The 219,027-nt window shown below is 51.2% G+C and overlaps 2 protein-coding genes across 8 annotated transcripts; both read left to right on the top strand.

Moving 5' to 3' along the window:
• Positions 1 to 6,970: 6,970 nt before the first annotated feature.
• Deptor (DEP domain containing MTOR interacting protein) lies at positions 6,971 to 29,006 on the top strand. 4 transcript variants are annotated; one of them, XM_063257675.1, is made up of 9 exons: positions 6,971 to 7,170; positions 11,267 to 11,445; positions 11,813 to 11,936; positions 14,022 to 14,200; positions 16,743 to 16,928; positions 17,502 to 17,636; positions 18,617 to 18,687; positions 19,130 to 19,234; positions 19,358 to 19,941. In XM_063257675.1, the coding sequence occupies exons 1-9, from the start codon at positions 7,067 to 7,069 to the stop codon at positions 19,451 to 19,453; spliced, it is 1,179 nt and encodes a 392-aa protein (XP_063113745.1). In that variant the 5' UTR covers positions 6,971 to 7,066; the 3' UTR covers positions 19,454 to 19,941. The 4 variants fall into 4 exon arrangements, with proteins under 4 accessions (XP_063113745.1, XP_063113748.1, XP_063113746.1 ...); XM_063257678.1 differs by lacking the exon at positions 19,358 to 19,941 and adding an exon at positions 24,171 to 25,383 and having other exon boundaries at positions 6,972 to 7,170; XM_063257676.1 differs by having other exon boundaries at positions 6,972 to 7,170; positions 19,354 to 19,941.
• Positions 29,007 to 44,499: 15,493 nt separating this feature from the next.
• Col14a1 (collagen type XIV alpha 1 chain) lies at positions 44,500 to 218,771 on the top strand. 4 transcript variants are annotated; one of them, XM_063257679.1, is made up of 48 exons: positions 44,500 to 44,521; positions 60,445 to 60,569; positions 69,143 to 69,259; positions 73,024 to 73,167; positions 77,400 to 77,489; positions 98,013 to 98,168; positions 98,945 to 99,064; positions 99,567 to 99,731; positions 103,682 to 103,843; positions 107,627 to 107,778; positions 108,752 to 108,881; positions 109,378 to 109,523; positions 112,133 to 112,262; positions 115,681 to 115,820; positions 119,721 to 119,847; positions 121,256 to 121,395; positions 121,825 to 121,957; positions 123,212 to 123,271; positions 124,642 to 124,793; positions 129,459 to 129,588; positions 132,204 to 132,326; positions 134,444 to 134,593; positions 137,697 to 137,813; positions 144,998 to 145,144; positions 148,620 to 148,676; positions 152,478 to 152,617; positions 153,666 to 153,789; positions 153,967 to 154,110; positions 154,600 to 154,764; positions 155,772 to 155,810; positions 156,019 to 156,157; positions 157,516 to 157,658; positions 158,625 to 158,734; positions 161,284 to 161,442; positions 167,917 to 167,994; positions 170,351 to 170,437; positions 178,103 to 178,156; positions 181,364 to 181,459; positions 182,531 to 182,584; positions 182,827 to 182,880; positions 191,590 to 191,643; positions 192,218 to 192,289; positions 199,581 to 199,616; positions 200,460 to 200,526; positions 201,952 to 202,140; positions 213,798 to 213,875; positions 216,338 to 216,493; positions 218,066 to 218,771. In XM_063257679.1, the coding sequence occupies exons 2-48, from the start codon at positions 60,482 to 60,484 to the stop codon at positions 218,143 to 218,145; spliced, it is 5,394 nt and encodes a 1,797-aa protein (XP_063113749.1). In that variant the 5' UTR covers positions 44,500 to 44,521; positions 60,445 to 60,481; the 3' UTR covers positions 218,146 to 218,771. The 4 variants fall into 4 exon arrangements, with proteins under 4 accessions (XP_063113749.1, XP_063113751.1, XP_005008280.2 ...); XM_063257681.1 differs by lacking the exon at positions 218,066 to 218,771 and adding an exon at positions 217,269 to 217,820; XM_005008223.3 differs by lacking the exon at positions 44,500 to 44,521 and adding an exon at positions 44,752 to 44,848.
• Positions 218,772 to 219,027: the final 256 nt, after the last annotated feature.

Here is a 219,027-nt window from a genome sequence, read left to right on the forward strand (position 1 = left end):
GGTAGCTGGGTCTAAGGGAAACTCTAGTTTTAGGGGTGTTTTGGTTTGAGACAGTCTCACTATATAGCCCCAGCTGACATCAAATTCAGTGATCCTTTTGCCTCCGCCTCTTGAGTGCTGGGATTAGGGGTATGCACCACCATGCCCGGCTTGTTTTAGTTTTTTGAGGAATCTTCACACTGATTTCCACAGTGGTCGCAACAGTCTGCATTCCCACCAACAGAAGAGAAGGGTTCCTTTTTCTCCACAGCCCCTCCAGCATTTGTCATTGGTTAATTTCTTAGTGATAGACATTCTTTCTGAAGTAAAATGGAATCTCAGTGTTTTAATTTGCATTTCTGTACTGATAGTGATGTTGAACATTTTTTCACATATTTATTTGCCATTTCTATTTCTTCATCCAAGAAGAATCGATTCATCTGAGGTGCCTATTTTTTGGATTGAAAATCCATTTTTAAAATTTCATTTTAGTCAGGCATAGTGGCGCATGCCTGTAGCCCCAGCATTTGGGAGGTTGAGGCAGGAAGATTGCTGTGAGTTCGAGTTTAGCCTGTGCTACATAGGGAGATCTTGTTTCAAGAAAAGGTTTCATTTTGCCTTTTAAAACATGCCCAAAAAGATTGAGTGGAAGAAAACTTGGCTGCTGAAAAGATGAGCATGGTGCAGTGATTCACGTTCCACCGTCAGCAGAGGGATTGGAAATACAGGTGTCAATACAGAGAGAGTGGAGCACTGCACTGGCTGTGAAACCCCTGCAATAAGGCGGGCCTGTGACCCAGCACTGAGGAAGGCTGAGGCGAAAGGATCATGGGTTTGAGCCCAAGCTGCATAATAACTTAGAGCGTAGCTAAAAAACAAGCAAGTTAACGTGGAAATCGAGCCTCAACCTTGCTCTGTGCAGCCCCCTCTGGATGGCTTCCGGTCTCCTGTGCAGTGGAGCCCAGCAGAGCCCAGGGTAGGGCAGAGGGCCTGGTCCACATCCCACATCTGGCTGTGTGGAGTTCAGGGGAGGCCCTGGCTTCAGGAGTTGGGGTTAGAGCTGTTTAAAACAATGTTTATTAGTGCACGTTTGTGCTATGCTGTAGCCACCTTCAGTGTGCCATTGTCACCTCCCTTTTTTTTTTTTTTTTGTTAGGGTTTTTTGTTTGCTTGTTTTTGAAACAGGTCTCACTCTGTGGCCCAGGCTGGCCTTGAATTCACCACGCTCCTCCTGCCTCTGCGGCCTCAGTGCTGGGAGTACAGATGTGTGCCACCACAACTGGCTTTTTTGTTTTTGAGAGAAAGAGAGAGGGAGGGAGAAGGTCTCACTGTGTAGCTCAGATCGGGTTGGCTTTGAACTTGCCCCAATCCTGCCTCGGCCACCCAAGTGCTAGGCTAGGATCACATGTGTGTGCCACACGTGTATGTCATTTGTGATATTGAGGCTTGAACTCCACTATGTACTCATCTACATTACCAATTTTCAATATTTTTTTGAGCTAGGGTCTGGCTAAGTTGTTAAAGTGCCCGGCCTGGGCTCAGACTTGTGACCCTCCTGCCTCAGCCTCCCAGAACTGCCAGCATTGCAAGCCTCCCTGACCAGGCCTGGCTGGGTTAATAGTAGTCTGACAAATGCACTCCCTGAAGAAGTCGCCACTATCAAGGTATGGACTCATTACCACAAAACTCTCCTCACACCCCTCAGTAAAATGCAGGAGGAATATTTAAGACTATTATCCATTTCTGCTTACTTTTCTTTTATCTAGCTTCCTAGAGATTTTTGACCGTTTTGGGAGTTTTCTGGGTTTTTTGAGACAGGGTCTTACTATATATACAGGCTGGTTTTGAATCAAGCAGTCCTCCTGCCTCAGCCTCCCAGGGGCTGGGAACACAGGTGCCTTTCTTTTCTTCTAATATGTTTACTTCAAACTGCCCATTGTCCTCCAGGCTGTCTCAGCCGCAGCCCTCACACTCAGCGAGTTTGTCCTGCCCTCTTACTCCGCTGGAAATACCTGGAACCTTGCCGGGATGAGGGCTCTAACCCACAGGCCTGGTGGACCTGTTGTATTGGGGGGCGGGGGCTCTGATTATCAGCTCAGGCTGTGGTTTGCAGCTGGCGGGTGCAGCTAGGCCCAAGCAGCACCTCCAGGTGCTCGCTGTAAACTCACCAGGACCCGAGGCCGCCTTCCCCAGAAACGCCTGTGCCTCTCTCCCCACCTCACCGGTGCCTTCTTTCCCCTGGCGCTGAGGATCACTCACTCCTCAAGTTGCTGGATCACAATGCTTGCTTGGTTGGTTCCTTATCTCCAGGCTGAGCCCCACTAAGCTGCCTAGGCCGGGGATCCAGGTTGCGGTTCTCCTGCCTCAGCGTCCCAGCACAGAGCCAGAGCTGGGATGACAGTCATGCACTCCCAAGCCCAGATCCTTCCTGGTGGTTTGGAGGTCCAGGCTGGCTTTGAACCCTCACCCTCCTGCATCAGCCTCCCCCACTGCTGGATGGCAGGCAGGTGCCACCCATGCACGGTGACTCCTTTGCCTTTCCTGCATTTTGAGCTACTGGTGGGGTCCACACCGGTATCGGGGGGAACTGTTGCGATCCACGGGCCTCCTTGGCACCTGAAGGAGACCCAGCCAAGCCAGGAGTGAGCGCAGTGCTCTGGGCAGGTGACAGCTGGACGTAAGGCCAGGGTGTGGCGCAAGCCTCCAATCCCAGCGCTCGGGAAGCTGAGGCAGGAGGAACGCTGCAAGTTCAAGGCCAGCTTGCCTGAGACCTTGTTTCAGGAAACAATAACAAAAACAACAAAAATCCCAAAACTAAGAAAAAAGCTCACAAGAAGAACCTCGTGAAGCACCCTAAAGAGTGTGGCTGGGCCCCAGCGATCTGCACCCAGAGAGAGGAGCAGAGCAAATCCCCCAGGCCTCAGTTTCCTCATCAAAGATGCACAGAGGAATCCTGGCTGATTCACAGCCTCTTCCAGGAGCACACGGTCAGCACAGGGGACACTTCGGTTCCCGGTACTGTGGATGGGACAGGAGGGCTTTGCACCAAGCTGGTCCCCAACCCTTTTTAAAGTTTTCAGTTTTGAAGCCAGGTGTGGTGTGCGCCTGTAAATCCCAGCACGTCTGAGGCTGAGGCAGAAGGATCACCACCTCTTGGAAGCCAACTGGAACTACATAGTGAGTTCAAGGCCAGCCCAAACTGTAGCAACACCCTGTCTTGTTTTTGTTCTTTAATTTTGAGACAAGCTCTTAGTAAACTGCTAAGTTGCCCAGGCTGGGTTAGAACTTGTGATCTTCCTGCCTCAGCCTCCCAGGATGCTGGAATGACAGACCTGCACTGCTACACATGGGTATAGAACATTTCTGAACGTGACCAGGCCCGTGAAAAGAGCTCAGTACATCTAGTGTGTATTACCCCATTAGAAACTTCTCAGATGGGCCAGGGCCTTAGCTCAGTGGCACAAGATCTGCCTGGCAAGCGTGAGGTTGTGACTTCCATCCCCAGTACCCCAAATATTTTTAAAAATTTAAAAAAGAAAAACTTCTCAAGCACATCTAAATGTCTTTTTAAAAAATAACAGCTACTGTGTAATTTTCATCACATTTTTGTATGTTAAATTCACAGGTAACACAACCTTGCTGTTGTACTGCATTTTAAAACATTCAAGCGATACCCTTAAGGGAGCACAGAGATGAACTGCAGAAAGGGGACTGTAGGTAATAACATAAGGTAGGTGTAGAGGCCGGCACGGGGCGCAGGCCTGTAACCCCACTCTGCAGAGTGCAGAGGACCGCAGGATTGTCTCAAAACATAAAAAGCAGCCAGGCCTGGTGGCTCACACCTGCAATCTCAGCAATTAGAAGGCTGAGACAGGAGGATTGTTTCGACTTTGAGACCAGCCTGGGCTACAAAGTGAGCTCATGGCCAGGCTGAACTGCATAGTGAGACCCTGTCTCAAAAAGCAAACAAAACAAAACAAAACCATAAAGGGCCAGGCCTGGTATCACACACGCTTGTAACACCAGTTGTCAGGAAGGCTGAAGTAGGAAGATTGCAGATTCGAGCCCTGAGTGGGAAACATAGCAACTCAGTGAGATCTGTTTCCAAAAAAGAAAAAGAAAAAAAAATTAAAACTGAAAAATAGCAGAAACATAGCTCAGCGTGAAGGCCCTAGCTTCAGCCTCTAGGACAAAAATTAATAAAGACTAGAAAGAGCCTCAAGGGATGTAGTTCAGCGGTGGGGTTTCCTGGGTTGCCCCCCAGAAACAACAACATAACGGTCCTGTGTATTTCAATATTCACATGAGCACCTGGCCTCACATTTCAGGGGCAGCTGTGCTCAGATGTTTAGCGTTACTTAAAAACAAGAAAATAAAGCTAAGAGAAACACCTGTAATGAGTAATCTGCTACTATGAGAGTGAAGACAGGCTTAGCTGAACACAGCCATCACTCCATGTTTGTATCCCGGATTTAAAAATTTAGCTAAGCCAGGAATATATAGCTCAGGGGCACAGCTGCCTGCCTGGCAAGTGTGAGGTCCTGAGTTCGATTCCTGGTACCTGCGTCCCAAAAATAAATAAAAACTACAAATTTAGCTAAATAGAATTGGTTGTGCTGGTGCACACCTATCAACCCAGCACTCTGGAGGCTGAGGCAGGAGGATCATGATGAGTTCAGGGCCAGCCTGGGCTAAATTGTGAGACTCTGTCTCAAAAAACAAAACAAAACGAAACAAAATTAGCTAAATGAGGTATTTGTATTGCAAACACACGCTGGCAGCCTGCACTCTGACCCCGCCTACCGCGACCTGGAGGTCCACTGTTGGCAGTGAGGGCTCAGGCCTTCGGTCAGCAGGGGCCTCCCTCGGTGTCACTGCACAGGCAGTCGCTAGAGGGCAGCACAGGCCAAGGTACCGGATGAGAAGCATCCAGTCGGGATTTCCAGGGACCCAGCGGGCTTGGGGCTGCGGGCGGGGCTCAGCTTTGCTAGCTTTGCTCCTAGAGTTTTATTTCCCCACGCTGTGGAAAGGTGAGACAAGGTGGGCGCTGTGGCCCACACCGGCAGTCTCAGCACTGGGGAGGCTGAGGCAGGGAAATCGCCGTCCGTTTGAGTCCAGTCTGGACCATGCAATCATTTCGAAGCAGTCCCGGGCTGCGTAGCGAGACCCTGTCTCAAATGAACAAAAAATAAAATAAAATAAAATAAAACACAAACAAAAGAATAAAGAAGAGGCAGATGTGACACAAATATTAAAAATAGCCGTGAATGGTGAAAACCTGGAAATCTATTTTAGTTTTCACTATTTTTTTAGATAGGTTCTCGTTATGCAGCCCAGGCTGACCTTGAACTTGCAGTGATCCTCCTGCTGCAGCCTCCAGAGTGCTGGGATCACAGGCGTGTGCCACCATGGTTGTGACTGTGGTATATTTTAAAGACCTGCCCCCTCCTTACGGCGTCTAGGGACAGGAGTATCCGGGCAGGATATTGCTAAACCAGAAGTTTTCATGCATTCACAAGGAAAGGACAAAAATCGTCGCGCTAAAGAATCAAGATTTCCATGAATTGTTCGGGCCGCGGTCACCTTAGCGAGGTGCGGAGGCACAGGAAACGACCGTGCCGGGCTTGGGTATCCACATGGGCCTCTGGGATTGGGGACAGCGTGGGACACAGGGAAGGCGACCAAAGCCTGCACCGCCCCCCTGGCCTGGGCCTGCAGCTCGGCTCTCTGCTTCCAAGGTGCGGTCCAGCTGGCCCTGGAGCCTGAGTCCGGCCCTGCCGTGTGGCATGGGAGACCCTGAGCAGGGTTGCGTTAACAAGATGTCAATGGGACACAGAACCTGGGACAAGCGGGGCGGGGCGCTGTGACCCACACACGCACTACTTTGTAGCTGGGTAGGGGGCCAAGGCAGGAGAATTCCTGTGAGTTCAAGGCCAGCCTGTACCACTTAGTGAGACCCTGGCTCAAAAAAGATGAGGAAGGCAGGGACCAAAGACCATGCAGGAGGCTGGGGCAGGAGGACAGGCGGGGCTTTTCCGGATTTGAATTTTTCCCATATGGTAAGGTACTTTTTTGAGGGAAAAATCATGAATTTAAAAAGTTCTCTTTCTGGAACGGATCCAAAAGCCATGAAGGATGCAGGAGAGGAACCCATTTCTGATCATCCTCTGGACCTCCTGAGTGCTGGGATTATAGGCCTGCACTGCCACATCTGACTTGTGAAAAGATTTTTTTTTTCTTTTTGTCTTTTTTGGAGATTGGGTTTCACTCATGTTGATCCTCCTGTCTCAGCCTCATAAGTACTGGTATTACAGCAGTGCCCCACCAAGCCTGGCTTGTTTTTAATTTTTCTTTTTTTGTTTTCTTTCTTTCTTTTTTCCTTCTTTCTTTTCTTCCTTCCTTTCTTCCTTCCTTCCTTTCTTTCTTTCTTTCTTTTTTTTTTTTTGTCTTTTTGAGTCATGCTATGCAGTTCAGGCTGGCCTTGAGCTCACTTTGTAGCCCAGGCTGGTGTTGAACTCACAACAAGCCTCCTGCCTCAGCCTTCCCAGTGCTGGGATTAAAGGCATGCGCCACCATGCCCACTTGATAATACTGCTTTTGAAGAAATTAATCTTTCAAGATTAAATTTTAAACCAGGTGTGTGGCACATGCCTGTGAACCTAGAGCCTGCCTCCTAGCTGAGGCAGGAGGATCGCCTACAGTTTTAAGCCAGACTAGGCTACATAGTAAATTCAAGGCTACTTCGGATTACAAACGGAAGACCCTGTCTCAAAAAAAAAAAAAAATGGCAGAAAAATAAAAAGCAAAACACGGTGAAAGGCCAGGTCTCCAGGCAGGAGCTGGGGAGAGAGCTCTCAGAGCCTGGCCCCGCCCACATGTTTATATTTTCCTCCCCAGACCCCGCCCCAGAGCACGCGAGCGCCAGGGCCCCGCCCCCAAGGCGGGGTTGCTAGGACAGGAATTCCCTCTCTAGCCAATGGCAAGCGAGCTCCAGAATTGCCCGGAACAAAGATGGCAGGCGTGGCCTCAGTGCGGGCAGCCTGATCGCAGCGCCAGGCTCGGGCGCGGGGACACAAGCGCGGCGACCATGGAGCAGGGCAGCAGCGGCAGCGACGGCCACCCCGGCGGGGGCGCGCGGCAGCGGGAGTTGGAGCGTACGGCCGAGGTCCTCGTCACCGGGGAACAGCTGCGGTAGGCGACGTCCGGGCGCGGGTAGCACTGCCGCGCGGCGCTGCGCGCTGTCCCTGTCCGAGTGCCAGCGACCCGGCTTGGGTGACCGCAACCCGGCCTGGGTGACCGCGACCCGCCGGGTGACAGCCCTGGGCGCGTGGCTTGGCGCGGTCGCGTGCCGCAGAAGCGGGGCTCGCGCTGTCATCTCGCACTGGGAGGCCGAGGCAGGAAGATCTCCGCGAGTGCGTGGCCAGCCTGCGTTGCCCCCTCCGAGAGATCCTGCCTCAAAACAGCAGAACCGGAGAGGTAGCGGGACACAGGGCGCCCCCTCTGCAGGACGTCGGTGCGGGCTGAACGCGCAGCGCTCTCCAGGCTTCCCTAGTCCGCAAGGAGGCAACCGAGGCGCAGTGTCCCAGGCTGCAGCCAACTTCCCAGCACGGCTTTAAACGCTGGCTGCTACAGAATAGGACTTAGTGTGTGTCACGACGTAGGGACAAACCAGGTTCCCAGGGCCTCCACCTTCCCGTCCCAATCCTTCCCTACCCATTCCTTTTCCTGAGAATCTGTTTATCTACTGTACGTCCGGCCTAATCCCAGAATTTAGGAGGCTGAGGCTAGAGAGTCACAGCAAGTTTGAGGCCAGCCTGGGCTGCACAGCGAGTCCAAGGCCAGCCTGAGCTGCACAGGGAGGCTGGGTCTCAAAGCCACAAGGAGAGAGACATGGAAGCAACGTGCGCGGCTGGGCTGGCTGGTTCCTCGTGGCCGTAAATCAGTTTGCCAGGAGAGAGTAGCCCGGCCTGCAGCCTGTAGCGGGGTTTTGAGGAAGGAAACGGAGCCGAGCCGAGCGCACTGAGCTGAACATTCGGCCGAAACTGGGCGTCTGGCCTGGCTGAGTTTTAAAGTGCATCGGCAAACGTCTGGCATCTGGGTGCGGGAAGGCGGAGGCAGCAGCATCGCAGCGGGGTCGAGGCCCGCCTGAACCACCCAACGAGGTCCTGTCTCAAAAAATCCAAGAGAATAAGTAAATAAAAAGAAAGTATGTGGTGCAGCTTAAAAGGGAGAAAACTCCAGAGGTTTCTAAGAAACAGCAGTACTGTGTAACTTTCCTGATTTCAAGGCCTCTGGATAAAGTTACTGTTTGCCCAGGCTGCCCTTGAACTCAGGGTCCTCCTGCCTCACCCTCCTGAGTGCTGGGATGTCAGGCGTGCACCTGATCTGAGTGTTCCTCTGGGCCGGAGATGGGCTCCCAACCCATCCTTGGCACTCGTGTGACATGGGACATTGATATTCCTATGCGCCCAGTCTGTAGCTCCCCAGCATGGGTTAAGTTGCCTGGGGACTTGAAGGGGGGCTCAGCCACTTAAATTAACCAGAGGAAGCCAGCTATGGGGACCACCCTGGAATCCTAGCCCTTGGGAGGCCGAGGCAGGAGGATCTCAGCTCAAGCCCAGCCTGGGCTCAGGGCAGACCCTGGCTGCAAAGAGCCACACAGGGACCATGCATCTGTGGCCTGGGCTGCTGTTGGCACTCTTGGCTGGCTGATCCCGCACCCCAAGCCTGTGCCTGCCTCCTGCCCTGCAGCTGGCACATGGTAGTCACTCAATCAGCACCTGAATGTGCACTTCCTGTGCTGTGCTGGTGCAGCACCCTGGCCGGCCGGCAGCAGGTCACCCTCGGGGTTAGGGTTGGGATATGCCCTTCTGTCCCCAGCTGCCCCCCAGCTGTTGACTGCAGCCATAGTTTGGCCTTTTGAGACAGAGTCCCTCTGTGTAGCTCAGGCTGGCCTCAAACTCCTAATGATCCTCCTGCCTCAGTCTCCTGCTGTTACTTGCACGTGTGCGCTGCCACACCCAGCTCATTTGCGGTAGTTTAGACTCTGGAAGCCTTGTGTGTTTTTGAGGTGCAGACCCTAAGCCACAGTGCCCTGGCAGCTGCTGCCTGGCCCTCAAGCTGGAAATAGCTGTCACCCGAGCTGGGTCTCGCCTCTGTGGCCCCTCAAGCTGGGAGGGAGCTCGGGTCAGGCCTCTGGGCTCAGCGGCCACTCCGATCTATTTTGGTCCTGTGAGTGTGGCTTCCCCTGCCGGCCCCTCAGGTCCTTGGGGCACAGGGAAGAGGCGCCCAGAAAGACCTGGAGACCCTGTGTCACTTCCTCTGTCCCTGGTGATCTAGGGAACGAAATTCCTGACCTAGCATGTGTCCTGTATGAGTTCGTGTTCTCTAAGTGGAAGAATGAATCTTAGGAACAACAGAGGTTAAGAGCAGAATATATTTCTTTAAAGGAAGAAAGCTTCTGTCTGAGGGAGAGACAGAAGGGGTCCCGAGCGGGTTGCCTAAGACTCTGTTTTTTCTAGGGACTTTTATAGAATAAAAGCACGAGGTGAGGCTGCTCTAAGGTGGGGAAAACTGGGAACTTCCAAGGCAGATGGGCTTGAGGTGGGACAGAGCTACGGCCAACCAATAAGTTTAACTGTTCAGGTAAAACTGATCAAATCAGGGACAAATGGGGAAGCCAGTCATGAAGCAAGGAGCATTCTTTATGGATCAGTGACTCTTCCCGTAGGGGGTTGGGACAGTGATTCTTGGCTTCTTAAAATGATCATACCTAATCCCTAAGGTTTATACTTAGGATGTGGTTGCATTTGTTTGCCTTCTGTCCGAGATCTGGCCCACAGCAGGAGATACGTGTCTCCTCCAAGGTCACAAGACACTTGGTCCTCTGTGCCGGCTTCCTTGAGGGCCCAGCCCTGTCTGACTGCCTGTAACATTTCTAACTAGCTCAGCTGCCTGTAAGGCTAGGTCTCCTGCTCCCCAACTTCTCATCTGAGCCTCCAGGCCAGCAAGACTTGGAGGGAAGCATTTTGGGCCCCAAAAGAGATGGGTGCAGTGGCTCTCGGTAGGCTGAGGCAGGAAGATTGCTAAGATTTGAGGTCAGCTTGGTCAGCATGGTGCCTGGTCAGTAACAAGGTTGCTGTGCAAGACTCGGGAGGGTGGAGACCCTGACCCAGGCGAGGCGAGCAGAGCCCTGTGGGACAGGGTGGGCCGGGTCCTCCGCCGGGTTCTGGGTTCCCTGTGGTGGCTTTGCAAGCCTGGTTTCCACCACAGCCATCTGTCCCCTCCGGTGTGGGACATCTTCCTCTTTCTTCTACATTGTGAGACTTCCCATTTTATTTTGGCAGGTTTTCCTGTAATTTTAATTTTTAGTTTTTAAGATAAGATCTCACTAGGCAAACCAGATGGGCCTGGAACTCCTGGTGATCCTCCTGCCTCAGCCTCCTGAGTGCTGGCCTGGCAGGTTTAGGCCACCACACCGGGCTCCTTCTTTCCTGAAAGTCGCCCAGGGCAGTCTGGGCCTGGTGGCGAGGGCCTCCCAGCTGGTTGTTTTGCCTGCTGGCCAGCACAGTCTGCAAACATTGAACATTCCTTTCCTGGTTTGAAATCAGGCGGCCTGACACCTGCTTTTTATCTCCTCACCCCTTATGGCTTGCATTCAGCTATGTAATTCATCCTTGGAGTTTATCTTATTTCTTGGTGGTGCTGGCTTCCTTCTCCTGGATTCCTCTCTCCTCAGGACCAAGAACCCCACTCCTTAGTTTCCTGCCCCTGGTATCTCTGTGTTTGGTTTTGAGGTTGGATCTGGCCTGGAACTCCTGGCAATCCTCCTGCCTCAGCCTCACCCCCACCACTGGGATGGGCTGCGGATACCACCCAGCCTGTAAGCATTGCACTAAATTGCCCAGGCTGGGGTCAAATTTTTTGATCCTCCTGCCTCAGCCTTCCCCATTTGCTTGGATTATGACAGGCTGCCTACTGTGCCTGGCTTGTGACTTTGTGTTCTCTTTAAAGTTGCTTCTCTACTGGGTGTAACCGGTGCATACATGGGTAACTGAGGCAGGAGGACCCCGTGGATCCAAGGACTGTGCTGTGAGACCTTGTGTCATTGTCCCCCTGTGCTGTCTCCAGGCCTCAGCTGATCGCTTCCTCCATGGAGCAGGGCCCCCCCCCGAGCCCGAGCCTGAGCCCGAGATCCTTTCCAGTGCCGGGCTCCTGCCTGCCCTGCCCTCCTTTCTGGCGGATTCTCATCTCTGCCTGGTGCTCTGAGCTGTGTGTCCCCCTCCAGGCTCCGGCTACACGAGGAGAAGGTCATCAAGGACCGGCGACACCACCTCAAGACCTACCCCAACTGCTTTGTGGCCAAGGAGCTTGTTGACTGGCTGCTGGCGCACAAGGAGGCCTCAGACCGCGAGACGGCGGTCAGGCTGATGCAGAAGCTGGCGGACCGGGGCATCATCCACCACGGTGAGGGGCAGGGCTTCCTGGGGGCCGTCCTTGAGCCTCCTCCAGTGGTGTCACCACCACTCCTGCTGGGCGTCTGGGTTTCCACTTGGGTGATGTCTGAGACAGGCTCTTGCTGTGTAGCCCAGGTCAACCTTGAACTCACGACCCTCCTGCCTCAGCCTCCCAGGGCCTAGGTGTGTGTGGCCGCGCCATCTCAGTCCGCATCCTTGGGCAACTCCTGCCCATGCGGGGCTGGCGGGCAGAGCAGCAGGCCTGTACCTGGGGATTTGCTCCGGGGTGCTGCCAGCTTGCCCTTGGTTGGGGTACTGTGCTAAGCGCCTCCCGCGGGCTCCCACGTCTGATGCCCCGTCCCCGCCATGTTTTTCAGTGTGTGACGAGCACAAGGAGTTCAAGGATGCCAAGCTGCTCTACCGCTTCCGGAAGGACGACGGCACCTTCCCGCTGGACGGCGAGGTCAAGGCCTGCGTGCGGGGGCAGCGGCTGTACGAGAAGTAGGTGTCCGGAGGCAGGGCCCCGGGAAGCCCTCGCCAGCCGCTCTTCCCTCTCCAGAAATGCAGTCACCAGCACAGGGTCCTTTCCGGTAGGGTCGGGTCTGGCGTGGGGCGAGAGGGATCTTACTTCTCAGCCCAGGCCGGCCTCAAACTCTCAGGGATCGTCCTGCCTCAGCTTCCTGAGTACTGGGTGACGGCTGTGTGCTACCACACCCGGGTTGCTTTCTTGCCTCCTAAGCTGTCTTCTATATTTCAGTAAGTTTTGGATACTTTATTTTATAAAGTAGGGTTGTCAGTGTGGTGGGGTCTCTGTGTAGCCCAGGCTGGCTTTGAACTTGTGGAGATCCTCCTGTCTCAGCCTCCTCCCATCTCATGTTTCGTGTGTTCTACCACAACGCAAAATGAAACAAAAATTAAGAAAGCAGAGCACTGTGAGGAAAAGCCAGGCACAGGATTGCAGGAAGCGGGGTGCTTATCTCATCCACGCAGGAGCGACCAGAGAGAGACTCGGGAGGTGCTGTCTGAGCTGGTAGGGGGCTTTCATGGTTTTTTTCTCTTTTTTTTTCCATTTTTGTTTTTGAGCGGAGGTCTCACTGTGTGGCCCAGGCTGGCCTCAAACACACCGGGACCTTCCTGCCTCAGCCTCCCGAGTGCTGGGATGACAGGTGTGCCTCGTCACACCTGCTTCTTCTGGTTACAGGTTGTAAGGCTGTCGGGAGCCGGGCAAGCTGTGTGTGGGCCGCGTGCAGTGGGAGCCAGGGAGGTGCAGGGAGCCCAGGGCCAGCGCCCGACTTTTCGGTTTGAGTCTGTGGTGTGCGTGTTCAGTGCATAGTGATCGTGGCATTGCGGAGAGTCGGGCACCCTCGGTCCTTCTATGCCGCTGTCCATCACGTCCAGAAAGATCTGCCTCCTGGTTTCCATCTTCTATCCCTGAAGGTCTCTTTACTTTATTCAGACTCCGAGTTCCCGAGTAAGAGAAACCCTGAGAGAGTTAAGCTCATGTGTCTGATTTATGTCACTTGCAAGTGCAGCCTCCGGGTGCACCGGTTCCCCTCAGTGACCCCGTTTGGCCTTTTTAATGGCAGAATAGTACTCCAGCGTGAGTACACCGCCTTTTCTCCATCTTCTGTGCGTGTCAGCCGCTCGCAAGTTTCAGCAGTGACTAGTTGTGCCGCCATGTGCCCGGCTGTGCCTGGGTGTGCCCTGCCGTGCTCGGATCACCACCCATGATTTTGCCACCTTTGGGGCCGGCCTGGAGAGGCCAGCCGTGTCCAGGGAGGCGCTGCTCCTGCATTTCCCCACCTTGGCGCCTCCTGCTCCGAGCCGGCTGCGGGACCCAGTGCCACGAGGGGGCGCTTGTCCTCCCTTTGCTCCTCGGCTGTCGCTTTGCTGTGAGCAGCCTTCTAACTTGGGGAACCACGCGATGGCCCGGGGTCACCGCGGCTGCTGGCCTCTGGGCTCGGATCCCAGAGCCCCAGTGTCCCTGCCTGGAGGTCTCCGCAGCCTCCTCTCCGCCCTCTGTGGCCCTCGATGCCCCAGGCTGTCGCCTGCTGGGTGCTGCCTCCTGTCCTGTGGGCCCTTCGCGTCCTCTGGGTCCCCCAGACGGCTGCCCGCGGCACAAAGGGGTGCTTCATCTTTTCAGGACTTTGCATGTGGAGGTCTGTGTGTGCGTACTGTGCCCCCCTCCCTCGAGGTCGGGGTCAGGGCCAGAGTCCTGAGGTGCCAGTGTCATCCTGACTGGGCCACAATTTGCGTTTCCTTTGCCATCTGAACACTTGGTCAGCTCTAAGAATTCTTTGCCAAACTCAAGGTTATGAAAGAAGTTTTTGGTACCAGGAATCGAACTCAGGACCTCGCGCTTGCCAGGCAGGCGCTGCGCCCTGAGCTCCACCCCCAGCCTATTTTTACTTTTTTAAAGATGCGTTTTCCCGGGTATGATCGAGGCTCTGCTCCGCGGGGGACCTGCTGCTCCTTCCTCAGGGCGCGGGCCCAGCCCCTTCTCTGCACCCCGCCCTCCTCCCCGAGGGCTGTGGCCCGAGCCCCTCGGGTCCCCCCTCACCACCCCCTGCCCTTCTCCTGTGCCAGGCTGATGAGCCCCGACTGCGCCCTCCTGCAGCCCCGCGAGGAGGACGGCGTCCGCTACGAGCGCACCTTCGTGGCCTCCGAGCTGCTGGACTGGCTGGTGCAGGAGGGTGAGGCCACCACGCGGCCGGAGGCCGAGCAGCTCTGCCGGCGCCTCGTGGAGCAGGGCATCGTGCAGCACGGTGAGGAGCGGTGCCGCTCTCTCTTCTTCTTCCTAACATCATTTCTTTGGTTGTTTCAGGCAGGGTCTTGCCATGCAGTCCAGGCTGGCCTTGAACTCAGCGATTCTCCTGCCTCAGCCTCTCAGTGCAGGGATGGCAGGTGTGGGCCACTGCTCCTGCTGAAGGCAGTGGATAGTCTGGGAGCTGGGTTCCCCGGTGAAGGCACAGGCTGGTGCCAGCTCAGCCCTGCTGGCCTGGCTAATAATTAAAGACCGAGGTTGAACATTAAAGAAAATCTCTGTCCAGATGCTGGTGGAAGGGGTGTGGGTCCGGCAGCTGTGTAAACATCAGCTCCCGGGAAAGCTGGGAGTGGTCAGTGATCTGTCCAGGAGCAGCTGACCGCCTCACAGTTCTGTGTGTGACCCTGTGGGATCGAACACAAATATTTACACAAATGCATGTGTTTGCAAGCACTCAGCCTTTAGTGTACTGGTGTGCACCCCGTTCCAGGCCCGGGCCAAGCATTCACAGATTTTATTGTTTTGTTGTTTATTTGAGATGGGGTCTCGCTGTGCAGCCCAGGCTGGCCTGGAACTCGAGGGACCCTCCTGTCTTGACCTCCCCCAGCTGTGCTCTCACACCCAGCCTTGGCCTTGAGTTCCTTGGATTTTTCATTTTGTAAATAAGAATCCACTGTAACTTTTGAGGGGTTGCTCTCCCCCAACATGCGGTCCCTGAGTGGTCAAAGTGCGGTGCTGGGAGGAGCAGCCTGTCCTTGCCCTTGTCCTTGAGGCTGTGGGAGGACACGTGGCAGGGCCAGACACTGAAAAAGACACAGGCGGTGGGGTCACTCTGCACCTGAGCCTCGCACCAATGCCTAATCTAGCATTTTCCTTTTTGCCTTTTGGGGACACCGGGGACAGAAGCCAGGGCTTCACATGCAGGGCGATTGTTCTCTAACAGCACTGTGGCCCTGGCCGGGATCCTCCTGCCTCAGCCTCCCCTGTAACTGGCATTGCAGCATGTGTCGCCACACCTGGCATCGCTGCCAGCTTCTGTGGGCTCCTGCGTCTCCTGCCTCTGCCCCAGTGCGCTTCTCAGTTGCTTTGTTCTCTGCAGGGCTGAGTGGAGAGAGACGCGTCAGGTTCCCCCAGCTCTGCACAATTCGGGAAACCCAGGGCAGGGGAAGAAAGGCGGGGAGACCTCAGCCTGAAAGTGCCACATTGACAGTGTATGTGGGGTCATCCAGCGCTCTGAGAGGCTGAGGCAGGAGGATTGTGAGCTCGAGCCCCTCCTGGGGACTTAGCACTTAGCCAGACCCTGTCTCAAAATACACATGCAAAGCAGGCTGAGAATGCTGCTGGTGCTGGGCTGCAGGGGCCACCGCGGAGAGGGCCAGCGGGGGCTTCACACCGGGCACCCTGGTCAGCAGCACGGACCTGTTTTTATTCTGACATGGAACGGAAGAAGCAGAGTAGGAGAAGCCCAGGGCGAATAGAAATGGAGGTGCAAAGTGAAAGACCACAGCCGCAGAGCCCACGGGGCGGCAGCAGCCGGGGCGCAGGGAGCTCAGGGAGTGGCCGCGGGACGGGGTGCTGCTGGGCTGCCACCCCCACACCACACCCAGGCAGGTCGGTGCTGGGCTCGCACCAGCTCAGGCTGGCCTTGACCCCAGTGGTCCTGCCTCAGCCTCCTTTCGGCCCAAGTCCTTCCTCTGGTCTCAAGTCTCTTCAGGCCCCTCGTTTGTCAGCGGATGTGCAGGGGGTGGCAGCTGGCACTGCCACTGCACCTCACACGGCACAGTCTGAGCAGGGAAAGCTGAAGGGTTCCTCCTTCTGCTCTCGGTGTGTAATATTTTGGTGATATCAGCAGTCATAATCTCTCTCTCTGTCTTTCACGGCACTGCTGATTGAACCCACGGTGTCAGCCCTTTAACCCTTTTGCTGTGACACGGGGCTCCTTAGGTTGCTAAGTTGCTAGGCTGAGCTTGTTCTTCCAACCTCCTGCCTCAGCCTCCGGCGTGCTGGCTAACAGACACACACCACCCCACGCAGATTAGTTTTCCTTTCTTATGCAGAACTTCTGGAAACGCTTTCCCTGTGCTCTTACGTGTGCTGTGGCTCTGTTTTCCTTTTTATTATAGCTGGGTTCAAAGTAGAAGAAATGCAAACAGAGCCCGACACCGCTGTGTAGACAGAAAGGGCTTGGTCAGGGCAGGGTGCGAGGTCGGTGCCCGTCCTGGTGTAGCAGGGAAACGGGCCTGCAGGGACCTCTCTGCGGTTCTGGGGTCACCCGTGAACTGTCGCCCTGCCCCTCCTCCCTTCAGGCTGTGCCTTTTTCCTGTGATTATTTATTGGCTTCTGGAGACAGGGTCTCGCTGTGTAGCCGGGATGGCTGAGAACTGGAATCTGTGGAGAGCCTCCTGCCTCAGCGTCCTGAGTGCTGGCTGACAGGCGTGCCCGCCACATCCTGCTGGCTCACACCTGTGTGCACAGAGCCCCGGGTCACCGAGGGAGCCCAGGCCTCTGTGTCCCAGCCTCCCCGCCCTGCCGTCTCCCCACAGTGTCCGGCAAGCGCCCCTTCACGGACAGCAACCTGCTCTGCCAGTTCCGCACCAACTTCCGCAGGCGCCGACGGCTGATGGAGCTGCTCAGCGAGCCGACCCCGGGCGCCCCCGACACGCACGACAGCCCCTTCTGCCCTCGCAGGCAGAGCCATGACGCCCGCAAGGCCACCAGCTTCGTGTCGGGTACGTGGCGGGCCCTCGGGTCCCGTGGTGTGGGGTGCAGCATCAGCTGAGAAGTGGCAGAGCTGGGGCGCCAGCTGGGGTCCCGACTGCTGGAGAGGCCGAGGCGGGAGGGTCCAGTGGTGGGCGTCGGTCTCCCAGAGCCCCGGGCAAGGCGGGAGGCAGAAGGAGCTGAGGGGACAGGTGGTGAGGCCTGCACAGTAGACACTGGTGTGGAGGGCACCTGCCCATCACAAGGACTGCAGGAGCCAGGGGCAGTGCGAGTCCCCACGGCTGGGCGGGCCAGTGTGTGCGGGTAGCTCAGCAGCAACCAGGAACCAGCAGGCGATGTCTTTTTTCTTGAGACACGGTCTCGCTATGTAGCCCAGGCAGGACTCAAACTACAACCCTCCCGCCTCAGCCTCCCGACCGCTGAGGTGCTGCTGGAAAGGTTCAGGGGGCTGTGAATTGACCTCACACGTGCGCACATGACGGGGCCTTCTAGGGGCACTCAGGTCACGCAGGGCTGGCCCTCGCCATGCTTGTGATGCTCCTGCCTCAGCCTCCAGGGGCCCGCTGACCCTTGTCCCCCTACAGTGAGTCCCAGCAAGGAGATCAAGGTGGCGTCCGTGGGGCGCAGGAGCAGCCTGAGCAGTGGCGGCAGCAGCGGCTACTTCAGCAGCAGCCCGACCCTGGGCAGCAGCCCCCCGGTGCTGTGCAACCCCAAGTCCGGTGAGTGCAAGGGGGACGCTGAGGCAGGGCGGGGTCCTGCTGAAGGGTGGGGACCCTGGGATCCCTGGCTGGGCGCTGCGGAGCAGCTGAGTGGCCTCTCCCCATGAACCGAGCAGCCATTAGACAGCAGTCCCAGCACGTAGGAGGCTGAGGCAGGAGGATCACATGGCAAGTTCAAGATCAGCCTGGACCGCATGGCAAAACTCAAAGAAATAAAACATAATTACAGCAGAAAGAAATTACACAAGGTAATACTAGCAGAAATAAGGTGCACAATAGGGGTGACGTCATCACAAGCCACCCTCTGCCTGGTCTGTGGGAACACCGTTCCCCTCGATCCTCCTGCCTCAGCCTGCCAGCTGCTGGGGTGACCCTGGCGATGATCTAATGTTTCTGAACTTGCTTCCTCGTGTGTGAGGCGAGCGGCAGCAGGGACCGAGGTGTTCCCGTGGCGATTACACGCAAGCCACGTCAGTGCCAGTCCCAGGTGTGCAGGGCATGGCTCGGTGTGCAGGCCTTAGAGGGGCCCCCCAGAAAGGGGTGCCCTCACTGGGGACGGGGTGCTGCTGCATGTGGGGAGCACGCCAGCACCCTGAGGTGTGAGGACGCGTGTCAATGTCCAGGGGAGAGAAGTGCAGAACTGGAAACCCCCCGCTTCACCCTTGCTTCTCTTCCCGTCCCTTTCAGCAATTCTTCTGTGTTTTTCTTAAGCCACGTATGGTGGCTCACACCCGTTATCACGGCTCTAGGGAGGCTGATGCAGGAGGATCGATGCGTGTTCCAGGCCAGCCTGGAAAGCAGTGAGACCCTGTCTCAAAAAACAGCCGCAGAGCTATTGTGTTTTCTCTTTGTCCCTGTAGCTGTGAGCTGGGGTTGGGTGTCTGCTGCTGTGTTCTCTACTGTGTCCCTGGTGGCCGAAGGCGGGGGGTGGCGGTCATAGGTGGCCGTGGATGGTGGCCTCTGACTATGTCTGTCCCCAGTGCTGAAGAGGCCCGTCACCTCGGAGGAGCTGCTGAGCCCTGGGGCGCCCTACGCCAGGAAGACATTCACGGTAGGCCGGGCTCAGGGTCCCCGGGTCCGAGGGGTGCAGGCAGGGCAGGTGACGGGGCTCCGCCTGGTTGGTTTGAGACAGCTCCAGGCTGACCTTGACCTGAGCTTTGGAGTCGCTTACTTTGTTATTCCAGACCTCGAGTCATAGCCAGATCCAACGTGGATCATCTGAGCTGAGTGTGGTGGTGCACGCCTGTGGTGGTGTCCTCCCAGGCACTTGGGAGGACGCTGAGTTCAAGGCCAGCCTGGAATGCATAGTGGGACCCTGTCTCAAAGTAACCGTGTCATTTGGACGCAGAGGGAAGGAATGAACTGGGGGAGGAGTCAGGTCTGGAGAGCGCTTGCGGCGATGTGAATTCTGACTCCCGAGTCTGACAGAGTCCACGTGGGCCCCGTGGACTGAGCAGGTGTCCCGCCCACCGATGACTCTGCTGTCCTTCCAGATCGTGGGTGACGCGGTGGGCTGGGGCTTCGTGGTGCGAGGAAGTAAGCCATGCCACATTCAGGCCGTGGACCCCAGCGGGCCGGCAGCTGCTGCGGGCATGAAGGTATGCCCCCCCACTCCCCTCCACCTTCCCAGTCCTCTCTGGGGTCCTCAGGCTCTGATGGCCAGGATTCCCGGGATACGCACCTTCCCCTTCAGTTCCCTTTCTGTTTGCTTTTTGAGACAGGGACTTGTTGAAGCAATCCTCCTGCCTCAGCCTCCCGAGGGCTGGCATTACAGGCATGAGCCACCCGCCCAGCAGAAAGCCTTCAATCCTTGGTAACCTGCGTGACCTTTCGTGTCCTGCAGAGAGAACTGGATTCTGTCCCAGCACTTGGGTTACCTGGGTTGGCTCATGGAGGAGTGGATACAGGCTTGCTCTGGACACTGGGCAGACCCCTCCCTGCCCAGCCCCCCAAACCCCAGTCAGCATGTGGGCTCACAGACAGGGCCGTCCCGGCTCACAGCAGAGGCTGCTGTGCTTGTAGGAGAAACCAAATTCTGAGCAAAACCTGTCCCGGCCTCCGCTCCCCGTGTGAGTCCAGTGGGATTGGGAGTCCTGGCCTCTCTTTTCGTTTCCTGATGGACGGCTGGTTGTGGGCTTCTGTGCACCTTTCTGCGCAGAACCGGAACTATCCAGTACCCACCGTGCCCAGCACTGGGGCCCAGTTCCTGTCCTCTGCTGCAGGCCGGAGTCTGTCCCTGGAGGAGCAACTCTGCAGAAGCAGAACTATCCAAGTCAGTACAAAGAAATAGAGGCCTGGAAAGCTTTTCGCCGCCTCCCTACCTTTTTGGGGTGTTTTGTTTTGTTTGGTTTTGTTTTGTTGAGATAGAGTCTCATTCTAGCCCAGGGTAGCCTCAAATTCATGCTGACCCTTCTGCCTCAGCCTCCTGAGTGCTGAGATTACAGTGTTCACTGCCATTCCCGTTTCTTTTTTTTTAAATATGGGGTCTCTGGGGAGCCCAGGCTGGGCTCAAACACAAGGCGATTCTCCTGCCTCAGCTGCCAGAGAGCTGGATTGCAAGTGTGCCCCGCTGTGCCATCTAAACTGGTTAACTCTGCTTCCCTGCGGCAGACAAGAGGTGTGTGTGTGTGTGTGTGTGTGTGTGTGTGTGTGTGTGTGCGCACCTTGCTGTCGTCTTGAGGGTTGGTGGGAGGCAGCTCAGAGCCCTGGCTCTGACTTTGATCCACTGCTTCTTTCTTTGCTGTGATCCCAGCACCCAGGAAGCTGAGGCAGGAGGATCATCACAAGTAGAAACCCAACCTGGGCTACCTTGTGCCAGAAAAAACAAAACAAAGAAACGCGCTCCCGGCCATTCCCAGCCACGAGCCCCACCCTGGGTGCTGGGCCTGAACGCTGTGCTTTGTTTAAAGCTTGTGCAAACAACAACACTGAGCATTTGGAGTGCAGTGGGGGTTTCCCAGCCCTCTGGGCTCCCGGTCACCTGCAGTACCCACCGTGCCCAGCACCAGGGCCTAGTTCCTGTCTTCTGCTGCAGGCCAGGGCCTGCAGAGTAACTCAGGCTCTGCTGGGTGAGCGGCTCTGAGTGGGCGTGGGGTGCTTCCTCTGAGTTGGAAGCCACCTGGAGTGCAGCCACGTGTGTCCAGCTGCGCGGTGTGATGGGGACTGTGGGGCCTCGACTACCCTGCACAACAGCAACCAGCCTCTGTCCCTGTGACCTGTGTCTTTTTCTCTTTGGTTTTCTGGGACCTGGTCCCTCGATCTCACTGTGTAACCAGGTTGGCTTTGAACACTTAGATTCCCAGAGTTAGGGAGCAGCAGTCTCGGCCTCATGGAGAGAATCGCAGAGGAGTTTGCTCCTGGATAGGAATGCGCTGCTTTAGCCTCTGATGGCAACTCTGGTTGAACTCAAGGCCATCCTGCCTCAGCCTCCCCAGTGCTGGGTGCTGGAAGCAGTTAGTTTCTTTGTGTCTTTGTGGGGCTCAGTGCTGTTTGCTCAGTGCCTGTCATCACCTCTTACCTGAGGCTGGCCATGTCCTGGGGCTCTGGGGGGACGGTGGGTGACCAGCTCATTCAGGGGCCGCCAGCAAAGGAGGGGAAGGGTATTTGGTCAGAGCCACCCCACGCAAAGGAGGCGCTCTGCTTCTAAGCCTTTCATGCACCCCATTCCTACCCCCAGTGCACCACGCACCCGCACGCCCGCATACAGACACACACGCATGTTCTCGGCCCCTGTCTGAGCACCGCTGTTCTGCAGAAGGAATAGGATCATGGGAGCCAGTGACTCATCCTGGAGGTCAGATGATGTCACCGCCCCCAGCGCGGTCCCCACAGATGTGATCCTGCAGAGATGCCTGGTGTTTTTGAAGACAAATAGCATAAGCTTAGTTGTGTGATGACCAGCCTAATGTGCTGCATCTTGGTTACCAGCCAACCATGTAAAATCATTGATAGACTCGTTTTTTATTTTTAGAATCATCTAGGGTAAAAGTATCAGAGTCTCGGGAGTTAAATAGTTGATAATAAAACTTTAAGGTTTTAAAACTACAAGTTTCTTATGGAGAGAAGAACTAGGGATCTGGGGAGAAGGCAACCTTGTGGCACCTTCTGGGAGCTGTCATGCATGTTGAGAATGTGACCCCTGCTGTTGAGACCCCACCCCATCACAGGATGTTATGGTGGAACTTCCTGTGTCCACAGAGGAGACGTTATGGCAGAATTTCCTGGGTTCACAGAAGTGTTATGGCGGAACTTCCTGTGTCCACGGAGGAGATGTTATGGCAGAATTTGCTGGGTCCACAGAAAAGTGTTATGGCAGAACATCCTGTGTCCACAGCAGAAGTGTTATGGCGGAACTTCCTGTGTCCACGGAGGAAGCCATGTGGATGGGTGCAGGATGTGAGGGGGGTGGGCCTCAGGTGATCAGTTCCTTCTCCATGGTGGTGGGAAATGCCACAGAATCTGTGGTTACAACTGGCATATGCTGCTTCTCGGCAGCTGAACACGTCCTACAGCTTCAGGAAACTACCAAAGAGCCGAGCGTCCTTCATGCAAGCAGACCTCAGAAGTGTTCCCATAGCAACCAGGGGCCTCCTGCGGGAGGCGATGTGACCTTCAGGAGTGGCAGGGCCCCGCGGGCCTGCTCCACATTTCCAGAGCGAATGCCCAGGAAGACAAGGTTTCGCCCCAGCTCTGTGGCCTGAGCTGGGGCGCTGGCCCATCCCCTCCTTTTCGGCATAGCACAGTCCCTGTGACTGCTTCTGGTGGGTCACGCCTGTCACCGCAGCACTCGGGAGGCTGAGGCAGGAGGATTGCTGTGAGTTCAAAGCCAGCCTGAGCTGCACAGCAAGACCTGTCTGAGAAAACCAAAAACGGAAGGGAGAGAGGACGGAAGGGAGGAGGGGAAGCCGTGAGCTCCTTAGCTCCGTTTCTCTCCTGCTGAGAACAGCGCTGTGCCCTCTGCTCCACACTGAACCACAATGAGAACTCAGCTGCTGTAGCCGCTCCAAGCCCGAGCTGTCCCCTGGGGACTGTGGCCACTGTGTGTGCCCAGCGCCCCACCAGAAGGAGGACGACTCAGCGGGAGCCACCCCGCCTCCCTCCACGGGGCCCTGGAGTCCCCTCCAGGGCTCCTTGCATGGCAGCCAGGCCTCTCTGTGTGGGGAAAACACCCAGCTCCCGAATCCCGGAGGAGGAGAGGGTCATTCCCCTCGCAGCTCCTGAGGTTCAGTCCATGGTCGAGTGGGTGGCATCTGCCCTGCCGAGCCTCCTGCCCCTCCTAGTGCTGCTGTGCCCCTGTGGAATGTAGCCATGGCCTGGCTGTGGCTGGACACCAGTGTCCTCCCCTTCTCTACTCCGATGGCAGAGCTGTAACCATGGCGATGGTGCCAGGGATGAGATCATCTGGGAAGCAGTGCGGTCAGGGCAGATACCACAGGAGCGGGGTCAGTGCCTTTGTGGGAGGGGCCCGAGGGCCACCCCTGCACCCCTGCCTTGTGGGACACCATCCATGGAAGCAGGAAACGGCCCTCAGGAGATACTGCTTGGGTCTCCATGATCTCAGACTTCTCAGCCTCAAGAAATGGGAAAAACAACAACAAACCCGAAAGATGCAGGCAGGTGGCGTGCGCTGGCAATCCCGCACTCAGGAGGCTGAGGCAGGAGGATCACCGTGAGTTCCCGGCCAGCCTGGGCCCCACAGTGAGGCCCTGGCTGTTTGCCGAGGTGACCAGACAGACCAGGCGTGGGGTGTGTGTGTCTGTGTGTGTGTGTCAGGCACAAGTGCATGTAGAGAGGAGATGGCACTGTCCCTGGGGGTGCGCCAGGCCATCCTTCTCTCGTGGCATTGCTCTGTGACTTGGAGCGGTGACCGGAGACAGGCGCCCGGAGGATGTGAGGGTTTTCTTTCTGGTTCTGAATCTGGGCAGCTTTTGGTTCCTCCTCCATTGCAGTCTCGTGAGGCTCTGCCGGCCCGTGGTCAGCTCTGCTGCCCCCTGGTGTCCTGGCCAGCAGAGGGCCCGGGCGACCGCAGGGTCTGTTCTCAGTGTTACCGCTGGCCCTGGTGTGCCCTTAGCTCTCGTGTGTGGCTCTGTGGTAGATGATCTAAAACAGCAGCATTTGGCTGTAAAAACAAAAAGGGCTTCAGGCAAAGGAAACTCATGAAGCACCGAAGCGTGGCCCTTGGCCTTGTCCTGGAGCTGAGGGTCACTGAGGCCACACTGCCCTGTGAACGGCGCATCCTCACACCTGGCTGACCCCGGATGGGTGCCTTTCCAGCCACCACGGTGTTTAAGGGGAGGTGGGTGAGGCTGCTGGCAGGGACGTGGGGTGCAGGGTGCCCACAGTGTCTCCGGGACACTCCGGGCACTCAGTTGGGTTAGCGTTGTCTCCCTGGCTTCCTGCTTAGCAGCTGGCTTCGGCTTTCTGTATGGTTGGGCTGGGCAGGTTTCCTGTCCCCACCTGGCTGATCAGGACTCTCCCTGCCTGATCACTGGCTGCATCTGTTTTTGTCTCTCTTGTTTTGTTTTGTTGAGACAGGGTCTTGCCGTGTAGACCAGGCTGGCTTCAGACTCCTGGCAGTCCTCCTGCCTCAGCCTCCCAAGTGTGATATGACAGCTGTGGGCCAGCCGTTACTGATGTCTGTCTTCTTTCTTCTTTTGACTCTGTCTTTGATGTTTTCTTTCTCTCTAAGTAAACATTTCTGTAATCTTCTGGACAATTCCATGTGGTCCTTTCTCATCCAGGGCCAGGCAGGACAACAGAGAGACCCCAGCGTCCCTTCACACAGCCAGGCTGGTGCAGGGGAGGAGGCAGAGGCAGGAGACTCCTGTGCGGGAGGTGGCGCAGCCAGGAGGGTGCTGTCTGCTCCGAGGCTGAGTCCCTCGGTGCTAAGTGGGTAACCCACTGATTCTCGGCTGTTAGAGGCCCCCGGGGGAGGTCGTGGGTCCCGGGCTGCCCGTTGGCCCTCTCTTCTCAGCTCCTTCCTCTTCTCCGGCTCCTGCGTCCTGGCTGTCCTGAGGTGAGTGCTTTTCCTCCCACTGTCTGCCATGATGTTTGTGCCCTCTGTGGGGAGGCCGTGGACTGACCCTGGCACCGTGAGCCCCTGCAGGCTTCCCTCCGGGGTTGGGGTGCAGCAGCAGGGAGCCTCACCTTCAGCAGTGGATGCAATAAATATGATTAGGAGCAGAAGAACGGAGTTCAGCCGGCCTGAATTCTCACCCCACCCAGCCGGAGTGGGGGGAAGGGGAGGGGAGGGGGGAATAATAGGTTCCCTCATAGTCCCTGCTCTGGGAAGCGGATTCCTGGCTGGCTGGCGCTTCCTGTGGTCACCCTGATGGCGCAGAGCCGGACAGAGGTGCTAACTGAAAGGTGTCCTCACCAAATCCGCCACCTGGTGACACCTGCAGCAGGGCTGGCTCCGTTCGTACGGTTTTAGCAACAGGAGCCAGCACTGCTGAGGCCGGGATGACGTCTTCCCAGCAGCCCGACGCTAAAAATAAAACCGTGGCATCAGGCCCCTCACTGTTTTAAAGGGCTTTTTTTCACCTTGTCTGAGGACACAGTTTGAAGTCAGTGCCTAAATTCATGTATTCTGAGGATGTTCAGTGGCACAGGAAACAGCCCAGCTGGGCGTGGTGGCACACACCTGTAATACCAGCACTCTGAGGCTGAGGCAGGAGGATGTCTGAGTTTGACCGGCCTGGGCGACACAGTGAGAGCCTGTATTTAAATAAATAAAGAAATAACCACCTGCCCTTGTTTCGGTTAATGTGTTCTGAGCTGGGGTTTAAACCCAATTTGTGGGACACTAATGTAAGTGTTTTTGCCTGGAGTGCTGGCGCACGCCTGGCATCCAGGAGGCTGAGGCAGGAGGATTGCTGGAGGTCAAGGCAAACCATGGTGAGTTCAAAGCCAGCCTGGACTAAACAGGAAGACCCTGTCTCTAGAACAGGACAGGACAGCACAGGACAGGACAGCACAGGACAGGACATGACAGCACAGGACAGGACAGGACAGGACAGCACAGGACAGGACACCACTGGTACTTTTGCTGTTATACCATCTGCCAGAGGACATGTGGCTTTCTGGATGTACTAAGTTTGGGCTGTGTTTGGTTGGATGTTTTCCGAATGGACTCAGGCAAGGGTGGTGCGTACCCCTAATCCTGATCCCAGCAGTGGGGAGGCTGAGGCAGGAGGATCATGAGTTCAAGGCCTCACCTGGCACAAAATAAAATTAAAAGGGGGGAGGAAGGAGCTTGGGAAGGCACAGAAAAAGCAAAACAGCCGGGCGTGGACGTGCACACCTGCCGTCCTGGCACTGGGGAGGCTGAGGCAGAAGAATCCCCGCGGGTTCAAGGCCAGCGTAGGCTAGAAACAAAGTCAAACAACAGAACAGGCGTCCTGGCACGTGCATGGCGTGCGGGCACCACCCTGAGCGCGCCTCTGTCCGCAGGTGTGCCAGTTCGTGGTGTCAGTGAACGGGCTCAATGTGCTGCACGTGGACTACCGCACCGTGAGCCACCTCATCCTCACCGGGCCGCGCACCATCGTCATGGAGGTGATGGAGGAGCTGGAAAGCTGAGCCGCGCCTCGGGGGTCACAGCGCCGCCCTGCCTCGCGCACACTGTCTCAGCCCGCGTGGCCTGCACTGTGCGAGTGACGAAGTCGGGTAACACTCCTAAAAAAGCAAGTAAACAAGCCAGGTGCGGTGGTCCTCACAGCGCTCGGGAAGCTGAGGCAGGAGGGTCTCAGAGAGTGCAAGGTCAGGCTGAGCTACAGAGTGAGACTGTCTCAAAAATAAAGAAGGAAAGAAATGAAGTCAGGGCAGAAAACATCCGGGAAGCAGTTTTCTTACAGGTCAGCTTGCCTTAATACATTTCTGTTTCTCCCGCTGATACGTTGTTACTGTTTTTTAAATCATGGTTTGCAGAAAGTTGGTGAAGCAGCTAAAGGTCTCTCTTAGGAATCGCCAGAGTAAATATGTCCACCTTAAATTGTACATCAGGCTGGGTGCGCTTGCAGTCCAAGCTACTCAGGAGGCTGAGGCAGGAAGGTCTCTTGAGCGCAGAGGTTCAAAGCCAGGCTGGAGCACATACAGAGACCCAATCTCAGAAGAAGAGAGTGAGTGTATGTCCCCCAGGCTGGTGGGATCCTGTGACACAGTCTAGATTTCACCAAGCTTTAAAAGAAAGTGACTCGGACCCACCTCGGCCTGCTAACCAGCGTTTCCATACCAGATCTGCAGGAAAACAAACATGGCAGCCTCCCTGCTCTCCATGCAGGGGGCAGAGGACCTGGTTCTCGGGGGGGTTCTTCCCTGTGCCACATTCAGATGTCGGGGTGCTGGGTCCCTCATGTCACATAGGCATTCTGAACGGCAAGTTCACTCTTGTGCACTCACAAAATGAAGTATGCGAGCTCCTCCTCAGTCCCCTCCTTCTGAGAGGTCACCACCTGTAATCCCGTCTTGGGAGGCTGAGGCAGGAGGGTCGTTGTGAGATCGAGGCCAGCCTGGCCTCCTCGTGAGACCCTGTCTCAGAAGCAAGGTGGGGAGGGTGCTTGGGTGACACCTCTGCCTCTGGTCACCTCACGTGGGCCCTGTGCCTCGGGTACCCGACCTGCTCCAAGCCTGTCCAGACCCCCAGGCAGATTTCATCAACCACGATTCTCAGAGGATCAAAGCTCTCCTCCGTTCCAGGGCAGGTCCCTGGCCCCAGCGGACGGCTGGCTCTGTGTTACGCTTGGGCGTCACCTCATTTGTCCTGGACAACCTGGCCTGTCTTTGCTGCAGAGGAGATGGCCTGGGACAGAGGAGGCCACACCGCTGGTCCCCAGGAGAGGCTGCTGTGGCTGGAAGATATGTTTGTGACATCCTTCTTGTTTTTTTTTTGTTTTGTTTTGTTTTGATTTTGAGATCCTCCTGCCTCAGCCTCCTGATTACTGGTGTGACAAGTCTGCACCCAAATATGGCCCAGCTTGTCAGGGAACTTAGCCTAGAAAGTTCTGGAATGATGGCGCCCCACCAGCTGCATGGAGCACGGCTCACTCCTGTCCTCAGAGGAGTGAGGAAACTGAGGCAGATCCGGGTCTGTGTGTGTCCAGCTCGAGAGCTCGTGGGGTAAAAGTGTGGGCCGAGCGCCAGCTCCAGCCTCCCGAGCTGCTGGCCAGAGGTTGCACCCGGGCAGCCTGGGGAATCAGGAAGCCGCACGGTGCCACAGGACGTCAGCTCCGGGGCTCCAGGCTTGAGGAGTTGAATCGTGGAAATGTTCAGTGTGCTGACTTCATGGCTGTGCTCTTTAAAGCCTGCGAGCTTCATTTGGTTTTTTAAAGACAAGGTCTGGGTGTGTGGCCCTGGCTGGCCTCAGACTCACAGCCGCCTCCTCCTCCTCAGCCTCCCAAGTGCTGGGACCACAGGTGTACCTGTGCTTGGCTCGGTTTCTAAAGTGCAACGCCAAACGTTATCTTCACAGTGAGCAGTGTTGCCAGGGTTTTTGTTTCCTCTGTGTGTGCGCGCGTGTGTGAGATCTGTGAAAAGTGCATTTGTAGGAAGCTCTGGATTCCTGCTCTGTCTTTGCTGCTTACGCACACTGTTGACTGCAGGTGTTTGTGTGACCTGTGTGCTTATGGATTCAGGATCGAAATTAATTTTTGTTTCTGTGTTAGCAGAAATTTGAAAGCCATGTTTTACTATAAAGAGAAAAAATACAGTTTTCTTATTAATCTCTATTAAATCTTGGTGAGTGTTAATAAGGAGAGTAGGGAGACCCAGTGTCGGGGAGGCAAAGCAGGGTCTACTGTGAGAAGCTGACTTGCAGGGTGTGGGGTGCACCGGTCAGCTCAGCCCATGGGAGGCTGAGGCAGGAGCATCTCAAGAGTTCAGGGCCAGCCGGGACCACATGATGAGACCCTGTCTCAAAGAGAAAAAACCCAACACAGAAGAATCAGACACATTGTCAAAATAACCTGTTCTTAGGATCCTTTTGCGCTGCTGGCTTTGGGTCTGTCCTGCTGAGGGTTAATCCTGTTTCATTTTGATTATGAATCACCAGAGTCCCTGGTGCTGTTGCTAACTGGTTGAAATCCGTGGCTGCCCTGGCCGTGGTTTTCATCACAGGCTGAGTTTCAGACATAACGTGTTTTTCTTCATTTCAAGACCGGAAGGACTGCTGTGCCAAAATGAAGTTCACCATCAAAGATAAAGCACACAGAATGGCTGAATGAATTAATAATGTGCTTAATATATGTCTATTTTAAAATTAACTTGAAGTTTATTTGCTATGTTAATTAAACCTTACCGTACTGAAAGTTATTCCTTGAAAACATGAATATACAGCAAGAAATAAATGTTGCTTTTTGGTTGGTGCGGTTCTCATTTTTGGTTCTTTATTTTTTCTTGTTTTAGTTTTTATTTAGTTATTGGAACTGGGAATGGAACTCAGGACCTTGCGCTTACCAGGCAGGCGCTTATGCCCCTGAGCTGTACGCCGGCCCACTGGTCTTAGTTTTTGAGACAGGGTCTTGCTACTTGGTTCAGGCTGACCTTGAACAAACTCTGTAGCCCAGACCAGCCTCAAACTCTAGGAGATCCTCCTGTCTCAGCCTCCTGATTTTGGTGACAGGCATGCGCCCCACATCTGGCCTCTTGTACTTTCCTCCCGTGAGTCAGAAGTCATGAAGAACGGCTTCTCTCTCACTCAGGAGGGCGGCAGGCCAGGGGCTCCTGAGCTCAGCCAGCGCTCTGGCTGCGATACTGACTTTGGCAGAGAAAGTGACTGAGGATCGGGCATCACCGTGCAGAGTGAAGCGCCTGCTGGTTTAGGAAGTTCAGCGGTTTGCACACACGGATCCTGCGGCAGGCAGCACCCTGCCTCCTGGTGCAAACCGCCCTCCACGCCTGGACTCCAGCTCTGTGTGTGACCTCAGGCTGGAGCCCCGCCGTGTCCTGACCGCTCACCGTGCTGCCCGGGCAGCCTGAGTGTGGAGCTGAGGTGGACGGACCAGATGCTTCCTCACAAAGCCCCTTCCTTTCTCCGGGTGCACAGCAGGTCAGTGCGGCACACCCGTCACCCCAGCGCTCGGGAGGCTGAGGCAGGTGGATCGCAGACCAGCCTGGGCCACGTGGTGAGTTAAAGGCCAGCCTGACCCAGGAGCTGGAACCACAGGACTCGAGGAGGAGCTGCCTGGAGGAAGGACAGGGCACAGCGTCCAGGCAGGACCGTACGGGGCTCCGTCTGGGTCCAGAGAGTGGAGGGAGAAGGGAAAGCAGAATGGCTGCGACCCAGATGGAGCCTCAGGGTGCGGGTGGCCAGGATCGGGCACCGTCCCACCAGGACGACGAGTCCAGCCACAGTGACGGCAGAGGCAGCCGGGCTGTCACTCGGGAGAGGCCCACCCAGGCGGCTCACTGCATCTTCCAGGCTCCAGGCAGGCGACCAGGGAAGGGGAGCAGGGCCACCAACCTCGCCCACCAGGGCTGGGGGTGATGGGGTGCTGTGCCGCCTCCCCAGGCCTTGGACTTCATTTTGAGATCGTTCTGCTGACTTTAAACATGCAACCCTCCTGCCTCAGCCTCCTGAGTAGCTGACACCACAGGCGCCACCACACCTGGCTCACCCAGGGCTTCGGCAGAGGGGGGACAGCGCAGGGTGTACTGGGGGTTCGGGGTGACGAGGGACACCAGGAAGCGGACATGGCAGTCGAACACGGGGGCCCGAAGCCGTGTGAGCCCTGAAATCACACCAGGACATCTGGGAGGTCACAGGGGGCCAGCTCTTGAGGAGCCCTGGTGGACGGGCCCCAGCTTGGTGAACTTAAACCGAAGAGTGGGCACCCGGGAGCCTCAGAGATGGCTCCGGAAATACCAGCGCAGAGCTTTTGTTAAAATTGTATTAGTTTTCATTGATTTTAGGTTTTTCTCAGCACATGTCTGCCATACACAGACGCCCTTGCTGCGGGAGGGGGCGCACACTCACACTGTGTGGGCTTCTGTACTCCCCTCCCCCACGCCCCTGCCCGGCCCCTTTCCCATCCCCCATGTCTGTCACCTGTCATTTGTCTTTGATTCTGCTCTTACACCTTGGGTTTCTCTTCCGGGGAAGCCAAGCGCGGCTGAAGCTCTGTGTCTGATTCATTTCACCTAACACGAGGGTCTCAGGATGCAGCCCTTTTTCTCCACATGACTCCATCCATCCTTCTTTATGGCAGCGTAGTAGTCCACAGAGCATAAATACGTTTCTCTATCCATTCTTCTGCTGACCCGCAGCAGCTGCTTCCAGAGTGAGCAGTGTGAGCTGCACTGCCGCAGACATGGGTGTGCGTAGACATAATGGGTGGACAACGGGGCACCATCTGTTTAAACAGATGTAGTGAATGATACAGTGGTGGCAGGCAATGGCCATGGTCAGCCATCGGATGCGCTGAAACCCCAATCCATGTGGCATTTATGCTGTCAAAGCAGAGAGAGGCCATGGCCCAGGACTCCCATCCCGGGCTCAGTGGCTCCTGGACGCTGGTATGGCCACCGCCTGGGGGACCCAGGTTCGCTCTTGGGGTCCAGCTCAGCTGTCCCCAGGGTCAGGGCTCGGCGTCTCTGCCTCCCCAAGGACACGGGGCTCTCTGCAGCTGGGTAGAGGCTGCGCACAGCCTGGGCACGATTCCTGGGCCCTAACTAAGGTCATTCAGTCATCAGCATTGTGGATCTTTGTCCTTTTGGGAAACAGGGGCTTGCTATGCTTGCCTTGAACTCAACAGCAATCCTCCTGCTTCAGCCTCCTGAGGGTGGGGACCAAAGGCACGTGCCACACCACACCCGGCGTAATTTTGTCTTTTCCAGGGCATTTACAGGGTGAGGCGTGGAGCAGTCTAAGCAGCACCTCGGCCCCTCCTGTGCCAGGCGCCTCTCGCCCGCCCAAGTGCCCGGTCTGTGCCCTCTCATGTTCACACAGCCCCTAACACAGGTCGTGTCCTCCTCCCTGAAAGGGTTGCTGGCCCAGACCGGACGCTATAGCCAGAAAAAGCCTCAGCCGGAATTAGGGAGCTCCTGCCTCCCCCGCCCCTAGAGATTTGCCTGTAACCCTATACCCCCACACTTACAAACCTACCTCTGGCGCCAAACTAAGACCAATGGGCTACCTGTGCATCCCTAATACCCCTAGTTTCCACCCCAGGCCGAGGCTACTTATGTGCCTCACTCCACGTGTTCCAGAGAGACAGATCGCTGGCCCGGGGTTGGAGATGCTGCGCCCCGGGGGCCCGGGGGTGTCTCTCCCCGCATTCCCCAAATAAAGGTTACTTATATTTTATACTTCTTATCTTTTCAGCCACCGCCGGCCAGTCCTTCGTCTTTCTCCCCTTCTCAGACCTATCACTCCCCATGGTCCACAGGAGTCCTCAAGGTCCAGGAGGGGTGGGCAACGGCCCCAAATCAGACAGCAAGTGGCAGCTTTGGGCTCTAACTCGGAAGGTGTGGCCAGGTTTTCCATCCGGCTAACCAGCTAAGCAGTCGCTAAGCTTCTCCGGCCCAGGCCCAGGCGGGGGAATGGAAGAGCCCCGGTCTCACACCTGGCCCTGCCCACCTCAGGCCTCAGGGACGTAGCCAGAGGTGCTCAGGGTAGATGTCCACAGGTGGGCGAGCCCGGAGCAGTGGCCCTGGGACTTCAGACCAGCAGGTCAGTGACCGTACAAGGCCGTGGCCCAGGGGATGAGACCGTCTCGGGCAGAGTTCGGGAGACCTCTGAGGAATCAACAAAGAGGAGTTGAGCCGGGCGTGGGGGCTCATACCTGTCACCCCAGCACCGGGGAAGCTGAAGCAGGAGGATTGCTGTGATTGGGGCCAGCTTGGACTAAAGAGTGAGACCCTATCTCAAAGAACAGGAAACAAAACCAGACAGTAGCAACAGTGAATCAAGAATGGTGAAACTGTGGCTCAGAGTTCAGTCAGGGACAAAAGACAGGAAGAAGCAACACACAGATCAAAGCAATGGCGCTGCGGCCTGTGGGGGAGCGAACAAAGTGTCAGTCTATTGCAACAGTTTCCAAACAGCTGGCACCGGGCTGGGGGCCGGGAGCAGCTGGCCCCTCCTGCACCTCCGCTGGCGGGGTCCCAGCTGCGGGCTGGCTGTCCGGCTCTCCCGGAACCTCCCTGGACGCTGCCCCCTGGCGCTCGCTCCCTGCCTGTCTTCGTGGTCAGATTGCCCCGCGCAGCCCGCGCTGACCCTGCCCCTGCCCACCGCTCGGACCAGCAGGCGGCGCTGCGTCCACCCCGACTTGTCTCCCTGTTTATTTTCCGTGTGACTTTCGTATCAGCTTGATCGGTTATAATACACAAAAGAACTCACAAAGAGCTGACATCATGAGGATGTGGAGGTCTCCTGCACGAGATGGGCGACGGTCTAAGCCCACAGACTTGGGCTTTAGGGGCGTTTAAGGTCCTCGGGGGGATCTTGAAAATGTCATATGAAGTTTATTTGTAGCTTTTTTTTTTTTTTTTTTTTTTTTTTTTTGCCGCTGTTGCACATGGGATTTATTCTTTCATTATCTGTGTACCTTGGAAGGATTTTTAAAAATTTGTTTTAATTTTTTGAGACAAGGCCTCACTATGTAGCCCAGGCTGGGCTGGAAGCTTGCAGCCATCCTCCTGCCTCGGCCTCCTGAGGGCTAGAATTTCAGGTGTGCATCACCACGCTAGGCTTTAAGTGCTAATTTTAGACCAGGCCACGCCTGTTGGTCAGTCTCACGTCTCTGTAACAGAAATAGCTGAGACAGGGCGAGGAAGGAAAGGCTTCTGTAGCTGAGCAAGGGACAAGGCTGGGGTCCCATGGCCCCGCTGAACGTTAAGCCGTGTCTGATTCCAGCAGCTGGGAACCAGGGCTTCCCACGTGGCTTGCACCCCCTTCCATGGCGCTGATGTCTGCAAAAGTAGCTCCTCTGTGCAACCCTCGGCTCTCAAAGGTTGGAGGACAGCTCGCAGGCGCCCCCTGCCGCCCACCCGCTCCTGCTCTGGCTCTAGTGTGAGCCCGGCGATGATTCTGACCGCGTGCTGGGAATCGAACTCATGGCCTGGTTGGTGCTTGTCAGGCTTAAGCCACTGAGCTAAACCCCTAGCCCTAGCCCTGCACCTTTTAGACTCACACAGGTTCTGTGACTGCAGGGCTCTGAGCCACACATTCCTTGAAAGAAATCTGTTACTACTCATTCACCAGGTTTAGGGTTAAAAATTCAAGCCAGGTGTGGTGGCATGTGCCTGTACTCCTAGTACTCGGGAGGCCGAGGCAGGAGGATTTCTGTGAGTTTGAGGCCATCCTGGGCTACGTAGTGAGCTCAGGGGCAGCCTGAGCTGCATAGTGAGACCCTGTCTCAAAAAAACAAAAAACAAAAAAAACCCTTTTTAAATGTAAGAAGTGTTTTTTGTCTGCTCTGAGTGGGCTGCTCAGTCACATTTGTGGGCACCCTACGGGGGCTCTTTCTAGGTTCCCCACTCTGGGGTGTGAAGGTAGAGATGGGGTGCAGAGTGTTTGCATGGTTCCCCAGCTTCCTGCGTTTTATTAATTTTTGATTTCTAAGAATTCTTTTCTTGGGCTGGGGATGTAGCTCAGCCTGCCTTGCAAGCAGATGGTCATGAGTTCTATCCCTGGTACCAATAAAAAAATAAAGAATTTTTTTTTTTACCAGTGTAACAATGCATGGTGAAAGCTTCTATTTACAGATATTTATAGTTGTTTGATTGTTTTCAGTGAAAAAGTTAAGGGTACCAAGGCTGCCCTCCCACTAGATTCTAAAACACTAATCTTATCCACCTAGCTGCCCACCTGGCTATGGACTGGGCCTGAGCTTGACTTCAGGGGTGCTCTACCCCAGCACTTCTCTGGGCCTTTTTGTTTGTTTTGTTTGGAGACAGGGTCTCACTATATTGCCCAGTCTGTCCTTGAACGTGGAATCCTCCTGCCTCAGCCTCCGAGGAGCTGGGATGACCACAGCTCCTAGTTTGCCTTTTGAATTAGTAAAGAGCGTGATGCAGGCATCGCTTTGGAACTGAACAGTGGTGGTGAGGAGAAGGAGGACCCACGGGGTCGGGAAGGGGAGCCCTCGGTGCAGCCCCTCCAAGAGTCTCAAGTGCAGAGGAGTCACTTTCTGTGAGACTCTTGCAGGGGCTGGGAACATCGCTCAGTGGCAAGTGCAAGGTCCTGAGTTCAAATCCAAACAAAAACAAAACCAAACATCTGCCGACATTGGCTCTTTAGGGGGCTGATTTCTGAGCCATTCTTTTCTTCTTTTGTAGTTTTCCGTAATGAAAGTGGATTATTGGCTAAAATTAAAAAGGCTTTTTTCTGACATGCTCTCTCCATGCATTCAGGCTGGTCTTGAACTCACTATGCGGCCCACCCTGGCCTCAGACTTGCAAAGCTCTTCCTGCCTCGGCCTCCTGAGAGCTGGGCTCACAGCATGCACCACCACGCCTGGCTCCCTGACTCACGGCCCTTGCGTGGCTGAAGCGAGGCCTGGCTCCCTGACTCACGGCCCTTGCGTGGCTGAAGCGAGGCCTTTCCATCCTAAGCCAGGCAAATGTGTTTTACGGTGCACCCACTTTGAGTGAAAGCCCGGTGTTTGGGGTGCCTGTAAAAGCGTGAGGTGGGGGCCCCTGGGAGGAATCAGGCCCGGCTTCTGTCTTCCCCACAACACCGGCATGGAGACAGAGCCAGGCCGCCATGCAGTGTCCTGAGTCACCCTTGTCCCCGATCGTCCTGGGACCCATCAGGGAATCCATCCCCTGGGACTCTGCATTCACCTGGGCACCCCGGGGACCCCAAGCCCGCCTCCTCGTACTCCTCTGGGCCACAGTGAGGTCCCCGCATCTGGAAAAATAAGAAGCACAGCAGAGACTCCAGGCAGGGTCCCCGTCATGCAGAGAGGGGCACTGTGGGGTGAGCCCAGTCACCTCCTTCCGTCCTCCCCCTGGCCCAAGAGCCTGGTGGTGACCACCGGTCACATGCGTGTGTAAGCACGTGTGTGCATCTCATGGCCTGAAGGAGACCTTAGGTCGTGGCCTGGGTCCTCACTGACCGGCGCAGCTCCAATGAACAGGAGACAGGAGACGCTTTTGTGGACGACAGTTAACTGCTAGTTTATTTAGGCGGGCTCTGGTTTATATATTTGGCCGTGACCAATCACAGGCTGCCACGAGGAAGCAGGGCGGGAATGGGATGCAAGCTCTGGCTACTATATCCAGCTGTGGCCAATCAGGAGTTGCCACAGAGTATGGAGTGAGCACGAAGTGCACACGGGTTGGCTAATTTAAAGAGGGATGTAGCGCATTGCGGAAGCTGGCGTGGTCCTTAGTCCCGGGTGGGGTATGGTATGTTGAGCGCCTGCGCCCAACATCTCCCCCTTTCTTTATAACTGACGCAGGGTCTCCAGAGGTCGGTGCCCCTCGTGAGGTGTCACGCTGCAGTCATGACAGTGCCTCACTACTCGTTGGTGCTCTTTTGGAGGGGGCGGGAAATCTGTTTTATGAGCCCAACCCGCGTGCTCGCCAACATGGGGACCGGGGTGTCTCCTGGCCAAGGACGACACCCCCTGCGATGCTTTGCTCCACACCTGCGTCACAGCATGGTGAGCCATGCTGCCGGGCTTTGACCAGATTCCATGATCAGCAATGCTTGTTTGATACTTTGTCCCTATTCCTTTGTCTGCGAATCCGACAGAGCAAAGTAGACTGCCGAATGCGGCAAATGGTAGTTATGGTAGCCAGAGCCCCTGTTCCTGCCCATTCCTTTATGAAAGCCAATTGGAGAGTTGGCCCGAGCTGGATCACAGGAAACTCGTCTGAGTCCGCCATAACTGGAATCAGTGCGAACTGGAGTACCTGCATAACAACAGCTGAAAGTGTCTGTTATCCCAACATTATAACATATAACAGGTTGTGGTGGAGCAATTTAGAAAAGTCATTGGCTGCAAGGGCCATACGAGATGTAAGAAGGAAGGGAAAAGGAGGCTACTAACCAGGGGAGTTGGCCAAGGTGCCATGGTTGATGGGAGTTGTGGGTATACTTGCTTGGTCTGGCTTGTGAGGCTCCTGTTGGTTCCCCTGTTCTGTGGTTGACGTTTCCTCTGGGTCGGGGTCTGGTGGTTTGCAGGGACGTATCAGGCGTTCCGGGACCCAGACAGGTTCGCTGCCTTCTTCCTGCGGGAAGACACAGACCGCCCCTCTCGCCCAACTAAGTACTGGGCTGGGGCCTCTCTACACCCCATGCAGGAGGTCTTTCCAGCATACCCAACCATGTTTGGGTGCGACAGGGTTGGCATGTAGCTGTGCTGGCGTGGATCCTTGTGGGTTGATGTTTACAAAATTGTAAGTGAAGAGGGCAAGATTTAGTCTGGCCCTAGGTGTCATGCCCTGGGCAATACCCTCCTTTTGTTTAAACAGAATAGACTTGAGGGTTTGATGAGCACACTCAACTATGCCTTGGCCCTGAGGATTATAGGGGATTCCATGTCTGAGGGACACCTGCATTTTTTGGCAGAAGTCAGAAAATGACTTGCTGGTGTAAGCAGGGCCGTTGTCTGTTTTTAACTGCTTGGGTTGTCCCCAGGCGGCCCATGCCGCCAGGCAATGTTGAATGACATGTCGGGCCTGTTCACCTGTCTCAAGGGAGGCGAACATCACTTGTGAGCAGGTGTCGACGGAGACATGCACATACTTGAGATTTCCAAATTCTGGGATGTGAGTAACATCCATTTGCCAAATGTGTCCTGGGAGGAGACCACGCGGACAAACGCCACAAGAGGGCGCCACATGACTAGTGACACACGTGGGACATGCTCCCGAGTGAGCCGAAACCTATTCTGCAGAGTGCGAGCATTTACATGAAACCGTGTGTGGAACTCTGAGGCCTGCTCTATGGCTGACAGAAGGATGTTAAGAGGGCGAGTAGCCGCGTCGACCATGGCATTCCCGAGAGCTAATGGTCCGGGAAGGGAAGTGTGCGCGCGAATGTGGGCAGCGAAGAACGGCGCAGTCCTGTTTAGAATGAGTGTGCGGAGCTCTAGGAAAAGAGCGTGGGCTTTAGAGGATTCCCTAATTGGGCCCGAAACTTCCAACACTTGTAAAGCATTGACAACATAATGTGAGTCAGAGAGCAGATTGAAAGGCTGTGGGTACTGTTTAAACACTTCTATGATGATTTTTAGCTCTGTTAGTTGAGGTTGATCAGGCGCAAATTGGACAGCTACCGGTTGGTGACCTTGCACAAGGTAGGCACCAACGCCTGTTTTTGACCCATCAGTGAATATAGTAAGTGCGTGAGGAATGGGTTTTGATGATGTGAACTTCGGGAAGATTACTGGGTGTTCTTTCACAAAAGGCAAGATGGGGTTATTGGGGTATTGGTTATCTATAGATCCTTCATAGGTGCACCTGAGGATAGTCCAGGAGTTTACACAGGACACCAGTATTTCGATCTGTTGTCGGGTATAGGGAACCTTAATGGAGTGAGGTGGGTGACCGAAGTGTTGCATACATAGTTTAACACCTAGTAGCGCTAGATCCGCCACCATTTCTGGATAATAGCTGATGCTTTTGGCTGGTGACATTCTTTAGTACACTGCTCAAAAATGAGCTGCTTGATGAGCGGCATGGCTGTCTCAGCATCCCCAAAAATTCTCGCCGCCGCCTCCATCATGCGGGCCACAAAATCTGAAAAAGGCTCGCTCGGGCCCTGCAAAATTTTTGTCAAGTGGCCTGAGACTTCTCCCCTAGCTGAGACCCATTTCCATGCTTGTATGGCTATTCTATTTATCTGTGCATACACCTCTTGTGGAAATATCAGCTGGTTATTGAGATACTGCCCTTGTCCTAATAACATATCCGCGTTCCAGGTGGCCTGATTGTTCTGGGCATTAGCTTGGGCCTGTTCTGTAGCAAGTTCAACATTCCAACCTTTCCAATCAAGATATTGGCCTGGGCTGAGCACTGCCTTGCACAAACTGGCCCAATCAGCAGGTGTCATGGCATTTCCTGCCATGGCTTCTACTAGGGACAGGGTATACGCCCCATTAACACCGTACATGGTGCTGGCCTCCTTAAGATGCTTTATCGCCTTCATATCTATAGGCAGGTATCGCCTTCATATCTATAGGCAGGTGGGCTCTGTTTCCCTGAGCATCTACAGCAACCGGAAAAGCCTGGAGAAAACGGTCCAGGCCTCCTGGGTCCTCTCTTTGGACTTGATGCCAAAGGTCTTCTTGGAATGTCCCAGGGGACGTCTGGACCCGTTGCGGACAGCTACATAGCTGATGGCAGGGTCTCTGGTGGGCATGATAATCTGGCGGGTCGGGAGGTAGAGCCGTAGGTCTTATACGGGGCGGCCCTGGGATCCCGTACTCGCTTTCATTGACCCATTTACTCTCAGAAATCCTGCGTTGCAGCTCATTTATGGCCTCAGAGTAGGGCCCTCTCGACTGCGTGTGTGTGACTTCCCCTCTTTTGGTGGTGTCTGCATCCACCATTTTGTATACTTCTTCCTCCCCCTCATTATCTGACGAGTCCTTTGTTTCTGAGTTGGGTGGGGTCACCTTGCCTGCAGCACTGGACTCACGAGATTGCTCGCGGGAGGATTCTGCCTGATGGTAATCAAGCGCCATGGCGCCAGCCCTTATATGGTCACGACAAGAGGTGTCTGCGAGGCAGCTTCTCACCACTGCCCAAAGGGGTCTGACTCCTGGCTCCAAGAGGCCATTTTCTGCTGCAAAGTCAAGATCTCTCCCTAATTTATCCCAGCTGGGGATGGTAACGGACCCCGTGGGACCAAACCAAGGTGCTACCTTATCGACCTGATCGAGGAAGTTTTGAATTTGTTCTTGTTTCATTTGTAATCCCTTTTCTCTCAGTAAGTCGCTTAAGGCGACTGACAGTGGCTGAGTAGCCATGTTACCCATGTTAACCGGAATTTCAAGAGTTTCTTTTTCTTTTTATTTTATTTTATTTTTTTCTTTTTCCTTTTTTTTTTTTTTTTTATATACAGGGACAGCTTAGTCCCCGCGCCCCTTTACGGCGCCCCCAAAACCTGCCTCTTTACGGCCCCCGGAACTCTCTTTACGAGTTCCTGACCCTTGCGACGCGTCCGCCCAAGGTTGCCCGATAGCCCCCGCTATCCGGCCCGCAGCCCCCGCTGCCTGTTGCGTAGCCCCCGCTACCAACGTTGAGCAGTTTAACCTGTCAGCCCCCGCCTGCCGAGTAGCCCCCGATATCAGTGCTTGACGGTTTTACCTGTTAACGTCTCTGTTCCATCGGAGAGAGGGTCTCAGCTCTCCTCGTACTGTCAGAGAGAGGGTCTCAGCGCTCCGGGCTCCCCGTACAGGCCACCAGTTGACCGGCGCAGCTCCAATGAACAGGAGACAGGAGACGCTTTTGTGGACGACAGTTAACTGCTAGTTTATTTATGCGGGCTCTGGTTTATATATTTGGCCGTGACCAATCACAGGCTGCCACGAGGAAGCAGGGCGGGAATGGGATGCAAGCTCTGGCTACTATATCCAGCTGTGGCCAATCAGGAGTTGCCACAGAGTATGGAGTGAGCACGAAGTGCACACGGGTTGGCTAATTTAAAGAGGGATGTAGCGCATTGCGGAAGCTGGCGTGGTCCTTAGTCCCGGGTGGGGGTATGGTATGTTGAGCGCCTGCGCCCAACACCTCACAGTGCCTAATCACATGCCCTGGGTCACAGAATCATCTCTTCTCCAAGGTGTGACCGGCTTTGGGTCCTCTGTACCACAGTGAATGGCCCTGGATGGGGTCTGAGTCCTCCCCGCCCCGAGCCATATGGATCCCTGAGCATCAAAACCTCACCTTCAAAACACAGTTTGTTTTGTGCAGTAACAAAAAATCTTTTTTCTTCCTTCCTTCCTTCCTTCCTTCCTTCTTTTCTTCCTTTGAGACAGGGTATGACTGCATGGTATGGTATGACTCTATGGTAAGGGTGCTGGCCATGGTGGCACGTCCCTGGAATCCCAGCAGGGAGGCAAAGGCAGGAGGATCACTGTGAATCTGAGGCCAGTCTGGGCTACATAGCAAAGTCTTGTCTCAAAACAACTATCCGAGCGGGGTGTGGTGGTGGACGCCTATAATCCCAGCACTCAGGAGGCTGAGGCAGGAGGTTCCTTTCAAGTTCGAGAACAGCCTGGATGACAAAGTGAGCTCAAGGCCAGCCTGAATGGCATAGTGAGACCCTGTCTCACAAAGAAGTAACCAACCAACTGGTCAGCAAATGCCCCCCAAGTCCAGCCACGAACAAGGCCGAGCTTGGAACTGGCGCCCCCACCGGCTTCTTGGGAGAACAGTTCCAACCCTGAGCTTCCATGCCAGAGACCTGAGCAGAGCCTAGGGACCGGCACCGACCTGGTCAGCAGCAGCGGACCTTAGAGGCAGGAAGAGGGAGTCAGCACCGCAGTGCAGACAGCGCCCGCGTCCCCAGAGTCCCCAGGCCGCAGGGCTCCTGCTGACCTCTGGTCACCCACCCTCTCCGCCACCGATCAGGGTGACAGGAAAGCACGTCCTCTTTAGTGCCCGAGCAGGCTCATTTCTATGCACACGTTTTAGCGGTTTATTTCCGTTCCGCCCATCTACTGTCACTGCAGGAGCACATGTTAACGCACACTGAAATGAGGGGCACGGTAGTACTCCATTTCCCATGGATGCTCCCTCATTTTGTTATTTATCCTTCACCTACTTTTTTGAGACAGGGTCTCCCGTTGTATCCCGGTAGCCCTGAACTCCATCCTCCTGCCTCAGCTTACCAAGCGCTGGGATCACACGAGGGGCACCTCCAGGCCGCTGTCATCCATCCCAGAACAGGATGCAGGCTGCTCCTAAGGTTCAGCTGTTAGGGTTTGTGCTGCTGTAAATAAGCGTACACCCCGATTGCCCTGTCTTTAGCTCTTGGGAAGAAGAGGAGGGCAGGTCGCGTGGAATTTCTGTATGTGGCTTTTCGGGGCGTCTCCCATTGATCCGCAGTGGTCCTAGAGCTCGGTCACCACCGAAACTTGAAGGGCTCCCCACCCGCGGCCTCCCCAGCTCTGCTATGTTTAACTTTTGCGGGCACCTGCGGGCCCGAGTGTGGCTCTGGTGATAAACCAGGCGCAGGACGTGGGGAGCTGTGGCTCTGAGGGGACGAGCACAGGGGGCAGCGGGGCAGGGAGTGGGGTGCGGGATTGTGCGGGGACCCAGCACAGCAACCCCGCAATGGTGTCCGGCCGTGACTCTGTGCCAGGGTCTTCGTGTGGCCGCAGGGTGGACTCCTTCCCAGGGACGAGCTAGGAAGCGGCATCCACGTGCCAGGCGGTGTCACCTCAACTCTGCCCACGCAGCCGTGAGCTAAACCAATGCGTCCCTCCCCGCCTGGGAAGGAACCAGGCTCAGTCAATACCAGCCAGCGCTGGTGGCCAGAGAGGCGCCCCACAAATTAATGGCCGCCCAGGCTGGCCTGGACTGAGAGTGATCCTCCTGCCTCAGCCTCCCGAGTGCTGGGGTGGCGGGCGTGCGCTGCAGGCCCTGCTCAGAGCTGGGTGGTTCTGAAGGCCTCCTAGTGAGCCCGTGCAGAGGGGCTCTTGGGAAGTAAGCCAGCATTGTTCCATTTTACATATTTCAGTATTCCCCACCCCTGGCACACCCTCTCTTTCCAGTTCTGGAGGAGGCAGCCAGGGCCCTCACACGGAGCAACTTCGCTGACTTTTATATGTTTTCTGCGGACCCCGACTGGACCTCACCTTGCACCCTCCTGCCTCAGCCTCCCGAGTGCTGGGATCCCTAGAGTCCATCAGCACACCGCCTAATGTTCTGACGGTGAGAATGACAAGTCGGAATCCCTTTAATAAAGCGGCCCGTGTAGTATCTGGTAGCCACTACCAGAAGGGTCCTCGGCTGCCTGCTGGGCAACACCAGGCGCCACGGAGTCCCAACCTCTGCCACCCTCTGCTCCCCATGAGCAGAGAGCGGGTTCCCGGCCTCGGCTTCTCGGCTGGTGACAGCCGGGTGGTGGGGCGCACGGGCCAAGCCGCTCTGGGACTACTGTGGACTGCCCGCGCCCTGTGCCCCTGCCCGGGGCTTTGTGGCTGCCGAGCTGAGGCTCGGGTCTGGGCCACAGGGCCGGGAAGATGGGGCTCCTCCACCCTCAGTCTGGGGCCAGGCAAGGGAGGCAGTGGGCCAGCGCGGGCCAGCTGGGCACGGCCTCAGCCCGGGGCTGCGGAGACAGCGCACGGAGTTCATCCATTTTCATTCTTTGTTTCTTCCTTTTTTGGGGGGCACCGGAAATCAAAACCAGGACTGAGGCAGGTGCTTATACCACTGAGCTAGGTCCCCAGCCCAATACAATTCAAATGCAGAAGGGCAATTCTTTTATTTGTTATTTAATTAGTCTTTCCTGAGGGCTGCTGGTCGCCTTCTGGACACTTGGTAAAGCTGGGGCCTCCTCCCGCCTGTGGAAAGGGGTGGGGGCTCTGGGGAGGACTCAGGCCCAGAGCTTAGACCTCTAAGCCCTTGCTTGGCGTGGGCCTGGGAATTCCCGCACTCAGGAGGCTGAGGCAGGGAGATCACCACAAATTCAAGGCCATCCTGGACTACAAAGTGAGACACTGCCTCAAAACAAAAATGCCGCCTGGAGCTCCGAGTTCCTGGCTTCAGGGTGCAGGGTCAGGCCTCTCAGCCTCGGGCCTGGGCGGCTCACGGTGACTCTACTGCGGTTCTCCCCCAGCGGGTTGAGGCCCGTGGCTACGCCTGAGGTCTCCACACGCCAGGTGACCTCTCCCAGAGGAGGAGGCAGGGTGGCAGCGGGACCTGGAATCCAGGGTCAAGTTCACGGTCCTCTCGCCAGGTCCCGGGCCGAGGACAGGGCGGACTGCACGTGTGTGCCTGTGGCTTGCGTGTTTGCACACACACAGTGTGTGAACGCACGTGTGCACAGTGCAGAAGCAGGTTGGGCCCCGCCCGTGGATGCAGCAGGAGACCCCAGGAGCTCTGGGGCCGTGGGATGGCCGTGTCCTGCCTTCCCTGGACTGTGAGCATCGGAGTGACCAAGACAGAGGACGAGTCAGCACTTTTCCTGCAGCGTTTTACACGATGACTAGATCCATGCGAGTCCTCGAGGGCTCTGTCCAGCCAGTGTCACCTGCTAGTTGTACATGACAGAGTCGCGCTATGTGGTGCAGGCCAATCCTCTGTAGCCCAGGCGGGCCTCAACTCAGCGATCCGCCTGCCTCGGCATCCCGTGCTGGGATGACAGGCGTGCAGCACCTCACCCAGATGCGCGTGGGCTTCCGCAGGCGTGATTTATATTCCAGGATCACCACCGACTCAATGCCATCCCCGCCCTCACCCCTGGCCTGGGCCATCGCGCTGGCCTCCCCAGAGAAACGCGAGGGCAGCGCTGCGCCCAGAGTGGACGCCAGGTGGCGCTGTTCCCCGCGCAGCGCGGGAGCGCCCGAACCGAGGTCGCCGAGTCCCGGCCTGGGTCCCGCCCCGCGCTGCCCGCTCCCCGCTTCGAGGCGGGAGGACGAGGTCGGCCGAGGGCAGCGCCCTGGCCCCTGCGAGCCGGCGACAGGTTACAGCGCAGAGCCCTGAGCCGGCGCGCGCCCGTCACCTGGCGCTCTGGGAGGCCGAGGCAGGAGCATCTCGGGCAGCTCAGCGACACAGAGAACCCGTGTCCCAAAATTACAGTGATGCAAAGGGCTGGGCTGCAGCCCGCGCAAAGGCTCAGGGTCAGAGCACAGGAAGAACTGGACGCTGGGGTTGGGTCAAGACAGAGCCTCTGGCCTTGTCCTCCTGCCTCAGCTGCCCAGTGCCGGGCTGATGCAGGAGCGGAATCCCCGCGGTGAGGAGCTCTGACCCCGACCACCCAGGAGGTGAGCGCACAGTCAGTCTACACCGCCGGGTGCTTCCTACATTTCCAAGACTGGAGTACGGTGCTCAGGCCTTGCAGAGCCAGGGAGGCCGAGGCAGGAGGGCTCTGGGGCCGCGGGGCGTGGCCCGCACCGGTCACAGGTGGGCTTCCCTCCGCGCCCAGCGGCCGGGTGGGGGAGGGACCAGGACACTCCGCCCCGCCCCCGCGCGCCCATTGGCTGCGACCCGGCCGCGCCTCCCCCGGGTCGGGTCCAGTCCGGGCGTGGGGAGTCCAGCGCGGCGCCGAGCCTTTGAGCCAGCGTGTCCCGCCGGCCGCGCCGTCCGCACAGGTCGGTACCCCTCCCCGCGTCACCTGCAGGGCAGGGAAGGGCCGGGCCGGCCCAGTGACCGCCACCTTGGGATGGGGTGGAAGCGCCTCTCCCGGGGCTGGGGTGCTGTGAGCCGGGTCTGCCGCTGCTGTAGTTATTATCAGAGACCGGGTCCCACTCTGGCCCAGGCTGGCCTCGAGCTCGCAGCGATCCTGCTGCCTCGGCCTCCTGAGTGTCGGGATGGCAGGCGCGCGCCACCGGCCCAGCTCCCTGCACCCTTTCAGACGCTTCCCGCTTTTACTGCAGCAGGCGACCTCGGGGCGCACGGCAGCTGCCCGGCTCCTTCATTCCGAGGGGTCCGGGGTCCCGTCCTGCAGCTGTGTGCGGACGCCGCGCCCTTTTGTGCGTTCAGGGCGCTGGGGGCTGTCACGGGGCTACCAGCGGGGATCGGGTGCGGGACGGGAACAGCGGGCTCGGTGCGCTGGGCCCCGCGGAGCCGGGGTGGCTCTCAGGCCGGGCGCGGGCAGCGGCGCCACCGAGGGGCTGCGGCACAGACCCGGGCCCCCGAGGACCCTGCAGGGCGCCGTGCTGCGGAGCTGAGGCTCAGGGAAGCGCGCCCTGGGCCGCCGGCGTGGGCAGGGGCTTCGGGCCCTGGAGAAAGGGCGAAGGAGACCGGCGCGCAGGGCTGGACTTGCCCTCCCTCGGCGGCGCCCAGAACCTCGTTCCTCCTGGGGGTTTTATTATTCACTTTTTGATATTTTGGGGACAGTCTTGCGAAGTAGCTTGGGCTGGCCCCGAACTTAGGACGATGCTCATGCCTCAGCCTCCGGTGTGCAGGCGCACGCAACCGGGGAGTCCTCAGCGGGCGGCAGCTGCAGGCTTGGGGCAGGAACAGAGCTGGGAGTGCGCCGCCTCCTGTGGGAGGCCCGGGAACGGGTGCGGAGGGCCCGGGCAGTTGGCGCTGGAGCGCGGGGCCGGCCCACGGTTGTGCGCGGGCACAGCGCCCTGGCCCGGGATCAGCGTGGAGCAGTGAGTGAAAGGGGGGCGCGTGACTTGGGCGCCTCCTGCTCAGGCCTGAGGGCGTGGTGACCCGGAGACTTCAGGGTGACTTCTCTGTTCTTCTTCTTTTTTTTTTTTTTTTTGGAGACAGGGTCTCGCTGTGTAGTCCAGGCTGGCTTTGAACTCACTTTGCAGCCCAGCCTGACCTCGAATTCACGGGATCCTCCTGCCTCAGCCTCCCGAGTGCTGGGGTTGCAGGAGTGCACCGCCACTCCTGACTCACGTTCTAGGGTCCTAAACCGCTTTACTGAGGAACAATTCGAGCAGCTACAGGGTCCCGACGGGGTGTGCGCCCGGGGCAGCTCCGTGGTGGATTTTAAGCACGCTCAGAGCTGTGCAAACCACGGCTGGCTTGGAGTCCCTGGCTGGCGCCCCGCGAGCTGATGAAGCCGCGCCCCGCAGCAGCCCCGAGTCCTCCTGACACCCTGACCGCTCCATCCAGGCGAGGCTGCGCGGGCGCACCAGCGCAGAGGGTTTTGCTCAGAATCCGGGCCCGTGGGGCCGAGCCCGAGCCTCCGCCGAGCCCTGGGCTCCCGCGGGTCCCGGACGCATGGCGCTGGCCGCACCCTGGCGCGAGGGTGGGCTTGGATCCCGGCTCGGCCGCCGCTCACCGGCCAGCGGGGAACTTCGGGGCCCGGCAGGCTGCAGTGACCGCGGGCCCCGCCCAGCCCGATATCCCCGAGCATCGCATCCCGGCAGCGCCGGGGCGGAGCCCGAGTTCAGACGCAGACCGCAGGGATCCTGGCCTGGCCGCAGGGCCTGCCTGAGCACGAGCCCGGCCTGAGCGACCCCACAGGGCCGCGGCTGCGCAGGAGAACCCACCGAGTCGCCCTCCGCAGGGTCAAGTCCAATGGTGCGGGGCCCCTCGGAGTCCTCAGCTCCATCCTCCAGGGCATTGAAGCGCGGAGCCACCTGGGCTCTGTGCACGGTCAGCTCTCTGTGTGCGGCTGTGCCTGTCCTCAAGAGGTGGTGTGCACATGTAGGTGCATGTGTGTGTGCGCGTGCCTGTGTGTGCACGTGTACATGTGTGCACGTGTACATGTGTGTGCGTGTATGTGCACTGTTTGCATGCATGTGCATGTGCACGTGTGCGGACGTTTTGTGTGTAGAAAGTTGCCTTTGTCACCATAACGAAATACCGGCAACAACCCACTCATGAAGCAAAAAGGCCCACTCTGACTCCTGCTTTGGGGCTCTAATCTGGGATCAGCGGCTCGCCCCCTTATGCTGTGGGTGGTCAACCAGCCCATTCAGGTGGGAGCAAACTACTGATCCCAAGAGGCGGGGTGAAAAAGAGGGGGGAGGGCTGGGTCCCCCAAAACCCACTAAAAGGCCCCCCCACACCAAGCAGGAAGCCTAACCCTCAGGTAACCCTAACGGCGGCAGGCAGGTGGACAAAGATTGCACATCTGTCTTACTCAGAAGCACTGTGCTTCCCGTGGCTTGAGGCTGCAAATGTTACTTCCCTTCAGAGACAAAATCGCAGACCTTCAGGAAAATAAAGTACCTGGCACCACACAGCCACTACTGGCAGAGAGATGATTAGGAAAAGTCTACGTGGAAAAGTCTAAAGTGGATGTGGTGGTGCACACCTGTCATTCCAGCACTTGGGAGGCTGAGGCAGGAGGATCTCTGCAGCCTGAATTGACAGCGAGATCCTGTCTCAAAATATATATATATATATACTTTTAAAAATAAGTAAAGTCCATGTGGGGTTGGAGCTGGACTAACTTCTCCCACAGCAGGAGGGCAGGGCTGTGTGACAGGCCAGGCTGACCTAACCAGTGCCACCGCTGTCACAGGCACAAGGCAGCCAGATGCGGGGTCTGAGCTTCCCCCCTGGGCCCCGCTCTTTCCCCTCTGAGCTTTGGTTTCCTCTGTAAAAACTGGCACAAGAAGCACTTTCCAGTGTCAGTAGCCATGGTGATTTACTGCAGAGCCCGGGGGAAATGTGCTTCTCTTTTGTCCTTTCCCCCTCTTCCCACTAAGACTCCTCATTTTCTCTTTCTCTATGTGGTTACTGTCTGGAGTCTGGGGTGACGGTCTCCCTGGAGCAGGAGCTGAGCCCCTGTCCCCCGAGCCAGGCCCCTGAAAACAGCATTGATTTTTTGTCTGCCAGTCTGTGACATTCAGCATTCTTAAATTTATTTTTTGAGACAAAGACTTGCTCTGTATTTTACGTTGGACTTGAACTCACTATGTGGCCCAGGCTGGCCTTGAACTTGCAGCAATCCTCTTGCCTCAGCCTCCTGAGTGCTGGGATTACAGGTGTGCACCACCATGCCTAGTATAAGTGTACCTTTTAATCCAAGGATATTTTAATTTTTTTGGTAGATTTTCAGATCTCCAACATAAACAGCAGTGGCGGTTTTGTCTGTGCTCCCATTCTTTATCACTTATTTACTTTTTCTTGTCCTATTACTCTGGTTAGGATCTCAAGGACAATGGAAGAGGTGAAGTTGTTTCTTGAAATTTATTAAGCCTCATCTTGCCGCCTAGAATTTGACCTATTTGACTAAATTTTCTTACTAAACTTCAAAAAAAGTGTACCCTTTGCAGTTGTTGGAGCAGTCAGTGGAGTCGTCCCTGACTCCCGCACCCATTTTGTCTTGGTGTCCAGCCAGCTCTCTGACTTTGGTCCTTGTCTTTGGTCCTCTTAGTTTTTGTCGTGTGTACCTCTACATGATGTGCATGTGAATCCTCGGGGCAGGTATCCTGAAGGCCTGACCCTTGCTCACTCTGAAACGTCCAGACTTGAGGGCATTCATGCAGATTTTGCCTCTGCCCCAGCGAGGCCCGGTCTCTGCACGTTTCCTTCTCCATTCTCAGCCCTTCTGATCTTCTCTACTCTGTCCTTTGACACTTTGTGTCTTGGTTACTTTTTTCTCATTGCTGGGACAGAATACCCAACACCCAAAATCAGGGGAGGAAAGATTATTTGGCTCACCATTGTGGAGGTTTCAGTCCGTAATCAGCAGGCTCCGAGGCAGGGCTGCGTGGCACAGAGGCAGCGGTTTACGGCAGAAGACAGCAAAGGCAGCCGGAGCCGAAGGGAGGAGCAGCCTCCTTCCCTCCCTTATATTGTATGCTGGCTCCGCCCCTGGGCGGGTGCAGCACTCACACAGCCAATCCTAGCACTAGACAATGAACCAATCACAGACTCTAGACTCAGCCACCTCTGAAAAGCCTGCCCCTCTCCCTGACCACATGAGGCTTTGAGGGGACGTTCAGACACAAACCACGGCATTAGGTTAACAAGATGGCCATGGTGTCCCCTTGGCTTGGGGAAAGGACACAGGTCACCGTGACTTGCACAGTGGAGAATCCTTTAGGGAGAAAAGGCAAACAGCAAATTAATTGTGATAAAAAGAGGTTTTCTTTTTTTCCCAATTTAGAGTTTTTCTACATCATGCTACCATATAGTAATAATCACTAACTTCCTCGGTAGTTTAATTTTAAGCAGTTTGCTAGTAATCCTGAAAACCCTTTTTATGATTCTGGATGTGAAGATGATGACTGTTCTTTTTAATCAGAAAGAAGAAATAAAGAATAGTTAAAATGCCAATCCAGTGGGATGATACCCTGAGCTCATCTGCTGTTTTGTTTTAATTTTCAAAGCTGTATAACCCAGATCATCTATTGATTGCAAAATTCTCCTACAAAGTGGATATAAAATATTTTTAAAAACTTTTTAAATATTAAAATTTTGTCTTTGGGAGGCTGAAGCAAAAGGATCACAAGTTTAAGGGCGGCATGGGCTATGTAGTAAGATCCTGTCTAGGAAAAAAAAGCCTCCAGGATGTCATTCAGTGCCCGGGGTTCAATCCCCAGTCACACACACACACACACACACACACACACACACACACACTACAGATTGAAGAGCATCCTAGAGGTCACTATGTCGTTGGTGCCAGTGTGATAACATTGTCATTTAGGGTAAAATTACCTACCTTCTGCCCCAAATATCCAGCAAAAGAAAACAAACGATTCTCACCAGAGTTAGAATCTGGCTTTGGATTAAACCCTCGATCCAAGTCCGGTGTCCAGAAGCTTGACAGCAGACCCAGGATACCTGCAGGCACACAAAGACAGCATTGCGTCCTGAAGTGGCCCCCGGGTTTGATGCGGTACTGTGCCTTCAAACTGTGCACAAAGCTCAGCCACAGGCTCGTGCTAAGCTGAAGGACTGTCCTGGGGTCAGCTCCCCAGCGCTTCCTGTGTCCGATTGCTGACCTGCTGAGCGCTCACTGGAGGTGATTATGGAGAGACCTGAGCACACCATGAGGAGTCTGAGGCCCTTCCCCCTGCAGGGCAGGGCTGCCTGGGCCATCACCCAGGTCGGCTTGGCTTCCCCTTTCTGCCAAGTGGCATGATGGCGGAGACAGATGGCCTGCCCTCCGGCAGTGTCTACCCAGCAGCAGCTCATGGGCCCTCTGATTCCTTCAACCTATGGTTAGAACCCTTCGGATGCTGCCCAGGGTCTAAGTGTGTTATGTATACTACCGCAGAGACCTTAAAGATGGGCATTACGTTCACATTTCAGTGATCTTTACTCTTTAATCATGAAATGGACAAATTGGTTCATTGAGGACGAGTAAGGGGATTATCGTCCCGGGAGCCATGTCCCTCACCCCATCCCCTGACTCTGGCTCCCCTGAGCGTGGCTCTGGCTTTGCCCAGGGGTTTCTTGCAATCTTCCTTGTCCCTTAAACTGTGAGCTCCCTGGGAGCATTGCCTGGTGTGGAGCTTTGTATCCACTTTAAAAAGCCGCTGTGGTACAAAGCTTTGGTTCTGTGGTGGGGCTCTCAGGAGCAATCCCGGGAATGAAAATCACAATTGTACATATAAATACCAGTGCTGCTCAGGGCCTGGAACAGCTGGACATGTGGGTGTCAGGTGCGTGGAACAATTTTGTTTATTTATAGATTTAGAGTAGGAAGTGATTAGAATACTATCCAAGCTTTGGCTGCATACATGTGAGTCGGGGGACCCATAGAATAAATATTTTAAAGAATTTTGATAAAACTAGCCTGGATACTGTGGGTGTCTGGTTAGTGTCTCTTCAGGGTCTTTGTTCCTTATAACCTTAGCCATGCACACACGATTCAATAAAACAAGCACAGGAAGAAGAGGAGGAGCCAATTAGCAATAATGGGATTCATTGAAGTTAATGAGTATAGAATCGAGATAGTGTTTTTAGACTACTTCCACTGCACGCGATAATCTTCCCCCAAATTTGTCTTATACATTTTGAGCTCAAGCTAATCAGCCACTTTTCATGTGATTTTTTTAAATGAAAAAAGAAGTGCAGGCAGACTCATGTGTTTGAGGGGAGACCGGGGCGAAGTTTCAGGAAATCGGGTCGACAGTCAGGCAGATGCGGGACCATCCCAGCACTTTCTCAGGAACTGGGAGCCTCCTCCCCTGCTTTTCTGTCCAAACTGAGAACTTGGCCGAAAATCTTGGGAAAACAAAAATTTTACTTTTCCCATTGTGCTCTTGCTCATCTTAAAATAAACAACAAAAAAGAACTTAAAGAAAGGCCATACTTACAACCTTTCCCCCCATGTAAAGACTCTATTTCCAATAGTCACCAAACTTCCTGTCCCCCTGGCTCCCCCAGCAAGCCGGCTGGAGCACGTGCAGTGCACGCTGATTCCCAGTGTCAGGCGCTGACCGCTGACCGCAGCTGGGGGTGCCGGGCACAGGAGCCGGGGACCCCGACTGGTGCAGAGGAGGGGTGCTCTCCTGCATAGCACATTGCTGCTTGGGTTCCATTAGTACTGATTTGTGTCCTGACCTTAAAGTTTGTGCCTAAAACTACACATAACACCTTCCTTCCCCTCCGTCTCCTCACCTTGTGAGGGGCCAAAGCCTCAGGCCCGGGGAAGGAAGCTTCGTGTCCGTTGGGAAGGTGGTTCTGCGGCTGTGTTCTCCTTTGCTGTGGTTGACAGCTGCCTCTGAGAACAGGGGCTTTCCTCCTGTGCCACCGTGTTTATCAGCGTGACGCTGGCTGTCTTACCTTTGCAAATGCCCTGTGTCCACGTCCTCTACCCACATAAGGGCTGTCTGCACCCCTGGGGTGACCTCCGACCTTCATTCAAAGCATTGGCAGCCCTGACAGTGTCCAGGAGTTTGGGTGAAGCCAGGCTCAGGACAGGACTTGTGCTCCCAAGCGGAGGTGCACACAGGGGCCGCATTTTGGGCGTCTTTTGGTGCCGTGTGCAATAGTCCTTCCCACCCAAGCAGGAGCAGTCTGGCCACAGCAGAGGCCCAGCAGGACACAGCTAAAGTGGTCCTGGTCTACTTGGTCTTTCTTGATGCCCCTGCCGGGCCCCCAGGACTTCTTTTTGGATTAAGTGTGTTTCTTGTGTGCAGCATATGGTTGGATGCTGTTTCTTGATCCATGGTGTCAGTCTGTGTCTTTTGATTCATGAATTGAGACCATTTATATCGATGGTCATAACTGACATTACTGACTTATTCTTGTCGTGTTATTTCCTGTTGTTGATTTCCCTTTTGTGCCTTCTGTTTAATGGCTTGCCTTGCATGGTAGATTCATTCTCTGAGGGTTCCTGGAGTTGTAGTTCCTTGTTATCATTTTCTGAAATGTCCTTCAGAATATTTCAAAGTGCTGGGTTGGAGTTCATGAATTTCTTATGTATTTATTTATTTGGTACCAGGGATTGAACTCACGACCTCACGCTTATGTCGAGGCGTTTATGCTGCTGAGCTGAATCCCTGGCACGTTCATGAATTTCTTCAGGTGGGTTTTTCATAGAAGTGTTTTATTTCTCCATTAATTTTGAAAGATAGTTTCACAGGGTGCATCAATCTTGGCCAGAGGTTGTTTTGTTTTGGGGCTTGAAATACTGATTCCAAGCTCTCCTTTACTTGATGGTTTGTGTTGAGAAGTCTGTTGGGATTCCGGTGGGTTTTCCTTTATAGGTGATTTGTTTCTTTTCTCTAACAGCTTTTATCTATTTATTTAGTCTTTCTGAGACAGAGTTCAGGCTGGCCTCAAACTCACAGCAATCTTCCTGCCTTCACCTCCTGAGAGCTGGGGTCACAGGCCTGCGTCATCACATCGTAACATTTTTTTTTTTTTTTTTGGTACTGGGGATCGAACTAAGCTAAATTCCTGGCCCCATCATAACAGTTTTTAATATCCTGGTTTTGTGTTAAACTTCTAGAATCCTGAAGTTATATGTCTTGGTACAACTTTTTAAAAAAATATATGCCTTGTTTTTTTTTTTTTTTTTTTTTTTTGTCATTCGATCATGGCTAATTGGAGTTCCATATGCCATATGCTTCACTTAGCTATTTGTCAAATTCTTTTTCTCTGCTTGCAAAGTTTTCTGCTGTTACTTCTGTGAACAGGTTTTTGTTTTTTTTTTTTTAATGTCTCTTGCCTTTTCATTGACTCTGACCAGTCAGTGTTCTTCTTTGCATCATCTAGAACAGTCAGATTTCTTGGATTTAAAGAAATCTTCTATTTTGTGATCACTAGCTGCAATCCTGTCTTCTATAGCTGAAGTTTGGTCCTGGCTCATTCTGCTGTGTATACTTTCAACAGGACTTTTAATCCTCTAGATATCTGTCCGAATCTGTTCCATGGATTCCATTTCATTCCTTTTTTTTTTTTTAAATTGAACTCAGGACCTTGCACTTGCCAGGCAGGCACTGTGCCACTCCATCCCATTCCTCTTGGGCATTCATTTCCATCATCCCCTCAGCTCCTCTAGTTTTTAAAGTGTATGTCTGTTCTGGAGTCACTAACCACGTCTTCCCCTACACTTGCCATCTGTGTACTTCCTGAGAATTATTCCTGATTTGATTTTTCTAGACCCTCATTCATCTGCTTTGTGACTTCACTGTTACCACTTTAGAGGGTCTATGCAGGTGACTTCTGGACTGCTCACCTCATTTCCCCCAGGGTTTGCCTTTGGTGAGCTGGAAGCTGGGCCTCCATCTTGCTGAAGTGTCTGCTCATTTTCTATTTTGTTTTTCGCTTAATTCCTGAGTTGATCTTGTAAATCGTTTATGATGAACAGCTTTATTGTTAGCATCAAAACCCTTGGGAAGTGACTGCTTCGCAGAGGTGCCTTCCGTGTGTAGCTAGCTGCTGGGTCTCGAGTCTGTACAAGACCCTACCGCTTCAGTTCATGGGGATGAGAAGTCAGTGCCCATTCACCCTGCCCGTGTCTTTGGCCCTGGCCTCTGGCATTATTCCTGACTTGTAGGCCGTCTCAGTCTTGGTACACTAGGAAGAACTGCTGATTGACACAACGATGTCGCTTTTGGCCCACGTGGTTCCACTAGCAATAGCACCGAGCACAGACTAGAAAGTGACTGACTGCCGTGACTATGATTTGCTGCCTTCAGCTGTGTGAACTAGGTTTGTGGCTGTATAACAAAATCTGAGACAAACCAGAAATTGTATGCAATCGGTATTCTCTCAATGTGGCAATTTTACCCTCAGGGGAGGAAATTAAAAGGGAAAAATAGAAAACCAGAAGAAGAGGAGGAGATGGGAAGGCTGGAGGATGAAAGAAGTGGACATAAGTCTGTGAAATTGGTAAGGGAGATAGGAGACAGAGAGATAGGGAATAAAGAAATAAAAACAAGAACAAACAGAACACCAACAAAACTAAAACAACTTTCACACTCACATAAAAATAAGAAGAAACAATCAGGAGAAAACAAACAAAACCAAAAGCGAGAAAAAAGCAGAAGAGAAAAAGGATCTATTTCACGATGTGTCTCTGCTGCCACTGATAGACAGAGTGGACAGACAGAGTCCAGATCTGTGTTGATGGACTCACAGGCCGGATGCAGCTTTACAGCAGGGCACTGGACAATCCCAGCAAGTCTGCCCCTTCAGGTCCACTGAAGTTCAGGCTGCTTCCTGGATGTGAGGCTGGACTAGGAGTTTGTCAGTCTGCAGCACCCCACGTCTCTCCTGCTCCCTTCATCTCAGCTTCCTGATCTCTTCCAGACTTGAACTCAGTTCAGCCTCACCCTGACACTGGGAGCTGCTAGATGGGGCCAGCAGCTGCTCTGAGCTCAGCTCAGCCAGCCCCTCTCCCAGCCAGCTGCTCTCTCGGGGGACAGCTAAATCCGAATAATGCACCAGCCACTCAGTCTGCTGTGTGCATGGCTCCATTCCACTGTGCGTTTCTCCATGGAGGCCTCTGGGGTCACAGTGGTCACCGTGTGTCTGCAGGTTCACGCTACTCCTCCTGTGCAATTGATGCAGAATGCAGGACTGGGCCAAAAGGAGACATGGCACGAGAGAAACTTCAGAAGGCAACTTTATTGTGCTAGGGGGCTGATGGGAATCTCATTTCCACATCATGAACCCTGACTCGAGTTTTACGGATCATTTATATGGGTTTCCAAAAGGAAGTACCAAAGGCAGGTAGCACCATATGCCATGGTCGGTTGTGTGTGCCTTTATCACTAGTCGCTAGGCAGAATTCACTCTTATAGAAGCAGCGCTATGTGAGGTTACTATTGTATAACATCATTGTCTGAGACTGGCCAGAGATGTCCTTGCAGTAACAAGGGGGACAGCTGAACCCCAATACCTCTGGGACTTGGAAGCAAGAGAAGCCTTCCTTCCTGGCTGAGCCGCACTCACCTTGCAGCTGGCACTGGAGTGTGAAGGCTCGTTAGGTTTGTAGCTTTCTAACCACGGGAACCGCTGTGTCTCCTGGTCTCATCCGTGAACAGTGTTAGAAATAAGCTTGGCGTTGGAAACACGCGTCCTGAGATGTTCTCTGCATTAGAATAGCGTCTACCCGGGGAGAAGGCGCTGCTGCCTGCACCCCGTGTTCTACCCGAGGCCTCTCTCCACTCTCCCGTGGGCCTGGCTTCTCACTTTGGACCCTTGCTGGGCCCCGGGACCCCTTTCTTCTGTTCCTGACCCTGCTGTATCCCAGCGTCTGATGGAGAGGCTGTTTCTCCGCTGTTCACCACCTCTCCATCTTCCTGGAAGTCTCCTATCGAGGATTTTACCTGAACCTGAGCTGCGATGGGTCATGAAACGGTAGTACAGGAACACTAGACAAACTTACTGTGGTTTAAATACTGTCATGATGCGAGGGTGTTTTTATTTTATTTTGGTTCAGGTAATTGAACTCAGGACCTCATGCTTGCCTCTCGGGCACTGTGTGGTAGTAGTTCTTATTTTTATTTTTATATGTTTTATAATGGTTTTTAAAAGCCCATCTCTCCCGTGTAAAGGTGAATGACACTTAGAACAGTACTTTCCTGACTGCTTAGAAGGGGTATCCAACCCCCACACTGTACAGCCACATGGAGTCACTTAGGCTTCACATATTTATTTCTGATTTTTGCTATCACAGACGTGTCTGCAGTAGAGAAAATTACCAGCTTTAGAAGGCTTGAAATGTTTTGACAAGCCGTTAGTATACGCCTAAGAGTGCCTGCATTTCATGAGTTCGTGAGAGTTGGAGAGGAGGAATCTTGAGTTGCTTTCCTTATTCAAGAACATGAGCAACCAGAAACTCAAATGTCATGCAGTTCAGGTTACCAGAGTCTTCTTTATAGAAGTGAGAGGACATGGCCACCTCTTTGGGCCATGGATTGCTTGGCCTCCAAGCCAAAGCCATCCTAGTCACATAAGATTAAGGAAAATAATCTACAAAACAGGCAGGGTCTATTTCTGAACTGCATGGGGAGGTTAGACGCATGGAAGTAATCACACCGACGGTCAGGGTAGAGGAAAGCTCGAGCATCCCCATGGAATAAGGGACATAGAGCTACAGGGAAGGCCCACCAAGCATCCTTTCTCCTTTGATGCTGGACTGAAGCCAGGCCCTTCACTCTGAGCTACACCGCTGGCCCTTATTATTATTTATTTAATTTTGGTGCAGGTTGCTAAGTTTCCCAGGCTGGGTTAGAACCCCGCCCAGCTAGTGTCCATTCCTTATGGAAAAGATGCTCTAAATATAGTCAGTAAGTTGGTTTTCTTTTTTTTTGGTATTAAACTCAGAACCTCACAATTACCAGGAAGGCACTGTGCCAATGAGCTGTATCCCTGGCCCCAGTCAATAAGCTTTTTAATTTTGTTTTTTGAGACAAGGTCCCGCTGTGCAGTTCAGGCTGGCCTTGAGCTCACTTTGTAGCCCAGACTGTCCTTGAACTCAGTGATCTTCCTGCCTCAGCTTCCTGAGTGTCGGGATTACAGGCGTACACAACCACACCCAGCCTTAGTTTTTAATTTTTTTTTTGTCTTTTTCCTTTTTATTGGTACTGGGGATCAAACTCATGACTGCTTGCTTGCAAGGCAGGCGCTTATGCCGCTGAGCTAAACCTCCAGCCCCTAGTTTTTAATTTTTTAACATTAAAAGAAAATGTATTTGAACCCAACTACCAGCAACTTACCCAAAGGTGAAATATTTGATGCATCTGTCATAAAATAACTTAAAATTAATCTATGCAGTAAGGAAATCAAACTGGTTGAATATTTTTAAGTCCAACAAACTAAATTGAAATTCATGTACAGCTAGTAGGAATTCTGGATGATAGATCATTATAAAGTAAATATATAAAAACCAATATATTTTTTATATTAAAAATAGTCCCCGAAAAGCCCATTAGGCACCATAGTGTTGGAAAGAGTCTATTCACCATGGGAAGTAAAAAATTATGACACCTGGAAATACACTTTGGAATGAGAAAGGCTGTTTTACCTATGCCATCGCATTAGGAACCATCAAGGAGGAAGATTTAGTCAGATTTCTTAAGTAAAAAAATGAACAAACAAAAACACCTCAATCCCATAAAGAAATCTGAAACATAAAATACAAACTGGAAGATAATTTAATATACACAAGGACGGATGAAAAAATACAGCGTGTGTTTAAACAGAAGCATTGGAGTCGCCTTGCTATTGCCAGTCCCCAGACCTCCCTTCTCTGTGGCTCCCTCGGCCCCCTTTTCCTGCTGGTTTCTGCAGCAGCTCTGGAAGCCCCTTTCCTGAGTGTCCTTTTGGGGTGTGGTAGGCAAACACGGTGGACACTGCTGCAGGGCCACCCCGGGAAAGCTGGCTCCTAAAAACACCACAGCGTGTGCCACCCAGCCTATTCACCCGACCTGGCTGGGGACACCTTCTGGCTTTTCCTCAAAGTCAAAATGACCTTGAAAGGTCAGTGATTTATGCTTGCAGCCAGGCCAGTGTGACTGGAGACCCCCAGGAAAGCGCACTTCCAGAGCTGCTGGGGGAGCAGAGTGTCTGGAGAGAGCGGAGGGTTTCTGGGAGGGATGATGGTGCTGTGTGTGTCACTGCAAAACATCTTTACAGATTTAGGAAGATTCGCTGTCATTGTTATATGACTGTGCACAAGTCTAACAGCACTACGGCAAGATTTCTTGTAAGTCAGTAAGAAAATAGGAAAGGTTATGAACAGATAATTTTATTAAAAGTGTAAATGGCCAACAAACAGCAAATGTTACCTTTTACTGCGTAGCAAAATCAAATGCGTATGATACGGATGTAATCACATTTGTTCCGAATAAGTCAGAACGTGTCGGGAACATCTTGGCCCCTGCGGTGGGGTGAAGTTTATGACATCTACTTGTGGGGTGGACATGGACAGCGGTATAATTTTCCATAAAGCCTCTCCCACGTATCTTTACAAAACCTTGAAGACCTGTAACCAGTTTTTCCCGGCAGTTTGCACCGTGGGGAAGTTCACCCAAAGAAATCACCAGCCGGGTACCCCGGAGGTGAGAGATGCTCCCCGCAGGGGTGAACACGTTGGGGAGACCGCAAAACAACCCGCCTTCCCAACTGTACTGTAAAAGGTCGTTTACCATTATCAGGGAGTTTCACTCTTTCAGAAACAAAACAGCAAACTTTTTCCTCCTTGTGTTTTGTTCTTGCATGTTTAAACTTACAACTTTTGTAAGCAGAGCAAGCACATAAGTGTTGAAATGGACAGAGAGTCCAGCAGGTTGGCGCTGCAGAGGTGTTTTCCTGAGATGCCCAGGGTCCAGCCGAGGCTGCGTGAGCACTAACACCCGGCCCCAAGCTCACCAGCTGTGCTACTTGGACGGCAAAGTCCCCCATGGTGGTGCAGATGCCGGGGTTCACACAGGCAGGCGCCACAGATGGTGAGGAGCATCCGTGTCCTGTGAGTGAAACACAGTGCCCTTTTTGGATGAGCCATAGCCAGCTGTTGGTATCAGGAAAGCCCATGTGGCTGCATAAAAAGACATCTTAAATGGGATCGAGCCACACACTGGGCCTTAACCTTCACGTGTCCTTCTTCCCGTGGCCTCTTCCGACGGGCAGGGCCAAGTGTGCGGTCATTGCTACGAGTTACACACGACTAGAGGCAGTTTCTCCGCTCGCTCTGTTCTTTATTATTTTCCTATTTACCTCCTCCTTCGATGAGGCTGCCAGTAAAATGCAGGCGTCAATCACCTGTGCATTTCAGATGGAAGCGAGTGTTATGTTTGTATTAAATAAGTCTCAAGTACTGCATGGAACATACCAGTACTTGTCTGCCGTTTATCTTAAATTAAAATTTCAGTGGAGTCCTTGATGTTAACTGTAGCATTTCCGCCTTACACATCACATTTGCAGATCATTTGCCTGCCCCAGTCTGTCTGTTGGACAGTGTTGGAGAACAGATGAATGAGTGAGGGACTGTATATTTGAATGAAAATATACTCGTGGGGAGACAAAAACTTTTGTGGTGTCTTCGTAATCTCTAAGGAAAAACTCAGTATTTCTTTTCTGTAGTGACCTGAAAAGAATTGCAGTTTGCAGACTGACTTTCTAACTTAATACCAAATGGGTCAGGCATAGTGCACAGCCTATAATCCCAGCACTCAGGAGGCTGAGGCAGAAGGGTTCCTGCAAATTTAAAGACCAGCCTGAGCTACCAGGCGAGACCCTGTCTGGAAAAAAGAAAATCAAAAACTGGGATCTTTCTGCGTCCTTTCCTTTCCTTGTTTTGCTGTTTTTCATTCTTTGCTACTTTAATGAAAAGGAAAAAGCTGGGAACGTTTTAGGTAAAGAGCTTTGAGTAGAGACAAGGGTGAGCATGTGTCCCGCCCAGTGACAGAAAGCTGGTGTGGCGGGTTCACAGCCTCGCACCGTGGGTTTGCGGATTCTCTGATGGTGAGTGGGGCGGCCCTCTTTATCCGTGTGAGGTGACCGTAAGGGCGCTGACCTTGTGTCATGAGCATGGGGACAGGTGACCGCAGAGCACACTGTGACCCCTGGAATGCTCCTTCCCAAGGCCCTCGGGGGATTCATCCACCCGAGAACCTCACGAGGTGATTTGTGCTTTCACAGAAGAGCCACAAAGGCAGCCTGACCCTCCCTCCCAATGCCCCAGTGGCCTCTCTGTCTGCCACACCCTCCACAGCCCTTTGCATTTCAAGTTGGCGGTGCTCCAGGGCTCAGTCACTTCCTGCCAAGGCCAATCCGAGTTGGACGGGCTTTGCCTGTGTTGGACGGGCTGCGTCCACTTAGGTCCAGTCTTCTCCAGAATGTTCCTGTGCTCTCTTTCCAGACAGCTGCTCCCCCCAATGTGAACGTCGGAAAATCAAATGAGGATTCTTCAGGGCAAGATGCGGTGCTGGCTGATTCCAGCTTTTCTGGCTGTGGTTTGCTTCTGCACCATCGCCCAGGGTCAAGGTAACTGAAAACTTTAAAGAATGAGGAGTTCCAGCCCCTCTTGGTTCTGATGATCATTTAAAAAGAAATGGACCCTAAGGTGCACGGTTGGTCCGGCTGTGATTCCAGGCAGGGATTCACTGGTCCTGCAATCGTTTGTGCTGTGCGGATGCCCTCTGGCTGCACTCAGCAGTGGCCGGCACGGTGGGTGGTTCTGTGGTTCGGGTCCGGAGGCTCCTCCTGCAAAGGCGGTGTGAGAGTCCTGTCTGCGTGCTGTGAGGCCGGTTCTCTGGATAAAGAGCCGGAGCACGCGTGCGTGTGGGTTCCAACCCTGCCGCGTCCCCTGAAAATGCTTCCTCTGCTTCCCTCCCTTCGTCCCACATCCTTCATTCCCCCCTTTCCTTAAGCACTGAGCGCACACCTAAAGGTGCAGGGTCTGGAGAAGGCTCCTCCTGCTCTGCTGATTTAACATCGTTTGCATTGGGCTTAGTTTGTGAAGTCCGCAGTTTGCATTACTGGGATCTGTGTTTCAGTTTGTGATTTCACGTGTCTTTATAAATGAAACCTGGACTTGAAAACCTGCTATGCCCAGCCCACATTGGCCACTGCCTGCTTTTATACAAAACTTTTTTTTTTTTTTTTTTTTTTTTTTTGTCTTTTTGAGAAAGGGCTCACTTTCCAGTTCAGGCTGATCTTGAGCTCTCTTTGTAGCCCAGGCTTGTCTTGAACTTGCGATGATCCTCCTGCCTCAGCTCCCAAGTGCTGGGATTACAGGCATGTGCCACCACACCTGGTTTGTACATAAAGTTTTACTGGAACACAGCCACGGATCTATTTATTGATCATTTATGGTTGCTCTCATTCTACAGTGTCAGAGTCAAGCGGTGATGACAGGTGTGCGTGTCCCTCAGACACCAGTGGGTTTCCCCTTACAGAAAACCTCCCTCACTCCCGAAGTCCGTGCACAGCGGACTCCGGGGTGCAGCCTGACCCTGCCAGGCACGCTCGGGAATCCTGCAGGGCTGACGTAAAGCACCCAGCCACATCTGCTAGCTGGACACACCACGTAGCTGGTGGACAAATCCTGCTGCTTTTGTTTACATTGGAGGAAGACACTTTTCAGCGGTGATGGGCGGAAGAGCAGTGATGGGATGATTCTCTAAGCGCAGGGTGCCAGGTGCAGGTCCCGGGAGCCCAGGACAGCAGACCACGGACCTCAGTGCCACATGCCATGGGCTCTTCTGGGACACTCCCAGGTGCTGCCTGCCAGACACGTGTGGCCAGCGAGTTCTGAACACTTAGTGGGCTGCATTCTGTGTCCAGGCAAGACACACACCGAATAAGATGATTACTATTATTGTTATTATTATTATTATGCCTTCAAGCAGCTCACTCTCCACCAGAGAGGTAGAAGAATAGGAAAATAAATCAAAATATTAATTACGAGGGGTTGCAGCAAAACATAAGGATGGCCAGGCTGTGGAGGTCAGCCTACAGGAAACGTCGAGATAAAAATTCTGATGACGCTGCTTGTATTGGTGGTGGATGTGGGGAGACAGACAAGCGTGGGAGGTGAGGCCTTTAGGAGGCCCTCAGGTGTTCAGGAAAGAGGCACGGAACCTGCAGCACACAGTGTGAGCACAGAGAAGAGGGTTAACCCGAGAATCGCTGCAGTGTTGGGAGACACGGAGCTCATCACGGGCTCAGTGTGGAGCCGGGCGCCCTAGGAGAGGATGCCAAAGCTGCAGTCGGACCCTGCGTGTTAAACCTTGCACCGTGATGGCTCCTGTGCTCCTCTGTGCGCTTTGTTTGGGTTTGTGGAAAGCAGGGTTCTGTCTTTAGCGAGGCATCTGCAGTTCAGGTGAAGCTTGTGCGGTGGCAGGAGGTTAGTACAGGGAGCAAATGTGGAGGAGGTGACCGGCACGGCTTTGGACAGCGCGAGGCGTTTGGGGGTCTGCCGGGTGCTGGCTGGGAAGGCACCAGGTGGCGGCTGAGCAGAAGGGGGGACCCAGGCTGCATCACCAAGAGGCCCTGAAGGCGCAGTGAGGAAGGGGTTAGCCCCCGCGGGAAGTGGGGTGAGGCCTGGCGTGCCAGCAGTGAAGGGTGAGTAGGAGGAAAGTGCCAGGTTGAGAGAGGACGGGGTGCAGAGGATGCTGAGGGTCGAGGCGACCCCACAGGCTTTGGGGTGGGGGACATCTCAGGGACAGCACGGGGAGCTCCAGCTCTCGTTTAGGAGACTCAAAGGTCTTCAGGCGGCTGCCTCTTGATTTTGAGGAAGAAACAGCATGAATTGCTGGGCTGGTGTGCATGCCTGTAATCTCAGCTCACCAGCTTTTGTTAATACTTGATTTTTCTTGTATTCGTTCTTTTCTTGTCTTTTTTGGAGACGGGGGCCCCACTATGCAGTTCAGGCTGGCCTTGAGCTCTCTATGGAACCCCGCTTGGTTTAGAACTCACAGGGATCCTCCTGCCTCAGCCTCCAGAGAGCTGGGGTTACAGGCGTGCGTCATCACACCAGGGAATCCTTGTTTCCTTGATGACGGCCTTTCTTTCAGGAGTGAGATGGAGTCTCCACGTTGCTTTAATTTGCTTTTCTCTAGCAGCCAGAGAAGTGAAACATTTTTTCAGCATTTTTATATGACAAGTTGAGGAATGCGCCAGGATGCGGAAAAGGCAATGCTCTGGCTGAAAGGAACGCGCCCAGCCGTGACAGGAGGACCTCGGAGTCCCACGGCGAGCCCGCACTGGGTTCTGGTGAGGCTACAGGGAGGACTGGCTGGCGGGAAAGTGACTGTCCCTTAAAACTCCCTGGGCCTGCGACACGGGGCCTTGGCGTGGGCCGGATCCAACTTTCTACAGGCCTGGTGTTCGTGCATTACGCATATTTCTGCTGTTATCAGCAGTCACGTGTACTGGGCGTTGAGAGAATTTCCCTCTGTGCCGTTTTCAGCGTCTTTATAACAGATTACGACATTAGGACACAGCAGATCTAAGCAGGATTAACAGCCCCTTTGAGCGTGTCCCACGGTAAACCGCTGTCAAAATTCAATTGCTCACAAGACACTTGGATAGTAATGCACTTCAATGAAAAATAAGCTGTGTGAAAGCTAAGATTTTTGAGGGGCGCTTGCTTTTGTTTTTGTAGATCGCTTATAAAAGTAGTCAAATATTTTCCTGCTACTTAAAGGTCTTTAAAAGTGAGTGTGTGGGCTGGGCCTTCGAGGCAGCCCTCTACACTACACACAAGTGGGGAGGCGCCTGGCCCGACCTCTACCAAGATGCCTCCACTGCTAAGGGGTCTGGTAGGGGAAAGGCGTCTTCTCCGGTCAGCTTCAGAGGAACGAGCCTGCCAGTGGATGATACCGCAGCTCAGTCAAAACAAAATGGAATGGCCGAGCCGAAAGGGACAGCCCCTGGCAGCCTCTGGGATTTGCCGAGGATGGGGGCCCACTGTCCACAGAGCCCGGAACGGAGGCTGCGGGGGTCCGGGGCGGCACAGCCCTCGCCATGCTGCCCCCGGCTGCCACCGCTGCTGGGCTAGGAGGTGGGCACCAAGCAGGGCGCTGCAGGCCAGGGAAGCTGGCGGGTGAGGGGTGGTGAAGGGTGCATGCCCTCCTCCACGGTACCCCTGGACAGTGAGCGGCGTTTTCAAAAGTGAAGGTGAATACTTCATTAGAAATAAATCTTTCCTCCAGATGTGGTGGAGCCCGCTGTCATCCCAGTACCCAGGAGGCTGAGGCAGGAGGATCTCTGTGAATGTGAGGCCAGCTTGGGCTAGATAGCAAGGCCCTGTCTCAAAAATAAATAAATATATAAATAAATAAAATATAATACAAGGAAAGAAAGAAAAGAAATATTTCTAAAGATTGTCCTTTATAAACAGTATGATTTTAATTGAGAAAGACAGGAGAGAGGAGAGAAAAGAAGGGAGGAACAAACCGCTGTTTCACAGCTCGCAGGTTCTGATGATCCCTCAGAGCAGCGAGCTCCTGGAAGGAGTCGGTGTCTCTGCTGCCCCCAGCACCCCCGGGAGTGGTCCTGGGGAGGCCCTGGGGCTGTCCTGGCCACGTTCTGCTCAGACCTCAGGGCGCCACCCAGGGAAGCCCGCCGTCCTCTCTCCATCCTAAGGGCTGAGTACACAACCCCCACACCCGAGGGCCAGCACCCCCAGATCCTGGACTCCAGTGTGTGCCGGAAGCCAGCGTCCGCTGGACTGGCGCTTGGACAGCTGAGGGCTCCCGCGGACCCGAGTCCACTGCTGAGCGGAGCTCGTGTGAGCATGCAAGGGCCCTGAGCGCTGGGCAGCGCGAGCAGTGTGCGGGGACAGAGGCGCCCCCGGGGCTCCGGAGCTGTTTCTCCCTGGGCCTTCCGGTGCTCCTCTCTATTTTGCTCCCTTGCCCTGGCTTAACTCCAAACTGGATTTTTTACACACGTGGGTCTTACTTACCTCCTAATGAGCATGGTCTCAGGACACATCCATTTACCTATAAAAGTCTCCAGTTTATCCTTCTTTATGGCTGAGTAGTATTCCATTATGTAAAAATACCACATCTTTTTTTATCCGTTCCTCAGCATTTAGATTGTTTCACAGATCTGCCTGTTACCAACTGTGCTGCTATAAACATGGGTGCACGTATGTATCACCGTGGCATGATGTTTTTAATTCTCTTGGGAAGACACCCAGAAGGGGAATAGCTGGGTTGAATGGGACCTCCTTATTTTTATTTTATTTTTTGAGACAGGGTCTTGCCATGCGGTTCAGGCCAGCCTTGAACTCCCTGGGTGGCCCAGGCTGACGGCACACTCACAGCCACCCTCCTGCCTCAGTCTCCAAGTGCTGCGATCACAGGCTTTCACCGCCCCGCCTGCCGCGGGAAGAGGCTTTGCGACCCACAGCTGTGACTTCCTTGCTCTCTCCCTGCACTCCCTCCTCTCAGGTTCCTCCTCTGAAGCAGCCGCCTAGAGGACATGGGCACTTGGCGTCCCGTCGGGATTTTCCTTTAGGGACGGTGAGGGTGTTTGTGCTCACTGAGGCTGTCGGCAGGACCTGCTGATGAAGGGCTGGGGTCCTTGTGTCAGTCGGTGTCATGGAGACTCGGAGAGAGACCCACAGAGGTGTGAGGTCCTAGGCTGGCTCAGGAGCCGCAGAGGGGTGAGGGGTGCAGGGGCCCTGCCCCCCTGAAGCCTAGGCGCGGCTCTGGCCTCCTCCTTTCCCTGCCCGAGTCCAGGCAACAAGCCGGCCCGGGGAGTCCCCTGCAGCCTGGGGTGTGGAGCTGCTGAGCAGATTCAGTCCAGCTTCTTCTACTGAAGCTGACGCAGTCAGTCAACAATCGCGGCATGTCACCAGACCGCGGTCACCGGAGTCCTCCGTAAACCAGTGGAGCTCGGGAGTGCAGGACCTGGCTTCGTATTTGCCTCGCACTTTGTTTCCCTGAGCAAATCTCTTGGAAGTCGCCGCTGCCCTGGGCTCCAGGGTGCCATCACTGTCCCCTTGGCGGCTCCTTCCTGTCCTTGCCACTTCTTGAGGGCACTTTGCAACGTTAGCTGTGACCTCAGATGCCATTTAAAGAGTAGCATTTGCACACTGTGGAGTACTACTCTGCCGTAAAGAGGGGTGAACTGGGGTCATCTGTGGGGCAGCAGACGCACCTCGAGATGATCGTGCTCAGGCTGAGGTGCTGCGTGGTTGCTCTGCGGTGAAAGGCAGACGATCTGGGGCGAGGCTGTGCCACCCCGGCGGCCGCACTGTCAGTGTGCTGCTACCCCTGCAGGGCCCACGCCTGAAGCTGGGGCCACGCACGCAGGGCCCCTGGGCTGACCACGGCTTCCCCCAGGGGCTTGTGCTCATGGATTCCTCTCTTGCACTCCTGAAAGATGGGTGCAGGGACCCGGGTGCATTTCTCAAATTTTTTAGTTCTTCGGGTTTTTTTTCCTCCAATCAGTATTAAGCCCTATGCCAGCATAGATTTTCTTTCCCTTTTAAAAGTCTGCAAAGCGGTAGCAGTTTCTCAGTCCACTCAGAGACTGGCTTTCACCACCTTCTGCTTCTGTTGGAAAACTGTTGTCCTTAGAATTTTTTTCTTCTGAGACAAGGTCTCACTCTGCAGCCAGGCTGGCCCCCAATCACTGCGATCCTCCTGCCTCAGCCTCCCGAGTGCTGGGCTACAGGAGGGTGACCTCTTTTTTTTTAAAAGTCTGAAATCAGGCAGCTTATTTTTGGACAACATTGGCATAAAACTAGAAACAAATGACAAGTTACTTATAGAAAAACATTAAATATTTAGAAATTATCAAAGTTCCCTCTAGTCAGGGGATGTAAAAAATAAACCACAAGAGAAATTTAAAAATATCAGTCTTCACATAAATGAAGCTATGTCATCAAAATTTAATCAGTGCAGGTAAAGCGAACCTTACAGAAATAAACTGACACTGTTACCAGCTGCTGTGCAGTTAAGGCAACCGGTTTTAACCAGATTGTCAAAGGGGAGCTGTTTTCTAGTTTAAAGAGAAATACTGAAGGAAATACAAAGGAAATACCTGGACAGTGTGTGCGGTGTTTGTGCGGAGTGGCCTTCCTGTCAGTCCCGGAGGGTGACTCCCAGGAAGCGTCTCCTCCCTCTCATGTCCGTCTTCACAGTGCAGCGTTGCAGGGAGCTGGCCGTGTGCACAGCACGTCTTCCTCCTTCTCACGCCCCCCTGCCTCCATCGCCTCATCTGCTTGCCATTTGCAGAAGGTCTCTCTGTTTCCTGGTCTCTCTACTTTGTCCTGTATCTTGCTTATACTTTAGGTTTCTCATGTAAGAGGAATCGTGTGATATCTGAGCTGGTCTCATTTATTTCACTTTATACGCTGGTCTCAGTGCATGACTCAGGTTGTTATTCTTTAGGGCAGAGTCGTACTCCACCATGGGTAAACACCAGTTTCTTTACCCACTCATCTGCCCTTCCAAGGCCGCTTCCAAGATTTCGCTGTTATAAATTCTGTCACTGTGAACATGGAAGTGCGTGGATCCCTATCCAGAGACTTCTGTAACTCTTCCAGATTTCTAGAAAGCTGGGCCAGATGGCATTTCTGGTTTTAGTTTTTTTTAGGAACCTTCACCCAGAAGTACAAGTGAGCGACATGTACATCTCTGGCCATGAGAGAAGTACAGGTTGGCACATGGATTCAGGCGAGTCTTTCTGCCATGGCTTTGTTCTTTTACCCATAAAATCGGGGCAGCAGTGTATATTCACATGGGCTTAGAAACGCTCAAGGAGCCGGGTGTGGTGGTGCACGCCTGCAATCCCAGCGCTTGGGAGGCTGAAGCAGGAGGGTCACTGTGAGTTTGAGTCCGGCCTGCACTACAAAGTGAGCTCAAGTCCAGCTGCATAGCGAGAACCTGCCTCAAAAAAGGCCAAACAACAAAACCAAAGAAAAACATTCGCTGGAGATGAGATGAAACCCAGGGGAAGGATGATGCACATTCCCTGAGCAGCCGGGGCGGCTCTGTCGGTCTGTCCGTCTGAGCTCATAGTTCTTCGCAGAGAGGATTACGATCCTCTTTTGTAAAAATAAGGGAACTGAAGCTTTGGAAAAAACCCACTTGCTCAGGGTTATGTAGCTAAAACGTGACAAAACTGGAGACAGTGGGGGACAGCGTTTCCCTCCCGGCCAGGCCGCTCCGGCCCCCTGAGCTGGTCCCCAGTGGAGAGAGGCACAGTGGGCACGTGCGCGGACCTTTCCGGCCACTGCTGACCGCTCTTTGTGACCACAGGCTCGGGGACGATCTAATAAAAACCTGACTCACAGACTCCTTTGAAAGTTCTCGAGCAGCTACACAGGGTGTGCAAATGCGCCTTGAAGTGCGGGTGACTTGCACAGGGGAGAGAGATTTGCACGGTTGTGATCCGGGAGAAAAGATTCACGGCTCCGGGCCGAGTCCTGGCCGCAGGCGATGAACAGCGAGATGAGCTTGTGGCCGTCAGGATCCGGGCGCCATTCGGCTCCTTCCCCGTGTGTCTGCGCGGAGGCCTCGATCCTGACACCTGCCATGCTCTGTCCAAACAGCGCCTCACACCGCGGGGTCCCAGGTGCAAATCCCACGGGCAGCGGCTCCGGCCCCGGCGGGACTGCAAAGCCTGTGCGCTCCTGGTGGGCTCTTCACTCCTGTAACTGATAAAAGCATTTCACAAGGTGGCTTTGCTTGTTAAACTGCGTTAGAGCAGTGGCTCCTAACGCCCTGGCGTTTCTTTATCAGGGGTCAGGAGGATTTGGCACATGGGTGAAAAGCAAGTGCTCGGACTTTTGTCTTATTTTGCAAACTGATCAACTCAGTGATAACATTGTGGAAAGAATATAGTTTGAGACCGATAAAGTCATTTTATGTTTGAGACAGGGTCTTGCTGTGCAGTTCAGGCTGACCTTGGATTCACCATGTAGCCCAGGGTGGCCTCAAACTCACTGCAATCCTCCTGTCTCAGCCTCCCGAGGGCTGGAATGGCACCACACCCCCAGAAGTTTTGCGTATTCAGCTATGTCACTTTGACCTTTCATGTTAGCAAGTGCAGCTCAAACGTTTCCAGGCTTAAACCATTTCTGTGTTTCCCTTCAGTGTCTGCGCCCACGAGGCTGAGGTACCACGTGCTTTCTCAGGACAGCATCCAGATCTCATGGAAAGCTCCCAGAGGGAAGTTTGGGGGCTACAGACTCCTCGTGACCCCAGCCTCAGGTAAGGATTCTTTTCTAGAACATTGGGGTCCCACTGACTGCTCTCTTGTTGCCGAGACAAGAGGACGCCCAAAGTTAAGGGAGAAAAGGTTTATTCAGCTCACAGTTTGTGGAGGTTTCAGTTCACAGTCAGCTGGCTCCAAAGCAGGGTGGCACGGTGGTGGAGGAGAGCAAAAGCAATGAGACAGACAGACAGACAGACAGAGACTGGGATTAGGGCGGTGCCAGTGGACTGGCCCAGCGGTCATCCACCCTTGGCCCCAGCACCCTTAATCCCAGCCTTGCACTGTGAACCCATCATACACTGTAGATGGAGCCACCTCTGACTAGGACTGCATGTGGCTTCCAGGGGTCATCTAGACACAAACTGTAACAGAAACCAACGCTTCACACACCGGTAATTAAAAACACACAGTGCCAGGATTGCTTTAGGGTCATCTGTAAGCTTTTTGCTTCATTTAATCTTTTGGGCTTGACGTCTTAGCCTCTATTTGAGGGGATAATGTTCCACGACTTAGAGAGAGTGCCTTAGATTCAATGTAGTTATTCTTTTAGGGTGAAATTTCTGGACCATTAGAAAGTCTTACTGCCTCTCTTTCAGCATAGAATAAATACTTTTGGTTCATCGACACATAAGACACCTGGGTGTTGAAGGGGGTTGACGGTTGGAATAAATTATAATTAACTACTCCATAAATACTCAACAGTTTTACACTAACTTGAAAGATGAACTAGACCTTGTGAAATAGTGCTGTATTGAAGCACTGAAGATCATCAATACAAAGTGGTTATGTACAAGAGAGTCTAATTAGCTGGGTACAGGGGATGCCTGTCCTCCCAGCCACCGAAGAGGCTGAGGCAGGAGGATCACAGGTTTGAGGTCAGTCTGGGTAACTTCCTGAGAACCTCGCTCAATATCAAAAGAGAATAAATTCAAACGGGCTGGGAGTGCAGGGCAAGGGTACAGTGCCCCTGGGTTAAATCCTTACCACCTCAAAATGTTTTAACTAAGTTTCAGTGAATTTTTCTCTTTCCTATTGTATTGTACTAATACAATAAACTGAGCGTGTGTTAGCGGATTGCTCGGGTGTTTAGGAGACAAAGACGGGGCTGGAAGCCAGCTCCCTGGAGCCCCGCTCTGTGGAAAGGCGGCTGGGTCTCCTCTCGGATACCCAAGTCGGCACCTGGGCTTAACTTCACGCTGGGGTCAGTTAATTAGCAGCTGAGAAAGGCTCCCAGGGGTGCCTGCCTTGGGGTGAATGCAGGGTGAACCCGCCCAGCACCGCTGCTGAGGTGTTTCTAGGAGGCCTCTTGGGTCCCATTTCTTCTACATAATCACAAAAGGAATGCTCCGTGGTAGCTTTTGTCTGGGATAAAGTCTTCACAAATCATTCTTCATGATTATCTGCACCATAAAGTTCACTCCTTCTTGGTGATCAATGCAGCAGCGATGAAAGGTTGGTTTCTGGTTGGAACCGTTTTCCCAGCTGCTGTAATGAGGGGGACAAGGGGATGAAACGCCTGGCTTCCTCTTAGTCACTAAAGAGGATGCTTCTTTCAATTAATTAATTAATTAATTGCTTTTAGCTTTTTCAGGCAGGGTGTCACTATGTAGTTCAGGCTGGCCTCAAACTCATGGCAACCCTCCTGCCTCAGCCTCGTGAGAGCTAGAATCACAAATGTGCACCAGCCACGCCTGATTTTGATTCTTTTTCAAAATATAGTATCATAAAAAATTTAAATTGAAGCAGAAGTTGTTATGGTTCTAGAGATCAAAATACAAGTCACTAATTTGTGGTACCTTTGGGAATTTCCTGTATCAATTCTTGGAAGATCATTTTTTTCTTCCCGGTAGTCAGTAGTTGAACATTTCCTGATTAATTTCTGGTAATCCCAAAACTTCAAGGTCCCCGAGGAATCACAGGATCTTAGTAGGCACAGCCTGGTGCTGTATGTCCCGGGCTGCACAGCCCGAGAGCAGATGGCTGGTTCCAGTGAGAGTAAGAATTGAGGGAAGAGCAAATCATTTTGTGGTGAATACTGGGTTTATTTATCCTGTGCCCCTACTGCAGTGGCCAAGCCAACCAAACGGCCTTCCTCCCTGGTGCGGACCTGATTATACACTGCAGATAAGACATGCAATCAACACCTCTAGCCACAAAGACCTTCTCAGATGCTTCAGCCCTGAGCCACACTCCAAGCATAATTTATGCCGGCCTTTCTCAAAGAAAACTCTCATGGCCTTTTGCAGGATGTTAGCGGTTCTTCTGCACCCAGATGATTTAATAGTCAAATAAATTTGAGAAATGGTGGGTCAGGCAGAGTTTTAAAGCTTTCTTTTTATTGCAAGATTCTGGAAGCCTTCAATAAAATAAGAACTCGGTGTGAGTTCAGTATCTCAAAGTGAGATTTCTAGGGCAGGGGGTTTCTAAGGAAGTTCCAGAAGCAAAGCACATTGTGTGAAGGGTTTGTTCACTGTCCTGAGTTTTAGAGAGAACGAGAAGTCTGTGGGGAGACTGAACCTCTCGGGCGTGAACCAATGGGGGGGCGCTCTGGCAAGAGGGAGGCTCGGTTTTTTCTTCAGAGGGGGCAGCGCTGATCATGGCGGTGAAGAATTCGGACATTAATTTTATTAGACTGTGATTAAACGACTGCCCATTGCATTTGATTAATTGTGCCGATTCCAGATCCTTTTTGCTGGGGAGGACAGAAATTTTAAAATAATTTCATTTTTCTCAGATGCAATAAGGATTGCCAGTAAACAGAAGAGAAAGTATGTTTGGAATTTTGCAAAAAAAACAAAAAACTGCACATACAATCAGCAGCATCTTCAGGAAAGCTTTAGCGGTCAGTGTAACTGGACGGCGAGATCATGGGGCTTTGACATCTTTTTATGCCTCAGGCTGACCAGGCAAATCATGGCTCCTGTGCCATCCTGTACCCGAGGGGGCCAGATTGAAGATAATTAAATGGCTTGTGTTTCAAGGGTGCTTTATTTTATTTTATTTTAATTTTTTGAGACAAAATCTCCCTGTGTATGCAGAATGGCCTTGAACTCACTACGCAGCCCAGGCTGGCCTCCACCCAGAGGCAATCCTCCTGCCTCAGCCTCCCCAGTGCTAGGGTCACAGGTGTGCGCCCAGCTGCGTTCTCTGGAGAGGCCACAGGCAGGGCTCCAGCGTGGACCCTCACACTTGCCTGCATGCCTTTCTCCTTTCACCTTCAAGTGGAATTTGCTGTCTCACGGAGCGCACCTGACGTTCCGGGACGGTTTGAATGTGTACCAGCTCGTGCTGGGCTTTCTCCTGAGCGGAGAAGTAGCAGGGTTTTGTGGTGAAATGTTTCTGTGAATGGGCTTTTATCTAGTTCACACAGCTCTTAAGTTATGTAACGCAAAGAACCTCAGCTGGAAATGAGAAGGGAAATTATGTTATAATTAAGGGCTGTACACATGGGCATGTATTTTACAATGTCTTTATCCCTGTACATCAAAGTATTATGCCGTACACTGTCAGTAACACAATAAAGACAAATTTTAAAAAGTCTTTGCCTTTTGAAGTCTTGATTGCTGGTTAAAAACACTTCTCCATGGGCACAGTTAGCTGTATTTCTTACTGCTGTTTTTCTATCGGGTCTCACTAGGTAGTCTAGGCTGGCCTTGAGCTCACAGGAATCCTCCTGCTTCGGCCTCCACGGTGTGCACCCCCACACCCAGCTAGGTATCTGTATTTCTCAGCACTGATTTCCTTTTCTGTTTCATTACAGGAGGCAAAACCAATCAACTGAATCTCCAAAACACTGCCACGAAAGCCATTATCCAAGGTCTTATGCCGGAGCAGAACTACACGGTTCAAATTATCGCCTACCACAAGGACAAGGAGAGCAAGCCGGCTCAAGGCCAGTTCCGAAGTGAGTGGGGCCGCACGGTGGCGGTGGCGGGGGCTTGGTGGTGTACCCTCTACGGCTTGGAACCCTAGAGGTCTTCTTGAGCTTCGGTCTAGCTCTCGCGAACCCCTCCCATGTCTGCCCTTCCCTGCCACCTGCCTTCTGTTCCTCCCTGGTCTTTACGTTTTAGTTTCCAAAGCCTCGCAACCACAGCAGACGGTGCCCGCGTCTCTTCCATGGCATCCTGGCAGGCTTGCGTCCTGCCTTGGCTGCAACAGCATGGCCCAGCAGGGATCCGACACTTTCCGAGACTCGGCCACATGGATTTGCTAAGGCCCAGTGTGCAGGGGAGCTTCGAGCACACACAGCACGGTGGATGCTGGCCGGAATGCTGGTCATGGGCTGGAGGAGTGGACACCGGCAGGCTTCAGATCTGAACCATCTGCAAATAGCACGCTGGGTGGATGGCAGTGCAGGGCGCGCGGGCTGTGGGGCCTCTCGGCAGGGCGGAAGCTCCGGAGAGCCGGGCAGGGCTGCAGGCACCCCGGTATCAGCTTAAACGCCTCTGCTGGTGGGAAGCCCTCGTGCATCCCTTCTCCTGACTGTGCTGCACACTGTCCCAGTGGGGTGGCCCCTGCCTCCAGGGACCTGCCGCCCCTGACCTTTTCCACCTGGAGGACAAACACCATGCCTGTCCCGGGACCTGCCAGGCACTTCGCCGCTCTGTAGGCTCCTTCTCAAGCCTGGCTTGTGATCGAGGCGAGTACAACACAGCACTGAGGAAACTTGAGGACCAGCCCGGTGCTCCAGTGCCAGCGGTGACCCTCTCACCCCTCCGGCCTCGTCCCCTCGTCCTCTTGCAGCAAAGCGTGGACATTTCAAAGAGATTTTTCCTTACTCTGGACTTCTTCTGTCTGGCTGAGCGGTCACCCAATGCTAGGAGGCTCTGGGTGGGCCCTCTGTCTGGACTTTTCACCCCCGCTAACCTTTCTCTTCCATCCCGAGGAAGGCTTTGGGAGACATCTGATAAAAGTTAAAACCAAACCAGATACGTTGTTAAGTTCCTACCTCTTGAGCAAAACATTTCTGAACAAAAACATTTAGTGAATCGGTCTGTGGGCAGGACATCAGCTTTATGAATGTACAGGATGCTGGGTGTGGTGGTTCATGCTGGTGAGCCTAGCACCTGGGAGGCTGAGGCAGGAGGATTACCACAAGCTCAGGTTACATAATGAGACCTACAGAATGAGACCCTGGAAAGGGGCGGGGGCAGGAAAAGAAAAGAAAAGAAGAGAAGACAAGACAAGACAATGTGGACAAGGAGCCTCCTAGACTCATGTCTGATGCTCTGGAAAAGAGTTTTGTGTTATTTTCAGCATAAACCGACCCTCTCCCCTTCCACCACTGCTTGAGCTTTCTGACCTCCTGTACACTTACATAAATGACAGAAATAACTTTTCTCAAAGTCAATGAGAAACAGTCAAAGGGAGAAGGCAAAATGATCCACTTCACTCACGCTTGAAAATTGTATGATTGATTATTTGAAGTTTCTGCCAACTGAACAGCGGAGGAGACACAGGCCAACAAAAACCCTTCTCAGTAGCTAATGTTCGAGGCGCTCGAGAAAAACCATGTCTGTGCTCAGCTTGCTTACCTCCGTGGGAGAATCAGGGGACCGTCTCGTGGGTTAGCAGGAGGAGTTATATGAAAGCGTCTCTTTTTCCTAATCTGTGTTGTTTTGGTTGGCAGAGCAGTGGGCTGAGTCCTCCCAGATAGCAGTCTCTAAGAATGAAATGGAAATAACTTGGCCGGCATGGTTTTCTTTTCTTTTCCATTTGCATTTTAGCTATATTCTTGCTCCTTGGGAGATGGAGATAAAAACTGGCTTTGCTGGCCTGGAAACTTCAGAGCTGGATCCAGGACAGTGAGGATGGAGGAGGTTTATTTCAGCTGTGTGTGGAGTTTCAGGCCGCAGTAATTTTCCGAGGCAGGGTGGCCTGGCGGGAAACAGTCCATGGCAGGCAGGCAGGAGCAGAGAGCCCTCGAGGGAGGAGGAGGGGTGCACACCAGAGACCCACGTCTTCCACCAACACCGCACCGGCCCTAACCCAGCAGGGACCAGTCTCTGTCACACAGCCAGGGTCTGGCCACGTCTCAAAGCCCCGCCACGAGCGCAGGAGGCTTTGGGGACAGACACAGGCAGTCACAGCAGGTTCAGTCTGCTGCAGGTTGTGAGTTCATCACGAGCACTCGACCCTCCCCCGCCTTGGTTTCTCGTTTGGGGATGGGGGTGACAGCACGTGGGGAGCAGGCTGTGGGCTGACGTAACCAGCACAGAGGAAGCACCGTCCGTACCGCTGTGAGCAAGATCACGCTGAGGCTTTGCTGATTTCTGCCCAGAAACTGCCCATCTCTACAATCTGCCGCCCGTGTCACCTTACCAGGGACGTTTCTGCATGTTCCACTGCCTAAGCAGCTCCTCCTGTCTAAAGCTACTCCTCCTGTGAAACCTGCTCCACACGGTTTTCCTGTTAAAGTTGCAGACTTTTTTCTTGAAAAATTAACAAACCAGAAGCGCAGCCCGTGCCTGTGCGTGTGCGGGTGAAGGTGCCGCTGTGGCGGTGACCCCTGGAGGCAAGACTGTGGGGCGAGGGCTGAAACTGAGGCAGGGTATGTGGGACCGAAAACTTTAGCATACGGTCGTGTTTCAGGAAGGGAAGTAGAAAAAGGGGATCATGAGGATGTAAAGGAGGGTTCAAGGAATAGAAGCAGCAAGGTGCCGTCTTTGCAAAAACTGAGAAAAAATATTTTTAAACAATGGGTGCCCCAAAGCCAGGCAGATAGGTGCATCCCTGTAATCCAGCACTGGGGAGGCTGAGGCAGGAGGATCACTGAAGTTCAAGGCCAACCTGAGTTACACGGTGAGCTCCAGATCAGCCTGGACTACATAGTGAGACCCTGTCTGGAAAAACAAAGTGCTCCAGAGAGCCAGTGCTTAGTGAGCAGTGGAAAAACACGTACCGAATTAGGTCAGTGGGCCTGGAAGGGTCCTGCTGCTGGGGTTGCTATGATAGCTTGGAGTTCAACCTCTGGGTACCAGAAAACCAAGGAAGGTTGTTGGGGTCAGGAATAAGAGAATTAGGGCTCTGTGCCCTTGGCAAGCTTCGAACATCAAACCCGGCAGCAAAGGAATGGAAAACAGGAGAGACACAGAGACAGAGACAGAGAGACAGAGACAGGCAGAGAGAGAGAGAGAGAGAGAGAAAGAGACAGACAGACAGAGACGGAGAGGCAGAGAGAGGAATGGGTCCATCCCTGCAGCAGACAGCAAGGAAACCCTTATGTGTGCCCTGCAGCTCTTCCTGCAGGACCGCTGTGACCCCATGAACTGCCCGTAGTAGGAGATGACACGTCCGCCCGGCTCCCCTCTGCATCCTCAGGGGTCGTCCTCCTTGCGCAGTGACCGCCACGTGGCTCCGGCCTCGAAGGCCTCCTTGTGCTTGAGCTGCCAAGGGGCGCAGAGCGGCCGCCTGCAGGGTTTGGAGCAGAGAAGGCGGGCGGAGGCTGACCGGATGTCAGCCGGGGGGAGGAGACGGCCGTGATGGTCTTTCTGGTCTCCGAATATTTCCTTAGTCATCTTATGAATTAAGTTTGAGTTTTTAATTAATTAATTTGAGTTTGAGAGGAAAGTTCCAGGCTCCTCCCTGCTGCCGCAGAGAGAGCCTCCCCGAGTGACACTTTTGGTTCAGATCTTTCTGGACCAGGAATGAGAAGATGCGGCTGGAACCCCAGGCCGGCGCTCACCGGCTTTGTGAGACGGCTTCATGCCCCAGGGTTTTCATCCTCGTGTACCGGAGGGGGTGGCCAGGCCGATTTGACAGCCGTCCTGCAGGGCTGAATGTATTGGATGCACCTGTCCACAGCAGACACACAACCACAGCCATCACGCGGAGCTTCCAACTTTGCTGAGAAAATAAAATAGCAATTAAAAGACAGAGACCGAGGGATGGGGAGGAGATGGGGACGGAAGAAGGGAGCGGTTTGTCTGTACACACACAGACCCCCCACTAGGGATGTGGTCACCCACTCCACGCAGGGGCCAAGGAACCGGCAGAGCAGCAGAGCTAACATTTGGGGGCATGTGCGTCACAGAGCGGGTTTCTGCTGATGTTTAAGAGCTCGCAAGGGTTCCACGGAATGTCTCCTTCTGGAAGGTAACCTAACGCGCTGCTGTATGTCTGCTTTTTCTTTTTCAGTTAAAGATTTAGAAAAAAAGAAGGATCCAGCGAAGCCCAGAGGCAAGGTCGTGGACAGAGGAAACGGGAGTCAGCCGGCCTCCCCAGAAGGTCAGATGTTAGGGAAGAGCTCATCTTGGGAGTGTCTGCTCTGACTATACGGGTGGTACATGCGTGCATGGTCCTGTAATCGGCTGGGATGTCGCCCTGGGCTTCCTTCCTCTCCTCCCTCCCTCCCTCCCTGCCTATAATGACTGTCCACACCTGAGCACGCAAGCGCTGTCACCTTCCTACGAATGGACAGACTTACATACTTTACTCCTCGTTCTGCGCATGGTCTGCAGTGCAGGGCCCTCAGCACGACCCCGTGGGGGCTGAGCCACCAACAGAGGGTGGCAGGGCACCCCCTCTGCCCGCCCCAATCCAAGGGCCACGTCATCTGCAAATAACAGGCTGACCGCCTCCTTCCCCTTCCCGGCGTGCGTGGGTCAGTTTATTCCTTTCTCTTGCCTGCTTGTGCTCGCTGGGTTCAAGGACTGTGTTGACTGGGAGTGGGGACAGTGGACGTCCTCACCTTATTCCTGATTTTAGAGAAAAGTTTTCAGTTTTCCCCCATTTAACGTGCTATCTACAGTAGGATTGTAACCAGTGGCTTCATCGGATTGAGTCGAGGTCCTTCCATACCAATTTTCTTCAGGGTTTTTTTTTTACATGCTGAACGGATGTTGGATTTTGTCAAAGGCTTTTTCTGTGTGTGTTGAGAGGACTGTCTGATTTTTATCTTGCTTCCTGTTTCTGCGATTTATTGATAACATTTATTGATCTGGGGATGTTGTATCCCTAGGATGAAGCCTACTTGGTCGCGGTGCAGGTTTATTTATTTTTTTATGATTAGTAGCCTCGTTTGCCGACATCTTGTTGAGGATTTTTGTATCTGCGTTCATTAGAGACTGGCCTATAGTTCTCTCTTGTTTTTTGCTGGTTTCTTGTCTGGTTTGGGGGTCAGAGTAATGGTAGCTTCCAAGAAAGATTTGGGAGAATGCCTTCTTTCTCGATTTCATTAGAGTATCGGTGTTAGATATTCCCTGAAATTCTTACACAATTTGGCAGTGAGTACAGCAAGTCCTGGGCTTTTAATAGTCTTTTAATTACTGTTTCAAATTTGCTGCCCGTGATTGCATAGTCAAGAATTTTAAGTCTTTGTGTTTCCGTTTTGGTAATTCCGAGGTTTCTAGGAAGCTGTCATCTCTTCTGGGTCCTCCAACATTTTGGCGTATAGATTTGAGAAGCAGTTGCTGGTAAATTTCTAGATTTTGGCAATGCACGCTGTGATTTCACCTTTTTCATTTCTTATTGCATTGGCTTGTGTCTTTCCTTTTCTCTCCTTTTTTTTTGTCTAAAGTTTGTCCATTTTGTTTATTCCTTCAAAGAACCAGCTCTTCAATTCTTTGTATTTTTTAAAGTTTTCATTTTATTGATAGCCTCACTGATCTCTGTAATTTCCTTCCTGTTACAAGCTCTGGTTTGGGGTTTGTCTACCTTCCCAGGACTGAGATGCATCAGTAGGTTGTGTATTTGGGCTCATTCTGTTTTTCCGATGTGCGCGTTCTCAGCTATAAAGTTCCCTTCTAGGCCTGCTTTCATTGTGTGCCATAAAGTCTGGTTATCACACTGTGTTGTCACTTAATCCTAGAACTGTCTTATTTCTTCCTTTGGTTCCACTGTGACCCATAGATTATGCAAGAACGCGTTGTTTAGCTTCCATACATTTTCGTGGCTTCTGTGGTTTCTTTTTCTATTCATTTCTAGTTTCACTGTATGGTGATTTGATAATATGCAAGGATAATTTTGATTCTTTCGTATTTACGTAAGTGTGCTTTATGAGCTGTATGTGGTCTGTTCTGGAGAAGTTCCACGTGCTGCTGAAAAGAATGTGTATTCTGTTGTTGGGCAGAACACTCTGTATGCATCTGTTAAGCCCATTTGTTCAAAGATTTGGTTCAACTCTTATGTTTCTTTGTGGATTTTTTTGTTTAATTGATTTGTGATAGTAGGTTTTGAGGTTCCCCACTATACCTGTACTGAGCCTTGTCTGATCTTTCCTGTCCATCAGTGTCTGTGGTATGAAGTTGAGTGTACTGTAGTTTGGTGCATATATGTTTACAATTGTTATTGCTTCCTGTTGAGCAGTTCTGTTAGCCAATGTGAAATGTGCTTGTCTGTCTCTTTTGGTCAACTTTTGCTTAAATCCCACTTTGTCTGAAAATAGGATTGCTATTCCCGCTTGTTTTCAGGATTCCACTCCACAGAATACTGCTTTATGGCCTTTCATTTTTAGTGTATGAATTTCTTTTTGAGTTAAACATGTTTCTGTTGTGCAGCGTACCATTGGATTTGTTTCTGGAGCCATTCCGCTAATCTGGGTCTTGGCCAGTTGAATCTACTTCTCCAGACTTGCTGGTCATTTGCTTCATTATGATCATGATCTGGTTAGTTGTGTCTTCTTTGAATTTGCCAGTCACCTTTCTGAGTTGTTTTTCCTCCACTGACACCTTTCCCACATTTCTGCTGTTCAGCTCAGGGTTTCTACCCCTAAAGGGGGGTTTCTTCCCACCAGTGCCCCCTGGATTGGCTTTGACAGAGTTGGGAGTTTTTGGGTGCATTTATGAGGCCTTGTCGTCTTTTGTTTCTATTTTTTGCTTATTTTTTTGAGACAGGACTTCTCTGTGCAGTTCAGGTTGGCCGTGGGCTCACTGTGTAGCCCAGGCTGGCCGTGGACTTGCCATGATCCTCCTGCCTCAGCCTCTGGTGTGCTGGGGTTGCAGGTGTGCATCATGCACCTGGCCTGTCTGTTTGACTGTTGTGCTGGGGTTTGTAGCTTCTGTGGCTCGGCGCCTGGCTCTTTGGAAATGACCTGCAGTATTGTTGTGACCGCCATGCAATGCAGATATTGGGTACAGAGAGAATTGGGGGACAGCAAGCAACAGCTGTGTCACCTGGATACAGTAGTAATGTCAGTGACGACAGTGGTGTCACATATAAACAGATACTGGTGAGCCCTCGGGACCACTGAGGAGCCAGCCTTGGCCACAGCAGTGAGTTCTGCAACGTCAGTGACCTGCAGCAAATCAGACCAGAGTTTTCTGCTAGGAGTGGGCTGCAGTGCAGGAGCTCAAGTGCACCAGCGGTCTCAATGCCACCTGCCCTAGGCTTACCCCGTCTGAAGGTCGCACCCACTCTAATGGACCCCCTCAGGGCACCAGCCTCACCATCTTCCTGGGCCGAGCTGAGCTTCTCAGGGGAGCTCAGGGGACTCCTCCGAGCCCATCTCCCAGAGCTGTGTCTCACCCGATCTCTGTGGCATGGTGACACTTCCGTCCTGGAGGAACTCTGCTCCTGGGTGTGGGTTCCGTCCTCGGCCAGGTCTGTGTTTTGGAGCTCCACTGCCGGTGTGAGGAGAGCGGGGAGCAGAGCTGGCTGGGGTCTGGCAGCTCAGCTGTGCTGACCTCTGCTGCATGACACTCCTGAGTATCCTCTGGTGGCAGCAGCAGTGGCAGGACCCTCACTCCTTTTCAAGAGGGTGAGCAGTACAGTTCCCAAAGCCCTGCATCTATGATGTGTGCAATCCTGGTACAGTCTTAGAGTTGTTAATCTATACACAGTGCGAAGCAAGCACTCAAATCTAATAACTGGAGTTCACATTTGCTTTTAGTTTGGGGACTGTAAATCTCAGAAAGATCTTGGGTTAGTTCTTTTCTGTCTTATTCACCAAGTTTTGTTATCCATTGTAAACACAGTCAGTTTAATTTGTGAGTATGTAAAACATTTGGCGTGGTTCCAAAAACAGCAGCCAGGTGTGATGAGGGGAGGAGAAGCCCCGCTCCCCGTTCTGTCCCCCTGCTTTCCCTCCTGTCCTAAGTGCCACGCTCGCCACCCCCCTTTCTCCTTTGTGGTGCTGAGAGCAGACCTCAGGGCCTTGAGGAGCTCCTGAACTCGTCAAGTTCTGATGCGTCTTTCCTGCGTTTCTTTTTGCAAGAGAAGATTTGTTAATATCTTATGCAGGGTTTTATAGGTCAGTTCTCAGCCGGCATCCAATTAGCGCTTTTTGATACTCGGTGCTGAAAGGTATTAGAGATGAGATCTGTCTGCGGGTTTGTTGGGATCTGGGACTCACCGGCTCTCACTCCATTTCCTGTCCTGACCTGGCTTGTCTGTTCCTCCCCTGATTCCCTTTCCCCTGTCCAAAGCTTAGGCTGCGTGAGATGAGGTGAAGACAAGAAGTGGATGAAGGAGAAGGGAGGCGTCGGCCTAAGTCCTCAGGGACCAGGGAGTCTGAATTTAACGTCCAGGGAGGGCAGGCACGTCCTCGGTCGGGGAGCTGCTCGTGGGGACTCCTGCATGCAGGTCCTGCCTAATGGTGTCCACTGTAGGGATGAGGAGTGGTGGTGGGCAGAGAATTCAAGAAGTCTGCGGGGTAAAAGGTGCTTGTTTCTGCAGGTGAGGTGTGCGTCAGGCAGGTAAGGACGCCGGAGGGTGCTGGTTGTGGGAGGAATTGTCTTAAGAAATAAGTTACAAACCGGGGTGACCGTCCAGGCCAGTGTTAGGGCTCCTAGGAGCTGGAGGAGAAGCGTCGCTGGGCCTCCAGGGACAGAATGTGCACCCCAACGTGGTCTTCACGTAGGCTCCTGTCAGATCCCTTGTGAGACCGTCGTCCCAGGACTCACCCCAGTGATGCCACTCTCTCTGTCCCTTGCGATCCACAATTCTCCAGGACAAGAGTCAGCACCCACAGCGGCACAGTTAGCATCAGGTGGACTTCACATTCTTCAGAGTTTTCATTTAGTTTAATTTTTATTTTTTGGTCTTTTTGAGACAGGGTCTCGCTATGCAGTTCAGGCTGGCCTTGAGCTCACTTTGTATTTCAGGCTGGTCTCGAACTCAGGACAATCCTCCTGTCTCAGCCTCCCGAGTGCTAGGATTAAGTCGAGTTTCAATGTTAAGGCAGCGAGCTGAGGTCCTCAGCAGAGTTGCTGAGTGCTCGGTTCCCTGTTTTAATCAGCTGTGCCTGTTTCCTCAGGCTTCCTGGACCCCTCACCTGCAGAAGTGGTGTCTGCCCTTGAGCGTGACCTTGCCGTATCTGCATGAAGGGCTGTTTCCCCTGTGCTATCCAAACAGCTTTCTCTAGCTATTTCTGCAGTTTGCGTAAGAATGCAAGAACTTGGTGGGAAACAGTTATGCACAGATAGGAAAGGTGGGTGAGGGGTTGGGTTCCCCCCGCCCCCAAACATTTCTACAGTGAGGAGAGAAGGGTTGGGGCTTTTCTGCTCTCACTTTGGAGGGGAAAACTGCGAGAGGAGCTTCTCAGTTTTGAAGAAGTCAGCACGCTGTGGCCCACGGGCCGCGAGCTCGCCCACCTGATCTTTAGGTCAAGGTTTTGGGGTTGGGGGCGTGGAGACGATGCCCCTTCCCTTCCCAGCCGTTCGCAGCTGCTCCCCGCCGCACCAGGGTTGGGGGCTCCCGACAGAGCGCGTGGCCTGCAGAGACTGAAGGACTCTACCTGGTCCTCTTCAGAGTAAGCTTGCTACGCCTTTGAAGGTTGCAAATTTCTGAATGTGCGAAACACAGCCCCAGTGAACGGAGGAATTCACTGCTTTTCTGAGGACTGCTGGTCGGTTTGCTATGCCCTGTAAGAAACGCGTAGCCTCTGTGGTCATTTATACACCTTCCGAGGACTGCCCTTCTGCTCTCACGTTGGATTCCTTTGCATCCTGATGCCCGGGCCTCCCCAGGAGCCACCTGACCTGTGAGCACCGAATGAGTTCCTACAAGCAGCGCACCCAGGGCACAGTCAGTGCAGGGCGAATCTCCACTGCTGATACTGGGAGGTGCCTGTGTGTGGCTCAGCGGTGCCCGAGGCCGGTCTCGTCACTGAGTTAGCTAAGGTTCCATGGAGGAGGCTTGGGAGTTGTCCCCTAGCCCTAGCATGCAAGTGTGTGCTGGGGACGTGTAGGAGGCAGGCTGGGCACAGTCCCACCCTCCTGCGGCTTCCCCTGACTGGCAGCAGCTTCAGGCCAGCCCAGTGCCTGCCCTTGGTGCTGAGTCAGGCAGGATGTTGCCAAGGGTGCCCAGGACCACGATCATGCTCAAGGTGCCTTTTCACTTATGGGGACTGCTACCACCCATGAATGCTTTTATGATTCATGGCTCATAGTTATGAGACTGATTTAAACCTTTCTCACCTTTTCCACATGTGATTCTGGGCCAAACCAGCACTGCAGTCCCGTTTGCAAGAGCAGGACTTTGGGGAGTTTAGATTTCAATCAGGTGGGACTCAGAAGGTCAGGGAGGCCCAGGGATGTGGGTGGGTTTCTGTGCCAGCTAGATCCCCACGCCACTCTGAGGGGACAGGATCTGCTCATAAATGGGACATGGGTCCACTCGGGGCTGGAATTCGTGCATCAAAGGTTTTACAAGAGCTTGGCATGGTGGCGCACGCCTGCAATCCCAGCACTTAGGAGGCTGAGGCAGGAGGATAGTTTTGGGTTCAGCGCCATCCTTGGCTGAAGGCACCAGAGATGAGGGCGAGGGTTTAAAGGATGGAAAGGAGCCCGAGGGAAGGGAAGGCTTCACCGGCACGGGTCTATTGGACGGGGATGCGCCTGATGCCCCAGTCTGCCCTACGGCTCTGGACGTTTCAGTTACCCCTTTAAAGCCATGACCACGGAGATCCCAGCGGGCAGCCCCTCTCCAGTGCGACCCAGGGGCTGCGGAGGTTTTAAACGTCATTCCTTACATGTGAAAAAGCAACTGATGTCATACAGTTTGGAATCCATGCTGCTGGTTGACTGGTCCTCATGGGAGCTGAAATGCCTTCGTTCTCAGAATCTGCAAGATGTTTCTTTCTTTTCTTCTTAGGCTTAGTGTGTAGTTTGTGATCCACCTCCTGGAACAGTTCTAGGTGGCGCATTAGTGAGGGTTCTGTTTTTCATGTGCAAGAAATACACTCCGAGTAATTCCATTACTGGGACCTCAGAGTCTGCTTGAACCTAGATGGGGAGGGGTTGGCCACTTGGCCGACTTAGCTCTCGGTGCAGTGGACCTATGGCTGGATGCCGCCTCCCATGGCTTCTTTGTAAGTCGAAGAGGTAAACTCGGAGGGGCGACAGAGGACAGTGCAGTGTGTACCTAAGTCAGCCGAAGTCATTGCTACCAAGTGTCATGTGCAGTGCATAATCGTGTATGCTGCATCTTCACGGGACAGCAGGGAGTGGGTTGCTTTCCTTAAAGTTTTATTTCTTCTTCTTCTTTTTTTCTTTTGGTACTGGGATCAAACTGGGATCAGGACCTTGTGATTGCCAGGAAGTCACTTGTGCCACTGAGCTGCATCCGCAGCAGACAACACAAACTTTTTGAGACCGTTTTAAGCTTCCCTTGTTTATTTTTTTATTTTTATATTTTTGGTACTGGGAATCGAACTCGGACCTCATGCTTGCCAGGCAGGTGCTGCTCCACGGAGCTAAATCCCCGGCCCCTTGAAGTTTTACTTCTGTTCTTCCGTAGCTTCCCGTAACGGCCCCACCCCTCGTGCCCAGGTGGTCTGTGCAGAACGCATCTCCTTTCTTTCACCTCCCCTTCCTCTCCTCCTCCTCCTCTGTCTCTTGGTCATCTTTGTTTCTGGAGCAGATCTGTCTCCCCGTGGCCTGGCATCTAGCTCCTATTTTGCTCTTTAATGCATCTGTACTTTGGGTTTCTCGTGTGATATTTAATCTGTGTGCCTGATTTCTTTAGCCTTGTGGCCACAAGGTGCATCCATTTGCCCATGAGTGACCCAGGTTCACCCTCTTTCTGCTCCTCGTGTGTAGACACCACACTTTCTTTGTCCATTCGTCCTCATGGACATAGCGGCCACTTCCAAGATCCAGATCTTGTGAGTTGTGCTCTAGGAACATGGGCAAATGGCCCGCTGTAGCGTGATGCCTCCGACTCTTCAGGAAGATGCCTAGAACGGCTGGGTGGGGGTGGGGTTTCTAGTTTTGCTCTTTGGGTGCGCTGGTGTCACTGCAAACCCGGGGGGCGGGGGACGCTGTGCTCAGACCTTTAGTGGCTGTGATGTCCAGAGGCATCCGCGATGGTCCAGCTCTGTGGTTGCCAGCTGCATGTCCCTCATGGAGATGCCATCCTGTGCCACGTGGCCAGCCACGGACAGAAATGCCGTGTCTCCAGTGGCAGGTGCCACACAGAGGCGTGGCTAGGTCTTGGTTCAGGACCAGTTTTTCTCTTTCTTGTGCAGCTCCTAACTTTGCTGTCCTCTGAGACGGCTTCCTTCCTGGTCAGGATTCCCAGGGTAATCAAATGTCCCTGGAGCACAGTCCTGTGCTTCATCCCTGTCTTGCCTCAGTTTCCCTGTTGGTGAAAGGAACAGGATAACCACTGACAGCGCACAGCCCCAGAGAGCGTGAATACTGGGCTCTGCATCACAGCAGGCTGTTCAGGGAAACTGATTTCTGCCCTCTCCCCTCTCCTTTTTCTGTTTTGTGTTTCTTCCTGTCTGAAAGGAACCACACTCTTTCCTCAGGAGCCTTGGGGAATTGCTCCACACACGCCCCAGGCAGCAGGATCCAAGGATGCACGGGCCCTCACAGCATGACACTCGCTACACAATCAGACCTCCCCGTGCTGTACCACCCTGGGTCACCTCTAAGGCTTGGGGAAATGTAAATGCTGTAAATTAGCTGTTACGCTGTATCACTGAGCAGCAAACGACCAGAAAGAGCATCCTCATGCAGAACGGACAAAATTGCTTTTCTGATCATTTTCCGTGTTGCTGGCTCAGTCTGCAGGAGTGCGAGCTGCAGTGGCAGCAGACGGGCGTGTGCCAAGCTGTGTGTGCTCGTGTCTCATGCTGCAGGTCCTCCGTGACCAAGTGTGCGATGTTTAGACTCAGGGAACAAAGACCTAAATCCTGGGAGGAGATTAAGCGAGATCAGCGTCCTGAAAAGGTGGTTTAATAAGGCAGAAAGAAGGCTTTCCACACGCCCTCTGCGGCTGAGCACTACGGTTTACGCCTTCAGGACTTTACAGAATGAGACAGGATCAGTGATTCAGAAAATCTGTGCTGCACACCTGCGGGAGCCCGGAGCGGCTCACGGTGACCCTGCCCGTGCGCCCGAGGTGCCTTCAAAGGACACTGTTCCCCCAGCTCCTCCCCCGGTCTCCGGCAAGGCTGGGCGTTCTCTGCCTGCAGGTTCTGCCGTGGGAAGAACTTTAAGCTGTACAGGACGTGCTACTCAAAGGCTTCCTTTTAAAAGGAATTTGTGTCACCATCTTTATAAAATGCAGGCGCTTCCCACCTAGCAGCGCGGCTGTTGATTTTGGCAGGCCCCCTTCCTGCTGAGGGTTCTCTGCCATGTCTTCTTTCATCCACGGGGCGGACGGTGGGCCTCGAATGGGCAGGTGTGCTGGTGAGAAACTGTGAAATGCCAAGACCTGTCTGTTATTAATCAGTTGGATAAGGTGGATAATTCAGTGGTGCATTTTGCAGAAGACTATTTTTTGTTTGTTTGTTTGTTGAGACAGTGTCTCCCTGTGGAGGTCAGGCTGGACTTGAGCTCACCGGGGCCCTGGGTTGGCCTTGAACTCTTGGCAATCCTTCTGCCGCAGCCTCCTGAATGCTGGGACTGGAGGTCTACACCTCTACATCTAGCTGAAAAATCACTTTAAACAGTGAATGCAAACATGTAGTCAAAACAGGTAACAAAGAGCCGAAAATAAATGACAGTCTGGCTTCTGGACAAGCGAAGTACATTTTAAGGTAGAGATGGGCAGACAGACTAGCCTTTCTGGGCCAGAATCCAGTTAAGAAGACTAGGAAGTAACCGGAAGTGCACGGATGCAATTCTAAAGCAGACTTTACAGGAACATGCTGGCGGCTGAGCTCGTGGGTCACAGCAGGGAGCCCGCCTGGTGCCCGGGGCCCTCGAGCCCCGCACCAACGAGAAAGAGCAGAAGAGGACCTTACATTCTCGGAGGAGGGAAAATCAGAGAAACCTGGGGATGAGGGACTGGGCTTGGCGCTCATGCCAGCTCTTGGGAGGCTGAGGAAGGACAATGGAGATGGAGGAGGAGGAGGAGGAGAAGGAGGAGGAGGAGAAGGAGGAGGAGGAGAAGGAAGAAGAGGAGAAAGAGGAACAGGAGGAGGAGAAGGAGGAGGAGGAGGAGGAGCAGGAGCAGGAGGAGGAGGAGGAGCAGGAGGAGGAGCAGGAGGAGGAGCAGTAGGAGGGGAGGAGGAGGAGGAGGAGGAGAGATGAGGCGTTGCAGATGCAGTCAGAAGTCTGTGGTGGGAAGAATGGCACCGGGATGAGAGGGAAAAGGATCCCGGTGGTCCTTGGGGTTGCCCCGCGTGAGGCACAGTCGGGGCTCAGGCGGCAGTGGGTGGGAGAAACAGCCTTGGACTCTGGGGCAAAAGTCGCTGGAGCCGCCTGCGGGGAGGACAGAGGCCCCGTCTGTTCTCAGGGAGCCGCATCTGCTCCATTCCCGTCAGCAGAGGCCGAGCTGTCCCCAGGAGAAGGCAGCCGGTCTGAGGGACTGAGCGCCGTCACTGCGTCCACAGTGGAGAACGAGTGTGGCGGCCAGTGTGCTGCTCATGGGACGTCCCCCACTGCTGGGACGCCGGCACCGAATGACAGCTGAGAGGGGCTCCGTGTCCAGCTGCTCATCCCAGGATCCCAGGCGGCCTGGAGCACAGATGGCTGCAGCCTGAGTCCAGCCGCCTCCCCCCGGGCTGGGTGATCCTTCCCTCCCCGCCTTCCTCTCCTTTCTTCCGAGGCAGGGTCTCACTACGTATTCCAGACTGGCCATGAACTCACTACCTCACTGAGCATCCCCCTGCCTCAGCCTCCTGCTGGGATGATCTGTGCCCAGCTCCTTCCAATCTTTTGTGATAGAACCTGAGGAACATGGTCATTCAGTTCAAGCCTTGTAGTGAGTCTGGGGTTTAACTTCAGCCTCTTGTCTTCCTCCGTGTGTGACACGGTAATCTTTATCCCTTCCTAGCTATTTATCTTTGTGCCTCTGCGAAACCACAAGGGCAGCTTGTGGACAACTTGCAGAACAACTTTTGTGAGTGGAATAGACCCACACGCAGAGAGATGTAGGGTGAAGAGCTGCTCCCATGATGCCACAGGCCGAGGAGCTCCAGCGGTGCTGGAGACTGGAGAGCAAGGTACTTGGGTGAGATCCGGGTCCAAAGCCCAGGAGCTGGAAGCCTGAGAAGAGCCAGTGCCATGGGTCCAGTCTGAGGGCAGCATTGTCATGGGCATTGTCTGAGAAGCCTGGCATTGTCATGGGGCCCTCCGTGAGCTTCACCTGATTAGGTGCGGCTCACCTGCAGTGGAGAAGGCTTTTGGAATGGACAAGTTTGCTCAAATATGTGGCCCAGTGTTCCTGCCCAATGCATGGAAGACAACAACCGCTAGGCTGTGTAGTGTTTTCCAGGAAGCCAGATGTGCTAGGGAGAGAGAGAGAAGCCAGTAAACCTAGGGCCACATCCCAGAAGGGGCAGGAGTGCGGTGGGGACTGAGTCTCAGGGAAGGTGCCGACTTTTTCCAAAGCCCCTGCTCAGCCTTTTAACTGTGGAACAGAGGCTCTGAAGCTGGGTTTCTGACACTTGTAGTGGCAGTTAATCCCCGGCTGGGTCTCCTGTGTGTGCAGCAGTGTCTACAGGCATAGCTGGTCTTTTTGCTCAACTTTTGTGGAGCTGGTTGCGAGCTGTAGCATTATGTTTTATTTTTTACAGCTCTGTAGCTTGTGTGCTGTGTGTGGTTTCTGTTAATTCTCAGCAGTTCTTCTAGCTTTTGTTATTTCTGCTACCAATTCAGGTCCCCTGGGGCTCCCAGTGGTCAAGGGTAGGCCAGGTCTAGGGACGAGTTTTCACAGCTGGACCCCACAAGCTTCTGTTGTCCGCACTCTACTCCAGTGAAGTCTGGTTGTGAATCTTTACAAAGTGACGTTTCGGGTGATCGGATCCCTGGATTGTCCTGGGTGCAGTGACCATCCCTGAAGGACAGCTTCGGCCAAGGTGACCACAGCACCTCTACCCTGCCAGACTCCATTCCTAGCAGAGCGGCTTCATCTGTAAACGGGTGTGCTCAGCGTCTGCCGGGAGGCTCATTTCTGTGAAGTCCGATGGGCCTGGGAGCGATTCACTGCTGTCAGCTCTCTTGATCGGGAGGACGGTGGCTGTCAGAGCGTGAAGGCAAAGCCAGCAGGCAGCACAGGTGGGCCCCAGGGCGCCCCAGGGCCGACGCTCTGAGTAGGCATCTTTCAAGCCACGTGGTCAGTCCAATCCCAGATACATGACTTTTTGTTCGCAGATTTGTGCTTTTTTCCACGAAACCCTGCCACCAGTTTCTGCCAGGTACTGAAGCAGAGCTTTTGTGCCTTTCCAGCTCACATGTCATAATCAGAAGTGCGGTGATATTCTGTGTGGGAACCCTGGCAAGGTCAGCTGTGAGGGCATCTCCAAAAGAGGATAAACAAGCTTTTGAACCTCTGGGAGGTGGAGTCCAGGTCAGTTGACTTTTGCATCCAGAACTGGGGTCTTTGCGAAGAGGGGCTGGCTGACAGCAGCCCACCAAAGGTAGAAGAGGGCCTTCTTTAGGTCCCGGCAGGTGTACCCGCAGGCTGTGGGTGACTGCAGGATGGCGGGTCATCAAGGCAACAGTGACATCTTGGAGGTGTCAAACTGGCTTTGCAGGCAGGAGAGGTGTATTTTAGCATTAGTCTATAACATTTTGCAGGTTTTTCCTTTTTTTTTTTTTTTTTGGTACTAGGAATTGAACTCAGGGCTTCACACTTGACAGGCAGGTGCTGTGCCACTGAGCTGTGTCCCCAGCCCCCATGTATGCTTCATTCTTTCCTCCGGGGACCATGATGGCAAGCAGGAGAGAACAGAGAAGCAGGCTGCCTCAGAGGAAAGGGGCTGGTTGGTGGCCTGGCCAGATCTGCTCCTAGAGCCTCCCTGAAATAGCAGGAGAGCCCTGAAACCTCTGTAGCGATTGAGTCCAAGAGAGCTGACCTTTTTGTCCTGACTCGGGAACTTCTTATGGGAGCAACCCACAGCTGACGAAGGCATCTTTGAAATCTGGACGTGGAAACCAGGGGCATCTGGAGGCAGCAGTCCCAGAAGGTGTATGGGTTGGGTTGAGATGGTTGACAGCCCATCAGTGCCCTGAACTGCTTTAGGCAGCTGATGTGCGCCCAGAAGCCTGTGTGTGCTCCCCATTACTAGGCATGGTTGGCGGCCAGGCCTGGAGGTGAGTCGGTGGCCCGTACCCCCGGAAGTAAAGTTTTCAGCTCTGGTTGATGCAGGGTTAACTGGCTGACTGGCTTGGTGCCTTTAACACGGAGAGGAGGTTTCTTTCCAGAAGCAGTGTGGGGAATTCTGGCTCAGTGCCTCCCAAGCTGCAAGGTCATGCCTGGCAGAACAGGCAAAAGCCAACAGTTCTAGATGCCCTGGTGATGCTACCAGGAAAGTCGTGGATTGGCACCCAATATGGACATGAAGCTTTTGAGTCTTTACCTTTTAATCTGATAGGGCACTTAATCTGGCTTTTCAGCCAGAGGGTGTGGTCATTTATCAAACTGGATTTTCTTGTAGATACCAGGTGCTTTTTATGCAATAAAAGCTGTAGATTCTCAGGGGCCAAAAGAATGTCTTTTATCAAGTTTCTAGGTAACAGTGGTGGTTGGGCTCTTTGCTCCCCCCTTTGCTGTCTCTCATTAGTGTTTGTCTGGGTTGCTTTGTTCCCTTTTGCTGGATGTTGTGCTTCTAGGTGGGGTGACTTTAGGAAAGGCCACGGCAACCCATTTGTCAGGGCTGACAGTGTTTCCTCAGTCACAGTGTGGCCACGTTTCTGTGTTGAGCAGTCACAGGGACTCACTGAAGGGTATCTGTGAAACAGAAGGCTCCACGGGGAAGGCCAAGTGCAGGCAATGGCCAGCTAGAACCGGTTCAGTTGGCTGGAACTGGGGGAGTTGGGAGCAGGCATGAAGCTGTAGGTGTTGGCTGCAATGGTGGCAGCAGGTGGGTGATTTATCTATCAGGAAGAACAGATCTCTTTTTTCTTCAGATGCAGTTTAATTTCATTTTAATCTCATAATCACTAGAAAAGCACCTTTTAAAAATCCTTGCCCTGCAGCGAAGGACTGTGGGTTTGGGCTTATTAATCACCATCTGTGGCTTCCTACGAGTATGTTGTGTATTCTTGAAAATGGTGCAACAGACCCAGGGTGGGTGTCCCTCAGAGAGAGACCATTCAGATGCCTGCCTGGCCTTTTGCCTCTCAGAATGTTGGGACTGTTTGGACTACAGAGAAGCACTGGTAGGTTCACCATTTGGCCTTATTACATGTATCCACAGAATGCAGGTTTAGGGCCCAAGGAAGCTCGGTAGTTGGGAGTGGGAGTCCACCTCCTCACCATGAAGCACAGATGGAATGGCCTGCTGCTTGCACCATCCATTACAAAGACTCACACAATCATTCAGCAGACATCCAGAGGTTAAACAAATCCCTTCCCCAAACCACAGGGAGGCCTAATGAATGAGAGTTGATCCAATTCTGCTCAAACTGAGCAGGCACTGAAACTGGTGACCCCGGGGGTCTTATCAGAACCAGACAGGCAGGCAGACTGTGCCCTCCTCCCTTTTGGGTCTTATGTGAGCTGCTGGAGCAGGGAGCCAGGAATCCTCCTCCAGACAGAGAGGACTGAAGACATTTCAAGGGAGCACTTTCCCAGGACCTGGTAAGGTCCTCGCTCCATCCACAAGGGCCACACCTGATGACCAAAGAGGTCAGCATGGTCAGTCTTCCTGGCCAATGCATCTAACGTAGTGGCAAACAGAAACTGAAAACATCACCCAGGATTTGGAGACAGATTTATTTAATATTGATGGGCACTGACCTCAAGAAAAAAATGTTAGACCTCAAAGGCCCAGGAAGGGAGGTTTTTATGGAGCAGCAAAGGGGGAGTACAGAGGTAGAGTACTTGGCTATCTTTGATTGGCTCTTACAGTGTGCATCACAGTGACCAGCTGTTTCTAAACGACAGAAGTAACAGGAACTGTCACCTGGGCAGTTAACAGAAACAAGAATACTGGGGGGATGGATGTTTTCTGCTACAATAGAGTATGATGTGTAAATCAATGCACAGCATGGAGTGCTAATCATGGATGCTGTTATATAACTCCAGACATGCAGGGGAAAGGACTTGTCAGTACTCCCAGCTTCCTCACTGAGCCACTCAGTGCAGGTGGAACACGCTGGGAGCCAATCATCCTGGCAGGGTGCAATTGTCCCTTCTGCTTCAGTTGGTGCCATCAGACGGCCCCCTTATTTTGTGACCAGCTCCACAAAGTGAATTCCCCCCTCTTAATTGCCTTCACCAGGTTAGGCACATCCAGCCATCCATCCATCCATTCATCCATCCATCCATCCATCCATCCATCCATCCATCCTTCTATCCATCCATCTGTCCATTCATCCATCCATCCATCTGTCCATTCATCCATCTATCCATCCATCTGTCCATTCATCCATCCATCCATTCACCTACCCATCCATCCATCCACTCATCTATCCATCTATCCCTCCATCCATCCATCATCCAACCATCCAACCATCCATCCATCCCATATACAAAGCATTGGATATTTACACTTCTTGTACTTTCAAAGCTGCATTTTAGAACAATGTTTAGCTGAACTAAAATACAGCTCATAGAATTATTCCCTGCTCTCTGCTGATTTTGCTGTATCTCCAGGGCACAAAGAGATTTACTGAGTAGGATGGTCATCAATGCATGGTTTCCCATAGCACAGTAGAGATAAATATCCATTGTCCAAAACTTCAAGTTAAGACTTGAAATACAGAATTGAGAACAAAAGGGATTTATTACATTAAAAACTATAGAATACCATTTTGACAATAAATGTGTACTGAATCCTCTCGAATGCAGATCAAAGTTACATTTGCAGCTGGGCTTTATGCAGCGTTTGCCTGGGGCTCTGGACACTCGGTTATCTTTCTGCCACTTAATTCTTTAATTAGGTATGATGCAATGTGTGTTTCCCCCGCTGGTCTCTCCTTTCAGGAACAGTGAAGTGACATGTGCGTTCGCCCGTGGAAGATGGTATTATTTGTCTTGAGTTTTGAATTCGTGCTCTTTTCAGGAAGACATTGGTTTAAATACATTTTTGAAAAGATTCCCCCAGCAGCTGGGGCTCTTGTTGAGACCTGTATTATTGAACTTGAACGTGGTGGCTTTGAAACTCTTTGTCCCAAGTATTGAGCCTCACCTTCCTCGGGCAAAGGCAGAGCTATCCACGGGGTGCAGCTGCTCCTACCGCACAGCAAGCTCCCCTTCTGCTGCAGCTTCTTGGAATCCACATCTGTTAGGATGGAAACTTGCCATCGAAGCCCGCAGTGTTTGGATAGGTCTTAGAGCTAATAACCAGGGTTTACAGCATTCAAAACTAAGCTGCTTTTGCAGTTTCCTGATGAATATGTGCTAATTTTGAAGAAATAACTACTTTGGAAGCTGGACACAGGGGCACAGGTGGTGACTGCAGTTACTTGGGAAGCTGAGGCAGGACGGTCCCTACTTGGAGGCCAGCCTGGACACCATAGTTAGATCCTGTCTCCAAACAAACAACCCGAAATACTGCGGAATGCAGAACCGAATCATCGATGTTGACTCTGCAGTCCTTGGATGGGCGTCTCTCTGCTGCCGTAAAAAATGTCAGTCTTCACTGAGAAAACATAGCATGCGACTTCATTTCAAGTAAAATATGCTGAGTGACAGCTTTGTGAAGGTTTTGGTGTTTGCATTCTGTGACAGAAGCACTGAAGGTACTTTTCTGTATAATATTTTGTGCTGGCCAGGTAGGACTATTTTCCTTTTCTTTTAATTGGTTATTGTTTGTGTGGCACATTAAGCACCCCAAACTCTTCCCTTCCCGAAAAGCCTCAGGCCTTGAGTGCTGCCTGTGTGTATCCACGTGCTGCGGCCACAGCTGCTGGCCCTGAGCCAGGCCCCTCTCCCAGGCCCTGTCACCTGCGAGTCTGTTGGAGCCCCCCTTTCTCCTTCCCTTGCACCTGCCACATCTGTATGCATTTTTAAAACAGAATATTTCTTAATATTTAGTTTTACCTCTATAAAAAGATATTGCTGGGTGTGGTAGCACATGCCTATAATCCCAACACTCAGGAGGCTGAGGCAGGAGGATCACTGTGAGTTTGAGGCCAGCCTGAGCTACATACCAAAAAAATAAAAAATAAAAAGATATGCTATCAGGGCTGGGGATTTAGCTCAGCGGCATAAGCACCTGCCTTGCAAGCAGGTAGTCATGAGTTCGATCCCTGGTACCGATAAAAAGGAAAAAGACAAAAAAAAAAAAAAAAAAAAGATATGCTATCTAGGTTTTGTGACTTAGTTTTTCACCCCACCAAGTAATGCTGTGTTACTAATGTTCGGCTAGGTTCCTGCATTTCTTCTGATGAGCTTTCGAAGAACAAAAATATTGTATTTGGCTGAGGTTGGTTAATCAGCTTTCACCTCTGTGGGTTGTACTTTTGTGCTCAAAGAACTCTTTTCCAGATCCTAAATTCCAAAGAGTTTTCCTAAGAGTTTAATACGTAGTTTTATGTTTTCCATCTCTTTCTTTTTTTGGTACCAGGGATTGAACACACATTTTCCATTGAAGTTCCTGGTCCGTTTTGATTTAATTATGGCACAAGGTGTGAGGTTTAGGTCAAAGTTTGTAGTTACTGATGTTGAGCGTGGTGTTGTTTTCCAGCTTCTGTGTGTTTGTCTGAGATCAGTCCAGCACGTTTGCGTGTCTGTTTTTGCATCTTACCTTTTTCCATTGATAAATAGGTCTCTCCTTTCAAATCATTCTCTACTAATCGCTGCATCTCTTAAAAGGCATCCTGTCTGGGAGGTGGCTCCTGGCATTGATTTTTCTTTATAATTGTTTTAGCTATTCTCAGATCTGTGATTTTCAGTCTAAATTTTAGGATAAATTTGTTTACGTCTAAAAAAGAACCTTTTGTTCTTTTAATGGTAGTATTAAACCCACAGATCAATTTGGGAATAATTAACGTCTTTATTATGCTGAGTCTTTGAATTCATAAACACAGCAAATTTCTTCATTTAATTTTGGTTTATCAATTTCATGACTTTTCAGCACAGTGGTCCGATGCAAGCTTTGGTAATTATATACCTATGTATTTCATCCTCTTTGGAGCAATTTTAAATGCCATCAAGTTTATTAACTTTACCAGTTGAATGAACACAAACTGTGTGCCTTTGTGACCTGGGCTTTGATCCTTGCTGGCCGAAGCGGTCAGGTATCTCCCCACTGCCAGCCGGTGGCGGGCACTTCCTGCTGGCCGAGGCGTCTGCTCCGGGGCCCTGGAAGCCCTGGGTCCTGATTCTCTCTCAGTCCTGCACATTGCACGTGCCTTCTCCTAGCTATGATGTGTCCTTTGTACTTTCTTTAAGGTATTGTTTGATGAAGAGTTTTTAACATTTTAATGTCATTAAAGTTATCCCCTCTTCTATTTGTAGCCAGTTAATTCCATGCCTTGGGGGCCAGAGAGAATTTATATTTCTGAGTCCTGTGTGACCTGAGCAAGCTAAATGAACTGAATGTTTTTATTGAAAGTAATTTTTTAAAATAGAAAATATCATCCCTTTACTGCCCTTCTTCCAGCTCATCAGGGAACCTTTCTAAGAACCTCTCTGCATTCCCAGTTAACTAGAAAGTGAAATATTTCCAGCAGTCTTGCAGGAGACAGAAAACCGCTCTCCTCCTGACTACAAGCTTTCCTCGGAGAGAGGGGCTTTGTGCAGCTTCATCAGACTTCAATTTTCCCTCCTGCTGTCCAAGAAGTAAATGAATATCTGCCCCGTGACTGGCAGCATCATTCTGCCCGATGCTTTTCTTGGTTGTTAGAGCAGGGCTGATTCCAAGCACCAAGCCAGTTGCTTCTTCTATTAAAGAAGGGGATTCCATGCCAAAAATTGTAAACTGCAAACGCTGGCCGAGTTGCACTGCTGAAGCTCCTAATGGAGAGTGGAGGGTTTCACTGGCAAACACACCCTGCTCCATCTGGGAAAGGAATCGAGCGCCCACACGTTCTGACACCTGGAAAAAGTCGATCTCCTTTAAGCGAACGTGGCGTGGAAGGTGCAGACACATACATTAAACTGCCCGCGCCGATTGCAGCAGGTCTGCTGTTTCTTTTTTAGGTTAAAACATTGTTTACAGGTTAAAAATACTTTCTTTTTGTTTGTGAGCACTTCTAAATTTGAGTTTTAGCACAAAAGGTGTATTCAAAAGATTGTTTTATTGTCACTTTGGTACTAAAAGACAAAGAGATTTTCTTGGCCTGAAAAGCTGAGATGCAAGAGAAACACACCTGTGCACACACACATGCATTAATGTATATGTGCACACACAGAACATTAACACATGCACACACGTATCTTACACATGTACACGCATCCATATAATTAGGTATACACACACAAACATACATTTTACGATCTCCAGTCTTATGAAAATTCAGGAAGAAGTGAAGTGTTTCTTTAAAAGCATAAACCAGATTATGAAGCAGTGCTACTAATGGCAGGGTTTGTAGTATGTTCCAGTGGCCAGGCGTGGTCGTATATGCCTGTAATCCCACCACTTGCGAGGCTGAGGCAGGTGGGTTTCTGTAATTTTGAGGCCAGGATGGGCTACATAGTGGCTTCACATGAGCCTGAACTGCATAGTGAGGCTCTGTCTCAAAAAAAACCCCAAAACAACAACACAAGAGGATGTCCCAGGGTCAGCAGGTATTGAGGAGACAGATGCAGGTGCTTTGGACTCAGATGCGTCCTGAACCGTGAGAGATAAACATTTATAAGAGGGAGGGCGAGGAGGGGGAGAACCAGGGAGGGGGTCCAGGTCCTGGCTCTGGGTGACGGGGAGCGCAGTTCCCGCTGACGCTGGCTCAACCTGCCCTCCCTGCTCAGGCGTCCCCTCCTCTGTGGCGAAGGCGTGGCCACTCGTCCTCCTCTTCCTCACAGCCCCGTGGACAGGCGGGGTCCTTCTGTGCTGGAAGAGCCGAAACAGGGCCAGTGGGCATCCTTTCCTGATCACTATCTAACCCACAGGGGCGATCCTCCTGCCTCAGCCCCCCAGTGCACCACCACGCCCTGCTTCACTGTCTGCAGTTCTAATGGATTAATCTAAAAAAGCAAAATATAACCTGAATGCTCTTCAAGGGCAAAAATCTCATTGTCACATGGGTATGATATTGAAAAACAGAACTTGGAGGAGATTCTTGGTCCCTTCCAATGATTGTCTTCTGATAAAGCCTCCAACTTCAGCACAGGCCTGTGAGCCTTTCTCTGTCTGTTTGCTCGGCCTTGACTTTTCCCTGGACCCCACCAGCCGGGGCTCCCGCGATGCTCCCCAGCTAGGCCGGGCCAGGTTGCAGGGCTGGGACTGGGTGGCTGCCGCCCGGAGCTCGCAGGCCCTGAAGTGGCCTCGCACTGACCCTGTGGCTTCCCACTTATTGTCTGCAGAGCCCAAGTTCGTCTGCCAGACCCCGGCGATCGCGGACATCGTCATCCTGGTGGACGGGTCCTGGAGCATCGGACGCTTTAACTTCCGGCTGGTGCGGCTCTTCCTGGAGAACCTGGTCACGGCCTTCAACGTGGGCTCCGGGGAGACGCGAGTCGGTGGGTGCCCCTGCCTTCACCCCGACCTGACTGTGGGCCACCAGGGCCTTCTAGACCTGCAGTGACCGGGAGCTCCAGGGCCAGCTGTGCATGACACATCCCCAGGGGCACATGCACACGCCAGATCAATGCACATTCATTTTCACTAATCTCGCCCAGCAGACTCAATCCATCCGTCACTGAACGCATTTCCTGTTCTGAAAAGTCAGATATTCCCTGCTCCTAAACAACAACTAATAGCAAAGCCTTAAAGTTACGGCCTCTTTAAGAATTTATCTTGCGGCAGTTTTAAAAGAAACAGCTTCACCCAGCTGAAGAAACACTAGAAATACTTCCAGTTACAAGTTTCATATTACAAGATAATCTTTGCCAAAAATTCTAGACAAGATAAAAAGCCGAAAAAGAGTAGAACTTCTTTGAGCAATACTGTAAATAATTAATAACATGTCATTATTTTAGAATGTCTCACAGTTTAAGTTTTAAAGGCCATTAGGGACTATCATTCCTTTGAAAATAAACAACAGCAGAAAACACTTCCATCTTTTATTTATATACATGACAGTCTTTTTTGCTTTCCGATGCCGCATGTCTAATTAAGTGCTAACTCTAAACGCCGGGAAGATGCTGGCAGCCCCCTCCCACATCGGGCCCACCCGACTCCTTTCACTGCTGTCAGAACTGTTTGCAGACCCCACAGGGCAGGACAGGATGCAGCCCGCAGCCTGGGGTTTCTAGAGCGCCCTGAGACGTTTCCGCCGCCTTCTCGTGTTCCCCAGGTCTCGCGCAGTACAGCGGGGACCCCAGGATAGAGTGGCACCTGAACGCCTTCAGCACCAAAGACGAGGTCATCGAGGCCGTGCGGAACCTGCCCTACAAGGGCGGGAACACCCTGACCGGTAGGTTTGCCGGCCAGCTGGCCCGGCTGCTCGGCTCCCTCCTGAGGAACACTGAGTCCCGTAAGCAAAGCAGCACCTGGGACTCTGCTGTCTTTGCTCTTTAAACTGTTTTGGAGTTCTTATTAGTATGCATTTGTAGGACGTAATGGTTCTCTTCACCGTGGGACGCTGGTCCATGACAACCTGGCTTCCTACGTCCCCTCTCCCCTCCCTGCTTCCCTCCATCTCTTGATTCCTTTCCCTTCTGCCAAAAACTAATCTCCCTGTTTCCTATTATCTAGCTTTTGTTTTCCTCTTTATTTGTATTTCGTGTTTCTCATCTAAGAGAAACCGTGCAGTATTTAAGCTGTGTGCCTGATTCATTTCACTGAGCATTATGGTCCCAGGTGCATCTGTTTCCCTTCAGATGGCTCCAACTTATCCTTCTTTATGGCAGAGTAGTACTCCACAGTGTTTCCCGTGAATGGTGCCGGGTCTGATGCTCTCTCCTGCCTTCTTATAGGTCTCGCTTTGAACTACATTTTTGAAAACAGCTTTAAGCCAGAAGCGGGATCCAGGACCGGAGTGGCCAAGATTGGCATTCTGATCACCGACGGGAAGTCTCAGGACGACATCGTCCCGCCCTCGAGGCGGCTCCGGGAGTCCGGGGTCGAGCTCTTCGCCATAGGTACGCCTGCCTCAGCCTCTGGCTCCATCCCCTCCAGTGTGCACAGCCCCGGCCTGAGCCCAGCCCCGTGATCCAAACCCAGCACCCGTGTCATCCACAGGAGCACACTGCTACCTGTGAGGTCCCCGACATGGTCAGGACCCCCAGGGGGATGCAGAGCAGTGACTGTCTGGATCTCTGTTGTCTGGTCCTGGAGGGAGAGATCAATTTATTATTTTCAAGGAATTAAAACCATTTACTTATTTATTGTTTTCTGAGACAGGTTCTCGCTATATAACTCAGTCTGGGTTTGAGCTCAAGGTGATCCTCCTGCCTCAGCCTTCTGAATTGCTGGGATTACAGGCATGTACTGTCAAGCCTAGGTGCTGTACTATTTAAAAAATCAGAGGTCTAGACATGCCCTGTTACTGATTTAAAAGTAGCCCTGAGAGGAAAGGAGGGAGTTGACACACATTCGTGATCCCTACAAGATGCTTACATGATGTAACTCTGTTATTAAAATGTTTAAATTTTTGGCACCAGGAGGTCTTCTGTTAGATACCAACAAACTTTCTCAGTGGAGGAGAAAAAAAAAAAAAAAAACAAAACCCGAGTCCCATGTGACTCTGAAACACCAATCAAAATGCCGCTGCACCTTCCTCAGGAGGACTCCAAAATTAGCTGCTGTGAACAGTCTGCTGGGTTAGGGGTTGCGTTTGTGGCTCTTCTGCTTGGGCTCCATTGCTGGACCGGTGAAATGCATCTATTTTCCTGTGTTTACTGAGAACACCCTGCAGTCTCCTCTGTCCATAAACCTCCTCAGAGAAGTTTGTCTTATAGAAGGAAACTCTCCACTTAGAGCTCTGTAGCAGTGAGGAGAGGCATCCTGGGTGTAAAAACACGGGCATTCCGAATGCAGGTCCCTGGGCTCTGCTGCAGCTTTGCTAGTCAAACTATGCAGCAAGACATCCTGGGAATCAGTGCTTTTAAAAATGCAGCCATCCCTGAGCCCGAGCCTGCTCCAGCGCTGACACCCGCTGGTCCCTGCTGAGCTCCTCAGAGAAAGACGCTCCTAAACATCTCAGTGGGTGCCCTTTATCCACAGAGCAGGTTTCCGATTAGCCTTTATGTGGGGGTTTATTTCCTTGAGTGCAGTCAGGTGCCGTCTGGGACGGTGCAGCAGCTGTGGGGACCCCTCTCTGCTCCTCCTTTTCTTCATTCCCGAGGCGTCTTTGCCTTCATTTTCTCTGCCCCTGAGCTGGTGCTTAACGAGCAACAAATCTCCAATAGTGGCTTGTGGGATGACTGGGTAGCTCAAACATTCCTGAGGTCACCTTGGTGTTAAATCAGCATGTCCGTGAGGGATGTGGCTTTGGTTCACGTGGATCAGCTTGTGGCAGTGTGGCTGTGGCTTCCACATCTTCCTCTCACAGAAAGAAAGTGGAAGAAAGCCAGGGGGAGAAATGAGAAATGCATTGTGCCCACGCCTTGCCGGGTACGTCGGGAGCTGTAGTTTGCAGGGGGCGAGCTCGTGGGGTGGCAGGGGGCTGCCTCTCAGGCCGGCCTGCAGAGCCAGGGCGCTCCCCACTCCTGCACCCTGCGACCTCGCGCTTATTGTGTGAACCAAGTCCTCGCCGGGCTTTTGCACTGCAGACACCGGCAGGGCTGCAAACCCGCGCTGAAAACAGCCTGTTTCCTCTGACCACATTTCCCAGCTCTCCCAGAGCCTCCGCAGGTGTGGACTGCGTGATTAACTGTGTGGCAACTAACAAATCCGAAACTCCGTCCTGGGGGTGGATTCAAGTTTGTTTGCCTTGAAGGTTCATCGCCCTGTAGTTTGAGAAGCTTTCGCCTAGGCTTAGAGTTGCTGCTCAAAACCTGGGTTATGGAAGGCTTCCCTCAAGAAGTAGTTGCTCATTTTTCACGTGCTAAGCATTGTGTTGAGTGCTGGGCATGAAAACAAAGTGAAATCCTGAAACACAGGCTTCTCTTTCCCATTCAAACGAGAGAGAGAGAGAGAGAGAGAGAGAGAGAGAGAGACAGAGAGAGACAGAGACAGAGAGACAGAGACAGAGAGACAGAGAGAGACAGAGACAGAGAAACAGAGAGACAGAGACAGAGTCATTTTTTTATAGTATATTCTTTTGTTTTAAATTTTAGAATCATTTTGTTTTGCAACCTAGATAATTAAATATACTTAGATTATTCCTAAGAATCTTTCGGATAGTGTCACGTGTCCAAACTTGTCCATTTCAACTGTGTGACAAGGAAGAGTTCTTGTCGCCCAGCTGCAGCCCCGGTGTGGGCACACCCAGTGCTCTGTTGATTCAAGCGTTCATTCTGGAACCTTCGTTAGAAGTCCTTCGGGCAAAAAAGCATCGCAGAAAGTTTTTTTTTTTTTTTTCTCGTCTTCTTTATCCCCTCCTCCTGCACAGGAAATCTCTGCGGGAGCCTTCACCAGGCAGGGATTAGCTTCTGTGCTCGCCCTGCCTTCCCTGCTCTTGCGTACAATGAATGGGTGAGTTTTTCAACAAAGCTCGAGTCACCCAACTGTGACTTGGACTTTTGCTTTGGAAATTACCTGGAAATCAGTAGTGTTTATTATCTGATGGCCACAGTAGCGCGAAGTCCGGAGACAAGGCAGCTTTTGTTCCTCAGTACACCGAGTTGGAAGATAAACAGTCTGCACAGCGAACATCTAAGACGTAGCTCGTGCCGCCCTGGTCTGCGCTCCTCCGTGCTTTCGAGGCCCCCTCTTAGTGCCCTCCCGTGACTGAGTGCAGGGCACTTTGTCTGGAGCCCCTTTGCTGGCTGATGCTTGGGGAAAGGAAATCCACCTGCACTCCCATGAGGCCTCGCCCCATTCCGTCTCGGTTTTCCTGTTTCACTGGTGAACACACAGCTCCTGGAGGTCATACGATGTAGGGGAGCCCCATGTACCATCTCTGTCTCCCGAGCTAATCCACAGCGTTGGCTGTGAGGATTAAGCACATTCGTATACATAAAACACCAGCCAGAGCAAGCGTGTCCTGTGCTGGCGTCTGCGGGTTTTAGGCGCTCTGTGTGGTGCGTGGCGTGTTGCTCTGGATTCCAGGGACCCTCGAGGGGACCACAGCACTCCTGTTGGTACCGCTGAACTGCAGTGGTGACGGGGCCGCAGAGTGCACCAGAACACACGTTTCCCCTGAGCTGTCTCCTTGATTTAGTGCTGCATAATTCTAATTTTAAATACATACAATTGTCACCGGAGGGGTGCCTCTCTGTGTAACTAAACCTACAGAAATCTAGAGCTAAAACCTGGATCGCTCAAGGTGTGGGGTTATTTCCTCTTGATTCTGCGGTATCCACGCAGGATGGAAGTTAGTTTTTCCAGATCATCTTCCTCTTAGGATACATGGTGCCAGATTGGCATCCATTCAAAAATGATTCTGAAACTGATTTTTAAAAATACCAGCATGGAACCTGTTGCTTGAAGGCAGCCGATGGGCATCATCAAATCCCAGGCCAAAGGGGTGTGACGAGGGCCCCTCGGGACGATGACCCACCTGCCAGTTGCTAGGACAGAGTTGCTTTCATTTCTTTGAGAACAGACATTCCTACTGTTAGGTTTTCTTGTTTATTTTCTTTCTGCATTGTTTGGTAGAGTCAGATTTATCCTTTTATGTGATGTAATAGAAATGACTTAGCTATGTATTTTCATTTCATCTGTTTATTTTGCGTGCATATTGATTTATTTGAAATGGGATCCCCTGAGGATGCACAGGCTGGCTTTCTTCTGGGCTCAGGTAATCCTCCTGCCTCAGCCTCCCAAGCAGCTAGGACCCCAGGCCGGTGCCACCGACCCCAGCGCTTACACACGTGTGTGTTCGTGTGGAAGCACGGTGGTATCTGCCAGTGCCAAGTGCAGGTGCCTGTCGGTGGTGGGGACAGGAGGGGGCCCGACCGTCACGCTCCTGTTCCCTCCACACCAGGCGTGAAGAACGCAGACCTGAGTGAGCTGCAGGAGATCGCCTCGGAGCCCGACAGCAGCCACGTGTACAACGTAGCCGAGTTCGACCTGATGCACACGGTGGTGGACAGCCTGACGCGCACGGTGTGCTCCGGCGTGGAGGAGCAGGACAGGGAGATCCGAGGTACTGGGGCCGGCCCGTCCTCCCCTCCCCACCTCTCCCGGCCTTTCTGTTTCTCTTTCTCTCTCCTGTGCTCTCGAGGCAGGGTCTTGCTCTGTTGTCCACCCTGGCCTTGAACTCAGGACCCTCCTGCCTCGGCCTTCGGGGTGCTGGGTTTAGCAGTGCAGTGTTCTCTGTGCTGTGCTGTCTTCACCCGGTCTCTGGAGTGTCGCATCCCCAGCGTCGGCTAGGCGTGCTGTTTTTGTTTCAGTCGTACTGAAGACCCGTATGCCCATACAACACCACGCCTTTAATTCCCATCGTCCTGTAGCTGAAGAGGTGGAATTCTCTGGGCATCTTTATTTTCCTCCGCTGTGTCCATGTCGTCGTTTGGGAAATATCTCTTCAATTTAACTATTCTTTCTTTAAAACTTGATTTTATTCTTCTAGCTCCTTTATCTTCCCATTAAACATTTTTATCCTACAAAAAAAAATCTCTCTGGGATTTTAATAGGAATGGCAATAAATCAGCTATCAAAAGTCAATTACCAAATACCCGTTTTAGGAAGGGAAATCATTGTTTCTTTGTTGACTCACCCAATCCCTGGACTCCAGTGTGTGTCTCCATTTATTTAGCTAGTCCTTGGTTTCTTTCATCAGGAGGTTTCAGGGCTTGCCGATATCATATACTTCAAGTTTACTGGAATTTCACCTCAGTGTTTAATTTCATTTGACTTAACTTTTGTTGTCACACCCTTCTGCGGTCAGTTCCCCGAGCGGGCAGCGCTGTGACTGGGCATGGGCTCCTGGGCTCCGGCCTTGTTTGGAGCAAACCCCAGGCACGTCCTTCAGTTCTCTGTGAGCCCTGATTTCCTTGTCTCCACTTGGGACTCGGTGGATAGGAATCTGAGACATTTCATCAGAACACCCGATGTTTGGAGGCTCTGTTAATTATTATCATTTTTTTTATTTTAAAGAGGATAAAACAGAACAAAACCAATCAAAACAAACCAGTGTAAGAGATACGGGACTTTAAAACATTACAAAATCAACAATAGTTACTATAATGCCTTTTGATGTCTTCAAAAGAGCTGCAGATAACTTCGGAGGTAGTAAAAATCAGAACAGAGTAGAATAGAAACCATAAAAACAAAACAATGAATGCAATAAAGGACTTCAAAACAAGCCTATAACAAATCTAAAATGGCTCCATAACATAGCTTGCTATCCTTGAAATACCTGCCATTGGATTTGACATAATCAAACAAAACAAGAGAATAAAACGTGACCCAACAAACAATGGAAATGATACAGGACCTCAAGACAAGACCATAGGGAATCAGCAATGACTAAACCCCCAGAAGGAGGTCCCCCAGATGCCACACTGCGTACCGCCATCCTCTGAACCCATGATCAGACCGCTGCCCCAGCCTGCAGTGTTAAGGAGACAGCACAGCACCGCAGGCACCCAACTGCATTTCAGCCCCACAGCTGTCACCACAGCCTGTGCGTCTCTGGATAAGCCGGTTGCTTATGGCAGCGGTGGTGATGGGGGACTGGTACTTCTTGTTAGCCAGCCTGAGCGCTGGAAGGGGCTGGGTTCTGGCTATCCCAGTCCAGTGGCGGCCAGCGCGTGGCTCTGGGTCCCAGACTGGGCTTGTTTGCGGGTGTGGCCTTGTTCTCTCTGGCTCTGTTAATTCTCGAAGTCAACATGCTCTCTCTCTTCTGGATCAGCTTCTGCTTTCCTTGCATGAAACTCACCGATTCTTTCTCCTGATGACTCAACTTTGCCGTTTAATTCTTTGCAAGAGCTTTCTATTTCCTTATGGAGAGTTTTAACTTATTTCTTCTATTTCCCTCGAAGTTGCTCTTGTCCGCAGGAGTGGTTTCCATGGCTGCGGCTTCTGATCTTCTGGGTTCCTCCAGCATCTCCCTGCCAGGGGATCGAGGGCAGCTGTGTTATCTGTGGAGCTGGTAGAAATCCAGGGTGCACATCCTTTAACACCCTAGGAGGCGAGGGCCACTTCTTAGCCTTCTACCTTGTTCTGCTGAGAAGTGAGACCCTCACTACTGACCAGGTGGCCCACAAGGAGTCTGCTGTCACTGTGGTCTCCTGAGGACAGCAGGGAGGGCCTGAGCCACAGCGAGGTATCCCCCGAGGCCACGCCAGGGTCTGGGGTGGGGTGGCACCCTGTTACTCCCCAGAGGGTCTGCGAGTCTGGCAGGCGCTCCCTGTGTTCTCCCTGGGATCACAGAGGGTGCGGGGGAGAAGGGCTTCTTCCCTGTGTGGCTGGCAAGACAGACAGAGTGGACATCATGGCCACTGTCACAGCCGAGAAGGGGCCGAGGGTGGGCCCCCACATGGCCTTGGCTGTCGTGGTGGGTGGCCACGTCTTGGTCTGTGCTTGTGGGGAGCAGAGCAGTTGTGGCTGAGACCTTTCCATGGGGCGGGGGCTTGCGTCCCCATCCTTCGGCGAGAGACAGCAGGCTTTATTGGGGCGTCTTTGGTCTCTGTCTGTGGAAGCTTGTAGGTTGCCGGATATTTTATCTCCAGGGAGTAAAAAACAAGGAGGGGACTCCCCGCTCTGGTGTTTCTTGAGTCCTCCTCCGTGGCTCACCCTTTTCTTCTGATTTCAGCGGCGTCTTGTGCCTGTCTTGCATACGCTGTAGGAAGGTTTCGTTAGACTCGGAGGGAGGAATGGCCCTGTCTTCCTGGAACAAATTCGTTGTAGAATGTTTGGTTTTTAACCTGGCTTGTCATCCGGTCTGCAGGTTACATCTGGCTGGCCGGGGTGCGGTCTCCACAGAGGCAGCTGTGTCGAATTTAAGAGTCAGCTTTTATTTTTGCCGTGATCGCGTGCAGGAGTGTGACCTGACACTCTCTGTCTCCTGTCTTCCATCCACTGTTCTTCTTCCCCGGGCGAGCGCTCTTGGAGCCCGGGTGGGCGTCCAAGCAGCAGGGTGTCCCACAGACTTCTCTGGGCTTCCGAAGGGGACTCCTTTAGTCCCCACTGCACACTGACACCAGGCTGGGGGCACAGCGTGTGGCTCAGGCCCGCCCACGTGAACTCAGAACACGGTTCTTTCCATGGTCGTGGTTATTAGAGTCCTTTCAGGTCCTAGGCTGAGAACTCCACGCGTCCAGGTGTCCTTCCTGCTCTGTGTTCCTTCCCAGCCAGGTTGCCCGAGCCCACAGCTGTGTACAGCCACTTCCTTCCCCGTGCACATAACACTGCACAAAGGCTCATGGCCCTTGGACTCAGAGTGACACTCTGTATCCATTAGTTGCTTTTTAAAAATCTCTTTTTATTTTTAGGTAGTCAGCATCCGTCGAAGTGTTTGGTACAGAGATTATTCTCTGATGTGAAAGACTGTCACTCTCAGCTCTGAAGGACTGCGGTCTAGTTAATTAGCTTTATAGTGCTAAGCTTTTCTTGTGCAGGAATCTTGGACAATAATAGTAACTACTGAGAATTAGTCCTTCTGAAGAGCAGGGAAGTATTTGGAGATACTCTAGTGCTCAGCAAATACTTCTTTTTGTTACTTACTAACAAAACCTTGCAGAGCGTCCCAGGAGTCAGGTGATGCCTTATGTAAATTTGTAACCTCAAACCTTAATACACAGCGTGGTACCCACTGGGTAGAAACCATTGAACAAATTCGAGAATTAATAACCACATTGACTTATCTGGAGATGAAGATCTTGGAGGGGGTGAAATCGCTGGTCATTTCTGGCAGATGGGGTTTCTTGGGCACATGGAAATAACTTAGGGCAAGAGGTTTATTTGCTGGATTTCTTTAATTCAGCCTCAGCCTTCACCACCACTGGGCCACCGACCGAGCTGATCACTTCGGAAGTCACCGCCAGGAGCTTCATGGTTAACTGGACTCATGCCCCAGGCAACGTGCAGAAATACAGGGTCGTGTATTATCCGACCAGAGGTGGAAAGCCAGAAGAGGTAATGACATGGTTCTTCCAAGCTCTGCCTTTTATCTGTAACTACTTGAAATAATTTGACCAAAATCCATTTCATCACTTCCATATTGCTCTTCCATCTCTCTGAGCTGCGGTATTTATAATCTTTCATCCACCGCATAACCATCAGAACCAGTCTGGTCCACATTCCTAAGTTACATTTCTTCTTAAACATAGTGAATTAGAAAGGAAAGGTTATTAGTACATATTTATCTGGCAGAAGTCCTTTATATAATCATTTTTTTTAAAACCCTGGCGTGTCCTGAGCCCTCTGCCTTAGTAAAATCTGGGAACTGCGAACCCTATGGTGATACACTGGACCGGTGCCACTGGGTTCCAAGTTTCCTGAGCATTTGTGGAGATTGTTGCTGGTAAAAAGCCAGGGGGAAGCTGCCAGCATTTTTCACGGTTGAAGCGAGCGCCCATGGCCAGAGACTGCTTCTCTCCACTCCTACCTTCCATTTAGCTATTCACAGATAATAAATTAAAACGTGGTGAAACCCTCTTCTCCCTCTGTCGTTCTAACCTCGGACTGACCTTTCTCTGTTTCACAATTTCCTTTGCATTATGGCAGGATTTGTGAGGTTTTCAAATGGTAGATCATGAAGTTTTCTGTGTCTTTACATGTCTTTTTTTTTTTTTTTTAATGACTAACGAATCTTTTCGATGTTCCCCAGTGTACCATGGAAACAAGCGTGTGTCCGGGGTTGACGGAGTGGAGGGGACAGATAGCAGAGAGCCGGGGAGGGTGCGGCTTTCAATACGCATGGTTAGCAGATGGCTGTGGACACAAGCCCTAAAAGACACAAGACTCCGTGCGGGAATTCAGGGGCCATTAATCGCTGCAATAGAAGGGAAGACAGGATGGCAGTGATCATCCGCGGGGGAGAGGCGTGTTCTTTTGCCCTAACTCGACGTGTGTGATGTCTCTGATTCCTCACACTCCCCTTACACAGGTGGTGGTGGACAGGAGTGTGACGTCCCTCGTGTTGAAAAACCTGATGTCTCTAACCGAGTACCAGATATCTGTCTTTGCGATCTATGCCCACACTGCCAGTGAAGGCCTGCGGGGAACAGAAACCACGCGTACGTATTTCACTCTGCACCATTTCTCCCGTGGACCGGACCCCGTGCCTTGGTGGGCATCCTGCCTGGGATTCTCGGGGTAACAGCCGTCCTCGGTCCAGCTGGCAGCACCCTGTCACATGAGCGCTAAGGCTCTACTTGGCAGAAATACTGGAGGGACTGCCGTAACCCTCAAGAGGTTTTAGTCCAGTAAGGGAAAACCACAGCCACGTAACCCGTCCGTGCCATGAGGCACTGTGGAATGCGTGCCCAGAGCCACCGGGAGAAGCGAAGCTCAGAACTTGACAATGAGATTGGAAAAGGAAGCAGGGTCACATTACGGAGGGTCTAGAGTTATACCTGAAAGCATGTCATGGCTGTCACCCGCACTGAGAAGCCAGGCCCTGACACGTGTCCTGACCCCTGTCCCCTACCTTCCAATATGGTGCATCCCAGCTTCCACTCCAGTTCTGGAGGACGTTTCTAGTGGCTGAACGGGGACGTGAATCTCTTGCAGTTGCCTTGCCCATGGCTTCCGACCTGGAACTGTATGGTGTGACCGAGAACAGCCTGCGAGTCAGGTGGGACCCGGTGCCGGGTGCCACGGGGTACCTGGTCCTCTACGCACCGCTCACAGAGGGGTTGGCAGGGGACGAGAAGGAGGTGAGTCCTGTGTGCCCGCTGCCATGCTAGGAGCCCAGGTTTGCAGTGTGAAAATCTAATGAGGGAAGCTTAGGAAATTCTGATTGATAAACAAACAGCCATCAGCAGTGGTCTTACCAATGAGAAGTCACCGTGTTAGCATCCAGCTAATACACTTGGTCAGAGCCTCTGGAGTGCGCCAGATGAGAAAGAAGGCCGTGTAGTCTGCTACTGTGCTTTCGTTATTGGGAAAGCCTTTCCCCTTCCAATAGAACACGCATCTATTTGTTTTCTCCAGCTGTAGTAGGTCGCTTTGGTCTGTACAGATTGTGTGTAATTTCATGTTGTTGTCATTGAGACAGCTCACTTACAAATAACACATAACATTCTTAACATCCTTTGCATGTATCATTGCATGATTGCTCAGTTATCTCCTTAGGATACATTTCTAAAATTGACGTTTCTTTTTCAAAGGTATATGAATTATTAAGGCTTGTATTAGTTATTACCAGATGGCTCTAGACAAAGTAACATTTATTTTACTGTATATAGGTAACCATTTTGCCCATATAACCTGAATTAATTTTGTCTTATTAATTTGAGAAATAGATAAATATATCTCATTAATATTAATTTTGCCTTTCTATTTTAAAGTATGAGTACTTGAGTTTCAATTGACTTATTTTAGATTTTTTTTAAAGTTTATGAGGTGGAATCTTACTATGTAGTTCAGGTTGGCCTTGAACTCACTATGTAGCTATGAATTTATGGCAGTCCTCCTGCCTCAGCCTCCCGAGTACTGGGATTACAGGCCTGTACCTTCACACTTAAACTTAGACCTCATTTTTAATTGAGAAGGGGCACTTGCTATAATTTAGACGTAAGGCAAATTCTCCACCCCTCCAATGAGCTTTGGAGGGGCAGTAGACTGATTAAGAGGCCGTTTGGAACTCGGTTCTCAGACCTAATCTAAAATCTGCCACTCACGACTGAAACTTTTAGGGTTAAAAAACAGAGTGAATCTGAGTATCAAGAAACGAGCGCTGATGACAGATACTCTATTTCCAAGGTTTAGGGAAAAATTTTTTTTTTTCATTTGGATGGAAAGTTGATCTGAATGACTTTGGCAGAAGAAATCCTTAAAAATGGTTTTGGCATTATGCTCTGTCTCACTGGAAAAGAGAAAAATAACAGTGAAAAGAATACTAGCTCACACCTGACAGATTATAAAACCTTCTTGAAGTCTGTTGATGCCGTGTGGCAGTGAGATGGGACAGACTCCATCACCCCTCGATGGCTGTAGGCATCTAAATTGGCTCGGCTCCCTGGACGCTGTTTTGAAATATTTCATCATGTTTAGATATATAGCCGAGGGCAGTGTCTTGCAAGAATTTTCAACACAAATGATTGAAACGCAGTGACCCGCCAACAACGCATGTGCCCCAGTGGAGGACTGGAAAATAGTGGTGTATTCATACAAAGGAGCCCATGAAGGAGTTCACATCAGTTCTGTCCCTGCCTGCGTCAGCATAAGTCCTGAAAGATAATACTGACGGGTGAAAGCAAGAAGTCGTAGCAAGATTACGTTGCTATGACAATGTTGTATATAAACACTGAGAATATACTTGATTAGTGTATGTATGCATCCATGCTCAGAAAGTTTTAAAAATAGAGTCAGACAGGACTGAGGATTTAGCTCAGTGGCATAAGCACCTGCCTGGCAAGCACCAGGTCATGAGTTCGATCCTCAGTACCAAAAAAAAAAAAAAAAGTCAGACACATATGAGGGTCAAGGTAGAGGTGGTGAACAGCGTGAACGAGAGAGAACTTAGCCTTGTCTGAAATAATACCCGAAGCCCATGTGACCGAATTTTCATCTTATTAAACCAGAGCAGGGGGGTCACGGCAGGACACATCACATTACTTCCTGCACACCTAGGTGAGCTATGCAGAGACAGCTAAGCCTGGACGTTTGATTGGGCAGTGACCCTGTGACTGTGTGGGTGGAGACTGGCGGTGTTTTCTGTGCTTCTAAAGCATAAAACTTTCTAATCATGGGATGAGTGGCTTGGCCGACCTGCTGCCAAGTTCAGTAGAGCTAGCCCAGAGCCAGCAAGCACATGGCCAGGTCGAGTGTCAAGGTGGACCCGCTCTTCCGGTTGCCGAAAGTGCCTGCAGCCCATTAGACTGGGCCCGCTGTCCAACAAGGACAAACCCGGCCCAGCTTAATGGCACTTGAAGCTAAAACTGGGCCCCCACCCAGCAGGTTAGAATTAGCAGCAGGGACAGATGACACCTGCTTGGGCTGAGGATCACACCCTGCTGACCCAATTCCCTCCGCCTTCCTGGGTCCCACAGCCTCCGCTTCATCACCCTGGCCGCTGCCATCAATTGTGGGCTGTACGAGTTACGCCTGTGCAGCAGGCAGGGGCGTGTTCCCTCCTCTGTGACTTAGTATCTCCTCTCCCTCTAGGAACCGGCCTGGGCAGCATTAGGACCCCGGGCTGTCTGAGGGAGGGGTCGTGAGGAGACGCAGAGTCTTGTTCCAGCCTCACCTGTATTCAGTTCCACGCCAGTCGGTGGGAACAGCACGGCCTGGCCCTCCATCTCATGACCTTTGTTCTTCCCAGATGAAAATTGGAGAAGACCACACAGACATCGAGCTCACCGGGCTGGTCCCCAACACGGAATACACGGTCACAGTCTATGCGATGTTCGGGGAGGAAGCCAGCGATCCCGTAACGGGACAGGAAATGACACGTGAGTGGGAAAGTTGCTCAGCTGGGTAACCATGGACGTGGGGATCGGAAACACCAGATTGGGGGGAAATGCCCTGGGGGCTGGCTGCAACCCAAGAAAATGTGTATTTCCCTCGGGGCAGGCACGCGTGTGTCCCCTGTCTTGTGTTATTCCGAGCGATGTGGATGTCAGAACTGCACTTTAGCATCCTCCAGAGGATCCTACCCTTTGTCACAGTGCAAATGCTTGGTCAGGAGAGAGGGGAGAGCTTGGGACAGCGTCCGAATCGCAGCCATGCAGAGACAGGAGTCTTAGCCCAAGCTGTGTTTTAGCCGGGAGACGTGGGTTGGGGTGGAAACATCTTACAGCGCGAGGCTGTATCACAGCACCACCCGTGGAGCCCTCAGCGCACGACTGCTCAGTGGTTTTGACTGCTTGTCAAAATTAACACTTTTTTTTCTAAAAATCTTTATTCTCTTTATCTGAGTCTTTGTTGCTTTATTTTTATTTTATTTATTTATTTATTGGTACTGGGGATCAAACTCACAGCCTTGTGTTTGCTAGGCAGGCACTTACACCACTGAGCTAAATCCCCAGCCCCTGCATTTTTAAATCAAGTATTTTTTTTATTGGTGAATCTAGTTTTGGCTTAATTTTTTCTTGGGATGGTGCTGGGACTTAGACCCCAAACTCTGTACCTGCTAGGCAAGTGCTCTACCTAAGACTAATTCTAAACTAAATATAGGGGACTCATATTTTTAGGAAATGTCTGTATTTACCTAGTTTTTTAAAAAAAATGTTAGAAGACAAAAATACTACTGTAGCAAACTAAAAATTCTTACCATACACTGTTAAAAATACAGCTGTATTCTAATCCTTTAAAACAGAAGAAAGCAAAGCAAGCTGGACGGTTAGCTGCGCTCCAAGGTTTGGGAAGAGCTAAGACCACAGTTTCTACCCAGTCTTTGTCTTTGAGATTCTACTTGGGAGCACGCAGAGGTTGAATAATAAGGAAATAAGTTTTCCCACATCCATTTCATTTTCTATAGCCAACACTGTGTTGTTCTGCCTCTTCCGAGAAAGGTCCATATAATTCAAACAGCAAACAAACCAAACTGGGGCCAAAAAGCAAAGAATCATTCCAGAAATGATCTAATAGATGATTGGCTGAGTGGAATTTTTGGACGCTGTCTGTTTGAAAGAAAAAGTCTCCCAACCCCTCCCGGTCACACAGACAGCTCATTTATTTATAGGTTTGAAAAATTTATACAACTCTTTCCCATGATTAACATTTGATTTAAAGAAAACAAAGCCAGCGGCCGCTGAGAAGATGACGGCCTAGGTGCTTGTCCCCGGGACTGGCACTTTCATGCGTTAGGAACGCCAGGCTTTGTTTTGCTCTCCTGCCAAGTGCAGCTGAGCGCTAGAAAAACCACAGGGCTAAGCGTGCACAGCACCTGCCCAGGCCACTCATCCCTTCCCTGCACTGCCTCTCTGGCCTCTTCAGTGTTCAGTGACCCTAGTTCTGATAAGTCCTTCACTGTCAAAGAATCAGGGTGTTAAAGCCATGGACAGTTGTCCCTTTGGATCAGGAAGCTTATGCCTCACAGCGAAGGCCGATTGTTGTCCCAGCTCGCCCTCACGGTCTTTGCTGTGTTGCTGTACATCTGGGATTGTGTGGTGCTGTGTGAGGGGTGTGTGGGGAGGGTTAGCATACTAGTTAACACTGCAGGGCCTGGAACTGGTGACTCAGCTGCCTGGGTTAAATCCTTAGCCTCTGCTGTGCCTCGGGACGGTGGCCTCGTTGCCTTCATTGTCGTTAACAGGGTGGGGACGTTGCAGGCTCAGGCTGGGATTCGATGGGTAACATCTGCTACTGTGTGTCAGACTCAGGGAAGCACTTGATAAGTGTCAGCAATTATTGTTACTGTAAATCCGTAAAAGTTCATAAAACTCCAAAAAATTCAAAACCATGGAATTGATAGGCAAGAAGCTACAGGAAAGTTAATATTGCTCTAATTTTAAAGCTTATTTTTACTTAGGCTGACAAAACCACTCTCATCTACTCAGGACAGGTGATTCCTCATTGATGCCTTGAATAGTTCCTGAGTACTTGGCATGTTGGGGATACCCCTGGGAGCAAAACTAAACCAAATTCTCCAATCCTCTGAGGTTACAGGACTTTGCAGGAGAGAGTAAACTAAAAACAGCAATGCAAAAAAAAAAAAAAAAAAAGGCAGAAAAGGCAGGTGGGTAGTGTTGGGGTACGGGAGTTGTTTTACATGAGGTGACCATGGAAAGTCCCCCCCAGAAGACGGCTGTGTTGACGGGTGGGGAGCCCTGCCATGCAGGTGTCCATGCAGATATCCCAGTAGGCGAAAGGGTCAGCAAGTGCATTGTCTTGTGAGTGACCATAACTGGAGGGTCCAGCACAAAAGAATGGCAGTGAGTGTCATGAGCCAAGGAGGGGATCATCGGAGATGGGGCAGCACGCTGGCGGGGTCCAGTCCCCCCGAGTCACCATGGCTATGGTAAGAGCTCAGGGAGCCCTGGGCGAGGTTTTGGGTAGAGGAACAGACTTTGTGTGTGTGGTGTGGGCGTTAGAGGAGCCCTTGGCTGCTCCTCTGAGAGCTCTGCCTGGGGAAACCACTGAGAAACCTGCGCTGGGAGCAGAGTGGGGGATCAGATGTGGAGGGTTCAGGCTGCAAGGGGTGGTGAGCGCAACAGGAATCCAGGACGGACCGGGGTTTTGCTTTGTCTTAACCATCAGAAGCAGAGCATTTCCACTTGCTCAGAGAGGAGGGAGGAGGGAGGAGGGAGGAGAGGGCTGGGGAGGACTCAGCCATCCAGGTTTTGATGGGTTTGCTGGAGACGCCAAATAGATGCCCGTTGGAGGCGGCAGCTGGCACCTTTGCTATGCGTGTGGGAAACTGTAAGATGACGAGAGGGTGGCTTCCAAAGAGCCACAAGATAGCCCAGGGGAAAGCTAGGATTTGATTTCCGGTGTCCTTTTTTTTAAATCTTTTTATTGGTACCGGGGATCGAACTCAGGACCGCCTGCTTGCAAGGCAGGTGCTTATGCTGCTGAGCTAAATCCCCAGCCCCCTTATTTTTAATCCATTGCATTTCTTGCTTATGTCAGGCTATCCTGACGGCACCAACTGAAGTAAAAATGCAAAGAAAATTACTGAGCCCTTATCAGCACATACACCTTTTCGAAATTCACTCTCTACTAAGAATACTTTTTTCTTCGTTAACGAGACAACACTATTAATTTTTTTGTGAGACAATTCATTGGTTGTTTCAGGATGATAAATTATTGTCTGGGTGACATTTTTCATATGAAATAGTTTAGAAGTCAAAGATGCCATTTCTTACCTTTTCTTACATATCTGTCGTTTAAAATTTTAATGATTTTTCTTTTCCGTTCACTGCAAAGTACCTCTAAGTCCACCAAGAAACCTGAGAATCTCCAATATCGGCTCCAGCAGCGCTCGGTTAGCCTGGGACCCGACCTCCACGAAGACCAGTGGTTACCGAATTGTCTACACCAGCGCGGACGGGACTGAAATCAATGAGGTGAGTTGCAGAGTTGATGGATCTGTTTCGAGGCTGTTGCGTGTTAGTGGTTAAAGGCTGCAGCATCGAAGCCCGGTGGCTGAAAACAACACTGCTTTCTTCTATGTGTCCGTGGGTCCGGGGTTGGTGCTTGTATGTGCTGTTGGGGTGGGAGGCCACACATGAAGTGTCGCCCCAAGGTGGCAGGGCCTGGAGGAACTCCTGCATCTCCACAGCTCGCAGCTCCAGGGGAGTCGGCTCAGGAGGCCGAGGACACATGTCCACGGGGAGACCGTGTCACCTTTCATGACCTAGGCTTTGAAGTCATCTGACATCACTTTCACCATATACTATTGGCAGGAGCTGCCACAAGCCACTGCCTGGCTTCTAGGTGGTCCCAATTCAGTTCCCACCTGTCCTGGGAGGCCGCCAGTCACATAAGCAGAGTCCGTAGGGCAGGAAATGTGCATTGCTGTAGTCTCCTTGTAGAACGTGACCTGACAGGGCGGATGGGGATGGGGAAATCCACATCTTGGTGGAAATGTACTCTGCTTGCCCGGTTTGTCCCTCTGCTGTGAAGTACATTGACACCCTCATTAGATGAGCCTAAATTTCAAAAATAAACAATTGGACTTTTGTTTAAGAAGATACTTTCAAATAATGGCACTTACAAAACTCAGGGAGATACAGTATCTTACATGCAGTGACTAATGTTTACAGAAATGCCTTTCTTGGGAATATGTTTTTAGCAAGATAGCGAGGTTATTTTTGTTTTATTTTTCCTTATCTTGGTCCAGGAAGCTGAGACAAATGGGAACTATATTGGATTACATCAGTTCTATTTTCTGACCAAATAAAGCAAGTGTTTTCATATGCCGAAACAAATTTTTTCCGACAGTTAAATCCAAGTAATATTTTATGAAATGCACTTTCATAAGGAATACTGTGAAGCAAAAGATCACTCAGTGTACATTTCCCCACCTGCACGAGCGCCGTCCACCCTCTCCCTGAAACCCCTGTAGGTCCTGAGGGTAGATAATTGGGGTGCGTCTGAGGCCTCTGGGACTAGTTGCTTTGTTTTTTGAAGTCAGGAACCTGGGGCCGTGAAAAGATTAAAATAAAAGGGGCTGGGGATTTAGCTCAGCGGCATAAGCGCCTGCCTTGCAAGCAGGCAGTCGTGAGTTCGATCCCTGGTACCGATAAAAAGGAAAAAGACCAAAAAAAAAAAAAAAAAAAAAAAAAAAAAGATTAAAATAAAATCCACCAAGCCACAAGTGTCTCTTTGGGCCCGGTAATAGACAAACAGCTTCCCCGGAGTTGCAGCCCTGGCTGTGCAGGAGGGCCCGGCGGGTGTACAGTGCATGAGGCAGCGGCACGCACTGCGTGTGCACACAGAAACTCCCGCCAAGAAGCCCCTCACCAAGGTCTCCCCTGGGACCCATGGACGTGGAAGAAACCCTCCGCTTAAAGAGACAGCTGAAGGCCGGTGATGACAATGGACAATGGAGGTCAGTGACAGGCGCGTAGGCTGAGGAGGAGGTGTGCTCCCATCCAGCTCCTGCGCCCTAAAGGTCCAGGCGGGCAGCCAGGTCCCGGGCTCTTGGTGAGATACAGGAGTTTCTGTTTTTCCCTGAAAACTACCAACTTAAAGATGGTAGATTCGTTAATTTATTTTCCTTGTGGAGCATCCTTCTTTGGTAATAACTTTTTAATAAAGCCAAAACACCCTTTCATAGGCACAAATCCATGGTACTTATAACCGTAACTGTAGTAATGAAGAGTAACCATTCTCTGGGTCCATAGCCCGTTACCTGGCTGACTTAAAAACCACAGAAGCTCAGTACTTGTGGCTCAGAGGTTGGGCCCTCCCAGGGCAAGGCACTGCAGGCTCGGTGTCCCGAGAGGCCCGTTCCTCATAGGTGACACCTTCGGGCCGCGTCACCCCATGAAGGGTGAGCACCCAGGCTCCCGTGGTGCCTCTTATCAGAGACCCCACCCGAGGCCTGGCGTTCCAGTGTCACTGCACAGGGTCAGGTATTAACATTCAGCCCGCAGCAGCTGCCCGGGCTTCTCCTGACGGATTCTGTGCTGTTCATTCTTGTCAGGAATGGCCCCAAGCTAGCAGAGTGGCTGAGGGTGTATTTGTGCCTTTTTGCTGTGCCGTTCAATCTTAAGGATGCCTTTGGCATTTCCTATTTCTAACTTTTTCTGGGAAATTAGAGCATCACATGTGGTGAAACTCAGTATAAAAATCAATCAATGGGTTTCAAATGAGGATCTGAAGACGTTTGATTGAATACGCTCAGTACGTAATAAGGGCTTTTGCTTTCCATGCGATTAATACTTCTCTGCCCACTTCCTCCTCCTCTTGCCCTCTCTAGTCTACTTTGCCTTGTGAATCCTCATGAAGTTAGACTGAGGTTTTAGCTAGAAGCTCGCAGAACTGTTCTTAAAAATAGTTGCAAGCAATGAGCTCACGATTGTTACCATTTTCTTCAAATTCTCCACATTTTAAAAGCACTACCAATCAAATCTGTTCTAGAATAATTTAAACCATAATAGTATAACTAATAAAAATAAATGATACCTTTGATGAGATAAAATAACTAATGGTAAAATTATACAAATATAGTTACAAATAAAATGGTTTGGGAAATAACCTAGATATTTTTCTAACAGATACACATACACAGTTATATGCTCATATTATAACTACTGGTCTATCTGTTTCTTTATCTAGGAAGAGGAAGAATGTGTGTGTTTATATACGTTTTTCCCTTTAGTCTCTCAGTGTACCTAAAAAGTTTGGGTTTTAACTGCTTTTGCCTATGTTTGATATCTTTGCAAAGTTCCTATTTGTCGCAGATTTGCAATTTAGAAATGAAGTCAAGGCCTAATGTGCATTCTGGTTAAGGGTTTTATGGCGCGGGAGGAATTTGTAAGCTCTTTGGACTTCCGGTTCTCCTTGAACAATTACTATCGTAGGCAACCAGGGTTTGGGAGGGGAAAGGTCTCTGCTTGAAATAACGTGTGTAGAGTCCCTGGTGCCTTCTCGGTGTTCAGCAGGTCTTCACCATGATGGTCTGTAGCGTCAGGAGGCAGTAGGTAAATAGTTTTGCACTTGTGGTTGAAGTATGGGTTTGCGTTTTCTGCGAGTTTAAATAATGAGACTGTCCTGCAGGAAGTGTCTAAGAGAACAGGATTTCAAGTCTGAAGCACCTGGGTGTAAGTCTGAGGTGGGCTGAGACCCTAACGCGTTTCCCCCTTGACACCGGGGGCAGTGAGTAGCCGCCCTGCAGTGGCGTGGTGAGGACAGAGTGACCTAGTGGCAGGGAACTGTGCCACAGTCCCCAGGCCGAGGTCAGTGCACCTAGGAAGGACCCGCGAACCCGTCAGTCCCTGCTTCAGAGGGATGCACACACTCCCAGGGGGCTTGCTGGGTTGTTGACTGGGGCTGGAAGTCCATCGTGTGGGCCCAGCTCTGGGGGCCATTCAGCCCTGCACGTGCTGTTGCCTGAGGTGTCACTCGCCGAGCTGCTGGGGTGACTTCATTCCCATCTGGTGTCTCAGCTGGTGGCAGAGAGCCCTGGGGTCACTGGCTTCTCCAGCACTGGCTCCAAAATCATCCAGAGAAAGAACTGGCCCTCAGTGGCATGTGCTGCCCGTCCTAGGCACAGAGCGGGTACCAGGTCACTCGGAGCCTGTCTGTCTCCACCTCGTCGGTTTCCACCATTTGCGGGTGGAGATGAGAAATGTCTACATGGGAGTTTGTATCACTGAGTGAACTATTTCATAGCATTCCGGGCTCTCCTCTCCGCTAAGGGAGCACAGAGCACAGTGATCCCGTGCTCAGGGTGGCGCTCAGGGTGGTGCTCAGGGTGGCATCCCAGGCGCAGCTTCCAGGACTGCTGTGTTTTGCAGGTTGAGGTCGACCCCATCACCACGTTCCCTCTGAAAGGCTTGACCCCGCTCATGCAGTACTCCATCGCCGTTTTCTCCATCTACGACGAAGGCCAGTCTCTGCCTCTGGTAGGGACTTTCACCACAGGTAAGCTTCGGTATTCCACGGAAGGTTTTCAGCAGGACCTGTGCAGAAGCCAAAAGTTGCAGCAGCTCCTTCAATGGTGATTTTTTAAAAAAAGATTGCGCTTTAATTTTTAAAATATTAACAAGCCAGGAGAGGTCCATGCCTTTAATCCCATATCTCTGGGAGCCTGAGGCAGGAGGGTTAGAAAATTTAAACTTCACAGCCTGAGAAGTTTGAGTGACTTGGCCAGACTGTGTCCCAAAATAAAAAATAAAGAAAACACAGAGAATACAGCTCAGCGCAAAGGTCCAGCATTGCCAATAAACAAATGAGTAAAATCATGTGTATCCTGGCTAAATAGGCATCGAAATTTAACACGTCTAAGTTTTTAGAAACTATATTACTCACTTCATGATCTCAAACTTTTTTTTTATTCCTGGATGTAAAATTTTTACAACTTTTTTCCATTCATGTGTACATTAACTTGAAGTTCCAAAACTGCTGATATCCTGCAATTTTTGACCACGAAAAGACGTTTTCATACTGTTTAGTGTACTGTTCTACAGCTGGTACTGTGCTTAACACGATCAGGAAGGTTTAACACTAAAGTGAACTGGAAGGATGAATGCATTACTTTCGTTTTCTGTACGGACCCGATAAGTACCAAACCCTTTTGTCTCTTGGTGGCCACGATTCTGTTGTCTTACTGACTTCCTGACCGCACTGGGAAGCAAACCCAGCTCTGTGTCACGGAGGTGAGAAAGTCCTTGAGGAGGAAAAGAGGCGTCTGCATTGAGAACTGATTGTGTACAGAAAAAGCCAGTGATTTCTCGGAATCCCCCGAGGGCGGAATTCCCAGGGTGTCCTATCTGAGTTTTAAAATCCTGATCTCAGATAACAAAGATGAACACCAGACACATTTATCAGCGTGCTGTTGGAGTTGTGCGTCTCCAAAGTGTGTGAACTGTGAATAGCTAAGGGTCTCACAAGTTAAACCGTACTTCTGATGACATCCTAAGATGGAAAACATGGAAACAGGGAAGTCCTTCCCCAGGCAGGGACTGATGTAACCACTAAGCCGATGAGAGCTAAAAGGGACCATGTCTCCAGTCTCTATTTGTCAATTTCCTCAAACTATTTGGCATATAATATCCTGATAAAATAATAAATATGGAATTTTTATTTACTCTACTTAATGAAAAGAGCCAAGTAAACAAGCTAAGGATTCCGTAATTACTGGAAAATCTGATTTCTGTGTTTGCTGATTTACGCTGTCAGCCCACGCCACACCGGCTGGCACACTCCTGCCTCCTGTGGTATTCCAAAAGCAATAGATGCCTTGAGGAGTCCTCTCCCTCGCCGTCCCTGGCTTGCACCTCGGCCTCCCAACCTTCTCATTCCCTAACACGATTTCCTTCCTGGCGGACAGAGGAAGTCCCAGCCCAGCAGTACTTGGAAATTGATGAGGTGAAGACAGACAGCTTCCGAGTGACCTGGCACCCGCTCTCGGCCGAGGAGGGACAGCACAAGTTGATGTGGATCCCGGTCTATGGCGGAAAGACCGAAGAGGTGGGTGCCCCGAAACGCCCCCCCAGGTTAACCCCGTGCAGCTTGCTAGCTGGACGTGTGTCCCTGCTGGCACACAGGAGCTGTGTGTTCCAGGTAGATGGGGAGCTCCGGAAGTAGTGGACGTTTACTGGCCCTTCATAGACGTCATACCTTTTCATTTAAGATTAAAATGTATTACTACCACTGCATTTATTGTATATCTTATATATTTTCAGATTATTTGACTTTCTTGAGTGACATTTAATGACACTGCCAAATGCCACTCTTGCAGCATTAGAAAGCTATCTGTTCTTTAGCCCAACTTTTTGATTGATTTCTGGCCTAGAGTTTGTTATGCCTGCTTATTTCCTGCTTTTTATTTGTGTATCTCTTACCTTCCCTTCCCCTGTGATTCAAGTGAACCTAATGACCAAGCAGAACCCTTTCCAGGTGGTCCTGAAGGAAGAGCAGGACTCCTACGTCATCGAAGGCCTGGATCCCGGCACTGAGTACGAAGTCTCGCTCCTGGCCGTGCTGGACGATGGCAGTGAGAGTGAGGTGGTGACCGCCGTGGGGACCACGCGTAAGTCTCTGGCCAGCGTGGACTTCGGCAGCTCCCGTGCCCCATGGTGATGCCGGCTTCCTTTGCGAGGGTCTCCCTCCGTCAGCTTTAGCCTAGGCTGGGTTCCACTTTGTCGCCCAGAATTCTTTAGGGGTCACTACCTTCCACAAAACCAGTAGGCGAAGCATCTTAGTTAGACTGTTGTCATCCTGGAGGCTTGGACCAATCCATTCTGTTCCTTATTATAGTCTTAATATTTGGCACATTTTAACTGTGCAGTGTTCACTGGAGGGATGGGTGGGTGCTGCATGCATGGGTAGCTGGGTGGGTGGACGGATGGACAGATGGATGGATGGATGGAGTGATTTATACACGAAGCTGGAAAACAAAGAAATCTAGAGCTTAAGAGTTGCTGGAATTTTCCAAGTTGGTCTTGGTTCCAAGAATTTTGCACAAATTCTCCTGCTGAGTGATGATTTATCCCATCATTTTTTAAAAATATGAGGTAGGAAGCACATATTAAATTCTCTCAGACGGGGTTCCTGGGGGCCAGAGTTGGAGACAGGAAGTTGCATCCTGAAGGTCTATCAGGAGACAATTATGTGAGACACAGAAGTCAGTGGTATAGGGCTGGGAGAAGGTGGAGCTGAGTCCTCAGTGAGGCCTTTTAGATGCTCCAGCTTTGGGATCGTCCTTCTGAATTCTCTAAAATCGAGGTGAAGGGGCTGGGACTCAACACCCCTACATCCCTGGTTGTGGGAGCTGGACTGTCCTGGGCGGGCAGGGCAGGCAGGGTGGACGTGCCTGGTGAGTGTGGTGTGGCCTGCACATGCTCAGGAGCCCGCTCGGCTGCCGCAGACCCTGCAGGCCCAGAGTGGACACAAGACACACAGGTGCTCTTCTTGCCTGAGTGCACCGCCCACCTTGGTGGTCTTGTTGGCAGCCCTTACACAACTTGGTCTCCACACCATTTAACTTGCTTTAAATATCAAGGCTTCAGAATAGTTGGAAAACTCCACAATTTGGCAAATGGAATCCAAATGTTTATGTGAAGCCTAGTGTCTGTGACAGGGAACTTGAACTTCTCTAGGTTTCAGTTTTCTTATCTTGGAGACAACGTCTGCCTTACCTAACCATTCATTCAGTCTTCCAGCCACTGACAACTTTGTTTTGGAAAGAAACGAGACCATGTAGGTAAAATGTTTTATGCGAAGATACGGAGCTATTGTTCTTACAGAATCTCGAAGTAGCAAATACTTTTTGTTTTGTGTTTAGTTGACAGTTTTTGGACAGAACCAGCCACCACCGTAGAACCAACCAGACCTGTAACATCAGGTAAGGGCGCGTGGGACCCCATTTCCTTCTGTTTGATTTAGACAGAGAAGCTTTCTTCCAACTTTACTTCCATCATTAGCTAGAGAAGAGCTGCTCCTACCTTTTTCCATGGCAGACTAGGTCACACTTTACCCCTAGAGAGTCCTCCAGTCTCTTTACCGCTGCCCATAGCGTCCACCCCTCTCGCTGTGACATCTGTCCATGGGTCCATCTCTGTCTTGGAGTCCTGCTTGCTTTTCCGGGCATGGTCATGTAGCATCCTCCCCAGGGCCCTTGGCCTTTTTCTTATCTCAGTGACTTCTGCCACTCATATCAGGGTCTGTGCAGATATTTCCGTGGGGAACAACTTTGGCTATTTCCTCTCTCAGCTGAGCGCTGTCTGCCTCTGCAGGACACCTCTGAGCCATCTGCACAGACAAATGGGGACACAACAGTTGAGTAACATCATTTACTGTCCTGTCAGTTGGGTAACATCATTTACTGCCCTGTCTGAAACACTCCAGGAGCTATGAGGTTCCCATGCATTTGCTCCTCCATTTGTCTTTACGGAGTCCTAAGCTCTATTGTAACATCAAGATCTTTCCCGATAGTTTCTACTTCTCTTCCTGGCTTCAGCGGTAGTACCCATTCCTCTCCATTTGCTCCTTCCGTCTGAAACTCCTTGCCTCCAAGTTCCCTTCCATTCCCTCTGCCAGCTAAATGCCAGCGCCCTACCTCCTCTGTGATAGTTCTAGTGTTTTTTTCAGAAGCTAAGACCCGACATCATGTGACATCATGAAGAGTCTGATGATTGTTAGTGGATGAATGAATGGATGAAGAGCAAGGGGGTGCAGTGGGGGTGGTGGGGATGGACAGGGAAAAGGAGACCGTAGAAAGGAAGAGAAGCGCTGGGAAGGAGGAGGCTTTGAAGAGAAGGATGGACCTGTCGGCACCCAGGAGGGGAGTCGGGGAAGCGTCAGGGGAGACTGTGCTGGCCGGGTGGGTGCAGGCCCCGTGAGAACTGTGCTGGGGTGACGGGTGTTAAAGCAGACGGGACGTGGGGAATGGATGGGTGGTGAGTGCTGGCTGCACGGGCAGGGAGCTTCTCCCACAGAGCGTAGCGTGGGGTTCTCGTGACCCCACTCCTCCGTGGGCTCACAGTGAAGGTACAGAGCAGATGACTCGGAGTGGCCCTTGGCGTTGTCCTGTGAGCCTCTCTGGAGCCCGTTTTGGTTTGCTCCTGGTCAACGTCTCGGCTTCCTGTGGACCCCCGCAGGGGAGCGGCTCCGGCTCCTGGAACCGCGTTAACCGATGCTCTCCCAGCCCCGCGTGGGTTCGGTGCAGCGTGGTGAGCTCAGTGTTCTCCTCTCCTCCTGTTGCGTTTGTTCTAGTTTCGCAGACAGGAATCAGGAACCTGGTGGTAGATGACGAAACTCCCTCCAGCCTGCGGGTGTCGTGGGACATTTCCGACAGCGATGTGGAGCAGTTTAGGGTGACCTACCTGACGGCTCAAGGGGACCCCGCCGAGGAAGTGGTCGGAACGGTCTGTATTGCAGCTGCAGACCCCCTAACACCACTAACAAGGCCGGGGAGACCACGCGAGCTGTCCAGCTTGGCTCTCGCTGCCCGCCGTCCCCGCAGGCTAACGCGCTTTCTGAGTCTGAACCTCGCTGCTTGTTTCCTGAAGGCCTCTCTGTCTCTGGCTCCTGCTCCACAGTACTTGCTGCAAGCTGGGAAAGCTCCTGGCATTGCTGCCACAGCCTCGGCTGCTCGCTAGGGCATCACATTGGGGCGCAGAGGGGCTGGTGTGTGTCGTGTTCCTCTATGTGCACATCCACACGGAGAGCTCTGACATAGGAGCTGCATCACCAGGTCTCAGGAAAGCCTTCAGGTGCAGAGCACAGCAAAGGTCTTCTGTGTCAGGCGGACGTGACCCCGACACATGGTCCTCTGTCAACCGACAGCTTTATTTCTCACTCATAGCAACTCGTTTTGAGCACATTCATAGTCATTTCTTGGTTTTTCTCCATCGTGGAAGTCTCTCTCTGACTTTTGTGTGCTGAGTTTTCTTTAACATGTTGTATTTATGTGTTTTCGTTAGTACACATTTGCAGGACATTTTTCCATATGGTAACCCCGGCCTCTCCAGGGTTCTTAAATGTATCCCACGTCATCCCATTTAGTCTGGGACCTGAAATTGTTCCCTAAACACATGCCTGGTTAGCCCCTACGGCTGCATGCTTCAGCTGCAAGAAATTCACCTTTTTCATCACTAAAATACGCCTTCTGTAGCTTATCAGTTGCATCTTCCGTTCTCTGCCGTGTTATGTTTGGTCTCTGGGACAGGAAGCTCCCTGATTCGTCACTGTTGAGGAGCAGCAGTAGGCCTTTCCTCCCTTCCTTCCTCACAAAGGCTCTGATGGAAGAAAATGATGCACGTACACAGACGGTGGTGTGCCCCAGGACCGCTTCAGAAAGCTTTTCCTGCCAGCTGAAGGGGGACCAGGACAGGGCAGGAACAAGGGCCCCTCCGCTGGGAGAACCAGGGTCCCTGCCCTGGTCTGGGAGACTTTGGGGGAAGCTAATGGACACTCACTTCCATGAACTAAGCTGAATTTCAAATCCAGTCCAACCGTACATTTCGAATAATTCATGGCTGGCATATTCAAACATACTAATGTGGCGTGTGAGCGTGCCAGTTAATTAATTTGGGCATTTTATTTTTTGTTGTCATGGTCCTCCTGTTGTAATTTAGTTCCTCCAAGTGAGACTCATCGCAATTTCCTAGTGTGAGACGTTTTTTGCTTTCTTGTATTTTTTTTTCCACTTGTTCCAAGAAATACATTAGGCTTCTTGGCAAATTATTCCTGCTACATTGGAAAGGGTAAAACCTAATCTCACACATGCACTCAGGAGTTATGCAAGGTAAAACTGTGATAATATTTACTTTGGGTTGTTTCTAGATAATTTTCACTTGGCCATTTGCATTTAGCACTGCTTGCTTTTGAAAGGCTTGGACACCTAGGTGAAGGGGAAAAAATAAAAAGATTTAGTTTCCCTAGTTAAACAAACCTTTCACAAAAATGAAAAAACACAGATAAATTTAGTAGTGATAACTTACTGTACAGAAGTGTATATTTTTGTTTCAGCCGTCTAAAAGAAAATACTGTAGAATTCTTTAAATACTCAGCTCTTTTAGTGAATGTTAATGAAACTGGATTTGGGGCACAATTTGTATGCCCTTTCTTAATTTATAGGGACTAACCTGTGGATTAACTGAGATTTTATATCTGTTTTAGCAAGTGTTTCTGCTGCTGTAGAGATGTGGTGGATGGACATTGCTGGAGATAGGAAGTGGGCTGCCCCTAGGTTATGAAATGAAGACAGGACAGTCAGCTGCCAACTTAGGCCAGCGTCCAAAGTCTTGAAGTTGAACAGGTATCAAAGTGTATCTTAAAATAATCATGCATTGCAGGGAAAGACAGATGGGTAAAATATAGTAAATGCAAGAAAGGAGACGTGACAAGGAGAGAGGGACACCGCTGGCCATCTTCCCCATTTCTCCTTGACCGTAAGAGCTGGTCATGTGTACATGGGGGAAGGGTAAAGCAGACAGCATATGGATAGAATGTTGTGAATCAAACTGTAAATGACATTTACTCCATCAAGTTACCTGAAATATTTACATTCTAGGTGCAATCAAATCAACCGCACATTTCCAAGGAGAGGTTTTTGAACATTTAGAAATAAAACTCCCATCAAATATCCGAAAAAGATTGACTTTTGGCTGTGCTTTAGAGCATGGCAGGGTGACAGTGACCTTTGCCAGTGGAGGGGTGTGGCCTCTTGGTCACTGGTAAAACCCTAGCCAAGAGTCCAGATTCCCAGTCTCATGTTAAAATCTTCACCCCCACCGGAAGTCTGAGTTGCAAGGAGTTTTCCATCGCAGGTGCCTCTGTGATCATTCAGATCCTGAGAGTAAGCTTTAGAAGCTTTGGCACCACAGGGCCAGCACAAGGGCCTACTTTTCTAGCAATTTTTCTAGCAATTTGCTTTTACTGCATTTTATATAAATGTTGGTTTGCAGTGGTGGAGTAAAAACCACTATCACCACCACCTCCACCAGCTTGGCATCCAGATGGACTGTCTGGAAACAGAAGCTGCAAAGAAGGGACCTGGGCGCACGGGGAACCTTCCCCTGCAGGGGTCCGCTTGCCGACAGCAGTTGGGCTGCTCTGAAGTCCTCTGGGAAACAACAGAGCCAGACCCAAAGCTTCATTTCTGAAAAGATCAGTCTGGGTTTGCTTCCTGGTTAACCGTGAGAGTCCTTTCTGGATCTTCCGTGGCCCGTGGTGTCTCGTTGTCGTGAGACCGTGTATATCTTTAGCCCTGCTTAGCTCAGACAAGCACTGCTCAAGCCGGAAGAATTCTGCACAGCCCGGAGGAGATTCACACTTTACTCTGTGGGATGAATTTCAGCAGGGCAAAAAGGTTCAAGCAATTCATTCATGTGGAATGGAAGGCAAATATTAAAAGCAAGGCCTGAGCCAGATTCTTGGGCTTTCAATATGGCTCCTTTATCGAGCTATAGGGTCCTCAGTTTTCCCATCTGTAGAATGAACATGATGATACCCCGTACCTCAAAAGGTTGTGGTGAAAATTACGTGAATGTCTGTGTTCGAATACTTAGCATAGCATCTGCATGTAGTATTTGGTAGATAAGGAGGGCCACTCTTATAGACCACAGAAATTACTTCCTGGTGACCTAAATGAGTCCTGCAAAAATGGTCACACTGCTGTCTGGTAGTCCGCAGGCTAACTTCAATGGCTACAAGAATGTGCTTCTCAGCAGGAGAGATGCCCTTGTTTAAGGAATAGCAGCATGGGTGGTTTGCTAGACAGACAGCTGGGCCTTGGCCCCAGAGGCTGTATTTCAGAGGAACGCCCAGAAGGACCCTCCCTCCAGCCAGGACAAGTCGGGACGGCCACCACTCTCTGAATCCAGCCTTGATGCCAGGGTGTCTAACTCACCTGGAACCCAGTGGGGCTCCTTTAGTCCGAGAGCTGCCTCCTGGGACCCTGTGCCCAGGAATCCAGACATCGCTGAGCCTACAATGCCACTTCTACAGATCCAATAAGACTCACTTAATTCAGACTTCTTTTATTCATATTAAAAAGCATTGCTCTGGAGAGCTTAGTAATATCTTAGCAACAGCTGCTCGGGGTTCAACTTGAGGCTTTCGAGGGCTTTCTCTCTGATTTATGGGTTCCTCCCCTCATCCAGAAGTAGACGGCACCGCCCTCAGCTGCTGGCATTGCACCCAGCGCTCGCATGGGAAGCTTCTCCATCTGTCCGGTCTTGTGACTCCCCAGAGCCGCTTGGGTCTCCTCTTACGGCCTCGCTTCCCTCCACTGCGAGCCCGGTGCTTTGCACAGTTGAGGGCTTGCGTGGCGGCTGGCTAAGGAGCACAGCAGAGCTCTGCCGTGCAGCACCAGGGACCTGTGGCTTCTCAGGTCCGCACTGTCCCCTCGGGGACACCCTGGTTGGCACCTTGAGCCCCGTGGCATGTTGCCTTGTCCCTCCCTGCCATAAGTCTTTTTTTGGCAGTCTGTGGAGACAGAGGGATGGTGCTTCCAGACTGCAGAAGACATCGCTTTTCAGACATTTAAAAACAAATCAGCAGCACTTTTTAGTGTTGCTGCTAAGCAGGTTTCAGCTCTCAGGCCCTGGCCAGTGGGCCTGTTGCTCTTGGCTCGCAGCCAGCCTTTCTAATCGCAGGAATGAAGCCAGGGGTCAGGGCATCTCTGCAGCAGGAAGCCCGGGGCTGAGTGTGCAGGAGGACATGGAGGCCTCTCCCCACAGAGAGGCAGCAGTCTGGGGTGCAGGATAAACACCCTCCAGTCTTCAGCACCAGCTGCACGTTCTGCTGTTATTCTGACTTCTGGGTACTGTACACATCCCAAGAGATGCTGAGAGAAGGCTGCTCCTGGGGGCGAAGCGCTTCTGGTCCTGTGTTAGTGATTATATCCCAAGGGCCGGGAGAGGGCCGGGGAGAGATGCCGCTGCCTGAATGCCGCTCCTTTCTAACAACTGTCAAGTGCTGCTTGCTTCTCCTGATTAAAAACATCTACCATCAATGCTTAGGTCGTAGGTCAGAGGGGACAGCGGATCTTACATGTACCTCGGTCCTTGATTTCTCTGTCGCAGGTCATGGTGCCTGGGAACCAGAACAGTGTCCTCTTGAAGGCCCTTCTCTCAGACACAGAATACAAAGTCACTGTGACACCCATCTACTCCAACGGAGAAGGCGTTAGCGTCTCTGCACCCGGAAAAACCTGTAAGTGCAGCCCTGCCCCTGCGAGCTGCCTCCTGGTGTGGGCTCCCTGAACGCAGCCTGAGAGACAAGATGGGATCCAGTGTCGAAAGAGAAAGAGAGGGCTGGGGATTTAGCTCAGCGGCACAAGTGCCTGCCTGGCTAGCGTGAAGTCCTGAGTTTGATCCTTGGTACCAAACAAATAGAAAGAAAAAGCTCTGGGAACAGAGATCTGCGCTAGAGTCCCTCTGCATGCCCTGGGGAGGAACTGCTTTCTTCTCCAGTACGGGATTCATCCCAAGTCCTGCTGATCCCCTGAAATCCATGCTTTGTGTCTGTTCATTTCCTGCCCATTTCAACCCAGACCTTAGACCTTGCCATCTCTCCCTGGATGAGCGCTGGCCGCTATGGGGTCTCCCTCGGGTGCTTTAGTTGTCAGTCCCGCAGCCACGCCTGCCTCCTGCGCCTCCCTGGACCTGCAGGCCCGTGCACTGCCAGTGCTCGCTCTGTGAGGACTCTCCTGTCCCTGATCGTCGCCAGTCTGCCTCCCCGACCCTGCCTTCTGCACGCTCCATGCCACGTAGCTCAAATTCAGCAGAACCTGCCCGTTTGCAGTTTGTTTGTTTGTTCCTTTCTTTTCCACCGTGATTCCTCACTGTTTACAATCTGGGGTGCTCTTGTCCACTTCAGTCTGTGTCACGAGGGTCCGGGGCTTGCCCATACCCATTTGCCCAGCCTGCCAGGCTACAGCTACATCCAAGGCATGGGGAAGGGGTCCTAAGCGAGTTGTTTAAGATGACTTGGCCGTAATTGCCAAAAGGGGAATGTGTGTGCAAACCCTTGGCCAAAGCTCCCAAAGGCTTAGGAGTCTTCATTCCTCTTGAGGCGCTCGATATCAGCATAAAGCGTACGTTAAGCTTAACGGCACTAAATGATGGCCTTTTCATGATGCCTCAGTTGCATGGGGCAGGATACCAGCTAGTGCTGCTGGGAAATTTTTCATCCCACGTACTGGTTAGCATGGCCCAGGGTCTCCTCCTGGGGACCGGGTCACCCCCACTCGTGGCCTTTGGGTGGTGATGGCTGGCCGCAGCCGAGTCTCTCTCCATAAACCTCCAAGCCTCTGATGGGGTTTTCCAGCAAGACTCTCGCCCAGTGACTCAGGACTCCGAGAGTAAGAGGCGATGAGCAGAGACTGCTCGGATGCTGCGGGGTTCCTGCTGGCACAATCCGTGTCACTTCCACAGTCATCTGCAGGTCAAGACAGCCACAGAACCAGCCAGATTCAAAGAGAAAGTCAGGGCCTCCACTCCACTCCTCAGTGGAAGCAGGGCCCAAAGTATCCGTGACCACCTTTACTCCTTCGTAACAGCCAGTGGTTTCCTGGGCTCAGGTGCAGAATAATTTCAACGGTGGCTTCAGAACCCGGCACCCCAGGGTGGGTTTCCCGCCTGGGTCTTCGCTAGTCCTGACTCTGCTGCTGCACAAATAGGCAACACCTCCGGGCGCTGGGATCTGTGCCTTCTCCCCATGGCTGCTCTGCACCCTCCGGACTGGCCAAATCCACGCAGTGCCTGAGAGCCCTCTGAGTCACCACAGTGACTTCCGGGGCCCTCGTACAAAAGGAAGCGCTGAGCCACTGCCGTTCCACTGCCACCAGGACGCTGGCATCTGCTTTTTCTCTCATTCACTGTAGGCACTGGGTCCTTCGCAGGCATCGAGGGCCCACTGTGCGCGGCCTCAGGATTTCATCTGTGTGTTGGGCTTTCTATCGTATTTTAGAATTTTACCACTACATAAACTGTTTGAAGCCTACAAACAACGACTATTGAAGACAGATGCACCAGGACCTTCCCAACACGAAGACTACCACCGTGGAAGTGTAACTTACATCCCATTACCCAAGTGCCGTCATGCACAGCAACCTCCAGTCAGTGAAATGATCTCAGGGCATGGATGGTCCACTAACCTTACAGCACAAGTAATTCTAGCCACAAAAAATAACAGAGATAGTTTGTCAAGGGCCTCCACGTGATTTTAAGGTTTTTATTCAAAAATCAATGAAGAGTAATACAAGGTTTCAAACAATGGACTTGTACCCTGTGAAGGTAAAAAGCAAAAGCCCGTCAGATGTTTACCTCCGCGAATAATCATCAAGAACACTATGCGAACAGCAGCCTCGATTTCGTGGGGCGTGTGTTCTTTGACACACGTGGAACAGAGCTTTGCTTAACAGAAATTGGTCATCCACACCATTCAACTCCATTTTTACTTAAACTTAATTGAAAAAAAGGCCAGGTACAGTGGCACAACCTGTAATTCCAGCATTTGGGAGGTTGAGGCAGGAGGATGGCTGTGAGCTCCAGGTCGGCCCCAATTATACAATGGGACCCTGCCAGCCTCCTCCTCAAAAAAAGAAAAAACAGGAACCAACATGACATTGAATGAAGTTCTGAACATTAGTAAAACTGTTTTATCCCAAGAATGATTTCCCCTATACTGAATATTTTAAAAATCAGACACGAGATTTCTCACTGCGCGTCGTAACTATTTATAACCCTGTGAGAAGATGCTGTAAAGTCGTTGACAATCATGCAGCCTGTAGAGAATCCTTACTGTTCCCTTTCTTTCCTGCCCAGCGCCGTCCTCGGGCCCCCAGAACTTACGGGTCTCCGAAGAATGGTATAACCGGGTGCGGATCTCCTGGGACGCCCCACCCGGACCCGTGAAGGGCTACAGGATCCTCTACAAGCCCGTCAGCGGTGCGTAGCTCGCAGGGCCACGAGGCCTTGTAGGATAAATGGTTTTGATTGAACTTTTCGCCAGTGGTTGGTTCATCTTTTAGAAGGTACAGCAGGCACCTCTTACTTGTTTGGAAAAATAGTGTCCATTGTGGTCAGCGTTAGGGCAGGTAGAATTATCAGAGGATGAATGCGTAACCTCACAGGAAAATACCGGGGCTCCTGGTGACAGAGGACGCTGTCTCTGCTGTGTCCATCAGGCCTAACACATACCAGGCAGGGGGGCAGCCAAGACAGCCCGGAAAATACAGGAAAGGCGGGTTCTGTGGCTCGGTGCTGTGCAACTTATAGAGGTCTGGAAGCTCTGATTTCAAGGTTCTCCTAGATTTGTTGGGAAAAACCTGTTGCCTGCACGCTGGAGAAGTTGGGCGAGATGAACTCGTCCAAGCAGCAAAGTGCTTTGATGCAGCTGCGGAGACGCCACAGCTAGCCCCCTGGCCTCCTCTGCCTCCCTCGTTAGCGCGCCCTGAAGGCATGTGAGCCCCACTGGGGTGCAGCTGTACCCTGGTTTGTGGGGTGTAAAGAGGAGGCCCTGCACCCCAGCACCCACTACATTGTGGTAACATTATGAAGTGGATGTTAGAAAGACCTAGAGTTTTCTAGAAACTGTAGCCAGGGCCTTTAAGTCTCTGGGTGTGACTCAAAATATTTTCATAAATTTGGCAGGAAAATTTTAAAAATATTCTCTGGGTATTAAAAAAAATTTTAAATGCTCAATAAGCAGCATCGTTTTCAGTCTGTCACCTGAGAGGTTGCTCTTGCCTCGTCTCAGTTTTCAGCCTTTGCTGTCATCAGCTTCAGACAAGTAAAATCCCCCGCTGCTGGATTTTCATGAACCCTGAAAGTCAAAAGCACACAGGCTCTGGATGGGCCGCCCCGGCCCTCTGCAGATTAATTGACGGGGACCCAGGGCTGGTTTCTCTCATACATCCCTGCCCGGTTTGCTCTCTGGATCCTTTGTGCGGCTGCTTAGGTTTTCCAAGTAGCTTGGTTTCAGGCTGGCAGTTCTCAGTGGGTACAATCTGCCCTCCTGCAGAGATATGCTGATGGTTACAGCCTTGGGGAGTCGGGACCTGCAGCTGGGGGTGCGCGGGTGCTACTGAATACCCTGCAATTTGCGATCTTTTCCTGCCCGAAACAAAGCATTATCCAGTTCCCATGACAGTGTGGCGAGGCTGGGAGCCCTGCTGGGGGTCCAGTTAGCACTGACGGGATTGTGGTACTGTGTTCGGGGTGTGAAAGGTGAGCTCCCGAGCTGTCCTGTGCAGGGTACAGGGTACAGGGTGAGCCTGTACTTCGGGTGGAGAGAGGTGGACAGTTAGGAAGCTGTCAATAACCACCAGCTCTTAAAGAATGGGTACAACAGGAAGAGGCAGCAGGTAGATGCTCCTATATAAGGAAGGAATGTTTTTAATACATAATCAAAGACCTCATCTGATACAGAATCGAAACAGAGTTGAAGATGTAAATACCCGAGTCCAGCTGATAGAGAGCTTTGGAATAGAAGCATCATATATCTCACATTAAAAATCCTAAAAGGAGGGGCTGGGGATATAGCTCAGTGGCATAAATCCCTGCCTGGCAAGCACAAGGTCTTGAGTTCGATTCCCAGTTCCAAAAAAGAAAATATTTCTAAAAGGAGCAGGTGGCTCTGTAGTGTTAACCGTGGGCCGGTTGCCCTGTGGCTCAGAAAGGTTGTGTCTGGGAAAATGTGCTGCCCTGTCACTTGCAACCCTCTGTGGCCAGACTTGGGTGTCTGTGAAGGGACATTGGAGAATGAGTCCTTCGAGAGCTTGGGTGTCTGACACACGGGCGTAGCTCACAGTACATGCACAGCGGGTTGTGAGGTGGGTGGTGGCTGTGGATCAGCACAAGGCGGAGGAACTCGGTCCCTGAAGTTCCCCTGCAGCGTGGCACTGGTCTCGGGCTGCAGAGTGACAGGAGGCTGGGCTTGGCCTCTGCCTGGACGCTGCAGGCTGGGGACTCCTGGGCGCTGGTTAGGTACAACTCGCTCCCAGCTCCTCACATCTTTCCCTTGTGTTCCGCTGTAATGGGGTGTGCACCCTCCTCTCCTGCAGTTCCTGGCCCGACCCTGGAGACTTTTGTGGGTGCTGACATCAACACCATCCTCATCACGAACCTCCTCAGTGGGATGGACTACAGCGTGAAGATCTTCGCCTCCCAGGCTGCAGGCTTCAGCGATGCGCTCACGGGCCTGGTGAAAACACGTAAGACAGCAAGCACCTCCGCCCAGGACTGAGTTTCCCTGTGCCTTGTAACTCGAGCCCACCTCAGCATGGCCTGGCGTTTGTCTTCCTGGATGGTGCTTGGTGGAAAGAAAAGTATGCTCCTTCCTCAGGGGACTTTGGAGACCTGGCTGGCAGGTGGGGTGTCAGGGCCTCACTTTCCAAGAGGCCTGATGACTGCAGATAGAATTCCCTCCTGGAAAATCTTGGTTGGCATTTCTTAAATTAGGTGAAATTTTCCGAACAGCCGATAGCCTGACACAGTCAATGCAAGTCCACTGGGCGAAGGAGAAGTGTGCATTTTTCAAAGCCATCATTCCCTGATCTCACACACACACACACACACACACACACATGCACACACACACGTGCACACGTGTCTCGTGTGCTACAGTGCATGCCACACTCTAAGAACCTCCTTCTCTATTCTTTCATGGGGTTTCATGCCGTCTGGGCGCCAGCTGGGATGTCTCATTGGCACACAACGTTTTCAGACACCCATGGAATTATGCAATGGTTTCCACATCCCAGCGTGTATGCTCCATATTTCTGAAATTTGTTGTACCTCCACACCATCTGTTTAATATATTTCTTCAGATGGACTTTCCACGAAACACCAGCCAGAAGGAGCCACGTGGAGGAAAAGAAAAGCCAGGCACACGCTACATATAAATACTTTCGAAATCCCATGTAATCGTCCTAAGCAGAAGAGCAGTAATTTTATTACACAAGCAGGATAACACGGGAAAGGCCAAAATACAAAGGGCTCCACCGTGTGCAAATTGAAACAGTCTGAGTGTGACCAAGAGCGTGCGCCCCGGCCGGAGGGAGCCAGTCAGGGCACACGCAGGGGACCAGCTGAGGGGCACTGCTCGCTGGCCAAGCTCCCACCCTCTGAAATGAAGGCAAAAGCCACCCTGGGGCTTGATCAGGAGGGTGAAGAAGGCGCCGTGTGAAGTCCCACCACACGGCCACTCAGGGACGGCCACTGTTATTCTGGTGACCGTCGGTGCCCCTCGCAGGGTCTGATGCTCATCCCTAATATCATCACCGATGTGATAAACAGGAACGAGGCCGGCCTGGGCCAGGCTCAGCCAGCCCCCAGCCCCCTGGGTTTCAGGAAGGTGGCTCCCGGAAGGTGCCTCCTCCGTGGGGTCGCTTGAGGTCTTTCAGTCCCAGAAGAACGGTCCGTGCGCGGCCCCGCGTCTGGTCTTGGCTTGGGTGCTGAGTGCCCCTGTGCCGGGAGCAGCAGCCTCTAGGTCCTGCTGTCCTGTGGCCTTGGAGCTGCCGCGGCCCTCCTGGCTCACGCCGCCCGCCTCCAGCTCCTTCCTCTCCCCTGCGCTGCTTTGGCCATCTTCCCCTCCGGTCACTGCCTCTGCCCTTTCCTCTGTCTCTGGGACATTTCTCCTTACAGAACCTCTCCCTAGTCCTGCCGGGCTCCTCTCCTTCCTCTGCCTCGCCCTTTCCTTCCTCCCTCCCCTTTGATGAGGAGTCCAAACCTATTGCAAAAGTCTGAAAGTTTTCAATTGTTTTATACTCACATCCTTAAAGTAAAACTTACACGAGTTTATCACTCATCGTCCGTCTCCTGGGAGAAATAAAACCTCCCATCATGAAAAATTAGCTAATGTCATTTTAAAAATGTGGTTATAGAGATATGATTAATTTCCCATTGGTGTGCAGAGAGAATAGTTTAATTGGCTTTTGGAAAACAGTCTTCCCTGCTATTGTAAAGGAAAGGCATAATAGGAAGATATAAATTATGATTAGACAGGAATGGCTCCCCAGCTTGCAAAAATAATTAAAAGGTAATTTTATTTTATGAGTTAATTAGGAGAGAAGGAGAAGTAAGATAAAATGGCATGAATGGAAACCAGGTTCAGGAGGGAGAGTAAATACGAATTTTCTGCTTTTTCCTGTTCAGACCTAAAGGGGAAACACCAGATGTTACTCCTCTGTGTGGGGAGAAACAACATTTTTATGTGAAAATGATTATGTGGGGATGTAAGAAAAATACCATTTCCCTAGAACACAGAGAACCAATCATCTGGTGTTGTGTTATATATGCAAATTCTATCATTTTAAACTTTTCAAAAATACGTTCCCATTTAATAGAATAGAAAGGGAAGACTGGCATCCACCTTCTTCTCCCCACTTCTGTGAGGTAGACTTTGTTAGCATCCCAAAGAATGAGATCACAGTGGACTATTGCACAGTCATGAAAAGGATAAACGGTATCACTCATGGCAACATAAGTGATGCTGGACAATATTACGTTGCACCAGCAAACAGAAACACTGAAACACGCAGGACTTGGAGGCAGATTTATTTTACATCACTGTGAACTGACAGGGAGTCAACTGTCCCTCAAAACGTCAGGCCCCAAAGGCTCAGGAGGGAGGGTTCTGTGGTTTGTATAGGGGTTGTAGGTGAGCGGAGTACTCGGCTGTGTCTGACTGGTTCCTACAATAAGCATCACAGTCACCAGCTGTTTCTAAGAGACCAGAAGTAACAGGAACTGCAACAGGAGCTGTTGCCTGGGCAACCGGAGTACACAGGCTGCGAGGGCAACATTTCCGCTACAGTGTTAAGTGGGATTAGTCAGGCTGGAAGACAAGTACCCTGCTCTTGCTGAGAGCCAAAGCCAGTCCCTGTGAGTCTGCCGAGTGTGTCTCACCCCCGTCCTGCCTCCTTTTACCTCCCCTTTGCAGCGTGCATTTCGATGGTGGGTAAACACGTGCTGCAAACACTTTTTATTGTAGGGTGGAAGATGCTCATAATTGACTGTGTATAGAAAGGCGTTTGGATAAAGGCAGCCAGAAGGACCACTAGCACTTCGTCACCCACCGCCTCTGGTCCTTTTCCTGGGGCTATACGTTTCCCTTTTCATCTAGAACTCCAGACAGATGACTGCTTATGTACTGTTTTGTGATCTGTTGTCTCAAGTCAGCCTTGTGAGTTCACGGATTTCTCACCTCTGGGTATAGAGATTTGAATGTCGATGTGACCGTAAATTATTTTCAGGCTCAGGGACCCATGTGGCATTGTCTGTGGTGTGACCAGGTATGTCTGTCCCTCGTTGTAGTGTTCCTGGGCGTGACGGATCTCCAAGCACATCAGGTGGAAATGACCAGCCTGTGCGCTCGCTGGCAGGTGCAGCGCCACGCCTCAGCCTACAGGATCGTTGTAGAATCCATCCAGGGTAAGTGCATCGCCTGTGTTTTTGCCAAGCACCACATGCTTGGTTCTTTCCGTGTCCATCTCGCTGTGGACGACCCCCAGGTACTGGTAGACCAGAACCCTCTTACAGAGTCGGCCTGCTGGACCGTAATTACGTAACCTCTCCAGAGCTCTGCTTCCTGGTCTTCTAATGGAGAAAAACACAGGGCTTATCTTTGGGGTCTGTGAGTGTTAGGCTGAGACAGTCCACAGGAAGGAGCCACATAGCCAAGACTAGAAATTGAACGCTGTGTGGTGCTGGGTTTTGGCATTCGCTCCCTGTGGGCTTTCCTAGGGGGTCATGCTGTGTTGAGTGAGTTGTGCAAAACAGATGCTTGGTGGAGAAGCCGCCTGTACCACGGCACTGTGGTGCGGGCTTCAGCTTTTCTGCCTCCAGCACCAAAAACCACGACTGGAAGCTGCCTCCAAAGCAAAGCTCTCAAATCGTCCTCGCTGTGAGAAGTATCCAACACCTCAAAAGTCTGATACCTGAAGAATGACCAAGGCCTGTTAATCTTCTCGGCACAGTGTGACCTTAGACAGTCTTCAAACCTGGAGCCAAACCCTGGAGGGTGCTTTACTGCCATTCATGCACACAGCAGAAGAGAGGAGCCTGCTGCTTGGTGGGGGTCTCAGGGACAGTGTAGAATCCCAACTGGGAAAAATTTTATGTTCAAACTTGATAGCAAAGTTGTTAAAAAATACAGCCTTTTATTTCCTAGCAAATTATTTTGGTTTCCCCCACTTAAAAAAAGAAGGCGATCTTTTGTTGAGGTCTGCGCAGGTCTGGGCTTACTGGCCCGTGTCAAGGGCAATGCCTGTATCAGAATCCACGAATCTCACTTTTTATGCAAGTGGGGAGCACCACTTAGGAGACGACCATTTTGATGGTTGGCCCTGTAAAGTGTGAACTGAAGCAGGAGGAACATTCTAGAATCTCCTGCCAGCCCTGCTGAGATCTCGTCTCCTGCCTCCATCTATCTCCGTGACGTCACTTCCTCGGTCCTGGAGTGATGCAACCAGGGCATGAACTAGACACGGTGGGCGGTTTAATATGGAAGGAACAGTAAGGAACAGAAAAATGCGGGACATGATACATCGATATTGTGTTAGAATGCTTTATGGCATGCTTAATCAGAATTCGATGAAAGATATGTGAATATTCCTAAAACAACTGCAAAATCTTGAATTACATTACATGTATTAAATTACAGTTTAATATAGAAGATTTTTCATTTACCAGTATTCGCTGGGTTTTTAAAATATTAAGTATAATAATCACACACTTAAGCTTTCCCACAATATTTTTGTCCATTTATATCATTTAAGGAATTGAAACGAAGGCCAGGGATTTAGCTCAGTGGCACAGCGCCTGCCTGGCAAGCACAAGGTCCTGAGTTGGATTCCCAGTACCAAATCGAGACAAAACAAAACAACAAACAAACAAACAACAGCAGAAACGGAAATGGAGGAGGCAGCCCCGTGGTGTTCGCTGCCTCTCGTAGCTAGTATAACCGTGGAGACTGGCAAACGTGTCTGTCAGAAGCAGCTTTGTCAATGGAATTAGCAGATCTGTTTTCCATTCAGCGGCTGACTGTGGCGTTTGTTTATCCGAGGACGTGATTAACGTATCTGATAACACTGATCTAATCGTCTAAAACCACAGTAGGTCCTTGCCAAAGCCAAGATCTCTGGGGGCCAAAACATGAGGCCACGTGTCGTCATGGTCACTTCCCCGTCACTGAGACTCAACACCAGCACCCAGAAGCCGAGGGAGCACTGTTTACGTGGCTCAGGTCCCAGTGGGGTCTGTCCAGGGTCAGCGGCTCCAGGGCAGAAAAGCATGCTGGGAGGGCATGGAAGTGGACAGCTGTGCAACCACGGCAGCAGGACAGAGAGACCAGGAGGAGCAGGGACAGCGATGCGCGTTCCTAGGTCAGTCCCCAGTGACCGCTGCAGGCAGGCCCCACCTGCTGACAGCTGGCCCAGCCAGGAGCTCAGCAGGGGACTGAGCACCCGCAGCCCCATCACCTTCCAAGCATGTGAGCGTTTCAGAGCTACAGCAGAGCACATGCACACACACACATGCACACACACGCACATGTATGCACACACGCCAGGCACAGCCATGATGTGGTCTGCGGTTCGGGTGGCTTGCAGTCTCCTCAGTTTGTGAAGCTCTGGGAAACCGCTCAGCTGAGCCTCTGTGGCCACAGTTAAACGGGAAAGCACGGCAGTGCTGGTCCACTGACCTCGGGCCAGCCTTTGCGGTGGGGGTTTAGAGGCTCAGTCTGCGTCTCTTCCGCATGGTCATCTGGCCGAGCAGTGTCTCAGCAGCACCTGAGGCTCACCGGGAGGACAGACAGACAGATGGACAGTGTGGGTGGCGGGGGACGCGCAGGGACCTTTTCGCTCGCACAGTTGAGACCGAGGGCTGGTCCTGCGGCATCAGAGTCGTGGAGAGGTAGGCCGAGCTTCCTCACCTCAGAGACTGTCTCTGAAGGACGGGTGGAAGCTGCGTCCCACAGCCCGGAGTTCTGACCGTGACATCGTCCACGGGGCGCCTGTGCTCCTGCACACCCAGCGACACCACCGCTGTCCCCCCAGCCCAGCCAGGAGATGCCAGGGAGGGCTGCGGCCTGGCTCCTCGGTGTGCAGGGTAAAGATTTTAGCTGGGCTGATGTTTCCGGGTGCCTTGGCTAAATTCCAAGGCCTGACAGTGACCTCTGTCCTTGTCCACTTCCCCCGACCTCACCGTGTGCACGGATGTCCCCGCTGGGGCCATGCCTGCTGGCCACATCCTTCTCTGGGCTTCAGCGTCTCTACCGTCACTTCATGATTACCTGCACCTTTCCAGGTTGAGTCACTCAAGTGTGTTTATTACATGTGTAGAAAACTAGACGGAGGGAATTTCAGGAAAGCTGAGAAGCCTCGAAGATCAGCCTTCAGGCTCAGCTGGATCTAGGTGGTCTGAGAGGCCAAGGTGAGTCTGACCCCTGTCTCAGCCAGGCAGGCCTCGGTCAGCCTCAGGATGACACCTCTGCTTCCCACGTCCCGACTCCCAGCCATGGAGAACAGAGAACTCTTCCCCTCTGTTTCCAGCTGAAGGCCAGACTCTGACTCAGGTTGGCGCACTTTGGGTCACATGCCCCTAAATCTGTCACCGAGCTCGCAGGCATGGAATAAACGGCCGGACCTGGCTGTTGCCCCTGGCCTGTGGCGATGGTGAGCACAGATGGGTGGTGTTCTTTCCTTTCAAAATCTCAGCGACCGAGACCCAGGACAAGGACAAGATCCAGAGAAAGAGGGGCGGATAGGACCGGCCAGAGCAGCAGATGTCTTTCAGCTCTGAAAATATGACGACGTTTTTATGGCAAAGAGGAAAAAGAAAAAGATTACCAGAAGATGAGGTCCTCTTGGGAGACACTGGAGTCAAATCTGCCAGCTGCCTTCTGCCAAATTCTGCGATGGGCCGTTGGTTAATTCCAGGGCGGGCCCAGGCGAGAGGCTCGCGGGTGGTCGCGGTCTCCGGGCCTGGGCAGACGCTGGCTGGTGCCCAGGGAGCTCTGGGTTCTGCCCCTCTCCGAGGTGCTTGGCTGAGTCAGAAGCAGAGAGTGGATATAGGTTTCCCTTCCAGGCCATGTGTCCATGCTCTCAGGGCCCTGGCCTGTGTCTGTCTGGGCTCCGGCCTGTGTCTGTCTGGGACCCCACTGCTTGGTGATCTTCTTTGTCGCCTGCATAGAGGAGCTCGGGGATGCTCTAACTGTCCTTTGTTCAGGTGTGGACATGTCCTTTATCAGGGACAAAGGTTGCGTTGGTTACAATCAAGCCTATCAAGGACTGGGAAAAAAGATGAAGAAACCCTTTCTCAAAATTCAACTTTTAAAGCAGTGTTGTTATCTGGACTGGGACCAGGATCCTGGTGAGACCCAAGGAGTAGAAATATTTATATCCTAAAATCCACACCGAGTCATTACCTGGATCCCGAATTCTTTTGCTCATGGCCCCCAGGAACGAGCCCGGCACATTTCGGGGTACTGGGGTGTCGGCACCACCATATGGTGATAATCCACAGGATGTAACTTAGCGTGGCTTCCTAGAATAGAAATGACCGCACAAATGAAGACAGAACTTTTTCCCTCGTTCCAAAAAAATAACTTTCTGTTCTTGGCATAAAGGGTTGAAGAAATTAGTCATCATTTGATCGGTTTGGGTTTTGTTTCCTTTAAGGCGAAGCCATTGGATTCGAATGTCACATGCCAAAAGCAACACAGTGCACCCCACGCACGTAACCCCACTTTGTCAGCGCTGGGAACCAAACGGGTACTGTCTGCCATTCATGAACAGCGCCTGTTCTAGTTTCCAATGGCTATAGACTTATACAAGTAGGACTCATAAATATTCTATTTTCAAGAGTCTTTCTCCGAAGTTGGACGGATAGCCGGGAACTAGAGGTGGCAGAGTAGTGGATTCCTAGAATGAATCCCCTGGAGAGTGCCTGGAAGGCTCCTGTGACACAGATCAGTGTACTCCGTGCGTGGGATTCAGGGTTTGGGTGTGGGAGGCTCACAGAGGCTTCCAGGAGGCTGGGCAGAGCGGCCAGGGGCCAGAGAGAGGCAGTGATCATGGGTCCAGTCCTGGGAAAATCAAAACCACGTTTCTCTTAGACTCAAACTTCTTCCATAGAAATGTAGAATCTCACAGATACTTTACTTGTTTTTTGTTTTTCAGACAGGATCTCCCCATGCACTTCAGGCTGGCCTGAGCTTACTTTGTAGCCCAGGCTGGTCTCAAACTTGCAACAATCCTTCTGCCTCAGCCTCCCAAGTGCTAGGATTACAGGCATGAGCCACCATGCCAGCTTCCTACTTTATCAATTTTTATCTCATCATTTCATACAATATATGAAACATGCTTGTAGAGAATACCTCATTGTAAACAAATATAAATCAAGATCACATTGTGATGTTTACTTCTGAAATCTTTTACTGTTCACAAGATATACAAATAAATTTCAATTTTGTTTTTCACATAGCTTAATTTAGTTATATTTTTAAAGGTCAAGATTTTTCTATGACCAATGATATATGTGTTTATTCTCATATATACACACTGAGAAATATATATATATAAATATATGCTTCCTAAATTGTGTATTCAAATATAGAATGAAAGTTACCTAAGTATTATACCTGCTAAACAAACAAAAATCACTGGATGTTTTTGCAGTTTGCACTTTTAAAAGCAACCGGTCTTTTTCTTACATTTTCTATACATTGCTTATTTCCAGTAAACTCTTCTGAAAATAACATTTTTGAAGAATGGATGGTTCTTTTTAACCATTAAATAATATGTGCAATGTATTAAATCGATGGAGTTCTTAATGGTAAATTTTAAATTCCTAGAAATTAAGCTTTGTAAAGCTTTGACCAATCAGATGCAATTTACAGGTGAAAAAATTAATCTGCACGTAAGTAGTTGTTCTTTTCCTGGTGGCCAGGATCCATCCTTTTAGTCAGTCACTGTGGTAAAAGTAAGCATTCCACCTAGAGGAAAACCCTTTGGAAACTTTTTAGTAATAAAAATCTAAGTGGGCCGGGTCTGAGGGATCCAGGAGGCACCAGACAGCCTTGTTCTGAAACCCCCTGTTCAGTTTACACTGCTGTATGCTATTCCTGTGGAGATGAAGCAGGACCTCTCAGACTGGGTGTCGTGTGTTAGTTCTGCTTCTGAGCTGCAGACCTGGGAACCGCTAACTCCTCTGGCCTTTGGTTTCTCATACATGGATTGTGAGTAATTACAAATGTTATCAGGATGAATAAAGGCCTCAGCACACTGCCGGGCTGGAGAAGCATCCAGTCATCTCCCTCTCTGTGGTGGTCTTTGGCTTTAAACACGAGGCGCAGAACCCGCAGATCAATTGCCTCACACACCCGGGAGGGAGTGTGACTCACCCCCGATCTGACTCCCCAAAGCTGCGGACCTGGGCATGGAGAAGGGGCCAGCGGTTCTTTGGGCCTTCAAAGCCCCTGCCTGGCCCTGCCGTTGTGGAGGAGACAGCCCACAGGGTGGGTATCCGGGGCGCGTGGTCCTTTGATGGAATAAAAAGACCCTGGGGACCAGGCGTTCCGGGACAGCTCAGTAGCACCCATGGCATTTAAGCACCGTGTCTTGCCTCCGTGATGATTTTTATAGAGTAGAAAAGGATTTCAGGGTGCATCCAGGGAGTCGGGAGTTCCCTAAGCATCTCGTGAGTTCCTCAGTCTCCTCTGTGATAGAGATGAAGCTGGGTGTGGGCTAAAAATCAGGGCTTGGAACATGGCCGCAGGGCAGTCGAGGGGCATTCCAGGGGCTCCCTGGGGGTCCCGATGCTGCCCCGAGCTCCAGCCAGCATTTATAGCAGCTGCAAACCACCTGGATCATGGGTGAGGTGCTGAGACCCTGCAGCGCCTCCCAGACAGGAGGCAGGAGGACCGCCCAGGCCTGGACCCAGGGTCCTCTGTATCTGGATCTGAGCCCCTGGCCGGAAGGCGCCCACCAGACAGTAACCAGCTGGGTGAAATGCAAAGCATGTGTCTTTTTTTTGTTTTTTCCTTCTATAATCGTGGGGCCACATGCTGGAGAACCATGTTGACTAAACCAGCGTCCACGTTTTTAACAGACAGGGACACAGCCACAGCTGTACACAGGCCAGTTCAGATTGTGCATGTAACCCTGTGCATTCATAGTTCTTTGCTTGGCAATGGGACCTTGGGATTCTTCATAGTAAATTTTATTTTTTCTTCTTTTTCATTTTTATCGGTACCGAGGATCAAACTCACTTGCAAGGCAGGTGCTTATGCTGCTGAGCTACATCCCTAGCCCCCATAAATTTTATTTTTATACATATAGAGTGTAATATTTTTTTGGTACAAGACTCAAACTCAGGACCTTGTGCTTGACAGGCAGGCGCTTGTGCCACTGAGCTACATCCCGGGGCCCTAGAATGTGATTTTTAATAGAAAATAAAATGGATACATCTTTAGAAAAGTGCACAATATTTCAGACAGGTATAATTCATTCCGTAGTTATCTGATGTGGACTGTGCGTATTATGCATTTTGGAAGCAAATCACATACCAATGATTTCTCTAAAGCATTTTGTACATATTTTGCATTTTCGTTACAGATACACAAAAGCAAGAATCCATTGTGGGAGGAGGGACAAACAGACACTGCTTCTACGGACTGCAGCCCGATTCCGAGTATAAAATCAGCGTCTACACCAAGCTGCAGGAGCTGGAGGGGCCAAGCGTGAGCATAACGGAGAAAACCCGTGAGTCCACCGCCCTCCCTTCTGATTCCCTATAGGAACCGAAGGCATCTAAAACTTCAGGATCTCAGAGTTCATTCCGTTTAGAAAATTGTCCGCCAGGGCCGCAGGGCCGTCGTGCCACAGTGTTCCTCACCCTCGGCCCCACGTCCCAGGCTGGGCTTCTCCCGTCCTCCCGCCATGCGTGAGGGCAGCGCCCTGGGCACTGCAATCTAGTCCGCAGGGGAAAGCATGGAGGGCGGCTGGAGGGGGACGCCCGGGTCCTGAGAGTGAAGCCGGGTCGCAGCCAGGGGCGGGAGCCGAGGTGTCCCGGGAGCGCTGGCCTCTGAGGACTCTCCTGCTTTTCCAAATTGGCTTGCGACCTCGTTCCCAGGAGGCAACGGCGGCGAAGGCTTAAATGAAAACCAAGTGCTTTCTACATGCTCCAAAGAGCAAGCAGGAGGTGTCCGTTTCTTGGGGTGGGTCTTCACGGAGAATCCCTGACCCAGAGGCCTCGAACATGAAAGTGATTTTGATAACACATTCGTGTTTAAATTTGTATCTCAAGTGTAACCCCGAGATCCCCGAGGACTTATGACTAGAGGTGGCCCTTCTTGGTAGCCCTCTGTCATGCATATGCATTTAAATGGACTAAGCTCTGGGGTAGATGTTTCAGCCTTCCTGGCTCATGCAGAAAGAAATTGTCATCCACAGAAAGTAAAGCCGGGTGTGGTGGCATAGATTTATAAACCCAGCACTCTGGGAGGCTGAGACAGGGCGATCATAAGCTTGAGCCCAGGCTGGGCATGTAGTGGTTTAAGGACTCCTTGCCTCAAAAAACAAAAACAAAAAACAAAAACAAAAAGAAGGCTATGGATATAGCTCAGTGCAAAGGCTCTGGGTTCAATCCCCAGTATTGGAAAAAGAAAAGAAAAGAAAGCATAATGAATGAGTTATATAATTTTTATAAAATATTCTTTATTTCCTAACACTGAAGTACTCAAAATGTTGTACTGCAGATGAATTTTGGAGACACAGTTTATAAACATCACATGAGAGGGCCAGGCTAAGAGTGCAGTTCAGTGACATCTTTCAGTGTGTCTAGAAAGTCCTGTTGGCATCGCCAGAATCCAGTTTTAGGGCTCTGTCCACCCGGAGGTCTTTCCTGTCCCACACGTCTGTCCCCTTCCCTGCCTGGTCCCCCGGCCCTGTTTTGCCAACCCTTTGCCCTTTCCGGACATTCACAAGTACAGACCCACACGCGGCCTCCTGCACCTGGCTCTTCTCACCTGGCGCCTGCCGTTGCGTTGTCGCACTGAGGAAATTGGTCAGCTGTGTCCCTGCCTTGCGGGTCAGGGTCTGGCGAGTGTGAGAACTGGGGTCTGAGCTCCAGGTTTGCTTGGCTGGTTGTCGCGTCCCTTTGGAGCCCTGTGACTCCCGCACCATTGGACACCTCTGAGCTTCTTTCTACTGGACGGTAGAATTAAAGCTCTACTTGCTTCCTCCACCAGTGGCGGGCAAGCCGTGCCTGCTGAGTGACTTCTGTGCCCACCACTGTAACCTTGGAGTAGAAGGGCTGGATCTCACGGTCAGATGTGCTTTCTCTGGGCCTTACTTCTTAAAAACTTTAAAATACTCTTGAAAACCCAGACCACCCTGCGACCCAGAGCCCAGGCACCCTCGTGGTGCCCATGTGCTGGGACCAGTTCACTGTGGCACACGTGCCCTGGGCTGTATAGGCTGTTCTTTGTGCCTGGTCCTGACCTGCCCGTCCTCTGCGAGCATCCCGGTTGTGACACCTGGCCCACTTCCGGCTCTCCTAACCTGAGCCCCACACTGCTCCCGACCACCTCTGGGTTAGCTCCAGCTGGGGCGGCCTCGTCTGCTGTAAATGCTGTCCCAAGACCCAGACATCTGTCTTCTCGTGGCTTCCACCCACTAGCTCTGGCTCAACCATGAAGCAACCCAGCCAAGCCCGATCCTTTGACTCTGATGGCACCGCGCCCTCTGGAAGGCGCGGACATCTGCGTGCCACACAGAGACGTGAGACATCTGCTCCCAGGCAGCGCGCTCCTCTTCCCCAGGCGGCTGGCACTCTCATTGATGAGGTCCCTGATTGATCGGCTGAATTCGGGGTACTCTTCCACCTCTGTCGGAAGGGAAGAGGAGGCACTGTTACTGCCAACTTTAAAATGAACAAATCTTGAAAGCGTTTTGCAGAGCTTTCAAGAAAAATTTTGCAATCCTAGTTTTGGTAGCGAGGTTTGTCAATTTTTAACTCGTGGAACATTTTAGCTTGAAGTAAAAATCAACCTTTAAAGCAGTGATGCTTAGATCCATGACAGCATAGCAGACATGGTGCACTGGCCACCTTTTCCCATTCTTTCTTTCCAGAAATCACCATTTCTGCCCCCTGAGGTGTCTTCCAGAAATTCTTTCATTTTTTTGACAGATGGGGTCATGCCTTGGTGTCCTGTGAGCTGCTCTATTTCACATAAGTAGCTTTGGACATTTTTCCATACCGTTACCTCATTCTCTTGGTGTCAAATCAATTTTTAAGTCATGTTACTTTATTTGCCCCAGAATTGGAAGAGCCCCTCACACTGATCTCTTCCAGTGGCCCTGCCAATGAAGGAATTCCTTCTCCAGCACTTCAGGCCGACGACCTGTTTGCCCGGACACAAAGCCTTTGGTTATTTGCTGGACATTTCCTTCTTGGGTCTGGACTTTCCTTTGTGAATGGCCTAGGCTGGGCAGAGGCTTTTCCAAGTTTCAAACTGGAATATGGGAATTTTTTGTCAGCTTTCCTTACATCTCTAGAGTCACGGAGGAATAGAAAAAAGATACGTTGCAAAATCCTATTTTGTGGGTTCCCAGTGACACCGTCCCTGCCTAGTACCTCGCCACGTGAGCTGGTGTGAGGGTCCCCCTCCGATGGGTCTCCTGACCCTTTCACCAGATGACACCTCTGCCCAGGGTGTGGACTTCGCCCCCGCAGCATCCAGGCTGAAAGCTCACTGGTGTTTTACATCGGGTCCGCAGAGCGGGAACACCTGTCACGGATAGGGGATTCTAAGAACAGAGGGTGGATCGTGTTCCACTGGACACCAGCGCCCTGGGGCTGTGGTGGGGAGAAAGCACCTTGAAGATGGATGGAGGGCCAGGCCGTAGTTGGACAGGGAAGGGACAAAGTCCATTGTGTGTGTGAAAGCAGCCAGACCCGAGTCTGAATGGGTGGCAGGATGCCTGCCTTAAATCAGCCCGGGGACCACTTCGCCGCTGACAGTTTGATTGGGGGACGGCTGCTGGGGGAGCCGGAAGCAGCCAAACCCCATCCGGAGCCTTTGGTCTGAGGCTGGGAAACAGTCGAGGCTGATCACGGGGGTTATTTGATTCCCCAAAGAGGACATTTGTCACGGCCACGGACACCCCCAGCCGCACCCAGCCCCCCTTCTGTGCTCCTCAGATGAGATTGATGTCTCGCTCCTTTCCTTTCTAGGGTCCCATCCTACGCCCCCACCAACCTTCCCTCCAACCATCCCACCGGCCAGAGAAGGTAAGGGGATAAAGAACGCGGTAGCCATGTGGCCCGCGGTGGGTGGAGGCTTCCTGTGGGTTTTATTTCCTAAAAACCAAGGCATTCGTAAAAGATATTCATTGGCTGCCCCACCTTCTCCCTCCAGTCAGTGCTTGAAAAACCATGATGTGATTTTCTGGGAAAACACCCATTTACTGATAAATTGTATGCACAAGGGGTGCGATTTTCTAGCAGATTTGTTTGATACTGCTCTCATTGAAAACAGGACAGTTTTCTCGGGGAAGAATAGTTGTGTAATTCATGGGTTAAAATGAGTCTGGGAGCCTGAAGTCCAGGGCGATGGTTCCCCAGCTGCCTCTGAAATCCAGTGTTACTTCATTCAGTAGATGAGCTGACTTTCCCCACCTTCCTGGTCGCAAAGCGGATTGGAAGAGAACGGAATGAAATCTAGTGGTGGGTTCAGGGTCAGCCTTATGGGGGGATTTGATTTGGCTCCCATCCAATTCAGTTTTGGACCACAATGGTGGTGAGAGCCGAGTTTGTGCTGGGAGGAGCAGGGCCCCTCTCCCAGTGTATGTCCCAGCCCAGGCGTGCTGAAAGCCATTGTTTAATGGTGGCACCAATAATGCCAGCTACCTAGGAGGCTGAGGCAGAAGGATCATAAATTTGAAGCCAGTCTGACAACATAAAGACTGTGTCTCAAACTTACAAAGTGGGGTACAGGGTGATAGCATAGTACTAGAGACATAGCTCGGCAGTAGAGTGTGTGGGGTTTGATTCTAATACTGCAAAAAAAGAACTTTTAACACAGTACTAGTCTTTGGTTTATTTAGTTTCACTCCTGCTAGGCCGGGGTGCTAATCCAGGATTCCCGCTCGCTCTCCGCCTCTTTCTCTGGCAGGTACCTAGCAGGCGGGGTGGGACTTAGAAAGTAGAGAGCGTGCTGTGCTGTTCCTGGAGTGAGAATCACCCAGCTGCTGCAGATGAGGGGCTCAGAGGGGAGGGTTATCTGCAGCTGAGAGCGGGCCTGGGGGGCGCACCGTGGGGTGGGTGCTGCAGAGCCCCACAGAGTGAATGGGGTGCACAGTGTTGGGGACCGATGAGGTGTTAGTGAGGCACAGAGGAGGGGGCATGGGCTGTGTGCAGACCAGGGGTCCCAGCCCTGTCCTGCGGGACTGGTGTGTGTGGAAGGGGACACAAGGGGGGCGCTGGGGGAAACCTTCTTTCAGGGACAGAGCTGGGGTGCAGTTGAGAGGCTGGGCAGGAGGGCGGAGAGGCGCACGCAGGTGGGCAGCCGGAGGGGGCGGGGAAGAGTTCTATGCACCACGCAGCTTGCAGCGCCTGTAACACAGGAGGAACAGGAAAGCGACACTCCTGTGGCCCAGGAGCAGCCAGCGGGGTCAGGCGCTGCAGGCAGGGAAGGTCAAAGCATCAGCACACAGGAGACGCCTGCTGGGGAGCAGCACACGGGCAGCGCGCCTTGCTGTAGTAAAGCTGAACAACTCAGGCGCCCGGCCGGGTGCTGGGCAGTGCTGCAGTGCCCTCCTTCATCCCCAGGCCGAGCCCTGGCTCCTCACAGCGCCCTGGGGAAGCAGAGGCCCAGAGTCGGATTCCGACTCGGCTGACTCTGAGGTCGGAAGGCTGTTATAGTTGGGAGGCACTGGGTTTATCCAGCAGGCCTTCGTGGGCGCTGGTGGAACACGTGGTTTGGAAGGTCAGCGGGGAAAGAGCCACTCGGCAGGGACGGCGGGTCTGAAGTTCTGCCTGTGACGGCTTTCCTGATGGGGCCTCTGCAGTGGAACACACTGTTCACTTTAAGCTGTCTGTGTCTGTCTGTCTTGCGTGCACTTAATGTAAAAAAGCCTATCCAGGGATGGTATTGGAGTCATACTGGATACTCACTAAACACATATTAAAAGTTAGGAAGAAGTTTAAAGAAGATAATTAAAAACAGTTTCGTATCCCAAAGGGAACTTCCTCATGCAGATTGATATATTTTCTTTGATTCATTAAGCAGATGTTTCATTAATAAGTTTTAAAATGGCTTTTTCTCTCATTTTGAAGGTGAAACAGTTTGCTTTTCATCTTGCTTTGAAAATGAAGGACTTGTTTTTGATTTATAAATGCAATTAGCAGACCTTACGATTCTTTGCAGCATTAGATCTAAAGTGCAAATTTGTAAAATTCTATAAATCACAGACCTCACGAGAGCAGCCTCATGAGAGACTCACTGTCCCCGGGGTATTTTTCCCGTTTGGAGATGGTTCGTTGTACAGATAGCTTTCAAGAGGGTGGGGTTGCATTGAATAAAATAGGGACTGGGTTTTTTCTTTTTAAGAAAGGGAAAGGACACATCTTTTCACAGAATATTTGTGTGCCACTGACCCGAGGTCAAAAGAGTCTGATTGTTGAAAACCAAATTATTTTGCATCATCATAAAACAGAATTGACCACAATGATCTCCAGCAGTGGAAGGGCACAGAGGCAGAGCAACCCAAACAGCTGGGGGAAGGAGGGCTTTGGAAATGAGCCTTCGGTGGACTAGGCGTTCACTGGTATTGGGCGGGTTTCTTTTTGTTGTTCAGCTTATTGGTTATGTGGATATAGCTCCTCCTCACTGATCACGGGTTGGCGATGCTGGCTTATTTATTCTCCTGACCTGTGCCCATGGGTGGTGTGGGCATAAACACTTCGTGAACAATGATGGAATCGAAATTTGCTTGGGGCCTTGGTTCAAATGCACATTGAGTTGTAGGTGAATCTCACCCACCGTATCCCATGCCCCCTTTCTTTTTTTCTCCCCCCCCCCAAATCCATTCTATTTCAAGGAGAAAAAAGACAAAAACAAAGAAAAGAATACAACAAAATTTCCAAATGCGTCAATCAGGGCAACAGTGCACACTGTCATCCCCAAATTATTCACCCAGAGCACAGGACATTCGAATTCAACTGTTGCTCCAGACAATACCAGCACAAACCTTTCTCTTCAGTGAACTCAGAGAAATCAATAGTATAACTATCTTAACTATTTTTATATATATATAAATGTTGTTCCTTTCAGCATCTCACACTGAGACAATAAGATGTTTACACACGTGTGTCTGATTTATTTCACTGAGCATGGTCTCGAGATGCATCCATTTACCTATAAAAGTCTCCAGTTTATCCTTCTTTCTAGCTGAGTAGCACTCCATTGTGTAAAGATACCACATCTTTTTTATCCATTCCTCAGTTGATGGACACTTAGGTTGTTTCCAAGATCTGGCTATTATAAACTGTGCTGCTGTAAACATGGGGCACATATATATCACTGTAGTATAATGTTTTAATTCTTTTGGGAAGATACCCAGAAGGGGAATAGCTGGATGGAATGGGATCTCTAGTCCCAGTCTTCTGAGGACTCTCCACACTGATTTCCACAGTGGTCGCAGCAGTCTACACTCCCACCCACGGTGGAGAAGGGGTCCTTTGCCCCACAGCCCTCTGCATTTGTGCTTGCCTGGTTTCTTGATGGTAGCCATTCCCTCCGGGGTGAGGGGGATCTCGGTGTGGTTTTGGTTCCCAGGCCTCGTTCTGACTCAGATTGCACACTCGGAGGCCGACTGGGAGCTGAGCTCAGACCCCCCAGGGTGCACGCCCCGAGGCCTCTGTGTCGCCCCCTCCTGGGTATAAAAGGGAGGTGACGGTGAAGGCACGTTCAGAGCGAGGCTGGGAGGATCGCCTAGCGGTTCTGTCCTGGGCCGAGCCTTGTCCCGCGGCTCAGTGGCGGCCGGCCGCGGTGCTCTGCCCTTCCTGAGCCGAGCGTCCCCTCCTTGCCAGTGTGCAGAGCCGCCAAGGCCGACCTGGTGTTCATGGTGGACGGGTCCTGGAGCATCGGGGACGACAACTTCAACAAGATCATCAGCTTCCTGTACAGCACCGTGGGCGCCCTGGACAAGATCGGCCCAGATGGAACGCAGGTGAGGCGCGGGCCCAGGGCGCACGCTGGCCCCAGGAGAGGGTTTCTCCAGCTGCGTTCCCGTTGCTCCTGGGGGACACGTGTGGCCAGCTAGAAGGAGGGGTGCGAATGCTCGGAAACTTTGGAGCTCGGCAGACTACAAGAGAAAGAGAGAGCAGGTCGGAGGATATTTCTTTTATAGACAAGGACAAACGATCTCATTTAATGACAGAATGGTGGCCACAAGTAACTGTGGCTTAGTGAAACACACTTATTCATTCAACAAATATTTTTGTCTTTTTTTTTTTTTGAGACAGGGTCTCACTGTGCAGTTCAGGCTGGCCTTGAGCTCACTTTGTAACCCAGGCTGGTCTCGAACTTGCCATGATCCTCCTACCTCAGCCTTCTGAGTGCTGGGATTACAGGCATGTGCCACCATGCCTGGCCATACAACAAATATTTATGGTTAACAGTTTTGAAAAATAAGCAAAAGGTAGTTCATTAAAAAAGGGCTCAAAAGTTCTCCATGAATAATAGCAAATAGTTGGAAATGAAGCCAAGGAGGTTTATATTGTGGTAGTTAAGTCCACAGATTTGGAAATAGAATATACCTGGCTTGACTTGGTATTTCTGACACTGAGAAGCTGTTAGGATATTGTGAAAATTACTTATTCCTCTGTGCCTTGACCTGCTCATATGCAAAATGGGTAGTATAGTAAAAGTTACTTGACAAGTTGCTCCATAAGAAGATCTTTGTAAGAATTCCAGCCCTGATTCTCTGACATGTGTCCATGTAACAGGCTTTGTCACCTGTTTTCCATTTGTCAAGAGTGGTGAAAGTCCCAGGCTGTACAGAGACATTAGAACAAAAGCAAAAATTAATCCAGTAAGAAGATACCATTTACTCTGTCTTCAAATTCGATATGTAGCTTGCACATTTTAATCCAGGGAGCGCAGAGTGGGCTAAGGAAGAAACTGAAGTGGTAGGGGACAAACACACGGCTGTGTGTGTTCCCCGGCCCAGTGCAAGTCCACACGTGTGTAACGGTGCACGCGCCTCCTCCCTCCAGGTGGCGATGGTTCAGTTTACTGACGACCCCAGGACGGAGTTTACGCTAAATGCTTACAAAACCAAGGAGACTCTTCTTGATGCGATTAAACACATTTCGTACAAAGGAGGAAACACAAAAACAGGTGAGGCCAAGAGATGCCCAGCCACGCACCACCGGAAATGGTGGACATGATGACCTTTTTGGAGGCATAGTATTTTAAAGTTTTTCTTTTACTTCAGAGCACTGTCCCTACCGTGTTCCCCCCAGCAGAGCAGGCAGGGGAGGGTGTAAGACTGAACCGTTGCCCTGTGTGTTTCAGGAAAAGCCATGCAGCACGTCCGGGACAGCTTGTTCGGGGCAGAGGCCGGGACCAGAAGAGGCGTCCCGAAGGTCATCGTGGTGATAACGGACGGGAGGTCGCAGGACGAAGTGAGCCGAATCTGCAGGGAGATGCAGGCGGACGGTAAGGGGTGCGGCGCCGTGGGGGGGCCGTCACCACGCGGCCCACTAAATAAGCTTTGAACGATGACCAGGTTGCTGGCCTACCTTAGTTTCTCCGTCTGAACCACAAAACAAGAAAATAAACTGAAATAAACACTTCAGCCGACTGTACCTTATCCCCTAGATGTTAAAATAATCACTAAAAGCGAGCAGCCATAAGGCTGTTTCTCAAATGGGAGCACTTTCGTCCCCAGCACTCACTGGAGCCTGGGCCTCATTGAGTTTCTTTAAAATGGAAAATTTCTCTAGGCGATGATAGAATAATGATCACAGGAAGAATTCAAAATGTGCACGGCGCTGATGAACTGTAAAGACTGAATTAGCTGCCCCTCTCCGCCACTCTAAATAAACATGTTTTAAACACTCGCGGCCTTCAAAGGCCGGTACTCTGTGAGCGTGTTTTGCGCCCTGTGAAAGCCCCAGCGATCTGTGTCCCTTCCTCCCGCCACAGGCTACAACATCTTTGCCATCGGCGTGGCCGACGCGGATTACTCGGAGCTGGTGAGCATCGGCAGCCAGCCCAGCGCCCGCCGCGTCTTCTTCGTGGACGACTTTGACGCCTTTAAGAAAATCGAAGATGAGTTAATTACTTCTGTCTGCGAAGCTGCGTCAGCAAGTTAGTGCCTTGGGGATGAGCGCCTTCTCGTGCTGTTAAAGTTTAAAATACCGAGCTGGGCAGGTGCTGCAGGCATCTATTATAATCCCAGCGCTCAGGAGGCTGAGGCAGGAGGAGCCTTGTGAGTTTGAGGCCAGCCTGCGCTACAAAGTGAATTCAGGGGCAGCCTGAATCACATAGTGAGACACCGTTTCAAAAAGAGAAAAAAAAATTTAAAAAATAAAGTCCAAAATGCCTAATGATAGTTAGGTAATCAGTCCTGTTTTGAACTGCGGAATTAACTCAGAGCTGCTTGGCTATGCAGACAGTCAATTCTACGGTTCTGAACAGACAGACTCATCCTGCTCTCCTTTCTGGGGAGGATTTTGATAATGACCTTCCAACAAACCAGTTGTAGTGGCCATGCCTGTAATCCCAGCATGTGGGAGGCTGAGGCAGGAGGATTGTTGCAAATTCGAGACCAGGCTGGGCTACAAAGTGAGTTTGGGCCAGCCTGAACTGCATAGGGAGACCCTGTCTCAAAAACAACAACAAAAAAGACCTTCCACAGCAGGGGAAAGTACATCTTTAAAAGCCACTGAGTTTAAATAAATGTAGGAAATAGTCTTCAGAAATGTACTGAGTGTTCTCATCAGCGAGCCCATTAGAAACGAGACATTTCCCTACACGCGCCCTCAAGAGCACTGTGATGATCCCAGGAGGGGAGGGAAGCAGTGGAGTTTGACTTTAAGGGATTTAGCTCAGAGGCATAAGCGTCTGCCTTGCAAGCAGGCAGTCATGAGTTCAATCCCCAGTACCGATAAAAAGGAAAAACACACACACACACACACACACACACACAAAAAGAGTGTGTCAGTCTGCAGAAAACAGGACGGAGCTGTAGCCACGGGACTTGGTGGCTCTGCTCCTCGATTGACTTCCTGCTCAGTCTCTTGTGCTCACAGCGGGGAGAGGGATGCCTGGGAGCCACCCACCTTGGGATTGATGTTGTTTGTTTTGCTTTCCAGCCTGTCCGATGCTGCAGAAGGATGGCGTCGAAATGGCAGGTAGGCACCATGGCGGGCTTTTCAAATCCAGATGTCTGCAGCGGCTCCCGCTTGGAGTCCAGACGTGTGTTTTATTTTTTAATCCTTTATTTAAAATGTTTGAAATATGTGTCTGCTTATTCTCTCTCTCTCTCTCTCTCTCTCTCTCTCTCTCTCTCTCTCTCTCTCTCTGTCTCTCTCTCATTCACCCTCCTTTTCTCTCTCGAAGGATTTAAGATGATGGAAGTGTTTGGTTTGGTTGAAAAGGACTTCTCCTCCGTGGAAGGGGTTTCTATGGCGCCCGGTACCTTCAACGTGTACCCGTGTTACCAGCTGCACAGGGACGCCCTGGTCTCCCAGCCCACCAAGTACGTTCCCCCCGCCGGACCCTACGGCCAGCCCCTGCCTATTAGGTCTCAGTGTTAAAGAGCATCAGGCTGAATGACTTGTGATTGTTGCTGGTAGTATTTTCTGTGATGTTTAGCACAGGCGATGCTTATATTTGTTTAATAACATCAGATTCATGTATAACGCTGATTGAATTTTAGCATCTGTTCATCCAAGAAACTCAGTAAGAATAGCTGATACTTGTAACCGCGGGGTATCATTCTAAGTGCTTATGTGTGCCAACTCACACTGCAAACACCTCTGTGAAGCAGATGCCTGTATGATTTCATGCATTTTGTTGTGTTTTGGTGTTTGTTTGTTTGTTTGTTTGAGACAGGATCTTGCTATGTGGTTCAGGCTGGCCTTGAACTCACGACTATGTAGCCCAGGCTGGCTTGGAACTTGTGGCAACCCTCCTGCCTCAGCCTCCTGAGTGCTGAGGTGACCTGCCTGCACCACCACACCCAGTTTATTATTTCAGTTTTACAAATGATGCCACAGACCAGAGTCAGATCACACAGTTCATTCAGTGCTAACACTGGGTGTGCGCCTGGCAGGCAGGGTGGGAGCTCAGGCTCGGAGCTGGTGCACGGTGATGCCGTGGCTCGGGTGGTTTTTATCTTTGGAAATCACAGCAGCACTGACAGGGCTGGGGGAGTGGGACTGGGCCGGGGCAGAAGCTACGTTAAGCTATGCGCCCCTCTGTGCAGTCCGCAACCCCGCCAGGGTGGAGCTGTAGGGCTGTGTGTGCAGAGCGGTGTCTGCCGGCAGCCTACACACCACACCCAGATGGGCACCTCGTGGAGGTGGAGCTGGAGGGGCTCTCAGTCCTTAGCACAATACTAGGACACACGGCAGAAAGCAGGAAAACCCAACACTGTACACACCGGCTGGGGAGAAACACTGTTGCACGGGAGCTTTTAACGTTTTCAGTGAGAAGTGTGTGAGTTCTGAACCAACCCTCGAGAGAAGACCGTGACACCCTGAAGTACCGCGCTTTGGACAAAACTTAAGAAAAACAGGGCCAGTGATAGAACATTTGCCGGCACGTGTGAGGCCCTGAGTCGGATCCACAGTGCTAAAAAGGTTAAAGAAGATGAAAAAGCTTATTCAATGATGCTAAGACAGGAATGGGACAATAAATTGGGCAAACGTGCATTTTTCAAACACTGGAAGGAAATTTCTGTACCTCATCCAAACAGGTCTGGATGGGATTTATGGCAGTCTCCTTTGTTTTTTCAAAAGCTGGTGTTATGAAAGCATGTTTCCTGCAGAATCAGAGGGAAAACTGTTAAAGGAAAGATTCAAATAAAACAACAGTGCTTCCTTTTCCCCGCAGGTATGTGCACCCGGAGGGATTGCCTGCCGACTACACGATCACTTTTCTCTTCCGGATTCTTCCTGAGACGCCACAGGAGCCCTTCGCGCTCTGGGAAATTCTGAATAAAAATTCCGCCCCGCTGGTTGGGATCATTTTGGATAGTAAGCACCTCCTGTGTGTGTTTAGGTGATGGGTGTGGCCTGCCTTGGCCCGGTCCGCGTAGATGACAGGATGTACGCTCTTGAGTCACCTGGGAATCTAGAAGGAGGACGGAGCCCGTCCGGAGATGGGGAGTCCCTGGGTTTGGCAGGGGAAAGCTGAAGGGACCCGGGAGGGGCGCGTCTCTGCGTGGTACCCTGGGTTGTCGCCGTGATGGTCAAGTAAGAGGATCCTCAAGGGTTGGGTTGGGTTAGCATCACCGAGGTTTTTAAACTCAAGATTAGAATGAAGCCAGGGACCAAGATGCCCCTGGCACTGCCGGGTGCCCGCTCTGAGGTGGGTAAGGAGAGCGCTTTCAACATACAACTCTGATCTGCAAAAGGAATTTTCAGCACCTGGCAAAGAACTGATGACTAAACAGAGTGTGATAACGCTCTTTGCGTTGCTGCTGAAACAGGGAATTCTTAGACTAGAAGATCACCAGCGTCACTAAGTCCCCACGTGTCCCGGACTGCAAAGAAATCTAGAATCATTAAGACCAGTGTGCCCGTTTGAAAGCAGAGTGAAGAATTTCCCTGCACCGTAGGCATCGGTGGGGAAAATATTACTGTTTTTGATAAGATGAAGGGGTCAAGCTTAGGAAGGCTTTTCTTTGCTCTCAATGACTGATTTCCCCGGGCGGCAGGTTCCGTGTCCCGGAGCGTCCGTCTCTGCAGTGGGACGCCCTCTCTCGGACGTCCCTGTCACAAGGAGAAGTGTGCATCGTCCCTGCCCTCCCCCAACCGCCCGGTGGTGAAACCGGTTAATTTGGGGTGACTAAAAGCCTGGGGCACCCCGAGGCCGTTAATTAATTCACCACCAACAGTTTCAAAACAATGTATCCCTTATTTTCAGTCTTCAGTTGAATTTTTGCAGAAGTTTTTCACCTGTCTTAATTGGGTCCACATTTTGTTTGTTTGTTTGAATAGATGGTGGGAAAACGCTAACGTATTTCAACTATGACCACGCCGGGGATTTTCAAACTGTCACTTTTGAAGGACCCGAAATTCGGAAGATTTTCTACGGGAGCTTTCACAAGGTCAGTAAGCTTTTGGTATACATATGTATCCTCTCTCCTCTTGTCTGTGGGGAAAGAAGCAGAGATGGATTTTTGAAAATCCAGGGTGCTTTGGAGTGAGGATGGTGACCTTCAGGGCTTGTCAGCAATGCCCAGAGGTTCCGCTGAGGAGTGGGGACCAGGACACAGGCTCTAGGAGACACAGGCAGACGTGACCCAGGGTCTGCACTGTGTCCGAGGCAGAAAGGATCACTGGTGTCCGTGGCCACCAAAGCACGTGACAACACTGCCTGATTACTGAATACAGCACTAATATTTTTACACACGTACAAAGCAGCCTGTCATAAAAAGTCACCCTGCAGCCAGGCGTGGTGGTGCACCCCTATAATCCCAGCACTTGGGAGGCTGAGGCAGGAGGATCACTGTGAGTTTGAGGCCAGCACAGGCTATATAGGGAGTTTGAGGCCAGCCTGAACTCCACAGGGAGACCCTGTTCCAAAAAACAAAATGAAACAAAAATTTACCCTGAAAACACTGTTTACCATCGCACTTTCCTTGCTATTATTGTAGTAGATTGGCACTTGTGGTAGAACTCTGTTGCTTAAATCCAGGACTCAGGAACAATTCCAGGGGCCAGCGCAGGGGGTGCAGTCCTTCCCTCCTCTGCGGTTGGTTGCCTTCGTGCTCTGCAGATAGCTCTGCACCTTCCACTCTGCAGGCGGAGCAGAGAATGTGCTCTAACACCCAGCAGAGCCGCGCGTCCTGCCGGGCTCTGTCCCCTCTGTGAGAGGGAACAGATGCTGCCCTGAAACATGCATCCCGGCTTCTGTCTCACGACTGGGCCTGTGGTCAGATCAGCCAGATGACAGCTCGGCTGCCTGCCGCGGTTTTGAACGCCGTAACCACACACCACATAATCCCAGGAGCAAACGGTGTGTGTCAAACTTACTTTTTCGTGGGCTGGCACATGGATGTAGGTGAAGATTTAGTAGTTTAGGGTTCAAAATGACCCTGTTAGCGGCTCTGGCCTTAATATTATTTAGCCACCAAGTTCTTAGGATTTTTCTTGATCACTCAGAGTTTATTGCAAGGTAAGGGAGATGCAAAGCATTTGCAATTTCGTGAGTGTTCAAAGTGGCGCTGTCGCCCTGGCCCGCGGGTCAGGCATGAATTTGCAGTTCTCTTTCCATAGAAGTCTTCAGGCACTGTAGGCGGAGGCTAGGCTTTCTTTCCCTTGCCAGAACCCAAAGACCTAGAAGTAAGATTCAGTACATTGGTTGTAATGAGATTTTTGTCCTATAGAGTGATGAAAAATATTCCCACACCCAAAAACACAGAGGAGTGGAGTTCCATCCTTCTAAATACCATGCTAAAGATATTAATCAGAAGCAGGGTGTGATGGAATTTCTTTCAACAGTCTCTCCCTCCTTGAGTAATGGGTAACTCTTTTTTTCTTTTCTTTAAGAGAGGGTCTCACTATGTAGTTCAGACTGGCTTGGATTCACTGTGTATCCCAGGTTGACCTTAAACTGTGGTGATCCTCCTGCCTCAGCCTCCTAAGTGCTGGGATCACAGGCATGTGGCCCATGCCTGGTGTATAACTTTTTTTGAAAGAAAAAGATTCTCAGGAACCTCACTGCTGACTTACGTTGTCTTTATCTTTATGCAACTTAACTAAAAAGTTTAAGTCCATGTGCATCCAGCTCTGATGGAATAAGGAAACAAAAAGAAATTGAACAAAGCCAGTAAAATGAAAAGTGGTGCACTTTACATACAGATGGGGTTATTTCAGGGACAGGCAGTGTCTGCTTCCCGTGTAGATCGGTCTTAGCTGCTTAACCCTTGTAACTTTAATTTGTGTCGCTCAATTCTTTCTGACGGTCCTGCCCTGATATCTTCCTTTAGGCAGCAGAGGTGACGTTTTTGTCTTTCACTGGAGGTGAAAACATTATTTACTAACTTCACTCTGCCCTGTAACCTGCCCAGTCAGTCGCCTGCCAAGTACTCATCACACAGACACCCTCACGAATCCAAGTGTTTCCCTAAGGTGTTGCGTAGAACTCGGTCAGAATGTGCGACCTGGTTTGCCCAGAACACACTTGCCTTTTATTGTCACCTAAAACAATAATGCAGCGTCTCTGGCCCTCACAAAGAATGCGCGGCCCCCTCACGGCGGCGTCCTGGGGGCTGTGGGGCTGTAGCTCGAGACGCGCCCCCTGCACTAACCGAAGGGCCTTGGTTGGTCTGGGGCTGAAGTCAGCAGAGCCACCCCGCCTCCCCCTCAGATCCATTCCCCATCTCTGGGGACTGTCAAAGTGGACTAGCCAGTCCTTGGAGTCCCTGGGTGGCTGTGGTGGTCTGTCACCTGCATTTTGAAATTTTAATAATATCCTCTTAGCTTACTATGCACCTGGCGAAGATCTACAGTACCTTGGAGTTCCCAGGTGTTCGAGATGTCATCTACATGGGGGTGACGCGTGGCCTTCTCCGCCCGATGCGCGGTGACGGTGACGGAATGCCCCCTCCTCCTCTTCCCCGTTAGCCTCCTGCACCATCTTCTCTCTCCCCAGCTCCACGTGGTTGTCAGCAAGAACTTGGTCCAAGTGGTTGTGGACTGCAAACCCGTAGGCGAGAAGCCGATAAATGCGTCTGCTAACATCACGTCGGACGGAGTAGAGGTCCTCGGCAGAATGGTCAGGGCCGAGGCCCCCGGGGGGAATTCCGCACCAGTAAGTAGATGCTCAAGTAAGCCCGAGTGGTGGCCGTGGGAGAGGCCTTGGCAGTATTCCCAGAGGGAAGTTTGGCAAAGGGAGGGCCGGGAGGGGGATAAACAGACGAAGATTCTTTAAATGTGCTAACACATGTACGTTCAGAGCTCTTGGCAAGAGGCTTCTGCTATCTTGCAAGGGCGATGTGACAGGAATTAAAGCACTTTATTTTCTAAGTGCATTTCAGAATTATTATAATGGTGTGATATGCACCATGTGGTTTGTCATTTATTGAGGATCAAACTATAAATAAACCTCATTGATATACGAAATAGAAATCACACAAACTCTTTGCCCTTTATCCCTGAAGAGTGGACATAGGTCTCTAATTTGGTTTAGATTCAGGCACTTTAAACCTGGGTGCTTGCTATCAGTCGTGTGAAGTTTACCTTAATAGTTCCTTATGCCACAGATCATTCCAAATAATACAGTCTTCATCATGCAAAATGGAATTTAAATCTGGAAGACTTTCAGCTGGCAGAGAAATCACATTCCTCTCACTCGGCACCCACGAAAATGAGTAGCGGAACAGGTTTTGGGTTTAATACCCTGCATGGCGGCCACTTAGCGGCATGCTCTAATTTGAGTTGTTCTATGATTAGTAAGGCTTTTTTCTTACAAGCAATTCCAACGATTCTCATAAACATTGGTCTTTTATATATAAGAAGAATCAAGATCATCGTGAATCACTTCTGTCTCCGCTTTCACGGATCTGTAGAATTAGCCATCTGTGTTGAACTTTAGAAACATCGAAGTCCCTTTAAGCTGAAGATGATCTTGTACAAATGCGGGTTTACATGGTGACAAATAAATAAATGCATGAGATTGGAACAGACTGATGGAAGGGACGGGGGCGGAGGCAGCAGGAGCCCCCACCGCCCTAGAGTCCCCTCGAGAAGCAGCGCCCTGCTGTCCTCTGACCTTGGACACCCAGGAAGGGGTCCCAGAGGGGTGGAGTGACTCTCGTGGGGACAGGACGCCTTTGGTGACATTCCTCCTCTGTGTCTTCTGCCCGCTTCCAGTGCGAATGCAGTTAGGAGCTTTATAACTTCCACACCTTGATTCACGTTGCTCGGATCTGTTTTCACCGAGCTACCACGATACCTTCCATTGCTCGCAGACCTTGACGGGCAGACGCATGCTACTTAGCTCAACCCTGAGCGCTGAAAGCTCTTTTGAAAGTTCTTTTGTTCCCGCTACTGCTTTGGAGGTTAGATGTTTGGAAAAGACTGTAAAAGCCATGGGAGGCCCCCTGTTTTCAAGTCTGGTGAGGGATTTTAGGAATGTTTACATGACAGTGGGAACTTGTCTCCTTTTATCCTGTGGTATTTGTGCTGATTATAAACACATACTTTTTTTCTTAATGGATGGTGCTTGCAGGACTTTAAAAGACATAGTTAGCAAACTCAGGGCATTTTATACCGTTAACTGGCTTATTGGTAGATGGGATCTTGGAAGGATGGGTCTAAGAAAGAAACAATTTTAGGTGTGTGAGAATGAAGTCCAAATCACTTAATTCCATTATAATAATTTTCTTAATTAACTTTGAGTAAATAAAGCAAACAGAGATCCAGACTGAGAGAAAGATATTTGAAGACAATATTACTACTATTACTGAAAGAAGCCGATAATACATTTTCCATCTTCTGCCTTTTGCAGACCTCTGATGCATAAATTTAACTATTACTCTAAGTATTATTCAGTGCATAAAACCGAAATAAGCTCTTTCTGTTGCACACACTTCATCCCTCCAGCCAGAATATAAATCTCCAGAAGAGACACACGGCATGGACTTCCTTTGAAACCACCATCTTCCACCATAGCATAGTAATATCAAATAAATCCCTCTAAACAGGGCAAGCTCTCAAGAAATACATGGCAGAAGTTAAACAGGAAGTTTTCTGCTTGAATTCTATCATGCACTTTTAAAAAGGCTTTGTTTTGTCTATGTTACACCCACTGTGTGGCCTGGCCAGCACCCTGGCAGCACCTGCCGAACCCCCGTATAATTATAATTTATGTTTTACCAGTATAATTTTATAATAATAACATATTCCAAATTACACTGTGTGTAATGACTATACTCCAAATATATGACCAGGAACCATCAAAGAATAGATTTCTGGAAGCACAAGGTTTCAGGGTTACTGGTCCTAAATCTTCACTTTCGAGCATGAGAAAAATGTAATTAAACAGTTCACCCTCTGTGGTGACTGCCAGCCGGACGCAGACAAAGAGGAATTTATAGACACCCATAATTAAAGGGTTCTTTGTGAGGCTAGCAGGAAAAAACTCACAGCTTTTGTTAAAATCTAGAAATTCACAAAGATTACTAAATAGATGTTCAGTTTTCCACTTACTAAAAGATTTAATTGTGTTGAAAAAAATGGCATTAGGTTAGATCTTGGGAATGTGATCGGAAACTCAGACTGACTTTTGAGGGGGTGGGGGGTGTTGCTTAATTATTTTGGCACAAGGGGAAAGAAGACCCGGTCTTCCTGTGGAAGCTGCTCCATCTCAGGAGGCATCCGCACTTCAGTAAAGGTAGGAAGGGAAGTGCTGTTAACGGGTGGACGGTGGCCTCCCGGTCAGCGTCGCCTGCCAAACCCAGCAATGTTCAACCAATGCCAGATGGCGGAGGCTCTAAAGATCCCGTCTTTAAAGAAAATGTGCTCTGTAAGCCATGGATGAGGGGTAGATGAATAGATCTAGGGATACGGTAGCTACTGCTCATAAATCACCCACATTCTGATAAAAACAACCCGTGCCCAGCAGTGCGGGTTTTCACCAGCCATGCTGGGGCAGGGGAGCTGAACTAATGTACGGGTTCGGGGGCTTCCGTGTTGCTGTCCGGGCCCACGTGGAAGGAAGCAGCACCGGGCCACTCCCACTGGTCTTTTTCCTCCTACGAGGTCGCTGCTACTTTTGCTGATACTGGGTGAGATGACTCCAGAAACCTTCTGAGCACCTGGCATAGGGTCCGGGTCCTGTTTCCTGCTTAGGTGATTATCCAGCTGGCACTTATTTAGTCCCCAACTATTCAATGAAAGAGAGCTTGTAAACTATGTGATGGAGCCATCAGTCACTTATTCACTTAGTTGGGGGTTCAAGTATCACTTGCTTTGGTCCTCTTGAATTCAGGTTTATCTGGCACTGGCCACCTCCACGATGCCCTCCAAATTCTACCTCAACAGGATCCAGGTGGGTGCCACATCTGCCCTGACTGGCAGGAGTCCACCCTCCCCCCATCCCCCAGTCCATCTCTACACAGAGTAGGCGATTATGTCACTGTAGTCACTGGTGACTGGACGGGTCTGAGGATTGTGGTGACACTGGTCATTAGGGGCAGACAGGCCATGGAGGAGGTGCCTTCTGCCCCTGCCCTGACCACCAGAGCCCCCAGGAGTCACCAAGCAACAAGAAGAAGCAGAAAAACATTAAACACAGTGGAAATGTCACTCTCCATGAGATTGCCCACTCTGCCCAAGGATGTAGCACCAGTCTTTAGCCAGAGAACTTTCTAGAGCCATCAAAGAGCCCCCGAGGGCCACATGGTCTGTGGTCTGCAGTGCGGACACGGGGCAGCTTCAGGACATCATAGATGACATGCTCGGTGGTACCGAGTTGTGCCCAGCTAGCTAAGAAGCACAGGAAACATTTCAATAAAAAGGGGGTCAGACACCAACAGACAGAAGCCAGCTGTAGACCAGTTGGTGACCCTACCCAAGCAGGTGCTCCATGATTTTTAAAGAGCGGCAGTGGGTTTTCCACGAATCAATAGCCTGTGGAGTAGCATTGGTTGCCACAGTTTATTGTGTGCCAGCGACAGGTTAGGAAGGATGGAGTTTTCTGAGATTATCAGTGTGATCTTCCAGCAAGCCTAGAAAGAGGGCTGCCTTTGTCCCCGCTCTACAGATGCAAGGACGAGGGCTTGAAGAGGCTAGGGTGACTTCCACAGGGTTCCTGCTGGAGACTCCGGTGTGGTGGAAGAACCTCAGGCACAGGGAACCCAGTCCCCACAGTGCCACACGTCCTGGCTGCTCCCTGCCACATGCAAAGATTCCCCAGCGTTGGAGTGATGACCTGGGAAGAGGTGGTGACCGACACTTGCCCTACAGCGGGTCTCTTCCGAAATATTTCAATCCCAGCCAACAGGAATTACTATTGGTTCTGTTGCCTGACTTGATCGGAGCCTTTGTGGTTTCAATAAATGGGTCAGGACAAGTGCAATCACTCAGTTCAGTAGCTGACAGGTGGCGAATGCTGCGTACTCTTCTGGTTTTGCAATGGAGTCAACAAAAGTTAGGCGTCAAGTTAAAAGCCGAAGATGGGTTAGGTCTGTGGTCATTTGTGGGCCTGGGAAAGTTCTGTATAAAAAGCTCAAGTATGCCTTGACTTTAAATTATAACTTAGTTATGTTAGAAAGAAATCAAAAGATCAAATCTGTGCTCAGTGCAGTTAAAGACGGGGGCACATTCTGATTCCTATTCACACATCAAATGACCCAACTGCTGAAAAATATTTTAATCTTATTTCCATGCTAACATTTGACCCCAAATGACTTGCCTTTTGTGTTACACCCAGCCAGAAAAGTCCAACAGTGAAAAATGAGCATTTGTAATTGAATACGTAGTCCCTTGAAAGATTACAAAAATGAAAGTAGGTTTTGTGTGTGTGTGTCTTTTTTGGGGGAGAGGTACAAATTTATCTTTTATAATTTTCAGTTACTTAAGAAAGAAAGTAAAAAGTGCTTTTACTATTGTTTTGAAGCACATTTTCCTATATTTTAAGGTGCTCTGATGGGAGCCGAGACCAGTCAGCTCTGTATTGTCATTTCTTGTATAATTTGTACAAATATGTCCGTGTGGGATTTTGGAATGAAATCCAGAGTGATTTCATAAAAATTTTTTAGTCAATCCCCAGAAATGTGCCTCTAGGAATCTAAAATGTTATGGGTGCAAAACAATGATGAATAAATTTCTTGTACTCAAAGATTTCATCTAACTCACAAAGGAAAGACTGCCCACGTGCAGCATTCCTCAGGCAGGAGGGTCCCCAGCGCTTAGTGGGCGTGGAGCCCTTGAATAAGAATCCTAAAGACTCTGCAGGGTGTGAGGGCCGCGGAGGGTTGTGTGCAGACGTGATGCTATCTATCATAGCTGACTGCGCGGTCAATGTTTATTTGACAGGCTTCGAGAAAGCCTGGTGCATACGGGGTCGTGGAAGGCCTTCGGTTTAAGAAAATCTCTCCATGCATGAAAAGTTTTTTACACTGGGGCTTTATTCAGAAATGGAAAATTTCTTAACGGGTGACTGTTTCTCACACTTAGCTGACGTTACTAACCTATCACAATGGCCCCATTGAGTCAAGGTCCTGGATGGAATGGCCTTGTGAAGTTAGACCAGGCTATCTGTATTCTAAACGTTAGACCCATAGAGTTCCTGTGTGATTTCTCCAAAGGTTAGTGCCATGTGTTGCAAAGTAAACCACACATTCCTTGGGCCGTCCACATGCCAGGCAGAGCAGGGCTTCAACGTGTGCTTTGATTGTTTAAGCTTTTAAAAATTATAGGTTCTGTTCAACAGAACAGACTGGTACCGGCCACGAGAGGCCTGGCTGCTATTGGTATTTGCTAGGAACTTTCTCAACCACAATGTTAACTAGACAACAGCACTGTAGAAATAACGAGCCGGTGTACTTCTGTCCTGGACACTGTCACTTCCACTTTGATTCGACTCTTTTGCCTCTGTGTTAGATTTACAACCTACACCTTAAGAAAATCAGTGATATAGAGTTGTACATATAAAATTAAAATGGTATTTTTAAAGCTCTGTCTCCCGTTATCTGTCTTTTGTTTTGCTTTCTATTTCATGTTTCTCATGTAAGAAAAGCCACGTGACACCTAAGCTGCTGTATCTGATTTGTTTCACTAACGCGATGGTTTCAGCAGGAAGCCCCTTCCTTCCCATGACTCAGCTCTGTCCTTCTTAGCAGCGCGATAGAATTCCGTTGTGCGTAAATACCGCTACCGTGTGCCGTGTGTTACCCAGTGACACAGGCGTTCCTCCAAGAGTCAGAGTAGAAAGAGCATGATTCATGGCGTTGTATGGTGGGAAGTGAGGTCTTAAGGAGATACATGGTGCCGTGGGGAAGAGGCGTTTGGGGGACGCTGGGATGGGCTTCCCAAGAAAGGCTCCTTAGGCAAGGAAGGGGTTTGGATAGCCACTGGAGAAATCATACAGGAAATCTTTGATCACTGTGTGTTTAACGAACAAAATTAGTTTGATATTGTTGGATTTACTTTTCATGCAGTAATGATGTGACATTATAAATGTTCTGTATTATGAAGTGTACAGTAGTGTGTCTCACAAGATCGTTCTAAGTAGGAATACAAGCATATCCAACAAAACGCTAATTTTCTCCCAACCCTGCAGTTCCAGTTACAGATGTTTGACATCCTTTGCTCCACCGCGTGGGCCAGTAAAGACCGATGCTGTGAGCTTCCGGGCCTGGTAAGAATTCCTCTTTATTCCCTATTGAGATCTGTAAAGTAACACTTAACTTTCTCTGAAGAAGGCATGACACTTCTCAGTATTTATGTAAGAAATTACTCTTTGGGATTATAATTAACATAGAAAAGGGTAAAGATGGAGACAGAAAAGAAACCAGTGGATCACACCCAGAGAAATACCAGAAGGCCTCTTTACAAAACATCTCAGGTGCTATTTACTGAAAGCGTAATATGTATTTCCTGGCAACTCCGTATCCTTTTAAAAATGATAGGTATGAATTTTAAAAAATGAAATTTTTGTTTTATGTTCCTGTTTGGGTATTTGAGATAGGGTCTCACCAGGTAGTCCAGGCTGGGCCGGTGTAGACCAAGCTGGCCTCAGACTCACAGCACTGTGCCTGCTTCGGCCTCCCGAGTGCTGGGATTACAGGTGTGCGCCACCACGCCTGGCGTTTACTCTCAAACACTGACAACGGTTTGGTAACGGGATGCGTGTGCCAACTGAGCAACCCGGTATTTTCCACATCTCCAGTGGATACAGTCTGTCTTTCTCATCTTTCTCTGCACTGTTTTCTCCTGCACACTTGCTTTTCATCGCAGTGACTCCTGGGAAACCAGATGTGCAAACACAGAACATCACGGAAACGTGTTTGAAAATGCCCTGCTGAGCTGACTGTTCACATCAGGCCCAGTGAGGCCTCCTGTGGCCATCTCCCCTGAGTTTTTAAAGCAGCCACCATGTCTCCCTGAGTTGAAGATAGTATGCAGGGCACCCTGGTATATGATTTTGGGACCAAAGTCACAACCTGCACAACCTCTGCAAAGCTAGAGACCGGAGCGGGCACTTCAGGGTGGTGTGGGTGTGGGCTGCAGTGCTGGAAGGAAATGAAGCGTTGCTCAGGATTCACAGTAAGGGTCAGCTGCATTGTAGAAGAGAAAAGGGCTCCTATCTCGGGCTCCTTGGGGACGTGGCTATGACAGGGAGCCTGCTGTAGCCGGGCGTGCTCAGCCTTCACAATTAAACCAGCGTGGAGCAGCTTTCACGACGCCTCAAGTGTCCGGCTTTGTGAGAAGACGGGGCATTTCAGCACTCACGGCAGGCAGCACATGCGTGGGGCCTGTGTTGGAGAAAGCTAACTTACTCCTTTTCCGTCTAAACAAGTTGTTAATCAACTCTGGTGAGGACTTCTACCAGGGACCTGTAATTTGTGCGTAAGCACAGGTAGGCTGCAAATCGGAAGAGAAAATTCTCAGAACTTTACTCTGTATTAAGAAGCAACATCGTGTCCAGGTCTCCCCCAGGACCAGGAGCTTCTCATTTTTTTCCATTTTTATCCCTGGATGTCTCGGTGGAGAGGTTTTATTGGCTTACAGTTTGTAGAGGATTCAGTGCACAGTCCAGCGGCCCCAAGGCAGGGCAGCGTGGTGGAGGAGAGAAACAGTCCAGGGCAGGGCAGCCGGAAGCAGAGAGGAGCGGGAGGCTGAGTCCACAGATGCCATCACACGCCTCTGATCTGATCGTCTCCCGAAGCCCCACCTAGCAGCTCATGAGGCTTTGGGGGGCCATGCATGTCTGAACCTTAACATAGAGATGTATCAATTCCCTGGGAGGAGGACATGGGTGTTTGTGTGTCCAGATAGATTCAGATTCGTGGGTCTCGTGGGTCTCGCAGTGTTTCATGGCCACAGAATTCCCCAAGGAAGGAAAGGATTACAGTGCCAGAGCTTTAGGGCAACACTGTTTTTCTTATTCACAGCCACAGAATGTAAGCAGTCAGTGGAATCGTCACAGGCAATTGATTGGTCCAAGCGGTTTTTATTTTGTTTTACTTCTTTGTTGGTTTCAGTATAGATGTGGTTGTTTTGATAGAGCATTCCATTAACATTTTCTTTTATTCTTTGAAATAGAAAAAATATCAGAGCATCAAGTTTTCCAGCCCATTAGTTCATAGAGTACTGTTGCCTGTAAAAACAAAACGATCAATTAGACGGTTGCCAGGAACTTTCTCACGCTCCTCTGCTTTCCCTGCTCCCTCGGCTTCCCAGGTCAGTTCAGCAGCCTTCCGTGGGGCTGGGGATACAGGTCCACAGCGCAGCGCCTGCCTGGCAAGTGCAAAGGTCTTGAGTTCGATGCCTGGCACAAAAAAAAAAACCTTCCATGGCGATGGTTACCAGCAGGTCACGGGGAGCCCATGCAATTGTGATAAAAACACCCAAGTAATCAGGAGTGGAAGCTCACCACCTTCCCCATCTGGTGCTCGCTTGAAAACCTTAAACACATCGTATGCCAGTTCTTCTGGTCAGCAAGCCGTCACCCAGACCCTCCTGTTAGTTCCTCGCTGTCTTTTCCTCCGCAGAGGGATGAGCAGTCCTGCCCTGAACTCCCCCACTCCTGCACCTGTGCTGTAACCAACGAAGTGGCCCTGGGTCCAGCTGGCCCCCCGGTAAGTCTTTCTTCCTTAACTCCTAAAGTTCTTTAATGACGTTAGTAGCTGGGCATGGTGGCCATGTCTAATCTGGAGGCTGAGGCAGGAGGGTCACGGGAGGGCTTCATATGGGCCAAGGACATCACTGTGTGAGAATGAAGCCTCCTCCAGGACTTCCTGCAAGGAGAGGGAGAGGGAGGGAGAAGAGAAAGTGCAAGGCAGAACACGCATGTGTGTAAACTCTGCAGTGTAAATGCCCCGTCTGGGCCTCTGAAGGTTCTGTGACCATTTCTGTGCATCGCATCTGAATGCTGATTCAGTCCTCACACACTGAAATGAAGTCGTCAGAGTAGCTCCTGGTGAAGGACTGAGCCTCTCTGTGGTCAGGACAGGGCGTGTGCTGGGGTCCAGAGGCAGAGACAGCCCTGCGGGGTCTTTCCCATGGTGAGGTCCCTGCCGGCCGGCTCGCAGCAGCGGGCTGGCCCTGTGAGGTCATGCGCTTGGCCCACCCCTGTGCTGCCTGTCATGGCCTTCCTGACCCCCACCCAGGGGGAGCTGCTGCTACCCTTACCTACAGCAATGCCCCCTTCTCGGCCCGCGCTCTGAGTGGGAGCCCGGCCCGGGAAGCAGAAGCCCAAGGCTTCCTCCCCGAGAAGCATCCTCATAAAAAGAGGCCACCTGCCTCTGCAGAGGGAGACAAAGATATTTATCTGTCATAGCTTCAAATGATAAACTATTTGACAAGTCCCAACATTTTCAAGATCTTTGAAACTGACCGGCGCAGCCCCAACGAAACAGGAGACAGGAGACGCTCTTATGGACGACAGTTAACTGCTAGTTTATTTACGCGGGCTCTGGTTTATATATTTGGCCGTGACCAATCACAGGCTGCCACAAGGAAGCAGGGCGGGAATGGGATGCAGGCTCTGGCTACTATATCCAGCTGTGGCCAATCAGGAGTTGCCACAGAGTACGGAGTGAGCGCCAGGTGCGCACGGGTTGGCTAATTTAAAGAGGGACGTAGCGCATTGCGGAAGCTGGCGTGGTCCTCAGTCCCGGGTGGGGTATGGTATGTTGAGCGCCTGTGCCCAACATGAAACATACAGGAAATGTGTCCTAACTGCTTTCCATTCCCATCATTAACTTTGTCAAATTCTTTCTGGAGTTCTGCATTATATATCCTGCAGTTGTGTTAAAATCCCCAGAAATGCAGACTGCTTAATTTAGAGTAAATTGTGAATCATTGGAGGGACCCTTTTAAACGTAGTAAGGCTTTTTTCTTAATTCTAATTTGTGCACTATTAATACAGCTTTACTATTTGTATTTTGTATTGTCTTTCTGGTGAATATTTTCTTCATCCTCTTCATCATAATATTACATGTCTATACATCAGACATTTCTTCATAAATTAGATACATTTCAATTTTGTTCTTAATCTAATTTAAAGTTTAATCTATTCTACTGTGATAATTCATTTATAATGTTGTTTTGTATTATAATTCAAATAGTATATTGTCATTCCTTACAATATTATAATCCCTTGTCTGGCCCCCCTCGTGGCCCAGGAAGTTTATATTTGTAATCCCACTGAAATGTGATTGGAATCCCGGGAAGTTATTTCCAATCCTCCATCTCCAGTGCAACCCGGCGTGAGAATAAAGACCCTGGTACATATTCAAAGTTACAGGCAGCCAAGGGGTCCGGAGTTTGGTCCAGGTGAGGAGACACGGAACAAAGGCCCTGATCCAAGGCTTCCCCCAGAATTTACCATCCCGTGAAGAAGGGAGTGGCTCACGGATGAGTGAGAGAGATTGACGGAATTACGTGAGCAGGGTGAGCTGAGCTGGCCAGGTGGAGAGCGAGCCCCTCCGCAATCTGCAGGGAGAAGGGTGTGCGGAAAGACCAGGCTGCAGAACTCAACTGAGGCGGCATTTAAATTATTTAGGAGGCTGTCGCTTCAGATTCTGATATGTAAACTTTTGTGCCCTGGGAAATCATAATCTCTTTAAATTGAGGCTCAAACCCAGGAGCATTTCTGCATTGAATAATATCCTGTGGATCTTTCTTTAGTGGGAAACTGTGGCTAGCTAGGACTGTCATCAGTGTGCAGTTCCGATGGCTGCTACGGAGATTGCTAATTGTCCTCCACAGTAACGCCCACCCCTTCCTCCTGGCGCTGGCTGCACACAGGACCGCCCGCGAGGGACTTGGTGTCTGGGAAGACTGTGGGCTCCTCCTACGAGGGTGCAGTCTGTGCTGCGGGTGTGGCCTCAGATGCAAGCTAAATGTATTCCTGTGGCCGCCTTGTCCTCTTCTGGATCCCTGGCGAGGGACCCTGGGTGACCTAGCTCTGGAAACACTGCCCTAAGGCATCCAGGAGGTTGTAAGATGTGCTTCTGATTTTAATTACTGTTTTCTGCATATCTAGAAACTATTTACTTCCTTTTCATATCTTCTTGGTGATTTGTATCATCCTGTTTCTTTTTTAACGCTTTCAAGTAATTTTTAAAAAAATATTAAATACAGCTTTTGCTCTTCATCCGGTAGTTCCCGTATTGGCGGGTCTGCAGCTCCAGCTCTCCCGTTTCCTTTCCTGCGGACTTTCCTCCGGGTAGCTCGCTTCCGTGTGTGCCTGAGGTGTGTGCCCTGCGCTTTCCTCTGGTAACCCTCTGAGCGTCCATTCGAATGGGACTCCTGCTGCCCAGCTCACTGAATCCACTCTAAGGCTTTGCCTGTCGGTTCCGGTTCCGTTTCGATCCTCGTAGGCAGTGTGCGCTCTCTGGGCCAGTCCGTGGAGAGCCAGACTCTGGGCGACATTCTCGGGGGCCAGATATTGGGCCCTGCTCCCCTGATGACCGCAGCAAGGAGCACCCCACTGTCAGCGGCCCGCTGCTTTGTCCAGCTCACTCAGAGGAGGGTTTTCAGACTCAGCCCCTCCTGCCTGTCCTGGGCCCACCTTTGCACTTCAGTGTCTCTGGCTCTGTGGTGTCCCCAGCCAGGCTCGGTGTGTTTCTATCACACCTGTGTTCTTCTGGATTCTTGGAATGGGAGGATTCTGTTTTTAATTATAAGAATGTTTATTTTACGAATAAGCACTTGTCGTTTGAGAATTTCCAAGTGTGTTCATCTTCCCTGATGCTGGAACCAAGCTCACCAGTTTTAATTGTGACCCGTGAATCCAACCAGCAAGATGCAGCCAGAAATGAGGGAGAAAAATTTGGGGTCTTAACTCAAAGACAAAAGGGGGTGACGGAAGAGCGAATCTGTCGGTATCCTCAGAGGGTTCAGTTAAAGAATAATGAACTGTTTAACATACCGCATCCCCGACAAAATGTGATAAATCCTGTCTGGTTCTTTTCCATCCAAGACTTACACAGCCATAGAGCGGCTAACAGAAGGTCTATAGGAGGTCACAGTGGAAGAGTCCTTCCTTCTGCCTAGGTGAGCCCTTTATTAAAAAGAGGAGAGGTGAATTTGTTCTTTTAGACTTACCTACTTACATTTTAAGTAATTTTTTATGTTATGAAAACATAAAATAAGATTTCATAACAAAATAATAAAGGAATAACAATAGTTAATAAATGTGTATCATTATTTTCAAAGTAGTTACTTACAGTGCAAGACATAGAACCAGATTCTTCCAAAGAAGAAACAAGTGGATAATACCACACACTGTTGTTTTCAAGGAACTAAAATAAATTAGTAGTATAAATGAAAAAATTAGCATACATTTAAATATTTTTGAGACAGCAAAATAGATAATTTGGGGAGGTATTTGAACTTCTGCCTACTTTCTATTTATCTCTCTTCTATTTCTCTCTCTCTATATATATTTTTTGTGTTTCTCATATAAGAGAAATCATCAATATTTAAACTTGTGTGTCTGACTTATTTCATTTAACATTATGATCTCATGCTGCATCCGTTTATCTCCCTCAAGTTTGTCTGTCTTTAGGGCAGTAGAATACTCCATTGTATGTAGGTTCATACATTTTCCTTATTTATTTGTTGATGGACATATATGCTGTTTCCAAGAGCCAGCTATTATGAATGTTTAGATTTATGGGTCTGCATGTATTCCTGTGACACGATGATTTTAGCATCATATCTAAAAGATGGTGTGATACCTAGAAGAGGAAGAGTTGGGTGAAATGGGATTTCTAGTGTTAGTTTTTTGAGGAGCCTCCACACTGATTTCCATGGTGGTTGCACCAGTTTACACTCCCACTAGCAATATAGAAAATGGCCTTTCCCCCCACAGCCTCACCAGCATTTATTATTAGACTTCATGGTGACTGCTATTCTTTCTTTCAGGGGTGAGGTGGAATCTCAACATAGTTTTAATTTGCATTTCTCTGATGGCCAGAGATGTTAAGCATTTTTTCATGTATTTGTTGTTCATTTGTACTTCTTCTGAGAAGTGTTTATCCACTTCAGGAGCCGTTTTTTGATTGGGTCTTTTATTTTGAGGAGGTCTAAACTTTTTAGTTCTTCATAGTTTTCAGTGTTAGTCCTCTGTCCGAGCAGTGGCTGACAAAATTTCCTTTTCCCACTGTGTGGGTTTTCTGTTCACACTGTTGGTGGTTTCCTTTGCTGTGTAGAGGCTTTTTAAGTTGATATGATCTGTTGATTCTTGGGGTTATTCCTTGTGCCACCGGGGCTCTGTTCAGAACGTCCTGGCCTACCTACTCTTATGCCTTTAAAGGTCACCCCTATTTTATCTTCCAGCAGGTTAGATCTTTGTTCAACATGCAGATCTTTGATCCACTTTGGTTTAGTTTAGTGCGTGGTGAGATGTCGGTCCAGATTCAGCCCTGTACGTATGGATATCTGGTTTCCCCAGCACCGTCTAGTAAAGAGGCTACGTTCCCTCCAGAGTATGTTTTTGGCCCTTTTGTTTAAGGTGAAGCAGATGAACGGGCCTGGGGTTTCTGCTTCTATCTTCTGTTCTATTGATCAGATGAGTTTGTATTTGCTGATGTGCTCAGGGAACAGCATTAGGGAGAAGGTGGAAAGCCACTTAGGAGGTAACATGGGCCCTGGTATTAAGGAATGCTGCTTCTGGCGTGCAGATCTGTGAGAGTCTCATTTTGATAAAACTGTCAGCTCGGTTCAAACCAGCCTCTGAGGATGCACAAAACCGTGTCACAGTGACAGGTTTCCCTGATCACTGGCTACATTAGGCTGCAAGAACCAGAAAGCTTGAGTGGCATAGCGGTATCAGGCAGGAGAACACTTTGGCCAGCTCGCTGGTCTGAGAGGACGAGGGGTGAGGGGCCCAGGACGAAGGCGGCGTCTCAGCAGTGTCCTCCAGGACCTGGGCATCTCATGGCCTCCGCCCTGGTCTCCCTAGACGGCTGCTCCTCGCTCACATCAGCCTGAATTGTCAAACCATTCCTGGTTGCAAAGACCAGCTGGGAAAGTGGATCCTGTACTAGCCTTTATAGCCGTGAGCGTAGAAGGGAGGAGAGGGTAAGGAAAAGCTGTCAGGTGGTCAGTCAAGAGCACCCTGCACCAGTGCGATGTGGTCACATGTGTCCATCGACACGTGTGCACGCTCACATGCATATACATCATACGGGGCTACTAGAGGCCCAGCATTCAGCTCCATGCAGAATGTCCCACATAGCAAAGCGGAGACACGGTGAGCCTGGAAAACCTGGGTACAGGGCTTGAATGAGCGACCGCAACAAAAGCAGAATAAAAATGGAAAACAGTTATAAAAAAGATGTGCAATCATGTAGTTTCCAGAAATGTGAACATTAAAATAAGATATTATTTTTTAACTGTGAGAGTAATAAAAATGCAGAGTTTGCTAATATCCAGCACTGGTTAACAGGGAAACGAGAGCCCTTCTTAGACTATCTGTGGATATAAAACCGTCACCTCTTTTGGATATCATTTAGTATCTGCATGTTGATCAAGCTTTGCTTCTGATTCTACTTCCGGGTATCTGTGAAACACTAACGTATCTGTTTAAGGGTACGTGAGGATATTAACTAAAACATTGTTTAATCAGCAAAATATTTGTGTGATGGCAAAAACAAACAAAACAAAACAATACCAAAACTTTAAGTAACAGAAAATGTTCAAATAAACTCCACATGTCCGAGGTTTGCTCAGTTATGCAACAGTCAGTGAGTTATATTTTAATGTGTCTATGCCAAAAAAAAAAAACCAAAACCCTCTAAAGTACTAAGTTAAAAACTTCAGACTTAGGTCCAACAGTGTCACATCACATATGTAATCACTCAGCAAATGACACCTTAGTAACCCTACAGGCAGGTTTCTGTAGATACGCATCTGCTCGTGGATGCAGCTTCGTAGTTACATGCGTGTAAGACGTTCCCACCGCGAAAGCTTTTCCTTTGTAAAATTAATGTGAGCTAAGAAAAATGCATTTAAAAAGAAATGTTGGGGCTTGGGATTTAGCTCAGTGGTGTCAGCGCTGCCTGGCAAGCGCAAGGTCGTGAGTTCGATCCCTGGTACAAAAAAGAAAGAAAGAAATTTTAAGAAAAGAACAAAGCCAATCTGGAAGAGGAGAGCTGGGAGGAGGAATGGGTTTAAGAAGCTGAGAAAGCACAGGGGAAGCCTTGAAGGTGGCCTGGCCAGCACCTTCAGACGTGGCAGTGGTTGGCTGGGGGCACGGAGTCATGACTGGCATGGGACGCCACGGGAAATAAACGGGAGCAACACAGTGACCTGTCAGTCCTTGTGCTCAGGGGACAGAGACCCTGTCGGAGTCACGTTGTCTCCTGACCTTGTCACCCACACTGTGACCCAAGAGCAAGCCTTTGACTCCCAGATCGCAGCAGAAGCAAAAGCCCGTGGACTTTAATGTCATTTTTTTCACGTTACCCTTTAAGGGGCCGGAGAGCAGGCAGGCACCTTCCCCACTTCCTGTAGCGCGATCACATCTGTTTCTTACAATAGGTTCACCAAATTGAGAGTCGGTTAAGACAGGGGGGCATGGTGAGGCCCACAGTAACCATGCACACAAAGAATGCATACACATATTCATCGTTGTGTATGTAGATAAATGTCTATGTAAAAACTACCATCACTGCCTGGCAAGCGTGAGGTCATGAGTGCAATCCCTGGTACACACACACACACACACACACACACACGCACGCACACACCCCTGCTGTTAATAATAGCATGGGTAGATGTATATCTGTATAAAACTCTCTATAGCGAAGGTTAACAGATGAAACATCTTGGGAAATGCAAACAACTAGTTTCAGAAATACTGGTCTAATTATCTGCATTTCGAATTAAATAAAGAAAATTTAATTGCTGTTATGTTCATGCCCTTTAAAAAATTTAATTGAAGACTTTACCTTCAAAGTTCCCTTTCTGAAACACACCATTTTAGGCCAATAATACATATTATGCTTATTCACGAGACACGGTAGCCCAATATAAGCACCAAATGAATAAGTGCGGTTGTTTCTCCAATGTAAGAGGACTTGGCCTAGGAGGCTTCTCAGCCTGAGAAATCATCTCCAGGGAGCGCTGGAGCGAGGAGGCAGATTTCCAGGTAAGGATCATTATGAATGTACACAATGTGTGGGCTTTATGTAAAATAATATGACATAATCCCATGTCGGTAAGAAAAATGAGTGAAACATACTGTTTGAGACTCGTGTTGGAGCTGATGTTTAACATCTGTTTCCCAGGGTGGTCCGGGACTCCGCGGACCCAAGGGCCAGCAAGGTGAACAGGGTCCGAAGGTAATGTGCTCCGTCTCTCAGTCTCTCTCTGTCTCTGTCTCTGTCTTCCCTCCCCACCTGCTTTCCATCATGATTTCTTTACCCTTGTAATCGAAAGCTCCTGAATTTTTATGAAACCGGGGTCTAACCCTTTTCCATATTCAGAGGCCTTGTGCTTTTGGACCACAAAGAATATTAATAGCAGAGTGACAGCCGGGTTTCAGGTTAGACGCGCGTCTTCACGGCGTGAGGGGGTGAGTGTGCGAGGTGGCTCTGCCCCGGGTCCGCTCCCCGGCTACAGTAACAGGAGCCGTGTAGACTCTCGGCACCGGACCCCCCAGGTAACTTCTCGTATTTTGCATTCTTCTTCCTCCTTTTCCACGGTGTGTAATCAAATACACAACCGCGTTTTCCATCCTCACTGTCCAAAGCCACCAGCGGATGCTGGGCCAGGTTGTACACTGCACAAGGGATCAGACCAGGGGACAGGCGATGCCAAGCCATGTCGAGACACATGTTTTTCTACTTTGTACAAAGGCGTCTAAGGACTGGCAGGAGCCCAGCGGCTAATTGAGCTCAGGCCTCGCCTTCCTCTCCCCGGCTCCTGGCACATCTTCTGTCTCCGGCTCCAGTGGCCTGGCGTTCTGACCCCTCACATCTGCCCCAGGATTCCTTGTCCTGGAGTCCAGGCTGGAGTCGGGTCACTCCCTCTGAAAACCTGCCGTCAGGTTTCCTGGTCAGCGGGGCATTCAAGGTCCTTTAAACTGTAATTCCCATCCCGTCCGTCATAGCACTGCTCCGCACGTCAGTCCCCATCACTGGGTGCAGCTCACCACCTCAGTGTGGTTCCCGGTGAAGTTCGCGTGGTGTTTATTCACCAGAAGGATGCACTGCAGAAGTTTCTACTATGCAATGGGAACGGATGGCACAAGGCCAGAGCAAACGTCGGGGAGAGAAAGGAGCCGCTGGACCGCAAGGCCGTGCGAGCCAGCTCCAAGCTCAGGCCCTGAGATAGTGCCCTCCTGGGCTGTGTTTGGGGCTGGACGTGGTAGATGTCCCCTGACTCCGCCCGAGCACCCCTGTGCCTCTCCTCCAACAAGGTGCCCTGGGGCTCCCTGCCCTCCACAGCTGGTGCCAGCTCCCCTATTTCCCTAACACCCTCCTGGGTGATGGCTCCTGCCCTGGAGGCAGACCTCGATTATCCTCTCCTGCCACTATGTACATGGCTCCATCACGTGCTGACTTTGATGGGGGAAGACAGGGACACATAGTGGTGCTTGGGGAAAGAACTTGCCGGGTGCAGTGGGTCTCATGTCAGCCACTGTGGGCACCGGTGAGCTCTGCTCTGCCAGCAAAGCCCCAGCACCCGTCCTGTTTTGGTTTTGGTTTTGTGCATCAGGTAGCAGGGATTTAGAAGCACAAGGCCTTGCTGGCTTCTCCTGGTCATTTCTTGGTCTCTGATTTTGCAAAATAAAGTGGGCCACCTATTTTCTGCCCTATTCTATTTTTTGTTCCTTGATAATATGTAACTAGTAGATATTCAAGAGTTATAAATACCAAGGTGTGCAGCCAGCTTTTTTATGCCCTCTTTTTAATGTTATAATAAAAGTATTTCAAAAGAAATTTTGTTACTTACATTCACTGATGGTATTACAGATTTTTTTTTTTTTTTTGAGACATGGTCTCAAGTAATGGATACACCAGCCTCACTTTAAGGGAGGACTTGGGCTTTATAGCCCAGGCTGGTCTTTAAGAGATTTTTCTGGGTCTAAAATTGCAGAAGTGGTGTGGTTTCATTAAACCATGACAAGATCTAAACAATAGAAGTCAGCTTACTGGGGTGAGAGGGGTGTCTGATCTTGAAAAGAAAGAAAATCAAATGGTATTGATTCCAGGGCCATTTGTAGGCACCGAAGAGGCAGAGAGGGCAGGACCAAGGTGGATACCAAGGTCCCCGGGGCAGAGGGTCGGGTCAGGGTCGTCCACAGCGAGGGAGGAGGGAAGCAGCTCACCTCCTTCCGCTCCATGGCTGAGACTTTGCAGACCTGGAGAGCGGGCCTCAGCACTCAGCGGGCCTCTGTCTTTAGAATTTCTTCTAGAGTGGGGTGTGTGTGTGTGTGTGTGTGTGTGTGTGTGTGTGTGTGGTTACTTATCTAATTGGCACAGCATTCTGTCTGTGAAAGCAAAAATGAAAACCCGAGTTGCAGTAACCCTCTCTGTATGTTGTCCTGGCTATGGGTGATGTTTAGCCTTGGAGATGAGTCATTTGAGTTTGGGGTCTGCTTATCCTCTTAATACTTTGTGTCTTAGGAATTTTCCTAAGCCCTGTAAGCAGAAATATCCCTTAAGAGTCAAAGGGTCTCTTCTCTGATGACTTTTCTTATTAGGAGCCTGACCAGGCCCTCAATCTCCTAAGCAGGGCTAAAGTTTAAATAAGAGAGACAAGCAGTATGGTTTTGGGGTCCAGGAAGGTCAGAACTCTTGGAGCTCAGACAGAGACTTCTCTGGATGCCCATTTTTTTGGGTTTCAAACAGATTGGGGTGGGGGCATGAAGGGAATTGAAAGCAGTGGCTGAGGTAGAGGCCGGAAACTGAGCAGGGCCTTGAGAAGTCAGAACAAAGACTTTTGCAGCCGTAACTGTTACCAATCAGAGACTGTCGTATCTCTTTGGTTGGCAGTTCATCGCCCTGGGATCCTTTGGGTGAGGTTCATTGTCCTGGGATCCTTGGGGCGAGGTTCATCGTCCTGGGATCCTTGGGGTGAGGTTCATTGTCCTGGGATCCTTTGGGTGAGGTTCATTGTCCTGGGATCCTTTGGGTGAGGTTCATCGTCCTGGGATCCTTGGGGTGAGGTTCATTGTCCTGGGATCCTTTGGGTGAGGTTCATTGTCCTGGGATCCTTTGGGTGAGGTTCATTGTCCTGGGATCCTTTGGGTGAGGTTCATTGTCCTGGGATCCTTTGGGTGAGGTTCATTGTCCTGGGGTCCTTTCGGTGAGATTCATTGTCCTGGGATCCTTTGGGTGAGGTTCATTGTCCTGGGATCCTTTGGGTGACGTTCATCGTCCTGGGATCCTTTGGGTGAGGTTCAGCCCTGCAGCTGCAGTGTCATTCTGTCATTCTGACAGGCTGTGAGCACGAGGTTTTCAAACACAGCAGAGGCTCCTTTATGCTGAGCAGCTTCACCCTTCCATAGCCTGGTCCCCAATAATTTCTCTCTTGTCTTCCAGGGACCAGAGGGCCCTCGGGGGGAATCAGGCCCTGCAGGACCTCAGGGCCCCCCGGGACCCCAAGGACCGAGTGGGTTGTCCATTCAAGGAATGCCGGTGAGTTATGCCCAAGTGCTCTCATGGGTTGTATTGTTAGGACTCTCCCGTGGGAGGCCCCTGCCCCCCGTAATGAGCCCATCCCTTTGAAAGTGAGTGCTGATGGGGGTCCACTCAGTAGCTCTGCCCATCACCTATTTTTTGCTCAAAAGTGGGGCTCTTATGATAAACAGGTACGTGGACAGCAAGTTTCTACAGAAGAAAAGCAGAGCTTCACGCATACATAAAGCCCTTTTCTTGTGTGACCAAACTCCTGATGGATGTGGAAGCAACCAGAAAGTAATTAATGTTACATGAAGTTAATTATCCATTATTGACTTGTATAATGGTGGCTGAAGATTAATGAAAGCCATTGATTTATGACCCTTATCTCAGGTAGCCTCGGAGTACAGGCCATTAAGTGAGTGAGTCTTGGTTTTTACATCGTGGCGGTTACACGGCTGCATCTCTTTGAAAAGCTACTTTGTGCCATTAAAAACAGATTTAATTCCACTACCCATCTTCAGTAATGGAGATCTAGAGTTCAAATATAAAACCGATCTGTAATTAACACTCGGAGCAACCAGCTCCCTGAAAGCTTCCTGTTTAGTGATCTTTCTTTGGGTTTTCCTTCCAAAAGTTTTTCACTTTTTAGAAACCATTAGCATCAATTTGTGTGGTTGCTACTATTAACAACAAGTATTTGTTTCCATCTTACTATCCACTAGGTCAGATGTTTGCACATCTATGCCTACATTGTATTCCTGTGGTCTTTTTTAACCAAATCTAAGACAAAACAAGTCTATAGAGGTGTAAGGTTTTTTTAATTTAAACTACAAGTACCAGTGAAATATTCAACGGTCCCCTCCACGCCTGTACAGTGTCGGCTGGGCCACACGCGAATGTTTGTCCCGTGTTGGAACCATTCTGTCTTAGGAAGGTTCTGTCCCTGGCAGTGTTTACCTAGAAGGAGTAGCATGTTTGAGAAGTGACGTGGGTCATGCAGACGCTCCTGTGGGAGCACCTGGGTGTTGAGGGCACTCTGAGGGGGAGACACTCCGGTGACCCTGACTGTGTGCTTTTGGTATTCAGGGAATGCCTGGCGAGAAGGGAGAGAAAGGAGACACTGGCCTTCCTGGGCCACAGGTACTGTGTCTGTGTCTGTCGCTGACAGCTGTCTGCTCCCTCGAGCTTCACCAAGGATCCAGGGCTCGGACTCTAACGTCAGCCGTAGCCTTGGTGCTGCCCCTTGGAGAGCCCAGCTGAGGGGCGGGTGGCCGGGTGGGAGGTGCTCCTTTCCCCGAGGTTCCTTTGGGTCTGAGTTCCCTGGCGAAGGGTCCTCACTCACCCAGTAGGTTTGCAAATGTCTTTTTTCCCATTCTGCCTAGGGTATGCCAGGAGGTGTGGGCTCACCTGGACGTGACGGCTCACCCGGCCAAAGGGTAAGACCTCGCCGCAGGCTGCTTCTGACCAAGCATGCCTCTCTCCAGCCACTGCGCTGGTGGCAGAGCTCATGGAAGGAACTGGAGCCAGTTCATTCGCTATCTTGCCCTGCGGATCTCCACGCTACCAGGCCACATCTGTTTCCATTCGCCAGTGGCTTTGACGTCCACTGCTTCCCCCAGCACTAAAACACCGTGTCCATTATTTCTCCAACTATTCCGAATCAGCAGCACCCTTTCTGAAGGCTTCTAACCCTGAATGTAGCTCACACTGAATTGCATGTGCTGGTTTAACAGTTTCCCCAGCTCTTTCAAATCCTCAAGGCACAAACCGAAAGGAAATGAACAGCCATGTGAGCTGGGAGTTTAGGGTGCCTTATTCCCCGGGGAGCAAAGCATGGGCCGGGAAGCACTCTGACTCGGAGAGTGCCCCGCTCGCTGAGTGCGACTGACGGCTCAGAGCAGAGTGTCCCCTCTGTGGGATGCAGGTGTGGGCACCACATCTCCCCTCCTTTTGGTTAAACGCCCACTTGCCTTTGCCTAACCTCTCAGTCAGTCCCTGTTCAGCCCACAGAATCATCCTGTGTAGCGTGTCTCAGCCCACATTTCCAGGGGCCTGCTGGGAAAGTGAGCTGCTCGAGGGCTCTGGGACCCGTGGCAGGGGTGTCTACCAGGATTTATGTGTTTTGGCTGAGGGCTCGGGCTAAGATCCTGTGTGGTTACACACCTAGATTCCTTCATGGTTCCTGAAGCTCAGAAAAAGGCAAGTCTAGAGATTTGGTTGAGGGAGTTTGTTTGATTTATCTGTGCATAATTCCGGGCTTGGCAGAGAGCTCCCGAGTGAAACTTGCTGGCTTAGCACTTGAATTGCTGGACGTTGGAATGCTTCCTTTTAGAATCTGTGTGCCAACTTGGCCTTTTTGAAACTATTTTGCTGCTCTTCCAAACATGCTGTGTTCTTCTATAGGATCCAAACTCTTAATAAAGTGATATCTATACTTGGATATCTTACAAGATATTATAAAATGCCTTAGGATAGCATAAAATGTCCCTGTGATAGTAAAGCTCTGAGTGTGTGTGCTCCCTACTTTGAATGCTTCTGGAATAGGACAGAAATTGCTTTATTATCTGGATTTCAGTGGATACACACTCGTTATAGAAGTGTATATTTTTGGAAGCAATAGTTTAGAAAAAGATGCTTGGGGCCACACCATGCCAGTGTGTAACCAAGGGGCTGCCGTTCACATGAAATGGCCCGGTGGTGCCCTCGAGGTGTGTAGCAGCCTCCCCACTGGAGGGAAGCACCAGCCTCGCATTAGCTGAGGACATGCTCTGTACCATTGACTACACCGGCTACAAAGAGTTGCTCAGAACTGCAGAGGAGAATTTGGAGGCGGAGATCTTTACTGTTGCTAAACGAAGCAATTTCCAAAGTGCCTACCTCAAGGGAATAGCAGGAGGAGTAGGTTCCAGAACGTGTCTGTTGCCCCCAGGGCCAGGGAAATGCCTGACTCTTTTTAGAACCCCAAAGGAAGAAAGGAGAAGGTGGTGAAAACAGAATTGTTTAGTCGGATATATTTAGTCAAATGATCCACAGGCTTTAGGGTAGCAGAGTTATAAGACAGTTAGTCACTCAGCTGGGCTGTAAGGTAGGAGGGTCAGGGTAGACAGGTGTAGGATGAGAACCAGCCCGGAAGGCTCGCTCCGTGGAGTCTCCCTGGTCTCTGCAGTCTCTCCAGGTCTCCCTGGCTGGGCAGCAGGAGAGGAGAGGCTGCTTAAAGAGTACTAAGAACAAACACCCTGCGATAATCCCTCTTTGGCCGTAGGCCCAGAGGCACAGTGGCCACCATGGCGGGTAACGGATTGACAGCAGAAGGAATGATGAGCCTTACTGCCCGTGGCAGTGAAAGGGGACGCAATGCTCAACACCCAGATGTAAAGGAGGAGGGGTTTAATTTGGCTCTGATTTCAGAGCCAGTTAGTGGCTGGCTGGCTTCCAGGCCGACCGTCATGGTGGAAGGGCCTGGCTCACAAAACCGCTTAGTTCATGGCGGCCGGGAACCAGAGCCTGAGAAGCAGGGGCCGTGGGACATAGACCGCAGAGCCCCAGTTCCACGACACACCCAGACATACTAGAGGAATGTCCCACCGCTGGGCGACTCTTCAAGCCAGTCGAGTTGACATGACCCAGCTTAACCGTCCTGTCCCTTCCAGAGCGTTCCCCAGCGAGGCTGGTCTGTCCAGGGGCCCAGGAGGGCAGAGCTGTTTGGTTCCTTTGGTCTCAGCCCTTGATCACTCAGCGGTGCTGGCTGTCAACACCCCCCACCCCGAGTGAGTGAATCCCACGCTAGGCAGGAGGGAGGGGCTGGTGAGGACTTGGGGCGGTGTCCTCTCCCCAGGTTCCCGGCTCCATGGGGTCTGCACATCACCGCGGCCCTGGGCTGCAGCTCCCTGCTGCACCTTCCTTCTGTTCAGCCTCTGCCTGTCCTTAGCTCCCACCTGGGAGCCCCATCGCTCTGACCTTTAGTGCAGGGAAGGGCTGACAGCTCTCTCCCGGGGCGGCTGCCAGTCCCACTCCGGAGGGTTCACAGATCACAAAGGAAGAAGACCAAACATCTGCTCCTCTTGCGTTTCTGGCCTTTTCTGGCTTTTTCCCCCGGCAGGTTGGCCACTCGACAGCAGCCCTTTTCCAGGCTGGGCCTGCGGCCACAGTGGCCTTCCAGCACAAGCTGGACTCCTTCACCCTGGGCGGTTTCCACCAGCCAGGAGGCCCTGGAGCAAACTCGGGCCCTGACTTTGGGAGCAGAGGTGCAAGTTCCATATCCAACAGCTGAGGCAGCGCGGCCTCCGCCCCACCAGCCTTCCGGCCAGGGAGACATCCTGCCTCTTTCTTTTCCACTATAAACCTTGCCTCCTCCCCTCTGTTCTTGGTGTCTGTGAGTTCGGGGCTCACCCAGTGTTCTCTGGGCGCCTCTGATGTGTGGTGCCTTTCTTAGCCCTGATTGGGACAGCCGGGGGTCCTAGGGAAGCCAGAAAGAACGGACTAGACTCGCCTGTCTGACAGACGGACGGACGGATGAGTGGACAGATGGATAGATAGGTGATAAGCAGGTGGAAGATAGATGACAGATACATAGATAGATAATTGATTAGCAAATGATAGATAATAGGCAGGCAGAGAGATACAGGGTCAGAGAAAGAACCGAAAAGAAAAACAGAGAAAGAAAAACCAACTTCCTTCCCGGCTCTGAGAGCCACTCGCAGTCAGACTCTAGTTTGCCAGCCAGCACTACCAGCATAAGCTTTAAAGTCATTTTACTTTCCAGTTCTTAGTTCGGTTTTATAAAAATTCAGGAAGAGAAGAGATGAAAATGCTAAAGAGACAGGTTTTTACAGCACGCAGAGTGGAGTAATCCCCCTGTCCTGCCCAGGCGCGGAGTCCAAATTCCAAGGTTTAAGCTCTTTCATTTGAGGTGCTTCCTGCTCATTTAGGGTCCTTCCTCTGAGCCCCATGAGTGTCTCTGCACTCCCTGCCATAAGCACGGCCTTCCTTCCTCCTTGGTCAGAGGGAAACTCTGCAGAAGGCACTTCACCTCCGGATCTGACCAGGGACCGCTGGGGTCTTTATAGCTGGGGTCTTCGGGACTGGGGGCTTCATGGCTGAGGACTTTGTGGCTGGGGGTTTCATGGCGGGGGACTTTGTGGCTGGCTACACCTGGGTTTAAGCCCCCACCACCCCATCCTAGACCAGGACCTGTGTGTTTTCAAGACTCACTTCCCTGGGCTATGAAAAGCAGGGGGAGAAAATCACATGCCCCATGAAGTCGTTGTGCAGATTAATTCCTACAAAGCTTTTCTATAAAGAAATGCAGTCTTAGCTACCCATATTAGTATTCACCACAGGAGAAGGGATGTTTCCTGACTCCTACCCTTTCTATATGAAGATGCCTCTGAAGATTGTAAATAAAAAAAATCTAAAGAAAAAGCAAGTTGGGGTTTTCCAAAAATTTTTTGGATTCCACCCTGTAAGCATACTTGAACACGCTGGCTGGCTAATTATGTGGGCTTGGGAGCACAAAGGCCACATTGTGCTGAGGGCCCCATGCTGCAGAGGGGAGCTGGGCTCCAAGCGCCCTGGGAACTTGAGCTCCGAGAGGCTGCTTGGCTTCCATCCCCGAGGGCTGAGTTAAGCAGTGGGGAGAGAGTCTCTGCCTGCCCTCTGCCAGCTCCTACGCTGGCTGCACAGTAATTATCCCCGGGAGCGTCTCCCTCCTCAGAAAGGAAACAGAGATACCATCACAGAGCCGGGGAGAGAAGGGCTTGGTTTTCTGCTCTGGGTTCTAGGCGGATTTTCATTAAATCCCAGGAAAACATTTGCTCAGCGCTGACAGCCTTCTGCCATCGGCACTCCGCGAATTGCTTTAACAAAAACAGCAGCCGCCATCCCGTCAATTGCTGAGTCCCTGCAGGTGCTTCATGGTATGGCTCCTTCATCCTCTGGAGACGGAGATTGCTGGGCACTGTGATTCCGTTTCCCAGATCCAGGCTGGAGCTGAGGAAGCGGAGGGTCTGAGCTCCGCCTGGCAGCGAGGACGGGCTCCTGGCTCGGCACTGAGCTCGCTCTTCCCTGCAATCCTGTCAGTAAAGATCCTGCGGGACTTGGTGACTGTGAGAAAATCTCCCCGAAGAGCTGTTTAATCAGTAGAATCTCCACCCTGCAGTGGCCTCGCCTGCCCCACTAGGGCACTGGGGGCCCTGTCTGGGTGACTTCCTTGATAGAGTCAGAATCGAAACTTCATGCCTGAAAACAGGCTGCTTTCACAACGCCCCTCACCTGCCCACAGCGAAGAACGGGTATCAGTTTCGTGTCCTTGTTAGCTCTCCAGTCTCCCGCCTGGGCACAGGCCTGGCAGCAGCAGTGGCATCTGCCTTGGACTCTGGCTTTAGTTCTAGTGGAGGGGCGGAGGCAGGATTTCTAGGTTTGTACAGCTGCAGGTGCACCCCCTAATCATCAGGTGGTTCTGTGTCTTCACTCATTTAAACAGATTCCTGAACTCCACATTAGGGAACCAGATACCAAAGTTCTTAGGTGGAGTTAGGAATGCATGGTTTTAAAAAGTTTGAAGAGTCTGATAACCAATTTGACTTCAGAAAAACTGGATAGGGTGTTATATAAGACCTACTGCATGTCAAAGTAATTTCTTCATAGAATATTCTGAGTATTTTCTGTTTTAATTGTATGAAGTCATCACTGCAGGTTGCTAAAATGAATAATTACATGTATACATGCATTTAGATTGAAGATAAGTAAGTGTTAAAGTAGAATGTTGTGGTGGCACACTCCCGTAATCCCAGCACTCAGGAGGCTGAGGCAGGAGGGTCGTTGCAAGTTGACAATCAACCTGGGCTATAAAGTGAACTCAAGGTCAGCCTGAACTGCATAGCAAGACCCTGTCTCCAAAAAAAAAAAAAAAAAGTACAATGTGTGCATTTGTACCAATGCACACACCACACACACACACACACACACACATACACACACACACTCCTGTGTCTAATGCATGCAGGTGAGCAAGTCACTAAAACTTCCCCAGGGAGACCCTCCAGGGTGTCACACGTCAGGATTGGCCCAGGTCACTAGCCCGGGCCAGTGTCTGCAGGGCCTGTGGGTTTTGCTGCTCAGTCTCTTAAGCTGGCGGTGGGCCTTACCTCCGGGCTGCCAGGGCAGCCTTGTTTCCGATGGCCAGCAGCCGCCCTGGCCGCTGGGTGGCTTGGTCGTGCCACAGGGCTGAGCCTGCATGCGGCTTTTTCAGGCTTTCTTTGGCCCTTGCTGCTTGAGTCTAGTGTGTCAGATGCCGGGTGCCAAGGACCTAGCAGGTCCCTGCCACGCCGCTCTGGGGAGCTGCAGCTGATAGCCTAATCACTAGCTCTGTGCACCAGTTCTCAGAGCCCTGTCACAGACGCATGCTGGCTTTCGACTAATTTCAGATATAAAATGCATTGTGTATAGGTGGCTTCAGCCTTTAGATGCCACAGGCATAGAACTTGGGAAGTACAAACTTCAAAAGGGGCTACAGAACACCATTGCAGCCATCTGTGGTGGTGCACACCTGGAAGCCCAGCTCCCAGGAGGCTGAGGCAGGAGAGTTTCCATGAGTTTGAGGCCAACCTGAGCTACATTGTGAGTTCAAGGCCAACCTTCACCACATAGTGAGACCCTGTCTCCAAAACAAAAAATGAAACATTTCAGACCGGAGAGGTGAGAGTACCCGTTATATTTGCTCTACAGTATGGAAAAGAAAACTGAAAATCTCAGGGAGTAAATGTTTAATTGAGTGAAACCCTCTTTGCCAGTTTGAGCCGTAGGTGCTTGAGTGTTTGTCAGACTGTTAGGATCTGGAAAGTAGATCGTAGGTTAGAATTCGTTTTGCAGGTAAACCCTAGCTCAGAGCTCAGACGTTTGCTCAGAGCCAAATGTCTTCAAAAACAAACTCTAAAAATCTTTTCAAGTTTTTACAGCAGAAAGTATTTTAATGTGGGCTGTGGATGTATATTAATATTTAGAGGTGAGAATATAAAGAAAGGAAAAATGCTCGGAGCTATTTTTGTTTGTGGGTGGCTGATTTCGTGCATTTCAGCAATGAATACTTGTTGGCTCAAGAGATTCCCATTAAGCGTCTCCTTCTTAGTATTCGCTATTTGTTGTTAATTAAGGGTCTCTGCTTGTTGTGAGGTTGCTCAATTCATAAACACTCATCTTCAAAAAAGCAAAAGCGTTCATCTTCACAGATCGGCTCCCTGATGTGGATACTGAAAAGATTTGGAAAGGGGAACACAAGTCTCTCGGTCAGTGGCTGAAAAAGGACTCTGACCCTTCACTGCGCTCAAACTGAAGGACAGAGCTGGAGTTTGCCCGTTATTTTTCGGTATAAAATGTAGGCACTTTGCAACAGTGCTCCTGTCACCAAGATTGTGGCTTCTGTATGAGAATCCTCTGCTGTGGCTGCTCACCCGGGATGAAGGGGAAGGCAGAGACGCCAAAGCTGTCCTATGTGAGAGTTGCCTTGTGTTGGATGTCGTAGTATAGTCCTGTCATCCCCTCACTTGGGAAGCCGAGGCAGGAGGACCCCAAGCTCAAAGCCAGGCTAAACTATGTAACAAGAACCAGAGAACCAAACACAAAGTCCCCAGGCGGGTGGCCCTGGGGCACTGAGAACCAAACACAAAGTCCCCAGGCGGGTGGCCCTGGGGCACTGAGAACCAAACACGAAGTCCCCAGGCGGGTGGCCCCGCGGCACTGCCACAGCTCATGAGGATGGACGAGAGTGCAGGGAGCCTGGGCTTGTGCTTGCTGTGCTCCTGAAGCAGAAGGTATAACACAGGCTGATGTATAAAGGACAGAAGTGTGCTGGGTCATGGTGCTGGAAGCTGGCAAGTCCAGGACTGAGGGCCTGCATCTGAGCGGTGTTCTTTCTGTGTCTTAACAAGAGAAAGATAGCAGATGAGGTGGGTGAGAGAAACACAAGCCCCTTCCCATCCTGAGCTTGTGGCACCAAGTTAATGGCAAGGAGACACGGCCAAGCCATGGGTCCACGCTGGAGAGGAAAACCGCACCATGGTGACCCCCGCCTCCTTGGCTGGCTCTGTTGATCGGGTTGCTAATACCCAGAAACAACCAGAGAGTGCTGTGGCACAGCAGGCCGTCCCTGTCTGCAGGCCACCCACGCGCCTGCTGCCCGTGCACACCATTTACCACCGAATCCTTCCTGTCTGTCATTTATGCCTGTGGGGGGAGACAGGATGGCGGTGCAGGTGGGGTCCCTAGAAAGTAAGACGCAGCCACGTCCGAAAGGGAGCTGGAGGGTAGCAAGTTCGTCCCTGGAGTAGGGCGGGGTTGCTTTGAGCAGAATTTTATGAGCCTGCTGTAAAAAGCTGAGATTGAAGATGTGCGGTCATGTCAGCTCCATTGGAAAGTCCAGAGCCACAGAAAATTGACCGTGTGAGAGGAAGCTGTTGCAGCTGTTACACATTTTAAAACTCAGATATTCACACAGAAATAGCACTCCACACACAGCCAGCAACTTAGGAAGATGTTTTTACTTTGAAAAGCACCGTTTGTTCTGCCTTTATTAAGCCTTCTAACGTGGGACAGTTAGCAAACACGTCGGTGTGTGTAAATGCCAGGAGGCAGGCGCTCAGCCTACGCAGCCAGGTGCCTCGGTCCCCACGGCTGCTGTGGGTCCCCACCCCACGCGTCCTTGCTCATGGTACGAGGGCAGGAAAGACACCAAGACATCTTTTTATCTCCGCCCTTTAAGTAACAAGAATCAGTCCTCTTGGGCTGGGGATTTAGCTCAGTGGCATAAGCGCCTGACTGCAAATGTGAGGTCCCCGGTTCAATCCCCGGTACAGGGGAAAAAAAAATCAGTTCTCTCCTGTGTTGTGCTTGGTTCAGTAGAAACATTTTCTGGAAACAAATTCCTAAGTTTGTAAGTGGCATTTCTTACACCTAAAATTCTTGCCCTGGGCAATTTAATGGCGCCAATAGACACAAAGTCTTGCCAAGAACAATTTCCAGGAAGAGTCCGAAAGCAGTGAATCCTTGCTAGCGCGGAGCTAGCCATGAGACTCGCCTCCTAAGCAGCAAAAGAATTCCGAGAGCCTGTCCTGAGAGTCCCTTGGTTGACACACGGTGTTTTTCTTCCCCAGGGATTTCCTGGCAAGGACGGTTCCTCCGGCCCTCCAGGACCTCCAGGGCCAATTGTGAGTATACCAGAAGGTGACAAGGTGTACCCCGCTTTAGAGCCCCACATTTCTTCGGGGACGTTTTCTCCTGCAGCAGCCACCTTTGCTGTGGGGTATCAGCTTGTCCCTTGGCTCCCAACTACCTTCAAACATCCTTTAAAGATAAGACATAGCTGGGTGTGGGGGCTCACGCCTGTAATCCCAGCATTCTGGAGGCTGAAGCAGGAGGATCGATGCAAGTTCAAGATCAGCCTGGGCTACAAAGTGAGCTCAAGGCCAGCCTGAACTGCATAGTGAGATCAGGTCTCAAAAACAAAACAAAAAAAGGTTAAGACAGGCTAGTGGCCTAATTATCCTCTGAGCCATTTGGCCAGCTGCACTGATTTTGGATACAGATAAGGTTTGCTTGTAAAAGAACCATATCTCAGTAAGAGTACAGAGACTTAAAAAAAAACCTTCTCATTTTCGGTGTCCTGAGGTTTGGTGGTGAGGAAGGTGGTCTGTCACTGTGTATCTGTGACTCTTGCTTGTGCGTTGTCCTAGATGAGACTGTGTGATTTTCACCTCTGCTGCATTTCCTGCTTCCTCTCAGGGCATCCCTGGAGCGCCCGGAGTCCCCGGGGTCACGGGCAGCGTGGGACCACAAGGCGCCCTGGGCCCACCCGTGAGTATCCTCAAGCTGGTGGGGTGGGTGCTGGGCCCCGTGCTCTGTGTGTCTCAGTTCACCAGCATCTCCGCTGGCCAGAGTGATCGTGTAGTGCTAGACCCTGGGACTCTGTGAAGGACACCAGAGAGGCTCCAAGCCGAGGGTTCAGAGCGAGTCCTGAAGGCGAGGGTCTGTCAGTCCTCACGGCATGATCACTCCCATTTTCGTTGCCTGCAATCTGTGTTTGCTTAAGTAAACACACTGTCAGTCTCCCAAGGATTGGCTCTCACAGGCAGGTGTCGGGCAAACCTGACTCCAAACGGGCAAAATGCCATGTTTGAGGAATTTAAGGTTTGATGAGTGAAGTAGGTTTTTTCCCTGAATTTCACCGGGAAGATTTAATGTCTGATGAAAGCGTACCCTCCTGTCAGTGACCAGTGGTGTTAAAGGACAGCACCGGGCCTGGAACCCGGGCTGCCCAGTTTTGCACTCTCAGTCCCTTTGTGTCGGTGCCTAAGTGTGTTCAGTGGCCGTGGGCGTGGGCGTGGGCGGGAGGGAGGTGGAGAGGAATCCACGAACAGTCCCGGGACGGGCGTTTGCTCACCTACTCAGGAAGCAGTGACACCACTTGGCTCTGGGGCTGTGACTCTCCTGGCTTCTAATGATGTTTGGTTGGGGGTGGGCTTCTTTGTTTTCTTTCTCTGGTCTCTCTCTCCCTCTTTTTTTTTCACACAGTCTCACTATGCAACCTAGGCTGGCTTCAAACTACTGTGATGCTCCTGCCTCAGCCTCCTGAGTGCTGGGATTGCAGGCGTGAGCCGTCTTGTCCAACTTTCTAAGTTTGTTCTTTTATAGCATCCAGAAATAAAGACATGTGCACTAGGAAAAATAAAATCAATGCGGCCCCAGTCCTCGGCTCACAGCCACTTCCATTCCCGCCAGCTGTTCTGCATCTCTCTGACCCTTCCTCCCTGGTCGCATGGTCCTCTGACCACAGCTGGGAAGGATTCTCGCTTTTAACGGGTCCCTGTGATTCCATGAACCCTTCCTGGGGCATCGTACACAATACCCTTAGAGAGTCCCTGAGTCCTCTACTAAAGGACATTTGCCAAGTCCCTTTTGCCACATAAGGTGATAGAGTCACGGGTCCTGGCAGTTAGGTTTGTACGCTGGGGCGAGGTCCCCCCCCCCCCCGGTTATATAGGGAGTGTGACATAGAGGAAGTTGGTTCTTATTCACACAGGCCCTTGCCTCTCTTCCTCTCTCTACCCAGCCAGTCTTGCTGTTTATTCTTCAAACTCATTTCAGTAAAAGCGTTTACCTTCAGAGGCTTTTTCTGGACTCCACCTCACTGCCTAAACACACAAGCATGCATGGAAAGGCACCAGGATCCTAGCAAATGCACCCTCATTTGTGCTTGTGAATCAGTGCTGTCCTTAGCAGTCACTGTACAAAGCCGTATGTGTATTCCAACTCCATTGTTCAAAGCAGTTTTATATCTCATTTCAAACCAGGCTAAATCAGACTACAGAAGATGACTGGGTTGCTTTATCTTCAGGTGTGAGTTTTAGCCAAACAGACACCATCCGCTGACGCTCACGTGTGAAGGCTTGGAGATGCGCATGTGCAATCACGTACACACCCTGTCCTTTCTCTGTGAGCCCTTCCAAATTAGCATGCCTATTCTTTCAGGTCTAGGCTATTCTATACCAGAAAGAGACTTAAAAGCATATTCTCCGCTCCAAAATGTGCTTCCCAAAATGTGTCCGTGGGAACGGCAGTTAGACAGTACATCAGTGGGGCTTGGACAAAGGGGCCGTGGTCAGAGGGGTGACAGGGCAATGCAGGCTTCATCCAGAAAGCGAGGGAGCTGTTAGAATATCAGGGGCTTTGCACGTCCTGAGGTGAAAGCAGGAAATGCCAGCATGCTGGCTTAACCTGGGTAGACAGTCGACACACGTACTCCTATATGGGGAGATCTTGTTTTCACTGGTGTCTCCCAGAACTAGTTCTCCTTGTCCTAAGCTAGGAAGGTGCAGTCCAGGGGCTGATTCCACTCCAGGAGGGATGGAATTGGAAAAGGCTAAGGAGAGAAGAGCAGGCGCTGGGGCCTGAGAGAGTTTCCGTGGGGTGAGTTCATGGTGTTCACAAGCAAGCGTGGCGCCATCTTGTCTACCCACTGGGCCTTGGGGGTTCGGATTAGACTCTAACTGTGAGACACAGCAAAATGCTTCTGTGTTTTCCCCACTTGCCTGCATCAGAGGCGAAGCCATTTGACTTCTCTGCTGGGTGGGGACACCATGGCAGGCTTGGGATTTCCTGTCAGACACAAGTGGCTCCTCAGCTGCCAGCTGGGCTTTCCCCTGTGTCTGGGCCTCCAGCTCCCACAGGCCTGCTGGCCGCCAGGCTGGCGAGACTGTTACAGCACACTGTGCTGCCCAGAGCCCAGGCCCTGATTGATTTCCCATGGACGGCTGTCTAGGAAGACGCAGGGAGGAGCCCAAGAGGGACGGCCTGGCAGTAGGATGGGCCTCCTGCAGCTGGCGTCAGCAGCGCTCGCTCGGTCTCTAGTCCCCAGCTCCACAGAGCAGCATGTGCCTTGCTGCCCAGGGTCTCACTTCCTGCCTGAGTTTAAGTGCCACCGCTGTGTAAGCAGAGGCACCCACAAAAGCAGGAAAGGAAGAGCTGCCCGTGGTGGGGCTGTTGGTCAGCCTGCCCTCTTTAGGAGCTAAGCCGTGTCTACATCATCTGCAGAATTCGGGGTGTCAGGGTCGCAGATGCCTAGCTGTGGGAGCTTCGTCACTGACGTGGTCATCTCACCTTCCTGCAATCAATTCCTAACTCTAAAATACGGTGCAATATGACAAGATTGCAAGACGTGAAATGCCTTAAAGGAAAGATGAGAAAATTGTGCAGGGAGAAAGAGAGAGAGAGAGAGAGAGAGAGAGAGAGAGAGAGAGAGAGAGAGAGAAAGGATGAGAGAGTGCCTCCAGCCACTCTAGAAGGTGCAGCGTTTCAATGGGATCTTGATGTCCATGGAAATCAAAGTCAGAGAAGATGGGCATGGCTTGGTTGTTGTAGCTTGTATCTAGATGTCCCCCCAAAGCCTCATGTGTCCAGAGGTGGACTTTTCAAAGCCGGCTGGCTCTAGGGTGTGTGATACAGGGACGGAGGGTGTGTGGCACATGTTAGCCCACTGATTGGAACTAGCAGAGCTCTGGGTGTGACCGAGTGTATCTACCGGAGACAGAAGCCCCACTCTGGGTGTGGTTAGCGCGACCCAAAAGGTTGCAGCCTGTTTAGAGTAAAGGGAGACGCAGGTTTGCTGCTGCTGCTGCCTCCTGCCTGCGCTGCCATGGACTGTTTCTCCTGGCGATGCCCTCTGCCATGCTCGTGCTGTCCTGCCTTGGAGCCAGCTGGCCATGGACTGAAACCTCTACAAACTGTGAGCGAAAATGAACCTTTTTTCCTTTAACTTCTGGGTGTTGGTGTTCTGTCCCAGCATTGAGAACCAAGACTCTGGGGAGGAACGTAATGAACAGCACACACAGGGACCTCCGGGCCTTTGTGATGGCTCTCTGATTGTCATCTCTTCCTCAGCCACCAGCTTTATTTCAGGCCCTGCCCCTCCGCACAGAGGCCATCTCAAGAAGCCCCAGGTGGCCCTTGGCCTCTCGCTAGCCCTTGTCTGTCCACTCCCTGGCTGCCAGGGCTTCTCTTAGCGTGTCTTCCCTGCTGTGTCTCCTTCCTGGTCCCTGTCCCCAGAGGATGGTCTCGGAGTTCAGTGTGGTTTACGTGGCCTTGCCCGGTGGCCTTTACTTTCTGCGGTATCTTGGCCTGTCGTCACCCTTCTCTCAGAGTTCAATCACACCGAATTATTTAAAGCACCCCAAATGCATGTCATATCATACTGCCTCGTAACTTTTTGCCTTTGGGGTGCCCTGCTAACTTTCTGGGTTGCTCTCTTCTGTCACCCTGTAGTGAAGACCAGACTGTACTTTCTTTAAGGCTGTGGAAAGCACTTGTAAAGTCGCTTTCCCATCCCTGGGACACAAGACCCAGTACCCACAGCTTGAAGAAGGAGCCGTGTATTCAGTGCCTGGTTTCAGTCCGTGGTTATGTCTCCAAGACAGAAGCAGCATGGGGGAAAGGCACGGCGAGGAAAAGGTGCTCCCCCCACAGAAGCCAGGAAACAGAAATGAAAGGGGGAGCAGGGACAAGACCCCCCATCCAAGTCACACCCCAGTGACCACCTCCAACCAGGCCCCGCCTCCTATCAGTGCACTCAGCCCCGAACTCCTCCGTGGATGAATCCTGGACGAGGGAGCACCCGCGGTCCAATGGCCTTCCACACACTGGAGAACTTGGGGGACGTTTTCAATCTAAACCGTGACAGCCAGGCTCCCGTTTAGCCCAGTAGCATTGGTGTCCGTCTCTCCCCCCAGGACAGGAGCCTTATCCTGCCTACTTTGCATTCCTAGAGCTCAGCTCTGAATCTGCTATGCAGAGCACTTGTCTTATAAGATAAAGAAAAGGCACAAGTCTGTGTTTGTGTCCCAGTTAGGTGGCTCCGGGGGGCACTAACAGGTTATCCTCGCGGACTGAGGTCGGAAGCCGGCCGGGGGTGTTCTGATTCTGCTTCACAGGCATCTATGCTGTGTGGGACTCACACGGGGAGGTCACCGCTCTTCCTCCTAACACTCAACTTCTGAATCTGTGAATGGAGCTACTGTATTTTTTCTTCTTTACATTTCAAGTGTTTCTGAAATTACAGGAAAATGTTCCACTTTTTGCTGCCCGTGTCTACAGGGTCTATGTGTTCTCCCTCAAAGCATATTTTGGTAGAATTATGGGCCTTCGCTTGCTCAGGAATTTTTATTTTGTTTTTGTTTTACTTTGCAAAAATCAAAGGAAGGATGTTAGAGAAATTGGAATATGAAATAGTTTCTTGCTGCACCAAGATTTCACCAACAAGACCTTTCATGGCGCCTGCCGGGTGTGTCCTTTGGTCCTTCTCAGCGAGCACCGTGAGACTGAGTCTGAGATTTTCAGGCTGTGTTTCAATTAAACACATCCATCTGCGCCTTCCAGAGAGCGCCAAGAGCAGATGTTGTCCGTTTGCTCTGCCAGTCATTTGCACTGTAATTTCTTTCTTTAAATTTGAAACATTCCCAAGCAGGCCGATGTAATAAACGGCAGGAATGGAAATGTTGGAAGACTGGTACAGAAATGAAATGAAAGCAACCAAACTGAGGACCTAACTCTGTGTGGCTGCGCGGTGTGCCTGTTCTAAGCAGGGAGCATCCGTGTCACTGCACGGGGAGATAGGAATTAGCAGATACTCAACAGCCTGAGCTGAAGGCCACAGATTCAGGACCCAAGAACCGGGGCTCAGGTTCCGGCTTTTCTGGATCCTTATTGTGTGACCCTGGGCAGGAGACAAGCCCTCAACATATCCTTTTCCAAATCTGTAAAATGGACATACTGTTGCATAGGGTTGTTATCAGGACGCACGCATTAGTCTCCCAGAAGTGTACGGAGACTCGGTGAGTTATCTCACGAGGCCATTTTAAAGCTTAACGGAGTCACCTAACTAAAGTGCCTGCCCCATGGCTGGAAGATGGTAAAGCCAGGATAACCATAACAGTTGCTAGGATTTACACCGCCTCAAAAACTGTGGAGCTTTTATTTCTGTGTCTGATTTTTGCTTTGTCTTGCATCTCCTTCCTGGAAAGGGTTTCTTTGGTGCTGATACAGGTAGTAATGAAGTAGTTTTTGTCTCAGGTTGGAGCGAGGCACTGCCGTCTCTGTCACACCATGACCCTGCGTGGAGCCTGCAGGCGTGAGGGGAGAGAGCCTGTCACACGCTCACTTCCCAGACGGGAAGAGCCGGTGCAGGGACCACACTATGCAAGTCTCACTTTTCCAAAAAAGATTTCATAATCGAAAGTAGGTTTTTGTCTTAAAAAAACAACCAACACCTTTCTTCCAACGCTCTAGAAGCCCAGTGCAGTATGTTCTAAGTCTTTTTCTTTTGTCTCTTTTTGCACTCAGGTAGTTGAATGTGCAGGAGTCCGGGGGAGGAGGGGAGGGCTGCGGTTTGGAAGGCAGTTAGAAAGGTGTCGCCAGGGCCTGGTGTGGTATGGAAAGACCTGTGCGTGTGCGCGCATTTGCGTGCGCGCATTCATGTTCTTGGGGAAGGCATTCGTGGGGCATGGGGATGAGAGGAGACAGACTCCTTGGCGGGCTCCGCGGCCCTCTGCAAGGGGCACCCGCTGTGTGCTCCCCTCTCTCTCCAACTCCCATTTCCATGGCTGTGCATTTGTGGCTTGGGATCGGCAGTGACAGAGCGTCTCCTCCTCCAAAGTGCACACGCGCAGCCAGGGCATTTGCTTTCCTGGACTCTGTGGATTGAGCTCAGTGTTTGCCCTTGAGGACTGGCTGACCTCACCGAGGGTTTGGAGACGATGCCCAGTTGGGCTCAGAACCTGGTGAGACTGCTGACAGCGGGGACGGCAGCCAGTGTGCCTCACTCCATCTATGAATCCCGGTCACGTTGCTTTGGAGGCATCTAGGACCTTGGCCGTGAGTTAGAACTAAAACATGGCATTTTTCTGAAGACACTATTCTGTACTGTATGTGTAATTTTATTGCGGAAACATCCAAATCCCCATTGTGTCACTCAGTAAGATTTTCACAATCACAGTAGTTTCTTGTGAGTCCAGGATAACTAGACCACATTGTGCCGAGGATTCACGCACTTACGAGTCCTGCATTTTGGGGAATTCTGGAGAATCAGAGTCCATCACGCCCTGTGGAAAGAAAAGTGAGACGGTGGGGTTTCAACAAGAGGAGTCTTTTTGTCTCCTCTAATAGTCTCTTTAAAATTGGAACAGTTTAGTTATTCAGAAGAGTCATAAAATTAGCTATGAAACTTAAGGAGTGTTCAACCCATGCTGTGGCATTCGGTGTAGAAAGAGAGGCAGGACCGAACCCTAATCACCAAAACTGTGCGTTACTGAACGTAACCCTGCACGATTCCAATTTCATAGTTTAAAAGTCCCACACAAGTGCAAGGCGTGAGTTGGATTCCTGGTACCAAAAAAAGAAAAAAAAAAGATTCCCACACTTCTGCATGGACCCGAGGAAGGGGTCAGATACCTCCCGAGCTATTTATGCTAGCGAGACTGCTGTACGTTTATTCCTGATGTTGTGTGACTACTTTGCCCTCCCTGGAGGAGAGGGGACCATCATGAGTCTAGCGGGGTGCAGCGTCTTCAGTAACGGACAATGCTTTGCATCCTTACAGGGTGTCCCTGGAGCGAAGGGCGAGCGAGGTGAACGAGTAAGTGTCCAGCTGCCTTCGGCCACCACCAGCTACCAAGAGATGTCGCTTCCCACTGTGTGTCCCCCCCACCTCCCACGGAGAAGCCCCTGTGGGGGGCGGTCCCAAAAGCCCGTTTCCAATTGAGGATCTGCCACCAATTGACATTACCCAGCTCCATGGCCCCCGGCTCAGGGAGGAAAGGGGGAGAATCAAAGTCATCTCCAGCACAAAGTGGATTTAACAAGAAAACCAGGAAAGGCTTCCGGGTGGGGGTGGTGGCTGTGAAGCAGCTTTATAGAAATCCCATCCTGAGGAGCAGCAGGGGACTCCTGCTCTTCCAGATGCTCCAGGTTTGGCCCCGGAAGACAAGGCAGATGTGGAGTCGGAGAACTGGCCCCAACCTTGGATCAGTTCATTTCAGGGGCCCGAGCTCCCCTTCCAGTGCTGGCTTCTGCCTCACCTGCTCTGAAAAGCTGGGTGATGGGTCTCAGGCTGATTAGCTACCAAAGGGGCTTAGCAGGTTTCCTCTGAGCTGTGATTTGTGTTAGAGGAGCCCCTGCTTGAGAAGGTGAGGTACTGTAGAAGCTCTAAAGAATTGTAAGTCATTAAATGTACGCGGATTTACTTCAAAACTTAAATGTTTTTAGAATCTGAGGCCAGAAGTGTTTCCTTGAGCTTTTGAACCTCACTGGGTTCTCGGGGTGATGAGCCCAGGCACCTCTGTGCACCAAGCTCTCTGTCCCTGTGTCCCCGGAAGTCCAGAGCATGATGGGGCGTTGGGCCGAGGTGGCCGCACCCTGGAAGTCCTGGCAGGCCTGTGGGTGTGGTTGTGCTTGACACAGTGCTCTGTCTCCCCTGCAGGGTGACCTGCAGTCCCAAGCCATGGTGAGGGCAGTGGCGCGCCAAGTGTGTGAGCAGCTCATCCAAAGTAAGTGCCCGGCGGGTACCAAGGTCCTGTCCAGGTGAGAGTGGGCCTTCCCGTCACCAAGACAACCCCCACCCCGGCTTCATCCTGAGGCACCTTACAAATGCGACCCCTGCTCCACCTGAGGAGCCTTGCAGAAGCCGAAGCCCTGTGCCCTTCGTGAAAAGCCAGGCGGCCCTGTGCACACAGCTTGGCCTGTCTGTCGTCTCACTGCTTCCTTGCTTTCTCTGCAGGAGGATGGAAATTTTGCTCAAGTGCACTTGGCTCTCGAAAGCCTGAGATGGCACCCTCAGAACCTCCCTTGGGCAGGAGCTCCAGGGCATGGATTTCCAGTGACCTGCAAACCTAAACAGTCCCTTTACATCACCTGTCCCTTTGTGTCTGGTGTCTTTGGGTAGCCTCAGAGCCTTGTCTGTAGTCCTTAGGTTTTACACACACACACCCAGAGTGACAGGGTTGGTGTGACAGTAGGTGTAATACTTGGGTTTTGTACCAGATCACACTTGATACCACTCTTCACAAGCCTGGTCACCTGGTGTCCAGTGCTCCCTTGATTGGAGGAAATGGTGCCAGGTCCGAGTGATGACAGCTGCCCATGTGACAGAGGACAGCCCCCCTCAGAGGGCGAAGCAGAGGAGCTCTGAAGAAACACCTTACCTGCCCGTGATAGCTCCTGTCACAGGAGAGGGTCCCTAGCTGCTGTCACAGGCCAAGGCTTGGGGGAAAAGGCTTTGTGTGTAGTTTTGAGAAGCTCCTCAAAGCATGGTTACTCTCTTTTACTCACACTGAAATATGTCGGAAAGGTATAGGTAATAGTCGCCTAGAAAGTTCACGTACATAAGAATCTCATCTCTGAGCTGGAGAAGGGAGACCCTCCGGTCCCAAGGGCTTTCTAAATCCATCCTCCTGATGATTGAATACATCCTCGCTGGAGTAACGGGATTAAGGGGCTGTGGAAAGGAGTTCCAGATTTTTCTATCTAGTAGGGCTGCTAGGAGTTTGTGCAGCTGGGACCCCAGGGCCTGTCGGGTCGGAAAGCAGAGGTCTGGTAGGGGCAGGAGGCCAGGCAGAGGGAGGAGCGGCCCAGCCAGCTGGCAATGAGAGGAATCAGCGGGAAGGGGCCCTGGGCCAGGGCTGAGGGGTCAGACACATGTCAGGGTGGGGATATAATTTACAGCTTTGCTCCTCGATGGTGATCGTGGCGGGACTCGAGCCATGGAATTCCAAGCCCGTGAGGGGCCTTGAGTGGATTCCAGGGGTCATCTCATCGGCAGTGAAATGCAAGCACTCCGGGTTGGAGATCAGCATTTTCAGAGGGGCGCGCTCTGCGCCTGCTGGGCATGTGCTAGAGTGGCCCGGAGCCCTAAGAAATGACGCCCAGCCTCCCGTGTCATCCACCCAACACTGCCCCTCTGCTTCCTGCCGCAGGTCACATGGCCAGGTACACGGCCATCCTCAACCAGATTCCCAGCCACCACTCATCCATCCGGACCATCCAGGGGCCCCCGGGGGAGCCCGGAAGGCCTGGCTCACCTGGAACCCCTGGAGAACAAGGACCCCCCGGTGCCCCAGGCTTCCCCGGAAATGCAGGATTGCCAGGGACCCCGGGAGACCGAGGTAAGTCGGGCCACTGCTCTGGTGGGTGAGAAGTGGACCAGGCAGGGGGCTCTGCGTCTGCAGTACTGACAGCGGGAATGGCTCCCCGGATGGTTCTCTGCACCCAGTTCCTGGTTTCCTGCTGATTACTCCCCAGATCCCAGGGAAAACCGAGCTAGGTACGAAGCGTTTATCAAGAGCCGGGTCTGCTCGGGTGACAGAGGAAGTGAGGGCCCTACCCACTCAGCACTGAGTTTAAAAGGTGCCACAGCCGTGTGAGGACTTAGAAAGTGATGCCTTCCCTGGGGAGTTGCAATGCCACCTGCATGTGACAGCATGCGATGCCACCTGCATGTGACACCCAGCTCGCTCTAGGTGTGGAGCTGGCCCTGTTCCATGCAGTGCTCATGTGGGCGAGGGTCCTGACAGCCCTGAGAGCACCGTGAGTCCCTCCCGTGTGTCACCATGAGCCACACCCGTCCCTACCGTGACTGCTTAGCTGCACACGTCAGCTTTGCACGCAGTGTGTGGCTGGTCCCCGTCACAAGGGACACCGAGTGTGTAAGTTTAGTGGGCCAGGCAGGGTCTTGTGTGTCACTAAAGGATTGTGTAGCTCAAGGCAAGGCCCCTTTGATTGGTTTTCACCAAGTTTCAAGTAGTTTCGAGACATCTTATTAAAGAGAAGAAACAGAAAAAGGGAAGAGGAGGGAGAGAATCTCATTCCAGAAGCACAGAAAAGACAAGAGAGAAATGTAGATGGCACAGTCACCATGAAGGAAGCCACAGGGAAAAGACATGAGTGTTGAGGGGTGATGGAAGCACCCCCAAAACACAGTGTCAGGAGCGAAGCCAGCTGCCGCCTGTCTGCTTTGCATTTTATTTTTTCTTTTTGAGGCAGGATCTGGCTGTGCAGTTCAGGCTGGCCTTGAGCTCACTTTGCAGCCCAGATTGATCTTGAACGTGTAAGGATCCTCCTGCCTCAGCCTCCCGAGTGCTGGGATTACAGACGTGAGCCACCATGTCTGGCAGTCACCTGACTGCCTTGTGAGCACACACTTTTGTGAGCTGGACAAGACCCATCCCTGCTGTAAAATGAGGATGTAAAATGCAGATTCCCAGGGCCTTGCTTTGTCCCCATCCTTGGCTTTGCCTCTGGGCATTGCATCCTGCACCTCCGTGCTTCTCTACGCGGTGTGTCTGTCTGGAAATGGACTTTCCTTCCCTTGTGTCACAGAGAGTTCTTCTCCATCGAATTCTCAGCTTGTCCCCATCTGTGCACAGAGCTCTTACTGTCACCTGGGTCCCAGACACCCCCACCAGGGTGCCCGACGCCCCGTCTCCCTCCCCTTCGGCACCCCCCACCCTAGCAGCAGCGGGGTCAGGAGCAGGGCCTGGGGAGCTGCCTAGCTCCCTCCCCCTCGGCCCTCACAGGTGGCTCCGGGCTTTGATTGTCACCAGCTGTGACTTTTCCTTCCAAAGATTTTCCATGAGTCAGAGCACACAATCAGGAGACCTAGAGAAGGCATGGCTCCTCCTCGGCAGCGTGCAGATGTCTGGTGGCCTGGAAGGGGCCCCCTCTGTCCGGGGGCACTGGGGGTGGCGCGATTGTGACAGAGAACAGAGCCGGGGTCCCTCCCTGCCAGTCACAGTCATCTGTGATCTCCCTGAAGTCCTCACCCTGATCTTCCCACACCCTTTCCTGCCCCTCGAGATGACTTGAGAGATTGTGGCCTTCGGCCGGGCATCCACACTGATGACCCGGACAGCTGTGGGCGTGGAAGCTGAGTGATGTCATTTTCTTCCCTGAGGGATCCCCGTGTGTCCCTGAAGGGCACAGTAGGCCAAGTCCTGCCTTTCACAAATACAAAGGTGGGGGCTGAGAGACAGGAAGCGAGCAGAGCTCTCTGGACCTGGGGAGAGCGATCCCAGCGGATCTCTGTATCCCAATAAGGGCTTCAGTTGGGGCTGCTGGGTTGCAGCCTGAGGCCAGCATCCGACTGGAGGTTCCTGTTTCCTTCATCAGTTAAAAGCTTGGGGGGAAACCTTTGGTTTCGTGACCTCAGCCTGAAAAACACTACTCTGGTGCAGTGTCTTGCGTTAGCTCTGTTTATACCACAGAAAGGGTCAAGAGCATTTGTAAAGAGTGGATGTTCTCAGGACTCTGGGGGGCTGAGGCAGGAGAATCGCAAGTTCAAACCCACCATGGCATAGTGGATAATCCTGGGATGACTCAAGAGGGCGGAGATGATCTTATGCTAGAATATTCTGTTTCTTCTCAGTAGACTCAGGTTAGTCTCAGATGGTGGGAGAGGATGGCCACCCCAAGAGCTAATGGGAAGCCTCAGAAGGGCGACCCCCTACCCCAAGCTCCGTTTATCCCTTAGGGAGGGTGCAGAATTAGCCACTGTGAATTCGTGGTCCCAACGATGCAGTGCAGACAGCTCCGCTCCGCTTCCTGGGCCACCCCTTCCCTAATTTGCGCTTTGTCTCTGGTTTAAACAAGGCTGTGGGCGTGTGTGTGGAGCAGTCTTTCAGCTGCCTTCCCCAAGATGGGGATCTGGGTGACCCCTTGGAAGGCAGGAACTTGGAGGGACCCTGTCCCTCGAGCTGTCTGAGGTCCCCACCTCCAGCTCCAGCCCCAGCTGGGTGATCTGATCTCCCACGATGCGAAGTAACCGCAATCAGGGTCTGTGTTGGCAGGACGCGTGGCACTGGCCTTCCCAGCTCACCCACTTTTCCCTGTCGTCACATAAGAAACGCTGTCCTCTATGGGTCACCACGTGCTCACTTTTCCCTGTCAAACCTTGCGTTGCCGTTCAGTAAATGACTCTTTTTTTTTTTTTTTTTTTTTTTTTTTTTTTTTTTTGTCTTTTTGAAACGGGGTCTCGCTATGCAGTTCAGGCTGGCCTTGAGCTCTCACTTTGTAGCCCAGGCTGGTCTCGAACTAGCAACGATCTTCCTACCTCAGCCTCTGAGTGCTGGGATTACAGGCATGAGCCACCACGCCTGGCTTAGTAAATGACTGTTTATACCTGGCTCCTCGGCGTTGGAAAGTTCAGGAAAAGAGCAGAGGGTTCTGAGGTTCCGCCTCGGTTCCCTGCATGGCTACGGGACCAGCAGGGGCTCCGGACCCCTGGATTTCTACTGATCGCATTGCGATGGATTCCAGCTCCATTTCTGATTCTGATCTCTGCCCCTCGTTTTTTCATGACCCAAAGTCATCGTCTGCTGGCTCCACTTAGGTAGATGTTCGCTATCCAGGCTAGTGTCTGACACGGGAGTTAGCAAGTCAGCCCCGAGCTCACAAATGAAGTTTATTGAATTGAAAAGAATCAAAAGCCTTCCCTGAGCCCTGTTTTCACAGGAGCCGTCCAGCTCCCAGGATTCTTCAAAACCCTTGGGCAGAAGAGCTCTGCTCTGCCCATGTCCATCCGAAACAGCTGGGGTGCACAGCGGGTCCACAGCGTCCAGCGTGTCAGCAGATTATTTGCGGACTGTGCTGTGTATGTAAACCTTCCTGAGTTGCTCCTGTTAAGCGATTGGTGTTATTTGTGGCTTTCATTATCAGGCACCAACTCGTCGGCCAAGTGATATGCTCAGACCTAGGGCCGTGCTTCTCATCTGGAGAAAAGAGAGGACCTGGTTTGAGTAAGGAACAAGTATGGGACGTTGCTGAAAGCACACATGGGGAGATGTCGGAGGGCAGCGAGATCCACAGAAATTAAATGGGGTCAGCACTGAAAGGAAGCCATCACTGGTCTTGGCCAGGCAAGGGTGCTTGTATTTATTAAGCAACTACTATGTGCAAGTCACTAAGCATGTTGTGTAACGCACATAAAAATGTTTCACAAACATGATTAGCTCTATTTCTAGGTGAGGAAACGGAGGCTTATCTAGCTGGTTATTTGTGCACGGTCACACACGGAACAAGAATCTAGATCATACCCAGATCTGTATGATTCCAGCATGTCCGTGGTTAGTGCCCCATGCAATGAATTAATCATGAATTAATCATTCAGTGGGAGTCACCAGAGGACGGTCAGGCTGGAGGAGTCTGGTTCAGAGGATGCCGGACAGCTGCACGCGTCAAAGCATGAGACCCACCGCTGGCCAGAGCATCAAAGTGGGCTGTGATTGCACTGTCTGTGGTCTCCGTGTGCCCTGGATTTGCTGTACTTAGCTAGGTGTGGAGTCTGTGACTCTGAATAGCCCAAGGAAGCTGAGTGATGCATTAGGTAAATACAAATGTGATTAAAAACAATTTTTTTTTTTGCAAAGCCAGGCATGGTGGAACATGCCAATAATCCCAGCACACAGGAGGCTGAGGCAGGAGAATTGCCATGAGTTCAAAGCCAGCCTGAACTACAGAGTGAGACTCTGTCTCAAAACACAAAGCAGAGAAACGCCAAAAGCAAAAAACCCCTCTTGCAGTTACCCGGGTTGGCATGTGGCTATCTCCCTAGGAGTCCAGCTCAAGGGACTGCTAAAGGAAAACCGTGCAGCCAGCGCTGTGGGTGCAACTGTGGAAGTCACGCTTCTAGTCAGTGTCTGACTCTGGGGGTGCCGAGGGGAGAAAGCTGCAATGGCGTGGTTGGTTCTGAGTCTCTCCTGACAGGACCTGCCCCGCTGCATTGGCTGGCAGTGCAGGAGGGGGAGCGAGGAATGCTCTCTGGGGCCGCTGCCTCTAACTAGCTGTGGGCTCTTGGCTACCTTCACCGGGAACCGTCCTGCCTCAGCTTTGCCATTGAGCCACTCAGCGACTGCCAAGTGTCTGCTGGACTCCAGCCAGGGCGCTGGGCTCCGATGGCACCATGCTGGTCGACAGGGCTTGATTTTCTGATTCTATGGCACCTTACGTCTCTGGGGAGACAGGCGTCAGGCAGGGACTCGTGAGAAGTTTGGTCTTGGGTTTAATGGGTGATGTGAAGCCTGCAGGCGAGCATCCAAGAGTGGATAAGGAGGCCCTGACTCCAGCTGCAGAGGCTGAAGGGCTCTCTCTAGCTGAGACCTGAGCTTAGTGGAGTCTAACCTGGACAGCTGGTTGGGACAGAGGAGCCCAGGCGTGGGGGCCACAGCGCAGGCAAAGGCCTGAGATGATAGAGAGCCTGAACATGTGAGAGCAGAGTCTCAACCCTGGCTGACATTTGGAAGCTTCTTCACAGTAGGTGTTCGCGATGCTTCTCCCTCTGTGCCTGTAAGAAATCCAGAGACAATCAGGGTAACTTGTCTTCACCCTTAACCAAGCGCCCTGCCAGGATTGTGGATCACAGGTGATCTGTAGATCACAGGTGATCAGGTACAGGACACGTGAGCATCTGTCCGCCTGCTGCCGAGCAGCTGCTGGAAGACATTTTGCCTTCTGCCTGCCGGCTGATCCCCTGCCTCTCATTTCCTGAGAGGAAAACATAGAATTTTCTGTTTCTCATCTGGTGAGTTGCAGTTCAGATGCCCTTTGGGCAGGACCTGTCTCTGAAGGTTTTGTCAGAGAATATGAACTGTGTTTTCCTGATGTTTGGTCATTGTTTGAAATCGGCAGTGGATGCTTTTGCCTTTTTTCTGTTTGCATCATCCTTTATATTTCAGAACATTTTTTTTCTCCATTACAAAGTAGCTCTGCACATTGATCAAGGCTGTAGAAACTCCACGTCTTCCTGATAGATCACCATATAACAAATTATCTTGCAACATACAACAACATCTCGGGCATTAAGCTCGATTCACTCCAAATTTATGTTTGAACACCAAAAAGTTCGAGAAATGAATACATTTTTCCCATAAGAAATAACAGAAAACCAAATAATTAATTCTGAGGCTCAAAACTTACACTTATAAATTCATTTTTCCATTTTCCAGGACTTTAACAAGTTTTGCAGTGATTTCATTCTTTAACTCTATGATGATTCTCACAGTTTTAATCTTAGCTTCACTGCTGGTATTGCTGTCTTTCTTTGGAGCAATAGTTATGATACTTTATGCTAGGAAAGAGCAAGAAACAAGGCGTGACCGATGTTTTAATGCAGTAGCATTAAATGCAATGAACTTTGCTGTTTGAAGCATGGAAAGTTCACATTTGGAGTTGTTGGACAACCACTGTAGTGGCCGGAGATAACAAACATATGTGATCTCAGTGTGTATGGGCCAGGGGTGTGATTAGTTGGATACTTTGGCCAGTGTTGGAGTTGAGATGTTATCCTGGGCTGCACTGTTGGGACTGGCTTCCAAGATGGCGTCCAAGATGGCTTCCAAAAATGGCTTCTTATGGGCTGTGGGCAGGAATCTCCAGCCTTGATTGGTTATGGTGGGAGGGCACTGCCCCTGACCCTGGAACTCTCCTGGAGTAGGCAAATGTTCCTACAGCATAGTGGCTGCTTTCCTTAGAGCCAGTGCTCTGAGAGAGACAGAGAGAGAGAGAGAGGGAGAGAGAGAGAGACAGAGACAGAGACAGACACACACACACACACACACACACACACACACACACACACACACACAGAGAGAGAGAGAGAGAGAGAGAGAGAGAGAGAGAGAGAGAGAGAAAAGGAGGTTCCCCGTGCCTTTTACGACCATGCTGTGTTTGTCAGAAGTGAGTCGATAAGCAAAGCCCTCGTGCAGGTACAGGAGGTCTGTGCTGTTTGTTTTGGGGGAAGGTGTACCAAAGAACTCGTGAGTGTGTATTTCAGCCCACACCTCTAAATCAGACCCAGGCCATCTGCCTTGCAGTTTCAGCAGGATGGCGTGTTTGTCCACTACAGTGACCCCTCTGCCATGTGACTTCTACGACACAAAAGCGTGAGGGGACTTGGGAAGGGACAACCCACCCTGTATCATCTGCCTGTCTCATCCCTTAGGTGTGTTTTAAGGTAAGGTTAGATGCAGATTTAAACACCCAGAAAACAGTAGCACAGGAGAAATGTTCCTGTAGAATTTTAACATCTTTTGTGTTCCTGTTTCTGAGATTATTATACTCAGGATGAAAGCATTCTCCAAACAAACACCAAAAAGAATAAACAAAGTTTACTCACAAGTTTCAATTGGATTAAGTGATGTTTTCCTCTTTGTAGTTAGTAGAATATAACCTTGTTGCAATAACATGCTATAACTAGTATTTATAAAAACCTTCTTTTTGACATGCAGCTAATGTGATTTATGTAGTTTAAAGAGATGCAGAACCTTAGGGAAGTCTTGGGAGTAGGTGTGCATAAATATTTGATAAATTAATACCTGACTAAGCTGCAGTCATTAGGTGTGACACCTATCATTTAGTTTGTTCTGGCATTGGCCTTTAATAATTTCACTTCTGTTAATCCTGTCTTCCTAACAAGGCCATATTCTTCGCAAAGACCACATTTATTGTATCTTTTCCTTTTATTCCTCGTAATACCTGAAACACGACCGTTACCTCGTGGGTCAGAAGTGATTTATGGTGCTGATTGCCTCTTGGCCGCTTCTTGAATTCCACTCCTCGTTCCACTATCTCTCGGATGGAAACCAAAGCTCAAGTGGTTACAGTGCTTCCGTCCTGGGCCCGTGCGAGTGGGCTCACTGCCAGGTTAGCAGTGTGGGCCACCGTCTTGTGTAAACTGAGCCCAAAAATCTGGGTAAGCCTTCGAGTAGAGATTTGGTTATATTGGAAGATAGGATAACAGGGGAGAGAGAAACAGACAGAAGCAGAGAAGCTTTCTTTCTTAATACTGGGAATTGAACAAAGGACCATTGCATTGAGCTAAATCCTAAAAAAACAATTTTTTTTTTTTTGGAGAGAAGGTCTCTCCATGCAGTTCAGGCTGGCCTTGGGTTCACTTTGTAGCCCAGGCTGGTCTTGAACTTGCAGTGCTCCTCCTGCCTCAGGCTCCCGAGTGCTGGGGTTACCCAAATCTGTTTTATTTTCTATTTTGAAATAAGATCTGAATAAGTCAATCGATTGCTAGGCTGCCCCAGCTGGACTCCCCAGGCCGCCCAGCTGCTGCCAGCTCAGCTTCTGGCTCGCACTGAGATCTGCCACAGTGCTCCTCTGTCGCTTCCTCGGGTGGCTCCTGCCTGCACTTGGTGACGTCTCTCAGGGCCGGCAGCTTGGAAAGCCATCACGGCTCCCGTGGCCTCCCGATTTGGCGCCTCCCGTCCTGGGTACTGCTTCAGACGCCAACTCGTGGTCCGGCTGCCTTTCCCGACCCTGCTCTCCCGTCTCCTTTGCTGCAGAGCAGGACCGGCCCATAGGAGGCCCCAAGAGAGACTGAAGGGCGCCCATCTGCTCCCCCAGCCTCCTCCTCCCCTGCAGACCAGCGGGGGCTGCAGCCTGGGCTCCTGCTTGGAGGAAGGGTTGTGTCTCAGTCTAGACCCCGCCAGCCCCCGCTGGGTGCCGGGCTCCTGATGCCCGTTATTCCCTTTGTGTGTGCTTACCCAGCGTGACAGTGCTTTCCTGCCATTGTGCATTTATAGGTTTTGTTTTTACTTGGCTGAGTCCTCCTTCACCCTTCTAATGGAGCCGCTGTGTGCAGTTCCCTCTGGCTGCAAGAGCTAGACGTGCCTTTCCCTTGCTGAGCCCTGAACTGTAAAGCCAGGCATAAGCTGGCTGTTTGCAACATGGGGAAGGGCCCTTGGAAGAGGTACCTTTAGCAAGGTTCATTTGCACTTAAGACAACCATGTTCTCCACGGGCCGCGCTGCTCCTGCAGAATGGACTGCAGACCGTGCGAAGGGCATGGAAGACTTACTGAGCTAAGCACCGTCTCTCTGCTTTCTGTGGCTTGGTACTAAGTACTTCCCACCAGGTGGGCTCAGTACGAAGTACTTCTGACCAGGTGGGCTCAGTACTAAGTACTTCCCATTGGTGGGCTCCCAAGCGTACACTGGGTGAGGAGTGCGCTCTCTGTGCAGTTCCCCAGCTCGTGGACAGTGTTTCCCAGCAGCAGACACACACAGCACAGCTGAAGTCTGCGTCTCTGGAGTTGCGATAGCAGCACTCCTGGGCCTCGCCTGGCGCCTGGGCAGGGATCCCAGGAGCTGCTCGGAAGGCCCGGGGTCAGGGCCGAGTGTCTGTGCTGGCCAGGCTGGGTGGAGCAGCCCAGACCCCAGCTGGGGGAGCTGGGGTGGCCTGGAGCCCAAGGCAGGACTCAAGTCTCCCTACTCAGAGGCCAGCAGGCCAAAGAAAGCAGAAAACAGATGGCAAAAGGCCGAGGCCAAGGTGCCCGGCCAGGGCCAGCAAGATGAGCGCCCACCGGCCGCCCCATGTCCCAGAGATCCTGCAGGGCTCCAGCTGCGCCTGCCCTCTGGGTCCTTCCACACTAACGGTGCCCGTACTTGGTCCAGAGTAGCGGAGGACTTGGGGGACGTGGCTGTCACCCTGCAGCACACACCTCTGCTCTGTCAAAGTCCGTGATCGGATTTGTATATCACTCATTTACCCTCGTGTTTAACAGACATTTATTTCCTTTTTCTTCAATTTTGATTTCTATTAGTCCATGTCTGTGGTGCATAAAAATCATAGTCCTGGTGGGAGTCGGCCGCATGCAGAGCATGTCTCAGTGCGTTCTCCTGCGCTCCTCGAGCGCCACTCCCGATCCCCTGCCCGCTTCAGAAAGGTCTATCTCCGTTTTCGTTTATCTGTCTTTTCCCTTGCTCTTTATTTATACTGTGGGGCTCTCGTATAAGAAAAAGCGTGCCATATTTATGCTGTGTGTCCACTTTATTTCACTTAATACTATGCTCTCAAGGTCCTCCATTTCCTGCAAATGATTCAAGTTTATCCTTTATGACAGAGTAGTACTCCAGGGTGTGTAAACACTATGTTTTCTTTATCTGTTCGCCAGTTGATGGACATGGAGGCTGCTTCCCAGTTTGGGTTTTTAGGAGTTTTTCTGCTGTGCACGAGGGTGGGTGTGGATCACTTAATACCTGGACCCAAGGAGCTCATAAATGTCACGCCCAGGAGTACTTTTAGAGCTTGGGGGTGTCTGAGCTGAGCTTCTCATCTCAGTCCTTATAATTTGTAACGTGTTTTTCAATCCCCTCCCCCAAAACAGCAGCCAATTTCAGCTTTTGTGGATGTGAAGGCATCTCCAGTGTGAGGACCGCAGGCACCCATATGGGGACACGTGGGCAAATGTCAGCATATCCGCCTGGTTGTAGTTTGGACTAATGATAACTTCCAGGACAGTACGATCCCAAAGTCCCTCCGAATCTCTAACGGCATCTTTAGGCTTCCTTTCTTCCTTTCTAGGATGTTTTTGAGGGTAGATTCTTCTTGGAAGTTCTCCATCACTTACCTGGATGAACGTTACGGATTGTGTCACATTTCACTTATTTTTCTGTAAGAAGCTGCAAAGTTAAGGCAGCCAGAGTATCTGCTTGTGCTCTTCTCTGCTTTCCTGCGAAGAGGCAGAGGACGGCTCGGGACACCGTGGAGCCGTGCCAAGGGCGCTCTCCTGGACGTCCCTCAGCCCGAGTTTCTGCTGCTACAGGATCGCGATGACCCTGCAGCTCTCCGAGGCCCGGGGCGGCCCTGAGTCACCGCCGTTAATCAGGAGCAGCTTGAGTTAGTCATCCCTGTATTCTACCGTGTTGCAGTTCTTTCAAAATCAGTTACGCCAATTCCAAGGCAGGAAGGGGCATTTTTGCTTAATTCCCAGTTGAACTTCAGGGCACAAGCATTGATGGACAAGCTGGGGAGCGCCTAGCAGCAGAACTAAACCGGGGCCCATGTGATCCAAAAGGAGCACCCAGGACACTTCCCCGGGGCGCTTCTGGTGTGAATATGGTGCCGGGGTGCAGCGCTGGGTGGTCACCACTCAGGTGACCCTGAGCTGAGCTCAGGGACAGGGGCTTTTATGCTGAGAAGTGATACACTGGGCATCATTTCTCAGTGGGTGAGACGCGGCAAAGACTCAACCCTGCGTTCTGTGCAAGGTTGCTCCTGAAAAGCAGAGGGCAGAGACCTCCTGGGAGGGCGCCAGGGAGCTGGGGTCCAGCCGGGCGCCCTCCCGACTTGGGGGAGGCTGGGGCCCTCTTGCGCAGGACTGTTTGGAAGATGAGGTGTCTGGGACTATATGCTTCTGCTTTTGCCTTTGAAATGCATAGCTTGTTAATGGCACCATACATTGTTTGGAAGAAACAGTTTCCTTAGTGGAAAAGAAACTCAAATAGGTTGAGATTTTTATGGGGCTGACTCAGCCAAATCAAACACAGGCTTTCCTGGCGCTTCCAAGTTTTTAATGGAAATTCATGCGCTTCAGAAGTTCGCTGCCTAATTATAATTCATGCCGTGTTCAGGTCCATCGCAGGGCAGGCCAAAGAGAAAATGTTAGATGGGTCCACTGGTGAGTCCCACGGTGCTCGTTTGAGTGCCAGCTGCACGCGTCCAGGGGCATGGTGCAGTCAGAGCCAGGCAGCTCTGGGCTGCAGGGGGAAGGGGACAGAGGAGTCCTTGGTCTGCATGGACCAGCCTTCCTTGACAACCGTGCAGACCATGCGTAAGAGAATTTCACCGCAAAGCCCTGTGGTCCCACAGCCTTAAACCCCATCCCACTGCCTCAGCAGAGGTACTCGAAGCAGGGAGAGACAGAGCCGCCTTCCAGGGTCCTTTGAAAGAGAACTTACCTCGTTCTCCTGCCCCCCCCCTCCTTTCCTCTCTCCTCTTTTACTCTCTCTTTTCTGTTTTTTAATTCCTTGCCTTTTTGGAAACAGGTCTGACTGGTCTCAAGGGCGAGAAAGGAAACCCGGGCATTGGAACTCAAGGTCCCAGAGGCCCCCCTGGGCCAGCAGGTAAATCTTCCCATCTGACCAAACCCTCAGGAGAGGAGGTCTACTGTGTTCGGCTTTTAAAGAGAATAAAACCCAACACAACAAAGCAGTCAAAGTGGCACAGAACTTCAAAGCAGGGTAGTAGGAGCTCTCCAGTGGCTACCATGATCTGTCCTGTGATCGTCACGATAGTTGTCCATGCCATCCGACATAGTGAAATCAAATAAAAGAAGCAGAATAAAACCAATTGTTAGGTCTGAGAAAGGGGGGATGGAGAAGGAGGAAGGAAGGAAGGAAGGAAGGAGGACTGGAAGGAGTGGAGTGGGGAAGGAGTGGCCGGCGGTGGCTGCAAAGATAAGAAGTATAAAATATAAGTAACCTTTACTTTGGGAATGTGGGGCAAGAGCCCCCGGCCCCCGGGGCGCAGCATCTCCACCCGGGGCCGGTGAACTCTCTCTGGAACACACTCTCTCTCACGAACACGTGGAGTGAGGCACATAAGTAGCCTCTGTCTGGGGTGCACCCCAAGGGGCATTAGGGATGCACAGGTAGCCATTGGTACACGTTTGGTGCCAGAGGCAGGTTCTTAGGGATGGGGGTATAGGGTTACAGGTAAATCTCTAAGGGGCGGGGGAGGCAGGAGCTCCTTAATTTGGCTGAGGCTTCTCCTGGTTAAAGTGTCTGGTCTGGGTCAGCAACTCTTTCACCAATCAAAGCAGTACCCCGAATAAAACAAAACAGTAAATTGAAACAAAAACAAAGCAGTGAAAACACCACCAGATTTTAAAAAATGAGTCAGAAGGAAACCCCCACATTTCCTGTACGCATGCTGTTATCCTCCTGGTAGATGCGCAGACCTAAGACAGGTGGCTGTTGCAGGTGCTCAGCGGCTGTCGGCTGTCGCAGGTGGGGAAACAGCCCTGTGATGTCTTTGCACCTAACAGAGAGGCCGCATTTCTCACTTGCTCTGCTGGGATGCTGAGGCACCACCCCGCTGGGGATGACCCCTGAAGACCACAGCGTGTTCTGTGTTCCTTCTGGAGTTAGCTCGCCCCTGCTGTGCGGGAGTAGCAGGCCCCACACATGTGGAGGACTGGCACAGCGAGGCTGTCTTTCAGAGTCACAAAGTCACCAGTGGGCACAGCAGCTCTCTTCCGTTTTGGACTCTGTGACCATCAGGGGCCAAGGAGCCTCCAAGAGAAAAACGGAAGAAGGCCCCGAGGTCTCCGTTTCTAAATTCCTGGTGCGCCCCCCGCATTGCGGGACAGCGGCTGGAACTGTCACACAGCCCAGGCCAGCTGTGAGAGAGAAAGGACAGGGAGTTAGAACAGCCCCAGCAGCTCCTCACTGAGTGCTTTGCGGGAGTTTAGTGTACCAGATCTGCTTCTAGAACGGTCCCCGGGTTACTGGACTTGCGTTACACTGCAGTTTGCCTCCTGGGCCATTCTAGAAGCGATCTGGCCAGTGAATCAAACTTTGTTTTATAGGTTTGTCCTTTCAATCTAATAATGATTTTACAATACAATCATAAAAGGTGTTCCTCGAACAACAGGACCATAGCGATGATAAATACTTCTGTTGTTGGACAGAATATGAAGAATTGACCTTAAATTATGTGCTACATTGAATGTGTGGTTGGTGGCTGTGGGTCGAATGGAACCCAGTGTGTCTAAGAGCCACTGTCCTATTCAAATAGAAGTGACAGTTCAGGTCTAGTTCAAGTTATTTCTAGTTGTTTGGTGCCTTTGTAAACACTGTGGGAACCCAGGACTAAAAATACCAAGCATACAAAACCAAAACCACAGCCTGTAGGCTCCTTAAATTTAAAACTACTTTACTGGCCCACCCACCTCCATTCAAAACCTACGATCTCAGTTGAGTAAGAGCCTCAAGAAACTTTAAGTTAATGTGTCGAGGTTCACACTTTGCATTTCTCTTCTCCAGAATAATGTTTTCCATTTTATTTTATTTATTCCACTTTATTTTAATTAGCAGGAGCCATAGGCCAATGCTGATTTGCGTGAGTCTTCCATCTAGATTAGGAGGCCGAGACGAGTGTGTTCAGGGGAGTGCACCCTGCATGTGCATCCCAGTGTGTGCATCATGTGTGTGCATCCAGATGTGTGCACCATGCATGTGCATCCCAGTGTGTGCACCATGGGTGTGCATCCAGGTGTGTGCATGCCCACACATTGAACTCACGAGTAACCGTACTGGAACACCAAAGCTCAATCAGAGGAAACAAGGTTTACAGAGGACAAATACTTTGCCTCCGAGTTTCCTGAGGTGATTACCAGCACTGACCTCAGGGAGACTGTGTAGTTACGGTGTGACCCTGCACCTGGGAGTCTAGGATAGAAGAGAACTCAGTGTAGGGAGAGGGGCTGATTGTCCTAACGTGATTGTCACGTTGCTTCTTGTAAGAACTGGTTCACTGCAGGATGGTCTCAAAACTCACCTTCTTCATTTGCCCTGCTTTCTAGGGCCTTCAGGGGAGAGTCGGCCTGGCAGCCCGGGGCCCCCTGGCTCTCCTGGACCAAGGGGTCCCCCGGGTCACCTGGGGGTGCCGGGTCCGCAAGGGCCTTCCGGCCAGCCTGGATATTGCGACCCATCGTCGTGTTCTGCCTATGGCGTGGGAGGTAAGTGCCACCCTCGTGTGGGCCTTGCGTGGTTTTTGCTCTTCGTCCACGGTGTGGAGCCGCTCTCTGAAAAGCAGAGCAGCCCTTGAGGGGAGCGGAGCTGGCCCTGCTCACTGCCTGACATTATCCGCGGCATCTGCTCTGGTCAGTTACAGCAGAGACTGCTCCCGTCACCCTTAGGAGCAACCCAGGGTGGCGGCCCAGCTAAGCCGCCTTTGTTTGCAAAGAGTGATCCCCGCGGCTTGGCCCCTGACCTCTGCTCTGGCCACTTGGAGGATATTGCCCCCATTTTGGGGGCCCCTTTCTGTGTTTCTGCCGGGGTGTGGCCAAGACACTCTAGAAAATTTACTCTTTAGGGAAGAAGCCTCAAAACTTAGGCTTCCCTAAGGTCCCCCTAATTGTAGGTCCCCCACAGTTAGGCAAGTTCCCAAGATTCTTCAGGGTGCATCTTGCCCCAAGGGCGTGTTAGGTGACCAAGGGTAAGCTTAGAAGAAACCGCATTGGCCATGATGCCTGTGCCTGGTCACAAACTGCTGGACCGGGACCCTGGAAGCTGGTGTTTCTTACAATCACCTGCCCTCTGTTGCCCCCCGAAGGGACCTTTCCACCCTCATTCCTCGGGAGAGCGGTTCAGAGACCGCTGTGTGGCCGTGAACTCCTTAGTCAGGGGCCTGAGAGATTTACCCTTAACTGCCAGAACGACAGAAGCCTTGCTGATGTGTTTTTCTCTGTTCACCTTTCCCCCTCTCCTCTCACGTCCCCCTCCCTTGTTAAGATCTGATCCCTTACAACGACTACCAGCACTGACGGGGACGGCCTCCACGCGGGTCGCCGCGGCATGGGCATTTGGCTGTGGATACAGAACTGTCCTGTTGACCGCCACAACTAAGTCCCTGCCCCTAACGGCGGGCGCCTTCTGTCCGGCCTCACCTGCTTCCCTGCCTTTCGGCTTCAGACCTTTTGCTCTCCCTGCTCCGGAGGTGATGGAGTGACGGCACCGGGCCACAACCAAGCCGTACAGTCAGCGATAGTGAGGCTGACCGCATGGTCAGCCTGGTAGAGGTGTCCGGCTGTGTCCCAGTCCCCTACGGGAGAGGTCTGTGACTGCGCAGCGGCCCGGTGCCCTCACCTCCATGCTCCCCCACACAGATACGTGAGCACCCTCTCCCCAGTCTCTGCACTCACCTGTCCTCTCCTTGTCACCTTCTTCCCCGCTGTCCCTGAGGGTGGACTTCTAACATGAGACTGATTTTTAAATTTTATTTTTCTTTTTGTAATTCTTCTGTGTGTTCAGGGTTTCTTTTGTAAATAAACACATTCTATTTAAGCTCTTGGCTGCGATTCTAGTGTTCTAACCGTTTCTCTAGTGGTTGCCGTTTGCTCCTTTTGCTAACCCTGAGGCCCGGGAAAGGTAGCATCGGTGTGGAGGGCCGGGCAGCTGCTGCTTTCTGCACATGCAGGATGGCTCTGTCGCTGGACCAAAGCCGCGCGTCTGAGGACCCTCAGGAGAGGAGGATATCAATTCGTGGCCTCTAGGTTCTCTCAAGTCCCCACCCCACTTTTCCTCTCTAGCCCCCCATCCAGATCAGCCTGAGTTCACCCCTGTGCAAGACGAGCAGGAAGCCTTGGAGCTGTGGGGCTCTGGGATCTGACAGCCTCGGAGGACATTGGAAGACCAACAGCAAAACCTCTTAAGGATTTACCCAGGAATGTGTCATTGCGGGGTTCGTATGTGGGGGAACTCGTGTCTGCAGCCTGAAGCTCCTCCTTGGATAATGTTAGAGTTACTGTTGTTATTAGCAAATGCTAATTAATTAGCATGTTTTAAAGATCCCGTGTGGGAGATGATCTCCAGTTCTAAAATAAACAAGATGGGTATGGCGATGTTGGAGAGAAATGGACCCAGCAGAAAGAGAGAGAATCAAAGAGGGTCTCAGATTATACCACTAATCCAGCCCTGTGGGTAAGAAAGAGGATTCATTACCAGTGACACTACCTCTGTCCAACTCCGAGGTCACTCAGTGACTGGTTTCACGGGTATCCAAAAATAAGCTCCAGAATGTAATCTTTCTGGATTTGTTAATTTAAAAGATAGACTTAGCTTCTCAGTGGTTTTTGACTCCTATGAAGTAACAACTTCCCACCAGCTCTGATTTGTCCAGCCATGGGTCCAGGGCATCCCTCTCCTTGCCTACAGGAATGACTTAGTACATGCTGAAAAGTTCTGGAGAATGTGTTCCTATTTTCTTTTGTAAGCAAATAAAAATTTAAAACAAAATATATGGATTCTTTTTGCTGCATTTCTGTGGTCTTAGTTGAGTGTCTACCAGAATAACAACACTTCCTGTTCTCTAGGTAAACATTCAGACCATTCATTCATTCATTCATTCATTCCCAGTGCAGTAGGAAGCATAACAAAAGAAGCAGCTAACCTAAGACAAACGAGCAATAGAATTTTATTACTCACTTCTAATCTACTAGGTGGCAAACGCAGTGCAAAGGTAAGAATGCGGCCAAATAAATATGTACCAGTG

The sequence above is a fragment of the Cavia porcellus genome, unplaced genomic scaffold, assembly GCF_034190915.1.
Source record: "Cavia porcellus strain 051 isolate PalLab524CR breed Dunkin Hartley unplaced genomic scaffold, mCavPor4.1 scaffold_10, whole genome shotgun sequence".
Classification (NCBI taxonomy): domain Eukaryota; kingdom Metazoa; phylum Chordata; class Mammalia; order Rodentia; family Caviidae; genus Cavia; species Cavia porcellus.

Coding starts and splice junctions, on each gene's coding strand:
- Deptor (XM_003479842.5), top strand. CDS start 7,067: ATGGAGCAGGGCAGCAGCGGCAGCGACGGCCACCCCGGCGGGGGCGCG. Junction 14,201..16,742: donor GCAGGGCATCGTGCAGCACG/GTGAGGAGCGGT, acceptor GTCTCCCCACAG/TGTCCGGCAAGCGCCCCTTC. Junction 18,688..19,129: donor ACGCCAGGAAGACATTCACG/GTAGGCCGGGCT, acceptor CTGTCCTTCCAG/ATCGTGGGTGACGCGGTGGG.
- Col14a1 (XM_063257679.1), top strand. CDS start 60,482: ATGAGGATTCTTCAGGGCAAGATGCGGTGCTGGCTGATTCCAGCTTTT. Junction 60,570..69,142: donor CACCATCGCCCAGGGTCAAG/GTAACTGAAAAC, acceptor GTTTCCCTTCAG/TGTCTGCGCCCACGAGGCTG. Junction 112,263..115,680: donor AACGGGACAGGAAATGACAC/GTGAGTGGGAAA, acceptor TTCACTGCAAAG/TACCTCTAAGTCCACCAAGA.